This window comes from Mustela lutreola, chromosome 15 (genome assembly GCF_030435805.1).
Source record: "Mustela lutreola isolate mMusLut2 chromosome 15, mMusLut2.pri, whole genome shotgun sequence".
NCBI classification, from domain to species: Eukaryota; Metazoa; Chordata; class Mammalia; order Carnivora; family Mustelidae; genus Mustela; species Mustela lutreola.
In genome coordinates, this window is record NC_081304.1 from 37760755 (window position 1) to 38045748 (window position 284994).

General features: G+C 46.9%; 4 protein-coding genes and 2 pseudogenes across 24 annotated transcripts; 3 read left to right on the forward strand and 3 right to left on the reverse strand.

Annotated features, from left to right (window-relative positions):
- Positions 1-7045: 7045 nt before the first annotated feature.
- Positions 7046-73561, forward strand: RFFL (ring finger and FYVE like domain containing E3 ubiquitin protein ligase). Of its 6 annotated transcripts, none has more exons than XM_059150110.1 (7): positions 7046-7266; positions 54691-54878; positions 62864-63274; positions 66171-66254; positions 67209-67419; positions 68671-68694; positions 70945-73561. In XM_059150110.1, exons 2-7 carry the CDS (start codon positions 54699-54701, stop codon positions 71124-71126), a joined length of 1092 nt encoding a protein of 363 aa, XP_059006093.1. In that variant the 5' UTR covers positions 7046-7266; positions 54691-54698; the 3' UTR covers positions 71127-73561. The 6 variants fall into 6 exon arrangements, with proteins under 6 accessions (XP_059006093.1, XP_059006092.1, XP_059006091.1 ...); XM_059150109.1 differs by having other exon boundaries at positions 7046-7231; XM_059150108.1 differs by lacking the exon at positions 7046-7266 and adding an exon at positions 7601-7621.
- Positions 59765-59967, reverse strand: LOC131816654 (small nuclear ribonucleoprotein G-like; annotated as a pseudogene).
- Positions 73562-75763: 2202 nt separating the features above from the next.
- LIG3 (DNA ligase 3) lies at positions 75764-97532 on the reverse strand. 8 transcript variants are annotated; one of them, XM_059150101.1, is made up of 20 exons: positions 97401-97532; positions 94600-95153; positions 91833-91976; positions 89850-90047; positions 88717-88868; positions 87636-87802; positions 87473-87550; positions 86836-87004; positions 85136-85291; positions 83110-83241; positions 82471-82550; positions 81423-81510; positions 80975-81052; positions 80537-80660; positions 79798-79940; positions 79396-79470; positions 78825-78971; positions 78136-78343; positions 77671-77738; positions 75764-76563 (listed from the first exon to the last, which is right to left on the reverse strand). In XM_059150101.1, exons 2-20 carry the CDS (start codon positions 95147-95149, stop codon positions 76330-76332), a joined length of 2991 nt encoding a protein of 996 aa, XP_059006084.1. In that variant the 5' UTR covers positions 95150-95153; positions 97401-97532; the 3' UTR covers positions 75764-76329. The 8 variants fall into 8 exon arrangements, 6 of the variants coding, with proteins under 6 accessions (XP_059006084.1, XP_059006086.1, XP_059006088.1 ...); XM_059150103.1 differs by having other exon boundaries at positions 97405-97521; XM_059150105.1 differs by lacking the exon at positions 97401-97532 and adding an exon at positions 97104-97198.
- Positions 97533-98273: 741 nt separating this feature from the next.
- Positions 98274-98371, forward strand: LOC131817190 (U6 spliceosomal RNA; annotated as a pseudogene).
- Positions 98372-110361: 11990 nt separating this feature from the next.
- ZNF830 (zinc finger protein 830) lies at positions 110362-113511 on the reverse strand. The gene has a single exon (XM_059149146.1). It carries the CDS (start codon positions 113469-113471, stop codon positions 112362-112364), a length of 1110 nt encoding a protein of 369 aa, XP_059005129.1. The 5' UTR covers positions 113472-113511; the 3' UTR covers positions 110362-112361.
- Positions 113512-113558: 47 nt separating this feature from the next.
- Positions 113559-146088, forward strand: CCT6B (chaperonin containing TCP1 subunit 6B). 9 transcript variants are annotated; one of them, XM_059149461.1, is made up of 16 exons: positions 113559-113785; positions 115367-115430; positions 116396-116530; positions 121288-121461; positions 124209-124312; positions 129028-129138; positions 129477-129636; positions 131978-132060; positions 132658-132754; positions 133236-133383; positions 137355-137429; positions 138423-138556; positions 140200-140302; positions 141847-141919; positions 142439-142488; positions 145939-146086. In XM_059149461.1, exons 1-16 carry the CDS (start codon positions 113649-113651, stop codon positions 145989-145991), a joined length of 1701 nt encoding a protein of 566 aa, XP_059005444.1. In that variant the 5' UTR covers positions 113559-113648; the 3' UTR covers positions 145992-146086. The 9 variants fall into 9 exon arrangements, 8 of the variants coding, with proteins under 8 accessions (XP_059005444.1, XP_059005449.1, XP_059005448.1 ...); XM_059149466.1 differs by lacking the exon at positions 116396-116530 and having other exon boundaries at positions 145939-146088; XM_059149465.1 differs by lacking the exon at positions 129028-129138 and having other exon boundaries at positions 145939-146087.
- The last annotated feature ends 138906 nt before the right edge of the window (positions 146089-284994 follow it).

Genomic DNA, 284994 nt, shown 5'->3' on the forward strand with positions numbered 1-284994 from the left:
TGATCTGAGCTAAAGGCAGATGCTTAACCCACTGAGCCTCCCAGGCACCCAAGCTCAAGATCCATTTTAAGGATCTGCCTTCGGCTCAGGTCATGATCTCAGGGTCCTGGGATCGAGTCCCACATCAGGCTTTCTGCTCAGCAGGGAGCCTGCTTCCTCCTCTCTCTCTGTCAAATAAATAAATAAAATCTTTAAAAAAAAAAAAAAAGATACATTTTAAGAACCTCCCATTTCAATTTTTCTTCTGTTCTTTCCATAGTCTGGGAGCTCAGTAGTGGTTAACTATATGAGTGGGTGGGGCTTTTGTGCATTTTAAAGACGGCAAAGGAGGAATGCAGGAATGTTTTTCTCTTGGTCTAGATAGTCATGAAGTCCCCAAAGTCTCTTTTTATGTATCTTTCTTGAGAGGACGCTTGTATGTTTCAGGTCTGATATTAGACAAAATTAACGTTAGGTCCCTACTACGGACTAGCACTTGAGGACTAGGTCAGACACCTGAACTCCCACAGACTCTCAGGCAGAAGGTCCATGTGTCATTGAGGCTGCTGTCTGCTGCAAATAACAAAACCTAACTTAGAGGCTTCAACAATAAGGACATTGTCTCCAGTTACCTGACGTCCAAGGTTGGCTCATTCAGTGGCTCAGTGTGAAGGGGGTTTAAAGCCCCCTTTCTTTTTTTGCTGTGCTCTCCTTTTGTGTTGGTTTTGTCTTCAAGCTCATTCTCATCAAAGCCTGGCTGTAGCCATACTGAGCATCAATCCAGACATGACAATGACTACAGGCAGGAACGTGGTTCTTGTGTCCTTTTAAGTTAAAACTCAACTTCCAATCAAAGCAGACTTACCTCAAGAATTGCTTCTTGAACCCACTTCTAAATCCTGGCAAGGGAAATTGCTCTGTGATTGGCTCAGATCAACTAGAAAATAGCCCTTCAGCTGGGGCTGGGGACAGGCTTTCCTTAAGCATGTGCTATGGCCATTGGAAGGAAATGGGGTGCTACCAGAAAGGAGGGAGGTGCATGGAGGAATTGGACATCAAGTGGGCAACCACTAGTGTCTGCCATAGACCAGAGGGCAAGTTTATCAAGGCTTTCATGTGCATAGGCCCTTTGTACGCGTCTCATTTAGATCTTAGGACAGCCTTGTGGCATGGGAAATCATTCCATTTTAGAGACTTTGGGAGTCTAGTAAGGCTGAGGACACAAGGCTAATAAGGGGCAGCACCAGAATCCAAACTCAGGTTGTCTCATTCAAAACCCTACTTCTTTCCATCCTCATGCTGTCTTCAGCTGTGAATATGTAACTGTCTCGATAAAATTCTTTTTTATGTTTTGCCCAGCTAGTAGCCAAGGCTACACATCTTGACCTTTTCTCAGCTTAGCTCACCAATAAAAGCTGGATCAGGGATCTACTTTATCAGCTCTTTCCAATTTCTCCTAGGAAATTTATGAGGGAGTGACATAACATGGAGAAGGGAGATATCGTTGGTATTAAAGTGAATTGGAGGGTACCTGGCTGGCTCAGTTGGGAGAGCATATGCATCTTAATCTCAGTGTCATAGGTTGGAGCCCCATGCTGGGTGTAGAGATCACTTGAATAAGTAAACAAACAAACAAACAAACAAACAAACTTTAAAAGAAAGAAAGTGAACTGGAGGTTTAGGGGAAATAAATCTGAATAAAAAATAATGGTTGGGGCATTTTGATGGGTCAGTCAGTTAAGCGTATGCCTTCGGCTCAGGGCGTGATCTCAGAGTCATTGGGCTCCCTGCTCAGCTGGGAGTCTGCTTCTCCCATTCCCTCTCCTCTTCCTCCCTACTCAAATAAATAAAATCTTTTTTTAAAAAATGGTCAAGGGGCGCCTGGGTGGCTCAGTGGGTTAAAGCCTCTGCTTTCGGCTCAGGTCATGATCTCAGGGTCCTGGGATCGAGCCCCACGTCAGGCTCTCTGCTCAGCAGGGAGCCTGCTTCCTCCTCTCTCTCTCTGCCTGCCTCTCTGCCTACTTGTGATCTCTGTCTGTCAAATAAATAAATAAAATCTTAAAAAAAAAAAATGGTCAAAACAACAACAAAAACAATGGTCTATAGGTTCCTGAGATGTAAGCCAGAAGGAGCTAAGGGATTTAGAAATGTGCATATCCTCCTAGTTTTTTGCTGTGTTCTGGCATGGAATAGTACTGGATAGTTAATACTGTCCAATGTGGTATTTTGGGAAAGGGCATTGGAGAAGGGTCTATGATGCGTGGAGTTCAAAGTAGAGCTAGTTATATCATTCATCAAAGCTTACCCTCAGTGGGTGCCTGAGTGGCTCAGTTGGTTGGGCATCTACCTTCAGCTCAGGTCATGATCCCAGGGTGCTGGGATTAATCCCTGAGTCAACCTCCCTGCTCAGAGGGGGTCTGCTTCTTCCTATCCCTCTGCCCCTCCCCTGCCTCATGCTCCTTCTTTCTCTCTCTCCAATAAATAAATAAAATCTTTTAAAAAGGTTACCCTCAAAAATGTGTTTTTCTCATTTTTTTTCTTGTTTTATTGCACTGGCTAGACTAACTTAAGATACTAAGTCAAATAGAAGCACTCATGGCCATTGTTCTGGTGTTGTTCCTGACTTCAGTGTGCTGTTTCCAATATTTTATCATTAAGGTTCTGCAGGTTCCCTGGTAGTTACCTTTTATCAAGGTAGAGACTGCATTGTGTCTCCTGCTTATCCTATAGAGGGAGGCCAGGTACTGGCCATGACTTTGGCCACACACAGAGCTCTCTCTCTCAGTCGATGGAAAGTGGAAGGTCCGTGTGTCCTGGAGCTCTACAGCTACACTTCAGCGGCTGCACTAGTTTGAAGTCTTGATAACTTTTGAACCTTAGTCCTTCTCTGCACCCACTGCAGTTTCTGGGTGTAACAGCCTTAACCAAAGCCTGGGTTTTGCCAGAAGACAATGGGCCCATGTGGAAAATAATACAAAATCAAGGAACAAGATTTCTTAATTTTTTAAAAGATTTTATTTATTTGAGAGCAGGAGAGAGCAAGAGAGTGAGAGAACACAAGCAGGGGGAGCAGCAGAGCGAGAGGGAGATCAGCAGGAAGCCCCAGGAAAGCATCAATCCCAGGCCTCTGGGATTGTGACCTGAGCCAAAGGCAGATGCTTAGCTGACTGAACCACCCAGGCGCCCCAAGGAATACAATTTTTTTTATATTTCAACTAACTCAGTCTTAGCTCTGACACTTGCTTGGTGTCATTGGATGAATCATTTAGACTCTTTAAGCCTGTTTCAACTACCGTGAAATGGGTAAGATAGTGCTCACTGCATAGGGCCTCCTGGGTGACTCAGTAGTGAAGTGGCTGACTCTGGATTTCGGCTCAGGTATATGATCTCAGGGTTGTGGGATCAAGTCCTGCATTGGGCACTGTGCTCAGCGGAAAGACTGCTTGAAGATTCTCTTTCTCCCTCTCCCCCTGCTCTTCCCCTGTTTCTTTCTCTCTAGGATAAATAAATCTTTAAAAAATAATAATGCCTGATGGATAGAATTGCTTTAGAGTCATATAGCTTATGTAAAGCAGCAAATACTTTTCCAGTCCTATGACAACTTAATCTCATATCATTGTGAAGCTTTGATGCCCAGAAAGTACTAGTGACAGCTTCCTTCTGTCCAGGCAAGGCCAGCTTCATGGCAGTGTGACCAGTGCAGTCACACAGAGTCCCGTGCTTACTTTAGTTCTCTATTGTTGCCATCCTGAAATTTTTTTTTTTTTACTTTATAAATTTGACAGACAGAGATCACAAGTAGGCAAAGAGGCAGGCAGAGAGAGAGGAAGGGAAGCAGGCTCCCTGTTGAGCAGAGAGCCCGATGCGGAGCTCGATCCTAGGACCCTGGGATCATGACCCAAGCCGAAGGCAGAGGCTTCAACCCACTGAGCCACCCAGGCGCCCCCATCCTGAAATTCTTTTTTTTTTTTTTTTTGAGATTTTATTTATTTATTGGACAGACAGAGTTCACAAGTAGGCAGAGAGGCAGGCAGAGAGAGAGGAGGAAACAGGTTCCCTGCTGAGCAGAGAGCCCGATGTGGGGCTCGATCCCAGGACCCTGGGATCATGACCTGAGCCGAAGGCAGAGGCTTTAACCCACTGAGCCACCCAGGCGCTCCCATCCTGAAATTCTTAATACTTTTTGAACAAGGGTCCCATATTTTGCACGGTGCCCTGCAAACTCTGTAACCAGTCCTGTCTCCAGGAATGAGTAGAAATCTTGTATTGGCCCTTCTATTTGGAAAATACCCTACCACTGATTTCTTAGGGAATAACTCCCTTAGAGAGTTACCTCTTGTAGAAAAATTGGGATTAGCATCTTGTGTCTGTTTATCTCTGTTCCATTCTAGGGGAATCTACACAGCCTCTTTAAGAAATGAATTCTTTATATTTTACATAATAGGTCCAGAGAAGTTAAGAGGGGGCTGGTGAAATGAAATGATGATTTGGGGTTTGGGATAAGGAAAAGAACGAGGTTCAAAATGCTTTCTGGCCAAATTACTTGGACCAGGTAATGTCTCTGTCTCATTTAAAATCTATGCTGCAGTGGAATTATATTTTCCTAACTGGTAAAATTATATGTCTCAGGGGAACTTAACAGGTAATTTATGTAAAGTGCCTCTCACAGAAAGTCTGGCACATAGTAGGTGCTCAATCACCATTAGTTCTTTCAGCTCGTGCCAGAAGTAACAAAGTCTGGGCACTAGCACTGACAAGCCATGCTGCTACTAATAAAAGAAATAATATGATTTATTTTTTTACTAGTGTTTGGGGAAAGGCATGTGCTTCATAAATATGTATTGGAAAGTACTTAGCAAATGGGTAGAAATAATAAAAATATGTCAAAGTAAACAGCTCCTATAAATATGTCACTTGGTGGACAAATTAGTGTTTTATTACTACTAAATACTATTGCTTGCCGAAAAGGATTTTAGATTACTTGCACAATGGGTACATTATTGAGTGCCTCTGCAGAAGGGCACGCTAAAGATGAAAAATAGTGGTGGTGTTAATGTTAAAGGCGGAGAAAGGAGGAGTGTGGATAAATGCCGCTCTAAATGCCGCTCTGAGATCTCCTTGCTTCAGTGATAGGTACATTATTTAGCAGCATTCCCATGATTTAGCTGTAATATGGACCAGAGGACTCAGGAAAAAAAAAAGGCCCCCAGAGGATGTCATGAATCTAGACTCCAGTCATTGGGTCCGGCCAGTGGATTGAGCGTACTTCCCTTTGAAACCGAGCCCTCAGCTTGTAAAGTGAGCTTACGAAAACACCTCTGGTCTCACCCCATTCTTGTTCTGGACCTATTAACTTTCTGTGACTATAATTAACACCGAGAGAAAGACAGATCAGGTGGAGAATGCTGTGCCTTAATCACAGGTCACAAATCCATTTCAGCAATGAGAGGATGAACAATGTCCTGACATCTCAAGCGGGATGGGGGAGAACGGGCGACAATAAATGCCTTCATTGGGGGGAGTAAAGCCCTGGAGAAGCAGAGAAGACAGAATTCCATCAAGGAAAGTTACCAAAATAACTAGATAGGAAAAAGATGAGGGGCAGGAGGCCTCTAGAAGGCCAGTCTTTCCATGAATTAATGGGGATGGAAAGACCTGGTTTCAAATTTCAGCTTGGCCTTTTTCAGACTGTGTGGCTTTGGGTAAATTAACCTTCAGATCTTTGTTAATAACACAGGAATAATAGCACTCAGTTTGCTTAGTTGTGAAGATTAGAAATACTTGTAGAGTGACAGGCCACATGTATAAATGATAGTATTTTTATGTCATTCTTTTCTCATGATAGTCCTTATTTTAAAATAGAAATTGAAGGGGCGCCTGGGTGGTTCAGTGGGTTAAGCCTCTGCCTCCGGCTCAGGTCATGATCTCAGGGTCCTGGGATCGAGCCCCCCCATCGAGCCCCGCATCAGGCCCTCTGCACAGCAAGGAGCCTTCTTCCCCTCACCCCTGCCTGCCTCTCCACCTCCTTGTGATCTCTCTCTCTCTCTGTCAAATAAATAAAATCTCTTTTTTAAAGAAAAAAACAAAAACAAATTGCTCAGAACAACTGTGGGAAGTTTTGACAGGAACCTAAAAGCAAAAGAAAATTAAGTGTCACTAGACATGGTCAGAATAATGATTAGAATTTATATTATTTTCATGGCTAGGTATTTTCTTCGTCCACACTGGCTAATGATCCCCCATGCAACCCTGAGGCTTTACAGTTTACTAAGCACTTCTATGTGCATTAGCTCATTTAATTCTCTTACTACCCTGCCCCCTAACAAACATTCCAATTGTTTAGGAGATGAGGAAGCTAGCTAGAGCTCAGAGGGATTAAGTATCTGCTGAAAGGTACACAACTGATGAATGTCCAGAGTGGGCTCCTAAGCACAGAAGGCCTTCTTCTGAGCAGTTTCCTCACCCTCCTAAGGTTAAACTAGCTAACCCTGGGGGTTTAGACTCCCAGGAAATGCTAGATGATGGAGGTGCCAGCGAGTGAGAGGGACAAGCATGAGTCTTACACATCTGGCTTCTATTACCTCCCAGCTAAGGGACCTTGAAAAAGCTAGTGAACCCTAATGGGCGTGGGTTCCTTCCATTGTAATCTGGGGAACCCTCACCTGCTTATAGCATTGTTGGGAGGAACAATGAGATATCCAAGCGAGGCAACTCGCAAATTCTTACAACGAAACGAGTCCAGGATGTTAAGGGACTCGCTCAAGGCCACCAAGTTGGACCACCACCTAGCTGAGCCACGGACTTGGACTCCTGCTCCTCTTGCAGTGTCTGGTGACCAAGACAATGAGGCGCGCGGGAACCCTGACACTAGGGAACCGACGCCTCCGCCGCGGGGCTCAAGTTCAGAGGAGGCGTGCCCCGCCTCCGGTAGCCTCAGCTCCGCCAGGGGGCGCACGCGGAGGCCACGCTCTAGCCCGCCGCGCGCCTTGCCCTTCTCTATGGTGGGTCGGGCACGGCGGGAGCGGAGGCGCGCTCCCGGGAGGGGCGGGGCCACGCTGGGGGCGGAGCCGCGCGAGGGGCGGGAGCGGCCGGGCCGGGCGCCTGGCGATGGGTGGGGGGGCCAACTTCCTGGGGCCGCCCGTGAGGATGTCGCGACCGCCCCCGGGTGTCCCGCAGCCCCGGAGACGCTGCCGCTGCGGAGCCTGGAGCCCCCCTGCCTGAGGCGGCCCGGATTCGGCCCCTCCCCTCCCAGGTGAGGACCGCCGGGCGGGCGGGCGGCCGCGGCAGGTGAGGAGGCGGCGGCGGCGGCCCTGGGATACGCGAGGTGCCCGGCCTGGGTGGGGTCCTGGGGGAGGTCGGGGTGGGAGGGCTACTCGGCTTCGGGTCTCGCCCGGCTGTGTTCCGGAGGCGCCTCCTGTATGCGGGGCGCGGCCTGGGGCTCTCCCTGCCTCGCTCGAAGTCTCCGCATCCGGGGCCGCTCGCACCTGTCCCATTACAAGTACCTTCAAAGAAAGCATTTCACCTGTGGGGGCAGTAACCCGAGACAGGTGTCTTCAAGTAGCTCCAGAGGCCTTAAAGACCGGCAGGTTCAGCTGGCTTGTGGGGGAAAGATGCCTCTCTATGGCAGAGGAAACTGAGTCAGGTACGCGGCGGCCTGGTGCCCTCTCTAAAGGACCTCGTTTGTCCCTGCTTCCTAGTGGAGGAGCCCTTGAGGCTCCTTGGAAGGAGGCGGCTGGAGTTCGGAGGCTTGGTGAAGAAGTTTGGGAATGTGCTTCCCCCCACCCCTCCGCCCACTCTTCCCTCTAGGGATTTGCCCTCCGTTTATTTGGGTTGATGGGTGAGGTCGCCGCTGGCCGGGACAGAGAAGGGAAGTGGGGCCTCTGCCGCGGGCTGCCCCTGAGACATTTGACCAGGCGTAGGGAAGTATATGGCTAGACCAGAGGAGTCGGAGCATGGCAGACATCTGTCTGCTCAGAGCTTGGTTTTGAGCTGGCAGAAGATTATCAACAACGGCGTATTTTCTCCTTTTTGTTGGCCTGTCGTCTGTTCTGGTGGGAGAAAACTGCTTGTGTAATCAAGGAAGATTCTATCAAGCTCCTCCCAGTCTACCTCAGGGAAGAATTACTGTTAGCTTGGAAATAGGGCTTTACCCACAACTGTCACTTTGTACCTTGGCTAAAGGCCACAGTGACCAAATGAATAATCATTCGCAGGCCTTCTAAGAAAGCAGGGAGTTCCTTATTCATTCCTTTACAGCTGGTTTGGAGAATAGGGAAGACTTCCCGTCACTCCTGTTGCTACAGCCGTCTGAAACTTGTGATTTTCCCGGTGACAGTCCAGGTTACTGAAATGCGGCCAAAGCTGTCTATTTATTGAGCCGTTTTTCTAGGACTGGGAATAGGCAGGGGGCACGGTGCTTTGCTGTGTCAGAGTTCCAGGGTTGGGAGTTGCAGTGTTATTTCTTTCCTGATCAGGCGATTTCAGGTTTGACAACTTTATCCTTTTTTCCTGATTGCATTCTCTTTCACATTCAAGGAAACAGGTGATGGCAGGTATTTCTAAAATGTTATGGCATATTTCTTAATAAGTACAATTCATAAACCACAGTTAGAGGTGTCATTTTCTAAAGTTTGGAAATTGTGTATAAGAATTGCAGATTGATGTGTCAGGGCTGTTTAATAACTTAATAACTTGATTTAAAAAAATAAAAAGATTTTATTTACTTACTCATCAGAGAGAGAGTGAGAACAAGCAGGGTGTGGCAGGCAGAGGGAGAAGCAAGGAGCCCGAAGCAGGACTTGAGTCCAGGACCCTGGGATCAAAACTTGGACCAAAGGCAGCCGCTTAACTGACTGAGCCACCCAGGCGCCCCGAATAACTTTATTGTGTTCGAAGAAAATTTCCATGTAATCTAGGACACAAACGCATGTGCATGCGTGCACGTGTGCACACACACACACACACACACACTCTTTAATGTCTATATCTAGTTACAAAGATCAGCCCACTAAAAACTATCAAATTGGTCAGGTAGACAGCTGTTATTCTGACTTTACACTGGGATCAAGGGCTTTAAATCCTCTAAATTGACTTAACCAACTGCTAAAATAATATGCACAGAAAAAGAGCTGTTCGCCGATTAGAAATTAATTTGTTTTTAATCTTTCTTTCCCATGACCAAGCTGGGTGACATAACTAACTGCTTAGCACCATCTAATAGGAATGCATCTTTAAGGCCTTTTAAGATAGTATTGGAAAAAGCATTTTCAGTTTTCAGAATTTAAAAAGCCGAAACAGCAAAAATAACAAAAAAGGCACAATTTCTTCCCTCCTTACTTGTTTACTGTGATGTTTAATATAGCCACACCCACCTATACGCGTATTGTGCCTTTCCAGGACTTCTTGGAAACACAGATAGAAACCTAAGGAACATTAGGGGGACTGATTTCCACCTTGCTTTTTATTCTTATGACAGAACCTTAGTACTGCTATTGTTTTAATGGTAGATTAGAGACTTTTATATCAAACTTTACTGGCCATAGTGTTTATGTTTTGGGATGAAAGTTTTAACTTCTGCACCACGGAATCTCATCACCCCTGCGATACAGAACTAAGTCATAACTTAGAGTTTAATGAGAATACATAGTTTAAATTGCTGTTGGTGAAGTCTCAAGGGACCAGCTGCTTCATCGTTCTTATTGTTTGGTAATGATTACTGGTTATTATTTTTGTTCGGTTATTGGTTATTGGTCGTGGTTACTTGTGTTTATGTAAGAAAGAGTTTGGCAATTATAAGGACAATCTGCTTTTTTATTACCTCTTTTTTTTTTTTTTGTCTATTTTTTTAACTGAAGTGTAGTGGACACACAAGGACAGTCTTTTTATATACAAACACGTGAACTCCTCTTCCTTCAGTAGGGAAATTGGTCATTTTCTTGTACTGTGACTTTATATTAACAACAGAGTTTTAAATAGGACTTTTACCAGGACGTGAAAGCCATCCCAGGTAGGGAGGAATCATAGGCCTCAGCTCTCCCAGTTTCCGGGATTTATCGGTTGCCATGGTTAGGACAATGGTTTTATCTAATCCTATAATGCCACTCTTAGTTTAAACCCATTATCTTCCTTTCTCTTAATTAAGATGGTCATGATGTTTCTTTGCTCTCTCTTCTACTACAGGTTGAGTGCTCCACATTTTTGATGCATCTGGCTTGTTAACATTCTGAATTGTAGCTAAACAGTTGGCTGAGAGAATCCGATTGCGTGGATTCAAACATTTTCCTTTTTTCAAAGCAAGCCTAAAACCTTATGTTTCCTCTGGGGGAAAAGCAGCTTTTTGGATCTGATAGAAAAACCAAAGCTGGTTTTTCCAGCTTTGTACCAGCTCACAAAATCTTAACCTTTCCCTTCTGGTTGTGCCAGTATAGTGGCTGGTCACCAGTAGTGAATGATCCACCACAGATTTTGGGAGTTTCTGAGGTCTTTTTTTTTTTTTTTTTTTTTTTTTAAATTCAACATGTTTTTTTTTTTTTTTTTTTTTTTTAAAGATTTTATTTATTTATTTGTCAGAGAGAAAGCGAGCGAGATCGAGCACAGGCAGACAGAGTGGAAGGCAGAGTCAGAGGGAGAAGCAGGCTCCCTGCGGAGCAAGGAGCCCGATGTGGGACCCGATCCCAGGACGCTGGGATCATGACCTGAGCCGAAGGCAGCTGCTTAACCAACTGAGCCACCCAGGCGTCCCTGAGGTCTTCTTTATTCCGTGCAGCTTTTGGCCTTTTTAGTGTGTTTTATTGCAAGGAGTTCCCAAAAGCCAGCTTTTACTTGAAAGCTGCAGTTCACAGCTGAGTTACTACCGGGTTTTTTAAAAGTACAGATTTCCCAGCCCCACCTCCTGGAGATTTGATTGAGGAGATAAGTGATGACCAAGAATCTACATTTTGAAAACTACTCTGCCCTCTATTTCCAAAAAGCTCCCCAAGTGATTCTGCTCTGCAGCCAGGTTTGAGAGCCACTGTTGCATTGCTTTGAAATTCTTTATAAACGGTTGTCCCTTTTAAAAGCATCATTATGTTATCCAGGATGTTTGATTTGCTAGAATAGCCCATTTCCTAGTCATGAAGAGCTTTTATAATTTTTATGTAAATTACTTTACAGAGAGCACTCGTTACATTAGGGCATTAAACTTGGGACAAGCCTAACAGTTTAGAAATCGACAAACCCAGTTTTGGATCCCAGCTTTCCTGCTTCCTGGCCATGCTACCTCAGGCCCCCTTCCTTAATCTCTGTCCGCTTCATTTTCTTCATCGCCCAGATGAAAATAATACCTAGCAGGATTGTTAGGTGGATTAAAAGAGAGAAAAATACATTCTTTGTACATTGCAGGCGACTCCATGAATGTTTGGTGCTACTTTGTGCTAGGATTTTTATTCCAAAGGCTGAAGACGTCTTTCTAAATCTGACTTTCTCTGTAGGTCTTTCAAGGAATATCTACTCAATCAGCTCTTTCAGAGTCTATCAAAGAGTGAGGGCTGAAGTTGGGAGCTGCACGATAGGGGATGAGAGAGCACTAGGACCCTCAAAAATGTTTTTAGAGGGGCATCTGGGTGGCTCAATTGGTTAAAGCCTCTGCCTTTGGCTCAGGTCATGGTCTCAGGGTCTTGGGATCGAGCCCCTCATCGGGCTCTCTGCTCCTCGGGGAGCCTGCTTCCTCCTCTCTGCCTGCCTCTCTGACTACCTGTGATCTCTGTCTATCAAATAAATAAAATCTTTTAAAAAATGTTTTTAGAATGAGTGGCGTGTAGGTATCTATCCAGAGTTACTGTCTGCAGGAATGAATTAATAACCTCCGAATTCAGCCCTGTGTATCTGTCCATCTGGGTGGTAGCCCGGGCACTCCCATCAGGCCAGGAGGCTCTAAGGGTGGCCTCGTGAAACAGCTGACATCCATTTCTTTCCTTATCTTCCTTCCTCCCTTTTGGTCTCTTGTTTCTCTTTCCCTCCCCCCTTCCAGTTTTTCAAAGTGCCCTTCCTTTTTCGACTTGCCAGTCATGTCACAATAATCACGGGCCAGGCCCCTGAAACTGCAGGCTAAAAGAGGTTGCTGGTTGCTAACACCTGTCTCCCAGCTAAATGAATAGGCCCTTTTGTGGGCAGGGTGTTTAAAAAGCTGATTAGTACAATGCTGGCTTAAAGGACCTATTAATGATACAGCATATGTAAATCAGAGAGTGATTTAAAACCATTTGAGAGATTTATTTCTTAGACTAGATATTTATTTTTTATATTGAATTATGATGTTGGTTGAAATTTTATATCTTAGGCATGAATCTGTTTATTGCCCAAACAGACTAATTTTTGTCATTTGATTGGGGATCATTTATATTCTAAAGAAGTTCCTACCCTTAAGGGCCTTTGTATTGTTCAGCAAATGTCTAACTAGTGTGTAATACAATTAAAGTTTTGTTCACTGCGCTGCTGACATAATTAGTTTAATTTCTGCTCCTTATATATTTCTCTTGGCAGCTGGGAAATTAAAATACTAGATGCTACATAAAACTGCTTTTTTGAGGGGGTGATTTTACTGTCAGTTGAATGGACTTAGGCCCCAGGGTACATTTTTTTTTAAGATGTCTTATTCAACCTTTCTTTAATAGTCCTCTTTCTCTCCATAGAATTAATGTGTTAAGACACATAATTGGCTATTTAAGCATTCAGAAGAGACAATGTTTGGCCTTTACCCCGTGATGATATTTTTCCCTCCATCTCTTTGGAGGCAATGTGTGTAATTTTTGAAACCTGTAAGTATATTACACTTACATGAGGATGTGAAGTTTTGCAAAGACTGGAGAACAGAGTGCTTTTCTCTGATAAGGTGTATTATGTAATTCCTTCCCCAAATCACTGCCCTGTTCTTTTTAGATCATAGCATTTGCAGACCTGATGTGAGCGTGGAAAGCTGTGATGCTTAGCAAATCCTCTGCACAATTTCTCTGTGATACATTTCACAGAAATGGCTCTAAGTCTTCAGGAACAAGAAATTGCTCTCAAGGAGACTTTACATTTAATTACTCTAATCCGCACTTCATATCCTGCAGGATTCTTGGAGAGATTCTCACCAGGCTGCCGATTTCGCAGAGTCATAGCTTATGCAGGTTTTTCTCTCTTAAGGCTTCCAGTCTTTTTTTTTTTTTTAATGGAAAGTGACCTTGGTCTGGTAATTTCTCCATTGTCCTCCCCTATAAAAAGATAAGCAAAACCGTCTTGCTCCCTCAGCAGTCTTTTTCAGCAGCCGCCCCTCGTGCTGCTCATGAACTCCTAAAAAAATTTTGTTGAGCAAGTGTTACTTGACTTTTAAAAGTTGGCCTTCTCCGGTGCTGCTGGTCAGGCCTCCATCTCCCAGTTTAACGTGCTCAGACTTTTTCTGGAATTGCATATCAAGCAAGGATTTCATTGTCTCTAGGTTGTGCAGTGGTCAGGGCTCCCTGGGACAGCCGTTTGTTTCCATCAGGCCAGTTCTAAAAGTATGGGAAGCACACCCCCACTTGAACTACTAGAAGCCAGTCTGATTGCTGAAGACATTTTAACTGCCTTGATCCTCTTTAAAGAAATGCTGCTTAGAGGAAGGTGGGCCAACTGGAGGCTCTGCAGGGCTCTGAGTGGTTAAATGTAATTGGTTAGTAATCAGCACCATTGTTTGTTTGCAACTGCTGGATTATGTTAAAAGACTTGCAAGAAAAAAAAAAAGCTTTTCTTAAGTAAATGTAGAGTAGTCCTCTCCCTCCTCGTCCTCTTACGTTTTATTCTTCATTTGCTTTGGAAAATCTTTCCAGTTTCAGTCCAGATCACATGCATACAGACTTAAGGCACACGAATCAATATATTTGATCCTCAATACATAGGAAAGTGTGTTTGTTGTCCCTCCAGGATTAGGATTTTCTGTGAATCTTTCCCTTCTTCTGCTGCTGCTGCTTCTTTTTTTTTTTTAAAACGATTAAGACATCTGCTTGAGAACCAACCCTCATCCTGTTCTGCTTCCAGCCTTTCCCTAGGTCTTGAGTCAGTGGAGCCACAATGAATTAATTATACTTCCTCTGGACCATGCTAAATTATTATTTTACATGGTGTGGAATAAGATAAACCAGAGCATACGCCTTTATTCGAAAATGCTGGACAAAAGGAGCATTCTAGTTCGGAGAAAGAGAGCAGAGTGTTTTCTAGGGCTGGCTTTAGCAGGAGTGGGTCAGCTGAAGTTCAGCTGGTTGGAGCAATCTGCAGTCAGAGATGGTTCTAGGAAGAGGGAATTGTTTTGGAACTGTTTTTGCAAATTAGCAGCCGTTGTTTGGGCATTTTGGATTTTTCAGAGGGGCGAAAAGGGAGAGTTAAGGGCAAAGGCTAATATTTTGTACAGTGGGCAGGAGGTGGGGAGGAATAATGCAGATGCTTGGACTTACCCAGTCCACAGTGGAAAATTCTTAGTTTTTCAGTTTCTCTCACATCTGTCTACCTCTGTTTCTACCTTTGGGGCACTACTTGATTCAGGTACCATTCTTGGTCATTTTATTTACTGATGGAAGAGTTTGCTTAGTTATTCTCAGTGAGAGCTGAAATTTACCTTCACCAGTGTTTGCTATGGAACAGGTAGGTAGAGGGGTGCCAGAATATTCCCAGAGAGTTGGACAGAGGCCACTCCACCTTCCTTACTGCCCTCACCATATAGTTGGACCCAGTACTCCTGGTGACTCTGAATCATCCATCCCCACGCCCACTGGTAGGGTTCAGTGTTCCTAACTCTGGATTGTTGACATAGTTGCAGACCGGCAGCTTGATGAATAGCAACAGTGAACTAACCAGTTTATGGAGGACATAAAAACCGTAGTAATTCTGCTTCACCTCTAGATGATCTTCATCAGATTCCTAAATTTTATTTATTTGATAAAACTTTTCATATAAGAAATGAACATGTCTTTTTTTTTTTTTTTAAGATTTTATTTGTTTATTTGACAGACAGATATCACAATTAGGCAGAGAGGCAGGCAGAGAGAGAGGGGTGGGAAGCAGGCTCCCCGTGAAGCAGAAAGCCCGATGCTGAGCTCAATCCCAGGACCCTGGCATCATGACCTGAGCCGAAGGCAGAGGCTTTAACCCATGAGCCACCCAGTCGCCCTTGAACATGTCTCTTGTACTATGAAAACTAATACTAAAAAGGAAGATACATTTGCAATTGTATCTCAGTTGGTTTTTATTTGAGATGCATGCTGTCCACACCTGCACTGTTACTTGTGGAAAAGCTCACAAACCACATCCTGAGATCTTTCTCCAAACATAAAAAAGAAGCCACTGGTTTTATTCGGAAGGGATTGATACAGAACTCAAGAGTTCTGAATATCATGTCAAGAAAGCAGTTTTTGATGCCACAGAATGCAAATACTTGGCTGTATTTTGATTTACATTTGGTCTTAAACCAAACTTTTTTTTTTTTTTAAACCTTTTTGCCCAATGTGGGGCTCGAATTCACAACCTTGAAAGCAAGAGCTGCACACCACTGACTGAGCCAACCAGACACCCTTGCCCAATGCCATTTTTTTTTTAAATGGGGAAAATTTGGGTCACCTGACTGACTTGATCTCTTAATCTTGGGTTCATGAGTTCGAGCCCTACCTTGGGTGTAGAGATTACAAAAAAATAATAATAATAAATAGGGGCCCCTGGGTTGCTCAGTCAGCTGAGTGACCCACTTTTGATTTTGGCTCCGGTAATGATCTCAGGGTCCTGAGACCCCTCTGCGGCTCTGTGCTGAGCAGGGAGTCTGAGATTCTCAGTCTTCTGCATGCATGCACTCTCTCTAAAATAAAAAAAACCTTTAAAAATTAATAAACTTAATAAGATGGGGGAAAGTTGAAATTTGTTGTTACATATCACAGATACTATAAAAGCATGTTAAAATATCTTTCTCTAAGTTTTAATACCCTGCTTTAAAAATATTCTTTATCTAAGATAATTTTTTAAATCAGGGATTACATACAATTTATGACCTTTTTTTTATTCCTAGAAAGCATTGGTAACATGATCTATTGTGGATCTCAAATTTTAGCATGCGCCAGAATCTCCTGAACACTTGTTAAAAAATCCAGTTTCCTGATTCCTGTCCTACGCCTAGAGAATCAAGAGCATTGGGATGGAAATTTGGGATTCTGATGGCAACAATCACGATGATGGTGATGATAATGTTGAGAAACCCCAAAATTCAGAAATTTGGGGCCTGCCTTTATTTTGCAGAGGAGGGATTTAAGGCACTTTGAACAGCATTGTTCTGGGTGGTTCTGAGGACACTGAGATCATTTTCTTCCTTATGCTACCTGTAAATGAAGCAACCAGCTGAGCACTCCCATTCCTACTTGGGGAGAGAATTTCCATGGCCTGGTGATTTACTAGATCACAACCATAATTTTTACTACTTGGAGATTAGGTGAGGGATGTTTACCTTTAATATGCTTAAGAATAAGTCAATAGAACTTACCTTTGGTGCCTGTATCAGGAGTATTTTAGTATTTGACTAAATACTAAAAAGGAGTTTTCAACTTCTTGGCCTTTACTCACTGCTAATAAAGCCGCTTAAAGGTAGAAGACAAATAAAATTTGGGGACATACAGTTTTTTCTTTTGAGACACTGAAGTTTGTGTTTGCTTTATAGAAGCCTTTTATAAGTAGTCTGGGAACAAATATTAGTAGTTTGTGTTGCTGTAATGTCAAAACAAATGTTGAAACAGAGCAAAGGGGGGAATATCTGCAGGCTTTGCATCCTGGTTTAATTGCTTAGTTGGATAAAATGTCAAACTTGATAGATTATTGGAGCTGTTATTTTGGTGGTTAAACAAAAATGAAACTGTTGTGGGTTTTCACAAAGAACACTGCTCCCTGTGTCTGGGCTTTGCGCTGGAGAAAGTTTCAATTGTTCGGAAGCAATACTCCTTAGAAAATGCAGCTTCTGTGGTTCCTAGCACAGCTGTCTAAATTACCAGCTCTACGGGGGCCTTTGGACAAGCATTGTTGAACACTTTTGGAAACAATTTATGTTTCTGGTTCCAAAATGTCTGTGGTTGTTCCCTGAATATTTGGGAAGCCTTGAAGTAGAGAAAGGTATGGCATTGTGTATAGATTATTGAAGTCAAAACTTTTTTTTTTAAGTGTCTCTAGAACAAACTCCCATCTTTGTGCCTGCTGCGGGGTGTGGGTTTGGGCTGTTTAGAGGATATTGACTCCCTGGGCCTGCCTTCCCCAGTTAGTGCCTGTTCTGGAGGATGGCACTGCTGTCAGGCTGTGGACCAGCCTACAGAGATCGTCGGTTAGTATGACCTTGATGAGGAAAGAAGGATGGGGAACATGAGTGAGGGTACAGATGTTTCTGAAAGTCTGTGACTGCTGTGTGACGCCTTGAATTTTCACTTTGAACATTTCATTTGGTAAAGGATATTATAAAACTGCCTTTACAAAACAGTCCCTATTGAAATCATATGTTGCCCATGGGAGTTTGGGAAGCCTTAGGCGTGCTCCGCAGGGTTTATTTTACTCATTCCATTGTGTAAAATGATACTTTTTTCTGAATGGGATTGTATGCATTCTTTGGTGCAAGTGAGGCGAAAGCTTCTTTGTGTCTAAAAGTAGGAGAGAGTTTTGTGTAGGACTGACAATTCTTTTGCTGTGTGATACTTGTCTTTGCGCCATATTTTATCTGTATAAAAATTACCAACAGTCATGTACTGGCCAGGTGCAGGGACTTGCCTGTAAGAACTTATTTCATCCTCCTAACAGTTTTATGAAGTGTAGGTACTAGTATTTGTGTTCCACAGATGTGAAAACACTGCACAGAGAAGTTAAGTGATAGGCCTAAGGTCACACAGTGTTGGAACCTTCTGGCCGTTAAAGCCAAACTCTCAACCACCAAGGCTCCAATGGCTTTACACTCTACTGGCTTGCCTATGATGATGACTTTTCAGAGTAGGTCTTCAGAAGTAGATTCCAGTTCGTACAAGGGTGGGCTTTGAAATTTTTTATACATGGTCCTCTTGTATGGAATGTGATTAGAAAGTGATATTAGCGGAATGCCTGGGGGGTTCAGTTGGTTAAGTGTCTGCCTTTGGCTCAGGTCATGATCCCAGGGTTCTGGGATCAAGCCCTGCATCAGGCTGTCTGCTCAGTGAGGAACCTGCTTCTCCCTCTGTCTGCCGCTCCCCCTGCTTGTGCTCTTGCTCTTACTCTCTCTCTTTTTCTCTGGAAATTAAAAAAAAAAAGGTATTAGTAATACTTGTTACATATTCTATTAGTTTTAGTTCTGTTCACACTGAAGGATGGCTTTATAGTTTATTCCTAATTCTAACATTATAATTGTATTTGATGTATAAACCAGTCACCCTTAAAAGCACATTTGGCTAAACAGCTAAAACATTGGCTTAGAGGAGAATGTATTGGTGGCAGTTCATTTTTTAGTTATTTTTTTCCTTGTGGGGGGTGTGTCTTCCTGTTAGTTGGTAGGCGTTCCCAGTCAAGTGGCTTCTACATGAGATGTATAGAAGTTCTGGCCTCCTCTTGTAAACGATAGTGGCATAAATGGTGACAGACCACTTTCAGGAGGAAGTCCTGATCAGTACAGAAAGTAAAACTTTGTTCTCTGGGATTGAAACCTGGGTCCTGCTTCCCCTGCTCAGAGGCCCCGTGAGGACTGGCCTAAAGAAATCACAGAGGAAGCATCCTTGTAAGTTTTTCTGCTAACCTCTCCCTCACATTTGGAGACTGCTCTTGAGACTTCTGTAAGAAAAACTAGTTGTGGTCAGAAGCTGTCAAATGTGAGCTGCCCTGCCTGGTAACCCTGTCTTTCACAATTTCTTTGTCCAATTGCTGCAGTGTTCTGATGCTGCTGATTTCAAGCAGGATGCTTTCCGCTGAATGCTGAGCTGGAACCACAGCAGGGTTCACTCTGCGCTTGGTTACTTTGCCTTTTGGCTCCTGACTCGAGGTTCAGATGCAAATCAAAATAGTAAGAAATGTGCTTTGCTTTACACACTTTTCACCTTTCTGGGTTCCCCCTGGTGATTGGACAGTGAAATGAGTAATTGCACCATTAGAGCCGTATCATCCCTAATCCTTGGCAACCAGTGATCTCTCTCTCTCTCTTCCTCTCTCATTTCGTCATTTCTGAAGTGTTATGGAAATGGGTCATAACAGTATGTGGCCTTCTGAGATCGGCATTTTTCACTCAGCCCTCTCTATCCAAGTTGTGTGTAGCAATAGTCTGCTCCTTTTTATGGCTGAATGGTATTCTGTGGGGTGAATGGAACAGTTTCTTTAACCGTTCACCTGTTGAAGAGCATTTTGGTGGTTTCCAGTTTGGGGCATTATCAATAAAGCTGTCGTGAACATTTGGGTACAGGTGTTTTGTGGACACAGTTTTTAATTTTTCTGGATTAAGTGCCCAGGAATGCAATTGCTGAGTCCGATGGTAAGTATATGTTTAGTTTTTTAAAGAAACTGCCAAACGGTTTTCCAGAGTGGCTGTGCCATTTTACAGTCCCACCTGCAAAGTAGAAGATTCAGTTTCTCCGCATCCTTGCTAGCTTTCGGTATTGTCACCATTTTTGATTTTAGCTTTTCCCCTAGGTAGCATATCTGGTTTTTAAGTTCATCAGATAACTTGGTAAAACTGACCTGGTGAAGAGCAAAGATTTTTGAGTCGCATATTGTTAGGGTGCTGCAAGACTGCCTCTGCAGTACACAGCATTCAGTGGTCTGTTGACGTGCTCTTTCGTCCCCCGGCTGTGAGAGAGGAAAGAGGGGGAGGCAAGAACTGTGAGCATGAGACTCTCTCCCTTTACCCGGCAGGACCTGGCACACTGCTGCCAGTGATGATGAACAAACAATACTATCCTCAAACTATGAATTTCTGGTAACTTCTTTAGAAATTTGCCTCAGTGAATATAGCTTTAAATACGCTAAAAATTTGGCTTAGAATGGCCCTACCAACTTGTTCAAATTGTTTCATTTTGTCAAGTGATCCCTATTTCTCGTAATATTAATTAGCGTATACCGCTCATTAAAAAAAAACTAAAATAGCACAGGAGTGTACATATAAAGCAGAAGGTAAACGTCTCCCTTATCAGAAGTATCTACTATTAAATGGCTGTAGACTTTTTTTTTAAAGATTTTTATTTATTTATTTAACAGACAGAGATCACACGTAGGCAGAGAGCAGGCAGAGAGAGAGAGGAGGAAGCAGGCTCTCTGCTGAGCAGAGAGCCTGATGCAGGGCTCGGTCCCAGGACCCTGAGGTCATGACCTGAGCCGAAGGCAGAGGCTCCAACCCACTGAGCCACCCAGGTGGCCCTAGACTTTTTTTTTTTTTTTTTAAGATTTTATTCATTTATTAGACAGCATGAAAGGAGAAAGGTCAGTGGGAGAAGCGGACTCCTGCCGAGCAGGGAGCCCAATGTGGGACTTGATCCCAGGACTCTAGGATCATGGCCTGAGCCAAAAGCAGTTGCTCAACCAACTGAGCCACACAGGCGTCCCTCTAGACTTTTTTTAAAAAGACTTTATTTATTTATTTGAGAGAGAGAGAGAGCCAGGGGGTGGGAGGCAGGGGCATAGGGAAAGAATCCTAAGCAGACTGCACGCTGAACACAGAGCCTGTTGGGGCCTGGATGTCACAATCCTGAGATCATGACCGGAGCAGAAACCAAGAGTGAGAGGCTTAACCGACTGAGCCACCAAGTCACCCCAATGGTTCTAGACATTTAAGCTATATGTTTTGTATCTTTTTTCACTCTCTGTGTATATGTGTATGTGTGTGTTTGTGTAGTCCCCAACTGCTGTTCTGTTAATGCTTTTTTGTTTTCAGTGGAGAATGTATTATGGGCATTTTCCCTGTGATGGTTTTTTGTTTTGTTTTGTTTTTAAGTGCTTCAGCCTGGGACAGAGTTGTATTCCTTTCTCTAACCCTCCCCCCCCTTTTTTTTGTTCTCTTACAAAAGGGTTGAGAGATACCTTTGAAAGACCTAAACAAAATGTATTTTCTTCCTTGTTACATGGGTTTGGTCGAAATAAAGTTGTAGTTTTATTTGCAAGAAAATCAGTAAAATTCTGGCTGTTAGGATCTACCTATCTGTTCTATTATGAATAATGCAAGTCTGATTTTATGAACCTTGAGGAAAGCAAGAACTGTGAGCACGATAATCTTTGGAGAATGTACAGTCCTTTGGGTATTTGTTCACTCAATCAGGTGCTTAGTCAGATGGAGTGTTTTCTTAAGTGCTACTGAAATGCACAGTTCATTCTTCATTTTGAAATCTCTCCTGTCTTTTCTTTCTCTTCCATTATTTTGATTACATTGATGGGACATTCAAGCTGTGCAGTCTTACCTTTTATTTCCCTAGCCTACCTAAGCCAGTTTGAAGATTAACTGTAGGTGAACAGGTACCCTTATCTACTTGGCTAGGAGTAACCCTGCCGCATGAAACACATGTCAACAAAGGCCCCCTAGGCTTGGGAACGTGTGAGAAGGTCACTTAATCTTGTGGCATTTCTAATGGAAACCAACGTGAAAAGTCAGGAAGTCTTGACTTATTGGAGGCAGGGCATAAGTATGGGAGGTGGCGGGGAGTAGAGAGAAAGAAGAGAGTGTGTATAGATGTATTTGAGGAGAAGAATCCAGAGGTAAAACAGTAAAGAACTGTGCATTCAGGAAATCTTCAGAGTTGAATGCTGGAATCTTTTGTTCTGAGAGGGTGGTTGGTTACTGGGGAATAGGACCTGAGTTTACTAATCACTTCATTATGAGGCTTTGGGAGTTGTTTAGGTGAGGGACTTGGATGACAAGGGCCTTTCCCTGCCCTTCTGTATTAGCAGCTCAGGGGAAAAAAAGGAAGAAATAGCTTTGTATAGAAAGTTACGCGCCCAGCGGTTCCAAGATTTTTGTTGCCGTGTTTCTAAAGTGCGCTCCCCAGGATGGCAGTTGGGTCCTGTTGCTGACTTCCTTTCCCCCGGTCTTAGGGCCTCAGCCTGTGTCCTCTCACCTTTGGACTCTCCCTTTTCCTGCAGGCTCGATGCTTTTTCAATTCCCTGACATTTAGGGATCTAGTATTTCATGGTGCCTGAGGTAAGCAGTTGCTGTACCCTTGATACTGGATACCTTTCTGAACTATTACACCATAACGGATAATTGGGTGCCCACAGTTAGGTTATAGGACGGGTTCTGGTACCTGTACCAGCCAGGACAGACTCCCTTCACCTGCCCTCACACAGCTGTGGGGAGAGTGGGGGTTGCAGCAAAGTGTTGTGAGGCCGGTTGAGCTTTATGCAGTGCCAGTTCCTACCCTACATCTGAACATGAAGGTGGCTCGTTAAAGATTAAAGGCACTGCCTGGTCCTTCTGGCCCCAGGATGGAATGATCCCCGCCATGGCGACAGCCTCTGTCTCCCAGGAGAGGCCATTTTATACAGGAGGTTTGTGCTTCCAAATGTTACAGTGAGCCTGCCTTGGCTGATACAGTGGCGATAAGTTGGCATTTGGGTACTCTGAAGACATATGAGCTATATAGCATCCCATGGTTTGAATTTCTGGGCAAAACTGCCTCATCAGGAAGTCAAAAGCCTCTACTTTCAACCTGCACCTTTGGGGAGGTTTTATTCCTTCTTTTATTTGAGTATTCTCTTGAGTCAAGTGAACTTTAATTTTCACAGCCATAAAAATTCCATTAAGCCCCTTGTACTGCATCCCAGGTGTGAAAATGTCTCTGTGTAATGACTGTGGGTGACAGCTAAAATCCTTAAGAGTAGTTAGGATAATTGTCTCTGGAGGCTTGAAGAAAATAATGGTCCAGTTGACAAAATAAATACAGTTCAATTGTTATGTTCTTGGCTGTTCTTGTGGGTAAGGGGACTAGTGTCTAAGAGCTTCTCAGACTACTGCTCATTTTGGTGGTCTTTGAAATGAAACTTTTCATTTTGTAAACAGTGCTCAGGGAACATAGCTGTATGACCAATCTCAAAATATCCAAGGCCACCTGCATCAGAATCATGTGGGAGAGGGAGTTCTTTATTTAAAATTCTGATTCTGGGGCCCTTCTCTGCATTTGTGCTAATTCAGAATGTCTGAGGGACTGGGATGGGAAATAATCATTTTTAATAAGCACTTCTGTTGATTGTTAAGTACCCCTAGAGTGGATTGTAGAGTATCCTAAAATTTACTTTATTTCTCATATTTAATTTCTGTGATTTATTAGATGATAGATGTTTGGTTGATGCTCATTTGTCTTTTTTGAAGAGGAGGTACTCTAGTTTTTTGAAAAAAATGTAAGATCCTACAACTCCAAGGATTAGAATTTGGCAATGTCCCTAAGTCTCCACAAGGAGAGATAGCCAGGCACTGGTTCCTGAAAACTTGGATTCATCAAGTCAGCTCCTTCTCAGTAAGAAAAAGGATATGGACATAAATAGGATTAATTTGTTGAACAGAATAAATGTGCAGTATCATTTAGGATGTTGGGGAGGGAAAAGAAGGTAAAAGGGAGCTGTTAAGAAGAAAGAATGAGGGACACCTGGGTGGCTCAGTTGGCTAAGCAGCTGCCTTCGGCTCAGGTCATGATCCTGGCGTTCTGGGATCGAGTCCCACATCGGGCTCCTTGCTCAGCGGGGAGCCTGCTTCTCCCTCTGCCTCTGCCTGCCATTCTGTCTGCCTGTGCCCGCTCTCTCCCCCTCTCTCTCTCTGATAAATAAATAAAATTTAAAAAAAAAAAAAAAAAAAGAAAGAATGAGAAAGGGGAAAGATTAGTTCATAAATGGTAAAAATTTTTAAATTAACCCAATTTTAAATTACTAATATTTGAATATGTGTTTCTTGCAAAAATAAAAAATTCAAATACTCATAAAGCTAAGAATAACTCCTTGATCTGTTCCCACCACAACTCCCTCCCTGGTATGTGTATCGTCCCATTATCTTTTTGTATGTATTTGGTAATTTTCCACGGATTTGGAAGACTAGAGAATCATGAGATGTGAATATTTTTATTTCTCTTTTGACACCTGCTTACTGTTTATAATGTTAAGATCTCTTGCAGGAAAAAAAAAAGTGGCCTATAAATGGCATTACATATTCCTCTTCAAGAAAAACAGTGAGGGGGCGCCTGGGTGGCTCAGTGGGTTAAGCCGCTGCCTTCTGCTCAGGTCATGATCCCAGGGTCCTGGGATCGAGCCCCACATCGGGCTCTCTGCTCAGCAGGGAGCCTGCTTCCTCCTCTCTCTCTGCCTGCCTCTCTGCCAGCTTGTGATCTCTCTCTGTCAAATAAATAAATAAAATCTTAAAAAAAAAAAAAGAAAAGAAAAACAGTGAGTATGAGTGTGTGCAAGTTTTATACACACACTTTAGTGATATTTATATCTCTTATGACCACCCATAAAATGTACCTTTAGGTGGTGACTTGTCTGAGTTTTAAGATAATGCATTGAGAGAAATTACTAAGCACAAAGCCAAATTAGTTTTCTTATTTTCATATAGTTTCATAGTCTTATAGTTTTCATGCAGCCTCACAAAACTTCAAGTACTTGAAGTCATTTGCTCAGATTTAGCCTCTTTTTAAAGCCCTAAATCAGTGTAATCCTCAGCCTTTCCAGCCTAAAAGAAGGAACTGGGATGGGGTATGATTATATTTTGGAGAAAAAAATGGGAATTGTACAGAATCCAAAACAGGGAAATGATAATCTGCAACAGTTCTTCTCACCTGCTAAATGGTGTTTATTTTAGCAGAATTAGGAAATTCTGATGCTTCTGGCTCCTGTATTTTTCTTTATATAATTCACATTTACTTCCCAGCCACAGTACTATCTGAATTTTCTCTTCCTTATTTAAAGTTAACCAATATATAGAACGTGCCAGAAGCTTCTAACAATAATGGGTTTTTTCAGAAGAGGTTTCCTATTTGTCCGTTCTGTATGTGTCTTGAGGGTTGCTTCATATTAGAATGTTTGTGACTTATCAGCAACTACAGAAATTTTTTTTTTAAGTGTGGTCAATGAGATAACAGTTGCCAACTGCTCTAAAGATGTCTTTATCATTTGCAAAGAACTAATTAACACATACTGTAGGAAAACTTTACAGCCATTTCCTGAAAAGGAAAACACTGAAAGGGAGGAATAAAAGCGGAAACATTTTATGAAACCTTATAAAAGCTCAGTGTGGCTATCCTACTGGAATAATGTAATTAAGGGGAATTAAGCCAATTGGATAAATAACTTTTTTTAAACTAGCCCCGTGAAATGGAATAGAATTAAGTAGCATAGTTTTTAAACCCAAATTCTGACAGTCTGCATGTACATTTTAACCTAATAACATTTATTGAGTGACAAGCTGAGTTGGCAGCTACATCCAGAGTTCACGCTGCAGGGGACCTACCTTGAAGAATGGACAGGGCTAGGTGTGGTGGCCTTGCATGCCCATGCTGAGGAAAAGCTGATGGCCTTGGGAAGTTTTGAGCAGGGAGCAGAAGGATCTGATGTGAACTTTAATGTTTCTTTCTTGTCTAATGAAAAACAAAAACAAAAAAAACCAACCCCACATAAAGCAAAGGCTTAATCTTTTGTTTTCTTTGTATAGCACCATTCTAGCTGGTCAGGGCAAATTCAATAATAATTAATAGCTGTTGATGAGCCAGTCATTCTAGAATTGATTTTTTTAATAAGCTGGCCAATAAAGGAGAATCGACACAGATTTAGGGATTTTTCTTTTAAAAGCAAGTGTTAATACAGTTTTCAGAGACTCCTGGATTCCTTAAGCATCCGGTAGGTATGCTGGTGGATAATGTGGCTTTAACTGTGTGTGGCAGCTGATTAAAGCTTTCAGTTATTTCTGTCTTAATTAGAAATTCTGCATTGTCTAGGGAAGTAGAGAGGTCAGGGATGGCCTAATGGGGAAACAGAAAGGGGAGCCTGGTTAAAGCTGACAAAAATTTACTCGGGTGATTTGACCAACTAGCAATGACCGGGCAAGTTCCTCATTTCCTCTGACCCAGATGTTCTAATTTATAAATGCAAAGTGACTTCTTTATCAGCCTCTCAGGGGAGAACTTCAAGGCCGTGTCGTGAACCTGCTACCTTCATTAATCTTGCTGTCCTGAGCCCCAGCCTGTTCTCAAATGAAATTTCAGAATGTGACCACTGGAGCCTTCCAGGTAAGGGCTCCAGGGGCTGCCGAGCAACCAGCAAGAGGGGAGTGAGGGACCAGCCCTCAGTAGTCAGCACTCCATTTAAAAAAATCAGTGGGGCACCTCTTCTTTTCTGAGTTGCGGTTGATTGCGTTGGCACCGGCTGGGTTGTTTGGGAAGCAGGAGTTTGCCTCGCATGAGTCAGCACTGCCCTGGGTAAACTGCCTGCTCTGTGGCAATCTTGCTTACTTACCAAAGACACGTCCCCAGGCGGCACCATTCACTTTGCCTGAAAGCTGCTGCTGTTGGTTCCTGAGATGAGCTCATCTGAAATGGCTCCAAGGACCTCAGCGGCAGGAACTGGAGGCTGCTTGCTCTCTGCTGTGGTAATGTTTTGAAACAGGCAAAATCAGGTAACCCCAGACTGTTTGCTCTTCGTTTTATTAGCTAGACTGAGCTGCAGGAGGAACGGGAAATCCTTTGTCTTCAGAATTGCCTCAGCAGTACGGGTATCTTAAAGTCAGTCCCTTAGGCCTTTAGAAGAGGTCTTGAGGGGGAAAAGTTTCATTTCATTTGGGATCTGGATGTGGTTTTAGTCCTAAATAGACCATTTATCATAGAAACCTTAGAGAAGACAAACATGTCAGGTTTACAGCTTTTATCCATCTTTTCCTCTTGTATTTTCTGTCCTTTTTTGTGTCCTGTGAGAAATAGTTTAGTCAAACTAAACAATTATTAAAGAAAGAGAGAGAAGCGAATGTATTTTATTATCTATCTAATCACTGGAATATTGAATTGTAGGGAAACACTCTTCCCAGCGAGTTTCCATATTTTTCTCTGAGGTACTATGAAGAACCTCCCCTCATCCCTAATTCTGTTCAGACTATTGCTCTATCTCCCTCCTGCTCTTCACTTCGAAACTTTTTAACACTTAAGCCTCACTGCTAGGCAGTTGCCCCTCTCAGAGTTTGCTTCTGCTCCTTACAGTTCCCCTCAGATGGCCCATGTGTTCTTTTACCCCAGGCCTTTACACCAGCCAGCTATCTCTAAAACACCCTGCCCCAACTTCACCTGGCTGGCTTCAGAGCCATAGTCATTTCTTCCATGGAGTCTCTTCTTACTCACCAAGATTGGATAAGTACACAGGACAGCACTCTTTACTCTGATCATAGCGTACGTCAAGAATCAGTGTCTGTTTTGTTAGAATGATATTCATGTTCCTTGGGACATGGTTGGTTCTCAGTAAGGGTAGAATGAGGAGGAACCTATATTGTATACTTCCTCAACTCTGATTTTCTTATCAATCCTTTGTTATTTTGGCTTCTGCCCACATTACCTTACTCATGTTTTCCTAAAGATTGTAAGTAAACTCCAGATTACCAAACCCAATGTTGTGGTTTCAGCCTCCAATTTACTTAATCTTGGCCTGGCATGTGGCACTGTGGGGCCATTCTTCTTTCCCCCAGTGACCCTCTTCATCTGGCTTTGAGGTTACCTTGTCTCTCCTGAGTTTCCAGAGTATCCTTCTATTATTTCTTTGCATTCTCTTTTGGCTATCCCATAAACGTTGAGAGGCTCCAAGACTTCACCTTGGGCATCTTTCCACTTCCATACCCCTTACTCCAAGGATCTCAAATAGGCCCGTAAATTCAGCTATCCTCCGTATGTTTAGTAGCCCAGCTGTCTCTCCCAAGCTTCAGATCTTTATTTCCAACGTGATAAACTTTACCCAATTTGAAAAACCTACCAGAGTGTTCAAAAGGGATCTAAAATGGCATACGTTATCTTCCCACTGAGGACCAGTCAGCTGCTTCTGTTGCTGTAGGTTTCAACTCTGTTAATGATGTCCATCAGGTCTTCCTGTTCATTGTTTATGCCTCACATCACCTAAATATGCTAAGTCCATGGTTGCTAAGTGCTTTTTTTTTTTTTTTTTTTTTTTTTAAGATTTTACTTATTTTTTTGACAGAGACACAGGGGGAGTGGGAGAGGGAGAATAGTCTTCCCTTGGAGCAAGGAGCCTGATGCGGGACTCGATCCCTGGACCTGGGATCATGACCTGGGCCAAAGGCAGATACTTAACGACTGAGCCACCCAGGCACCCCTCTGCTAAGAGCTTTTTTTTTTTTTTTTTTTTTTTTTTAAGATTTTATTTATTTATTTGGCAGAGAGGCAGGCAGAGAGAGAGAGAGGAGGAAGCAGGCTCCCTGCCGAGCAGAGAGCCCGATGTGGGACTCTATCCCAGGACCCTGAGATCATGACCTGAGCCGAAGGCAGCGGCTTAACCCACTGAGCCACCCAGGCACCCCTGCTAAGAGCTTTTGATGATGTTATTGGGGTACCGTTTGATCGATGTGTGGCTTTCCTTCATTCCCACTGTATTGCCTTAATTTATTAGACATTTTGTTTAACCAGCCCAATGTCTTCGAATTTTGTGTGTGAATACTTAGAGATGGGGCCTGCACTCTCAAAGATTACAGGTAACCATTCTCCCAGATGTTAAAGACTAAAGATGTCACAGTTTACCCACTTTGCCTCCAGGAATTTGAGTTTGTAACTTCTGGTTGAGAGCCTTATCAAATCTTCTTTTTAAAAACTATTTATTTATTTATTTATTTTTACATAACCTCTACCCTGCAGTGTGGGGCTTGAACTACTGGACAAGAACAAGAGTTGCATGCTCTGCTGACTGAGCCAGCCAGGTGCCCCCTCCATCCAGTCTTGACCGGGCTTTACCACCCCACCTTAGGTCTTTCTCTGCTCTTGTCCCCTCCACATTGTTATCGCCATATCTTCCTAAAGGCCTAAATCAAATGTTCTCATTCTCAGGTTTTCAGAGTGCCATTGGATTCCTGTTTTCTACTTAGCTTGACAGGTAAAGCCCTTCACAATGTGACCCTGTCCCACCTGTTAATGTTACCTGGCTTACTTCTCTCCTTTTCCTAGTCATTTCTCTCCTCTCCATCCTCACCGAATTTCTCCCATCTTCCCAGTCTCTGGTTATAGCATGTTGTTCTAGGCGAAGTTGTCTCATCCTCCTGACTCGCAAAGTACTCATCCCCCAGGAGACTTATTAGTTCATATGCGAAACCTTCCCTACCTTCGTCAAGTAGAGTTAGAGTTGTTCCTCCTTATTTGGACTTCCATAGCACTGTCTATTTTTTTTAGTAGATTGTTCCTTCTACACACCTGCTCCCTGGCCTAGAGCCCAACACTATCAGACAGTGGCTAAAATGGGTCCCCAGTATCAAATCATTAGTCCAAATATCTTTATTAGTCTTGGCAGTATTATAAAATTCGTAAGCTGTCTTGTTAGGTGGCATGTTTTTAGTTCCTGTTTGAAGAACTTGAGCCCGTGGTGCTATTCCATATAGGTCACCTGAAATCATCAGGTAACCATTCGAAGTTAATTTGAAGATTTATTGGGCTTGCTGAAACTTAAACTTAGTTCCACATTATCACCTAACATTTTTATAATACTTTACAAAATTATTTCCCTTGTATCATTTTATTTGACACCTACAATATTCTGTGTTGGGTAGGCTTTATTATCCCTATTTTACTGGTGATTATAAAGCTACTTTTGACATTGAAGTATACATGCAGGTAAGACTTCAGAGAGAGAGCATGTTTTTACATTGCGTTAAGCAACTGGTTTGTCTCTTTGTAGTTAAATACACCCTATTGGCTTCTACAGAAAAGGTGCCTTTGCTCAGTAGGCAAGTGCTAAAGATCTTGCCTTTTATAAGGCCACTTTACCATCGAAGTAGAAGGAGGTACTCAGAGCCTTCTGACCTACAGAAAGGCCTTGAATGTGCTTAGAGACCTTGATTGAAATTAATGGGGTGCCTTCCAACCTCAAGCTTTTCTATTGTGCTTCAAATACCTAGAATTTATTGAAAACCTATTTCAATAATGGAGTGTCAGACTAGGTTGATAAGTGAAGGGAGTCAGCACAAGATAGAGTAAGTGGAGTGTTAAGAACCCAAAAGGTTTCATGGTAATTTCAGCAAATGGTTACATTTGTAGGGTAATAAACTTTTGTGGAATTGGATTATGGAAAGATGAACCATAAGGGCTAGGAAATAATCTCTGTTAAGTACTGGCATGTGGCATCTAGTTTCTGTTGTTCCCTCCCCACTCCCACCATCCCAATACTTGAGAGGATAAAAATGATTAAAAAGTTTAAAAATAAGTCCTATCATTATAAGTTTTTTTTTTTTTTAAAAGGAATGATTTTAGCCTACAGAAGGAAAAGCTAAGGAATGGCTCGATTACCATCTTCAAGTATAAGAATAGTTTTTGCTGGGGGGATTTTGACTAATTGTTCTTCCCGTACTTCAAAGATTTAAGAGGACATGGGCTTAAATTGAAGGGGGAGTAATTGTAATGAATATGAAGAAGAGTTTCTTGGTCATCAAAGCTGGGAAACAGTTGTATGATTGCTGAAAGTGAGTTGGATTTCTGACTATTTCAGTTATCTACCAGTGTGTAGCAAATCATCCTAATACATTTAGTAGCTTCAAATGACAGCCATTTTATGGCTCATGATTCTGTGAATTGTAATCCAGGGAAGAAGGACATACCACCTTGCCCAGGTGATTTCATTGGACTGGGAGCTTTAACATGGCTTCACTCAAAATATGTGGATTTCTGTGCTAGCTGTTGGCCGAGACATCTTGGTTCTCCTCCTTGAGGTTGGACTCCCTCTTGGTCTCTCATCAGTCATTAATCAATATGGGGCTCCTTTTACATGGCGGTTGGCTTCCAGGGCAGCCATAATGAAAGAGTCCTTCATTATCACTTTCCTTCATTCTTTTGGTTAAAAAAGTCACAAATGTAGCCCACGTTGAAGGGGAGGGGACACTTCGGGAAGGGTAAAATATCAGTGTCATACTGCTAAAGGCCATACAGTATGGTTGAGATTATTGTGACCAATTTGGAAAGAGTTTATCATGTTAACCTTAGGGATATTTAATTAGAGACTAATTGATACATGTTTATTGAGTAGATAGTTTAGGCATTTGATTTATAAACTTGGCTGCATATTAGAGTTGTCTGGGAGATTTTTATAAGCATGGTTTCCATAGGTACCAGACATGTTCATTAATCCAGGTCTCCTGGGGGGGTGGTGGTGGCACCTGAGACACTGTATGTACTTTTTCTCAGGTGACAGTAAAATGAGGATAGAGGTTGGGGAAGGGGACAAGACTGATTCTGATAGGTATAATATATAAGGCAGAATGGTAGGTACCTTAAGATAGGCCTGCTGATCTCCTTTTGCTTCCAGGACCTGGCTGAACCCTCTGCCTGGCAGGTTCTACCCTCTAGTCTGCCTAGTTAAATTCTGTCTCCTTCAATCAGCACATCATTAAAGGAATGTTTTTTTTTTTTTTTTAAAGATTTTATTTATTTATTTGACAGAGAGAAATTACAAGTACATTGAGAGGCAGGCAGAGAGAGAGAGAAGGAAGCAGGCTCCCTGCTGAGCAGAGAGCCCGATGCGGGACTCGATCCCAGGACCCTGAGATCATGACCTGAGCCGAAGGCAGCGGCTTAACCCACCGAGCCACCCAGGCGCCCCAAAGGAATGTTTTTTGATGCCTCACATTTTTTCTTCTAGTTTCTAGCACTTTTTCCTTTGTAGCATTTTGTAGGTTATAATTTATATAATTTACAACATTTGTGTGATTATTTGATAGAGAGTAGACAAAAATATGTCTGCTTTGCTTTCTGGTATCTAACATAGTACCTGCCTCATAAAAGGCATTCAGTAAGTGTTTGATGAATGAATAACTGGTTGATTGAATGCATGAATGAATGAAGTGACTTAAATTCAGTTTTAAAGAGGGGTAGAATTGTGGACAGGTGGAGCAAATGAATAGGAAATTCATGGTTTAGAAGTGGAGGTGTGGATTAAACTGCTTGTGTAATTTCAGAAGGTGGGAGGAACTGGTTTGGGAAGAGATGAAGGGTTTGGTCTTGAGTGTACTTGCTATGCTAAATTCAAGGTACAGATATCCATCTAGCAAGCATTTAGAAATGAGGTGCTGAAACTAAAGGGTGAGACTGATTCTGGGTATTTCGATTGGGAGTTCTCTGACGAAAGGCTATGGAGTCTATTCATTCAACAATAAGTGAGCTCCAACTGTGTGCCACACAACTGTGTTATAGGGCAGGGGAGCAGAGTTCTGGCTGATAAGGAGCCAGCTTGGTGAAAAGAGCTGTGGAGAATGTTCCAGACAGGAAAGGAACCACAAGTGTGCAGACCTTGGGGGCAAGGAGTAGTCTTTTTATTTTTGAGAAACTGAAAGGAGGACTGCCAAAGGATTAGAGTGAGGTGAATGGGGGTGGGGTTGGGGGCAGCATGAGGTAAAGCAGGAGAGGAAGTCGGGGCCCACATCACATGGGGCCTTTGTGGACTATATGGGGAGTCTTAAGCTTTACCAGAAAAGCATGATGGGAAGCCACTGAAGGTTTTAAAGCAGGAGAGTAACAAGCGGTCCAAGATTATTCTGACTACTGTATGGAGAAAAGAGAACGGCGAAGAGGAGGCCAGTCAGGAGGTGTGTGTTCTAGTTCTTGAGAAAGATAACAGCACACAGAGCAGGGTATGGCACTGTATATGATGAGAATAGGGTATTTGTGGGATAGATTTAGTTTTTTGAGAGGGAGCACATGCGCATGTGCAGGAAAGGTGGGCAAAAGAAGAGGGAGATTGACAATCTGAGGGGTTTGAAGTGGCAGGGGGGCAGTGGGAGGTTGGGGTACCAGGTGGTGGGTGTTATAGAGGGCACGAATTACATGGAGCACTGGGTGTGGTGAAAAAATAATGCATACTGTTATGCTGAAAATAATTAATTAAAAAAAAAAAAAAAAGAAGAGGGAGATGGAGAATCCCAAGCAGGCTCCATGTCCAGTGCAGAGCCCACCGAGGAGCTTAATCCTGCGACTTTGAAATCATGACAAGCTGAAATCAAGAGTCGGACACTTAACCGACTGAGCTACCCAGGTGCCCCTAGATTTTAAAAGAACCAGGTAGAATTCATTAGAGAAGGAAAGAGTGGTAAGTACAGAGCCCTAGGGGTTACTTAGGGACCAAAAAGAACCCAGGGAAAGACAGGGAGAAAGGTTGGTCTTTGAAGTCAAAAGGGATTCGAGCTTCTGTACTTTCAGTGGAAAGGGAAGGGGAAAAGGGGGCCTGCAGGAAGAACATGGGTAGGTCATCTGTGTCCGGGACTGCAGGGAGGTCAGGAAGGTGGAGGACTTGGGAAAAAGCCATGCATTTAGCTGTCAGATCTCTGAGGATGTTGGAGAGGGCTTTTGTGAAGCGGAGTGGAGTGAGCTAACACGTGTGTGACCTGTGGGTGAAGGAGGGTACCATTGCTTTGTGGGGGAAGCAGGGAACCGAAGAGAAGTGGGGAGGCTGAGAGCCCGCTTGCACAGACCTGCACAGAGAAGCAGGTGTGCGGAGGCTGACGTCTGCTGAGCCCCGACCTTGTGTCCGTCCCCGTGCCAGGGACCGCCCCGAGTCTGCTTTCTCTGTGTCTAAACAGGGTGCCTAATATTACAGTGACTCCCAGAATGAATTTCCAGATTTGAAGGGTATGTAAGACCTTACTCAGGGGTATGGGAAGGAAATACTAGAACTAAGTTTTTCCTCTATTTTTATCTTTCTCTTTGAAATTTCTTTTTAGTACTGGGTTTTAGATAGTACAGTAGCACCATTTGAACAGTAGCACTTGCCTAATTTGCTGTTACATGTAGAGATGTTGGAGATGTGCTAATTTTTTTTTTTAACTGATGGTCAGAAATGGTGCTCTACTGGTTTAGTGAATAAAGGGGAATGTTTGAGATGAAAGGGAAAGATGAGGCAGAAAGGAGGAGGGGAAACCAGCGTGCCAAGTAGCTGTACATTCTTTTAAACCTTTTCAAAACCCTGTGGTGCTGTTGCCCCCACTTTGCACACAAAAAACTCGCCCACGGTCACACAGCTAGGTAAGTGCTAGAACTGGAATTTGAAGCCAGGTTTGTTTTACTTGAAGGTCTTATTATCTCACTTATTTCCCCTTTACTCCCCTCCTCTGCTTGATGCTCTCATATTTTCCCATTTCACTCTCACATATTAAAACACTCATTTGCAGTGGAGGAACCGGAGGCAAAGGTGAAACGAACGGTTCATGGTCCCACATCTCATGTAGGGCACCAGCTGGACTCCTGATCCATGATTCCCACGGCACCACCACTGCCTCAAAATAAGTAGTCGAACCCCAGCCGAACTGCTTTGGTAAAGCAGGTGAGGAGGTTTCTAGTTAGGAGGGGAGAGGGGCTGAGCTTACACATAGTAGAAAAGAGTCATGACTCAGATCCTACTTTTTGAGCACTTTGTGTTGTTAAGGGCTTGCATTAATTACCTCATTTAGGTTCTCCATTTTATGGAAGCAGAAGCCAAGATCAGGGAAGTGAAGCACCTTGACTGAGGTCACAGAGGAAGACTGTAAGTTCTGTCTAACTCTAGGCCCCATGTCCTCAACCCCGCGCAATGCTGCTCTTTGGAAAGTTGCTGTGGAGTCATCAACTAGAGATGAATAAAAGACTTTGGAGCCCAGTGGTGGCTTGGTCCCAGTTGTATGAATTTGCTGGGCACCCAGTCCATAGTCTTCCAACGTTTCTGTAATACTTGGTAGCTCAGGTGTGGAAAGGCTGGGGAGTTAGAGGAGAAGAAAAACGTAGAATAAGAGTTCAATAAATCAAAAGAGTTCAATAAATCCTGCTTCAGAGTGTAGAGCTGGTGGAGTTCAATGGATTGTGTTGTTCAAGGAAGCTGTGTTTGAAATTAATTTTTATAATAAATGTCGTAGTTCTGTTTGATGTAAGGTATACTGGAATATGGAGGGAAGAATGCCAAGCTGATAAGATGGGATCTTTGACCTCCAGAAGGTCAGAGAGGCAGATCAAGTGCTTTGCCGTTGTGCATGATTGAAGGGCATGGAGAGGTGAAGGGTGGAGAAGTACAGGAAAGTCACATTATACAGACTGGCTTGTTGCAGATTGAGGGTGGCAGTAGGAAGGGCTAGCCTGGTGGGTGCCATCTGTTTTCTCAGGAAGACCCCTCAGGGTTTTGGTCACTGTATTTTGAGATACAAAATATTTTGAGCTTACACATAGTAGAAAAGAGTCATGACTCAGATCCTACTTTTTGAGCACTTTGTGTTGTTAAGGGCTTGCATTAATTACCTCATTTAGGTTCTCCATTTTATGGAAGCAGAAGCCAAGATCAGGGAAGTGAAGCACCTTGACTGAGGTCACAGAGGAAGACTGTAAGTTCTGTCTAACTCTAGGCCCCATGTCCTCAACCCCACGCAATGCTGCTCTTTGGAAAGTTGCTGTGGGGTCATCAACTAGAGATGAATAAAAGACTTCGGCCTGGTTCTCAGGCCACAAAATTTGTTTTGCTTTGTACCTGGAAATGATCAGTCAGTCTTTGGGGACAGCACTATATTCAGACTTGGGTGACTGTGCTCAGAAAGGAATGATAGTTTGTTACTCCAGAATGAAGGAGCCCTTTCCTATTGACAGGATTCTGGATTTTGCTAGGGTACTGCTTTTCTGTATCAAAGAGATCTGAGAAATGAAATTTAATAATACTGAGCTTGCTTGGTGAGCATGGAATAATATGATAGAATACTTGTGGGGGAAGTTAGAAAAAAGCTAAGGTTATTGATTTGCCTTCTATCTGCTCAGTATTCTACTAAGTGCTTTTGCATACAGTAGGACATTTAATTCTCCCAGTGGGCCCATGGTACTCAATTTACAAAAGAGGAAACCAAGGCTCTGTCCAAGCTGGTAAGAGGATGAACTCAGATTGGAAGGAATTGAGTCCCTCAGATTCTAGGAGCCCACACCCCTAAGTGCTACTGTATGCAGTTCCCACTTAAACTTCATGAAAGAAACTTGTCCCACAGCAGAGAAGATGGCGTGTCACTTAGTTGCAGTATTGCTCAGTCTTGGGTGATTATGGAGTCAAAATAGCCTCCTCTACTTTTAGATTTTTTAAACTTTGTAGATCACACTTTGATGTCATCACTGTTAAGATTTTTTAAAAAGATTTAAAAAAATTTATTTGACAGAGAGATTGAGATCACAAGTAGGCAGAGAGGCAGGCAGAGAGAGGGGGGGAGGAGCAGGCTCCCCGTTGAGCAGAGAGCTCGATGTGGGGCTCCATCCCAGGACCCTGAGATCATGACCTGAGCCGAAGGCAGAGGCTTAACCCACTGAGCCACCCGAGTGCCTCAGGATTTTCTTTTTAAGTAATCTCTACCCCCAATGTGGGACTCCCAATTCACAACTCTGAGATCACGAGCCACATGCTCTACTGAGCCTGCCATGAGCCCAGATGTGGTCATGTTTTTTGTTTAAATATGTTAATACCTTCACCTGAGCCCTTTTGTCTTCCCGTCTTCTTGCTTTTAGTTTGGAAGACATTGCATCATCTCTTTGGAGGGACTTTCAATATCTGCACACACTGGTTTTGCGTTTATTTTATTATCTTAATTTTATGGGTTCTGAGAGTCTTCTAAGCTCCTAACTTGTCACCCTCCCTCCCTCCTTCCTTCTCTACTGGATTTAAACTCAAATTCTGAGTCTGACTTTGGAATACTTCTCTGGCTCCAACCCAGTTACCAATTTAGCCGTGGCTCTGTGGATTGCTAGCTATTGTTATTAACATCCCTCCCTTCATGCCCACTTGTATCTCAAATCCAGTTACTCACTGTACCTATGTGTCCTTGATTTCCTGCTTGAGTGTCCTTGTTCCTGTTGTGTTTTTGGCTTGGAATGTCATTCTTCCTATGAAGCCGCCTTGTCTGATCCCTCACTGGGAGTAATCACTTCTTCCTCTGGGTCTCATAGTAGAGAATTCTCTTTTATGTCTCCTTTATGGCACAGTATCCTTTCTACTGTATATTTCAGTAGTTTGTGTACATGCCTTTATCTCTCCTACTAGACCATAACCTCATGAGCAGATCTATCTGGTTGACCTTTGTGTCACTAGAGGTGTCCAATTCAGTTCTCTGCACATAATGTAAATAGATAGATAATAAATAAATAGATGAATGAATAAGCAGAATTTTAGTTTCTGCTCATTGGTTTGGATTCCCCCGCCCCCTTCTTTGCCCTTCTTTTTTCCTCATTTCTTCCTCTCTTCTGGGTTTTCCCTTACACTGACTCAACCAGCTTGTCTTCACCACTCCCTTTTCTTACCCAGATTTTGCCTCATTCTTTCGCTATTAGCAGTCACTGTGTGGGAGGGCCACAAGCTGCTGGTCAGATTTTCTCCATCCTTTTGTGGCTTTATCCTGTCCAGGAATCATATGACCAGCATGAGAACTGAGTGGTGATTACATTAAGATCTTAATAAAAAGACCATATGTCAAGAGAACAAACCTTAAGGTTTGTTATTTTGCCTTCAGTAAGAAACTTTCTGATCCACATTTCAAGGGAGAGGGAAAAGAGTCCTTGGGTACATGAGAGGTCTAGATCAAGGCATATATTCACACCGTGAATTGTGGGGTATGAGAGGTATCTTACTGGACCAAAGAAATAACGTCAGGAGCGGCAGAAGCTTCCTCTAACTGTTAGTGTTGAATCCTGGAACTTTTTCGACAGCTGGAAGGAACATTAGAGATTTGCGTCGTCTTACCTTCCTATTTTCCAGATGAGAATACAGACCTGAGGAGGCCAACCGATGGGCCCATAAAAACTGGGATATTTGTTGTCTAGCATTTACTCCCAATACTGAATGTAGCTTGTGGGGGGAACTACTAGCTCTTTGAAAACAGTGGAAATTTCCCTTCAAGTGGGGGCTTCAGGTCTCTAAAACTGGAGAGCTTTTGCTGACATGTGGACTCCGGTTGGTAGCTGGCTGGATTGGGGGCAGTGTTCACCAGAAGGGCCCTTTATGAACTGTGGTGACCACTCCCGGTGGTTCCTGTCTGGGGGTCTGCTCAGTGGGGCTTCCGGCTGATAGAAATCTGTTCCTTCTACTTTTGAAAAGGGGCCCACGTTTAATAATAAAAACATTTCCAGTCTTCCTTGCTCTTTTTCTCAGCCCCCATATTCCAAATTTTGTTTCGGGCTCAATTTTTTTTTATCTCAGCCTATTTGTATTATTTTTTTATCAGGTAGGTCAGACGTCAGTAGGAAGCATAGGAGAGACAGAGTGGCTTAGAGGCTCAATATTGGTTTTTGGTGCTCTTTAGGTGAATCTTTTCTACCCGACTCGTAGAATAATGTATTTTACTGTCCGTGAAATAGTGCTCAGTGAACCGGTTGTTGGCAGATATGAAGGGTTACTGTTTTGTGGCTAGGCAGTAGCAGTGTAAATAGATCAGCTGGCCCAGAACAGGAAGTCAAGTGCAAACAGGATGTGCTTGTCTTTACTGTAATTTTGTGTGTCTGTGTTTTGAAACTTGGTGTAGTTAAAAAGTCAAGACTTCTAGTATTTGAGCTTGACGGAAGATGTCTCTCTTTCTGGTTTGAAAAGAAGCTAAGGCAACTAGTCCTTCACTGCCCTTGCCTTTATACAGGGACACATCTTTCTTCTATGGATCAGGCCATTCTTCCTGGTGCATGACAGGTTTTCCTCACCTACACCATGTTGCATCCATGTGCTTTATAAAGTGAAACCCCTGAGTGCCTGCTGGTCTGTTACTTTTGGTAGATAAGGGATCCAAGCTGTGCTTCGCTATTTATTTCTTAATAACAATAAGAAATCTTAGCCTAGGGGCGCCTGGGTGGCTCAGTGGGTTAAGCCACTGCCTTCGGCTCAGGTCATGATCTCGGGGTCCTGGGATCGAGTCCCGCATCGGGCTCTCTGCTCAGCAGGGAGCCTGCTTCCCTCTCTCTCTCTCTGCCTGCCTCTCCATCTACTTGTGATTTCTCTCTGTCAAATAAATAAATAAAATCTTTAAAAAAAAAAAAAGAAATCTTAGCCTGTAATTCACCAGCATTTTAAATTACAGGTTCCTTTTTTTGAATTCCAGGATTTTTAGCACACCTTTTGAGTGTTTCCCGAGTATGGTAGTTTACAAATTATCCCGGGGCCTTGTTAGACTTTGAATTGAAAATTTCCTTGAGTGTTGGAGGCTGGATCTAATGCTAACTGTTGAACTGTTTTACCCTATAGGCAAGTTTCTGGAGAGGACATTAAATAAGCAATTCTCTTGGGGTGGGGGGATGTGTCACTCAGCTGGTAAGCAGTTTTAGGAACCCCTGTTTTCTGAATCCCCTTCTCATTCCTCATTGCTTCTCACTGCTGAATCCTGCTTTATTAGGTTCGTCCTCAGGCTGGATTTGAATAACTCCTGTGGGGAATAATCTTGTGATCTGTGGATTATCATAGCCACTATGAGCTATTCCAGAACAGGTCCATTCTGATGGTCTCCAACCATAAACTAATGAATATGGGGCAGGTGAAAGACTGGGTAATGTTTTTTATGCAATCTGTATCCCTGCACATTGCAGACTGTCCTTCCACTTCGGAATTCCAGGAGCAAATAGGTCACGTGGCACATCTTAGCATCGGTGAGGCCAGCATTACCATGTGAGCACTATGGCATCCTTGAGTCTGTCAAGGAGTGGTGAATGTGAGCCAATCTGCACTTTATATGTGGCAAAGAATAAAACCCGAAGACCAGGTTAAGTCCATGTGTTCTTTCCAAGGAGAGAATATGAGGAGGATATGAAGGTTTTCTTTGTGGTATGAGGCAAATTCGAAATCTCCATTTCTACTCCTTGGGATAGATAGTAGGCATATCACATCCTGGCAGGCGCAGAAAACATTTCAGAAAGTCAGCATAATTTTCAGATTGAGATCAGACATCAAACTAAGCCAAAGGTCTGTGGGAGGAAGGGGGTGGTTGGTCTGGATTTATCCTGGATTCATCGCAAAACATTAGACCCCATCTGACTTCAGTGCAGCAGGGCGGTTATGGAGCACCAGGTGGGGTGAAATGGAGGGGAGGCAGAGATATTCGGTTCTCTGGCTCTGATGGCCAAGAGGGTTGAGGAACTAAGGCAGAAAGTCTAAACTGGCTGCGCTGTGGGGAAAGTGACAGACTTGTGGGCAATGTGGTAGAACTGGGAAGAAGTGTCACACCTCAGACCCCCTATGAGAGAAGTTCTCCCAGGATTCCATAAGTTCTTCAAGGATAATGAGAAGACTACATTGAGGGGCGCCTGAATGGCTCAGTGGGTTAAGCCTCTGCCTTTGGCTCAGGTCATGATCTCAGGTACCTGGGATCGAGTCCCAACTGGGCTTCCTGCTCAGAGAGCCTGCTTCTCCCTCTCCCCCAGCTCGTGCTCTCTTTCTCTTACTCTCTCAAATAAATAAAATCTGGGGGTGGGGGGTGGGGATAAAGCTACATTGAGCCTGATGTAAAGGTATCATCAGGTCTTAAAAACAGTAGATAGGGGAAAGAGCAGATAAATTTTATCACTTTAAAGAACCTTGAAAAAGATTTTATTTGTGGCCAGCTTTTTGTGAGCGCCTATTAGGTGCTAGGCTCTGGAGTAAATGCATGACATGCATTATTTTAATCCTTTCTGTTGCCCTTTAAATGCAGCTGGTTCTGTGTTTTTGAGGAAAATTAGGTGTAAAGGGACTAAATAACACCAGGGCTCAGAGTCCTCGTTGACTCTCCCCTATACCATACACTTGGCTGCAGTAACTTGTGCGGTCCACTTTGAAAAGGCAAACTGCATAATTTTTTTTTTAATTTTTTAAAGATTTTATTTATTTATTTGACAGAGATCACAAGTAGGCAGAGAGGCAGGCATAGAGAGAGAGGGAAGCAGGCTCCCTGCTGAGCAGAGCCTGATGTGGGGCTCGATCCCAGGACCCTGAGATCATGACCTGAGCTGAAGGCAGAGGCCTAACCCACTGAGCCACCCAGGTGCCCCCAAACTGCATAATTTTGACCCTAGAAAGAACTCAAGTCCCAAAGCGCTGCCTTTCCCCAGGGCACGGGCTGTGCCAGAAACCTGCTCAGCGAATCCCTGGCTTTGTTAATGGTTTTGTTTGTTTGTTTGTTTTTTCAAATATTTTTAAGTAATCACCACACCCAATGTAGGGCTCAAACTCACAACCCACTGAGCTTGCCAGGCACCCCTTTGTTAAGGTTTCCATCCCGGTTGCCCAGAAGTCAGTCCCTGTGATAGTAGCTGGTGAAAGCAGCAGCTTCTTCAGTCTAGAAAGAGCTTGTCTGGTAAATCCTGTTTTCTGCACAGGAGTACAGGGGCATCAAGCTCTTTATCCTTGATGAGCTTTGTCATCAGTTTTGATGGAAGAAGGATCCTGTGATAATTAAACTGCAGGTCCGCTTATTCTGTTTTCAGCTTGTTTGAAGACTGTACTCGGAACTGCTTTCTTTCCTGATTGACTTGCCCTTTGGGCCAAAATGCCTGGGCTGAAATTAAATGTGTAGGCTTCTCCGCTGCAGTGTTCAATCTGTCATCTCTCCTGAACGCCACACTAAGAAGCAGCCATTTAATTGGTCAGACCCCGAGGGTGAGATTTTGGCACAAGTCCATTGGTTAGAATTACTTTTCCCTGAACTTCATAGCAGATGCTGAGGTCCCTCTGCAGATATCTGTCATAGGCCAGTTGAAACCAGGGAGTTTTCAAGAACATTTATAACTTGTGATTATTGTGTATGGTTTTCACTTGTTTACAACAGTTATCACTTCAGGAAAAGAGCTCATTTATTACCAGCGGAAAGTGAAACCTCTCTCCTTTCTCCTTCTTCACATTGTCGGTTTAACCCTTTGTGCTCCAAAACCCTCGGCTGTGGTTTCTTGTCTCTTGCCATGCTTTTCCTCCCCCCTTGCTTGGGCTGTGCCTGTCGGTAGCTACCGGCCAAGCTCTGCTTAGACCCCGGCTGTATCTGGTGCAGCCTCTTCGATTTCTGCCATTTCTGTTCTCTGTTATTCTACTTCTCCATGTGTTGTTTTTATTTTAATTTGTATTCTTTACAGTTCTTATCGCAGTGCTGTGTGTTCTGGAACCAGAGCTCTGGGAGGTCACTAAAGCCTTCTGTTCCTTTTCACGCAGGGAGAGGATGGACATGCCAGATCTTGTTCGTCCTCGAGGCTGTCCCTTTCTGGCTTTCTAATGCTGTCATATCGGATAATTTTAACATTTTTCTGCTACTTGTAGAAACTCACTGTTGTTTTTTAAGTCATCTTAGCAGACACTAAAAACTTAACTTCACCAAGTGTGAGGTAGGCATGTTCCTATTAGACCTTTGACTGCTCTGGTTATTTGTGTTTAAAACCCTTAATTTGCTCATCACCCTGGAATCATGAGTGTGGCATTTTCAAGCATGAATTTGTCTTTTTTTTTTTTTTTTTTTTAAAGCCCTATTGCTGTTATCATTACTAAGACTTCAGCAAACACCTGTTGTCACACTTACCTGACACTCAGGCTCACAGTTAAGCTGTAGACTTCTGTTTCCACTCCCTTACTGTGGGAGAATACTTGAATTATACAGATTTTAGCTCACTGATTAAATGCGTGATGCTAGCATGCTCACCCCCTTGGCAAGTAATCATGCGGTGAGGGACCTTGCCTGGTTCTGTTGCTCTCAGAGTCCCTGTGTCTGGAAGAGGGCTTGGCCAAGAGTAGCGCTAACCAGACGGGCAGAAGAATGAATTAAAGTTATTGGGAGGTGTCCCGAGATGCTGGGAGAGCACAGGCAGGGTCAGAGGAGTTTTTCCAGAGGAAATAAGTGCTGCACGAGGAGGTCAGGGCCAAGGGGATAGCTCACAGGAGGTTCCTGAAAATCAGAATAAGCTTGGCATTTGAGGGGTCAGAACAGCAGCAGAGCTGGAGCTAAGAGCTTGGAGGGTAAGGCCCTGAGCACTGAGGATTTGCTCTTCTCATGGGTACCAGTGAAAACACTTATTAAAAGGAGAGCAATAGAATATTAGGTAGTTGAGACGGTTAAGTCAAAAACCCCTCCTCTAGGTGGAACAGAGGTGGGCAAGAATAGAAACTGAAACCTCTTAATATGGATTAATATTTCTCTTTAGAAAGTTGGGGGTCTGTTTATAGCATTAGTACCCTGAAGTGGTAGTAGGTTGGAAATGGGGTTGACTTCCTGGATGTATAAAATAGAATTCTGGATTCCTCGGGATGGCTTTTTAGTCTGCTGCACCTCTTATGAGGTCCTCGTGTGTTGAAAGGGCAGCTTGGCTCACCGGTGATGTCCACGGTCTCTCCCGCAGGCAGCTCACTGACCTGCTCTTCCAGCACACAGCCTCTGAGTGACTAGTGCCATGGGGAGGTTGTTGTGGAGGGTGAAAGCATCCCTCTCTTTCCATAGGACCGCAGATTAATAACCCTCTAGCTGTGTGACCCTGGTCTAGTTAGCCAACACTTAGGGTCCAGCGTCTGGGTTTATAAAAGGAACATTTTAATTTGGATGTTTGCAGGATAATTGTATAGATGCAGACAAAACTACTCACTTGTGCACATGTTAGGTGTTCTGGAGAGTTTTTACTTTTCCTTTAAAAAATGGTATTTTCTAGGATCATCTGAGAAGGGACTTCTGAACTCCGGAGTTTGAATACCTTCTATTTCTTCCTTCCCTACCCCTGAAATAACAGCACAGGAAATTCTTTCACCTAAAGCTTTGATCTTTTATACTGAAGTCTACCCTGGGAACTGGAGGACACAGGAGTCCTAGTATCTTTGAAGTCTGACATCTCAGTGTGAGTGGAGGCTCTGGGAGCTGGTTTGGAGGGAGGCAAACATTTAATCCTTAGCCCCATGCCTTATTATAATGCCTACCCTTTGCTGAATCTAGTCTAGTGCCATCTTGTGCTCTTGGTATGATATCAGAAAGCTGGTAAAGGTTGGCTCCCTCTTTCTTCTGAGCACCTGCTCTGTGTCCAGCCTGTGAGGTGTAGGTAAGCTTGTTCCTGTTCCACCGAAGCTCAGGGAGGCCACTTTCTCAAGCTCAATCAGTTATTCAGTATTAGAGCCAGGATTCAAGGTCATGTTGAACTGATTCTAAAACCAAAGTAAAACATAGTTGGGCTTTTTTTTTTTTTTTATCTCGTCCATTTTCTAAAAATTTAAGTCCCAAATGAAATTCCTCTCTAGGAATTAGGCATTATCTACTACCCACATCCTAAGGACTACTGCGGAGGCTGGGAAATATCTATTAGGATCTAAAGCCTTTGGAAATGTTTTCCTCCACTGTCCTCCAGCCTGGTGAATGATCCCTTGTCAGCCCAGACACTGCCTCCGCGGAGCCACTCATCTGATTCAGGCCCGAGGTTCTCTAGTCCCACAGTATACCGGTCTCCTCTGGGACTTAGAGGTTCGGAATTCTTTATTCTAAAAGGAACTTCTCAGAAATGATCTCAGTGTCACAGAGAACATGCCTCACTGTCACCGCCCAGCAACTGAGGGCAGTGTGTACTCTGCGACTCACTTCCTCGCCGATGAAACAGTGGTCCTAGCTCATGCTCATTGTGTCGTCACCGCCACTTTAAATCTTCCCTGGTCAGGGCGGGCACCATAATAGGCAGGTTTACTGGAAAATTTCAGGTGTGACTCGGAGATTCTGTTTTAAATTAAACAGTTCTGAGGGATTTCAAGTTTCTTTTCAAACTTATTTTTTAAAAGTAAAGAGCCTTCCAAGTTGAGAGATGATTTTAAATTTCAGGTGAGTTTTCAAGGGTTGATTCTTGATTGCGTGGGTGTTATGATCAGCTGTGTCAGAGCCCCTCCCAACTCAGTCCCTTAGGTGGTAGCAAACTCAAGCATGGGGTAACCAGAGAGAGGAAAGAGTGAGAGACATGTTGGGCTTTCCAGCCAGTAATCACTACTGAACATCTAGGCAGTCTCCATTTTATAGTTTGATGATGACTTCTTTTAACATGTTATTTATTAATCACTTATTATAGGTTAGGCACTTTATGAATATTATTTTTCATCCCTACTTATACAAGTGAGGAAACAGACTCAGAAAGCTTGGCTCCTTTATACTGAAGTCTACCTTGGGAACTGGAGGACACAGGAGTCCTAGTATCTTTGAAGTCTGACATCTCAGTGTGAGTGGAGGCTCTGGGAGCTGGTTTGGAGGGAGGCAAACATTTAATCCTTAGCCCCATGCCTTATTATAATGCCTACGCTTTGCTGAATCTAGTCTAGTACCATCTTGTGCTCTTGGTGTGAGATTAGAAAGCTGGTAAAGGTTGGCTCCCTTTCGTTTTCGATAAAGGACTTTTTTCAGAGTCCCTTTATGTCACTGTAAATGTTGACAGAATGCTTTGGGCCCTAAGGAGAGATAACTAGTACTTGCCTCATTGGCTGTATTGATAAAATACTTGAATGTTCCTCTGACCTCTGTTTGCTCATTCCACCAATCTGGGTGCCCGCTGCGAGTGGCACTTCCTAGATGCAGATAAAACAGTGAAGACAGATGGGGTCCTTGCCCTCGGAGGTTCCAGTCTGCAGGTAGATAGGCTATAAGCAAACATTTATAATGACAGATTATAGCAGTGCCCAGGAGGGCAGCAGAAAGGGCAAGGAGAGAGCGTATGACTGAGGGGGACTCCTCTACATGGCTGGCGTGGGAGTCGTGGCCTGAATGATGAGGAAGAGAAATCCAGGAAGGAAGGAGCTCAGAGTGTGAGACTGTGGAAAGGCCACCACGGCTTGAAGCTTAGTGAGCCGGGAGAGAAGCAGCATGGCACAAATCAGGGAAGCGGGCAGGGACTGGTGGGATAGGCAGGGTCTTTTAACCATGCCAGGAGTTGAGTTTTCTTTCTAAAATGCAGTGGTGGTGGCGGCGCACCTGCACAGCTCAATAGGTTAAGTGTATGACTCTTGGTTTCAGCTCAGGTCACGATCGCTGGGTCGTGAGATTGAGCCCGGGTCCAGGCTCTCCACTCAGCGGGGAGTCTGCTTGAGATTCTCACCCTTTCTCCCTCTTTCTAAAAAATAAATAAATCTTAAAAAAAAAAAATGCAGTGGGACTCCATTAAAGGCCTTTAACTGTGTGTGCATTGGGGAGAAAAAGCTGGAGAGAGGCAAGAACGAAGCTGGGAAACTAGTTAGGAGCAGTTCTTTCATCCAAGATGCCATTTTAAACTCTGGAATTACAGTAGATTCCTGCCCTCATGTGTTAATTCTAGTTAAGACAGTTCACATGTAAGCCAGTCATATCAGTTAGTGCTAACTCTTCTGTGTGAGATTAGAGAGTGATATTTCAACTGAGGAGTGAATGGCAAGAGGGAGCCAAGTATGTGGGATCGTGGCAAGAAGAGTCTAGGTGGGACTTCAAGGAGCAAACAGCAAATTCTAAGGGTCTAAGGAGGGAAATGTGTGTGATAGATCAGAGATGGTGATTGAGATCACTGCTGGGGCAGATAGGGTAGGGAGAGGAATTTACGACATCTTCAAGCTTAAAAATAGTATCCACGGCCACTCGACAGGGCTCTGCTTGGGAGATAAGAGTGTGTTCAGAGAGGATGCCAGAGACAGCCTGGGAGCTCCCTACCTCATTGAAGGAGGGAGGGGATGACCAGCAAGGAGGCTTTTGAGGTAGGCAAACGAAAGGCACAGAGCTGTGGAGAGTGTTTCAAGGAGGAGGGAAGGGTCACTCATGTCTGGCACTGCTGGGACGTTGACTCAGAGGAAGATAGAGAAGTGTCACTTGGATCTGGCCACTTGGGATTCCTTGGTGACCCTGCAAAGAAGAAATTGGGTAGAGTGGTTCAGGAGAGACTGCAGAGGGTAAAGAGTGAATTTGAGATTGAGGAAGTGGAGTCAAGTATTTGGAGACATATCAGTGTAGCAGAGAGCCAAGAAAAAGACCTTTACTGAGGAGTCAGGGGTATGGGGTCAAAATATTTTGTTACTGTTTTTTACGAATATTCTACTAGATGCTTTAAAATAAAACTTTTAATTGTAATATGAGTAGAGTATACAGATTTAAAATTTAAATTTTAAATGTATGATTTAAATTTCACAAAGTGAACATCTGTGTATATAAACAGCACTCAGACTAAGAAACCAAATGTTCCCAGAAGCCCTCTTGTTTCCCCTTCCATTTATTATCCTACCCCAAGGATGACCACTGTCCTGTTTCTAACACCGTAGATTAGTTTGCCTGTGTTTGCATTTTGTATAGATGGAACTGTTTAGTATGTGTTCATTTGTGCCTGTCTCCCTTCCATTATTGCTAATCTGTACTGTCACTTAATCACTAATTTGTTTATTCTCAATGCTGCATTTAAATAGCACAATTTGTTTTTCTGTTCTGTTGACGGACACTTGGATTGGTTTTCACCTTGGGGCTGACAGTCTGTACTGCTATGAACCTTGCGGATTCCTCTTGGTGAATGTATTTCTGTTAGGAATGTACCTGGAAGTGGAATTGCCAAGCGATGTGTGTGTGTGTGTGTGTGTGTGTGTGTGTGGTTTATGTTGTACCAGTTTACACTGTGTGTGTGTATGTGCGTGTGCATGCATTGTACCTGTTGACACTTCTGCCAGGTAAAGTTAGAGTTCCAGTTGCTTTAAACCCTTGTCTACACTGGCTAGTATCCCATTTTCCCATTTTAGCCATTCCAGTGGGCAACTGGTGTAACATGTTCAGTTCTACTCTGTACTTCCCTCGTGACCAGGGTGAGTTTTTAAATCTGGGAGATCCTGGAGCATGCCTCTGTGCTGATGGGAAAGCTATGGTAGAGATGGAAAGCTTCAAAAACTGTACACTCTCCAGCCCATTCCCCTCAGACTGCTTTTGTTATTATTTGACTGATTGTAGAATCAGATTGTAGAATCAGATTGTAGCCTGCAGAGCACTGGCTTCACAGTGGAAGCGATTCAGGTTCACATCTTGGCTTTACTACCCTCTGCTATGACCTTTGACAAGTTATTTCACTTCTCAGAACTTTGGTTTTCTCACCCAAAAATGGGATGAACATTTCCAATGTGCCTTGCCAGAATTGTGAGGCTCACAGGATAAAGGGCTGGGGAGTCCATCCATAGCTCAGTGCCTGGCAGATGAGAAGCATTCTTCCAGTGGAGAATGATGACTTTCTTCTTTACTTCTCAAAACATGTAATTACTTATCGGTTATTTCAAAGAGGCAGAGCTAAGCCATATTGATAGACTTTCATAGCATTTCCTTTCAGAGTCATTGCAATTGTACTTTAATTGCTTTTTAAGGATAATATACAAGATGAAGCAAAGCCCATTCTGTATTAACGATCCACAACATGGACCATTTCTCCAGGTGCACTTACAGGCTGGCTGCTTTGAACAATCCCCGGAATATGGTAGTGACCGCAGGCGGGCTTGCCACGGAGCCGGTTTCTGGTTTGCTGTGTCGGAAACATACTTCTTCGAGGAGTGTGGGCATGGTGATTAGGTTTTTTTAAAAAAGGATTTTTGTGAAGTCTTACACAGTGGGTTCACCCTATGTCCATTAATTCTGAGATCTTGGGTCTGTGGAAAGTCCGTTGCTGCAGAAGTACCTTGGCACACAGCAGTTAATTAAAGTCTGAACAGATTGAAGGAGAACACTGGGGACAGGACTTTACTGTCTTAGATTTGGGTGGTTAGCAAGGTGGCTTGGAGCTGCATCACACAGTAGCCCTTATTTCCCTGGGGTCCTCACATTCTGAGCCTTCTCCTCCATGGGTCCACTCTGACCCTTCTCTCCTCTCTGACCCTTTTCCTCCTCGGGAAAGCCTGTGACAACCACTGATCCCCTTAAAATGACTTGCCTGGGGCAAATGAACAAGTGAAGTAACTGTCTTAAAATTACTTAGGATTCTAGGACTTTAATAGGGAGAAATCACATCATCTCCCTTCTTGCCTCCAACTATGGTTGTACTCAGCCTACCTGGGCTAGGTCATTTATCTTACCCTGTTATTAAAACTGTAATTTTCCTGTTCAACAGAGCTTAGTGTCCCAAGAAATGCCAGTATCCTTGTCAAGCTGACAGACTCCCAGGTGCTGACTAGCCATCCTGGCCCCCTCCCCACAGGGTTCCTCAGCAGGGAGGAGCAGGTTTTCTCGTTCCCCTCAGCCCTGCACCTCCCGTCTTTCTCCCTGTGGAAGAGGAGGGCCTGGCAAGTTTCAAACAAGTTCCGGAGACTGTGTTTGAGGCTGAAATCACCAAGTCCACATCTTTTCTGAAGAGAGGGGGAGGGGATCGGGGGAGGGATTTTTAAGCTCTCTGAGAAGATTTGGTCATTTTCTTTCAAAATCAGGAGGCTTGCAGATCAGAGAGCCGAGCGTCTCATGGTGTCGCCATAGGCAGAGCTCACTACACACCCCACAGTGTGTTCTGTGGGGTTCCATTTCCAGCCCTTCGGCAACATCATTAGATGCCAAGGGGCTATCTATCCAGGGTCAAAGGATGAGAAAATACCGCCAAGAAAAAGGTGTTTGGCTTGTATGGCAATGTTAAAGTGACCACTCTTTCCTTGCAACTCCCCGAAATAACCTCGAATGTAGTTGTTATTTAGACGTATCATTTTCCAATCTGGCAAGAGAGGACTTTTAACTGATAGCTTTAGGAAATGGTATTTAAATATAAGTCAAAAAGAGTAAAAGCGTAGTCTTCTGACGTTGGTGCCCCTGTCTGGCTGGGCTGCGCCAGTCTGTAGACATTTTAGCACCAGAGACTTCCCACTGAACCCCTTTCCGTGCCAGTCCCTTCCCCGCATATACACGTGCCCAGGATAAGGCTCTGTCCTCCACCTGCCTGAGGGGCCTAGGCAGTAACCCAGAGGCACATTTCAAGTCTTCTCCCAGAACCAAGTCCTTCTGAGCCTAGTAGCCAAAGACTTGCTTAGGCCGACCGCTCTGCTTTCTTTCTGTGCTCGTCACGGAAAAGATTAGAAGCAAAGTTGGGGCGCCTGGGTGGTTTAGTTGTTAAGCGTCTGCCTTCAGCTCAGGTCACGATTCCAGGATCCTGGGATCCAGCCCCATGTCAGGCTGCCTGCTTGGCAGGGAGCCTGCTTCTCCCTCTGCCTGTGTTGCTCCTGCTTTCTCGGTCTCTCTCTCTGACAAATAAATAAAATCTTAAAAAGAAAAAAAGAAGATGATTAGAAGCAAAGCTGAGAGAAAATAGTGCTGAAAGGAAATATGTTGTCTTGGTTCTCAGCTTGAGGAAGAGCTTTCTTCACTCTCCTGTCCAGATGGCGGAGTTGAGCTGGGCAGCAGTGCTTCATTGGCCCGGAGGCCCCTGGGGGCCAGGACCTGGTGGGCAACCTAGTGCCCAGCCCGCTGCCGGTGCCCCCTGCATGCTTGGAAGAGCATGGGACTCTAAACAACATACAGCAGTCCGGCTGCCGGTTTTTTCCTATCGATCATGCCTTACCAAGCAGGCCTAGCGCTCCTGTGGCAAAGGCCTCACTCTCAGAAAATGCCACATGCAGATTCCTTGTGCAGAGGGAAAGTGTGTTTCCTTCTTGTGGTTCACTGCATCCCACCCCCTCAACCCCTTGCCTTTTTACTTCATTCGTTCACCTTTGTCTGTGGATGCTCCAAGCTTATCTTGGGTGACCTCTGTCTTCTCTCTGGGCCAATCTCTGGTGAAAGAGGTGACCTTTCTTCTGCCCCCAAATCCAGTCGGCAGGTCAGCTTTCCTCCCTCCCTCCTCTCCCTTCCTTTCTTCCTTCCTAGATTTTATGCATTTATTTGTTAGAGAGAGAGAGCACAGGCAGGGGGAGTGTCAGAGGGAGAAGCAGACTCCCTACTGAGCAAGGAGCCCAAGGTGGGGCTCCATCCCCGGACCCTGGGATGGTGACGTGAGCAGAGGGCAGACGCTTAACTGACTGAGCCACCCAGGTGTCCCAGCAGGTCACCTTTCTTTCTGCTCCTGGCTCTTACTCCTACCATTTGTTGCCAGCGTCCCTTCCTCTGCAAGCGCTTCATCTTTGGGGGTCTCCTCCGCAGTCCATGCCTGCGTCTGCATCTCTCTGTCTTAGTGACCTGAATCCTCTTCAACTCCGTCCTTGTGTCTTCCCAGAAGTTTCTTCAGAGAATAGTTTATCTTAGTGTCTGTGCACATCCTTACTTCTCCGTCACTTTCCAACCTACGGCTGTCAGTCAGCTTCTGTCTTCCTTACCTGCTCACGTGAAGAACATGCTCACATTTTCCTAAAATGTCCATTAGGGATTTTGTATTCCTGTATTCTACTCTCTGGTCATTTGACAGCATTGATCATTTCTTCTTGAAACTCAAAACCCTCTTCCAGGTCGCCCACCTCTGAGCAGTCTTCCTGCTGCCATTGTGCTGGTTTCCCCTGGTAGCTCTTTAGGTCGGGTTCCCCCAGGGGTTCTCCCAGGCCATCCTCTGAGACCGTCATCCATCTTCTGCCCTGTTCTGGCTTTTCGTGCTGCCGGTGGTCTGAGGATTCTGACTTTCTCCTCAACCAGGACTGTCCCTTTGGTGTGGTGTGTATCCACCAGCAAGCCCCCGGGGTACAAAATGTAACCCGTCATTATAATTGCCCCCTTCCTTCACACACAGACATATGCCTTGTCCTGAGGGCTTTGTCCCTTACTCCAGCTAACAATTCCACTCTGTGTCCTGTTGCATAATTCAGAGACCCTGGGATTCGTCCAAGACTTTTCTCTCCCTCTTCCTCCACCACTTCAAACCACTGACACATCCCACGAGTTCTGTCAGAGATCTGTCTGTCCCTTTCTCCTCCTGTCTTGCCTATGCTACACCAGCTGCCTGCTCCCAGGCTGCTTACTGTCAAGAGTGCCCACTATAAAATGCAAATAAGATCACAAAACTTGATTACTTGAACCCCTCATTGTGTTTCACTGCCCATAGGATAAAGTCCAGTTTCCTTCCCCTGTGGTTTTTCGTGGCTGCTTGTCTACCTGCCCTACCCTCATCCACCCCGCTCCAACACTCTATAGTTTCCTTAATGCCATGTTGCCTGCTATTTGCTTTTTCTTGAAAATCCCTTTTACTCTGGGCTTCCCGATGAATACCCAGCTGCTCCAACAGCAGGCTACGTGTGGCACGGCATTTGAGAAGTCTTCTCTGGTCACCCCTCCTCTCCGGAAGAGCCGCTTGTGTCTCTGTCTTCCAGCCCCCGGTACGCCGCACGAACCTCTGTTAAGGCACTGATCACCCTTAAATTTCTGGTTTGGGTTTTACATTTCTTGTTCCTCTCCTCAACCATGAACTCCTCAAGGGCAGGGTCTCGGCCTTACTCACCTAGCACTGGAAAGAGCAAGGCATTGGCTTCACTAAAGCCTGCATGCCTGGGCAAGTGAAGATCCTGACAGAGGCTGGCAAATCACTGCCACCTTGTCCCAAGGCCACTCTGCTTCTTGTCTTGCCCCCAGCTCCTTCAGGTACTTGACCCATTCTGCTGATTCTGTGACAGATCTCCCTGTCCCTTTTTGGAACGAGTCAAATGGTAATTGTGGCAAAACCTCTAGGTTTCCTTTTTATCTGCGCCTTGCCAGAGAAACTGAAGTTGAAACATCGTTACAATGCTTAGAGCTTCCACTGATCCTTGTTTAGTGCCTCATAGGCTGGAGAATGTCCCCTGAGAAAAGGAAGCCCAGAATGGTAGAACTTGTTGTAAAGATGGATATAGTCAAGTAGGGCTTGGGCCTGGGTCTTCTGAGTGTAGATCCTGTAATCCCTTGTTTTACTCTATATGCGGTCTCAGATGCTTTTGTCAGCAGGTGATTTCAGGAACTGCAAAATCCCTCTTTCCGAGAGGGGCCACACTGCTGTCACCCTTATCTTGCTAACAGAGAACTCATCCGGTTAACTGCTCTTTCCTTTGTTATTCCATGTGAACTATTCATTGCAATTGTCTTCCAGGAAGTTGGAGGCTTTAGACAACTAAGAGTGAGTCAGAGAGAAACGTTGATGTGTAGGAAATGGACCTAACACAGTTATTTAAAATTCAAATATCGTGTGAATTCATTCAGTAGTCTTTGTGGAGCCACCTGTCTGCTGGGCGCTGACACACAGGGGCCACAGGCAAGTGGGGGAGACAGGTGTGGGTCGCACATGCTTACAAAGTGAACTAATTCTAGACGAGGAGTGTGGAGAAGTGCTGCAAACTAAAAAGGCCGAGAGTAGTCAAGAGACCTAAGGTTACAGCTGTGGGAGCCAGGCGGTTAGTTCCCCCTGCTGGGTTTCAGGCTTCTTCTGTGAGATGGCTAGGGTTGAATCGGCCATCTTCTTGTTGTCAGTGCTTTCTAGCTTAGCATGTCTCTGAACTACAATTTAACAACGGCGCTTTCCATGAGTCAGGAGACAGAGCTGGTACCGTTCTTTTGTGTGAACTGATGATTGAGCAGTAACACTCACAAATGTTTCATTTATTATCTCTGTAAGCAGAGAGGTCAGGCTCAGAATGTCCGTATTGACTGCCTTGGTCTACTGAGAAAAGCACACTCGTATCACAGCAGTGCTTGGTGTTGCCGTGGACCCTTTGCAACTGTAGATTATTCTGACATTTGAGGGATTGGGTTTTCTTCTGTGATCTTAAAAAAATCACCTGCCCCTTTGTCCCCAGTACCCATATTTGATATGTAAAATGAGAATCAGATTCCAAAACTTCTTAATAAAGCCACAGAGGCCCCTGTTGAGCGCGGCAGCAGATGTTACCGGAGTGTCTTCTGTGTGCACGATGCTGCTCGGGGGCAGTAGACACAGGAATAAGAAGTCATCCCTGCCCTCAAAGAACGTACGGTGTAGCAGCCGCAGACAGAGGGAAAGACAGAGGGTAAGAGCATCTGTGCGATGAATCGTTAGAGATGCTGTGAGAGAGGTGCAGGTAGGGTTGGAAGTACAGGGAAGAGCAGTTCGTGCTGCTGCCCAGAGGAGAGGAAAACAAGGGGAGCAGCATGGTCTAAGAAAAGAACGTTCGGTTTAGGGTCAGAAGACCTGGGTCTTCAGAATCTCAGTTCTCTGTATACTAGCAGTGTGGCCCTGACTTCTCTGAGCCTGGGTGGCCTAATCTATGTGAAGGAAATCGTGATACCCCCTTCACGGTCAGTGTGAATACGGCCTCACACGCGGTGCATGCGTGCACTCAGTTGATGAAGTGCCATCTCGCTGAACTCTAGGAGTAGGTTCTTGGGCCTGAATAAAGTGGGTTTCAGGCCACTTTTAATTGCTAAGGCGTTTTCATTTGAAGTTAGATCTCCGATTAAACCAAAACAGGGATCAGCTGCCTTTTAGAGGTAGTGCGCCAACTTGGCAGCCCGTGTTGTCCTGGTGGAGCAGGTGTCTGTGCTCTCCTCCTGGGAATGGTGGCAATTGTGGAGAAGCTGGAGGTGGCAAGAAATCTGTGGCCCCTGAAAACATGTCCTCACCTCGACTCCCGACTTGGGCAGCAGGTGTGGATTGAGCTCCCCAGCTCCCGTGCGCCCTCTCGAAGTGGGGGAGTGGAGTGAAGGTGTATCTTAACCCTGGCTTTTCTCCCCTTCCTCCCTCGCACCAGATTTTATCATGTGGGCAACCTGCTGCAACTGGTTCTGCTTGGATGGACAGCCTGAGGAGGCCCCACCGGCACAGGGAGCCAGGACACAGGCCTACTCCAACCCTGGGTACAGCTCCTTCCCTTCCCCAACGGGCTCGGAACCAAGCTGCAAGGCCTGTGGGGCCCACTTCGCAAACATGGCCAGGAAGGTGAGTGTTGACTTCTTGGCCTTCTTGGCAAGCTTGGTTCAACCTAGGCTCTTGGGCAAGCCTACTGACCCCTCTGTAATGCTTGCCACCTTGCCTTGGCCCATGAGGTGCCGGTAGATAACCCACACCTGATCCTATCACAAAAGCGTTAAAGGAACGCTAGTCAAAAGCAAAGCGTCTTAGCATCAATCTAGAGCTAGACAGGCCTGAATTCAGACATTAGCTACACTGCTTACTAGCTGTTATGACCTAACCTTGCTGGAGATTCTTTCTCCCCATCTCTAAAATGGGGGTGCAGCAGTCACGCCCATCTCACAGGCTCATGAGACGAGCATGAGCTGGGCTACCAATGCAGCAGAGATTCTTTCTCCCCATCTCTAAAATGGGGGTGCAGCAGTCACGCCCATCTCACAGGCTCATGAGACGAGCATGAGCTGGGCTACCAATGCAGCAGGCTGTGGGGTCACTCCCTTCATTGGCTGTCGTCATGAACGCCTCACTGCAGATTAACTTGTTCTGTGCATCCCACGCAGTGCCGGGGACACCTCAGGTACAGCAAGAGCCCAGCGGGACAGAGACTGGGGCTCCTTTACTGTAGCGATTTCGTGGGAAATGCTCGGCAGCTGTGTTTCCAGATTGGCGAGCTGTGGGGGATGTCACTGGCTGGGTAATGGGATGTGGGTGTGGGCTGTCCCTGCACCAGTGCCCAGAGGCAGCACGTTCTCCAAGGTCAAGCATGACTGGGACTGAGGGTGAACCCCGATCTGGGAGTTCCCGCATTCTGTATTCTTCTGCAGAACAGAGAGGTCTGCAGTCCTAGATGGGAGGTTAAGATGGCGATGATGGGAAATGTGAGAGGAAAGGCTACTTTTAAGCCATGTGCTATATGCCAGGGACTGTTGTGTGCAATTTAGATATTTTGGTTTCACTTTAGCCTCACAATAACTCTGTGATGGACGTTTTAGGATCCCTGAACGCCCACTGTACATATGAGACACTGAGGTTTCGAGTGTAGCAGTTAAGAAGGAAACTGTCTTTGTCAAGTTCCTGATAAATGTCACATGAGATCAAAAAACAACTCCTTTTCAGGTTACGTAGGTCGTCGCCCAGGATCCCTTGGCTGTTAAATGGCAGAGCTAGGACTCAAACTCAGCTCTCTGAACTCTCCGGCTGTCTCGCAGAAGACATTCAGCACGTCTGAATTCCTGCAGCGCTCACCACCCGCCCTCTTGTACCCACAAGGTGGAGGAGGATGGGCATTTTGCTCGCGCCTTGCTGTAGTGCAGTGAGGGTGGACACGTAGCTGGGCTTTGTCAATAGGTGCTTGGCTGCCCCGGTCACCATGAGGACACAACCAGAGAGGCCACTGCGGGTGGCAGCGGGCTGTGGTTCGGCCGGCTGCCGTGCCACTCCTGTAACACTGAGGCTGGAAGTTTGAGTCCATAGATGGAGGCCAAAGCAGGGACTAGCGGGAGCTCGGTACCTCATGGCCTCAGTCTTCTCAGGGATGAAGATGGGGGGGTGGCTTTGAGATCTGAGAGGAGATGGAAGAGGCCCGGGGGCTACTTATCACATGCCCGGCACAGAGCTTGGCATTTCAGATGTCTCCTCCCTTTGAACCCTTAGTGAAATATATACTATTATTTTTTCCTGTTTTATAGATGAAGAAATTGTTCTCTTACTTAAGATAGTCGTTTCAAGGACTCCTCAGGTGCATCTGGAGTCTGTCAGGTAGTCAAAGATCTTGCTGTTTTCATTGTTTTACACTGAGAAATGGTAGGAACAATGGCTGGAAGAAGTGGCAAACTACCTGGCATGAAAGGAATAGGAAAGGCCTTTGTTTAAATGAGGCAGCGTGAATTTGCTGTAGGTTTAAGCCTTTTTTAAAAAATATCATTTATACTGTACTGTATGGAGTGGGGAACTCTGTGGAGTGAAGAGGACAGTGATGGTGATCACACTCAGGCCGGCATGCTGAGCATGTTCAAAAGCATGTTGGGGCGCCTGGGTGGCTCAGTCGGTTCAGTGTCTGTCTTCGGCTTAGGTCATAATCTCAGGGTCCTGGGATCGAGTCCCACATTCGGCTCTCTGCTCAGTGGGGAGCCTGCTTCCTCCTCTCTGCCTGCTGCTCCCCCGCTTGTGCCTCTCTATCACAAGGAAGGAAGGAAAGAAAAAGAGAAAGGAAGGAAGGAAGAAAAGTATGTTGAGAGAACCAAGGGAGTTCTTGACATTTCTCAGCCAGGAGAAAGAATGAATGAGCAAGGAAACTGCCCCCAGAGAAGAGAGTGGGGGGTGGGTAAATGTGGAGAGATGCTCTGTTTTTCTGTAGAGTGCCTATTACCACCTGACATAAATGTTTGCAGACTGCCTATCTTTTTAGATGGTACAGAGAACAGGGGTTTTGTTGATTCTGTTCACAACTTTCTCCCCAGTGTCTAGAAGAGCAGTGACTGACACATAGTAGATAATACAGTTTTATAGGTAAACGATGGGGCACCTGGGTGGCTCAGTTTAAGTGTCTGACTCTCCATTTTGGCTCTGGTCATGATCTCAGGGTATTTCGGTGGACCCAAGGTGGGTTCCATGCTGGGTACAGAGCCTGCCCTCTCCCCCTCCCCCCATTTAAATAAAAATAAGTAAAGGAAGGAAGGAAGGAAGGAATGGGCAGTTGAGTTGAGAACAATTTGCAAAAGAGGAAGTAAGCTGGAGAGTTTCTATTTTCATGACATTGTGGTTGATAATTCCATGCTGAAGATTTCAGTGCAGGCCCGATTTCATAGCACCAGCGATGTGCTAGCAGCTAGACAATTACACAGCTTTGTGGATGGAGCTGGATAGGCCTTTCCCTCCAGGAGCTCCCTGGTTGTGGGTAAGGAGGCCCACATTTACAAAGATCTAATAGCAGCTACGTAAATTAAATGCTGGGGAATCAGACATAGCTGGCTTTAGGTAACTCTAGCTGGAAGAAGGAACCTTTATTGATCTGTAAAGCAGTGGCTGAAGTGAAGACACCAGATGTGGGGCAAATGCAAGGTGTACTCAGGAACTGTGAATTGCCTGTTTGGCCAAGGGCAGGATCCCTGGGAGAGTTGGGACAGAACAAGGTAGGATCAGGTGGGATCAGGTGGCGGAGGCCAGGACTGCTGTGGTAGGGAACCTGTAGTCATCAGACCATGAGGAAGCTTGAGAAAGATTTTGAACAAAGGAACAAAAGAGATAAAGAGAAAGCTTCTGTAGCAAAAAGAGCTTTTGGGGTGTGGGAAGAAGAGAAAAGTTCTAATTTGAATGGTAAAAGATGGTTATTGGCATGATAGTTTCTTGACACAGAAATACGAATTAATTTTGTTTATTTCACAATGAATTTTGTGACTATGAAGGATGTTTTTCCCTATGAGAATTTTTCCTTTGTAATTTCATGCTGAAGTCAATCAGCAATTCTTATCTTTGGGGTTTGGCAAATAACAACTGCAGGCTTTTAACATGTTTTCTGGAAGTGGTTGAATGGAAATGATTACACGGAACCCACTGTCCTTTCTCCATTGTGGTCATTATTTTCTGAGTGCTCATTGAGTACAAACCACAGATAACATTAAGGACTGTCTGGAGAGAACAGAAGGAGGAGGTACCTGCTGCCTTCCTAGCATTTTTAGTCTTAGAGGGGAATGACCAACTGGGATTAAGCCAAATACCCCATCTGTATTGGTAAGACTCCCCCCACACCCCCTGCAGTTCCCTGACAGTTTTGGAGGAGGGCAGGGTGTCCAGCCTCTTTAGTTGGACCAGTTGGTGGAGGGAGAGGAGGAGGTGGTGCTGAGAAACATGGGAGGGGTCTTGAAACACGCCCCCCCAGGGGAAAGAAAGAGGAAGGGGAAAGAAGAGGGGGGAGGGAGAAGGAGCTGCATTGGCAAAAGCTCCGGAGACAAAGGGGGAAAAGGAGTCAAAGGTGACCGTGTTACCTTTTTTGGTGAGTGCCCACCTTATGCCAAGAATTTAGACACATCGTGTCCCATAATACTTTCAGGGGTCCTGAGAGGTGGGTTGGCCATCCGACGTGACCAGTGAGAAATTGGAGGCCCCGGGAGGTTGCTCTGTTTTGCAGGAGTTCCCTTAGCTCAAAAGGGGCTGGCCAGCAACGAATCCTAACTGCCAATCCTAACTGCCACTCCTCACGCTGGCCCTCTCCTCCCTGGGCTGCAGGAAGGCTGGCCTAGAGGGAAGCTGGCCTGCCCTGGGGAGTTTGTGTGGGGCGGGCGTAGGAGTGAGGGAAGGGCAGGGGAGCAAAGGAGAGCCTGCCCAGGGCCATCCCTGAAGGAGGTGCAAGTGTTTGCTGCGGGAGGGCTGTCTGTCCTCTTGGTGCGTTTGCAGGCCTGTCAGCTTTGCCAGTGCATCTTTCAGGCCACCAGCTTCCTCAGTCGTGTGCACAGTTTGCTCCAGTTTAGACAGACGCCTTTCCTTCGCTCATTCTGCCCACATGTGTTGACAGCTGGCTTCTCCTTTGTCCTGTCCTGCCTCTGCAGACTGGGATTTCAGCCTGGAGCGCAGTCCTAGTCCTTGAGGGCGTGGTGCAGATGCCGGCTGACTCCAGAGGCCCCGGTGAGCTGGGGTGAGCTGGAGATGCTGAGAAGCTGGGTTGCCGCCTCTCTGTTCTGGTCCTGCCTCCAGTGAGCTGTCCAAGTTTGAAGGAAGACTAGAGAGTTGTTCAGATCTGGCTGATTGAGCCACGCAGACTTTTTTTTTTTTTTTTTTACTATTATGGAAGTTTATTTAACAAAAAAATTCAGTATGAGAATGCACACGACCTGAATTTTATATTGTAGTGAGACAGGTACTATGGAGAGGGGAGACACGTGGAAGCAGTTGATTCTTCTGATGAACACAGCCATTGTTTATGCTCGTTCCACGGCTTCTAACGGGATCATACTGTTTCCTCATACTACCACCATTCCACTATTGTTGCCATCTCCACACATTCGTCTATCACAAGATTCATAAACGGATCGAAGCCCCACAGTATTCCTTGGACATGTCTGCCACCATTTAATTTCAATGATAATTTCTTGCTCATAAATATTTTCAACTCAGGAGGGTGAGCTTTTTGCTCATGGTGTCTACTTGGCAAGCTCAACGATGCCTCCAAACGGAATCTGTGGCATCCCTCACCAACTCAGGGCTTTCTCATTGTGTCAGGCTAGGTATTGTCAGACTGCACAGACTTAAGTCCTTTTCCAGGTCAGGCCCTACAGCGTCTGACACTGAAGCCTCTTCAGTGTACTTTGCCATCCTGAACACATTTCCTTTCCCAATAGAAAAGCTTTAGATAGAAATGAACCCCCAAGACCCCAAAACATCCCATTTTCCACCCGAGTGGCTCCAGGTCCCAGAACCGCTATGAGGCTCGGGCCCCATGCGTCCTTTTAAGTCGGCCCCTGACCATTTTATGATCTGGTTGTAACTGTAGAGAGTGAGGGAGCTTGATACATGTCCTCTCGAAATGCCGTTAAGTATTCGTAGTCAGAGGGGCGCCTGGGTGGCTCAGGGGTTAAGTCTCTGCCTTCGGGTCCTGGGATGATCTCAGGGTCCTGGGATCGAGCCCTGTATTGGGCTCTCTGCTCAGTGGGGATCCTCCTTCCCCCTCTTCTCTCTCTCTCTGCCTGCTTCTCTGCCTATTTGTGATCTCTGTCTCTGCCAAATAAATAAATAAAATATTCAAAAAAAAAAAAAGTATTCATAGTCAGACCTGGGTGGTGAACCTTCTGCCGTTTCCCTCCGGTGTGCAGGAAGCTTGTGCAGAACCAGGCACCGCTGCCTCAGCTGTGCGGACTTCTCCAGCCCACACGCAAGTCTGATCGCAACCCTGAGAACCTCAGTCTCGCTGGCATTCTTGTTAGTTTGCATTCAGCTTTCTATATTTAGAAGGGAGGGGGAGAAATAGGTTAACGCTCAAGTCACTGGAGGCTGAAAAGTTCATTTATTTATTTATTTATTTGACAGAAAGAGATCACAAGTGGGCAGAGAGGCAGGCAAAGAGAGAGAGAGAGAGGGAAGCAGGCTCCCTGCTGAGCAGAGAGCCCGATGTGGGACTCGATCCCAGGACCCTGAGATCATGACCTGAGCCGAAGGCAGCGGATTAATCCACTGAGCCACCCAGGCGCCCCTGAAAAGATCATTTCTTTAACGGACTAGTGGGTGTGCTCCTGGGACCATCCCAGTGTGCCCAGGAATCACCTCTGCTATGGGAGTGCGGCCTGCTCTTGGCCAGAGCAGAGCTCAGTCCCATGTCACTGTGCTGGCTCAGCCTGGGGCACGAGAGGCTGAGGATTTGCTTCCTGTGGGTTGAGTGAGCTTTCGTGTGATGTGGTGTCTGCTGTTGAGGTACAGCCTGCCTCTTGCGTGCTCTTGTTGTGCGGCTAAGACACTGCTTGCACAAACGAGAGCTCCCTGGTCGTGTCCAGAGGCTCCCTTCTTTTCTTCCAGTCCCCCCGCCTTAGGTGTCTGAGTATTTGTCTTGGATATGCTCTCATGTGCCACTGGATTCCCAGCACTCCGAGTGGGCCTTCCTGGGGTGGGGAGCCTGGGCGCTGCCTCTGTGGATGGGATTCCGGGCGGGGACCTTGGGCTGGGTCCTGCTGTCCGTTGGCTTGGACGGGGCTGAGTCAGGCAATGTGGCCTGCTGGAAAGGGCTTGACTGGGCATTCCACAGGGACAGGCTTTGAGTGTGAACCCCAGCCCTGCTGTTTCCTGCCCGCCCTTGAGTGTGATGCTTCATCTCTCTAGGCTGCGTTTGCTGTGTCTGTGCAACAGGGAGGCACATTACTAATTATTAGTGTTGGTGTACATTAATACATGATACAATGATAAAATAATACTTTGTGGGGTTGCTTTGAAAGTTAAATGACAAGCTCTAGGAAAGAGTAGCCTCTCAATAAATTTAATCAACAATATTAATAATAACCACCACTGTACTTACGCATTTGCTTTTTTTTTTTTTAAAGATTTTATTTATTTATTTGCCAGAGAGAGAGAGAGAGAGGGAGAGAGAAAGCACGTGCAAGCGAGCACAGGCAGACAGAGTGGCAGCAGAGGCAGAGGGAGAAGCAGGCTCCCAGCCGAACAAGGAGCCCGATGTGGGACTCGATCCCAGGACGCTGGGATCATGACCTGAGCCGAAGGCAGCTGCCCAACCAACTGAGCCACCCAGGCGTCCCACACATTTTCTTTCTTTTCTCAGCAATAAAGTAGAAGGAATCATAGTTCAGGATTTGAATACTGGCTCTCCAAATTAGCTCTCATTCCCTAGCAATAATAATGAAAAGAGTTAATACTTTACTGAAGAAATCATGTGTCACATACGCTAAATGCATGGCCTCTTAACTGTATGGCATTCCTAAGGTAGGTACTGTCATCACCTCCATCTTACAGATGAGGAAACTGAGGGCCAGATAGGCTAACTTATACACCTAAGGTGACACCGTAAAAAAAAAAGGGAAGGAGGGGCGCCTGGGTGGCTCAGTGGGTTAAAGTGTCTGCCTTCGGCTCAGGTCATGATCTCAAGGTCCTGGGATCGAACCCTGTATCGGGCTCTCTGCTCAGCGGGGAGCCTGCTTCCCGCTCTCTCTCTCTGCCTGCCTCTCTGCCTACTTGTGATCTCTCTGTCAAATAAATAAAAAATCTAAAAAAAAAAAATTACGTTAAAAAAAAGGAGGGAGACTAAGTGAAAATATGGGCTTTTTAGATTCTAAAGCTAGTAGTCATATAATTAATAGCATCTGTTACTCGGCAAGGAAAGAATAAGTCTCAGTGGAACACTGAATATAGTAGTGCTGAACCTGAAGTCGAGGCAGGCTGCACCCTGACATACAGGAGGTAGCTTCGTACCCACAGGAGTGATCGGGGGAGTCTTGCCAGGCATGGCAGCACTGAGCCCCCCTCCTACTCTGACTTGTTCTCAGTCTGACATGGTTTCCTCTGCCTCTTGGTCTAAGCAGCAGACCTGCCTCGACTGCAAGAAAAATTTCTGCATGACCTGTTCGAGCCAAGTGGGGAACGGGCCCCGCCTCTGCCTCCTCTGCCAGCGAGTCCGAGCCACGGCCTTTCAGCGGGAGGAGCTCATGAAGATGAAGGTGAAGGACCTGAGGGACTATCTCAGCCTCCATGACGTCTCTACCGAAATGTGCCGGGAGAAAGAGGAGCTGGTGCTCCTGGTGCTTGGTCAGCAGCCTGTAATCTCTCAGGAGGGCAGGACTCGCGCCCCCACCCTGTCCCCGGACTTCCCCGAGCACCAGGCCTTCCGGACGCAGCCTCAGGCCAGCACAGTACCTCCTACCTCGGCGAGACTCCCCTCTTCGCCTGCACAAGCCACCTCTGTGTTCCCCGCCCAGGCTCAGGAAAGCCAGCAGGTACGCCCGTCCCTGCCGCTGTGCCGGCTCAGCTGGCTCCCCTGCCTGCATTCGGGGGGGTGGGGTAAGCGTCTTGATTATGTGAGGCCCTTTTGCCTCCTGATGCAGGAAATGTCTTCTGGGCCTATTTGGTTTTTTTTTTCCCAGAGATGATCATGCACGGTACCAGGTATTTTTGTGGTTTCTGTATGTTTTTGATACGAACCTATCCCAGCTAGTCATTTTTTTAAACTCCCCATTCCAGAAATATTTTGAGAAAACCCATGTCTACTTTCCAGATTTGTTCTGTTCAGGCTGGCCTCCTGCTTACCTTTGCTGTGGTCCTCTGTAACGGACACAGGGCACAGAGGGAGGGAAGGGAGAGCAGGGGGCATGGCTTCTGTGGCCGGTCGCTGAGTGGGTCAGGTCATGGTTGGCATGACATTGAATGATAATTGCCTGGTCATCGTCCCAGGGGCCTCAGGAATGGTCAGCGAAGAGCAGCCCGTTCGCTGAACTGCGAGCCGCGCATGGGGTGCGCGGAATGGTGGGCGCCATCAGAAGGGCCCCGTGAAATGGGCAGTAGACGTGCAAACCAGCTTTCGGGTTTGAGAGAGACCGAGAGAGGTACGCAGTGTGTGAGGACTGATGGCATCCCGCAGACAGACTTCAGTGCCTCGGTGACCCTCCAGCATATACGGCTTGGGCTGTGGCCGGGGCATTCGGACCTCGAGGATCTGGTTTCCACATCCAGTCTGTTGCTGTTTGGTGGCCTTGGGCCAACTCTGAGCCTTCAGCACTGAACCAGGGTCAGTAGCCCCGGGGCACTTTGGCTGCTGCCAGGCCCTCAGGAGGGCAGGCCTGTGGGGCAGCAGGTCTGAAAAGCTGTGAGCTCCTTCCAGCTGGCACTGCCCTACCTAGTGTTGTCCGCTCCCCTGCACGCCATGGCTGGCTGCTGCCTCTGGCTTATGACCCCTCCCTTGTCAGGACTGGGCCCCTGATTCATTCAGCTCTGGTGGGCGCGGAGGCATAAAAGGCCAGGGCGATGCGTCCTTCACCTGTGGGGACTTGTCAGCTCCCTGGGCACCTGTGCTGTGTTCTCTCCCAGCCCCAGGTGAACTCTTCCTGACCCTTGGCTCTGTCTGCCTCCTATGCAGCGTCCTCGCCTCAGAGCGGTGGAACACTCCTCTCTGCTTTTGGGGAGCCCAAGGAGTAACTTGAGGAAATTGTTTTTCCCTTAAGAACCGTCTGGTGGATTTTTCAATGAAAGCAGTGGGTTCGAAACTTCTGTTGCTCACCAGAGATTCCAGACTGCGCCTATAGGTCCCATGCATACGCCAGATCTCATCGGGTCCTTCCATGGTACTTTCAGAGGGCCTTGGTGCCTGCTTGCATCCGTGCTGGTGAGATCTGCATTTGTCAAGCCAGGAGAGCAGGCCTGGGGAGGTCAAGTGGCCTGCGCAGGCTACCCGCACCTAGGATGCACATCAGCCCGGGGCGCCTGCTCCCCCAGATTTCTTTCCCTGACCCCTGGTGTCCTGGCAGTGGTTGCTAGGGAAGGAGGTGGGTGGAATAAGCAAAATTTTGGGCAGATACAATTTGAAGGATTTTAATTTAGCCAGTGGGCCAACTGAAGAGACAAGAGTATGCTTTGTAGTGGGAGATCCGGTTTCCCCTTCTTGGGAAGAAAAGGACTTACAGAAGCCGTCTGCTTAGGAACAGGTTAGACTCGCAGAGACTTGGTAACTCCAGGGCGACACCTGGGGTACTACTGGTGGGTGCGTCGTCTTGCTAAAGCTAAAGGGAAACTAGAGGAGTTGACGAGGACACTTGGATGCACCCGCATACATGTACGCTCTATGTGCTCTTCTCACCACTTGGCATTGTGGATGATGGTGGGGATTTCTGTGTCATTTCCTTTGTCATTATTTGCCTCTTCTTGACCAGCTCTGTGTTAGGCATCCTAATATGGGCTGAGTGGTTGGGGCCACAGATGACTGGTTTCCTGTACTGTTCCTTTATTGGTGTTCTGAGAATCTAGAGAAAAGGCCTGTGAGCTCAGACACGTCTTTGCTGCGGGCTCACACCAGACCCTTTACCTGGAGGGTAAAGAAGAGATGAAAAGGGTCTAGTGAAGAGGTTTGTGGCTTAAATGGTAACGGGATGAGGAGGCTCACAGTTTGAACTACTATTTGGCAAAACTTTTGAGAAGGTAAAATTCTAAACTCCTTAAGTGTAAGATGTCTATGTCTTTATAGTTTTAGGCTAATAGATTCTTACGTGCATTAAAATATATATATTTTTAATCAGGTTTCAAGATAGTTCTTAGTGCGCACTGCTGATTGGAGCCATTTCTAGAATGTGAGAGCAGTGACTGGGTGCAGGAGAGGGAGCAGAATGGTGAGGGTCTGAGAAATGTCTCAGGGAATCCAGGGAGATGTAGCGTGGAGGCAGGAAGACATGGTATGGACACTCTAAGAAAATAGTGGACATCACTGATAGGGGCAGAGCCCAGGACGGTGGGTGGGAGTTACAGGGAGGGCGGTCTGGGCTCAATGTCCAGGAGAACCCGGATGGCAGTTTGAGAGCAGTCCCGCAGTGGCATGCATCTGTGCTCTACCTCTCGCTCCCTACTGCTCGAGCTGAGAACACACGGACCGTGACTGGCTGCTCATGCCGTTCTGGTGGGGAGCGCAGTTAGCGACCTTCTTGTTTTAGAGTTGAAATGTTTGTGTTGTGTCTCTGCCCAACAAAGTCAGTATTAAGGAGCAGGCTTCTGTAATGCTGTTGTTTGAGACACCAGATTCCTGGGGAGATGGGAACATGTTTGGATGTGGAATGAGCTGGGCAGAGGCCCACACTGTGTGAATCTCTGGGGCATCTCTGTGCATGTGATGGCACCTTTCTCTTCCCACAGGCCAATGGCCATGTGTCTCAGGACCAAGAGGAACCTGTCTACCTGGAGAGCACAGCCAGAGCACCTGCTGAGGAGGAGACCCAGGTGGGGCCTCTGCTCCGGTCTGCGCCTTTGCGTTTGCTCTTTCTCTGCTGGTATTAGGCTGTGAATAGGCCCCTTGCAGCAGACTCAGAGGTGGTGAAGAATCAGTGTGTGGTGACAGTCCTACATTCAGTTCTGCTTTCAGGGGTGGGGCTTAGTGTTAACTTTCCACATTAACCTCTGAAGCTGTCAATCATTAGGGCAGAGTGGTGAGCTCATAGTGGAGACCAGGGAGCCTCATGGCCCCTTAGTTTCTAGGGTCTTGACTTGCTGTAAGCTGCCACAGGGCAAGCTCCTGGTGCTGCTGTGCAAATCTTGTCCTGCTGCTAGCACACAGTAGTCATCGTCAGGGGAAAGAGGTCAGAAAATCAGGAGGAAGACTGAGTGGGAGTTGGGCCTCAGCCACGGTAGGGCAGTCAGATGCTGCCGCCAGCGGGGCGGCGAAGCCATGGTCGAGGGTGCGTACTGAGGAGCGCTCACCAGGGAAGTCTGCCTCTCCCACAGGGAAGCAGAAGTCTGTCCAGGAAGGAGAGGAGAGGCCAGCACCATGCTCGTTGGCTTCTTGCGCTGCTACATTCAGTCCTTAGGGACCTAGTGCAGCAGTACTGCCAGGTCTCCTGTATGGATGTGTGGATAGGCTAAACTCCGTAGTGTTTAGCATCAGTCCGAGGAGGAGTCAAAATCAGGGCCATGGGACTCACACTGGTGCCCCTTCTACTCGTCACACCGATTGGTTGGTTGGGGGCTGGCTGTGCCCGAGCCCAGGCCCACGGGTCAGGAAGAGACTGTGGTCTCATCGGCTCTGCAGAGCGCCGCGCCGGGTTTCTTCCTGCCTCTACTCCTGCTCTTCTTGAGGTCAGTCCCCTCAGGCACGGCCTGGGGAATGCTCTGGGGTCCTTGGAGAGAGAGCTTGGGACGGGGAAGCTGAGCCCACAAATCCCACCGTTGCCATTGCAGTCTGTCGACTCAGAGGACAGCTTCGTCCCGGGCCGGAGGGCCTCCCTGTCTGACCTGACCGACCTGGAGGACATCGAAGGTCTGACCGTGCGGCAGCTGAAAGAGATCCTGGCGCGCAACTTCGTCAACTACAAGGGCTGCTGCGAGAAGTGGGAGCTGATGGAGAGGGTGACAAGGCTGTACAAGGACCAGAAGGGGCTCCAGCACCTGGGTGAGGCGCTGCCCAGGCGGCGCTTGCTGTCGCTCTGCAGCATGGCAGCATTGCCCTGACTAGGTTTCTGTGCTTTTGGCCGAGCAAGCAGTCACCTTCCACCCTGGCACCAGCTAATAGCTGCCGTTTGAAGTTGAATGCTGGGACCGGGCTAAGCTCCGTAAATATTTTATTCAGTCCTCAGCGCTGCCTGTGAAATAGGCATTATTAGCAGCTTTTTGGGGTTTTTTTTTTTTTTTTTAAGATTTGAGGGAGAGAGAGAATATGAGCATGAGTAGGGGGAGGGGCAGAGGGAAAAGATCTTGAGCAGACTCCTTGCTGAATGTGGAGCCCAACACGGGGCTCATGACCTGAGCTGAAACCAAGAGTGGACGCTTAAGTAACTGAGCCACCCAGGCGCCCCTAGCATTACCCTTTTATTGTAGAGCCCGGGTTTGCACTGAAGATTTCCTGGACTGAATCCATAGCCTTTCCTACCTCGTGCCATCCCGCCATAACCACTAGCACCACAGCAGTGCTGTTCTCAACAGCTGGGGGACGAGGAAGTGAACCCATGGTACAAGGGAAATACAGATATGCTGCCTGAGCCTGGGCTTTCCCTATGGTCGTTTCCCAAAGCATTCGACACGGTGTCATTTTCTGGCGATGCCCAGTAAGATGTCTGGGTTTGTGGTTAAATAAGTTTGGGGGGAAAAACTAGGTCTCTATGGTAGATAGTAAAGGCAGAGAAGTTCTACAGAAGAGGGGTGTGTTTAACTTTAATGGTTGAAGTACGATTTCAGGCTCTCCTATTCCACTGGTTCATCAGAGTTGACGATGTCTTACCAGTCCTCTAGTCACGGACTCACTTTTCCCTTTGGGTTATCCCCAGGATCTCCAGAGTTATGAGGTCCTAGGGAACAGGACATGGCCCCACCTGGGAACTTCATCCCGACTTCTTAGCTGACTGGAACAGACAGTTCCTTTCTTGTTGCCTTTAATATGGGCTTCAAGTGACAGAGAAGGGTACCGTGCCCATACGGTACTGCCCACTTGGCAGTGTTGTTCATGTGAGCTGGTGGAGTCCCTTTTTCTAAGAGCAGACCCGAAATATCAGCACAGGCTGTGTGTGAGCAGTCAGCACGGGAGACGAGGGCAGGCATCTGGCTGGGCTCTTGGCCAGCCTGGTTCCCAAGCAGGGAAGCAGTCCGACTGTAAAAGTTAGGCTGGTGGGAAACTTTCCTTACCTCTTCTTTCTCTTTCCTTTTTCAGTGTGTGGTGCTGAAGACCAAAACGGTACGTAGTTGCTTCTGCTTGGGACCGTGCTCAGGCTCTGAGCTCTTGTGTCTTTCCCTTCTGCCAACCCTGCTTCCTCTCAGCAGTCTAAGAATTCTGAGCATACTGGCATCCACAGAGAGAACTGGGGGAAATGTACAGGGAAGCAGGGCTTCTCAGCATCTTTAAAAATTCTCATTCTCACCTTGCTGGGAAGGGTGAAGAGTGGCAGCAGACCCAGGGGCAGATTGATTTGCAGGTCTTTGGGTTGCCAGAGCTCAGGAGCAAGCATTTGTAAAATATTTAACAAAGTGAGTGGTGGCATGTGTGACCTTCAGTTCATTTTTCGTACCTCTGCTGCTATGGCACTCCTTCCCCTATGGTTTTCACTCTATTGTCATTCTGAGAAGGTCTCTGAGCCCTGTTTGTACAGGGCTGGGTGGTGGCTAGAGCTGCTCTGGGGACTGAATAGGAAAGGGATCACTTGTGTGCTCTCTGGGCACAAGGCGCATCTACCACCTCAGCTGCTACACCCCCACCTGTGTGCTCGAGACCACCACGGGAGCTTCAGGGGCCCCAGGACGCACTGCAGGCATCCAGCTGGATCTAGGCCTCATTTCTTTTTGAAAGCCTCAAGGCTATATGGTTGTGAGCTCTTCCCCCGAGAAAGAATGTCCTCAGAGTAGTGTTGGGGGCCTGTAAACCATTTTAAAACTTTCAGAAGACTCCAAGTTTGTTATTTGGCAAAATGGTCTTTTGCTCAGAATGGGACAGAGTCTTCCAGCTGATAAATCCTGAAGCCTCCCCTAAGTGCTGACTTTCTGAAGAGTCCAGGAAGTAGGAGAAAGTGCCAAACAGCAGAGGACAGAGAATTCCCCTGTGGAGTGGGACAGGTGACTGGTATGAAACCAGTTCCCTACTTATGGCTCCCTGGTTCAGGCTACCATTTAAAGATTTTACTATTTTTAGACGAGACAGACAGAGCAAGCGAGCGAGGGCGCACATGCATGTACACGCAGGGCAGAGGGAGGGGCAGAGGGAGAGAGAGAGAATCTCAAGCCGAGTCTGCACTGAGCATGGAGCCCCACCTGGGGCTTCAGGCTACCATTTAAAACATGCTAGGGGTGGCTAGGTTTTTGGACATGAAGGTTCTTCTGTGTTTGCACTAAAGTATCATACTTTAGTGGGCCAGATGTTCTGTACCTCCTTGCTCACATAAGCCAGCCAGAAGTTATTGAGAATTCTGTGCACTGGGCAGTTAATACTAATTTGATAGTCCCTATCCTCAGGCCACTTGCCTAGAAGGCCTGCCTGGATTCAAATCCTGGCTCTGCTTAGCAGCTGTGTGTCCATGGGCCAGCCACTTAACTCCTTGGCCTCAGGGGCCTCATCTATAAGGTACCTACTTCATAGTTTTCACAAGGATTCAAAGAGTTTAATATGCAAAACTCTTAGGACCCTGCCTGGCACAGATTTCCACATATGTGAGCTGTTAGGACTCCCTTGAGAGATGTTCATTTATCAGACATTTTGAGAACATATACCACATGATGGGCATTTTAGAGATTCAAAGAGGAAGATCTGACCTCAGAGCATCTAACAAATGCTAAGTATATAGTTGCAGAAATCAAGCAAATTGGTTGAATTAAGGAACTCGCAGAGTCATGGGGGAGCTCAGTAGTTAAGACATTTTAATCCCATGTTGAGAAGCTGGTGTGGGGGGAGCACAGAAGAGGGAGCTGTGATCTCTGCTGGGCTCTTCTGCTAGGCAGCCTCCTCAGAGGAAGCCCTGGGGAAGGCTGGGGGACAGCACAGGGAGCCCCCAAGATCCTTGGCTGTATTCAGCTGGGTATATGTTTACTGAGAAGCCTTGCAATCCTTCAAGAACCATTCACTACAGTTCCGATTGTATCACACTTTTTGGAACCAGTTTTTATCTTTTCAGCATGTTCAGCCTCGGGGGATAATGAGTCCCTAAGTGCCACTTACTCACCATATTACAGCCACAACTGTCTGAAAACTCTTTGAAGCTTTGAGGACTTTGCCTTATTTAGCTGTCCTCTTCTGGGTTGTATTTGATCTCCAAGTACTTTATTGTCCACATCTGCAGCCCGGCCAGGAGAGGTGGGGCTGGTTTCTGGAGTTCTAGCTGAGGGCAGTGTGTGGATTTGGGGTGTCCTCAGCACACCCTCAGCATGCCCCTTCTCTCTGTCCCCCTGCTGCCCCCTGCATTTACAGTCTCCTCTCCCCACCGCCCCCCGCCCCTGCCAGGTGGAGCAGTGCCGCCCAGCGTGGAGGAGAACCTGTGCAGGATCTGCATGGACTCGCCCATTGACTGTGTCTTGCTGGAGTGCGGTCACATGGTCACCTGCACCAAGTGCGGCAAGCGCATGAATGAGTGTCCCATCTGTCGGCAGTATGTGATCCGAGCCGTGCACGTCTTCAGATCCTGAGGGCTGGTGCCAGCTTCTTCAGTGCCTTACAGGGACAGAGCTGGAAGGGTCTGGGCTCCAGAATGACCAGCTTGCAGAGGGGCAGGCTAACAAGAGAATCTGCAAGCAAAGATGCGGTCACCTCTGGGCATGCCTGTCCCACCTTGGCGGCGCACCTCTTGGCTGGTGAACCCCGAGGCCCGTGGGAGCTGGTACAGATCGCGTGGGCAAGTCCCTGTTCCAGTGATCTTGGGGTAATGATGGTAATTGATGAAGAGAGGATTTTCCAGAACTTGGACCAGATTTTCCTCTCTTCCTCTGTAAACCTAACAGTTTCCCCCTTCCCCCTGTACCCCGGCCATCCCTGAGCCACCTGTGTTCCAGCCATCAGAGGTCCTGGTAGAAATGGTTCTCTTCCTCCCCAGCACATTTGGGTTTATTTCTGGTCTCTGGCTTTCTGTGCTTTACCAGCTTTGCTAGTCTCTTGCTACATTGCCTAAATTTTTTTTCTTCAGACCAAAAAGATGTTAGCTTACCAGACCAATAGTGATCCTCCTTAGGACTAAATCTGGACCAGTAAACTTTTTCTCTGGTGAGAAATGAAACACAAATGCTATTGGAAAATTGCAAAGTCATTTAGAGTTGCTTCCTGAAGTGCTGGGATTGGAAGCGAGGAATCTCCTGACTGAACCTTGGGAGGCAGCAAAGCATCTGCAGGGAAGTTTAAGTCTGTGTGTGTGAGATGGCACGGGCATCCAGCTCTGGTGCTCTTAGAGCCTGTGTGCCACCCTTGATTTTAGTTTACGAGAAAAGGGAAAGTTTTAGGTGGAAACTGCTTAATTTTGACTTCTCTAACACAAAGGAATTGCAAACCACTTTCCCCTGGGAATGAAGTCCCTCTTCCATGGAGGTTTTTAAACATGGTCTCACTAAGACAGACTAAGGCAAAGAGCCTTGCTCTTCTCTAGCCACACTTCTCACGAAGTTCCTGGAGACTGAAACTGAACACCTAAGGGGTATTGGAAGATACTGAATGGGACTGGATTCAACCCTGGGGCAGACAGCTGCAAGTCTTGATTCCCTAGGTTAGCGGGGACTCCCTGCTCCCATTTCCTTCCTGAGCCTACTGATTTGAGGGGAGGTCTAGAAGAAGCATATTCTTGAGCCCTCTTAGGGTGGGTCTACCACTGGAAGAGCCAAAGGGCTTAAGTCTGCTGGAGCAGCAAGGCCAAGAACATGTGCTATCAGAAGAGCTGTGCGTGCTGCCATTCGGGGGGTGAACTATACAACCCTTAAGCTCCAGAAGGCCTTAGCAGACCACCTGCTACCCTCTCCCCCTGCTGTGCAGTCAAGTTCTCACAGACTGGAAGCAGTCAGGACTTTGGAAACAGTGGGAAACCTCCAAGGGGACCTGCTTATTGGTACAGACATACTTAGGCTTCCCCCCACCAACCACTATTCCCCTTCGGAAGAATGAAATTATTTCATAAAGCAGTTGTCAGTTGCACACTGGGCCACTTACCTTGACATTACGCCAAGTCCCGGATGATCTGATTCTGGGACAGCCTTTGTAGGAATCGGGGTATTCAAGAGAGAGGTCTGCGATGAGGACCTTTCACTCTTCTGCTGGACAGTACCTACTACTGTTTACAATGCCTGCCAGTTTAGCAGAGGATTCAGCTGCTTCTGATTCCACTGTAACAGGTGTGTGTGTATATATACACATATATATGCAACTTAGTTACGATCTAGCAATAACTTCAGGGCAGAAGCTGGCTCTCTCCCTACTTAAAACTTGCTTTCACTGCTGAGGCCTTACCTCTCCCTACCTCCCACATTCCCTCCTAGACAGAGGTTAAAAATAATATCCTGAAGGTTGGTTAGTAACCTCAGTAAGAATTAGAACTGCTATCATTTGCTCATTCTGGAGAAAGAACTTGCCTTTAAGTCTTTTGATCTTGGTGAAGGTTTCCATTCAGGAAAAAATATGTCAAACCACCCTGATTTGTTGTTCATCATTATTACACCAAATAAAGGCTGGGAATTTCAAGATCCCATTTCAGTTACTATCTAATCTAGGTAGAAAACTTGATTTTTTATCTCCAAGTGCTCTCCCTTGCCCCTCATGGATCCTTGGTCTTAATTATCATGAAACATCTTAATTCTTCCAATTATTCCATAGCTTTGGCTGTGATCGTTTTGTTAAGACTTGGGAGAGCTGACTGGTTCTCAGTACCCTGGAATAGCTGGATCCAAGCTCGTACCCAGAAGCTGTGCAGGAGTCCTTGCACAATATATATTGTATAAATTTGTTCAATCTTTCAGATGTGAATGTGTTATTTCAAGTGGCTTATATTAAGATTCTCAGACTTACGTGGGTGTTAAAGCAAACCCAGATGTGTATTTTTTGTTACAGAGCTCTGCTTTATAATTTTATAATAAAATTTCACTGGAGATACCTGTCTGATCTGGTGGGAGGACACCAGAGGTCAAGACTGCAACAGAGCTGAGGGACCACAGGCTGATCCCAGGCTCTTGAGAGACTGCGTTACTTGTGGAGGTGCCTGGGCCAGGTGGCCATGTGGATATTCCTGTTCAACAGATGAGGAAATGAAGTTCAGCAGTGTTCTGACTTGTTCAAGATCTCACAACTAGTATGTGGGAGCTGCCACGGAACAGCCTAGAAGAGGATGGGAGCTGTGTAGCGAAAAGGACCAGCTTTAGCATTAAGGAAGAAATACCAAGGGAGACCAGACATTGACACTGACCTTGTAGAGATGGGCCTTAGAGATGTGGGTAGAAAGGAATCTGAGGAGAGCCAATGTGCTCAGTTAAGTCTTCAGGTAACCCCAGGGATGGAAGCTTCTGGATACAGCTGTACAGTTGGTGTGGCTCAGAGGTTGACCCAGCCCAGCTGTGTGGCACAGGCCTGTGTGGGGAGAGCTAGATTATGTGTAGATCTGCCTTGGGACTTGAGGTGAGAAGAGGAAACAATCTTGCCTGGAGGCAGTAAGGGCCAAGGCTGAGCTGCAGCATTCTGTCCTCTACTGGGCACCCAGGACGACCTACTGCCTGCTGTCAACCAGCAGCATGTAAACAAAGGTCCAAAGGCGGGCAGGCCTTGAGCACTGTGCTGGGGAGGTTTTAGATGCTGTTGCCTGGCGGGTGCGGGGCACAGAAATACAGAATTGTATAGACAGTGTAATCTCAGCAGCAAAGGAGAATACTCCTGAGGGAGACCAGAAGGAAAGAGACCTAACACCTTCAACAGGGAACTGGAGAGAGCACCCAATGAGGCCAGAAAGGGCCTCTGGGCCAAGCTCATTACTGAGCTGCTCCCCAGTGGCCGGCAGGGCCCTGGTGCTGCAAGGGCGCACCCTGAGTGTAAGCCACAGGTCAGGACAGGTGGTGCTGGGTCTAGAGCAGTGGGGTCAAAGGGCAGTGGCAGTGTCCGCTGGCAGAATGCCAGGGGGAATGCTTTGTTCTGCTGCCCCATCTGGCAGCTTGGCTTGAGGAGGCTGGAGAGGGGGATGGAAATTTATGTAGGTCAGTGCTCAAAGGAGCAGTGGCTTTTGTCTCTGCAAAGGATAGAATAAAGGGAGTCTTATTCTCCATACTCTCGCTAGACTGAATGGTGCCTATTCAAAAACACCAGTGTGTTGGGCCAGAGTTAGGGTAGTACCAATCCCTCCTGCCCCCTCTTTCCAACACATCTTAATGGGCAGGTAGAGAGACCAGATCGGGTTAGGGCCGGCCTCTACGCTGACTGACTAGCAGCCTCCCAGTAGAATATTACCTTAGTTAAGCACCCTGGAGGAGGGCCAGGGGAGGTAGTGGTCCTCAATCTTACAGGCCCACTCAAGCGTGTTCCAGAAGTTGAGTCTCATTACCTTAACTCACAGGGGATGGACAAACAAGCCTGACAACCTGTTGATAGTAAGAAAAAAGAGAACAGACTCTAAAGAGTCAGCAGACCTGAACTCCCAGAAGAGACCACCTGAGGAGCCTGTCCCAGCTTGACAGGACTGTGAGCCAGGCCCGTGCTGGCTGCGTCATGTGAGGCAGCCTGAGTTCGTCTGCTCTTGGCAGCAGCCTATGGATTTAGGGGCAGTTATCCCCATGCCTCTGGGAGGGACGGAGGCTCACATGCTCAAGAACTCAGGTGTGAACCAGACCTGGCCCTGCACTGGCCAGCGTGGCCGTTCCTAGCCCCACATAACTGGAAGGCTGAAGTAAAACCAAAACTTGAGTTCCTCAGTTGTGTCAGCTGATGAGCACCTGATAGGTGGCTAAGCGTGCCTTGTTTATTTTGCCCAGGGAAGATCTACAAGGTGTTTCCATTGCCATGAAAAGTTCTACTGAATACACTCCTCTCCACGGAACTGTTTTCCTTTTATTCGAATAAACCAGCCTCGAGTGGCATGGGAGCCTTTCTTGGTAAGGAGACCGTATAGGTTTTGTCCTTGAGTGGGTTTTTTATCTTAAAGACCAGTCTTGTTTCCAAATTTGGGGGAGGCAGAGCCTCCTGGAGTCCTGTGTTTCCCAGAGGAGTAGCTCCAGTAACCTCCCTTTTCTTATAAAGCCCTGTTTTCCTACCTGATCCTGGTTCCCTCCCTTCAAACCAGGACCCACACCCTATAAGAGGAGAACACAGAGACTTAAGTCATAAAATTCATTTTGTTTTGTTTCAAAGGAGGCTACATTCCTGGCAAAAAGGGCCAGGCTGAATACAAGTCTTGCCAAATAAGAACATTTCTGAGAGCAATCTTTTAAATACAACTTTAAAACGAGCCTGCAAGTTAAGGGGCAGGTGGCTGTGCTCTGAGCTTCAACAGCTCAGTGTCACTCCGTGCCTGACCACTAGGGGGCCTACGGGGGAGAAGGGGTGAAGGATGGGGTAACTGAAAGGTCTTTTATTTATAGGAGGAAAAAAAAAAACTTTTAAAAGAAAACAAATACAACCAAACCAGCACCCAGGTCGGAAAGATCTATGTAAACCAGCAGGAGACAGACTTCCCCAGCGGCATCCACAGCCATGAAGTCCTGGCTGGGAAAAGACCATGGCTGGTAGGTACTGCTTGGAGAAGAAAGGCCGTCTCCCCCCACCCCCACCGCCACCCTCCCCCAGGCCCCACCACTGTGTTCTTGCCTTCGCCTGCTGGCCCAGGCCCACCCCCAAATGAAGCAGAACGTGTGCGGCCAAAGGCGAGGGAGGGCTGCAGTTCTAGCAGGGGGCCACCAGCCTTCGTTTCCGGATACAGGCCCAAATCCACTCCGGGGAGACCTGCTGGGCCTCAGGGTTCTTGTCCCTGCTACCCAGCACATGTGTGGCTGAGGCCATGTCAAATTCCTGCACCAGGTCCCCATCGAATGCCACAAAGTAGCGTCTGAGACGGCTGAAGTCTGGTGTGGAGGGTGGCAGGTAGAGCCGCACCCCAGTGAAGATGTCCAGCAGCACCTGCAAATGTGCAGCGGTCAGGCTGGGGCTCCACCCAGCGCAGCACAGGCAGACAGGAAGGTCTGAGAACCAGAGCCAGAGATGGGAGGGAGCCATCTCAGAGCTGACTGGAGGAAAGGACCATGTATCAAAACCCCAGTCCCCCAGCCACTCCAGAGGGCACATATCCTATCCGTCTAGAGGAAAAGGAGGGAGCATGGCTGGGTCCCCACACAGGGGACCTGGAAAAGAGGAGAATGTGTCTACTCAAGCACCACCACCCAGGGGCAGGGCCAGTGGCTCTCAGACTCCGTGACACTGGCTGACGGAGCAGTGCGCAGCACACAGGCAGCTAGACGTGGGGGTTAGGAGCCCTGCTCTGCTGTGGACGGGGGCAGGGGCTTCCGGTAGGGAAAAGATGGGAAAAGTTCCCTACTTCTGCTGGGGACCGGGTGCAGACTCCACTTGGCAATCTCCGATGCTGGCTTTGGCTAGGGGGAGGAGGACTGCTGGGTCCATCACACCGGACAGAGATCCAGTGTTTACCTCTGTACCCTGTGGGCCAGCAGCTCCCCCAGGGCTAAGCCTAACTGCCACGTTCAGGAGCAGCTCAACAGCTGTTTTCAGACCGAAGACAAACGGGGGAGGACAAGAAGGGAAGGGCGTTGCAGGTAGGACGCCAGTCACCTGGCCAGTGCCCCTGACCCGCTCCTCGGGGCGGGGCTGGTTCTGCTTTGGCCCTGAGCACAAACTCACACAGCTGCACTCCACCCAGACCGGCTCTCTCCCTTCTCTTTAATGCAAACTGTGACTCGGGACCTGCAGCCCGCTGGGTGCCTGCAGCCTCTCTCAGTGAGGCCAGGCTGTTCTATCTCCTGCCTGCTGGCACCGCTCTCCTTCCTCTGTGCGGGCTGGCCGGCCGCCTCTGCAAGGTAACGAGAGGGCACAGGGTGGAGTGGCTGTCCCATGGGACAGGCCTGGGGTGGGTGAGCAGCTGCTGCGGGACACAGGGTCTGGCCGCCAGTCCCCATAACACCTTCACTCCTCCCAGTGCCCAAGGGCAGAGGGCTAGGAACACAAAGCTCTGGGCCAGATGGGCCCCTGGGACACTGCCATTCTTCCCCTCACCTTTGCTGGGCACGCGGTCTCATCAGGAGCCTTCCGCTTCTGCCCCACTTTCACAGTCCGCTGGTGGCCTGTGGGAGACAGCCTGCGATGAAAACCAGAGTGGGGAGGAAAGCTGCTACCCCTGAGGTCAGGGCAGCCGAGGGAGAGGTCAGGGCAGCCGAGGGAGAGGCCAGGTCCCGGCTCTGCTGGGAGCTTAGGGGAGCTGGCCAAGGAGGCTCTCGGCAGGTAAGGCCTCTAGCGCAGAGGTGGTTTGTCCCCAGGTCTGACAGGCTCTCCCAGGAGCCGGTCACTCAGTTCTACTGAGCAGATGGAGGGGCCCGTGGCTGGACACAGTACAGGAATGGGTTCCGGGTCTGCAGCAGTGGACAGAGCGAACCACGTGACCTCAGAGCTGCCTGGCGAGACTAGGTCCCCGTCCTCTGAGCTCTGCCCTCACAGCACACTCTTTACCACCCACCCCCTTACCGCCTCTGCTGTTGGGGCTACTCGGCCTTCCTCCTGCCTTCTTGGCACTGGTGGAGGGCTGCTTCGGGGAGGCCCTGGAGGCCTTGTGAGCCGCCGCAGGCCCCAAGGTACCCTGGTTCTCTCCGCTGCTGCCCCCTGTGGTGGAGCTCCCCTCCTCTCCGGCCGCCACCGTAAAGTCCGCTCTCTCCTTGGACAGCTGGTACAGTTCCTGTGGGGGGTGACACCGAATGTCAGGGGCTCTCATCCTCTTCCTAGCTACAGGCCTCTGAAGCAGGTTAGGCCCATGGGGCTGAGGAATAAAGAGAAGAGAGAAATGGCAGGGAATAGAGGCTGGCTTTCTTGGTGCTTTTCTAAATTTTGGCCATTCCTTGGATCATGAGTACAAATCACTGTTCTCTGCCCCCTGGTTCTTAACAGCATCATAGACTATAGCCTGGGACCCAGCCCTGAGCAGCAGGGCAGGAGGCTGAGAACAGCACACTTAGCTCTCTTCTCGGAGGCCCTGGGGCAGGCAGGTCTTCTCCACTGCCCTCTTTGCCCTGTCTTGGTGGATGGCAGTGGGGGGCTGGGTAGAGACATACGGGGGGCGGGGGTGGGGTGGGGAAGAGAACACATGAGCAGGCCAGAGAGCCAGGGTTCTGAGGCTGGGACAGTGAGGTGGACAACACACATGCAATAGACACTGGCACCTTGAGCTGGGGGAGGTTAGTGGCAGATTTCCAGTCCTTATCATCACGGATGCGGGTGCAACGTGGGAATCGGATGGAGATCCCGTCGGCAGTGTGAGCCTCAGACTTGGAGAACTCAGCTCCTGTTATCTCCCACACGGCAGCTTTCTGTCAGGATTCAGTCACTGGTTAAGAAGGACCCCCCGCCCCCGCACCAACCAGCAAGAAGCAATACAGACTAGCACTGGCTAACAGGCTGGAGATGGGTTCTAGTCCCACTGTTGCTGCTGATGCTATGGGACCCAAGGGAGGTTCTGGCTCTCCTTTTGGGCCCCAGTTTCTCAGTGCATGGAAGGAAGTGGCCCAGGTAACTTCCAGAGCAAACCATTTCTGAGTGTCTGGGGGATGGCTGGTGTCATCCTGCCCCTACTAAGGACAATTCCTCAGTGTGGACTGGCGCATCCCTTGGCTGAACAGTCCAGATCCCCATCCTGGGCGGGCTGACAGTGAGGCTGAGATGGCTCTCTGTGGTGCTAGAGAATCTCCAAGCTCCTCCTGCGGGCAGGAGGAGCCCAGGCCCCTTGGCTGGTACCTTTGGGTCTGGGACTATAAAGTCAGGATAGTAGATCTTGTTGATTTTCAGCCAGCTGGGTATCTTGCTGGGATCCTGGAAAAGAAAAGATGCTGTCCTGGGACCTTCCCAAGTCAAAACAAAATTTAAACCCCCCTTTATGAGGAGCTTGTGTGAAGAGGTGACTTCACAGAAAGCTGATCCTCACCCCATGGGATCCTCCCTGCCCTGAGAGGGCATGGCCAGGGGGGCATGCGGGCCAGTTTCCACAAGGTCGGCCCTCAAAGCCTCTAAAGGCCTACGACTGCTACCATGGCCAAGCAGCTGCTCTCCTTTCTGCGGACACAGATAAATGAGAAGCACAACCAGTCTCGGGGACGAGGTCCAGTCCAGGCGTCTGGGCCGAACAGCTCCCTTCCTCACCTTGCTGATCTTCACCATGTCCAGTTCCTTCTGCAGGCGGGCAAGGGTTGCGTCATCATGGCCCCCTGCACACTTGGTGACCGTGCACCACTTCTGGCTGCTTGGGTCATAGCAGCCCATGAGAAAGATGGACATCATGCCACCTGGGGGCGGGAACATGGGTGAGTTAAGTGGTGGATGGAGGGAGCCACTGCCACCAGCCCCACGTGCCCAGTGAGGGGCAGCCTGCTGGAGGGGAAAGACCTGAGCCTTGGCGTCAGAGAGCCGAGCTCACCTCCTAGGCCTACCTCCTGCTAGCTGTACAAGTTTAACCTATACGAGCCCCACTCTCCTTTTCAGTAAACTGGGGCTCATCATGTATAACTTGTTAAGCTCTGGTGAGGAGTAAAAAATTAGAGTCTAGCACACAGTTGACTCCTCAGAGCCCAGCTTTCCTGCCAGTCAGATTTTGAGGTTTTTCCCTGAGGAAAAAGTGGCCAGGCTCCCAGAAACTAGCCGATGATGAGCATCTTTGTGCCAAATAGCATGGGGTATTCCTGCCTGACCTCTCCCTGCCCAAGTCTGTAACTCTCCAGTGTCCCCGCCTAGATGACATGCTGGGTTGGGGCCCTTGATCCCACAGCTGTGGGCACCATAACCGGCCGTGCTGGCAGATCAAGCTGATAAAAAGGCCAGCTACACCTTGAGCGGTGGTGCCTTTCAAAGAAGTACCATCCCAGGGGCTGGGGGCCATCCTGACCTTTGCTCCCTTGCCCATAGAAGGCCCCAAGGACCACCAGGTCAGCTGTGTCAGCCATGGCCCCCTCGTTCAAATAGTCTTTCTTCACTTTCAGCCAGTGCCGCTTTCCAGGCTCATATGTACCCTGAGGGAAGAGCAGGAGAGAGACCTTAAACTAGAATGGAAACTCTAGGAGGGTGGGATTTACCTCTTCATTCGACAGATCGGCTTTACCAGTGCCCAGTCCACTCTGAGCAAGAGCCCTTAGCTGCTGTCCCAGGGAACATCGAACAACGAACCCATCCTCCAGATGTGAAACAGAGCCTGTGAGACCCTGGAAAGGCGGCCCTGCTGCACCCAACCTCAGACCGCCACCGCCCTCTGCTGGCCAGGGCTGGAAAGGCTGGAGGAGGCCGAGAGCCCTTGGGAGAAAGCAAGCACAGGGTGTGAGCAGCTCACCTTTACATCCTTCAGCACCAGCCCTTCCAGCCCCTCTCGGATGACCCGGTTGATCATGTCAGCCAAGTCTGCAGCTTTCTGAGGGTAATAGAGAGACGCTAAGGTTGGTGTGTGAACAGAGAGCACCATGGTGGGAAGGTGGTGGTGGTTCCCTTTTGCACACTAGTAAAGCACCTGCTGCAAATTCCCCAACTTGAACACACGAACAATGGTCTTGCAAAGCAGTTCTCCCAACCAGAAAGTGGCTGCAGCTTTGAGACACAGGGAGCCCAGCTAGGAAGGATGTTTCAGGCCCTGTCCTTGTAGGTGGAGACTAGGAGACAACCTATACATAGCGGCAGCCCCCATGAGAAAATGAGGACTCCTTCTCTCCGTCACATCTGACCAGGGGTTCTCTGCTCTGCTTTCGAACCACCAGGCTGCTGTCTGGGGTGGGGTCTTTACTCACAGTGACTTGCTTCATTTCTGAGAACATGATCCGGTTGGGAATTTCAACCATGTTATCATGAAGAAACTTCCGCCGCTCACACAGAGGCCTAAGGGGGACGAGAGAGCTGAGGTCAGGTCAGGACCCTCCCACCCCATTCAGAGTGTTGAGGAGGGAGGGGCATGACCAACTGCTGCTTCAAGACAGGGTCTGCCGTGGCTCCAAGCCCCCAGCCTCACAGTTCTGCCTGTTGGGATGATAAGGGTTCCCTTGCAACGGACAACCATGAGCTGTCGTACAAAGCCACTTCATCCTTGCAGTGCCTGTTTCTGTCATGGAGCCGCAGAAGAACTGGCCTTTAGCCCAGACCGTCTGGTCCCACATGAAAAATGACTCTCACTCTCATTTTTCATCCATGCAGCCGCCGCCCCACCACTGCTGGCCCCCGAGCCCAAGGCTGGGTGGTTCTCTGGACCGAAGTTCAAGGCCCAACAAGTCTTTCCCCTTCCCCTCCTATTTTCTCCCCGCTCCCCACTCAGTGACGGGGCCAGTGTGGGAGGGCGGGAGCAGGGACATAGGTCTAGGTGTGCAAGAGGCCAATCCTGGTTTCTCATACCCAAGAATCTGCATGCAGTGAAGTCAAGACCGCTAGTTCTCCCTCAGATGGTCCCCACCTCCAGGCCTCTTCTAGTCCCAGCTTCCCAGCCACCTCTCCCAAAACCAAAACCGGGCTAAAAAGCATCTGCCTTATGCCCCCACGGGTGCTGTCTGAAACCCTATAGTGTTCATAGTTTGTTTCTCTCAATAGTCCACTTTGCTAGAGCACAGAAACTTCTGTGAGGATCTCGGTTTCCTCTCTGAATTAAGTGCTCAGGAGATCCAGTCAGCAAAACGGCTCTCAAAGTCAGTGGGGAGTTGAGTGTGTGGCAAGTATGCAACCTCTTGGCTCCCTCCTCCCCAGCTCCTGGGTACAAAGAGGCATATGCTTCAGCCCTGTCCCTTCCCCTCCTTCCTGGCCAATCTGAACCCCCCCCCCCCCAACCCAGGAACCAAAAGCAGATCTCTCTACCTGTCCATCAGGCTGACATCATTGAAGTAGATACAATCAAAAACAAACAGGCAAACATTAGCATCCTGGAAGGCAGCTTTCTGTAAGGGGAAACGAGGTAGTAGATACATGAGGCCCAATATAAGTGGGTATAAAACATGGACCCAGGGGGCTCAGTTGTTAAGTTTCTGCCTTCAGCTCAGATCATGATCCCAGTGTCCTGGGATCGAGCCCCACATCAGGCTCCCTGCTTGGCTGGAAGCCTGCTTTCCCTCTCCCACTCCCCCTGCCTGTGTTCCCTCTCTTGCTGTGTCTCTGTCAAATAAATAAATAAAATCTTTAAAACAAAAAACACGGACCCAGAAAGCAGTGGACAGAACAGTCCTGTATGTGTTCAGAAGTCCCCGGGCCACAAGGGCACTTGGCGGACAGTCCAAAATGGAAACCAAACCAATTCTGAGTTCCCAATACTAGCTCCTTTTATGTAAAAAACAAAAAACATGTCTAAACTCAGGGCTAAATTCAGAAATAGTTCAGAAACAAAGAATAAGCCCCACTCTGAGTGGATTCCCCTCCGCTGAGAGCAAGGGCGCACAAAGATACATGTACATGTGCTCACACCTGCTCATTCCTGCACATTCCTGGGCACCAAGCCAGTACCTTGTGCACTCCAAGAGTCCCAAAGGGCAGCGGTTTGCCTGTCTTTGTGTCGATCAAGAGCACCTCGGAGTCCAGGATCATGCTGTGGCCTCCAGGAAAAGCCTGAGGGATGTAGTCCTTGAAGTGGGCCACCTGGGGGGCAGAAAGGGCACTCAGGTGAGGGAAGAATGGGCGGCCGTGACCTAAAGCTGAGCCAGAAAGCAAAAGCCAGGCCCCAGAACGAACACAAAACACCAATATGTGGAAGCCAAACTCATGTGCAAAACACATCTATGCCTTAGCAGCCACTGAGACGAGAGGAGAGGCGTTTGAGACCCAAGCAGGAAAAGGTCAGCCTGGATGGAACCACTCTGGGCCATGGAGGAGAGCTGGGGGGAAAAAGGAAGAAAGTATGTGGAGGAGGAGGTAGAGGTGGACAAGCATGGAAGGGAGGAATAAACATGGGCAGGCAGACATTTGTGGGGGAGAACAGATGAGCTTTTATAAAAAGATGGATGGAAAGGAGTAAATGAACCCTCTCCGGAGCAGCAAGGAAACAGGAGGGTCTTCTCCGAGTGGGAGCTCAGAACCCACAGCCATCTTCTAAATGAGTAAGAAAGGATGTTTGCAATCGAGAGTCTTTCCCGATACAGGCAGGACCCCAGTCTCAGAGTCCACACAGGGAGTAGTCCCACTGAACCCAGGGTGGCCCCTGCCAAGCGCTGCCAGTGTTGAGTTCCAGAGAGCAGGACTGGGCCTGAGTCCTCCCCTGGGCAGGGCACACAGGCCCTCAAAACCTATGATGCTTGGAGTGGGGACAAGAAAGGCCTGTCCCGCTGTCCTACTTGGCTTCGATCCTCAACCCAGCTCCTTACAAATCACAAGTACAAGAGAGACCCAGGTCAGCTGGTGAGGGAGAGCAGGGCCCAGACTTCTTCCGGGTAACAGAGGGGCCCACTGGGCAGCTCCCCAGGAGCAGTTCCGGGGCACTTTTACTGGGCCCCACGGAAGCCAATGCTTAGCTCTCCTCTGGACATCTGAAATGAAAAGCCCAATGCTCAGAGGTCCAACAGGAAGACAAGGGTGAGGGCAGCACAGGAGTCCCACGACACATCCCCTTCACCCCCAGGGCTCTGAAGAATGGAGTCGGTGCTGGCGCCTGGGTGGCTCAGTGGGTTAAAGCCTCTGCCTTCGGTTCAGGCCATGATCCCAGGGTCCTAGGATGGAGCCATGCATCGGGCACTCTGCTCGGCAGGGAGCCTGCTTCCCTTCCTCTCTCTCTGCCTGCCTCTCTCTCTATTTGTGATCTCTGTCAAATAAATAAAATCTTAAAAAAAAAAAAAAAATGAATGGAGTCAGTCCTAGTAGAGAAGGGGCAGGTAGCACAGGAAGTCCCATTACTCACTAGCTACTGGGGTCAGATGTTCCAGCTGCTTTTCCCTGAGGAAAGTCCAAAGACTCAGAGAGGCCCTGGGTGCTGAGAAGAACTAAGGGGCGAGGTTCTTAATGCCCCTTAAAGGACAGGAGTCTGGGCTCTCATCTGTCCCCGCTGGACTGAGTTTACATCAGAATGTAAGCTTCCAAGTACTTCTGTCCCTTTTTCACTACTGCACACCCATTACCAAAAACAGTGCCTAGCCCAGACTAAACCCTCAATAAAGGTTTATCAAAAAAACTCATGAAGTACAGCCTACCAGCCCTCTGTCCCCGGGAGGTAATTTAGCACTGGGGAGCACACAGGACATGGAAACACAAGACAAGCACTGCAAGTCGCTTGCCAGGTGAGCTCACTGTCCTAGCATCACTGTGGGCAAGGGGAACATCAAGGTCCCCTGGGGCTCTGTGCTGACTAACCCATGCCTGGGCTCTTCGGCTGTCCCCATGGAGCAGCCCTTCATTTTAAGACTCCAAAAACAAATAGATTCCTTCAATGACTACAAAATAAACTCAACTACAGCCCAGAGCTGAAATGACTACAGAACCCCGGCCTTGAGGTTCTTCAGGACAGGAAGAGAAAGCCAGTCCCTGCAGAGGAAGGGACCCATACCTTGTGAGGCAGGACAGGCTTGAGGCTGCGGCTGAAGTAGTTGAAGTGGTCCCCGTTCTTATGCACCTGCACTCGCTCCCCATCGTACTTGATCTCAGAAAACATGCCATTAGGACACTTCTTCATCGCGTGCTCGATGGACTTGCAGGCCTCAGCCTTGGGGTGGGGAAAGAAAAGCCTGGAGACTTACAGGTGCTCTTCAGTGGGAGTTGCTCAGCATGGACAGCCCCAGAGTCCAGGTCCTGGGGCCTGCCGACCAGAGAATAACCTAAGACCAGGCCGCTGAAGAGGCGGGGAATGGACAAGGCTAGGCAGTGCCATATTCGGACTACAGCGTTGCAGCAGCAGACACGGGAGCTGGCTTTTTGAGGACCACTAACGAGGTCTATTTTAGAGCAAATAAAATTCCACTGAAACAGCATTTCATTTTTTTCTCAGTAATTCAGGATCTTGCACGGCCTTGGCTTGCTATTAAATGCATCAGTTATCTTAGCATAGGAGGTGTGTAGAAGGGAGAAGAGGGTGTAGGTGACAGGGAAGCTGGCAGGGTGGCAGCGGTCAGGGATCCCTAAGACAGGACACAGGAGGGCTTCTTCACTTCCCAGCGCCATCCTGACTCAAGCTGACGATGGCCAACCATCTCAGGGGTGGAGGTTGTACACGTCAGGTCATACACATAATTTCGCTGCATCCTTGATGTGCTATCTTACGTCAGAGACATGGATTTCCTTCTATGGATGGGAAAACAGAAGCCTGAAGAGCCTCAGTCCCCACTTAAAGGTATACAGCTCATCTAGGGCAGGAATGACACTCACGGCTGGGCCCAACTCCAAAGTCTGTGTGGCTCAGCACAAAGCTATCTACCCCATGCCACCCTTGGAATAAATGATAGGTTTTAAACCAGACTCCAAGAATTCCTATAAAGGGCAGAAAGGCCACTACTGCGGTGACAGATGTCCCGTCCCCATACTAACTTCTGTCCCCAGGATGGAGATCCTACTACTTTGGGGCTGGCTGTCCCACATTCCGAGCAAGACAGGACACTTCCCTAACCCAAACCCAGAAGCCTAACCACAGGCTGTAGTACATAAAGCCCAGGCAGATCTCATGAAAGTCACTGCGCCCCACTGAGGCAACCCCACGGTTCTCACTGGGCATGGCAGCACTGGTGGAGACCCCCATTACACAGAGGAACCAACGTACAAAGGGAAGCCCAGTTCTGATGAAATGAGCAGAGGCTCAAGATGATCTTGGTCAGACATGATCTTCATTCCTTAAGCTTCCTCTTTCCAGAAGGAAGAGGCCAAGGCGCCTGATCCTAGGAAGCCAGGCTCTGTCGCCACCTCTCAGAGCTACTTCGGGGTAGGTCACAGAAACTTAGGAGTTACTTAACACACCCAGCTGTCTTCAGGAAAGATGACCAGTCAACCACTCTAAGTAGATGCTTCAGAAGGTTTCATAACACATTCACACGAGGAAATGAAAAACCCAGAATGGCTAAGCAACTCATTCAAGATCCTATACCCTGCTGGTGGCCGAGCCAGGCCTCAAGTTTAGACGTCTCTGCTAAACCACACTGTCTTCTCCTTCACCTTTAGAGCCCTGTGGAGATTCACATCTGCACTGTGCCTGGCCCCAATCCTCCAGATCTCACAAGGAAGATCGGAACATCTGGAGTGGGGCCAGAGCAGCAGCCTTACCAGCATGGGCTGCACTGGTGTCATCAGGGAAGCCTGGACGCTCAGAGCTCGTCTCCGGCCTGGCTCCTTCTCCACCTCCTGCTCATTGCGGAGGACCCTCTCCACCACGTCCTGCAGGTTGCGTGAGGCTTTGAAGGCTTCATAGGCATTGGGGTCAAGGGCATCTAACCTGTCAAGGCAGAGAGGAGCAAAGAAACAAAAACCACTGCCTTTGACTTCATTGCTTTAGATAACGGTCAGTTCTCACAGAAAGGAGGGATCTCAGTAAAGTGGGAAAGCTAATGTTCCACTGTCTAAAAGCCTTTTGCAAGGGAAAATGTTTTTGTAAAACTTAGCAATTTTGAGATCCTGGGTCTACGTGGATGCCACCTTAGCAAAGACGGGCTGGAGAGGGCAAGCAATTCAGACAGATTTACTGAATGTATTCTGTACTTTCAGTTCTAACAACTTCGTAAGAAGGTCATCATGACATTTTATACGAGAAAACATAGGCTGAGCTAGGTCCAAGTGATGGGCCACGCAGGAAGGAGCAAGGTAGAATTAGGACTTGAATCCACCTCAGGACTCTGAAGTCCTGACACCAGATGGCAACAAAGGAAGCGAGCAGCTTGGCTGTCAGGGGAGGGCTGGTACTCACACGTGCTTTGCACCCGAGTTCATTTTCAGATCATGTTTGATCAATCTGATGATGCACTTGAGGTCATTGGCTGTACACCTAAGGGTGAGGCACATTCAACTTGGTTTTCCTTCCCCGGTGACTCCCATCTCCCCAAGCCCATCCCCATTGGGCAGCTCCCCACCTGGAGGCGATGTCCTGCAGGGCCTGCTGCTGCTCCTCCTCCCTGGTGAGCCTGGAGAGCCGAAGGAGGAACTCGTCCACCTCCTGGATGGTAAGGAGGCTTTTGGCAGCTGGGGGGAAAGACTTGCTCTGCTCAAAGAAGACTCTGATTGTCTCTGACACGTCGCCCTGTCTCCAAAAACCAAAATGGTTGTAACCCCAGAGTGGCTGAGTATATCCCTCCAGCCCCCAGGACTAAAGATGAACCAGAGATTTTAAACACATACATACTAACTTCTGTCCCCACCACACACATACTAACCTCGTTCTTGGAGAATCTATCCCACCCACAGTTCCTGGAAAGGGCACCTCTATCCACCACAGGATCTGGCCACCTGCCTTCACTGAGGGATGATGCAAGGACTAATTCAGAACTGAGCCAATCTGATTCCTGTTAGAACCTGAACCTAGAGGGACACCTGGGTGGTTCAGGCAATTAAGTGTTCGACTCTTGATTTGGGCTCAGGTCATGATCTCAGGGTTGTGAGACTGAGCCCCCTCTCGGGCTCACATATTGGGCGTGGTGCCTGCTTAAGATTCTTTCCCTCCCTCTGCTCCTCCCCCACAAACCCCCCTTCTCTCTCAAAAAGAAAATATTTTTAAAAAAATAAAGAATTTTAACTAAGAAACAAATATGGTCATCAGATAAAGGGGTAGGGGGAGTACTTGAATAGAAACTTTCCATGAACAACCAAAAGCTGAATGTTATCTATCCCAAGTTATACTAAAAAAAAGCAAGAAATAGTAGGGTCCAGAATGGGAACCCTAGCAGAGACTATGGGAGGTCTGAAATCCAGTCCCTCAAGATCCAGGCTTCTTAGGGCTCTGCAGGAGTATGACTGCAGTCCTCAGAACCTTGTGAAACTGACAGCTGTCGCCTCCCATTCAGCTCTCACCTCACATTCAGCTCTCATAAAGGAAGCTTGCTCAAACAGGTTTCAGTTTCCCAAACAGTATGTGCCCCAACCAGAAAAAAGAGATTTCAGGTGCGTGGCTTGGCAGAACCCCACCTGGAACGCCGCCTACCCTCCCGTTCCTCTGACCTGCTCTAGGTCTCGTGCCATATCATCTGGGTTGCAGTTAAAAATGCGGCTGAAAAGCTTCACAATCTGCTTATCGTTCAAGTTGTAAACACTCTTAATAACACCCGGCAGCAGCAACTTCACTGTTAGGTACACATCACCGTGGAAACCATCTGGAGACAGAAGAATGGAGATCTTCCTGAGAAATGGAGCTTAAACAAATACATATACAAACTCAAGGATCCGAGAGAGAGGTCTACGTCATGGTCTGTGCTGCCAAAACACCCTGTGCGTTTTCGTTACAGTGATAGAGACCATAGCATTTGGTGGCTTGTGGCTCACGTGTCTACCTCCTCTGGCTGAGCTCCCACAGGGCAGGGCCAAACTTCCAGTTCAGCGTCCCCAGTGAGAAGCACATTACAGATGCTCAGTGATGATTTGTCAGATGAATCAAGGAACTGGAAGATTCTATTCCAGCTGTGCACATGGGTCACAAAAATCTGATCAAACATGCAGGACAGTAAACTTTCCTCTTGGTCAAATGCACATGTTTTTCTAGCCTCCTGGGGATAAAGTAAGGACAGAAGAGGAGCGATACCAATGTGCTCTGAGCAGAACTGGTGCACTCATGGGGCCCAATAAAGAAGTAGAAATGCAGAGTTCTCAAGATTAATAGGAATTTCAGTGGGTGCCTGGCTGGCGCAGTTGATAGAGCGTGCAACTCTTGATCTCAGGTTGTATGTTCGAGCCCCCCTTATACAGCCCCACTTACATGGGTATCGAGATTACTTAAAAATGAAAAATATTTAGGACACCTGGGTGTCTCAGTTGGCCAGGCATTTGCCTTTGGCTCGGGTTGTAATCCCAGAGTCCCCAGTCAAGCCCGGATTCAGATTCCCTGCTCAGCGGGGAGTTTGCTTCTCCCTCCCTCCCTCCCCCACCCGAGTGCAAGCTCTTGAGCCCACTCTCTTCCAATAAAACCTCTAAAAAATAATAATAAAAAAAAGAGAAACAAGGAATTTCAAGACGGTATTAACAAAGGATTAAAGCAAGCATGAGGTCCCGTGCAACTGTACGATTCACACGGCAATGAAACCAGCCATGGCTCTGAGCTCTTCAGAGGAAAGGCCCATCCAGGATGTTCTAGGTCCCACCTCCTGCTGAACCTTTCCGAAGAAAGTCCTGGATGATCTGGGTCTTCGTGTTGTAGCTAGGATTCTCAGCCACCATGGCACACAACTTCCGAAACTCTCGTAGCAGACAATCCTTGTGCTTGGGGTCACATCTGCTTGAGGACAGACTTGCCTTAGGGGGAGGGCTTGCGCGGGCTGCCCCAGAGTTGTCGGGCTTGGCTGTTGGAGAGAGAAGCAACAGGGATGATTCCTTGTTGAGACGGAAGAAAGGGAAACTAGGAAGCACTCTGCTGGCACTCTATATGGAGCTGCCCTGCAGCGCCCAAATTAGCCCTGTGGGGTGGAGAACCTCATGCCCATCTCACGAAGAGGGCAACAGGCCTCACAGCAGTTAACGGTAAAGAGACAATGGCTTCGCACTAGTATGGAGGCCCAGCTGCTGCGCATTTCTTTACTCAAGCACCGCACAGAACAAGCGAACCTCAGAGCAATGGTAAAGCTGCAGAAAAGTGGGGATGAGGACGGAAGAAGAAACAAAGGGCCATGTTAGTTGGAGGGAGACTGACGCAGACTGACAGGCTGGAAGGAGCCTTAAAGATGACCTGGTTCCATCTCTTCTATGAGGAGCCCATGGCCTGAGAGAAGGCATGCCCGAGCCCTTGCCGCTCCCACCCACCCATCCCTGCTTCTCAGTGCCAAAATAAAAGGTATCAGCAAGCAAGACTTTCCTCCAGACACCCCCAAATTAATGCACAACTCTTGAGTGATCCTCTCTCCCCTCTTTTACAAGCACATTTCATTCTGCAAGCTTGCAAGAGAGCCATTAGCAAGCAGGCTGCTGATGTAAGCTTCCTCTTGTCTGGGGTCTGTAAATTCTAAATCCATCCTCATCTCTGACCTGGCCTCTGAAGAGGATTTCAGGGGACAAAATTCCAAAGCGTCAATGCTGAGCAGGTTGCAAGACTTTAGAATGCCCCACTTCTCTCAGCTCCTCCCCAATTTCCCTCCCTGGGACCCAGGTCCATCCAGGAATGTGCTGTCCTTATTGCCACCCAGACCCCTCTGTATTTCTGGCTTTGGCCTACCGCCAAACAAAAAACAAACCTCGGAGTTTTAAAATAAGAAAATCCCACAGATCAAGGCAATTTTTGCAATCTTCTCTCCAGCAGTCCTCGTGCAAATACTGTAGGGTAAAGGAGGCAGCAACTACTGTTCCCCCTTCAGATGACGCCGCAGAGGCTCGAAGGGAAAGCCACCTGCCCCCTTGAACAAGCGGTCACGTGACAGCCCTGGGCCCAGAACCCAGGTCTCCCGACTTCAAGTCTGTGCTTCTTTCACTCACTTAAAGCTACCTCTCTGAGCAACTTCTGAGTCCATGTGTTTGCCTTTACTTTCTTCACCTGAGTCAGTCACAAGAATGTCTCCAAATAAGGGCACCAGGGTGCAGGGTAAAAAAGCACAGGTGTTGGAGAGTTAAGCAGACCTCATCATCAATACTAACTCCATAATGAACCAGACACCAGCTTTCTCATTTGTCAGATGGGCCCCATAAAAGTACTTCCCAAGGTTACCTGCAGAACAGACGAAGCTACAAAGTAAAAGCCCCTTCCCAATGCTACCTATTACGTAAGGCCATGCAGGACATCTTCCACACTCTCATCTTTGGTTTGGGCAAGGTTAGGGATGCGATTTCTCAAAATCCTTTTATCACCAAAATACAAGGAAGTTATAGGGCAGGTTATAATCATCTCCATCTGACCCAGGTGACTACTTCAAGGGGGAAAAAGTCTTGAAAACACAAACATCTTTTGGCTGCAACAGAGATTAATGTACTTTAAAAAATGCCAGTGGAATGCTGAAAATAAGCCATTACCTTCTTCTGCTCAGAGGGAAGCGAATTATGCATGAGGCGATAGGTAGCACAGAATTTTCACTCAACCAGAATCCCAAATAGGATTCCAAATTAAAAGGACTCTAACAGCTAAAGTATCTTTAATCTCTCACCTGAAAAACCAGAAAATTTCCGGGGATTGCTATTGGTGACGAGTGAGGCACCTTTCACTGGAGAGGTCACCTGGCCAGTGGCTGTCAGCTTAGCCTGGACGACGGCTTTCTTCTTTGGTGTGCCTGTGGCCTTAGAAGACAGATCTGTAGGACCCACCCCCAGAAAAAGTAGGTTTCAGTGAAAGATCTCTGAGAAAAGCTTCCAAAGAATTTTAACGACTGTTCTTAACAGCCTTGCTGGGAAAGTTACTAACATGACATTACTCCAAGGTTGGTTGTGGACTGGCTGTACTTCTTGAGTGGACTAAGAGAGTCCTGGGTGGGGGGTAGTGTTCGGGGGACAAAAGACCCCATTACTCTTTAACTATTAGTAACTTATATTTTCATCAGCCCTCTCCACCTCTTATCCCATATATGATGATCTCCAGATCTGGGTAGAATCAGAACCCACCTTTCCAGAGATAAAACCTGGGGACCTCAGCTCCAATTTATAGCCCCAATTTATAGATGAACAAAAAAGTGAAATGAAGATGGAGAACAGAGCATGTGAGATTGGCACGGGCATGGAAAGTCCCAGCTGCTGTGTTTTTTGAGCTGTGTGAGTTTGACTCTACCTTGTTTTCCTCTTCCTCTGAAGATTAGTCAGAAGTGCCAAAAACTAGAGCCAATGGCCAAGTCAGGGCACGGCAGGATGAGGAACTTGAGAAAGAAGTATATGCAAAGTAGCTTTCTCTCCTCGAAGTCTTTTCTCCTCTCAAAGAACAACGATACGCAGGTGTCCATTTTTACAGCCACTGCCACAGTCCTCCCACAGTGACCAGAACTATACTTAATTGAAGATATGAATATTACTTTAAAGATGAGCACATGGAAGGTCATAAAGGACTAATTGGATTTGGAAGTATTGGTGTAAGATTTCTAAAATACACACACATGAATATGTATGTATATGTGTGCATATATATGTATCTCAGTATATGCACGTGTTTGTGTGTAAATATCTATTTTTCCAGTTCTGTCTGCTTAATGGTCTAAAGGCAAAGATAACCTCATGGCAACAAGGATACACAGCATCTAGATTTTGGTCTCTAAAGCCATTCCCCCACTAAGAGGAACCAGCATTCTTCAGAGAAACGGGCCGGTTCCAGAGCTGTGGAAGGATACATATAAGGTAAGCCTAAGAGGGGCACCTGGCTGGCTCAGCCAGTGGAGTACATGACTCTTGATCTTGGGATTGTGAGTTCAAGTTTCACAATGGGTGTAGAGATTACTTAAAATCTTAAAAAAAAAAAAAAAAGTAAGGTAAGCTTAAGAGCATACTATTATGCTATAAAGTAAAAAAATACTTTAAAACACTAAAAAAAAAGAGCCAGGCATCCAGGACACAGAAACCGGATCAAAGGGTTTCCCATGTGGCCCAATATGGGACAATTAAGTAAGGAAATAATAAAATACAGTAAAATTATAAGCACAGAAAAAAGTAATCTGTGAATCCATATGATAATAAATTGAAATATAAGAGGGGGTGATGGTAGGAACTCTATTCTTCAAAAATATCAATGTGATGAGAGAAAAACTATGGAAAAGTTCTGGATTAAAGGAGGCCAAAGAGGGGCGCCTGGGTGGCTCAGTGGGTTAAAGCCTCTGCCTTCAGCTCAGGTCAGGATCTCAGGGTTCTGGGATCAAGCCCCGCATCGGGCTCTCTGCTCATCAGGGAGCCTGCTTCCCCCTCTCTCTCTGCCTGCCTCTCTGCCTACCTGTGATCTCTGTCAAATAAATAAATAAAATCTTTAAAAAAAAAAATAAAAATAAAGGAGGCCAAAGAGACAACAAAATGTGATACCTGATCCCAGAGTGGGATTCTACTGTGAAGGGGAAAAAAGCTACAAAGATACTGTTTGACTAATAGACAAAACTGGAATACAAATTGTGCGTTAAAGTATTACATAAAGGATCAATTTATCAGAGTTGATTACTGTATTATGGTCACAAGAGAGAATATTCCTGTTCCTAAGATACATGCACTGAAGGGGTGCTTGGGTGACTCAGTGGGTTAAAGTGTCTGCCTTCAGCTCAGGTCATGATCCCAGGGTCCTGGGATCGAGCCACACCATCAGGCTCTCTGCTCAGCAGGGAACCTGCTTCCCCTCCTCTCTGCCTACTTATGATCTCTGTCAAATAAATAAATAAAATCTTAACAAAAAAAAGATATATGCACCAAAATATTTAAAGGCAAAAGCCAAAATATGTGCAACATACTCTAAAATAGTTCAGGAAAAAAACAAGCTATGCACGTGTGGAAAGAGGAACAGTGCACGTAGGAACACAAATGATAATGCAAAGAGAACAAATATTAACAGGTATGTCTTAGATAAAAGCTTATGAGCTTTTTTCTTTTTTTATTCTCACAACTTTTCTTTTTTTTTTTTTTTTTTTTTTTTTTTTTTTTTTTTAACGATTTTATTTATTTATTTGAGAGAGAGACAGTGAGAGAGAGCATGAGTGAGGAGAAGGTCAGAGAGAGAAGCAGACTCCCCGTGGAGCTGGGAGCCCGATGCGGGACTCGATCCCGGCACTCCGGGATCATGACCTGAGCCAAAGGCAGTCGTCCAACCAACTGAGCCACCCAAGTGTCCCTTCTCACAACTTTTCTGAGTTTGAAATTCTTTCCAAAAAAATTAAAAAAGGAAAGAAAGAAAAAAAATGGGACTCTACTACCCTTTTTTCTCAGCACCATTACCCTGGAAAGGCAGTGGTCCCCACCCACCTGCAATGTGCTGGCTTATCTGTTCCTTCTCATTGTCTTCCAGCTCTTCCCAGCCTTCCAGCTCTGTGAGGTCCTCAATTTTTTTTGTGGTGGCCCGAGCCCGCTCCAGTTTCTCAAACATGCATTTAATGTGATACCACTCTTTCATATCGCCCCCGGACTCTGAGAAGGGATTGGGCACCACTTTGCCGATCCTGCATACCCCCTTCACAATCTTTTCCTTGCACTTTTTGCAGCCGGCTGTGCCACGCTTGGCATAGTCCACACAGAACCGTTGCTCGGCCATCTCACAGGGGCCACTGCAGAGTCCCACATGCGCCCCTGGCAAGAAAACAAGGCAGGTGGCACGTGGTCTTAGATGGCCTTCCTGGAATGACAGAGCAGGCTTTCTTCTCTGCAGGAGGCAGGGCCCATCAAGCAGATCTGTTTCTAACCAATGGCTGAATTGTCTTCTGTCAGGCCAGTGATATTGCTCTCGGAACAGGCTCAGTTCTTTTCGCCCCAGTGCGCGGAGGGCTGATGGGAAGAGGATCTTGAAAGTCAAAGTCATACAGCTGCATGAAAGTGTAAGACACAAGAAGAGTGAGATATAAATGAGGAACTAGGCTACTACATCCCCAAAGCCCACAGCCCTCCTACAGTCCATGCTGACTAACCAAACATTTCCCAAAGCATTAGATTTATTGCATACAGGATGAACAAAAGGAAAGTTCAGTTTGCAGAAGTGGGTTCAAATATCTAATGTACACATGTACATCTAGTAAATCACAATCAAGAGAATCAAATCCAAACAACATAAAAAAGCTTTTCTCAGGCCATCAGCAATACCTGATACTTTTAATGGATGATGTCTGTTAAATATTGCAAGATCCTGAAGTTTCTTTCTAGTCACCAAGGAAAATTACATGATGTTTGTGAGGTTTTTAACGTAAAGTAGAACATATATGCCACCCTCAGAAAATAATTAAGTCACTATACCAATCTATGATGTAATCAGATGACCCATTTTGAGAGGCAATTAAATGGAATCTAGAACCAGAATGCCTGGGTTCATATTGTAGCTCATTAGCTGTGTGACCTTGGTAGGTTACTTAACCTAACCTCTCCCTCCCTCAATTTCTTCAACTGTCAAAATGTGGATAACAAAACTACCTAACTTGTCACTCTAAGAGTAAAGCCCTTAGAAAAGAGCTGGGCAGGGGCGCCTGGGGGGCTCACTGGGTTGAGCCTCTGCCTTCGGCTCAGGTCATGGTCCCAGAGTCCTGGGATCAAGCCCCGCATCGGGCTCTCTGCTCAGTGGGGAGCCTGCTTTCCTTCCTCTCTCTCTGCCTACTTGTGATCTCTGTCAAATAAATAAAAATCTTTTAAGAGCTGGGCATAGAGCACAAGTTCAGGACACATTAGCTCTTATGACCATCAGTAAAGCAGTTATCCTTCAAGCAGAGGCTCCCTATGGGCAATCAGCCTGTTCATAATGTACTTGAATCAGGGAATGCTGAAGCAACTGGACAGCAAGAATCAAAGGAACTGATAAATCACCCCAAATGAAAGCAGGGATCATGTCCACACGGTATCCTCCAGACCTTTTTATATTCATGTTTTCCAAAGTATTTTTATTGTTCTAATTTTAAATATACTGGAAATTATTTCCAACCTGCACACGCTTTGTAGTGGAAGTCCTTATTGGTTTATAACGACAAGCCCGCTTTACTTCCCGTAGTGGGAAGCAGGTGGATGGGAATCGGGTTTGGGAGTGCGGACGGTGACTTTCCAGTTTAGGGACTGTTAATTTCTGAGAACTCGGTTCTCGGGTTTCTCATTTCTAAATAGGAAAATAACACCTACTTCACGGGATGACTGGGAAAATTAGAATGAGCCCATGGAAAGACTGGGGGATGGGTGGGCTCTGAACTCCCTGAAAATGTACACAAAATGCACGTATTCATAAATGTACATTTTGCTGGAGAGACGGTGTATAACCCCGAGAAGTTCAAGAACTACAGTGGTGCGGTATGTGAGTCCGGCAGGTCCATCAGAGGAGCTCAGAACGAATTCGGCTTCCACACGGTCCTCAGGAGAGCGTTTGGGTAGCGTGCCCCCCTCCCCTCCACCGGCCCGAGGTCCGAGGCCCAGGCCGACCTGGGCCACGAGGAGGCACCGTGAGGCTCGGAGCAAGCCCGTCCGCCCCGCGCCGCCCGCCCACCCCCACCCCCCACAGCGTCCGCGGCGCAGCGTTCCCTCCAAGGTGGTCGAGCACGAAACCGCTGCGGCCCCAACGCAGCCCGGGTGGGAAGCGAGCGCCCCGCAGCCACAGTTCCCGGGGCGGGGGGGGGGCGGGCTTCCCCGACGCCTTCCGGGAGCGAGCAGGGGCTACCGGCCGGCGCGGACGCGCGCAGGAGGCGGGGAAGCGAGTTCCTCGGTTCCGGCGGGCCGGGGGCGCAAGGACACAGCTCGGGGCGGGGGAAGGGGCCGCGACGGACGGAGAAAGGCTCCAAAGCTCGCACCAGGGAGCATCGGCTTCGGGCGTGCAGACCCGGGCCGGCTAGAGCGGCCCCACAGGGGCCCCGGGGACCCTCCCACTCGCGGAGCCGCGGAGGTCCCGGGGAGCTACGGCCCAACCCCCGTGGGCTCCCGGGGGGCAGCCACGTCACGGAGGGTGTGCCCCGGGGCTCGGCGGGAGGGCGGGGGAGGAGTCGAGGGGGCCGGTTCCCAGGCCGCGCCGAGCCCCGGACCCCCGGGACGCCAGGCCGCCGCCCTCCCGGTTGTCTGGGCCCGCCGCGCCCGCCGCGCCCGCCCCTCACCTGCCTTCCCAGCTCAGGCGCACACCGCAGGCCTCACACTCGGCGCCCACAGGCCGCACGCCACCACGACGGTTGTAGCGCCTGTCTCTTTAAATCCGGGTCCTAGAGCCGGCCGCAGCGCGCAGGCGCAGAGGTCCAGGCCTAAGCGCCTCCACGCGTCCCCGCCCCCCAGCCTGCCACTTGGGCGGTGGTCAGGTTAGGCGCCGTGTGGGTTTGGGAAGCAGGAGGGCTTTTTGGGTGGTTTCCCGCCGGGTATGGCGGCGGAGGAAAGCGGAGGTGGGGGAACATGGCAGCAGTTGGAGTCTCAGCCCGGCCTGAGGACCCCCTGATTTGTTCATGATGGCAGAGATGATCCAGGCCTTAAAGATGGTTGAGAAAGTGTAGTGTAAGGAGCTTGCGGAAAGCAAAGAATGCGTCCTTCAACCTATTTTTCTGTATTCCCTCTGTCCTGTGTCCCGCACAGTACCTGGTACATAATAAGTATCCAATTAATAGTACTGAGTTGAAAAGAGGCGCTAGATATATACAGGTTTAAAGTGTAAAGGAGTGATGGGGAGAGTGAACCGTCGTATTGTTCGAAGTGTACTGTCTCTTAAACCTCAGCTCAACTTTTGGAGGGACTAGAATGGCTATTTTTACAAAAGAGTAGCAGGCTCAGAGAAAGAGAGTTTGAGTTCGGGCATTTAGCAACAGCAAACGGTCATTGTTAGAGAGGTAAGCCAAAATCAGGTTCTGAAGGGAATTCTGTGCTACGTGAAAAAGAGCTTGGCTTTTTTAATGTAAGGGATGGAGAACCATGAAGGGCCTTATGTAATAGTAACTATTTTTGAGGCTGGGTAGGGGAGACACTGAGTCAGGGGAAGAAATTAAAAGGTTCTTGGTACACATACGAAAATCGGAAGGTGCAGAGAAGATTAGCATGGCCCCTGTGCAAGGATGACCTACAAATTCCTGAGGAGCTCCATATAATTAAGATTTCTTTTTTTTTCTTTTTTCTTTTATATGAGATGGTGTATGCAAAGTAAACTTACTGTGGCGATCATTTCATTATATATGTAAGTCAAACCTTCATGCTGTGTAGGCCTTAAACTTATGTGATTTATGTCAATTCTATCTCAATAAAGGTGGGGGGAAAAAGTTTCTTGTAGTGAGCCATGTGAGAGATGAAAGTGGCCATGCTCAGTTAGTTGGGATGGAGAGCAAGAGGCATTTTTTTTTTTTTTTTTTAGATTTTTATTTATTTGACAGACAGAGATCACAAGAGGCAGGCAGAGAGAGAGGAGGAAGCAGGCTCCCGGGTGAGCAGAGAGCCCGATGCGGGGCTGGATCCCAGGACCGTGGGATCGTGACTTGAGCTAAAGGCAGAGCTTTAACCCAGTGAGCCACCCAGTTGCCCGAGAAAGAGGCATTTTTTTTTTTTTAAGATTTTATTTATTTATTTGACAGAGAGATCACAAGTAGGCAGAGAGGCAGGCGGGGGGTGGGGAAGAAGGCAGAGGGAGAGGAGGAAGCAGGCTCCGCACGGACCAGAGAGCCCCGATGCAGGGCTTGATGCCAGGATCCTGAGATTGTGACCTGAGCTGAAGGCAGAGGCTTAACCCACTGAGCCACCCAGGCGCCCCGAGAAAGGGGCATTTTTAAAAAGTAATAAATATTTGGATTTTAAATTATCTTGTAAATAAAGTGCTGATTTACCTAAGGATAAAATGAGAATGACTTGAGTGAGCAGGTAGATAATGGTGCCATCAACTGAAATACAAAGTGAGTTGGGAGGAGCAAGTATTTGGGGTAAAAGAATGAGTTGTGTTTGGATATATCAAGGTTGGTTGGTTAAGGACAACCACAATCCCACTGTTTGGAGTGGGTCAAAGTCTCTAATGTGCTGCAAAATGGACAAGGTCCCTGGAGGCTCAAGTCCTACCTGGCAGTTGGGTAATACTGAGTCATCCTTCTCTCTGTCAGTGCATTTACTACATTGTTTTGAGAATCCCCTTGACTCTACCTTTTCCCATAACCCTGTGCTGTCAGATGCTGACATGGCTAGCCATGTGTGGCTGTCAAGCTCCTGAAATGTGGCTAGTCCAAATGCGGATGTACTGTATGTGCAGAATGCACACTGATTTCAGAGGTGTGTTACCAAACAAAAAAAGACTGCAAGATATCAATAGTATATTTATGTTGACTCACCTATTAAATATTTTAGATACATTGGGCTGAATAAAAATATATTATTAAAATTAACTTCAACTGTTTTACCTTTTTAAAAAATATAGTGCCTAGAAGATGTAAAACTGCATATTTAGCTCACATGACCTTCTTCTATCCGACAGCACTGCACTGGACTTCACATATTTGTGGAGGGTGACATCTGAGCCATATGCATCGCTTTATCCTCAATGTCCAGTGTCTTACTGGGCACTTAGTAGGCACTCAGCAAACATTTATAAATAAACCCATGAGTGAATGGAATGATTGAGACTGAAAGTGATCAGCTCCCTCAGAAGGATGTTTATTACATCTTATCTCTGACCGTGTTTGATGTTAATGTGCAAAAAGACTCAGGCTCTTAATGTTTGTTTGCTTGATTACAGCTCCAAGGAACCCTGAATCTCTCTCTCTTTTCTTAAAGATTTTATTTATTTGACAGAGATCACAAGTAGGCAGAGAGGCAGGCAGAGAGAGAGGGTGGGGGAAGCAGTCTCCCCGCCGAGCAGAGAGCCTGACACAGGACCCAATCCCAGGACCCTGAAATCATGACCTGAGCCCAAGGCAGAGGCTTTACCCACTGGGCCACCCAGGCGCCTGGAACCCTGAATCTCTTGATTCACCCACCACCCCCACTTCCCTGACACCCCCTCTGCAGCCCCCTGCTGTAAAATGGAGCTAGGTGTGAAAGTTGACAGCATTTCTTTAAAGAAGTGGGAGCTGCTGCCAAGGAGAATGGAGTAATGTGCACTGGACATAGCATGGCTTTGGAACCACACACAGTTAGGTTTGAATGATGTCCTACTACTGCCTGTGTAACCTACTTCTATTTTCTTAACTTCTCTGGGTTTGAGTTGTCCTGCTGAAATGGGGATAAAAATACCTTTTAGGATTGGGTGCGACAGTTAAATGATATGATTAATATTAACTTGTGAACTTTTTGGCACTTGGCGGTGTTTCAGTAAATGTGTATTTCCCTCTACACCCCCAGCCTGGATACATTCATACCACTGCAGGGTTGAATCAATCAGGTAAGTATTGAATGCCTCCTCTGTGAGAGGTACTATTCCAGGAAGTGGAATAGCAGTGAAACAAAACAGACAAATCTCTCCTCAGGGAGTTCAGAGGTTAGTGTGTGAGACAGATAATAAATAGTAAGATGCATAGTATGTACTCTGATGATGAGTACTATGGAGAAAAAGAAAGCAGAGGAGAATAGGAGGTGCCAGGTACAATGGGAAGCTAGTGGATTGTACTGAGCAGAGAAATAACATGATCTGACTTAGGTTTTAATGGGATTGCTGTCAGTCTGGGTGCTATGTAGAGTCTGGGAGGTGAGTCAGTTGGCTTCTGACTTCGCATAGGGGAAAATGGGAGCAGCTTGGTGGTAACTGAAAGAGTAACCAAGTATTCACGTAAATATTTGTAAGTGCGTTTTTCCAGGGAGCATTTCCCCCAGGCACTTTTACTGACGTTTTAAAAAAGATTTTATTTATTTGAGAGAGAGAGGGTGAGCAGGGTGAGGGGTAGAGGGAGAGAGAGAGAATCCCAAGCAGACTCCGTGCTGAGTGTGAAGCCCAATGGGAGCGTGGATGTCACTGGGCCAGATCCCAGGACCCTAAGATCATGACCAGAGCCAAAATCAAGAGTCAGACACTCAACTGACTGAGCCACCCAGGTGCCCCTCGCTTTTATTGAAGTTTTAAAGCAATTCCATGTTCCAAACCAAGGATCGCCTTGGTGACAAATAAGCAGGATATCTCTTACATACTCCTAGTTATTCAAAGTCCAAGATTAACTCCTTCCCTTTGACCTTGATGCTGAATCCTCCAGGGCTCTGATTCTGTTTGTGAGCCTCTCAGAGCTTCTGCCTCCCCCTGTTAAGACTGTAGCATCCCTTGGGGCGCCTGGGTGGCTCAGTGGGTTAAACCTCTGCCTTTGACTCAGGTTATGATCTCAGGGTCCTGGGATGGAGCCCCAAATCAGGCTCTCTGCTCAGCGGGGAGTCTGCTTCTCCCTCTCTGTCTGCCTCTCTGCTTACTTATGATCTCTCTCTCTGCCAAATAAATAAAATCTTTAAAAAAAAAAAAAAGACTGTAGCGTCCCTGACTTCCAGTCTAAGCTCATTAGGATTCAGGGAAATGGGTGGATGCTGTTCATTTTTTTATGCTACTCACTATGGAACCTTGGCAGCCACAGGCAGGATTAGGGAAAAGACGTCACACCTTCCTAGAGACGGTGTGGGGCACTCGTGAGGTTAGTTTGCACTCAGTGGATTCCCTTTTTAATAAGCTCTGGTCTATGAATCACATAAATCTCAGCACTGAGAGCCAATTTTACGGTTTGGTTTGCTTAATAGTCACACAATTAAAATAAGTTGTAAAAAACGGTGATGGTGTTTGCCAGGATAAATATTTAAAAGGGAACAGCTGTAGGAAGATGTAATAATTCAAATCAGCTCATGGCTCTTTATTTTCAATAAAGGCTGTGGAGGTTGGTTCTTAACCAGTGGGGTTTCTTGGCCTCTCCTTGGAATACCTTTGTGCTCTAGCTGCCAGAGTGAAGGAGGACAGAGAGGAGAGGAGTCAAGTGTGCATCTGGGAATAGCCGATCCATGACACAGAAACTGGGACCGGGTTTAGGACCCTCAACCCAAGGGTTGAGGTCACAGATAGTAAGGGAGACTCAAAGTTGTTACCATCTTCCCTCAATTACTAGATTGGGTTTTCTTTTTTCTTTCTTTCTTTTTTTTTTTTTTAAGATTTTATTTATTTTGACAGAGATCACAAGTAGGCAGAGAGGTAGACAGAGAGAGAGAGGAGGAAGCAGGCTCCCGCTGAGCAGAGAGCCCAAAGTGGGGCTCCATCCCAGGATCCTGAGATCATGACCTGAGCCAAAGGCAGAGGCTTTAACCCACTGAGCTGATGAGGGAGCAGGAGACTGGCTGAGGACAAAGCACAAGCTGACACCTGCTTCCTCCTGGGTGGAGTATGTGTGACATTCTTCCAGGAAACTTCCAACTATCTTAATGTTAATAAAGCTTTTCTAGAGGAAAAAACAACCTTAGCTTGATAATAGCAAGGCCTCCAGTATCCTGAGAGTCTTCTTTACCATATGAAAGTCCTTTTGGACACCTCCCTTATTCCTTACCTCCCCCAGCTCCCAAGTATAGAATGAGCCACCCCTCAAACCCCTGGGCAGCAGCTCTCTGCACAAGGGTCCTGTCCCAATGATTTAATAAAACCACCATTTTGCACCAAAGGTGTCTCAAGAATTCTTTCTTGGTCATCAGCTCCAGATCTCACCCCACCAAACCCCACCTACATCGCAAAACAATCTCAGGCAGAGGTTGAAGATCAATTTGAATGCTTCCTTTCTCTCTTGTACCCTATATGCCATTTCCTTTATACCAGGAGAGCTCCTATCCCACTTCACTCCTTCTCTAGGAGCTTCTGTCCGTGCCTTCTTACAGAACCTTCTCTACCATGCAGCTCCCTGTGCTCTCCCTCTCCTGCCTTCAGCTTGTCTTGGTCTTGGTGATAGTAAAGGAAAAAACTCCATTGTTTCCATATATATATATCTATATATATATATAGATATATATATAGATATATATATAGATATCTATATATATAGACCGCGCTCTCTGAAAACTAAACTTCTGACACCAGGCGTGTGGGTTTTCTACATAGGGCAATGAAAGGGTTTCGGTTAAGGGTGTGGTCCCACCAGACTGCCCCTTTGCCCCCACTTCAGATGCCAACCCCACGTCCAGAGTGTCACCTGAGCTGCTTTCTGTCCAGCTCTAAATTAGGGCTTCCCAAGCCCCCCTCTGTGGGCTTGAGAAACGTGGTAAAGCAGCTCACAGAACTCAGGAGAACAGTTTAGTGACTGGATTACCTGTTAAGTGAGAAAAGGATGGAACTCAGGATATGTGGGAAAGGGTGACGAGCTTCCACGCCCTCTCTGGACACACTACTCTCCCAACACCCCCATACAGTCACCAACCTGCAAGCTCAGCAAACCCCACCCTTTTGGGTTTTATGGAGATAGCCTCACGTATGCATAGTTGACTAGATCTTTGGCCATTGGTGATTGAACTCAATCGGTAGCCCCCTTACCCCCTCCCTCCCAGAGGTGGGGGAGGGGATGCTGACCTGAGCCAAGGCAGATGGTTAAAGACTGAGCCACCCAGATGCCCCTGACAGGGAATTGTTTTGAATAACAGATGACACCTTTATCCCTCTCACCTCTCTTAGGAAATTCCAAGGGTTTTAGATCTATGCCAGAAATGGAGACAAAGGCCAAAATATTTATTCCTTATTATAACCCACAATATCGCAGTGATAGAGGTGGAGGGGCCTTAGGGAGTGCCCAGATAGCATAATACCCACAGATGGTAAAACTAAGACTTGGGGAGCAAACCGACTCAATAGATAACATACAGCTGGTGAATGGGAAAAGTAAAACCATAGACTTGACTCGCTCTCTTTCTGCTGCCTATACCAGTAGTTTAGTGAATAATTGGTTCCCGCTCGATTTCTTATACCACTTACAATACAATCAGCTCATAGTTTTTTTGAATGTAAGGGTCTTGTCTTCAGTCATTTTATTTAATAGTATTATTGGCCTGTACTAAAAGTATTTGCATGCACTGAATTCATTTAATCCTCTCAGTAATTCTAGAAGGTAAAAACTCTTACTCTCCCTGTAGTGGAGGAAACCAAGGGTGAAGTAGTTTACCTAACATCGTGTAGTTCTAGTTCAAGAGTAGAGGACCACAAGGCCTGGTCTAACTTGTTTCCTGGTTGCAACCTCTGGAACTGAAGTCATTCTTTTTGATCCCACCAGTGACCACTAGAGAGTAAAATTGATTGGTGAAATGGAGGAAGGTAGGGCAGTGTGGGCAGAGTCTGTTAACAAACCTCAGAAAACACTGCTTCCAGCCTACCCAAGGTCTCTGAACAGCACTGGGTTTCCATAATGTTGATCTTAAACTTCCCTGACCTTAATTCTTGGTATCCTGAGGGATGCTCTCCCATTTTCCACATTTCACTATTAAATAACAGAATGGTGGGGCAGGAATCAAGTTCCATCTACTCTCTCTCTCTCTTTTTTTTTAGTTTGACAGACAGAGATCACAAGTAGGCAGAGAGGCAGGCAGAGAAAGGGGGTAAGCAGGCTCCCCACTGAGCAGAGAGCCTGACTCGGGGCTCGATCCCAGGACCCTGAGCCGAAGGCAGAGGCTTAACCCACTGAGCCACCCAGGCGCCCCTAGTTCCATCTAGTCTTAAAGTTAGCCATTGCTGAGTGACCTTGGAGAAGTCATTAGGTGGTTGAGATAACAGTTGTTTTACCTTTGGGGGGGTGTTGAGACTTGAAAACTAACGTGAAGGTTGTGCACAAATGATACTCTCACTATGTGAGTATAAGGTAGTGTTAAATGATAATAATGTGGGGTAACAATGGGGAGTGTGGGATTGGTGCCTGGAGTAAGCTCCTTCACTTCTGCACATCAGTTTCCTTGTTTGCAAAACAAAGGTCTTATGTCACTTGCAGGGTTGTTCTAGGATTAGAGACAGTGTATATCGAACTCTCACACAGTGCCAGACATATGGTAGGAATCCAGTAAATGGTAGCTATTACTAATAATAATAACCTGACAACCTGGCTTGGTTGACCCTCTCTTATAACCACATTTGGCAGAAGAGCAAGCAAACAAAACCCCCACACAACGAAAACAGTGATAACCACCGTCAACCACCCAATCAGAGTGGTCCCCTGAACTCCCCTAAGAGTGACCGCTGGCTCCCAAGTGCCTACGAAGCTGCCCAAATGCTGTTAGCGAAATGGAGGTACAGCCAGATGGAACTCTCTTCCTCCTCTGAGAGACTGGGAGTGATTTCTGTGAAGGATGGCTGAATGCAGTCTCACTCTAAAATAGCTTTGACTGCCAAGTGACAGGAGGAGAGAGCCAAATGAAATGGTGGTGGCAGAGAAAGAGGATGGAGGGCTGAGAGCAGCTGGGAAGCAATGTGTCCTCGCTGACTGTTTGATCTTACTCGACCACTGAATCACTTTCTTCCCCCTTCCCTCCACTTCAGAGGCCTCTAGGCGGTCAGGGCTGCCCTTGCACTCTCGCTGACATATGGATATCTCTATTGCTTGTTTGGTGCCATGAGGACTTCTCATTAGCTGCTAAATGCCAAGGTGGCCTGTTACACCCCAGAGGCTGTTGTGGATACCTCCTTGCGCTGCTGCTCTCAGAACAGGTGAGAGCCTCATGTGCTGGAGAAGGGAGACACAAGGGAGGAAAAGATTTCTCAGCTCCCTGATCCACTAAGTTGACTTTTGTTCTGGCTCTAACTTCCATGAGTTGACTTGGCCTTTTAAGTTTTCTTCTCTTTCTTTCTTTTTTTAAAGATTTTATTTATTTATCAGAGAGACAGAGGGGGAGAGAGTGAGCACAGGCAGACAGAATGGCAGGCAGAGGCAGAGGGAGAAGCAGGCTCCCTGCTGAGCAAGGAGCCCGATGCGGGACTCGATCCCAGGACGCTGGGATCATGACCTGAGCCGAAGGCAGCTGCTTAACCAACTGAGCCACCCAGGCGTCCCTCTTTTTTTTTTTTTTTTAAAGATTTTATTTATTCATTTGACAGACAGAGATCACAAGTAGGCAGAGAGGCAGGCAGAGAGAGAGAGGGAGCAAGCAGGCTCCCTGCTGAGCAAGGAGCCCAATGTGGGGCTCAGTCCCAGGACCCTGGGATCATGACCTGAGCCGAAGGCAGAGGCTTTAACCCACTAAGCCACCCAGGTGCCCCAAACAAAAACAATCTTGACTTGTCATGCCTCTTGGGAGTTAAAAAGACTTGGCCATGAAAGCCCACTACTGAATGGCAACAACTGATTTCAACATAGTGCAGTTATGCTCTCCTGCCTTTTCCATTCTCTTTAGGGGGATTCAGGGTCAGTCATTAGCTCACAAATAGTAAACATTTGAATCACCAAATGCTGAGCACCATGTGGGCTTAATAAGGGCCTGGATTTTTTTTTTCCCCAAGTGTGATGGAAGCATGTGATGAAGGGTTTTCAGTGACAGTGACTTGACCTACATTTTCAAAAGATCACTCTACTTGTTGATAATGGATTGTGGCTAAGGTGTGTGTGAGGGGTGGCCAGGACTGGAGACAGAAAGGAGCAGAGAGGTTCTGGGCGTATTTTGAGGGGGAGATGCCAGGACTTGGCTAATGCATTAGATTTGGGGGAATAAAGGGGAATGAAGGAAGACTCTCAGAAGGGTCAAGGATAGAGATGTAATTTGAGAATCATCAGTATATAGGTGATATTTAAACCCATAGGAATGGATGAGCTCACTGAGGGAGGAACTGTAGATAGGAAATAGAATGCAGGAAAAAAAAACAAAAACAAAGGAAAAAAGAAAATAGAATGCAGAATTTTGGGATTATTTTTTCCCTGTTCAAATTTAAAGCTTCTCAAGTAATTCCTTATATTATACAGGCTACTAGACGCTAAGAATTAAAAGCAATCTAAAATGATCTATCTAGTCACCATTCCTACCCATATACTTACTCAAATCCCCCTACACAAACATCTAGCCAAGTAGTGCATCATTAACAGGAAACATATTATTTCAAATGACCATGATCATTAGAAAGTGGCTTTTCAGGGTGCCTAATTTGTTAGGCATCTGCCTTCAGCTCAGGTCGTGATCCCAGCATCCTCGCATGGAGCCCCGTGTTGGGCTCCCTGCTCAGTAGGAAGCCTGCTTCTTCCTCTTCCTCTCCCCCGCTTATATTCCCTGTCTCTCTCTGTGTCATATAAATTAATTTTTAAAAAAGTAGCTCCTCTTCCTATTAAAATTTTAGGTAAGTATCTATACTTCTAGAAAAGGACAGTGTTGAGAGTGAAGGGGGCAGGGCACTATTCATAATTACACCAAGACAAATGGGACTTATGCTGGCCAAATCTTATAAGTAAAAGCAACAGTACTTTAGACTATCTGTCTCCAGAGTCAACTGGGTGACTTTAAAAATGTTTAAAAGGTGGGTGCCTGGGTGACTCAGTGGGTTGAAGCCTCTGCCTTTGGCTCAGGTCATGATCCCAGGGTCCTGTGATTGAGCCCCACATCGGGCACTCTGCTCGGCGGGGAGCCTGCTTCCCCCCTCTCTCACTCTCTGCCTGCCTCTCTGCCTACTTTTGATCTCTGTCAAATAAACAAATAAAATCTTAAAAAAAAAATATTTAGAAGGTGAGATGCCGTGTCTCAGCAACATTAAAAATTTGGAGTTAAAAGAAACCTCAAGAAAATCACCTGCTCTAATTACCTTAGTTTCAAAGAGGGAATTAAGGGGCTTTACATTATTAGACCAAAATCAAGTTAGCATGCGGCAGGGGAAGTCTATCTTACTCAACTTAGACGGGTTTATTGGGATGTAATCCCATGGGAAGTCCCAATAAACCAGTTGTAAGTTGAAAGTACATCTAACATAACCATCTCACCAAATCATAGCTCAGCCTAGCCTACCTTAAACATGCTCTAAACACTTAATGTTAGCCTACACTTGGGCAAAAATCTAACACAAGGCCTATTTTATAATAAAGTGTTGAATATCCCATATAGTTAATTGAATACTTCACTAAAAGTGAAGGACAGAATAGATGTGTGGGTACAGAATGGCTATCAGCGTATCAGTTGTTTAAACTTGTGATCACGTGGCTGACTGGGAGCTATGGCTCATGGCTGGTGCCCAGCATCACGAGAGAATGTCATACAGGCTACCGCTAGCCAAAGAAAAGATTCAAATTCAGAACTTAAGGGGCACCTGGGTAGCTCACTCGTTAAGCTTCTGCCTTCAGCTCAGGTCATGATCCTGGGGTCCTGGGATTGAGCCCCGCATTGGGCTCCCTGCTCAGAGAAGAGCCTGCTTCTCCCTGCTTGTGTTCCCTCTTTCTGTGTGTGTCTGTCAAATAAAATCTTTAAAAAAAAAAAAAATTCAGAATTCAAAATTTGATGTACAGTTTCTACCGAATGTGTATTGTGTATCACTTTCCCATCATTGTAAAGTCAAAAAATCTTTAAGTAGAACCACTTTAAGTGGGGGACCATCTATAGTAGACATACTTGTATTACATTTCAGTTTAAAAACCCCTTTTACACATGTGTCATGTGACCTGAGATTTAAAAAAAAAAAGATTTAATTAATTAATTAAAGATTTTATTTGACAGACAGCGATCACAAGCAGGCAGAGAGAGGGGAGAAGCAGGCTCCCCGATGAGCGGAGAGCCCAGTGTGGGGCTCGATCCCAGGATCATGATCTGAGCTGAAGGCAGAGGCTTTAACCCACTGAGCCACCCAGGCGCCCCATCATTTTTTTTTTTTTAAAGATTTTATTTATTTGAGAGAGAGTTGAGGGGAGGGTGCGGAGAGCACAGCATGAGTGACAGGGAGAAGCAGGTTCCCTGCCAAGCAAGAAGCGCCATGTGGGACTTGATCCCAGGACCCTGGGATTATGATCTGAGCCGAAGGCAGACACTTAACGACTGAGCCCCCCAGGCACCCCCTACATTATCATCATTTGGTAGTGGGGTGCACTAAGGTTAAGAGATGTGACTTCCTCAAGATCACTAACCATTACAATGTAGAGTGGGAACTTGAACCCATGTCTTCTCTTTTCTCTTGCCAATTTCCCTGTTCTTCCTATTGCTCCATGCTAATCTAGTGACTGTTTATACTAAAGGTTTTAGGTCCAAGTTAATTTTTCTCCTGGAATTTTAATTCCACAGCCTCCTGTTTCCTGGTGTGTAAAAAGCAGTCATTACTTTCTTCATTAAAGGAAATACAAATATGAAATCATTTTCCAAGTTGTAAGCCACTGGGCAAATTTATATTTCAAGGCTAGTTCAGCTTTTTCTTCCCCTCCAGCTAGGGGAGCTACATTAAATTGTAAGTGAATGGGTGAGAGGATTACCTTTCTAGCATTTACAGTAACTCTAATAAATTGTTGGCTAAATGAAGGGGTTCTCTAAAAAGAAAAGAGTGACTGGAAGAAATCCATGGGACTAAGACTTAGAATTTGAGAATGTTGATGGATTCACAGGCTAATGGTGAAAACTATCTGACCCAGCTCAGAGGTATAAAGGAGCTCTCCATTGTGTGGAAGATCAGAAGGATTCACTAACTTCTGTAGCTGTTTACATTGATTTCCTTGATTTTGTTTGAGGCCCCACCATTCATTCTTTGAGATACAGAGCATTGGGAACAGAGCTTTCTGTCCCTCCTAAAAACCCAGTGCTGTTTATACGTATAGTAACATATCTGGCATTCCTTAAACTCTTTGTGTTACAATTAAGGACCCAACAACCTCAAGGGTACTCAATTCAAGACCTTCTACAACAGTTCATAATCTATCTTTCTAATCATAACTTCCACTTTTGTCAGGAATAAACCTTCTGCTCTAAACTGGTCTTCTCACTACCTCCTGTGTGTTTTATTTTTCCTCCTGCACAACTTTCTCTTTAAGTCTGCACTGTCCTTTATTGTAAGCCACATATGGCTAGTAATTGAACTGGAGCCAGTCCAAATTGAGATGTGCTATGTGCTATGTCAGATACACCTAGATTTCAGAAATCTAGAACCCCCAATATAAAATGTTTCATTAATGATATTTAAATATTGATTATATATTAAAAAGTGAATATTTTTGATATATTGGATAAAATAAATTACATTAAAACGAATTTCATATTTTTTTACTTTTTCATGTGGCTTCTAGGAAAAGAAAATATACATGTGGCTTGCACTGTATTTTTAAATGGAAAGTTCTTTGCTAGATCATTGGCCTAGCCTCTTAAGCCAATGTAAAAACAAGGCCTACTACTCAAGCCCACCTTCGTATTTTCTCATTCTAAAATAAAGGAATGGATGATAGAAAAATGTGAGTACATGTGGGTTTATACATTTAAGGTAAGCTATTTAAGGTAGGTAAATCTGCTACCATACTGAAACTTCTATTACCAGTCAGCTGACAGCTCAAGAAAAGACTTTCTGCCAAAGACCACAAGATAGTCAAAGTGCTCAATACGTGTTAGATAACTTCTCTAGGGACCCACACTAAAAACCCCCAAGCCCTTGAATTTCATCTTTATCCCTCCTGTTTTTCTTCTATGTCTAGTCACTAAAATATTGGCCCTTTCTGTGAAAATTTTTCAACTTCATTCCTTTACTCTCAGTCTATAACTAATCAAAGTCTTGCTCACCTTGCTTTTAAAATCAGTTTCCAAGTAGTCTCCCAGCTTATTTCTCCCAATCCACATTCATTTTATAAACTGCAACTAAAATCATCTTCCATAATCTTTTGCAAATACAATTTTTTGCTCTAAAACTTCCACTTTTCCTACACTGCCGACAGAGAATTCCTTCATTTAGCATCCAAGCGAGGCTTTTTCATACCTTATATCTTAATATTATTCTCCATAAAACCTGGACTTTAGAACAACTAGACTTGGTTTATGTAAAACACTTAGAACCACACCTGTCATGTACTGTAAAAGCTGTATGTTTTAGCTATTATTATTGCTACTGACTTTCATTTGAGTATGCTGTATGCATTTCTACTGCTGGAACATTGTTAATTCCATTTTCATTTGAATACCTCTATCAATAAAGGGAAAAGGAGTGATCTAAACAATCAGATATAGGAATAAGCTAATTGTTATTCCTTGAGAAAACAACTTATCCTCCCAACAATGGACAGAAACTCTGAACCCTTACTATAAAATGTAATAAAATTTAACACTGGATGAAATCTAAATAAAAGGTAGTATTTCTTTCATACAATAGATGGCAAATTATGGCATATGGTATTTCAAAAAAACAAAGCCTGAAAAAATATAAATGGGTTCGGGATTTAGGGCCACATTGCTCTCCAACTTTGGTGTATATTAGAATAACCTGGGAAGATTTCAAACTAAACAGATGCCTGGGCCCCACTCCAGATTTATTGAAATCTTTAACCTTAGGCCTTGGGCACACAGTTTTTTAAAAGCTCCAAGGTGATTCATATGCATGTTTTCAAATGCTTGGTGGGTGATCTCCATGTGCACCTCATCCGAGAATCATTGGTTTAATCAAGAGAAACATTTGGGAGATCGATCTATCCATTCTCCTAGTCCATGTTTTTGAAACAGAGCAGACTACTTAGAGAACTGATTTACCCCGAATGACTTACATGTTTGCGAATAGTATTCATAAAAACAAAACAACCTCCCCTCCCCCTCCCCCACCTTCCTGAAAAACACTCTGGAGTTCATTTAGGGGATTAGAAAAGGGAAAGCCACATGTGTCCCAAATACCACACTTGGTATTCATCCAAAGGCTTGTCTGTTGGCTTGGCTTCTCCTTTTTCATAAATTTCAAAACAGAATTACTTAAGTAAATATATATTTAACTATGTATAATACTTACAGCTTACAGATTTGACAATTCAAAATTATATACTTAAGTAAATGTGTGAAAAAGTTGACATTTTAGTATACAGACCAAAAATTTCAAAAACAACTTTACCTCAAAAATATTTTACACCAATTTTCAAAAGTGCTATCTTCACAGGTTCATTGTCTCTCAACAACCCAGTTACGTTATCAAATCTCGCGGCATGAAGTAACCAGTACCCTATCCAGAGACAGCACTTTTGGTACTGTTGCTGATGGTATGAAAATCCCGGGTCTTTGAAACCCTATAACAAAGCCCCCTTTACCCTCCAATCCTGAGACAACAAATCTTGTAGTTCTCCCTCATCATCGCTGTCAACATTCTCCTCTTCCTTTTTCTGAAGTTCTTTTATAGTCAGAACCTCTTTAAGCTTATTTTTTATTTCATCCTGGCGATTCCGAAGCTTTTCCACCCGACGGTAACATTCTATCTGCTCATCGATTTCCCCAATTTGCCGGTCCAACCGTCCCTCCTCATCCTCTTCAGCAACTATAGCTTCGGAAATAGTATTGACCTGTCTCATGGCCTTTTGAAATTCGTCCCACTCTTTGTCCATCTGATCCTTTGGGGCATCAACCTTTCGTACCCTAGCATCTATCTCAGGGTCGTCAAAAAAGCCTTCCGGTAATGCTTCCGCTGTGTTTTCTCGCCTTTCCACGACTTTTTCATGTATTTCTGCCTTCTCAATTGACCCCGAATGAGGAATTAAAGGGGCCTTGGGAGGATTTGTATCCGAGAAACCGCTTGGCAGCATACTTGTTGCCTCTCTCGAGGAGGAAAGCGAGGGTTCCTTGCCCTGTGAGTCGGGCGGCTGCTTGCTGGTGTCCCCTCTTTTCCCTTCTCCTCCCCCTTCCTCCTCCTCCTCTTCCTCATCTTCATAATCAGGGAGTAAACCGAGTCCCGAGGCCTTACTGAGGGTCGCTCTGGCCGAGTCCTTCCCTGCTCTGTCAGAGTTGGTGGGCAAAGCGGATGTGGAGGGCTGTACCTGAGGCAGCGGGGAGGCCTTGGGTCTTTTGGCATCTTGGCCATCCGCATCCGGCACCTTCCTCTTGGCTGACGGGGGCACGGCGCTGCAGGACGGACCCTGGGTGGCTTCCTTCGCGCCTTTGAGCTCGGCTACTTTCTCACGGTGCTGCTTTCCCAGGACGTGGGTCTGCCACAGGAGCTCGCTCTTCACCGGGGTGTTACACAGGGCACAGCTCAGCTGCCCCAAACGGTTGTACTTCGCAAATGGAGATTCTATGCGTTTCCGATTGGTGCTCAGACGCTGCTTTTCCTTCATCAAGCGCCGCAGCTCGTCCTGATTCACCACTCGCTTCCCCGCCGGAGTGCGAGCGGAGGCGGAGGACGCCATCTCGGCGTCGGGACCCAAGGCGACTCTGGCTTCCGTGCGGGCGAGGTCTGGTAACGTCATTTCCTGTCTCGGCGAGGATTGGCTGAGGCTCCGGAAGGCGGGCGGCGGCGCCGGGATTTCTCTCGAGATCCGGGCTGAGGTTGTTTTCAGTTGCCGGGCCGCACGCTCGACGCTGCTATGGCTGCGATAAAGGCGGTAAACTGCAAGGCCGAGGTGGCGCGGGCCCAGGCGGCCTTGGCTGTCAATATATGTGCCGCCCGAGGGCTGCAGGATGTGCTGCGTACCAACTTGGGGCCTAAGGGCACCATGAAAATGTGAGATGGCACGGCGGTTGGAACGGCGGTTAGGGCCGGGGGTTTGTTGGGTGTCGCGGCGCGCTCTGAGGCAGACGTTCCGCGAAGAACCTGGAGCGACGGGATACCTTCGTTCTCATTCCTGTACGGAGGTCACCCCTACCCCGGGGCGGGAGGACAGCCTCCCGAGGAAGGGGCCCCGAGTGAAGCTTGTACACCCCCACTCCTTCACTTGTGTTAAAGTTCATGTGCAGTTGCGAGTCAGTTCATCTCGTGTGTCTTGAGAAGCATGAGCCATTTAACTCCCCTGCGCTTTGGGACTACATGCCCTTAGTTTGGTTTTTCCCGGCCCCGTGTTGTAGTGGTAAGGGCACCCAGGTCTTGGAGCCCGGGTAGGCTTGGGTTCAAATCCAAGTTCCCTTCTAGCTGTGCATCGTTAGGCAAGTTACTTGCACACTCTGTGCCTACGCTTCTTCCTTTTTATTCACCCCTTCGGCATATATTTACTTAGCATCACTATTTTTTTTTTTTTTTTTTTTTTTTTTTTAGAAGAGTGAGGAACGCTAAAATGTCTAAGAGGAGGAGTACATTCTAAGAGGAATGAGCAGAATTAACGGCGGAAGAGGGCGCTTGTATGCTATTTGGATGCTGGGAAAATAGAAATGGTGAAGATTATATTGAGGAAAGGGACTAATTACTGATGGGAGTAGGGAGAGGGAGAAGCCTCTCAGATAACGGGTTTTTGATTAGAGTCTTGAAAGGTAAGTTAGAGTTCAGTTGGAGAAGGGAGTAAAAAGGCCTTCTGTAGTAACTTCAGGAACAAGAAAGCCCATTGGTGTAAATCCAACAGAAATAAAAACAAGCATGCTGTATTAAGGGAACCACAAGATTTTCCCACAAGATCTCATTTGGTAGATGCAGCAGGAAAAGTAGACAAGCCAGACTGGGAAAGGTGAACAACGTCATCATTGCTACATAATCCAGATTTTACCTTGAAGGTGATGGAGAGGATAAAAACTCATGGAAAGATTTTTGATCAGGTAGTTAAATGAGTCACACTACTTTTTAGAAATAAATATAGTGTGTGGGGTAGATTCAAATTCAGAGATACCAGGATGCTGACTAAGTAGTCCAGGCTAGAGATGTTGCTGACAGTGGACACAGAGAGGAGGGATTAGATGGAAGAAATACTTAGGTTGTGGAATTATCAGAACTTGATGATCTAATAAATGCGAGGGGTGAGGGAAGAAACTAGGCTGAGTGAATGAATGGTACATTGTACCAAAGTAAAAAACCTGCAGGAAATTTATAGTTTTGTGGTTTATAGGCTTCCAAGTATTCTTTGACCAAACTTCTGTTCATAACTCATCAGTTCCTCTTAAACTTGTAAATGCTCCATTTGGAATGAAATCATCATTGTGGTCCATATGGGAAGTAATTCTATAGGCTGCACATGGTGGTGATTACCACGGTGTTGCCCAATGGCACTTGGAAGTTTTGAAGCTCAGTTCCTTATACTAAGGACGGTGAGTGGCAAGAATTGAGAATGTCTTGCTTAACCCTTGCCATATGAGGTTAATAATATCACTGTTTTCTGAACAGGCTTGTTTCTGGTGCAGGTGACATCAAACTCACCAAAGATGGCAATGTGCTGCTCCATGAGATGGTGAGCTGATACTGCTGACTTCAGTAAATCTTAACAAGCCTAGAACATAGTACAGATTGCATATATATATATATATGACAGAGATATAGCAAGAGAGGGAACACAAACTGGGTGAGTGGGAGAGGGAGAAGCAGGCTTCCTGCTGAGCAGGGAGCCTGATGCAGGGCTTGATCCCAGGACTCTGGGATCGTTAACTGAGCCAAAGGCAGAAGCTTAAAGACCGAGCCACCCAGGCACCCCTTTATTTATTTATTTTTTAAAGATTTTATCCACTTTTTTTTTTTTTTAAAGATTTTATCCACTTATTTGAGAGAGAGAGAGAGTGAGAGCCCCTAACCTGAGGGAGAGGCAGAGAGAGAGAAGGCTCTCCTCTGAGCAAGGAATCCGATGTGTGACTTGATGTGTGGTAGGATCCTGGGATCATGACCTTGAGCCTAAAGCAGGTGCTCAATTGGCTGAGTCACCCAGGCAGCCCCAAACTGTGATGTTTAAACCAAAGTTGTCAGTTAAATACTGCAGTTAGTAATACTTGTTGGATTAATAAAAGATGGTTTTGATTGTTTTGAAATCTTTATACAGTCCAAGTAATAGCCTAGGGATACTTCCAAATTAGTTACATCTTTTAAAGGCACTGAATTGTGTTCTTTGTAATATGAAAATATAAAAAAAATCCTTTGCTATTTTAGTAAATATATTCATCTTAGAGATTGAAGAATTTGATCTTATTTTGGAAACGTCATTGCATTCCAAAGCAAAGACTTACAAGATGTTCAAACCTCATTAGTTCTCAATTTAAAAAATTTGGTGATGACATTTATTAAGTATTGATAATAAGAATTTGCGAACTTGTAGAATAAAGCTTATTTCTTAATTATATTATTGGCCTTTAGGTTATCTTGTTTTCATTGGACTATTTTTTTTTTAAATCTCATTCTCTCTTTTAATCTGTTGCTTACTTTTTCCAGCAAATTCAACACCCAACAGCTTCCCTGATAGCAAAAGTAGCAACAGCCCAGGATGACATTACAGGAGATGGTACTACTTCCAATGTTCTAATTATTGGAGAGTTACTAAAACAAGCTGATCTTTACATTTCTGAGGTATTAGCATTTTACAGAATTCACATTCATGTGATATTTTATTTTGAATGAGGAATTGTTTTCACTAGTAAAATGTTTTAATTTTAGAGGGCAAAAGTAATTTTTATCAAGATACTTTTGGACAATTATAAATGGAAATAATCATGAACTTTTTTTTTTTTTTTTTTTTTTTACAAAATAATGCCTTTCATTGGAATTATATCCCACTTTTTAAAATGAAGTATTTAAGATAGATAAGAAGGTAAAAAATTAGCCATCTACCCATGAATAATGGCCTAAAAAAGAAAACATCACTGATAAAGTTGAAACCAAATTATGCACCTTTAAAAAAAAAAAACTGGAGAAAAATAATTGAAGGTTTTCACATTGTGAATTTACCTATCTTTCTAGGTTTTTTTTCCTTATAAACCGTCTACTCTAGACTCCTCCATGCTACTCCCTAGCCTTTAAAATCACTACAACACATTTCTACCTCAGAGCTTTTGTTCAATCTGTATTCTTTTCTTGGTATTACTTACTGTCTTCTCTGATTAAGTATTTAAAAGTTTCCATTCTTTCAAGGTCCATTTCAACAAAGCATTACTTGGTCAAAGTGCTAAAATTATTACTTCTTTGCATTTATTTAGAATTGGGAATTGTCTAATAATTCAGTACCTGCAACGTACCTCTTTTAGGATTCTTTTGGCTTTAAGCAGTAGAAATTTGACTAAAAATGATTTAAACAATAAATTATCTCCCATGACAGAACATCCAAGGTAGTTGATTAAAAAATTCTATTAGTCATCAAGTACTCTGGTTCTTTCTGTCTCTTGGCGCCTCCATTTACAATGCTGTTTCATGATAAAGCTTATTTCCATCCTGATTATAAGACTGTCAGAGGAAATTAGGAATACCTGCTTCCTTTAGTAATACTTAGCAGGAGAGCACAAGAAAGAACCATTTGCCCAATTATGGAATCTAAGTCCTTTTTTTTTTTTTTTTTTTAAGATTTTATTTATTTATTTGACAGAGAGAGATCACAAGTAGGCAGAGAGGCAGGCAGAGAGAGAGGAGGAAGCAGGCTCCCTGCCGAGCAGAGAGCCCGATGCGGGACTCGATCCCAGGACCCTGAGATCATGACCTGAGCTGAAGGCAGCGGCCTAACCCACTGAGCCACCCAGGCGCCCGGAATCTAAGTCCTTTTTAAAAAAAAAAAAATTTATTCATTTGACAGACAGGCAAGTAGGCAGAGAGGCAGGCAGAGAGAGAGAGGAGGAAGCAGGCTCCCAGCGATGCAGAGAGCCTGATGTGGGGCTTGATCCCAGGACCCCGAGATCATGACCCAAGCCAAAGGCAAAGGCCCAACCCACTGAGCTACCCAGGTGCCCCTATAAGTCCTTTTAAAAAAAAAAAATTTATTCATTTGATAGAGAGAGAGAGATCACAAGTAGGCAGAGCAGCAGGCAGAGAGAGAGAGAGGAGGAAGCAGGCTCCCGCTGAGCAGAGAGCCCAATGCGGGGCTCAATCCCAGGACCCTGGGACCATGACCTGAGCCGAAGGCAGAGGCTTAACCTACTGAGCCACCCAGGTGCCCCAAGTCCTTTCTTTATATGATTGGGTCAACTTTGATCTGTGTCTATCTTGTTGGAATTGACTTAATCTAATCAGGATCTACCCTTTGAGCTATCTAGAGAGGGTAGCTTCCTCTGAAGACTGGAGGAAGGGATAACCTAAACAAAATTAGGGTTTTGTTAAGGAGGAAGAAGTTTAAGAAAGGGGGGATGCTGACAGACACTGATGTAATTATAAATCTGTGGCAGTATAGTGATAGAGCTAGGCACAAAATATAATAGAAACACTGAGGAGGGAGGGATATCCTAAACTAGCGTGAATTAGGAAGCACTTCCTGGAGGAAGTAATAAGACCTGGGTTAAATCTTCAGGATGAGAGGGAGTGAGCCAGAGGAAAGACTGAGGGGTAAGGAGAATGACATTCCAGGCAGAAGGAACAACACAGCAGAGGCACAGAGAGGAGAAGCAATGTGGTATGTGTGTAAAGCCACAAACACTATGGTATTGGCAAAGTTTAAAGTGATAAGGGTAGGGGCTCCTGGGTGGCTCAGTTGGTCATCTAGCTCCCTGCTCAGCGAGGAACCTGCTTCTCCCTCCTCTCTGCTCCTGTCATGTATGTTCTCTCTCAAATATACAGTTTAAAAAACAAAGTGATACGGACAGTAATGAAAGCCTGGAGAAGTTGGTGGGAGCCAGATCACAGAGAGCATGTAGTATGCTAACCAAGAAGAATGTTCATGTTTATGTGTTAATGACTGATGCAGTCAGATTGGCATTTTAAAAATTTGGGTGACAGTTTTAGGGGAGTCAATTCTGGAAGATCATAGTAGTTTAGGCGAGAACGTGTGAGATCCTAGACTGAGGTAATGTTTTGAAAATGGTTCATAATCATGCTCTAGAGTCAGGCTCTGCAAATTTAAAAGATTTTATTTATTTATTTGACAGACCGAGATCACAAGTAGGCAGACAGGCAGGCAGAGAGAGAGAGAGGAGGAAGCAGGCTCCTGCTGAGCAGAGAGCCCAATGCGGGGCTCAGTCCCAGGACCCTGGGACCATGACCTGAGCCGAATGCAGAGGCTTTAACCCACTGCACCACCCAGGCGCCCCAAGTCTCTGCAAGTTTAAATCCTGGTTCCATCTCTTACTGTCCTGGTGATCTAAGACAAATTACATTATCCCTATAAACCTCCATTTCCTCATCTGTGAAACAGAAATAGTAGTACCCACTTCATAGTGTTGAGAGGATTGAATTAAACAATACATGTAAAGCCCTTTATTTTTTAAAATTTTTTAAAAATATTTTATTCGAGAGAGAGAGATAAGAGCACAAGAGGAGAGAGGTCAGTGGGAGAAGCAGACTCCCCACCAAGTAGAGAGCCTGATTGGGAATTCGATCCCAGAACTCCAGGATAATGACCCAAGCCAAAGGCAGTCACTCAACAACTGAGCCACCCAGGCGCCCATGTAAAGCCCTTTAGATTAGTACCTGGTACAAATGCTCAATAAATGTTAACTTTAAAAAAATTATTGTAGGACTGATGTAAAAGAATGGAAAAGGGGAATGAATTAGACCCAGTTCCTGCTTTCAATGAATTTATGTATTTTTTCCAGAATAAACAATATTTTTTAAAATAATTATTTTGTTATAATGTCAGACCTAGAGAAAAGTTTCAGGGCTATTCCAAAGAATAACATTTCTCTCTCAGATATATCCATATATATGGTATATGTATATACATACCTTTTCCCAAAAGGTGTAAGTTGCAGACATGATTGTCTAAATATTTTAGTGTATATTTCTTTTTTTTTTTTTTTAAATATTTTATTTATTTGACAGCTAGAGAGAGAGCACAAGTAAGCAGAGTGGCAGGGAGATGGGGAGAGAGAGAAGCAGGCTCTCTGCTGAGAGCCTGATACGGGGCTCGATCCCAGGACCCTGGAATCATGACCCGAGCCGAAGGCAGCCGCTCAACCAACTGAGCCACCTGGGCGCCCCTATATTTCTTTTTTTAATTAAAATATTTTATTTATTTATTTGACAGAGATCACAAGTAGGTAGAGCAGCAGGCGGTGGGGGGGGGGGGAGCAGGCTCCCTGCTGAGCAGAGAGCCCGATGTGGGGCTCAATCCCAGGACCCTGAGATCATGACCTGAGCTGAAGGCAGAGGCTTAACCCACTGAGCCACCCAGGTGCCCCTTTAGTGTATATTTCTTAAAACCAGGATATTCTCTTATATAATCACAGAATAGTGATCAAAAACAGGAAATTAATATTAACATTGACACACTGATACAGTAGTATAACCTACAGATTTTATTCCAGTTTTATCATCTGTCCCAACAGTGTCCTTTATAGCAGAAAAATATCTGGGCTCATCCATTGCATTCAGTTGTCACATCCCTTTGGTTTCCTTTAAATTGGAATAATCCTGAGCTGTGTTTTGTGTTTTACATTGCTACTTTTAGAATATAGGCCAGTTATTTTGCAGAAAGTCCTCAATTTGGATTTGGCTATTTTATTGTAATTAGACTCTGGTTACAAACTTTTGGCATGAATACCATGAACATGCTTTAGTATTCTATTTTTTTTAAAGATTTTATTTATTTATTTGACAGAGATCACAAGTGGGCAGAGAGGCAGGCAGAGAGAGAGGAGGAAGCAGGCTCCCCGATGAACAGAGAGCCCAATGCGGGGCTCAATCCCAGGACTCCAGGATCATGACCTATGCTGAAGGCAGTGGCTTTAACCCACTGAGCCACCCAGGCTCCCCATGCTTTAGTATTCTTAATGCATCGTATCAGGAGGCACATGATGCCTATTTGTCCCATTACTGTGATGTTAAGATTTGGTGAAGGTGATGTCTGTCTGTACATTTCTCCAAATCAGTGCTGGTTCTTTTCCTCCACATTAAAAGGAGCCTCTCTTTTCTTTTGTGCCCATACAGAAAAGTACCACATGGCAACGTTACAATATTTGGAAATAAAGAGGACTTTTGTAGTTTTTTGTACTGTACTTACAATTTTTCTGTAAGTCTGAGATTATTTTCAATATGAAGCACTGAAAATTACTTTTTTAAATTATATACATACCAATATTAATGGTATTGATGTGGTAATATTACTTTTTCTGGATATACCTGTTAAGGGAAGATGGTTACTTTTACTTTACTTTGATTTTATAATTTTTAGTTTTACGTTGATGTAATAGGGCCTGCACCCTAGCATAATAGCTGAAGGATTTGAAGCTGCTAAGATAAAAGCACTTGAAGTTTTGGAAGAAATTAAAATTAACAAAGAGATGAAAAGAGAAATCCTTTTAGATGTGGCTAGAACATCTCTGCAAACTAAAGTTCATGCTGAATTGGCTGATGTGTTAATAGAGGTATGTGACTAAACTTGCTTTCACAATGAGTATAGACTAATACATGATGATATTTTATTCTATAAGATAATCAACCACTACATATGGTTCTTTTGTACGTGAAATGAAATATGGAAGACAAACACTTATAGACCTACCTAGAGACTAGACTTGATTGGTCAGAACAGTATGTGAAATATTTCAAAAGTGTCATAATAAACCTTTAAATTACCATGAACGTCACTGCCTGTGGATTACCACAGTGGCTGCCTGTGGATCATACTTGTGAGTGCCATTGGGGTGACGTACTGGTCTCTTAAACCTAGAGGTCCATATTTATTATGTGAGGAGACACAAAGGGAATTGGTTAATAGGTAGATAATATAGGTAGATAAATATTATTCTATAGATAGATAGGTAATAGATAATATTCACATCTGGGAAATGCATATTTGTTTTGTTTACTTCAAGAGGTAAAATATATGTAATATAAAGACAAGACTGGGTATTTTGGGAAGACTTATATCAGGTGGCTATAGTTTGATATCATCATTGTTCCTCAGCTTCGTATTTTTTGAAACTTGAATATATTGCTTCATCAGGAATGATGAATTCATAACCCAGATCACAAGACATTGATATATAAATCAGAATGCTTTCTTGCTAATTTACTTTGAGAGATATAAATGACAAATAGACTGGAACCAATAGGAAAACCTACTTGGCAAATGAGATTAAGATCAGACAATTTCTTGCTCAACAGAGTTCAAATAAAGACTGCAGTTGGAGTCTTGTTGGAGTACATATATCAAGTGACCCAGAATCTTCATTTTTTTTTTTTAAGATTTTATTTATTTATTTGACAGACAGAGATCACAAATAGGCAGAGAGGCAGGCAGAGAGAGAGGAGGAAGCAGGCTCCCTGCTGAGCAGAGAGCCCGATGTGGGGCTCGATCCCAGGACTCTGGGATCATGACCTGAGCCGAAGGCAGAGGCTTTAACCCACTGAGCCACCCAGGCACCCCCAGAATCTTCATTTTATCTGGTTAGGGCCCCCATTATCTTTTGGGAGTTCTGGAAACAGTGATATTCTCATTATTCAGTGGTTTTTGTCATTATTCCCTATTAGGCTCTAAGACCAAATATCATGTTACCTCAGGTAAAGTTTTCAAGGGTATAGTTTTTTGCTTTATTTATATTTTAGGATGGTTATTTTATAGTACTTAATTTCTGTAATTAGTTGTTTTCCTACTACTTTCTTTTTTATTTTTATCTTTTTTTTAAAGGTTTTATTTATTTATTTGACAGAGATTACAAGTAGGCAGAGAGAGAGAGGACGAAGCAGGTTCCCACCTAAGCAGAGAGCCCGATACAGGACTCAATCCCAGGACTCTGGGATCATGACCTGAGCTGAAGGCACAGGCTTTAACCCACTGAGCCACCCAGGCGCCCCTTCCAATTACTTTCTGAGCTAAAGAGTAGGATGTATTGTACCATGCTTCTCAAGTTATATATCCCTGGGCATATGTGGCAGAATAAGTATGATAGGTCTTTCTAGAGTCTCAATTTTACTTTGCAGTTTTGGGGAAAAGCATTACTTTCACATTAAAACAAGCATGTGTATTATAGCATGATGTGGAAACTTTTCATGATAAAACACAAAACCTTAGAAATTTCCAGCTTGTATAGCCAGCAAATTTTAGCTCTTACCTTACATTTCCTTCTTTTCTATTAGTATGTTCTTTGGTGGAAAAGTTTGAGTAGTGTTGGTAGTAGAAAGAGTAGTAGCTTGGCAGTTGAAAAGAATTGAATTCTAGGGACACCTGGGTGACTCAGTGGGTTAAGCCTCTGCCTTCGGCTCAGGTCATGATCTCAGGGTCTTGGAATTGGGCCCTGCATCAGGCTGTCTGCTCAGTGGGGAGCCTACTTCTCCCTCTCTCTGCCTGCCTCTCTGCCTCCTTGTGATCTCTCTCTCTGTGTCAAATAAATAAATAAAATCTTAAAAAAAAAAGAATTAAATTCCAGTACTGGGGCGCCTGGGTGGCTCAGTGGGTTAAGCCGCTGCCTTCGGCTCAGGTCATGATCTCAGGGTCCTGGGATCGAGTCCCGCATCAGGTTCTCTGCTCAGCAGGGAGCCTGCTCCCTCCTCTCTCTCTCTCTCTCTGCCTGCCTCTCTGCCTGCTTGTGATCTCTGTCTGTCAAATAAATAAATAAAATCTTAAAAAAAAAAAAATTCCAGTACTGGTTCAGCTACTGCCTTTTATTTTTTATTTTTAAAAAAGATTTTATTTAAGTTATTCTTTTTTTTTTTTTTTTGGAGAAAGAGTGTGAGCTGATAGGGGTGGGATGTGGGGGAGGGGCAGAAGGAGAGGAAGAGAAAATTCCAGGCAGGCTTCACGTCCAGTGCAGAGCCCAGTGTGGGGCTCAATCCCATGACCCTGAGATCATGATCTGAACTAAAATCAAGGGTTGGATGTTTTACCAACTGAACCACTCAGGTACCCCTAAGACTGTAACTTAAAGTTTTATCAGAGTTTACTTATCTGTAAAATGAAGGATTGGGGTCTGATGATCTCTGAAGTTCCTTTAGGTTCTAAGGTATCCATTGGCATTGATTATTACTGGTGTCCATGACAAAGTGGCCCTTTTTGGCCTTGCTCTGTATTTTCATGTCTGAAGCCCTTTGTCTGCTTAGTCTGGTGATTACTTAGGCCAGTGACTTCTTTTAATAGAACAGGAATTACTGTTCTCATTTGCTTCTCTTTCAGGCTGTGGTGGATTCTGTTTTGGCTGTTAGAAGACCGGGTTATCCTATTGATCTCTTCATGGTAGAAATCATGGAGATGAAGCATCAATCAGAAACAGATACAAAGTAAGTTACATAAACTTTGACAATACATAGATTCTAGAATATTTGGTTTAGTTCAGATGTTTTTTCATTAATTTCCTTACTTTTATTCAACATTAGTCTATTAATTCAGCATATATTAATTGAATACTTAACCCAAGTTAGTCATTATTTTGAGTGCTAGGGATAAAGAGTAAACAGAACAGAATTTCTTTCTCCAAGAAGATTTTGTTTCTAGTTGAGGGAGGTAATAAATACCTAAGTGATAATAAAAGCTTGAAGAAGATAGAGTGACTATGTGAGAGCTTGTGTGTGATTTCAGAATATTTAGGGGAGGTCCTCATAGTAGGAAGACAGAGAGCTAAGAAGGTGTCCGAAGAAGTAAGGAATAGCCATGTGCACATCTGGGGGAAGAGTGTTCTGAATCAAGGGAGTGACGGTTGAAAAGGCCCTGAGGCACACAAGTGTGCTGGGGTGTTTGTGTGCCTGGAGCACAGGAAGAGGAAAAAGGAGGAGGAGATGAAGTCGGAGAGGAAAGAAAGCCAGACAATTGCTTGAATATGTAGGACCTCAGAGTATGTGGCGTCTTGTTGATTTTGGACTTAATGAATTTTAAATGTCTTATTATGGAAAATTCTAAACATATATGAAAGTAGAGAGAAAAGAATAGTGGACTCCTATACACCTGTCACTCATCTTTCAATTTTCAACATATCGTATTTTTCCTTTTATTTCCCTTATATGCCCTTTTTCCCTCCCTCCCTCCTTGTCCCAAACCTGGATTATTTTGAAGCCAATCCAGATAATCATTATTTCATTTTAAAATACTTACTTATTTTAATATATATGTATGTGTGGGCATCTTTATTTACCTGTTTCTTGACGTTTTATTTTGTTTTTTTTTTAAATCTGCCATGGTACTTTTTATGGTGTCTTATTCCTTGCAGATCTTTATAAGACTGCCTTATATGTTTTTAAACATATAGTTCATATCTGATAATTACAACATTTGAAGTTTTGACTTGTCTGTTTCTGGTGTTTATTATATTTTGCTGGTTCTCCCTAACTGTGTTTTGTTTCTGTATGTGCCATTCATTGTGTTTGAAAAAAGTATTTGTAGAAATAATTTGAGACCTGGGATGAAGGTCCATTTTTGTACAGAGAATTTGAATTTTTTGCTGCAAGGCACCCAGGGAATACTTTATTTTTTATTTTTATTTTTTTTAAGTAGTTTTCATGTCCCGCATGGAGCCTATTGTGGGGCTTGAACTCATGATGCTGAGATCAGGATCTGAGCTGAGATCAAGAGTCCAGGTGCTTAGCCAACTGAGCCACCCAGGCAGCTCAGGGAATACTTTAAATTAAATCTGCAGCTTAAGGGATTTTTGTTCGTTTGTTTGTTTTTAATATCCAGCTAATACTTTTTTTCTAAAAATTTATTTATTTTAGAGAGAGAGTGAGTGAGTGCACACATGTGAGTAGGGGAAGGGGAAAAGGGAGAGGGAGAGGCAGAATCCTTAGGTAGACTCCCTGCTGAGTGTGGAGCCTGATGCAAGCCTCCATCCCAGGACCCTGAGATCATGACCTGAGCCAAAACCAAGACTTGGCTGCTTAACCGACTGAGCAACCCAGGTGCTCCTATCTAGTTAGTTCTAACTGCTGATTGGTATAAGGGCTGCTTGCTTATAGTTCATCCTTCTGATTTATACCCTGAGTATGAACCCCTTTGGGTTTCCTACTTAATGGGAAAAGTGTCTCCTCTTAGGCTCTCTACCTTGGATGGCCCCTGAGCCTTTAATTCTGTCCCCTTCTCATTGTGAGGTTATTGAAAACAAAGTTCAAATTTTCCTGAATTGTCTAATGACTTTAGGATAAGAGTGCCTGCAGTTCTTATCTTACCCCTTGGAGTTCATGCTTTCTTTACTGTTTTATAGCTCTTCAGTGTTTTTAAGGGTTTTTGTTTGTTTGTTTGTTTTTGGGAATGTGAGAGAGTGTGTGTGTGTGTGTGTGTGTGCACGCGCGCGTGCGCTCATGAGGCAGTGAGGGTGAGATGCAGAAGGAAAGGGAGAAAGAAGATCTTATGCAGGCCCCACACAACAGCATGCAGCCTGATGCAAGGCTCAATTTCAAAACCCTGAGATTATGACAAGAGCTGAAATCTCGAGTCGGATGCTTAACTGACTGAGCCAACCATGTGCCCCAGGGGTTTTGTTTTTAACCCAGAATTTTTAGTTGCTTTTGGTGGTAGCGTTCATCCAAATTAGTCTGCCATTGCTGAGGGCAAAGCAGTTCTTGGTTTATATTTCAGAAGGATCTCTCTGGTGGTTGTAGGGAGAATGCACTGTGGAGCAGGGCACCTCCCAGTGCAAGGGCAGAAGCTGGAGGCCAGTCAGGAATCTGTTGTAATTCAGGAGAGGGATTAGACAAGGGTATACTATACCCAAGTTTAGACAAGGGTATACTTAGAAGAAGAAACAATAGGATCTATTGATGGTTCAACACAGAATGTGACAGATAAAGAGTGAAGGATGTCTCCTGGGTTTTTGCATGGAGCAGCTGGAAAAGGAGAAGTACTTTTTCTTGGGATGGAAAAGACTGGGAGGAAAATATTTGGGGAAATAAATCAAGAGCTTAGTTTGGGAAATGTTATGTTTTAGATGCCTATTAGGCATCCATGTGGAGATGCTGAGTAGGGAGTTGGAGAGGTGTGTCTGGAGTTTAGAACAGAGGTCTGATCTGGAAATATATTTGGGAGTTATCCGTGTATAGGTGACTTAAAGCCTATGAGAGGTAATGAGTTCATCTGGGAGGTGAATATAGATAGAAGAGGACGTTTACTCTCCCTCTACCCCTCCTCTTGCTCTCGCTCTGTCGCTCACTCACTCTCTCAATATAAATCTTAAAATCTCGAGTCGGATGCTTAACTGACTGAGCCAACCATGTGCCCCAGGGGTTTAAAAAAAAGAAGAGGAAGTTTAAAGTTAAGCCCTGGAAACTCCGATGTTTAGAAATTGGGAAGACAAAAGGATATAGCAGAGGAGACTGAGAAGGAGTGGTTACTGATAGAGGAAAGCCAAGAGAAGTTAGAGGCCCTGAAGCTAAGAAAGGAAAATGTTTCAGAGGGAGAATAATCAACTATGTCATATGCTGCTGAAAGCAAGTTGTGGATTGAAAAATGACCTTTAGATATGGAAAGCATTTAATGTTTTTGGTGGCTTTAATGAGAACTGATCTAGGAATGGGTATGAAAGTCAGACTGAAGGTGGGCTCCACAAAGAAAGTTTAGGGAAGTGAGGATACAAGCTTACACCATTCCAAAGAGGTTAGAGAAATGGGACAGTAGCTAGAAGGAAGTATGGGAAAGGACTTGAAGCAGAAGCATTCTTTGTTTTAAAGATGGGAATTATTGGGGCGCCTGGGTGGCTCAGTGGGTTAAAGCCTCTGCCTTTGGCTCAGGTCATGATCTCAGGGTCCTGGGATCAAGCCCCGCATCAAGCTCTCTGTTCTGCATGCAGCCTGCTCCCCCCCCCCCCCCTGCCTGCCTCTCTACCTACTTGTGATCTCTGTCTGTCAAATAAATAAATAAAATCTTAAAAAAAATTTAAAGATGGGAATTATCATGACAAATCTGTATCCTGATGAGAATGCTCCTGGAGGCAGGAGGAATTGGTGCAATAGGGGGATGGGGTATTGCTGGAGCAGAGAGGAGAAAAGGCGTAGAGTACATACATGCAGAGGAGCATGGACAGTTCAGTCATAGGAATAGGAGGCTCAGGTTCAAGTGCAGGTGGATTGGTAGAAGTAGTGATGGGACAGTGCTTGTATTTTCTCAAAGCAGCAAGGTCATTTGCTGAGAGCAAGAGCGAAAGAGTGGAGGCTTGAATACTGAACATACATTTGCTTGTTTCTTCCTAAATATCTTCATTTTCAGTTAGAGGTTGGAGTAATTAGATTAAAATTTGTAGTTAGATTAAAATTTTGAAAACTTCCTTGTAATCATGTTTATTTTAAAAATTACTTCTTTACTTTAATGTAGAACAAATACTGGTTATAAAAGAAGGAGAAATATCATTCCCTAATTGGGTATAAATGAAGTTTTGAAATACTTTCTTTTGAAAGAAAATTTGGAAAACAGGAAAAGAGCCTCTCCAACCCCCAAATTATCCATATTCCTACTGCCCAAGCAGAACTTTACTCTAGGTTCCTTTCATTTTTTTCTTGTCAATACCAAGGTACTTATTTTTTAAAAGAATAGTTATAATCATTCTTTATAGGTGGTTTGTTGTTCTGTGTTTATCAGCTACCTATGTAAATATTTTTCCATGTCATTACATAGTTTTCATGACCGCCAAATAGTTGGGTCATTTATTTGCTGAACAGTGCCCTATTGTTAGACATTTAGGTTAACAGTTTTTGGTTGTTCCATATAATTATTTTGAACAAATGTTCCTAAGAAACTCACTGTGTGTCTACCTCTCATTACTTGACCAGCTGTATCATATGTTTGAGTCACATAATTTAGAGAATAACTCTGGGTTGACTTTTCATTGTGACTTCATAGTCACACTGTGTTAAAGTGGATTTTCTTTTCCAATTTTACTAATTATGTGTTAGGCTTAAAGTTGGTGCAAGGAAACAGTGTGTGTCCTGATCTGTTACAATTTTAAGAATACAATCCTTATTTTATAATAAATTTAGAGTGTATATTCCAAGTAAGACACATTACGTATTTTTAATAGATTGATCAGAGGATTAGTTTTGGACCATGGTGCCCGTCATCCAGACATGAAGAAGCGAGTGGAAGATGCATTTATCCTTACTTGCAATGTGTCACTAGAATATGAAAAAACGTATGTGGCAGTTACTCTTTGTAAATGTTGAAACTATATTTTCTAGAAGGGTTTTTAATTTTAATTAATTAATTGATTTAGAGACAAGTGGGGGAGGGGCCAAGGTGCAGGACAAAGAAAGAATGAATCTTAAGCAGGCATAGGGCTCAGTCTCATGACCCTGAGATCATGATCTGAGCTGAAATTAAGGGTTGGATGCTTAACCAACTGAACCACCCAGGTGCTCCCTAAAAGTCTTATTTAATCTCTTCCTTCCCTCCCAAATGTTTAGTGTAAACTCCTACCTTTCCCTCCTTTTTTTCTCCACTTTTACTCGCTCGTTTTTATTAATCTTTTAGAGAGGTGAGCTCTGGTTTCTTTTATAAGACTGCTGAAGAGAAAGAGAAATTGGTAAAAGCTGAAAGAAAATTTATTGAAGATAGAGTACAAAAAATCATAGACCTGAAAGATAGAGTCTGTGCTCAGTCCAATAAAGGATTTGTTGTCATTAATCAAAAGGTGAGAAAGAAAATTCAGATTTTAACTGTTTGTAAATGTTTTTCAGCATTTCTTGCAGTGTGGTCTGTGGACTCCTAGGAATTTCAAAGACCATTTCAGAGAGTCTTTGAGGTTTTAAAAAAAAATGGCAGTTTCATTTGAGGTATCTTTTTTTTTTTTTTAAAGATTTATTTACTTATTTATTTGAGAGGGAGTGAGGAGAGAGTGTGTATGCCGGGGAGGAGCAGAGGGAAAGGGAGAATCCCAAGAAGGCTCCCTACTGAATGCGGAGCCTGATGTGGGCTCAATCCCATGACCATGAGTTCATGACCTGAGCCAAAATCAAGAATCAGACGCCCAACTGACTGAGCCACCCAGGTGCCCCCATTCGAGAATATCTTGAAGTGGTAAAACTTACTAAATTTTGATTAAATATGCATCCTTTTATAATTCTATGTGACAGAGTATGAAATCTGAATATCAAAATATGGTTGTCGTGGGTGCGTCTGGATGACTTAGTTTGTTAAGCATCCCACTCTTAGTTTCAGCTCAAATCATGATCTCATGGTTATGAGATCGAGCCCTAGTATCAGGCTCTGCACTGAGCTGCGCATGGAGTCTGCTTTCTCTTTCCTCTCCCTCTGCCCAGCCCCTATGGCCCCCTGCCTCCCTCATGATCACACTCTCTCAAAAATAATTTTTTTTTAAAGATTTTATTTATTTATTTGACAGACAGATCACAAGTAGGCAGAGAGGCAGGCAGAGAGAGAGAGAGGAGGAAGCAGGCTCCCTGCTGAGCAGAAAGCCCGATGCGGGGCTCGATCCCAGGACCCTGAGACCATGACCTGAGCCGAAAGCAGAGGCTTTAACCCACTGAGCCACCTAGGCGCCCCCAAAATAATTTTTTTTAAATATAGTTGTCGAGAGGGAGAGTTCTTGTATAATTGAGTTACAATTGTATAGTTGCATAATTATACATATGTATATATGTATAATTGATCCACTTCTTTCATGGAATGCCATTTTTAGGTTTTTTTTTTTTTTAAAGATTTTATTTATTTATTTGTCAGAGAGAGAGAGGGAGAGAGCGTGAGCATAGGCAGAGTGGCAGGCAGAGGCAAAGGGAGAAAGAAGCAGGCTCCCCGCCGAGCAAGGAGTGTGATGTGGGACTCAACCCGAGGATGCTGGGATCATGACCCGAGCCGAAGGCAGCTGCTTAACCCACTGAGCCACCCAGGCGTCCTGCCATTTTTACTTTAAAGAATAACTGGCAGGGGTGCCTGACTGGCTCAGTTAGTAGAGCATGCAACTCTTGATCTTGGGGTTGTGAGTGCAAGCCCCATTTTGGGCAGGGAGATTACTTAAAAAAAAAAAACTGACAGAAAAACTGTGGTTATTTAGACATGGGTATTTGGCAGGCTTCTCTCAAAAAGGAAGAAGTGGTTCTGTCACTTCAAGGAAAACAACTGACAGTGTTTGTTCCAAATAAATTTGAGCTTTCAAGTCAAAATTAAAATTTTGGAAAACTTGTAACTGCCTCTGTGAACTTGACTGCTTTCCAGTGCTTAAAGGACTTTTCTGATAGTATTAGTGGTGATATTAGCAAATGTGATATTTTTGATATTATATACCTGTGAAATGTATCAACATTTGGAAGCTCTGCTTAACATAATGAACCACTTTTTTCTAAATGAGTAAAAAATGTATGATTAACAAAGACATGCCTGGGTAGATAATACATTCAAAGTGTGAGATAGACAAATGGATTTTAATATGAAAGAATATAGAAAAGATTATTGATAGGTCCCATATTTCACATTGACATTAACCTTTAAGGAACTGTCACTTATTCAGTTTTGATATAGTATTAAAGAAGAATATCCATATGTATCTGGAAAGGCTATTAAAATATTCCTCCATTTTCTGATACATATTTGTGTGAGTCCAAGTTTTCATAATATACTTTAACCCAACAACATACCACACCAAATTGAATGCAGAAGCAGATCTGAGAATCTAGATGTCTTCTTTTAAGACAGACATTAAGAAGATAGCAAAAACGAAACAGTGCCATTACTTTAAGCCTTATACTTTTTTTGTTTAGGAAAGTATAGTAACTTTTCACTTGAAGATGTTTTTTATGTTAACATAAAATGGGTTGTTTATTATTTTGAATGGATTAATATTTTAAACATTTCTCAATTTTAATTTATAGTATGACAAGTATTATAGAATACAGTTCACATAAAAGCTTTTTGAGTTCTTAATAATTTCTAAGAATGTGAAGCAGTGCTAAGATCAGAAAGTTTGAGAACTACTGGCTTAAGATGTGCTTATAACTTTTATGCTAATTTGGTTTTAGGGAATTGATCCATTTTCCTTAGATGCTCTTGCAAAACATGGCATAGTAGCTCTTCGCAGAGCAAAAAGAAGAAATATGGAAAGGTAAGCTTGCAGATTACTATGTATCCTATTTTTTAACAGATAAAATTGAAATGACCCCACGGTATTCCTTTTAGTTTATATGTAAACATTGTGAGCAAAATAGCATACAGATTCCAAAATACTGTCTTTAATTTCAATAAATAATGGAAGTGTCAAAAATCAAGACTTAAAAAAATATATAGACTGCTAACTTACCTCAGAACTTTGTTGAAGTACAAAGAAGGTTTTTATCTTAAAACATTTTTTTTGAAAGAATGAATGGGCAGAGCACTGAGGACTTTTTTTGGAAGATTTTATTTATTTATCTGAGAGAGAGAGAGAGAGACACTATGAGGAGTAGGGAGGGGCAGAGGGAGAAGCATACTCCCTGCTGAGCAGGGAGCCTTATGTGGGACTCAATCCCAGGATCCTGGGATCATGACCTGAGCCCGAGGCAGCTGCTTAACTGAGCCACACAGACGCCCCTTCTTAAACAGATTTTAAAAACAATACAACACAGCGAAAATGCTCTGTTCTGTGTTAGATATCTTTTCACTTTTAAGAAGTTAAGTCTAGTGCTTTCTATAACAAAAGCTATGGTACCATATATCATTTCAGACTCTCTCTTGCTTGTGGTGGAATGGCTGTGAATTGTCTTGATGACCTTACTGTAGATTGCTTGGGACATGCTGGTCTTGTACATGAGTGTGCTTTAGTGAGTATCTCTGCTGACAGTGGTTATAAAGTGAAGAGTAAATCTTTTGCTTTTTTATTTTATTTTTTAAGATTTTGTTTATTTATTTGACAGAGGGCACAAGCAGGGGTAGTGGCAGGCAGAGGGAGAAGGGGAAGAAGGCTCCCCACTGAGCAGAGAGCCCAATGTGGGGCTCCATCTCAGGACCCTGAGATGATGACCTGAGCCAAAGGCAGACGCCCCACCCTTTTAAAAAAAAATACTAAGTCTTTTAATTCAGGCTTTTCCTTTTGGTGTCTGAATAATCCACAGGACAGATTTTACAATTTATTTATCTAAATGTTTGTTGAGAGTTCAAATATAACAACTGCTTTTAACACATATTTAGTTATGTTTGATAAGAAAAATTCACATGAAGATTGGGTTCTATTATTATAAGATGGGTCTTCATTTCATAGTAACATTAAGTATTAGAGTTATATCTTCTTGTATTATCGTCTAGGGTGAAGAAAAGTTCACTTTTATTGAGGCCTGTGTTAACCCTCGTTCTGTCACCTTGTTGGTTAAAGGACCGAATAAGCATACTCTGACACAAATCAAGGACGCTATAAGGGATGGACTTCGTGCCATCAAAAATGCCATTGAAGATGGTAGGCTCTTTTTTGTGATGGATATGAACCTTAATGTATTTTTAAAGTAGTAATACATCTATCATGATACATAGTATTTTAAAAGATATGAATGATTACTATATTTTTTTTTACTAAGATTTTTCCACTGGAATATTCTTAGTAACTATGCTGTGCTTTTTTTTAATTGAGAGAGAGTATATGAGCACAAGTAGGGGGAGGGGCAGAGGGAGAAGGAGAAGGACAAATGCCAGCTGAGCAGGGAGCCCAACTTGGGGCTTGATCTCAGGACCCTGAGATCGTGGCCCCAGTTGAAGTCAGATGCTTAACTGACTGAGCCACCCAGGTGCCCTAGTATGCTGCCCTTTTAATTAACTTCTGTTTATGAAGTGAAAAAGCACTTAATTTGATGCTGTAGTATCATTTTTTTTTATTTTTAGAAATTTATTTTTAAAACCACTGGGGTGCCTGGTTGTCTCAGTCAGCTAAGCATCTGAGTCTTGATCTCAGCTTAGGTCTCAATCTCAGAGTCATGAGTTCAGGCCCAAGTTCAGTTTCATGCTGGGTGTGGAGCCTACTTAAAAAAAAGAAAAAAAAAGAAAAAAAAAAAGAAATTTATTTTTAAAATCATGAAAATGCTTTTCCAGCTTAGAACTCATTCCATTACCTTAGGTGCAGTGTAATTTTCAGAAAAATTAGGAAAGGGGCGCCTGGGTGGCTCAGTGGGTTAAGCCGCTGCCTTCGGCTCAGGTCATGATCTCAGGGTCCTGGGATCGAGTCCCACATCGGGCTCTCTGCTCAGCAGGGAGCCTGCTTCCTCCTCTCTCTCTGCCTGCCTCTCTGCCTACTTGTGATCTCTGTCTGTCAAATAAATAAATAAAATCTTAAAAAAAAAAAAGAAATGTTGAAAAAAAAAAAAAAAAAAAAAAAAAAAAAGAAAAATTAGGAAAGAATATTAGCATGTATTATTTACTGATAATTTATAAACTAACTCCATTTAAAATAGAATAATAAGCACATGAAAAGATGCTCAACATAATTAATCATTAGGAAAATGAAAATCAAAACCATGAAGAGATACTGTTTTACAATTGTTATGATGGCTATAAATCAAAAAGCTGGACAACAGTAAATGTTGGCAAGGATATGGAGAAATTAGTAGCCCTCAACATTGTTGGTGGGAACTGCTGGAAAATAGTAGGGAGTTCCTTACAAAGTTAAACACAGAGTCACTAGATGACCCAACAAATCAACTTTTAGGTATATACCTACGGTATACCTTAATATTCTTTGATCAAGTTGTTCTGGCTGCATTTGTTGAAAAGATTTTTCTTTTTCCAGTGAGTGGAGTTGCCTTTGAAACTTTTCATTGAAAATCAATTGTCCCTATTTGTGTGGTTCTATTTCTGTGTTCTTATTCTGTTCCATTGATCTGTTTGTCTATCTCAGTGTTAATATACTCTCCTGTTTACTGTAACTTTATGGTAAGTCTTGAAATCAGCAGTGTCAATCCTCCCATTTTGTTCTTTTTCAAGTTATTTTGGTTATTTAAAATTTTTTGCATCTTCATATGAATTTTAGAATTAGCATATCAGTTTCTACCAAAAAGACTTGAGATTTTGATTGGAATTTCATTGAATCTATAGAACATTCTGGGAATAATTGGTATCTTAATATTGAGTCATTGTATATTTATTTATTTGAGCCTTCTTGACTCTATCTCAGCTATATATATATATATATATATATATATATTTCAGCAATATTTTGTAATTTTTAGTGGCATATCTTTTTTCAGATTTATGTAGTTCATGAATTTTGGTCCTTTGGTATATGATGTTTTTAAAATTTCCATTTCTGATTTTAAGATAGAGAAATACAATTGATTTTTGCGTATTGATCTTAAATTCTGAAACCTTGTTAAACTCACTCATTCTAGTAGCTTTCTTATAGATATCATTGACTTATCTATATAAGTGGTATAAATGATCATGTTGTCTGCTAATAAAGACAATTTTACTTCTTCCTTTCCAATCTGGATATCTTTTATTTCTTTTTTCCTTTTATTCCTGTGGGCTAGAAACTTCAATACATTGTAATGGAAATGGTGAGAGTGGGCATCCTTTCCTTGCTCCTGATCCTACGGGGAAAACATTTAGCCTTTCTCTATTATGTGTGAAAATTAGCTGTAGATTTTTCTAGAAGTCCTCTGTCAGATTGAGGAAGTTCTCTTGCTGAGAGTTTTATCACGAATGATGTTGATTTTGCCAGTTGCTTTTCTGGTGATCTATTGAGGTGATTATATGTTTCTTCTCTGTTAGATTATTAATGTGGTAAATTACATTAATTTTTAAACGTTCAACCAACCTTACATTCTTGAGTTAAACCCTACTTACCTATGATATATTATCCTCTTTAAATGTAGATTACAGTTTTTAAATTATTTTTTTAAATTTTGGATATATATATGTATATAATTTGTTATTTTAATCATTTTTAAGTGTTACAATTCAGTGGCAGTAAGTTACATTCTTTCACGTTGTTGTGCAGCCATCACCATCATCCATCAATAGAACATTTTTCATCTTATAATACCAGAAATCCATAGCCATTAAACAATAATTCTCCATTCCCCTCTCCTCCCATCTCCTGGAAACCACTCTTCTAATTACAGTGTCTGTGAAATGGACTATTCTATGTACCTTGTTTGAGTAGAATCATCCAGTATTTGTCCTTTTGTGACTGGCTTATTTCACTTAGCATGTCTTCAGGGTTCATCCATGTTGTGGTATATGTCAGAATGTCCTTGCTTTTTAAGGCTGAATAACATTGCATTTTATATGTATATAAATATATAATTTTATATTATATATATATATATATATATATATATGAATGATTAGGACAGAATATTAGCATCTATCTATCTATCAACTTGGTGACTGCATCCTTGCCACCCATTCACATTTTTAAAAAGTTTCTTGTGAGGGGCATGTATACACACACACACACACACACAGAGCTCGTTACTTATCCATTTATCCATTGATAGAAACTTAGATCACTTCACCTTTTGGCTGTTGTGAATAATGCTGATATTTGTGTTGTCCTTTCTATATATTGTTGGACTTGATTTGCTAAAATACTAAAAGAATTTTTATATTTATATTCATAAGGGGTATTTATATATATATATATTTTTTTTTTTGCTTATAATACTTTTATCTTTTTTGCTGTTAGAATAATGCTGGCCTCAAGAATGAGTTAGAAAACATTCTCTCCTTTTTAATTTTCTGAAAGTGTTGAATGCTTGTGTAGAATTGTATTACTTCTTTCTTAAATGTTTGGTAGAGTTTACCAGTAAAGCCATCTGGGCCTGCAGTTTTTTTCATGAGAAGTATTTAAGCTATAATGTCTTTTTAATAGATACTTTTTATCTTATTTTTTTGAGTTTGTGTCATTCAAGAAATTTGTCTGTTTCGTCTGTTGAGATCATCAAACTGTTAACCATGAGCTAAATCCTGTTTGCTGCCTGTTTTTGGTAAATAAAGTTTATGGGGATATAGCTATACCCATTCATTCAGGTATTACCTGTGCCTCTTTTGTGCTACAGTGGCAGGGTTGAATAGTTACAAAGGTGATGGCATGGCCAACAGAGTCAAAAACATTTAAATATGGTGTTTTGCATATTTGCCAATTCCTGATCTAAGTTTTCAAATTGATTTGCATAAGTTGTTCATAATATTCCCTTACTATTGTACTTTTAACGTCTGTGGAATCTATAGTTATAAATATCTTTTTCATTTCTGACATTGTTCCTTTTCTTGACACTGTTCACGTTTATTTCATTGATTTCTGCTCCAATTTTTATTATTTTCTTCTGTTCACATTAAGTTTCATTTGCTCTTTTCTAGTTCTTAGGTGGGGAGGCTGAAGTCATTTGTTTGAGACTTTTCTAATGTAGGTGTTTAGTGATACAAGTTTCTTTTTAGGTGTTGCTTTAGTAACATCCCACAAATTTTATGTGTTTTCGCAGAATGGGACCAGGGAAGTTTTTACAGCTACTGGTAATGTTCTCTAATGTTCTATTTCTTAAGGTGGGTGGGAGGTACATGAGTACATTTATTTCCACATTTATTCTTTATACCTTATACATATAAATATCCTTCTGTGTATATTCAGTATTTCACAAGAACTTGAAAATTTTTTTTAAATTACTTTTTAATTCTGGTATAATTAACATACAGTGTTATATCACAAGGAACTTTTTAAAAATGTCAATGGGTGGCAAGGATGTGGTCACCAAATGGATAGACGACTCTTTTGAGCAATTGCGTTGTACAGGGAAGCAGAGGAAGGGGCAAGTAATTAAAAAATAATGTAGGATAAAGGAGGGATTCTTTTTGTGTTGTTCTGTTTTAAAGATGGGTGATTCCAAGGCAAATTTATTGATTCAAGGAGAGTCATAAACTTTACGAAAACTGTATCAGCAGGTATAAAAGTCATATCCTGTTGTGAAAAGTGATGTTTTTAACCAGAGCTTTTACCTTAGAGTAATAAGAACACCTGTATTTTTCCCTCAGGTAGCTGTTTGGGTTTCGCTTAAGTATAGAAAACAAATACTGTCATAAGTCTCAAGAATTCTATACCAAAACGGTGACGAAAGTATCTTGGCCTAAAGTTTTTTTTTTTTTTAATTTTATTTCAAATCAGATACTACAATTAGTTTCCTGTCCCCCAAATTATAAATGACTACCTTTTAAATATAGTCATAAAGAACAAGATGAAGATGGAAGAAATGTCTACTCTTAACAGAGAATGAAGTAAGCTGCTCGCAGCCAGTTGTCTGTACCATACCTAATTATTTAATGGTGTGTAACTTCAGAATGCTTCATAAGGCATCTGAGTAACCACTGAACTATGCAACTTACTTTATTTCCATATATATTTAGGTATATTTTAGGTGTCGGCAGTATAATTTGAACCCACTTAAATAGCTAAGTGCTTTTTTCTCTGGTGTTTCTGTCCAGCATGCCTTGCCAATCTTTTCCCTCCAACAGGCTGTGTTGTTCCGGGAGCAGGTGCAGTTGAAGTGGCAATAGCGGAAGCCCTTGTTAATTATAAGCACCGTATAAAAGGAAGAGCTCGTCTTGGAGTCCAAGCTTTTGCTGATGCCTTGCTCATTATTCCTAAGGTACAACTATCCTCATGGCCAAAGAACTAGTGGTTAGACATAAGGGCGTCGGATTGTAAATTGTGCACATTATCTAAGACCAGAGTAGAAAGACAGCCTTTTTTAATTAACATATAATGTATTATTTGCTCTGGGGTACAGGTCTGTGAATCGTCAGGTTTACACACACACTTCACAGCACTCACCATATCACATACCCTCCCCAGTGTCCATAACCCAACCATCCTCTCCTACCCCTCTCCCCACCAGCAACCCTCACTTTGTCTTGTGAGAGTAAGAGAGACAGTTTTTATTTGCATTTCCCCAGGCACTTTTGTTTAAGATATGTTACAGTTAAGCAGGGAAACTTTTGGATAATAGCTTGGAATCCTTGTCAAAGTTTTGTGAAATAACTAAATTGCCCCTTTGCCTATTTCTGAGTGCAAAATTTGAAGTAAGTCCAGAAATTTCCTTCAAAAATGGTTCATGATTAATCATAATGAGAAAGTTTAGAACTTAAAATTTAACTAGACTTTAGGGTAGATTTCTTCTTGGTGGTGGTATCCAAAGTGTTATCATCACTTTAAATTGTGGGAAGTGAGAACTTCAGGCTGTTTAGCACTGCCAAATATAAGCGTGCTTTTGTCATTTTCATTTTAATACCTAGAAAAGGAGAGAAACCAGATATTCCATGTGTCGAAAGAAGGACAGAGAATTACCATTCCTTTTCCTTTGCCTTAATCTGGTTGTGAACCACTTAGAAACAGAGAAGACCATGTCAAAGGTGTTATTACCATGAAGTAAAAGATTAAGAACAGTGCTAGCAAAATCTTTTTGTTAATTGCTTTAAAATTATTCATAATTTGTAGAATCTTTGAGAATTGGATATCTGTTTTATCTTTGCCCAAAACAGCAAAGTCAGTAAGTGATGGTCCGGTAGTTGACACAAACTGGTAAGCCTGGTAAATAGTGGTGGTTTGGTTCTACTTGGAAATAAACCAGGTTTAGAGTGCTTTTGTCTCCGTTCCTATTGCCACAGGTCATGACTGTCCTCATGTTGATGAGGACATAAAGATCCTGAAAATATGGAGGGTTCCTTTAGCAGGTGCCTAGGAAAAGCTAGAAAATGTGTGGCTCAAGGAAAAAGAAGAAATAATACCATTCTACTAATTTTCCATTTATTATTATTATTTTGCAATGATTTTATTTATTTGAGAGAGCATGGGAGAGAGCAAGAGAGAGAGGGAGCGAGAGAGTATAAGCATGAATGCATAAGCAGGGAGGAGAGGCTTGATCCCAAGACCCTGAGATCATAACCTGAGCCAAAGGCAGATGCTTAACCTACTGAGCCACCCAGGTACCCCCCCCAATCCATTTTTTAAGAAATCCTTTGCAAGGAGGGAAATTAATATGGGGTGGGGATGAGGGACAGTAATGTCCTCAGAATTTAGTGTAATACACATGGGGAAGATGTTTATGTAAATATAAAAACTGCTAGATACATGAAATAATAATTTGGTTAACAATGGAATTCTTTGAAAGGAAATGATTACTGTATTATGAATATGTTTTCACAAGACTAGAGGGCAGAGCCTCACTTTTTATATTTGATACTCAAATACGTATGGGAAGATAATTCACACACTATTTTTTTATTCTTAAAGGTTCTTGCTCAGAATTCTGGTTTTGAACTGCAGGAAACACTGGTAAAAGTTCAGGCTGAACATTCTGAATCAAAACAACCTGTTGGTATAGATCTGGATACCGGTAAGAAAGTGAAGAAAAATTAGCTGCTCAGTAAAGAAAGAGGTTATACTACAGTGACCCAGAACTTATAGTGAGGGATTGGAGATTCAGGTGACTTCAATATTTAAAATTTGGGTGCCTTTAATTTATTTTTGAATTTCTTGAAAGAAAACATTCTTTAAGAAAAAGTTTTTGAGTGCTTGTTATTTGACTCTTGAGATTGACCAAGAACAAAAGAGACAAAACCCCCTGCCCTGCTAAACTTATAGCAGGGAAGGATAGGCACTAAATAATTAGCTTAGGGGCGCCTGGGTGGCTCAGTGGGTTAAAGCCTCTGCCTTCAGCTCAGGTCATAATCTCAGGATCCTGGGATGGAGCCCCGCATCAGGCTCTCTGCTCAAGCGGGGAGCCTGCTTCCTCCTCTCTCTCTCTGCCTGCCTCTCTGCCTACTTGTGATCTCTGTCTGTCAAATAAATAAATAAAAATCTTAAAAAAAATAATAAGCTTAATAAATAAGTTCCCTGAGCATTTAAGGAGTAATAAATACAATGAAAAAAAAATAAAAGGACCCTATAAGGAAGACTATGAATGCTAGCATGAGGGGGCGGTCACAATTTAAAGAGAGAGGGTGGGTAGGGTAGACCTCATTGAGAATATGTCTGTAGAAAATAATCAAAGGAAGTAAGGAAGTAGCCTTGTTCGGGAACTGAGGAAAGAGTGTCTTGGGCAGAAGGAGCAGCCAGTGGCAAGGCCAGTGTCTGAAGTTTTTGAAGAGGAGGAAGGAGATTAGAGAAGTAACAGAGAGATCATGCAGGGTATGGGGGCCAGTCCAAGGACTTTGACTTTTACTGCAGTGGAAGAGGGAGCAATTTTTGGCAGAGCTGTGATGTGGCCTAATTACATTTAAAAGGATCATTCCAGTTATTCCATGGAGAGGAGTCTACTGAACAACTAGAAGGTTGGAATGGCCATTAACCGCATTGGAGAACTGTGGGTAGAGCAGCTTTGGTGGAGGAGGCCAGCACTGAGTTTTGGCAAAAGTTAAAATCAAAGTGTCTTAGACTTTCCAGTGAAATAGACAGTTGGAAGTATCAGTCTGGAGCTCAAGAAAGAGCTCTGGGTTGGAGAAAAAAATGAGAGTCTTTTGAGTGTATATGGTTTAAATCCAGAAGACTCGGTGAGAATACTTGGGGAGTGAGTATAGAGAGAGAAGAAAAGAACCCAGGACTAAGTCACTGGCTACTCTGAAATTAAGAGCTCTGGGAAGATGAGGAAGAACCAGGAAAGTCAACAGAAAAGGAGTCATTAATGTAAAAAAAAAAACCAGGCTGAGTGTGGTGTCCTGGAAGACAAGTGAAGCTAGAGTAGTCGGGAGGCTGTGTTAAGTGTTGCTGATCCACAAGGCTTGAGAACTGACCATTAGGTTGGATTTGATAACATGGAGGTCATTGTGACCTGGACACTAGTAGTTCTGGTGGTATATTAAACACTGTTAGAATATATAACCAGTATTAACAGAATATATCAAGATTGTAGTGTTAAAATAGTTTGTTTTTACTTTGCAGGTGAGCCCATGGTAGCGGCAGATGCAGGAGTTTGGGATAATTATTGTGTGAAAAAACAACTTCTTCATTCTTGGTAAATTCATATTAGTTAAAAGAGAAAGACTTCTAGGGACGTAATCAGTAACTTTAAAACTTGTTTATTGTTTTTGCCACCCTATAGTGAAAAATGGTTAAGTGTATGAAAAGGTGTAGTATCCAGTTACTAACACTAGCTTCTGTCATTTCACAGCCCTTTGTCCATTTTAATTCTAGCAGTGTCAGATTTGGAAATGTTTCCCTTACTGTTTATTTGAGGGGGAAGAGAAAGAAGAAGTTTACTGAAATTGTACTACACGTCTAGTGGGGGGAAAAGCAAATGATGTGCTAAAAATGAGCTCAGTTTTGCTGGTACATAAAGTCAAACTTTTGTTTTATCAGCTGAGGATCTGAAATTATAATACAAGGGTGATGTTTGTATTTACAATAACTTCGTCTGGTAATTTCTCAGACCAACACATTAAAGAACAAAGTACTTTTAGTAGCTGGAGATTGCTGGTGGGGAAGATGAGAGCGAGTTGGTAGGCTTTACTTACCCTGTTATCTTTTTCCTCAGCACAGTGATTGCCACCAACATTCTCCTGGTTGATGAAATTATGCGAGCTGGTATGTCTTCTCTTAAAGGGTGATTGAGTTCAAAATCAACTCTTCCAGAAGCTGAGATTTAGTACATTTACATCAGCTGCCATTATATAACCTAAGCCATTCTTAATTTTTGCACAATAAAAGCAGTTTATATTTGCTGGCCTTAGCAGTCTCAGTAATACTTCATCAACATATAAAGAACACAAGGACTTTCCTAGTAAAGGAATAATAATGAAAATATTTTTCCTTAAGAGTTCTAACTTTGGGGTTCCTGTCTGGCTCAGTTAGAAGAGCATGTAACTCTTGATTTTGGGGTCATGAGTTTGAGCCCCACACTGGGGGTAGAGAAAAAGAGTTCTAACTTCCTATCCTTTATTGTATGTTTGATATGAAATAATAAAAAATCACGTGCTTTTAAAACTTCTGCAATTTCCTGAGTAACAGGTATGATAGGAGCATTTTTTGGGTTATAATATTGGTCTTAGTCTCTATTTCCAGAGAAAACAGAGCTTAGAAGCTTAGAGCTTCAGGGGCGCCTGGGCGGCTCAGTGGATTAAAGCCTCTGCCTTCTGCTTGGGTCATGATCCCAGGCATCGCATCAGGCTCTCTGCTCAGCGGGGAGCCTGCTTCCCCGCCCCCCGCACCCCCCCACCACCAGCCCCGCTCTGCCTGCCTCTCTGTCTACCTGTGATCTCTGTCTGTCTAATAAATAAGTGTATTTTAAAAAAAAACAAAAACAAAAAAGCTTAGAGCTTCTAAGACCATTGGAATTTTTGGAACTAATGATTGTCTTTTTGTATGCTAATTAGTGACTCTTGATGGGCCCTTAGGAGGGCAACTGGGTGCCAGAGCAACTGGGTTAGAACTTTCAGCCTCTCCCCACATGTCCCACTCTACCCCTCTACCTCTAGGGTAGGTAGAGGGGCTGGAAATTGAGTTACCAACCAGTCATGCCTATGTGATGAAACCTCCGTAACAGTTTCTAAACTGTGGGATTCAGTGACCATCCAGATTGGTGAACACATCCATGTGCCAGGAGGGTTGGCCCAGTCCAGCTCTCTTCGGGACAGAAGCTCCTGTGCCTAGGAATCCTCTGGACTCGTGCTATGTATGTCTTCCTTATGTTGTTCATTTATACCCTTTATAATGTCCTTTATAATCAGCTAAATGTGTTCCCATGAGCTTCTGTAGCAAATGATTGAACATGAGGAGGCAGTGATGGGGAACCCCTGATTTGTAGCCCAGTTGGACAGAAGTGTGAGTAAAATGGGTACCCACAGCTTGCAATTGGTGTCTGAAGTAGGAGTCTGTCTTGTTGGACTCAGCCCTTGATCTGTGGGGTCTGCCCTTCCTGCAGGTAGGTAGTGTCAGAACTGATTGTAGAACACCCACTGGGTATCTGGACAGTTGGAGGATAGGTTGGCATACGGAACCCCCGCACATATTTGGTGTCGGAAGTGTTGTGAGTAGGGGAAGCAGTGTTCCCTTAGTAGGCTACTGCACTTTTCATAAAATTGAATCTATTGGGATTCTTAGACTGTTGGACAACTTTTAGTGAACAAAACACAGAGCACAGGTTTTTGAGTACCCAAGTCAATTTCCGGTTTATCAGAGGGTATAAATGTAACAGGACAGCATTTTATTCTCTCTCAAGATTCCTTCAGTAACTTCTTACTGCCACTGATTCCGCTTATAAGTATGACATCAGTTTGTGATGATAGCTTCGGATTTCATTGAAACCTGACATTTTATTTTGCATATAATGTATTATATTTTATCTGGCTCTTTGGTATATATGATCAGCTGCTTACACTTCTGTGCTAGCTCTCTGACCAGGTGGTTAAATGGAGCAGGTCTCATCTGGAAAGCTGGGGGGAGTGTTGGCACTAATATTGGGAAATAATTGTTGTTGGCTTTGAATGGAGCTTTCTGTATCAGTATTATAGCAATAGCTTTCTTGTTTGAAACACTAGAGAGAATTAATCTGTTGTATTCTTTATTATCATTAGACTGCTTGTAGTTAATTTCTTTCCATGGATGCAAGTTCATAAGAGATTAAAAGCCAAGTGCATTTAAAGGAGCTTTGGCCCGTTAGTGCATAAAAGAGGTTTGTTTAACCATTTCCTGCCTGAGTTGAAAACCTGTACTTTCATACCGCATTTCCCCCGACTTGATACGTTGTCAACATCTTTCCAAGTTAATAACCATCCTTCTGAGCTGTAATTTCTTTGTGGTTACATGATATTTGATTGTATAGCTATTCTGTGATTTATTTAATTCTGTTTTCAAATTTTTTTTCCCATTAAAAACAAACATCTGGGGGTGCCTGGGTGGCTCAGTGGGTTAAACCTCTGCCTTTGGATCAGGTCATGATCTCAGGGTCCTGGGATCAAACCCCGCATTGGGCTCCCTCCTCTGCAGGGAGCCTTCTTCCCTCTCTCTCTCTGCCTGCCTCTTTGCCTACTTATGATCTCTCTCTGTCAAGTAAATAAATAAAATCTTAAAAAAAAAATCTCCTTTTTTAGTTTCTATCCTTGTTTTATAGGATAGGTCTTTTAAGACGTGCACACCATGCATACTGCCAGACTTTGTTCTACATAAAATGTTTAAATTATGAAATATTTTAAATATACCAGAAGGACAGAAAAAATATAAACTTTGTATCCTCCACCTAGCTTTAACAAATAGTAACATTTTGTCATGTTTGCTTCAGATTTTCTTTGTTGTTAAATTGCCACCCTTCCCCACCCACATCCCATCGCATGCTTTTCCCACCATTCCTCCCTAGAAAAAGACTGCCTAGAGGTAGTCTTTGATCTTTGATATATATCATCCCCATGCACTTAAAAAAAAAAAAAATCCACCCTTTTTATATGTATGCATATGCCTGTAGCAATGTAAAATTATTCTTTTTGGGTTTTTAAAATGTAGAGAAAGAATATACTTTTGCTGCTTTTATTTCCTACTTGACATATGGTTTTGAGATTTATGTATTTGTTCGCTTTAGCTGTTTTTGAGTATTCCACTGTATTTCTATACTATAGTGTATTGATCCATCAGTGGGCCTTTTGGTTATTTCTAATTTTACATCACTTTAAACACCACAGCATTGACTTTCTCTGTACATGTCTCTTTGGGCGCATTTGTGAGAGTGTTTCTAGAGATTATACCTACAAATGGAATGGCTTGGGTTTAGCATTCCTCATCTTTATATTTACAAAGTGATTATACCAGTTCACATTCTCCCTTGCAATATATAAAACTGTTGTTCCATGCCCTTACAACCTTGCTAAGTCGTAATATTTTTAAAGTTTGAATTTTTGCCCATCTGAGGTATTTAAGTTATAGCTTATCTTACACAGTTGCCTTAATTACTAGTGTAATTGAACATTTGAATATTGGCCATTTTCAGTTCTACAGAATTGCCTATTCACACTGTTGACCATTTTTTTCATTGGATTTGTCTTTCAGGTTGGCATATTTGGGGTTCTGCCTCTACTTATCTATCTATCTGTATTTTATAATATTTCCTTCCAGCCTGAAGCCTTCTCACCTTTGCAAAATACACAGAAGAATTTGATACACATTTTTATTTTTTAGACTGAAATTTGTCATATTTTTCTTTTCAATTTTTTTGTTCCACAAGGAATTCTCTACTTCAATAATAAATATCTTTAAAATAGTTTATGAGTTTTCAGATTTTATCACATTACGCCTTTAATTCATCTGGAATTTATTTTTGTGTATAATGTGTGTTGTGGATCTAGTTTTTGTCCCCTTACATTGCCAACCAAGTGTTCTCAGACTGACTGATTTATGTTATCACCTCTATCATATATTGTATACTCTTGGATTGAAAAAATTTTAAAACTTGCACTTGTTTCTGATTTAAATATTTTGTTCCCTTGGTCTGGGTAGATTGTTATTCTAACAATATTGCTTTAATTCTTAAAACTTTATTAAAAAAGTTTTGATATGTGGTAGGGTGGCCCCCAACCCCTTCTTCATTTTCTTCAAAATTATTTTGGCTATTCCTGGATCTCATCTTTCCCTTCTTCCATATGGATTTTAGGATCAGCTTGTTGAGTTAGTGTTTTGATTAGAATTGCACTAATTTTATAGGTGATTTCAGGTTGAAATGGATATGTAGGTGTATATACACACTTCTTACTCATAAAAGTTTAATATCCCTTCATTTCTGTCTTACTAAGTGCTTCAGGTTTTTTTTCTATTTTTAAAAAAGATTTTATGTATTTATTTTGAGAGAGTGAGTGGGGTGAGTGGAAGGGGGAGAGGAAGAAAGAGAATCTCAAGCAGACTCCATGCTGAGCATGGATCCCAATGGGGGCTTGATTCCATAATCGTGAGGATCATGACCTGAGCCAAAATCAACAGTTGGTTGCTTAACTGACTGAGTCACCCACCCACCCCAGTGATTCAGTTGTTTTGTATTAGTAAATGTTTTGTTTACAATAAAGCTTTAGATGTTTCCTATAAAAATGCTTTGGATCTTTGGCTAGATTTATTCCTATTAGTCTCATTTTGGAAGCTATTATGAATTGGATATTTGTATAAAAATTGCACATCACTGTATTGTAGGCCCTTTGTGGAGTCTTCATATTGGGTTTGTATTCCACAACCTTGCCAAACTCTCTTATTAGTGCAGTAGTTTTTTGTAGCTATACAGGGTTGTCTGTTTTTTTTTTTTTTTTTTAATTTATTTGAGAGAAAGGGAGCGCATGAGCCAGGAGAGGGATCTTGGGAGAGGGAGAGAGAGATTCCTCAAACAGACTTATTGCTGAGTGGGGAGCCTGATGTGGGGCTCAATCCCAGGATCCTGAGATCATGACCTGAGCCCAAATCAAGAGCTGGCAACTTAACTGACTGAGACACCCAGGTGAGGTGTCCCATCAGATAGCATAAATTCTTCATCTGTGCGTGAGCATGGTGCAGACTTTGGGCTTTTGTTTCTTGTAGGAGCCCTGAGCAGAGCAAGTTTCCTTACTGTTTACTCAGTAAGTGGGTAGAGTTTGCCTAGTATCATGAAGAGGTGGCTTTCAAAGGCTCTTCTTTCCCTTGGGGCCAAGTATCAACTCCTTCCTTCAGCGGTGGCCTTCCTTCTGTGTGAGCATCAAAAACTTGACACCTGAACTAGATCTTACTACTAGTTTCTTATTTTCCTGGGCTTCTGCTATTCACCTTTAGAGTTTATCACTCTGTTTGGGTTTCCTCATGAGGAAAACCTCCCTCCCTTTTAAGTTCAGTATAGTTTTAAAAAATATTTAAATAATTAAATAATATTTATTTATTTATTTGACAGGGAGATAGAGCCAGAGAGCACAAGCTAGGGGAATGGCAGAGGGACTGGGAGAAGCTGGCTCTGTGCTCGACATGGGGCTCAATCCCAGGACGCTGGGATCAAGACCTGAGGCAAAGGCAGATGCTTAACGGACTGAGCCACCCAGGTGCCTCTGTAGAGTAGTCAACTTTTAGTATGTAAAAAATTCATGACAGTTCCCTTAAAAAAAAAAAAAAAAAGACTTTGTCCCAAGTTTGTTTCATAAACCTCTCAGTTTCAGTTAAAGTTTCATGAGCCAAGAATTGTTATCCTCTGTCTGCCATTCTCCTAACAGTTTGTTTCTTACCTTTTTTTTTTTTTAACAGTCTTTTCCATAACAATAACTCTCTCTTTGAGATCACGTTATTGGTGCCATCACTGTTGTTTTATGTTTTGATCCTATCTGATAGTCACACATTACTCTCCTCCCAGCCTCCCACAATATCACTGAGATCCCAGAGTTTTGGCTCTTGAACATAATTCAGTTTAATATCTCTAAGTATTAAGGTCTTGTAACAATCCATTCACTCTTCTTTTACAGCTGCCTATATAATTGTCAAAGAGATCTAGGGGAACAGGAATACAGTCATTAAGGACATCCCCAGTGACTCTATAAATAGACTTGCTTTCCTTATCCTATTCTAGATTGAGGTCTTTAAGCTTATCAACAAGGAAATCAAGAGCCTCATGAATTAATCTTCAGCCGTACTTTTCCTGGACAGATCTTTAGGCAATAAAGGAAAGGGACAGAAATGGAAAACTGGAAGATCAGTGTTTTAGAGTTTAGAAGATCAGTGATTTCAGTGCTTTAGTGAAAAACAAACATATGGCTAAGCTATTGTTAAAGATTGCCTTGCACCGTAGACTTGACTATGGATTCTTTAAAGATTTTATTTATTTGACAGAGAGCGTAAGAGTAGGGGGAGCAGGAGCAGGAGAAGCAGGATTCCCACTAAGCAGGGAGCCTGATGTTGGCTTGATCTCAGGACCCTGGGATCATGACCTGAGCCAAAGGCAGATGCTTAACTGACTGAGCTACCCAAGCGCCCCTTTATTATGGATTCGTGACTACATTGCTGTTTAGTTATTTCATAAATATTAGCCCTTAAGGGTTTTTAAAAAGATATATTTATTTTAGTGAGAGAGGCCCAAGCAGATTCTGTGCTGAGTGTGAAGCCCAATGCAGGGCTCAATCTTATGACCCTGAGGTCATGACCTGAGCTGGACCAAGAGTCACATGCTTAGCTGAGACACCCAGGAGCCCTAATGTTAGCCTTTCTTTAAAAAGGAGACTTGGACATCTAAATTGGAGCCTTTACTGAGCCGGGGTTTTATTTGAGGACAGAGAGAGAAGTACCAGAGTGCTGATATTTCCCCAGAGCCTACAGATGGTAAGAATGGTTTACTCATGACCAGATTTGCCATCTTCTCCATGCTCAGTAGAGTTCTTGATGGTATAGAACCAAGCTGATGACAGTCACAATGAGCAATGACTGCAGTTTCCTTCCTTCTGAGATTTTCTCAGCATTTCTCAGTTACTTGGTCCCAGAGTCAGCTGGCATAGCCCCGTGTCTGCTCATTGCCTAGGCCAGGATGGAGCCAAGTGTCTTGTTGGACAAACAGCCTGTAGGCCTAAATCTGGCTCCTGCCCATACCTTGGAGATAAATGTAGATGCAGAGGTTACAGAACAGGTTTGGGCCATATGCTTGCCTGGCAGGTGCTTCACAAAAAGCTCAAGATGCATAGGGGAAAGCTGCAAAAGCAGTGAACTTAAAAGAATCTTTCCTATTGCCTCTTTCTTCTGTAGCCCTTGAGTTAAATGCAAGGCCCCTGTGCTGTATGCCATTTGTTGGTGGAGGCGCTACTGATGTTTGGGAGGCACTATTCACTGTGCTTGACTGTTCTATCCATTGTTGAATGTTCCACATCCCTGGCGCTCAGGCAGTATACCCCAATTTCTTATGACAACCAAGAATGCCCTTGCATTTCCAGATGTCCTCTGAAAGATGGTACCACTGGAGAAAACTCCAGCCGTTCAGGAATCGACCCATTTGTATATCGTTTTATTACCTGGCCCTTTGTCTTCACTAAACTTCAGCCTCAACAAGTACTGTTTTCTCCTTCACCCCCAATCTGGGTCAGAGAATGTGACGGGCTGTCCTCTGCAGAAGATAGTGCTGGAGACTCCCTTTGTCACGCGCTTGTCTTTGTGGAACGGGGTTGTGCTGGCAATTAAGAACGCTCACCCTGGAACCAGAGTGTGTGGGATCATATTCTGTCTTGATCATCTTTTAGCTGTGGGGCCTGGGGTCAGTTAATTTTTTTTTTTTTTAAGATTTTATTTATTTATTTGACAGAGAGAGATCACAAGTACATGGAGAGGCAGGCAGAGAGAGAGAGAGAGAGAGAGAGAAGCAGGCTCCCTGCTGAGCAGAGAGCCCGATGTGGGACTCGATCCCAGGACCCTGAGATCATGACCTGAGCCGAAGGCAGCGGCTTTAACCCACTGAGCCACTCAGGCGCCCCCTGGGGTCAGTTAATTAACCAAAGTTTTCTCATCTGTTAAAGAGGGATAATATTGTACCTATCTTAGAGGATTCTTGTGGGGATAAGTTAGTATATATAAATTGCTTTACTCAGTGCTTGGTCCATGTTTTATAATTAACAGCTGTTTAGCTATTATTTTTATTACCATCGATGGTATCCATAAGAGAAGGGTAGTTGGTGACATAAATAGAGTAACATCAACTATGACAATAACTCTGCAAGCTTCTGGCTTTAGCTGCTAGAGCTCAAGAAGTGTCAACACTGCTTAAGCTGTAGGACCGCAATCCTGCTGCTTGGAGGCAGGTTGGATGCTCGCGACTATGCCAGAGGGGTGTGTTAGATGAGTGTTTTCTTTCCTGTTTCCCTGTTGGACGCACTGTTAGTCTTTACCGCAGACTATGACTGATGAAACTTGTGTAGGTATTTTGTGTGTGTGTGTGTGGAGGGTTAGGTAATGTTCCTGAAAGACCATAAGGTCTATAAAGCCATTTTCCCTACAGTGTAGGGAAAATATTTCTGCCTAGGCACTGTGTGACATTAGCTGAGAGTTCTTTTCTGTCACTCCAAATTAAACTTTCTAGAGATGCAGGCTTGACCTTACGCATACATGTGGGTAAGCTGGAAGTAGCATCCTCAGTAGCATCAGGGACCCAGGACCCTAATTTTTTAATTGCACAATTCTAAACACAAGATTTCCATCCTCAGGTTGCCTCTATGATCCATGATGTCTTCCGGAACTTCAGCCATCATAGCTGAGTTCCAGGCAGGAAGCAGGAGAAAGGGCCCACCTCAGGAGTCTCTTCAATTTAAAGATCTTTTCCAGAAGTCCCACACAATGACTTTGACATTTCCTTGGCTATAGTTAAGTCTTATGGCTATACCTAATTGCAATAGAGACTTTTAAAATGTGGTCTTTAGTTAGGCTCATTGACACTCTCATTAAGACCAGAGTTCTCACGCTATAGAAGTAGGGAAGCATGGCATGGGATAGGCAGAGCAGTCCCAGCCACATCTGCCTTGCTGAGCTAGCTGACGGAAGGGTTCCGGGTTGTCATGCACAAAAAACCAAGCTCAGAGCAGGAGCTCAGGGGTGTTCTTCCCCACCCCCTGGCTCTCGCTAGCTGTGGCCAGGAATAAAATGAATGTTCCTTAGGGGGCTGAGTAGAGGATGTCAGTGACAAGGGCACTAACCAAGGGCTCCTTCTAAGGGCTGTGTCTTTCCCCACGTTTGAATACTTGGTTCAGTGCCACTTCGTAGATGCCCATCAGTGCTTTTGGATGAATGGAAGAGCAAGGGATCTGGAGTCAGGCAAACCTCGTACTGGAATCTTCTCTTTGCCTCTCCAGCACTTGGGCTGCTGTTCTGGGAGCCCTGTTTTCTCTCCTGGCTCCAGCCAGCACGGCTTGGCTCTCTGCTCTGTCTCTTAACTGGCTGGTACTTAGCTGTTCTGTGCCTCAGTTTCCTCATCTATAAAATACACAGACCTCAAAGGCTTGTTGGGAAGATGAGGAGACTTGATACAGAGCTTTAAGAACAGTTCCACGCGCATGGCATTAGCTGCTACCTTCATTTGCCATTCTCCTTCCTCTGCCTGGCACCTTGTCTCCACCAATGCTCTTTTCTCTTCTCCACGGTGATTCACATCCTCTTGTCTCTCGTGAATAATGAAGCACCTCTTCTCCAGTGCTTGTGGCCACCTAGGCAGCCCGCCCTCATCACCCCGCTTCTCTTTGCCGATGTCTCAGTGGGTGACAAAGAATTTGCCACCTCCTCTTCCTCGTCCTAGAACCTTAAGCAGCAGCAGAGCGTGCACAGAGAGTGGGGGGTGTTGCTGTGGTGGGAATGGGAGGAGGGCTCCTGTCAGGAGGGCTCTCCTCCATCTTCGGCCTCCACCCAGGACTGTTGCCTAACAGGCCTTACCTTGTACCACCCCACCCACCTCTGCAGCCTCAGCTCTTGCCTCCCCCTCTCCCCTATTCACTTCTCTTTAGCCACACCGGTCTCTCTGTTGTTCCTTCCCCCACGCTTGTTTCTGTCTGGGGAACTTGGCTTTTCTCTCAGCCTAGAACATTCTTCCCCCAGGTCCCTGCATGCCTTACTCCCTCACTTAATTTAGTCACACTTTTTTTTTTTTTTAAATTACCCTCTTCCTCCCATGTTCTATATTGTCTGCTTTATTTTTCCTCAGACCAGGCATCACTGCCTGGGATTTCAATAAAAATGCTAATTGTTAATTGTTTATCTCCCCTGCACTGGAATGGAAAGTGCTTTCTATTTCCATCTGAGTGCTCAGTGCCTAGAACAGTCCCTGGCACATAGTAGGAGCTCCAGCAGCTTTTGTTGATGGAGTGGGATGCTGGTTAACACTGACCTTTCTCTGACCATTTTTTCCTTTTTAGGCCTAAGGTTGGGGTTGAACTCTGGGTTGAGATTGGGGGTGGGGGAGGCTGATTGTCACCTGGTGGGCTTCAACATCAAGGCTTGGGGTGCTGTTCTGGGACCCCTCTTTTCTCTCATGGCTCCAGATCCTCTGCTCCTGTAATTGTTTATTTTTAAAGAGAGCGAGAAAGCGTGAGTGAGATCAAGCGCGGGGCGGGGGGCGGGGGCAGAGGGAAAGAATCTTAAGTAGGCTCCGTGCTCAGCCTGTGATGTGGGCTTCCATCTCATGACCCTGAGATCATGATCTGAGCCGAAATCAGGAGTCAGTTATTTGACCAAATGAGCCACCCAGGCGGCCCTCTGTTCCTGTAATTAAAGTTACTTACAATTAGCTTACAAAGTAAATTCGTATACATTGTCTCCCTTTTAATATCCACAGGATCAAACAGTTGACCTGAGCCGCTTCCCCTCCCATCCTCCTCTACTGCATGCTGCTACAGCACAGAAAATCCAGGGTGCAAGACTTTCTCATCCTCAGGGCAGGCCCAGGGGTGCAGACTGGGCTGGCCACAGAGTGACAGGGCTGAAAGGCAGGGCTCCTTCTCCAACTTGGGCATCATCCCCTGACTGAGGGCCTGCTCAGGGCCAGCCTACTCCACCACCACCCGCAGCCTCAGCATTTTGCTGCAGGCTTTTAAGGGACCCCATCTGCAAATCTCTCATTAATTAAAAATGCTACAACCATCTGTTTTGATAGGAAGCCTCAGAGAGGGGCTGCCTGCCCGAGACTGCTTTTTCTCATACCTCTCAACTTTAATTGAAAACTTAATTTTAGAATACAACCCAGGCCCATAAACCCTTCTTGTTGCCAGTGGCAGTGATGATGGAGGGGGGTGGGCCAGGCGAGTCCCTAGGTTACAGAGGCTTTGGGGTCCTGGGGTCCTGGTGGTGCTGGGCAAAATTTAGGAGCTCGTGTTAGCCAGCTTATCAGAAAGGGTGGAGAAAGGACCTAAAAGCCAGAAGCTGGTGGCTAGGGGAACAAGGCCAGAGATGCAGGGGTGGCCCAGCTTAGAGGAAGGCACCTTGGACATGAGGGGAACCAGGGACCCCAAAGCATCTCCTAACTTCCCCGTGTCTGGCCAGGCCACTTCGCCAAGTCAGCTTCTTCCCCTCCCTGGGATACTGGAGTCAGGATGGGTCCTTGGCTTTGTGCAATGGGATGGTTTAGGGATGAGGGCCTTCTCAGGGAGTGGGGGCAGACCCTGGTTTGATCCTGCCTCTGACTGCTTCCTTACACCCTCAGTCTCTTTTCCTGTTGCCCCTGCCCTCCCTGTTTCCCTGGGAACATGTTAAAGGCTTTGAGGTCACAATCATTTATGACACTTATGGCAGGGGTGATGGAGATGATATCCAAGGCTTGATCCCCTGGATATTCGGCCCCATGGCTAGAGTTCTTGGAGATGGGGAGGGCAGCTCCCTGGCAATTGAAAAGATGGCAGTCCTTCTCCCCCATCACGTACAAAAGGCCCTTGGGTTCACTAATGACATTCTTTTCAATAGTAGCCCTCCCTGCTCTTCCCCCTCCACCCATCCCCCCGGCAAGATAGAACAGGAGTCATCATCCCCGTTTCCCCATTTTCCAGAAAAGGAGAATGGTGGGTAGGCATAGAAAGTGACTTGCCCAGGTCACTAACACAGACTTAGAGCTACAGCTGGTTCCAGAACCCAGGCCTGGCACAAGACCAGTTCTCTTTCTGCCCCATCTCACAGTCTCTTCTGGTCCTTGCACTGTGAGTCTTGGAGCAGAGGGAATGATGGAGGCAGGCAGTGTACTCTGAACCTGGTGCAGAGCTCAGTCCATGGTGAGGGTGACTATGCCAGCCAGAGGCGGCTGATTGACACCTGTGTCCTCAGGGCCCACTGCAGAGCCTCCTACAGGTCCTCAGTCATGTGGACTGAGTGCAGAGGTGAGTGAATGGATGGATGAGGGAAAGCAGGAAGGAAGGAAGCTCGTTTCCTCCAAGGCAAGCCATTCTGGCATCCTCTGAGACTTAGACACTGGAGTCATGCAAGCCAGGAGAAATCACTGGTAAATCTGGACTAGCCCAGCCTTCTCATTTTAAAGGAGAGGCCCAGGCAGGAAGTGACAGGCCTGGGTCACAAGCCCGCTTTGGAGAGCCAGGCCCGGAACCCACATCTGACGGTTTTTTCTTTCTCCTCTTGCCCTGGGTGGGAATCAAGGGTGGGAGGAGCTGAGCTGCTTAGAATGGGCTTCACATCAAGTCACACCAGCCTCTCTCCATCTAATCTCCCCAAATCAATTTGCAGAACTTCCATTAATGCTGTCAGGAAATCTGCAAGCTGTTTAAAGCCAGGGCAGCACCGTAACAGCCGGCATAACAGCTACCTGGGGGGAGACCAACATTAATGGCATAATTAAAGATTAGCGTGGCCTTGGGCAGTTCAATAAACTTTACCTTTCTCAGCAACTGCTGGTGGAACTTGGAGTGGTGGGAGAGCCCCACACTTGCCAAGGCCTGGGCCAGGTGGCTTTGCCCCTCTCTTACTGACACTGCGCATATCCCCAAGAGGCTGGCATCTTCTGGGGACAGGGATAAGGAGCAGCAACTTGTTTGGCCAGGTAGAGTGAGGTTGATCCAAAGAAATACTGTAGAGCAGAGCTTCTCAGACTCCGGTGGGGAGCCACACCACCTGGGCATCCTGTGAATGCAGGTTCTCATCCGCGAGGGTTGGAGTGGGGCCCAAGATTCTGCATTCCCAACAGGCTTCCTCCGGGTGATGCTTGTGCTGCTGATTCTTGGAACATATAGTGAATAGCAGTGCTATAGAGCCAAAATCCAGCATGAGGACAGGAGCTATAGTTCTAACACTCACGAACACAAGGTTGTTTCATGGGTGTTTCCAAGCCAGCCCTGAAAGGGGGTTCTTTCTTATGTGGGAACCATGGCACAGGGCTTAAGACATAGTTCTGAAACCCCAGCTGCCCCAGTTCAGAGTCTTGGCTCCAGCGTTCAGTGCCCAGAAGATGAAGATAGTAATTGTAATTACTATAGAGTTGCTGAATGAGATCATTCATTTAAAGTATTAGTTCTGTGCATGTAGGAAGTCCTCTGTATCACTGAGATTTCTTTGGAGCCTGAAGACAGTTTGCACAGAAAGGATGTTAAGAGGATTCTTACGTTTTTGAAAGGAATATCTAATTCATCAAAGTTAAAAGTTTTATAAAAATATGAATTTTAAGATTTAGCTTAAAAAGATTTTTCTTTTTCTTTTTATGTCTACCAAAATTTTAACAGACATCTCAAGGGGCCTTTGGATGATATTTGTTCCACTTACAAAGTTAGGCAGACGTCCTCAAATACTTAAATATCATTTGATAAGTTTAATATCTTTCATCTTATTTTTAAGTACTACAATTTACTACTTAACTGACAAAACTTCCCAAGTAATTAAGTAATTCTTGTAAGTGCAAGGGAATCTTAAGTTATCTTAAGTGTTCTAACACTTAACACATATGAATTTTAAGATGATTTTTTCACCTTAAAATCACAAATCTAACTCAATTATTAAATTACATTTTAGATTGGAACTAAAGGCCAACTTGCTATTCAAATAGGCCAGATTCTCAAAACATTACAAGTACTTAAGGTGCCAATATGCACGGACCCTTTAACATCTAAAAATATTTATCCCGTGGGTTTGAATTTCTATCCTTGAGGATACTTCTAAACATTTCTATATTTGAGGATGGAAGATTTTTTACCCAGTAAGGAGATAATTATACCTTCCTAAGTGGTTTTGGGGGTCACCTTCTCAAACAGTTGAGGTTGCATAATAATCAGTTATTGGCCACGTTGCTGGCTGGATCCTTATCAGTGGCCTTGATGGAACCCGCTCAGCTCCATATTGAACTGCTTTGTCAGGGACTCCTTAAGTAAAGAAGGAGGTGGGTACGCAGTCTGCACCCTAGGATTAGGGGCCTTCATTATGCAGTTCTTCAGTTCACTACAGGAGGGTGAGGCCCCTCCTAAGCCACCACAACATATGGTCAGTCTTTGCATCTGTTGGCCTCTTGAGATACTGAACTATCCTCTTGTCCCCAGGCTTCAATAACCTTCAACCTTGAGGAGATGCTGTTGTGTTTATATTCTTTTTATTTCTTGGGTTCATACTTCCTTAGATAAGAAAATGGTATCATTTGGGAATTTGGGTTCTCTCTTGTGATTTGGTTTAACTTTGTGCCTGCCACTCCCAGGGTCATGCTCTGATAAATCAATGTTAGTACTAAATTAAAATTATCATTTTTTAAAAGACTTTTATTTATTTATTTGACAGACAGAGATCACAAGTAGGCAGAGAGGCAGGTAGAGAGAGGGGGGAAGCAGGCTCCCCACTGAGCAGAGAGCCCGATGCGGGGCTCAATCCCAGGACCCTGGGATTATGACCTGAGCTGAAGGCAGAGGCTTTAACCCACTGAGGCACCCAGGTGCCCCTAAGATTATCATCTTAAAAGGAAGGTGAGTTGGTCTCTTTGCAGATCCCTAGGATATCCAGGAGGATGTCAGATGATGGTCCCCAGCTCCTCAGGTCCTGAGCACTTGTGGTTGCTCCTTTTCTGGATGCTTACAGTGCAAGGGAAGGATCATGAGCTCAGGTTCTGGGTGGTCACTTCCCTGAGCCTCAGTTTCCTCTTGTGTGAGATGGGGATTGTGGTATTTCCCTTGGTAGGGTAATCAGGAGAAGCCAGTGAGAATGAACAATACAGTATAGTACCTGGTACATTTTAAGTCCTTGTTCCATTTCCTTTAGTCCATTTTCAAAATGGCAGCTGATTATGTATATCTCCATAATTACAGGCAAGAGAAATCTAAGCTGACAGACCAGACAGCATCGTCTTTAAACGGCATTGTCTAACCATGGCCACTGTCCACTACAGCTGTCTGGCTGACTGAGAATGTCACCCCAAGGGCAGGGTATCGCTCAGCTCAGACCTTGCAATGTGGGTGGATTGGTCTGGGTCTGGGGGTGGCAGCTGACCTATTTCGGGGAGCCATGGGCATTTCTTCACAGCCCTCCCTAACCCTGCCTTGGGCCCACTCCAATTCCACTGCCTCCCCTGCAGCACCCTCCTCCTGGGGATAAATTGGCTTCCTTGAGAAAGAGCACAGGTTCATGGAGTCAGAGAAACCTGAGCTTGAATTCCATTTCTGCCATTGATTGGCTGGAGTCACTTCACCCACCTGGGCCTCTGTTTCCTCATCCACAGTGAGGGCTATAGAATAAGCCCTGCTTCACAGGGGTGGTACGAGATGAACTAAGATGATCGTACCTTTGCAAACTGTAAAGCCCTGTATACATTTACTGTGCAGTATTAGAATGCCATTATGAAATGGACATTTTATCCTCCCCATATCACTTGCCTTTCCGAAGAGCAGCAAAAATTCCTTGTCCACTGCAAAGTCTTCCATAGCCAGAGTGAAGCCTTCCCTGGTCCTTGCTCCCTGAAAGCCCAGACTTTCCCCTATCTGAGTTTGTGGAACGCTATAATCTGTATAGCTAGTGGCTTATAGGTTAGTGTCCCCCATTACACTGTGAATCCTGAACTGTGTCTTTCTCTTTTCTGTCCGTCCAGCATAAAACGGGGCCTACCTCAATGGATACTAGTTGAGTGAAAGCATGATGCACGCACTAAGTACATAGTAGAGAAGCAATGCCCTGTCTCCCCAAGAATTTCGTTTCCAGCCATCTTCCCCTCTGAGTCTCTTCCTGGACTCCACTGGCCCTGGGCTTCTCCACCCCTCTTCATTTCAAACCTGGAACTGGATGCGCAGTTCCTGTTCTCTGCCTGAAGGATTAAACGCAGTGATGAGAAATGTGTTTTCTTATTGTTTTAGGAAGCCCCATAGGGCGGGGGCGAGGGACGGAGAAATGAAATCAGAGGCAACAATTTATCTTGTGCTAAAGGGTTCCAGGAAGCTGTGCTCTTACTGCACACCTCTCCCCCAGTGCTGACCCTATGAGCTGGGACAGCTGGAAGCCCAGGTGTGCCAGCACTTGTGCCTGAGGGGATAGGGCTCCCTGGCCCTGGATGGAATTCTGATTCTGTTCAGGAATCTCTCATTGTAGGGGCAGGCTGGGGGCCACACTTCGCCCTGCCTGCCCTCTGCCTGCCCTTGAGGCCTTTGCCTTGGTTTCTTAGGCATTGAGGTGCCACAGAGAGATGCAGTAGGAAGGAGGCAGGAGACAGTTGCCATTCCTAGGTATGCCACCTTGAGCCTGTTTGCCTCTTTGAAGTAGGGATAAGGACAGAGCTGTGTGCCTCACATGGGCTGGATGAGTCCTATGAGCTGGCCCTTGCCTCCTAAGCTCCTAGCCCTAAATTTGTCCTGTGCTGAGAAAGTTTGCCTTTGGGGCTGATTCACAATGACACATACATGGAAGAAGCCGATGCACACCAGCCAGGATGCTATCCTGTGGCTTATACAGAGAAATACAACTACCAGGTGCACGGAATACCCACCTGGGTAGGGCTGATGTAACAGAGACCCAGGCCCAAATGTGGGCTCTGCCACTTACTTACCTGCAGTGTAAATCTCTCCAAGTTGGAGCCTCAGTTTCCTCTTCTCTAAACTGGAAAGAATAACCATACCTACCTGATAAAGTTGTATGAGGAACGAGGTAAATGCTTACCTCTGTTTGGCTTTTAGAAAACACATCAAAGCACGTTAGCTGTTACTGTTATTATTAGTTGGCCTTAATTAAGGCTTTCATCCATTGCTTGGGTAGATTTTCCAAGAAAGAAGGAATAGGTTCCACCTGCTTAACCAAAACATTCCCAGGGCAAGAGCTGGGATGGGCTCTTCAAAATTTGCTTCTGGGAAAGCCATTCTTTCTGTTCCCATTGCTGACCAAGCTGCTATGCATATTGGACAGAACATAATAGCTGGGGGCATCTGGGTGACTCAGTCCATTGAGCGACTGACTCTTGGTTTTGACTCAGGTCGTGATCTCTCAATGGTGGGATCGAGCCTCGCATTGGGCTCAGTGCTCAGCGTGGAGTCTGCTTTAGATTCTTTCTCTCCCTCCCTCCCCTCTTGCCCTATCCCACTCCCCACTTCCTAAAAATCAATCAAGTCTTAAATTTTTTTCCAAATTGCCTTCTATACCCATTTTGTCAGTTCACCAGCAAAATGTGACACTTCCTGTTTCTCCAAGAATGTTCTCAAACTTTAAAGTCAAATTTTTTTTCCAGCTTTATTGAAGTATAATTGACAACTTTTTTTTTTTTTCAATGATGGATAAAAAGCCATAGGTATAGTGCTTCTGGTTTTGTGTGTTTCCTTGTTAATGAGGCTGAGGATCTCATGTCATATGTCTGAGAACTATTTTTGTTTCTTTATCTGTGGATTGTCTGTTCTTTACCCATTTTTTCCAAACTGGGTCTTTGTTATTTTCTCATTCATTTCTGATTCTCTAAGAAATGAGACCTTTCTCTGAAATATGTATTGAAATATGTTCCCTTGACTTTATCATTTGTCTTTTAATTTTGTTTACAGTTTTTTTTCATGTAAAAATAAATAATTTTATGTAGTTAAATTGATCTGTCTTTTCTTTTACAGTTTCTGGGTTTTGTGTCCTACTTAGAAAGGTGTTTTTCCCACTTTCAGATTCATTTTTTAGAAGTACATTTATGGTTTCATTGTTTACGTTTAAATCTGGGATCCATCTGGAATTTATTTTGGTGCGTGGAGTGAGGTAAAGATCTAACTTTAAATATTTCCCAGATGGCTAGTTTCTCAAATAAGAAGAAATGGAAGTCCTTCATATTTGAAATCAAACCCAAACAAATCAGAGGCTGTGATTTGTTTGAATTTGTTTGAATTGAGCCCAAACAAATCAGAGGCTGTGATTTGTTTGAATTTGTTTGAATTGAACCCAGACAAACCAGAGGCTGTGATTTGTTTGGGTTTTGGCAGATGTTAGGACCCACAATATTCCTGGGTCCATATGAGCAGTGAGAGGCCACAGTGATGGAACATGTCAATAAAGTGATCTCCCATGGCCCAGCCAAGCGACGGGCATTTGCTACAGGAATTTTCCTGAAGGCTGGCAAAAGATAACTTAGTTAACACTTAGTGCTTTACCACAGGCCAGGCAGTATTCTAGGTGTGTTTTAGGTATTTGATCATCCAAAGCTCACAGCATCAGTAGGAACTACTGTTTTATTCCCATGTTACTGACTGAGGTTTGGAGAAATGACTTGCCCAGGCTCTCACTGCAGAGGGACGCCCCAAACATAGGCTCTACTGCCTTTCATAGGGTATGAGCAGTGATAGCACCCCAGAGTCTGAGCCTGGAGCTTCCCAAATAAAGGCGGTGGGGTGAGCAGTGGAGGCCCTGTCCTGCAGGAGCACGTCAGAATCTCTGGGGAGCAAAGAGGAGTTAGCACAAGAAAAAGCAACTTCGGGGGCGCCTGGGTGGCTCAGTGGGTTAAAGCCTCTGCCTTTGGCTCAGGTCATGATCCTAGGGTCCTGGGATGGAGCCCCACATTGGGGGGTCTCCACTCAGCAGGGAGCCTGCTTCCTCCTCTCTCTCTCTGTCTGCCTCTCTGCCTACTTGTAATCTGTCTGTTAAATAAATAAATAAAAATCTTAAAAAAAAAAAAGCAGGGGTGCCTGGGTGGCTCAGTGGGTTAAGCCGCTGCCTTCGGCTCAGGTCATGATCCCAGGGTCCTGGGATCAAGGCCTGCATCGGGCTCTCTGCTCATCAGGGAGCCTGCTTCCCTCTCTCTCTCTCTCTGCCTGCCTCTGCATCTACTTGTGATTTCTCTCTGTCAAATAAATAAATAAAATATTAAAAAAAAAGCAACTTCGGTGTTAGAATCTTTGGAAATGGAGCGTCTCTTTGAAAACAAAATTTTGTTTTGGGAAACAAAATATCCTTTACTTTTTCCATAGTGTAGGTCACTGCAGGGCATGAGATCTTTTTTTTTTTTTTTTTAAAGATTTTTATTTTATTTATTTGAGAGAGAGACAGTGAGAGAGAACATGAGTGAGGAGAAGGTCAGAGGGAGAAGCAGACTTCCCATGCAGCTGGCAGCCTGATATGGGACTCGATCCTGGGACTCCAGGATCATGACCTGAGCCGAAGGCAGTCGTCCAACCAACTGAGCCACCCAGGCGCCCCAGGGCATGAGATCTTGATGTTGCTTAGACAGAAGTGTATATTTAAAAAAAATATATATATATATATATATATACGTATATATATAAAATATATACATATATATATATACGTATATATACATATATACGTATATGTGTGTGTGTGTGTGTGTGTGTGTGTGTGTGTGTGTCTGTGTGTATGTTAGGGTGCCTGCGTGATGCAGTTGGTTGAACATCTGACTCTAGATTTTGGCTCGGGTCATGTTCTGGGATCGTGAGATTGAGCCCCTGTTTTGGGCTCTGCACTCAGCATGGAGTCTCCTTGAGACTCTCTCCCTCTGCCCTTCCCTTCCACTTGAGCTCTCTCTCTCTCTCAAATAAATAAATACATAAATAAGATCTTAAAATATATATATATATATATATATATATATATATATATATAAAGAAACATTGGTCCAAACCAATTTGCAGTCAAGAAAAGGAAGGTCTAATGAGGTGTCCGAGGTGGTGGTTGGGAAGCACGCCAGCTTTAGCGTCAGGGAGTCAGGGACATGAGAGGTCCAGCATCATGTCCTACTAGCTGAGTGACTTTGGGCCTCCCCCGGGGCCTTCTTTAGACATACCCTCTCCTGTAAAATGGGAAAAAGACCTGACTGTCAGGTAGGGGAGCCAGGAGTAAATAAAGTGGCCCAGCTTTATGGGCTGCATGTGCTGCATGCGATGTGCTGCATTTTTACTGTATGTTAGAGGAAGGCCCATACAGCAGCCAGGGTCATGAGTCACTGCTGCGTGCTCTGGCTGACATCTGGGGAGCACATGCGGAAGAGTGCACCCCGAGGGTTCTGCCGCCTGGGTCTCTTTTCTGTTTCCTGGCACTGTGCTGACCTCTTCCCAGGCTAGTACTGCTGAGCCTGGAGTGAGGCTGGAAGGTGGGTTCCCCCTCCTCTGCAGGGGTGGAGTCGGGGGCTCTCTGCCAGCAAGGAGATGGTCAGTGGGGGCTGGGAACCTGCCTGCGAGCTGCTCAGGAACTGCGGCTCCTGTTTGGAAATACAAATTGCTGCAGATTTGTCATCTCTGGAGAGAAACTGCATTTGGTAATTTCAGTGTTTTTTGTGCTTTGTTGCTCCTGCCTGTTTAAAGGGAGGGGAGAGTGTGCAGAGCCTTGGTGGTAGTGGCGGGGGGGGGGGTGGTGGCAGTTTGCAGGCTGAAAAGCAAGTAGGAAAAGCAACCTGATGTGTAGGAAAAGGCTCCTCTCCCTATCCTGATGGGTGGGCCTTCATTCTGGGGCTGAGCTCTGGGGTGTGCATCATCCTCCAGCCCCGGTCCTGGCTGGGTGCTGGCCTGGGTATATCGTGGCTGTCTTTACAGAAATATCAACAGACTCAGACGAGGGGCTAGAAGTCCCTTGCTGGTGGCTTTGCCTACGAGTAAGGGCTTGGGCCGAGGATGTAAAATAATGCACCAGGTTGGAAAAGCTGCAAGCCTAGTGATTGGTCGATAAGAGTGCCTAACAGACACTGTGCCTAGAGTTACTTTAAGGCCATGCGTCTCTTAACTCATGAATCCCCACAGCAACTCTATGAGGCGGGTACTATTATTTCCCCCATTTATAGATGAGAAACCCTAGACACAGAGGTTCAGTCACCGGCGCAGGGTCATACAGCAAGTTGGCGGCAGGAACTCAGGTCTTTTGACTCATAGGCCTGAATTTATTGCCGAGCGTCATCTGTGAGGTCAGTCCAAGTGCTGCCCCTCTAAGACCAGGTGTTGGGGGAAAGTGGTGGGAAGTAACCAGGGTGTTTTAAATCAAGGAGGATTGTTGGGGTCTACCTGGTTAATTGTGGGTGCCTCCTGAAGCAGGTGAGTCTTGGGGAACAGGTAGGATGATCTGAGAAGTTGATGCCTGTGTGCTGAGCACCCCGGCATACGACCCTGCATCGGCTAAGGCTGGGCGGCTGGAGTGGGATGGTTACGCAGAGGGGCCTTTGGGCCACTTAGCCATCTGGGAGGCTTGTGTGAGGAAGAATGGGAAGAGATACCAGTAAGCAGAGCAGTGGCACCTGGGCTTGTTCATTCATTCTTCTATTTACCAAGCATTTCTGCAGCCTCTTTTTCATAGCAGGCCTTAGGTGCTGGGGCCATAGAAATGGGGAAGACTTAGTCCTGGCTCTGGACTTGGCTGTTGTCTTTGCAAGACAGGTTGGTAATAAGCTCAGTCATAGTATCATGTGTTAAGGGCTTTGGTAGTTGGAGGTATTAGGGGACCCGGGAACTCAGAGGGGAGGTGCCCTGTCCAGGCAGGGAGTGGAGGAATGGTTAGGGAAGGCTTCTGAGGAGAGGTGACTTTGGGGCTCAGGTATGAGGAAAAGAGGCAGTTCCACTGGAAGAAGTCATACTGGCATGGTGGGACCTGCCTCCCACACGCGTGAGCTTTTAAAAGATGCTAATGCCCAGACCTTGCCTGGACCCACTGAATCAGAATGTCCCTTCGTGATTCTAATGTGCCGCCAACAGTGAGAGCGGCTGAGCTGTAGGGAGAAAGGAAGAACTGATGATGGGGAGGGGGAGAACAGTGTGAGGCAAGGGATGGCATGGAAGTGGGAGAGAGGGCCGCGTGTTCTGGGGGCCGCAGACTGGATCACAGGGTATGTGAACCAGAGGACAGGAGGTTGAATGCAAGAAGAGCTATGAGGGCTGCAACCGGGGCCATGGTGGGCACATACCCAACAATACAGCTCCCTACCCAGGAGGGTCCTCCCTCCTGGGTAGGGCTCTCCATGCTGCCAGCCCACCCCATACCCTGGACCTATCCTGGGGGTGCTGGCCGCCTCGATGAGCGGCAGGGGGAAAGTACCTCTTTCCCCCTCACTGCCCCTCCACGGAGCTGCCAGCCGTGCTGCTAGCTGCGTGCAGAGCTTAGCTTGCAGAATGGTGCTAGTTCAGTAGTAGAGAGCCCTGGGCTCCCAGAGTCAGCTCAGGGCTTCCAGAAGGGCATGGAGGCCTCATTGGGTGGATGGCCATTTCCTGTCAGAGACCTTGGGACTTGGAGGAACCCTGGAGGGCCCTGATGACTCACCATGGGAGCCCAGAGCCCAGGGCTACTGGGAGGGGTGGGGAAGGTGGCTGCGCTGACTTGGTTAAGCCCTGACGGCCCTGTGGGTGTGGGGCACTCTTCAGAGGCCTGTTTTTGAGCAAGCTCTGTCTCATAAACTCCTGGCACCAGCCCTGAAATTCCGGTGTCCCGGGGTCCGCAGATCTGAGTTCCCTTCCCAGGGCTGTTACACATCTGCTCTCTGACCATACCCAAGGGACTTCTCTCCTCTGGCCTCAGCAGCTTTATTGGTAAAATGAGGGGTTGAAGTCCTAATCCAACAGGGTGTGGGGATTGAGACAGTGTGTGTAAAATGCTCAGCACACAGTCAGTACAGACTCAGTGAACGTGCTTCTCACTTCTTTCCCCTGCTGTACTCGGCCGTTCCCTAAACATTGCTCCCTGGCGTTACACAGCTCTGGGTCTTCACATCTGTGTCTTCCGAAAAGTGTTCTCCGATGGCTCTGGATTCCTGTGCGATGGTTCGGAGTGGGCTCTGCCCTTTCTCCCTTCTCGGGGCAGGACTGTGGGCTTCCTCCTGGGCCCTGATCCTGCCCAGCCCAAGCTGGCTGCCCCTTCCCTGCACAGGGCACAACCTTGTCATCGAGGTCACCGCGGTGCTTCCCACTGAGAAGTGGGCACAGGGGACACAGCAGGGGTGGATTTCCAGGCAGCTTGTGCCTGGAGGGTGGGTGATGGGGAGTTATGGGAGGCACTGCTGAGGAGATTGAGGAAGGGTTCAGGATAGACGCTTGTTGCTAGGTGACCAGAGGGGCCTGTTGGGAGAGGTGAGCAGGATTGCGGTGGAAAACCCAGGTCCCTTTTTTGTTAGCTCCTAGGTGAATTCCTGCCCCTTGTCATGTCTGGTCCTCCTACTTCCTATTCTCCCTCTTTTCCCTCTCCCCCAAGTGCCATCAGAAGCAAATTTGTACAGGGATGAGACAAAGTCCCAGGTTTTGGCTTAAGGTTTTAATTTTCTTCCTTTTCATTAATATTTAGTTTGTGGTGTGCGTGCTTGTTTGAGTGGGCATGTTTATGTGTGGGGGGTGTGTATGCACATTTGTGTGCAGGCATGCTGTGTGTGCCTCTGTGTGTGTGTGGATATAAAACAATTCGTAGAGGGGTGGTCGTGGCAACTGCTCCCCCATGTTGCATGCTTCTCATGTACCAGGCACTTACTATGTCCTTTTCCCTAACTCATTTCCATCATCTCTCTGAATCCTCCCCGCCTCTGGTAAAGGAAGCAATTTTGCCACCATTTTACAGATCACATAAATAAATAAATAAATAGATAAATAATCCACAGAGGCTTAGAGAGTTTAAGTGGGTTTGCGTGAGGTACCTGGGAAGTGGGAGAACCAGACTTTGAACTCAGATCTGCCTGCGCACGTTAGCACTGAGTAACGCACTGTTGAGACAGGGCTTCCCAGCTCAGGGAAGCCATTCCCGGCCTCGGGAGAAAGGCGGGTGCAGAGGAAGTACTCTGGCCAAGGACTTAGCAGGCATGAGGTCTGCTCTCAAGTCTGTCACTGGTGACTCATTCTCTGACCCTTATTTCTCTGGGCTTCTCCTGTAAGTGGCCCTCTCCCCAGCCACAGCCTGACTCCTGTAGACATGGCAGCTCAGACGGACTGTCTTAGCCAAGGGCTGGCCAGCTCTGGGGAATCCTCAGGACAGAGCCCTGAAGGGAGCCAGGCAGAAGCCCACTCTCTGTGTCCTCCTGGAGGTTCCTGGGCTCAGGCAGGCAGATGGAGAGTGAGTTGATACAAATGGTCTCAGAGCTAGAGTTTAGGGCGAGTCTAGCATGGTGTGAGGGCCCTGCGGCGCAGACAGGTAGCTAACTTGTCCACACCACACCAGGGGACCAGTGGTGATCATCACCAATCTGCAGACACATCTTTTTGCTTCTTCCCCAGTGAGGGGTCAGGGACTCTGACCCTGAAATCGTGGGCCCTAAAACATTGGGTATGACTGCTCAGGTGGAGGAAACAGCATTGGAAGGGCTGTCAGGAAACCCCTCAGCTGGCTTCAGAATTCCCTTTAAAATGCCAGAGTTCCTTGCTATGTCCAACAGTTGGCTGATGGCATCTGATTACCAGTGATTCTGACTCAGCACAGACCTACTATGTGCCAGGAGCTTTTTACAAATGCTGCCTTATTCAAGTGTAATGGCAACCTTGTGGTGGGTATTGTTGTCTGTGCTCTACAGATGAGGAGACTGAGGCACAGAGAGGGCAAGTGAACCAAGATGTCTGGATAAGCAACCCAGTCAAGGCCATGCCTGAAAGGACTTGCTGTTGAACGTGTATGGAGCACTGAGAATGTTGGTTGGTGTATGGCTTGGTGTTAAAACCTTCCAAAGCAATACCCCACTTAAATTCTTCCCAATACCAAATGAGACAAGGATTATTCTTCCTCCTAACAGAAGAAGAAACTGTGGCTCAGAAGGGAAGTGGTAGAGCTGGCATTCCAACCCAAGGAGAGGCTGCTGTGTCCAGGCCCTGGCCTGGCCACAGGGGCAGCCACAATCTAACCCCTGCTCATGCCGGCTAATGATGTTCCCGCTGGTGTCAGCACGCGTTCCTTCCTACAGACATGTTCCAATTAGGCGAAAGAGCAGTGAGGGTATCTTAATGGAAATGGGACTTTGGGCTGTAGGAAGCAGAGACATCTGTCTTAAGGAAATGCTCTGTTCTTGGCTTTGCTGCCCTTGTCCTGAAGATTTCCCCTGGGACTCTCCCACCCTGCTGGCTCCCTTCCAGTACTTGCCCTGCCTGCTTCTCTACTCCGGGCGGCCCTGAGGGTGCAGCGCTGTGCCCACTCACCCGTCTCCCCCAACCCTGGACTGACTGGGACCAGAGAATTTGGGCCTGGGCTTCAGTTGCAGCAGATGGGATTCTGATTGGCTCCTAGGAGGCACTTTGGGACACTTAGGAGTTGTGGGAGGGTACACGTGGGACGGGAGTTTTTAAGCCCCAGAACAGGCAGTAGGGACAGGGAAAGGGGTGGGGTTGTGGTTGGGGGGCGGGGAAATGTCCTCTGACCCTGCTCTTGGGGAGAGTTCTGCTTCAGAAGTTATGTCCCCACCGCCTTCCCCAGTTCACATCCAGGTGCTGGACTTAGAACCCCTTCCCCTGCAGTCTCTACTCTGAGCCTGCTCCTAATATCCTTTGAAGTGGATTTCTCCCAGCTTCAGGGTTTGGGGGTGAGGCTTAGGGTTCCAGCTACAATCCAGCATAGAGACACCCGACCCCAGGTTTACAGAGATTTCAGGTTTTCCGAGCAAAGCAACCTCCTCCCCTGACTGCCTGTGGGGGGCAGCCTTACCCTACGCACCCTCTGTAGAGCCCTGTGGAGCCCAGTTGCTCTAAGGGTTAGTCTGGGGCTCCTGGAGGAAGAGGCAGAGGAACTTGACCCCCTCCTCCCTTCCCCTGGGCTTGTGAGAGGGGAAAGGAGGGAAGATTGCACCCCGAGTCTAACCAGGGGCACAGCTGGGCATGTGGGTGGGAGTGTCTGGGGATTCTGAGGGGCAGCTCAGCCCTGTCCAAGGGAGAAATTCTCACCCATAGCCCAAAGCTCTCCAGTGCCAAGCTATGGCCCTGCCAGGCACGCCCCCCCCCACCCCCCGCAAGGCTCTTTTGGGTGCCCTAGACAGGACAGGCAATGGGAAGAGAAGGTAGGGAGCCCAGCAGCTGGTTACCTGCACAGGGAGAGATGGACCTTGTGGCGGGGGTGTGAGCATGGTGTGGCCAATGTCCAGCCTCTAGTCACCTCCCTGCCCATCCCCCAGGGCGCACAGTCCCTGGCACCTAGGAATGCAGGGGATGGGAGGGGGTTGGGGCTCAGGGAGACAAAGCTGGGGACGAGTGGGAGTCAAAGGAAAAGGGCAGTGGGAAGACACGGCTCAAAGCCCTATCAGCCAGGAGACCTTGGGCTTTCTGGCCCTTAGTCACCTGGGGTAGTGTTGGGGAGGGTATGGGTGGACTGGAGGGTGAGGATACCTTTCCCCCAAGGCTGCTGGATGGCGAAGTGAGGAAAGTGCTTGGCACATGGTAGGTGCTCACCCAGGGGCAGCTCCCTCTGGCCATCTTGTCTAGAGAAGCTAACTCCCTGATCTTTCTCCCCATAAACTGCAGCTCTGGAGAGGCAGCATGGTCTAGTGATTAGAGCAGAGTGTGGAGCCACACTGTCCTGCTTCACAAGCCTGCAGCAGCCACATACTAGCCAGCTGAGCCAGGTAACTTACTTAAACTCCCTGTGCCTCAGTCTTCTCATCTCTAAAATGGGGTAATAATAATTCCTACTTCAGAGGGTTGTGTTGAAACTAAAATGAGTTTTTAAAAAGATTTATTTATTTATTTGAGAGAGAGTGCATGAGCCAGTGGGAGGGAGGGGCAGAGGGAGAGAGAGAGCCAGAGGGAGAGAGAGAGAGAGAGAGAGAGAGAGAATCTTAAGTAGACTCTGTGCAGAGTGTGGAACCCAACATGGGACTTGATCTCACGGCCCTGAGACCATGACCAGAGCTGAGACCAAGAATCCAACACTCAACTGACTGTGCCACCCAGGCATCCCTAAAATGAGTCTGAATGTTTGGAAAGCACTTAGGACAGTGCCTGCTCCATGTGAGTACTCTGTAAGGGTATGTACTATTGTCACTATTAATTGTCACAGTCCCATGTATGTGCATGACCCTGGGCTCCCTGTAAAGCTTTCCCCTAAGTGAGCTGTGTGAATTCCCCACAGCAGCCTCTGAGACAGATCCGTTAGGACTCTCACCCATTTTATAGGTGAGCACGTGGAGGCTCAGAATATAAAGTGCTCAAGATCAGACTGTTTCCTTCACTTAAAAGTGACTATTAAGTTCTTTTCAATGTGTGTGTGGCTCTGAGTACCCTGTAGCTGCCCTAGATCCTGGACCTTTGCCGAGCCAGGCCCTGAGCCTTGGGCCAGCAAGGATATCTCTTCGTCCTCCAGGTTGCCCATCCATCCTGGCCAGTTTGCTAGGTAGCCAATTAACTGTAGCTTTGATTTGACCTTATATGTTAGTATCTTTTCCCACTCATCAAAACAAAATAAAAAATAATAATAATTTAAAAAAAATACAAGGGAGGCAGGTTTAAGGCTCCGGGTTTGGGAAAGGGTCTAGAGGCCTGGGTGACTGCAGCGAGGAGGGAACAAGGTGAGGTGCGCCTGTGGGTCTGAGCCAGGAGTTTCAGCTGCCTCTGAGGCTCTGGGCTTCCCTTTAGTTATGATTTGCAGGTGGCCGTGCGCCCAGGGTAAGGCTTTCATCTGACAGGTGAGGCTTATCTGCTGGAGCCGGAGAATTGACTGTGTAATTGACCAGGATGTTTTACCTTTGATGGTGTCCTCCGGCAGTCTGAGTCCCCGCACAAGGGACCTGGGGCAAGGGAGGGCGGGTGGGTGAGGGTTAGGGGTGGCATTGTCGGTTTCAGCCGAGCCTCTGGTTCTTTGCGTGAGGGACCCTCACAGATCCTAAAACCCGAACAAGGGGTCACTGTGTGGTGAAGTGGGGTGTGAATGCCCAGGGGCTGGTATGGATAAGAGCCTGCACTCCAAAGCCAGACAAGTCCAATTTGAAGACTGGATCTGCCGCTAAGTAGCAGTGTCACTCTGGTCACCTTAATTAACCCTCTGATCTTCCATTGCCCCATCTGAAAATGGGGCTAATGGTGTCCATGTGACATAGTTATTGTGAGGAGTAAATAGGATAATGGGTGTAAAGTGCTTCGTGCAGCACCCAGCACCCTTGTAAGTGCCCAGTTAATGTTAGCTTTACTCATGGTCTGTGCATGTGGTGTGCTCTGTATACCCAAGCCCTGCCCGGGTTCCGGTGGATTCGGCCCCAGGCCCTCTTGTAGTGCTAGATCTGCAAAGGCTTGAATCCAGCCTTCCGAGGGCTCCCCTCCCAGGCAATGGGAAAACTGTGTCATCGCCCAACCTTTCCCGGGCACCTGCTATGTGCTGGCACTGCCCTGCTGTCAAGGAGCTCAGTCTTTTGGGTCTACAGTTACATCACAGGGTGATGGGGATGGCAAAAGCAGGAGTCCTGGTGGGCACTGAGCAGGGAATGATGAACACTGGGTGTGATTGGTGGGGAGCTTCCCAGAGTGGTAAAGCCGTTCACATTTGCTCTGTGCATTGAAGGAAGATATGCGGGGCAGGATGGGTGAAGGGTTTTCCTGAAGACGAGCTAGCATTTATAAAGGCCAAGTGATAGAGTTCAGGTAGCTCCCCTGCTTGGTCAAGGGCACTCAAGCTCCAACTACAGTGAAAGGATACATCCTTTCAGACTTGGGGCGACTATTCAGTCCCCTTTTCTTGGAAGAGGCGGTGGGAGGCCAGGTTTGACAAGACTGGTGACAGGATCTGGGAGCTCAGGGAGTGGCTCTTCTGACTGGGAGAAGGGGATTTATTTAAACAAAAGAGAAATAGGAGAGTGAGGGTAGAGGAGGAAAGCAAGACCCGTGTCTGCTCTTTCCTCCTGTGCTGGGGCAGAGCATGAGGGTTGAGGGGGAGTACAGAGCCCCTCGCCTCTGTTTGGGGCCATGGCCCTGGAGTGAGGCTGGGCAAGGTGCTTAAGAGACACTCCCCACACGTGGTCTAGAGGGGCACCTGCCAACCTGAGCCCAGGAGCCTGTTCTCAGGGGAGCAAAGGACCTGCTTGTCAAGCTTGGAGGGCCTTTTAATTAGTTTTACAAGAGGCCTCCATCTCTGTGTGTCTCTCTTCACCAAGATTCCCCAGGGAAGGAACAGGGTGGAGGGGAGAAGGGTACAGCATTCAGACAATTTCTCCAAGCCCTTGTGCCCCCAGCATTTGCCTGCCTGCTTTTTCCTCTTGCCTTTTGTCTCCCTTAGAACAGAGGACCCCCCCCCCCCCCCCCCCCCCGCTGGCACACACACACCAGGACCAGAGCTGGAGAAGGGAGAAGAGTTAGGGGTGGGACCTCTGCCTATCAGAATTAAATGCTGGATATTTGTGGAGAGGGGATGCTGGGTGGTAGAGAGCAGGAGGACAGGTTGCCGTGTATTTCTTAGCTTTGCCACTGACTAGCTCTGTGGACCCCGCCATGTCCCTCCTGAGCTTCACTGTTGGAATTTACGGATAGTGCAATAATGCTCATTGCCTGGCTCACTGTCAGAAGTCATGTTGGGGGATGAAATAAGATGTAGGTGAGGCATCTCCACAGACGTGGCAGGGTCCAGTCTTCAGCTTTGCCACCAACTGGCCATCTGATGTCAGGGGAAGTGTGAGATGAAGGGTCAGCCTTGCAGAGGTCTGTTAGCAGGTGGATGGGAAGGGCCATCAGCCTTTGGGGTATATTCCTCAGCTTTCAAATCTGCAAAGTGGGGTTAATAATGTATTTACTTCATAAGTGTGTGAAGATTAAATGAATTCTATATAATAGTGTTTGGCTATAGGGCTTAATAAATATTAGCCATTATTACTGATTTTATTATTGCTGTTAGTTAGCTGCTGAGGCAAGCTCTCCAGCCCAAGGATTGGGTCACAGGTCTCAGAATGGGAGAAAACATTCATTAGAACCCCGGTCCAGGTCAAAGTTGGAAGCGTTAGGTCGTGCAAAGGCGTGGATAGGTTGTCCTGTCTGGGACGTGTGTGCCCAGTGTTGGTGTGTGGCTCCCGGTAACACCCTGCCACCCCTTCAGAGTTTCCTCATTGTATTTTCTGCTCACCTTGAGTGCCACCTGGGAGGGCCGCGTTAAAGCTCCCAGGCCAGGAACACCTTCCGCCCGGGGTGCTTCCACACTGGGCTCAGAGAGGAGCAGGCCTGGCTCTGCAGGAGAGGCAATGTTGGAGGAGGGGCCTTTCATCCCAGCTAGAGCTTCAGTGACTTTTTCTCACAGGAGGGGCTGAGAGTGGAAGAGGGAGACAGCCAACTCTGGGGCGGCCCAGCTTCTGATGTCGCTGGCAAGTGACATCACTTCGAAGTGATGATCCTTCTTACCCTCAGTATCCCTGCATTCGCCAATTCATGGGAGAGGAAGACTTTGCTGGTGGGGAAGAGGGCACTCAAAGCCTTAACTCTGTCCACAATTGGGGTAACATATTTAGAGTTGTGTCTGCTGGGCCAGTGGAAGGGGCTGTGGAAGCCGGGATGTTGGGGAACAGTGGGGTCTAGGAGGGAGAATTCACCACAGGGGGCTGAAGAGGTCTGGTCTTGACGTCTGGCTGCTGTGCATGCCTGAGGCCTGGAGGGTCGGTGGTTCTGGGAACAAGCTGGTCATCAAGTTTGTTTGAACCCATTGACAGTGCTAGTCTGAGTGTCCCCAGAGAGAGAAAAAAAACAAAAAACAAAACTGTGTATATGCCAACGGGAAGAGTCATTTCATTTACTTTTTAACCTCTTGGGGCCCAAAGAACACTGCAGTGGGCTCCTTCCTGCCAACACCCGAACATAACACAGGTTACGGGAATGTTCTTCCCACCCCGCAGGAGAAGGCTGAATTCTTAGCACCATGCCTGCTACAAAGTAGGTGCTCAAACATACTTGGTTAAAGTAATGATAAGATTAAAAAAAAACCAACCCACCTCATTTACTGAAGGGTTTTGTTGCAGCTAATTTGCAGAGCAATCAAGAGTGTGGAAACCCAGGCCTAGTCATGAGTGAGATGCCCGTAGGGGCTCCCAGATATGGGAGGGAGTTGGCAAAGGATTGAAATCCCCGAGTTGGCAGGTAGGTGCTTGGAGCTAGCAATATTTTGTGTTGTTTGTGCCATTCATGCCCCCAGGCTGGTGAAGAAGGGTCCATCTCGATATTCTCCGAATGAGGGAGAAAAGTAGTTTGTCCATGGGAGAGGTGGGATCTAAGTGAGGGAAATGGAAGTCATTTGGCAACGTGGGAACAGCCATTACACACTTATGACTCACACATTATTTTTTCCTTTCTCTACCCTGCTCGTCTTACTGATGCACTCACGATTTCCGAACTTGTCCCTGTAGCTCTTGACATCCGGGGGTGTGGGCCCTCCGCGAAGAAGGATCAGCGGGTCTGCCAGCGTCGCGACCGTGGGAGCTTGTCTCTGAGGGGGACTTGACAGGCCAGAGAGCCTGGAAAAGGGTTATGATATTTCCCTTCTCATCTTCTGGTACCCGGCGAGCTGATGGTCTTCTCCCTCTCCCTCCTCAGCAGTGTTAAGATTAAAGGCTGTAAATTATTCATTCCCAGTTAAGTGGAGCACATTTCAAAGTCAGGGCTTCCGGGCATCTTGTCACAGAGTTGCTAAGGGCAAAGGCCCACATTTTTGGGCCCATCATCTCTGTCAAGTCAAAGTCTGGGGGGTCAGCCCTGCCTGCACCCTGGCCTTTGCACCTGATTTCTTTCCCTGGTTTTTCCCTGTTCAGATTTCCTGGCCTGCCCCTTTACCCCCCCGAGGAAGTTCAGTTGTCAGTGTGACCACTTACTGGGCCTGTAGCTGTGGCTTGTGGGCTCCAGAGTTACTACTGTTGCCCAGGGCCCTCAGGCTGTCCTTCTGGTGGGAGCAGGGAGCCCGCGTGTTTGAGAGGAGGGCTTCAGGTGTGCTAGGCATTGAACAAGCAACAGGACTGACAGGCACTTCAGGAAACAAGAGCGTCAAGAGCAGGATTCCAGGCACTTGTTGCATGCCCTCTGAGTGTCAGCTGTTCTCCCGAGCACTGTGTCTCTGTCGAGCCCCACCACAATCCCAGAAGTTAGGGACTGTATCTATTCTGATTTTGCAGACAAGGAAACTGAAGCTCAGAGAGATCAAATGACTTGCCCAAAGCCACACAGTTGAGGGAGAGCCAAGTTGGGATTTCATAGCCAAGCAGTCTGATGCCAGAGTCTGCACAAGGCGCTGCTCTGTTAGTTTGTCTGTCCTTACAACGACCTCAGTGAGAGATGGAGAAACTAAAATCTTGGTAGACAGGTGATGCATTCCAGGTCATGTACAGCTTGTAAGGGGGCAGGGCCAAGGTTTGAATCCAAGGGATTCCAATTTAGAATCCTTGCTCTCCCCGAGACCAGTGGACAAGCTGACATTCTAGACACCCTGAAGAAGGGAGGAAAGGAAGGGGCACTTGCAGATCCGGGGAGCCTCAGCCTGTATGTGTGGGTGGAGGTGGGGGCCACAGGGAGCCCTTGTGGATGGGTCCAGGCTCTTTGGAATTTCCTGAGAGTGAATCTCAGTAGATGTGTTTGTGATACAGATTCAACCTCACACCACAACTACTTAAAGATTCAGAACTGACAGAGGAAAAACACAGATGCCTCCTATCTGAGCCATTGCTTATCATTGAGAGTTTATCACCAACAAGCAGAATAATCATAATACACAGACCCCACATGTGGCTGATTAGCTTGGTTGTGTGTTTTATTCAATTACAATGTGAACGTTTGTTCATGACTTAGGGCACAGCTCTGTGGCTGCCTTGCTCACAACTGAGAAATAGAAGTAGAGGCACCCGGAGGGCCCAGGAGCATCAGATACTGAGGCTGGTGCTTTAAGAACAGTTAGTTGATGGAGACCACTGTGTAGCCCTTCCAGTGTGCAGAGCCGTCCACATGTCTTCTTCATGGGCCATCACAGCAGCCTGGAGCTTTCTTCCCAGGGAGGCACTGGCAGAGGTATGGGCCATTCACAGAGGGTAGGGAAGAAGGGGAGTAGGGCGAAGGCAGAGTCTGGTTTGTGTGAAAACTGTGAATGTGGGGTATGGAGGGTGTGTTTTATTTTTTAGACGAATTAAAAAAACAACAGCACTCTTGTCTTGTGCCTGAACCCAAATAATACTAATGTTTTGTTGTGTGGCGTGTTTTGTTTTGTTTTGTTTTGTTTTTTGAGCACTTACTATCTGTTGGGCACTATGCCAGGTGTTTACAGTGCAGCCTTATCAAGTAGGGAAAATCATTAAGTTCATTTTACAGATGAGGTAAGTGCCTCTGGAAGGGGCAAAGGGAGCTGCCCCAGGAGTAGTTAGTAAGGGAAAGAACCAGGCAGGCTGATTCTGGAGGCTGTCCACCTTTCTTGCTTGGCTGTTCTGTCGGACGGCATCTCTTGGCAACCCAGGCTTCCCCTCCAAAAGCCTGGTGAGCAGTGGGAAAGAAGGGTCTTCCAGCAGGAGGGAGCTACTGTTGTGGCCTCAGCTTTCCCAGTTAGCCTCTCTGGGAGCCTCCTGCAGTGACCAAATGATATATTCTCTCGAAGGAGGGGGTATGGCTTGTTCCACATTATGTGTCACTCTATGTTTCTAAGGCAGACTTTCCTCATTGCTAATTTTTTTTTTTTAAGATTTTATTTATTCATTTGACAGACAGAGTTCACAAAGAGGCAGAGAGGCAGGCGGGGGAGGGGGGAGCAGGCTCCCTGCTGAGCGGCAAGCCCGATGCAGGGCTTGATCCCAGGACCCTGGGACCATGACCTGAGCCAAAGGCAGAGGCTTTAACCCACTGAGCCACCCAGGTGTCCCAACACTAATGTTTTAATGATCTATCTCAGAGGCGGTCTGAGACCTGTGGCCCGGGCCTGGAGTCTTTGCACATGTCATTCTCTTGTTGGAAATGCCCTCCTCTCCCCTCTTCCCTTGACTGGGTTTTTTCAAACTTTCAGCTGTCAGCTTCAATGTCATCTTTTCAGAGAGACACTCCCTTCTCCCTCCCCTGATGGACTGGCCTTAGCCCCTACCTCTGTCAGTGCTGGGGGCTTTCCCTGGCTCCTCTACTTCATCCCAAACCTTTCTAAGAGAGCCAGGCCTACCTGTGTATAAATTATTCAGGTAGAGGCTGAGAGCTCATTATGGGGACAAATATTCCAGCAAAAGCCATCTGGCTAGAACAGAAAGAGAGAGTGGGGTAGAATTTAGTGTCAGGAAGTGATTTCCCATGGTAATTAAATGCCCACACCAGTGTGTGTGTGTGTGTGTGTGTGTGTGTGTGTGTGTCTGTGTGTATTGGGGGAATGTATTTTATCACCGTTCCCTCCCAGGATCTAATCTAGCCTGTGTCACACAAGACTCCTGTGTCTAAACAGAGCACCATCCCTCCCCTGACTTGAGGGGGATTGATGTTTTCAATTAAAAAAAAATAAGAGGAAGAATCAGGGCCTCTGTGAGGTTCCCTGAGAAATGATGGGAGCAGTGGGGTCAAGGGGAGCTGATTATGTAGATGTATTTAAGCTCTCAGCAGGGAATGAATGGTTTCCATAAACCTGCTGGGGGCCAAGACCCCCACTGTGTATGCTGGCTCAGATGCAGCTGGGAGTGTTTTCTCAAGTTACAGAGGAAGGGGATGAGCAGGTGTAGGGTGAGGGGCTGCCTGTCAGGTGGGGGACCTGGTGTGGTATGGAGAACAGTGGGAAGAGCCCTTTCTCTTCTGGAGCATACACTCAGCCCCCGTCTCCATAGGGGTGTGCCTCTAGGTGACACTTCACTGGACAAATTCTAACTTGGTCTGTGCTACAGACATGCTGTGTAGCCCTGCTCTGGTCCTCTTGTCTTTTTGCACTAGGTTTTCAGTGTGTAAAATCAGGTAAAGTTCTAGAATTAGAAGGTGGTGATGGTTGTACAACAATATGAGTATACTTATCGATACACTTAGATGTGGTTAAAAGGGTAAATTTTGTTATGTATTTTTGAGACACACACACACACACACACACACACACACCCTCAAAGAAAAATTAGGTGTATCTGAAGTTTCCTTCCAGCCTTAATGCTGTAGATTGATGACCCTGGATTCAAAGAAATGCCAAGAGCTTTATCATTATTCGAGAAAAAGCTGGTACCCTCTGCTAAATTTGTTTCCCCCTCTGATTATACCTCCTTTGGTGGTGGCCCAGTAGTTTCTCCAGACCTGGCCACTTGCTTCCCCTCACTGTTTTCTGTAAGTTTCCTGCTGTATGCCTGAAGTTCTTCCCCTTACCACACCACACTGCTTTGGTACTTCCACCGTCATTCTTCTTGGGCTCTGTTGTTTCTTCTAAGGACCAAGGGGGACCTCTGCTTGGCTGTTCTTTGAGCCATTGAAAATTTCATGGATAATTCAGGAACACAAATCAAACAGGAGGCTGTAAGCTCTGGATTTATGAAGAAAAATGAGTCAAACTTGGCAATTTATGAGCAGTTCAGAAGAACAGCATGGTGGAGGTAGGGGAAGACTGGAGGTCTGGCCTAAAGGGCTGGAGGGCATAGTTAGGGGAGGCAGAGATGGGAGTAGGGCTGGAAAGAGTGTAGCAGGCCTGGGCCTAAGCACCCAGACCACTAGCTCTGTGGGAATTTGTTTGTGTCCTGGCAAAATGGGGCAAGTGGAATCCAATGAGGGGGCAGGGATGCCTCAGGCTTCAAGAGGAGTGGCCAGCCCCCAAATCTGAACTTGGTCTTCCTGTGGCCTAGGCTTTGCTTGGGTACCAAGGAGAAGGGAGGTGTAGGGAGGGGGCATATTCTCCATCCTTGGGGAAGTACTAGGCCAGAACTAAGAGGCTTGCTTGGCTTGAGAGAGGAAGACAGACCCCCCAGTTGTCTAAGTGGCTTCTTTGAGCCTTTTCTAGTATCCCGGGGAGTAGGGAAGGGATCCCTCAGTCTGAGGGTGGTGGTAGACTCCATGTAAATCCAACTCCAGGAACCCAGAGGGACATCCCAAAGGCTATCCCCAAGGTCAAGGCCTGAGAAATGTATGGGTCCCAGTAGAAGTGGGGCAGGAATCTGACTGGCTTTGCTGTCATGGCTAATCAGTAGCACCTGGTTCCTGCCACCTCACCAGCATGGTTCCTTCTGGATAGTTTCACCTTCTATCCAGGTCCCCTTGCTTGGGGTGAACTCCAAGAAGGGCATTTGCAGATAAATAGCCAAATAGAAAGGGCTAGATCTGAGGATCAGGGAGGGAGAGACCAGGATGAGACCCCAGTAGACAATGCTTGACAGGATAATACAGAAGAAGGCGCATCTTCTTCTTCTGGAAATTCCTTTCCATCACCCCTTTTATAACTGTGTGTGTGTAGTATGGATGAAATAAAATTATGAATGAATGTGTGCTTGGTATCCTCTAAGGTATTGTGTCAAGGTGGTGGATTCACTTAATTTTCCGTGGAATCTACCACAGTCACTTCTTCCCTTCCTTTTCTTCTTCAGGTTTCCAATGTCTGAAATGAAGAGATTAGATCAAGTCAACTCTCAGTCCCCTTCTGACCTGAACAACAGCTGATCCTTTGACTGTCTTGGTATTTCAGTTCCTGATCAACCTGTTACTAGTTGAGAGTGTGGCTTTCAGGGTCCAGGGCTTTCAGTAGGCAGGACTTAGTTCAGATAGCCATTTAACAAGATGATATCTAGGTAGGGTGCTTTGCTGGTTTCTCTTAATCTCTTCTAGGGCACTACTGAAGGTGTGGCTGGATGTGTGCATTTGGATGACTTAGATGGGTGGGGCTGTCCCTTAGAATGTATCAGAGACATTTCTCTAGAACTCCAGTACTTTAACATAAAACATTCTCACTTTGAGAATGGAAGGAGGTGGCATGTAAAGAGTTTAGACTCACTAGGTAGGGGCAGAGATGCCCTATTGACCCGGGTATCATTATTTAGAGTCAGTGCATAGTTATTGAGCTCATACTACATTCCAAAGGCTGTTCCAGGCATTTTCATGTTCTTATTAATTTTGGTTCCAAGATAACCACGAGAAGAAGGTGCTGTTACTCTGTTTTGGCAAAGGAGGAAACTGAGACTGAGAGAGGTAAAGGAACTGTTCAAGGTCACACGGCCAGCTGGGACACAAACCAGGCCTATCTGACCTCAGAGCTGGAACTTCTCCAACAAAGTGATGTCTTATTCCAGGCCCATTTTTGTGTCTGGTAAAGCCCCAGAGTCATCTCACCATTGGTCTTCTTTGATTTTTTTTTTTTTTAAGATGGTCACATTTTCCTGTTTCTTCATATGTCTAGCAATTTTGGATTGTATCCTGGACATTGTTAATGAACTACTAGACTTAGATTCTATTATATTCCTCTAAAAGACTATCAAAATTTTTTTAATTTTTAATTTTTTTTTTTAAGATTTTATTTATTTATTTGACAGAGAGAAATCACAAGTAGATGGAGAGGCAGGCAGAGAGAGAGAGAGGGAAGCAGGCTCCCTGCTGAGCAGAGAGCCCAATGCGGGACTCGATCCCAGGACCCTGAGATCATGACCTGAGCTGAAGGCAGCGGCTTAACCCACTGAGCCACTCAGGCGCCCCAATTTTTTGTTTTTAATTTGACTGAACTCAAACTTGAAACTCTGTTTCCCATATGATTGGCAGTAGCTGAAATCTGAGTTTAGTTCATTTAATTTTAGCTGGGGTTTTTGTCTGTACTGTTCATGTATGTTGAAGGATCAGCCAGAGATTTGGGCAGAGATTATACAAAGAAATTGGGGCTTAATCTCTGCAGCTCTTTCCTTTCTGGGGTTTCTGCCATCACTTTCCAGCTGCTGTGTTCACCCACATTTTCTCTGTTTCTTTGAGTCACTATGATTTCAGATTTCCTATAAATTTAGTTATCCTGTTTGACACCAGCTATGGTCTATTTTCAGGGAAGATGCTTTAAAAACAAAATACACACTTGTAATTCTTCCAAGTATCAATTCTTCTGCAATTTCTGCCTGTTTTTTGTTTTACCAGTGCCTCTGGATAGTTTTGAAATATTTTATACAGAGTTTGTAGTTGTTACCTATGGGAGGACAAGCCTGATAGAAGCTACTTGAAAGTCATTAGAAGGTTTGTTCTGCTTTTGAGCATGTAGTTCCTTCTATGGCTCTTACCATGTGGTCCTGTTCATTTGTCCGTCCTTCCTTCCTTCCGTCTTTCCTTCCTTCCTTTCTTCCCTTCCTTCCTTCCTTCTTTCCTTCTTATTTTATTTATATGTTTTAGAGAGAGAGAGAGAAAGTAGGGGAGGAGTAGATGGAGAGAGTGTTCAAGCAAACTCCCAACTAAGTGTAGTGTCTGACGTGGGGCTGGATCCCACAACACATGAGATCATGACCTGAGCTGAAATCAAGACTTAGATGCTCAAACTCAAATGCTCTGCAGGTGGGTCTGTTCTTTTTTTTTTTTTTTTTTTTAAAGATTATTTATTTATTTATTTGACAGACAGAGATCACAAGTAGGCAGAGAGGCAGGCAGAGAAAGAGAGAGAGAGAGGGAAGCAGGCTCCCTGCTGAGCAGAGAGCCTGATGTGGGGCTCGATCCCAGGACCCTGAGATCATGACCTGAGCCGAAGGCAGCGGCTTAACCCACTGAGCCACCCAGGCGCCCCGGTGGGTCTGTTCTTAAAGGTATATCAGGCCTATCAGAGTCTCTAGGATTCTAGTCTTTAAGTCATAATGGCAGGTACTTATACCAAGACAATGATGTGTTGTAATTGGCTCTTGGAAATGTCATGCAACTGTGTCCAGGACAACCTTCAGGCTTTGCTTCATGTGTATATCTTGCCTTCAAGGAAGGTCTTTCTTGGGAAAGAGTGCTTCTAGGCTGCAAGGGGGCATCTACCCTCAGACCACTGTTCCAGGTACCATGATGTCAGGAGTTGGAGCGGCAGGCTTTGTCCCTCTCTCAAGTACATTTTTGGCCAAGTCTCCAGTGGAAGGGTAAGAGGGGTCAGGAAGGAGAAGGAGGCAGATTCCCCAACTTACCAATGTCATCTGAGTGTATGTCTGCTTAAACTCTGCCTTAGGGAGTTTGTCAGATGGCCGCCACCTGTTTAAGTTCCCCCAGACACCTTCTGGAGCTGCAGGTGTGTGTCAAGGGCTGGAGGAAATTGGCTCTTCCCCAAAGTTCCTCTTTTCTTTCGTTGGTGATAACAAAAAAGCCAGAGCATGATGGAAAAATCCATGTGCTTTAAAAAAATATTACTGCTTTGTAGAAGGGTTGTTTTTCTCCCCCCTTTCTTCTTCTTCAAAAAAATCTCTTGTGTGTCAGAAAGATGAAGCCAGAAGAGAAATGTCCCTTTGATGGCTGAGAATTATTGTTTTAAAGGCTTTATTTAAGCTGCTCTTAACAAAACTCAAACATCTGGCTTGTGGCGCTTGTGTGCCAACTTTCAGCTTGAATGGAATGCACGAAGATGGCAGGCTCCCAGGCTGGAAGGAAGGAAGGCAAAGCCTGCTGTGGTCTGCTTGGCTGCTGTGATTGCTGTGGCCACTGTCTGCGTTGTGCCTCCTCAATGGGGCAGAGGCGGAGGAAGAAAATCACTTTCTTGAGCATGTTTTTATGCTACAGACAATTTGCCAAGTTGAATGTATCTGTGCCTATCTCTCAAGACTTATGATGTGTAGAGAATCAGGACTTGGGCTTAAGAGAAGCTGGGCTGGGGGGAAAGGAAAGGAGGGTTGTGTTTATCCAACACATATTCTGTGCCAAGCATTTTCTTATCCATTGTTGGGTTCAGTTCTTACAACAACGCCAAAAGGTAGGTGTTTCTGTCCTTTCATTCCAGGTAAGAAAGCTGGTTAGACCTTGCCCAGGTTTACCCGGTTAGCAAACGGCAGAGTCAAGAGTCAGTCTCAAGGCTGGTGTGTCTCAAGTCTGGCTTTCTTTATCTCTGACTGCTTCTCATATGAGCCCTGAAGCCTGGCTTCTCTGAGCCACGGGCCATCTTCCTCCTTCTAAAATGGAAGGAGAGAGGGGATGGACTTGGAGCCCGGGGAAGAAGGAAAGAGGGGATGGACTCTCACTGCAAGTGACTTCCTTGATGATTCTGTAGAGTCAGAAATAGATTCTGTACCCTAAATTTGTGTGGGAGAGGCTTATGAGGGCATGCCCTCAGGAAGCATACACTGTTTCAGGCTGGACTGTCCACCAAGAGTTGTGTAATGTTGAGCAAGTTACTTGACTTCTTTGAGCCCTACACTTCTCAGGTGGGGATAAAACTACCCATGGGAAGGACCTAACTAGAAATGCATATAGGAGCCCGTGGCTCTGGGCCTGGCACCAAGTGTTGGTCTCTCTTCTTCTCTTGAGCTGTGAGAGGTCCGGATTCTGACCCCAGAGCCAGCAGCTGAGATGCAGAGAGCTCTAGGAAAGCAAGGGAGACTAAACTGGGAGGCAGATGCCTTGAGGGGCTTCAGCTTTATTAATTGACTGGTCAGAGATGGCCAGTGTCCAACCCGGTGAGGAGGGCTGGGTGAGAGAGCGGGAGGCTCAATGTGGGGCTGCTCACATGTCTCCTACCTGGTGGGCCCCAGAACCTGGAGGCCTTCTTGCTGGAAAGCTCCCCTGGAAGCCATCATGTCCAGCTTTCACATTTTACAGGCAGGGAGAGTGAGGCCGGAAAAGGAAGAGGCCTTGGGGCCAAGGCTCTGTAGCAGGTAGGAGGCAAAGCTGGTGCTTTGCCTCAGCTCTGAAGGCAGGGCTGGGTGCAGAAGGCAAATATAGAGTGGCACAGCCTGAGGTCATCAGGGCTGTCACCCCCTAGCTACTGCACAGGTCCTAGGGCACAGCGGCAGGAGTGGGGGCGGGGTTGGTGGTGGCAAAGAAGCTGGAGTAGCTCCCGTGCCTGCTGATGCGCTTCTGATCTGGCCGTGAGTATCTGTTTGCCTGCTCTCCGATCACTGTGTGGGCAGAACCTGCCCATTAGTATTTCACACCCAGGGTCTTTAGGATGCCCAAGATCTGAATCTCTTACTGCTGCCTCTAAATGTACTCAGGAAAGTTTTCTCTTGTTTTCTTGAGACTCAGTGTTTCCAGCTATAAGATGGAGGCAAGTGGCCTGTCTTGGAGGATAGGGGCGCAGGAGAAATCCCTAAATGGTACACTGGACACCCTAGAAGTTAAAACAGATAAATATAGGGCATCGCTGTCATGAATTGGTTATTTGGTCTTTTTCTTCTCTCCTCCTCCCTCTCCTCCCCTCCCCTTCCCTTCTTTCTTCTTTATTCCTTTTCTGACACACATTGAACATCTGAGAGGCTTGGTGTAGTGGCAAAAGCCAGGACTGGGAGGTGGGACGGTGTAATAGAATTTTGCAGAAAAGGATGGATATGTTTGGAGAACTTCTTGAGACTTCCAGGAACCCAGGGAGACATAGGAAAGAGTGAAAGGAAAGTATATAAAAGATAAAGTGGCCTTCAGATCCCCAGGAGAGGCTGGATGAGGGGAGTTCAGGGGAACATTGGATCTTCACTGTGCTGAGGGGACAGTGGATACAGTGGATACAGAATTCCATATCCTTTCCCAACAAACAAGACACCTAGGGGTCCTTTTGTGCAGGCTTACCCTAAGGAGCTCAGGTAGCAATGGCTGCTCTAGGTCCTGCTGTCTGGGATCTTTTCTGGAGGTTGCAGGGTCTATGCTGAGCCTGGGGGAACCCTGGGGGAAGGAACCTGGCAGGAGCATTTTTGTGGTCTAGATTCCAAGGCAACCAGTCCTGGTGCGGCTTCCTATGGGTTTCTCCAGCACTAGTCCACTCTGTCCTTTGCATTCTGTTCCCACTGGTGGGTTGTTTGGGGAACTGTCTTTCTGTGAGCACCGAGATGACTCAAAGACAAGGACTTTGTCATATTCACCACATGTAGCCTACCTATGGCTGACCAAAGTCAAGGCTGAGGCCGTGTAGAAGAGCCAAAAGAGTAAGGATGTTGCAGTTGATTAGATCTGAATTAGAATTCAAGTTCTGCTAGTTTCAAGCTATGTGACTATCATAGGTCAGGTTCCCCTAGAAATAGATTCTGTAACCTAAATTTGTGTGTGAGAGGTTTGTGGGGGTGAGAGCTCAGGAAGCATACCTATAATGGAGTGAGAGAAGCAGGATGGGGCAGAGCAAGAAGTTGAACCAGATCAAGAAGTTGCAACAGAAGCCTCAGCCAATCCCTAGGGGAGTCTTAGGGCCAGAATGGCTCTTGGGTATTGTCCTAGACTGAGGGAACAGAGCCAGAACTTTGTACCCACACTGACCAGTCACTGGGTGTAGGCTTCCCAGGGAGGGGCATACACTTTGGCAAGGCAAATTTTAGCTGAGGCCAATGCCTGAAGCAGAACTCAGTAGTCAACAGCCCTGCTGCTGGGGAGGTGAGCACCTCAGCCCCGAGGGGGCAGCTGGGAAGCACACCACATCACCCATTACAGCGACCTTGGGCGAGCCATTTAGCCTAATTGAGCCTCAGTTTCCACAATTGTGAGATGGAGATAACCGATGTACTCATCCAGAAGTTCTTTTAGGTGTTGGGAAATACTCAGCAAACAAGACAGACAAAGCTCACCCCCACCCCCCTCAGGAAGCTTACATTCTAGCTGGGAAGAGAAATGACTAGAGTCAGAGAGTACTAAGTTGCAACCAGAAACCCAAGACAGTAAGGAGATAGGGACTGCTGACCTGGCCAGTTCTCTATTTTATATAAGAAGGACAGAGCAGAAACCTGAAGGAAGTGAAGGAAGGCATCATGAGACCATCTAGGTCAAGATTTCTCAACTTTGTCACTCCTGAGGTTTCAGGTGGGATAATTCTTTGTTGTGGAGACTCTCCTGGGCGTTGTTGGCATCCCTGATCTCTACCTACTAGGTGCCAGCAGCACTCTCTCTCCAGTTGTAACAACCCCAAAGACACCTGACTTAGTGTCAGATGTCCCCTGGTTGAGAATTACATGTCCAGAGGAAGAAAGTTCCAGGCCCAGGGAATAGCAAGAACAAGGGCCGAGAGGTGAAAGCATTCTTGTTACACCCACAGAACACTGAGGAGGCCAGGGTGGCTGCAGTGATGTGAGAAGAGGGGAGAAAGGAAGCAGAGGGGAATGGAGAGATGGCAGATCATATAGGATCTTATAGGGTGTCAGGATTTTGGCTTTGACTCCAGGTGAGAAGGAAGTCCTTGGAGGGTTTTGTGCAGGAAAAAAAAAAAAAAAAGATATGATCTGGCTTATATTTAAAAGGGATTCCTCTGGCTTCTCCTTTACAATAGTGATGGAAGATTAAAGACAAGGTTTTTGACACACAACAGACAACAGGGCCTGTCATCCTCAAGAACAGGTGTAGTGTGCCCTTTGTTGGCATTTAAAGTCATTGTGCAACTTGGCTACCATCCCATCCCAGGCATATTATAGTTGCTTTTTTGTGACTCAGGCCTTGATGAACACCCACGAATGTTAAGGGCTAGAAGGGGCTTTCAGGAGAGTGGAACCCAAACTACTTATTTGAGGAAAAAAACCCCAAAAAGCTAAGCCTAGGGATATGAAGCAACCTGGACAAATCCACCCCCTGCATCAGTGGCAATGCTAGGGTTAATATCTATAGAGTTGCTCTTTGGGAAAGAGTCTTTGATGGTGACCTAATTTGTGCTGCCTTATGTGAGTGCTTTTTTTTTTTTAATTAAAAAGATAAAATTCAAAGACAAGAAGAATGTGCTCAAGGCTGGATGGGCTTTTGCACAAATAAAGGATTTGTCGGGAAAATTGGTTGTAAAATAATAATAATCAAAAGATGGGTTTGGACCCTGTCTTCCTAGCAGGAAGCCAGATTGCCAGATCAGCACCTGACAGTTACTCCTTTCTGAAGCTATGGAGCTACCATTTTGTTTAAGCAGAATGGGCAGAAGGAATGGTTGCTGCGAGACCCACTTGTGGCCGCCTTTGTTTTCTTGGGCTTGGACAATATTTCTTTAATGGGCAAGTCACATTCTTAGATGGGATATGGAAACAGAGGTAATCCTGAGTTTGACCCCATTGACTGATGTTCATTATGGTGTAGATAGAGCCTGAACATAGGGCCCAGAGCTCTGGACTTTATTAGGTCACCACTGTCTGGTTTTATCGCTTTGGTGAAGTTATAAAATGTTCTGGTGCCTCCATCTGCTCCTCTGTAGTCCAGAGACTTTAGTTTCTCCCTCTTTTCAAGGTGATCTAAAGAGAAAAACACTTTATCTCTTAGTTTCTCTGCTTAGTGCTTCGCATCAAATGGGTATGTGATACACATTTGTTGAAAGAATGAATATTTACAGGGAAAAATGAGGTGATATATGGGAAATATTAAAGTGAAGCATGAAGGACTTTGTAAGACTCTCTTAATCCTATTGGGTGAGGTCTTGGCCTCTGGCAAGTTGATGGGTCCTAGATTGAGAAGTTCCTTTTATCCATCTACCTGCCACAGGCCACCCTGTAGAGTGTATACACATTCCAGTTGGAAGAATTTCTCTTGTGTGCTTTGTGGCCCTTTGAAGCAGACTTGCTGTGTAGTATCAGTACTTGGGATAGGGTAGCCCTATTTTATTGCCAGGGCCTGATGCCTTGGCATCCTGACTCCCATGGGCAGGGTTAGGATTTGGCATTCTCTCAGGGCTTGGAGACCTGCCCAAGTTCAGGCAGGACTGTGGGAGACACAGTGATTTCTTTAGGCCCTCAAAGGAAGCTTTGGAGTTTCTTCAGAGTGATTTGGCTCTGCCAGTTACTATTATATGTTCATGGGTAACTTTTTAGCAATCTGCCTCATTTTTTTCATATGAAAATGGGATTATTATGGGCAACAACAACACAACAGATACACTGGACTTGGACTTCATCAAAATGAAAAACCTTTGTGTTTCAGAGGATTCTATCAAGAGAATGAAGACAGCCCACAGAATGGAAGAAAATATTTTCAAATCATATATCTGATAAAGGACTCATATTTCAAATACACAAGGAACTCTCACAACTCAATAAAAAGACAAGTAACTCAATTAAAAATGGGCAAAGGATCTGAATAGACACTTCTCCAAAGAAGATGTACAGATGGCCAGTAAATACATGAAAAGATGCTCCACATCATTAGCTGTAAGGGAAATGCAAACCAAGCCCACAATGAGATAGTGTTTCACAATAGTAGGATGATTATAAAAAGAGAAAAAGACAGATACTAACAAGTGTTGGGGACATGGAGAAATTGGAGCCCTCATACACTGGAGGATATAAACTGTTGCAGTCACTTTGGAAAGCAGTCTGGGAGTTCCTTAAAAAGTTCAGCGTGACTTACCATATGATTCTGCAGTTCTACTCCTATGTGTATACACAAGAGAAATGAAAACATAAGTCCACACAAAAACTCATACACCAATGTTTATAGCAGCATTATTCATAATAGCCAAAAGGTAGAAACACACCAAATGGCCATCAACTGGTGAATGGATAAACAAAATGTGGTCTATCCATGCAATGAAATATTTTTCAGCTGTAAAAAAGAAAGAGGTATTGCTACATGGTGCAACATGGGTGAATCTTTTTTTTTTTAAGATTTTTTAAAAAATTTATTTGTCAGAGAGAGAGAGAGAGAGAGCGCGCGAACACAGACAGACAGAATGGCAGGCAGAGGCAGAGGGAGAAGCAGACTCTCTGCCAAGCAAGGAGTCCGATGTGGGACAAGATCCCAGGATGCCGGGATCATGACCTGAGCCGAAGGCAGCTGCTCAACCAACTGAGCCACCCAGGCGTCCCACATGGGTGAATCTTGAAAACATGATGCTAAGTGAAAGAAATCAGTCACTGAGGACCACATGCTGTGCGATTCCACTTATATGAAATGTCCAGAAGTGGCAGATGTATGGAGACAAACAGTAGATAAGTAGTAGTCTAGGACTGGAGGGGTGGAGGGCTTGGGGGAGTGATATCTGAAAAGGTATGGGTTTTTTTGGCAGGGGGTGATGAAAACATTCCACGACTGTGCAGCCATCCTCTGAGAATGTACAAGAAACCACTGATTTGTGAACTCTAATGGGTGAATCATGGAGTATGTGAATTATATCTCAACAAAGCTGTTACCAGAGAAAAATGGGGATATTAGTAGGTCTACCTCTCAGTTTTGTTGGGAGGGTCAGTGAGCTAAAGCACAGTGTCTGGTTATATAATTATCTCCCAGAATATGCTAATTGTTTTATCATTAACATTATCACTGGGCTGTTGGAGATTATAGGAGATAAGGGACAAACTAGCATAGTTTCGGACACATAATTGGTGACTGCAGTGTTAGTGCCTGTCCTGTGCTTCTTTTTATAGGCAAATTTAGGAGATGTAGGGAGACTCCCACTGAATCCAGGACTCTGGTCAGCTCACCCCTAGGAGGGGATCTTTATGGCTCCAGCTGGGAGATCTACCATGAGAAGCAGCCAGAGGAAAGTGTGGTTTGGGCCCCATAACAGGGTTTATTAAAACCATGACATTTACGTTTCTTTTTAGAAATTCAGAGGGACAGACATTAGCCCAGTCTGTCAGCTTATCTCTGTCTCACCTCCTCTTGTCCCCCTTACTCATCAGCAGCTTCTCCTCTTTGTTCTGGGATTGCTCAGTAAGGAGCTGAATTATTGTTTTTATTAATGGGGCCCCCTGAGCATTTTCAATTTGAATCATTCCCTGTAGCCTAAGTCTCTCTCCCCAATTTCTCTTTGTAGTGCAGATTAGCTACAAGGAAGGATATTTTACATTATTTTGCTTCCAGGAGGGTTGGGGAAGATGGGGCTGAGCTGGGGTTTGTGGTGGGAGGCTTTGGTGCAAAGGTGTTAGACTTAGTGGTTTTATTTATTAATTAATTTTTTTTTTTTTAAATTTGACAGACAGAGATCGCAAATAGACAGAGAGGCAGGCAGAGAGAGAGAGGGTGGGGAAGCGGGCTCCCCGCTGAGCAGAGAGCCCGATGTGGGACTCGATTCTAGGACCCTGAGACCAAGACCCAAGCTGAAGGCAGAGGCTTTAACCCACTGAGCCACCCAGGCACTCAGTTTTAGTGGTTTTAATTCTCTCCCCAACCTGTGGTCCAGGCCAAAGCCCTGTAGTTCACCCTCTTTCACCTCTAGTCTTTCTCTCTTCTAACCCATTCATCAGTTCAAAATGGTAGATGTGGGTGTGGTGGGAGGGAGTTATGGGGCTGAGGCACATGGTTTCCTATATTTCCCTGTAATAAGGCATAGTACAGAGAGAGGTTTCAGGGTCCTGGTTTCACATAGGGGGTGTGTGTGTGTGTATGTGTGTGTGTGTGTGTGTGTGAGAGAGAGAGAGAGAGAGAGAGAGAGAGAGAATGAGATTGAGTATATTGGTGTGCTGTACTGCTCAGATGCCCCCTTCAGGGCTGAATCATTCATTTCCCTAGCAGATGGCTCTCAGTTGAGTTCTCTGGAATTGCTTCAGCCAAAAACGTGGTTGACTCACCCAAGGTCTTACCCCCTCCCAGGAATGGTGTGCATCCAATGACTGCTCACTGTGGGGAGGGGCAGGTATAAGGGATCAGCCCCTTCCTCAGAGCAGGACAGCTTTGAAGGGCCATGTCAATTCCATAACTCTCTGTGGGATCTGCTGAGGCCTAAGCTATGACTACATCACAATTCTGTTTCACCCTCCACCCAATCTTGCCTCCTTCACTTCTGACAAAGAGAAAAGCAGCCTCTGACATTCAGGAGCTGGCCCTGCACTCATACCTAGGCCTTGGTATTGCCCTGTTAGACAGAAACCTTCTCACAGAACACTGGATGAGACAGAACACAAAACAAGACCACACTGTAATCTCATCTAAGCAAGGACAAAAACATGATCATTGTCCAACAAAAATACCAAACATTCCCCTGTCCTGACTAATGTGCATAATGCTGCTTCTTTGCCAACTATAACTTTAGCTTCACTGTGTTCTTCCTTCCTTCTAGATAAGATTTATTAAGATACCCAATCATAGAATTACCTTTGCTTGCTAATAGCAGCCAATTCAGAGCAAAGTCTTACTTCCTTGAACCATCTCCCAAATCACTACTGTAAGCCCAAATCCTATAAGAAATCCTTTTTAGCACCTTCTTACTGAGATGCCCTACAGGTCCCCATGATATCTGGTCATCCTTGTTGTAGCAAGCAAAAAACCCCACTTGTGCACCTGCAGAGGTGTTCCTTGAAGTCTTTGGCTGGAGGGAATTGACACTCCCCCATGGACATTCATCCCAAGGAAACTCTCAATAAACTTTCTGAACATGAATCTCTTTCTTAAAGTCTGCTTAAGTTGGCTTAAGAAATTAGTGCCAGGAGTGGTCCAAGGAGGAAACCTTTGAAATGATCTTGGAACTGAAGGGCAGAAAAAGCTGAATATCAAGTCTAGTCTGCTACTCCAAGATCATAACTATGACCAGGAAGGAGTGGGCTGCCAGGTTTGTGATTGGAGCATTTGGGTCCATGCACTTGAATACCATGAATCTTCAGGTCCTTTTGGTCTCTTTGGGCCTGCAAAAATGGCTTGCTCTTCCCTGTTTAGGGTGAGGAATCTCACCTGCTTTGCTCTTACAGAAGTTGATGCAGAGTCCTGTCTTGGACAATATGCACTGCTTTCTTGATCTACCTTCACTTCTCCTCTGGCTATCAGACCAATAACCAGAGTTAACATATAGCCTGGCTAGAGGACGTGCTGGGCGTGCTGTAAGAGGAAAGGGACTATCTACCCTAGTTGTTGCAGACCCAGTTGACACTTTGAGCAAGGGTGAGTATGTATGGGACTGGATCCCTTAGAGTGCAAGGGGGATAGGAAGCACTCAGTTCCCCAGGGGAATGTGTATAGCTCTCAGCTCTTAGCTGAGATAGCTCTCAGCTGAGTCATTCTCCAGAAGTTTCCCTCAGTTGAAGAGAGTTGCTTAGCCTTCCCCGGCATAGTCTATATTCAACAACTAGACAATGGGATGGGGAGGTTAAAATTCATGGCCCCTCTCCTCAAGCTGGCATGATTCTGAAGAACTATTTCAACTCCAGAGCTATCTTTGGGATCAGCTGGTGTCTTTACGGCAACTGTATTACAGATCTCTCTGCCCATTTCTACTTCCTTCACCCTCTCCTCAGGGTGGATCCAGGGGCATTCCCAGTAAGTTCCCTGCATGTGAATTGCTGTTTCAGAGTTTACTTCCTCAGGGAATATGACCTTAGACAATGAGAAAGAGAATGAGAATAAAGAAGACACAGAAAGCAGGAATGGTGAAAGGAAAGAGATAGAACCTCTGAAGCTATGCATTCCTCTCTGGAAATTCAACCAAGGCCAGATGTTCCAGCTTTTTGCTTCTGTGCAGAAAGCCCTTTGAGGAGTGGCAGTGATCCCCAAGTGACATAAAAAGGCAACTCTCCATTAACAAATAGAAGGAAAGCAGATCTGTGGAATAAGGACAATGGGAAAGCAAAATAGAACACCTGGAAAAAAAAATATTGTTGAAATAAAATTCAGTACAAGGATTGAAAGGTAAAGTTGAGATTTCTTAGAAAGTAAACAAAAAAGGAAAAAAGTAATAAAAAAAAAGTAATAAAAGTGAGAGAGAAAAAAAGAGACCCAGAGAAAGAATCCAGAAGGTCTAACATCATTAAGAGTTCCAGAATAGAGAAAAGGGAGGGGTAAAGATTATCAAGAAACAATGCAAGAAAACTTTCTAAAGCTGGCAGACCTGAATCTACATATTGAAAAGGCCTACATACTGAAAATATTAGGCCCATTGGGTTTCCTTATGAAAAAGAAATAAACCTTCATCCTGACCTCATACCATATACAAAAATGGTGAAAAGTAAGACAATAACATATCTAGGAGAAAAAAAAAGTGAGAAGAATAGCTATATGTCTTTATGATGGGCAAAGATTTCTTTTTTTTTTTTTTTTAAGATTTTATTTATTTATTTGACAGACAGAGATCACAAGTAGGCAGAGAGGCAGGAAGAGAGAGAGGAGGAAGCAGGCTTCCTGCTGAGCAGAGAGCCCGATGTGGGGCTCGATCCCAGGACTCTGGGATCATCATGACCTGAGCTGAAGGCAGAGGCTTTAATCCACTGAGCCACCCAGGCGCCCCTGGGCAAAGATTTCTTAAATAAAACTCAGAACCACTAAGTACAGAAGAAAATATTGCTAAATTTAGGACCTATTAAAAGTAAGAACTCCTTATATGGAACCACAAGAGACACTGGCCATAGAAACCCTGAATAAGAAAAGCAAAACTGAAGGCATCAAGATTCCAGACTTCCAGGTATATTACAAAGCTATAGCCATCAAGACAGTATGGTACTGGCACAAAAACAGACAATTGATCAGTGGAATAGAATAGAAAACTCAGAAATGGACCCACAACTATATGGTCAACTAATCTTTGACAAAGCAGGAAAGAATATCCAGTGGAAAGAAGACAGTCTCTTCAACAAATGATATTGGGAAGACTGGGTGGCAAAATGCAGAATAATGAAACTGAACCACTTACACCATACACAAAAACAAATTAAAAATGGATGAAAGACCTAAATGTGAGACAGGAAACCATCAACATCCTGGAGGACAACATAGGCAACCTCTTTGACCTCAGCCATAGAAACTTTTTACTAGATACATCTCCATAGGTAAGGGAAACAAAAACAAAAATGAACTATTGGGACTTCATCAAGGCAAAAAACTTCTGCACATTGAAGGAAACAATCAGCAAAACTAAAAGACAGCCTGTGGAATGGGAGAAGATTTTTGCAAATGACATATCTGATAAAGGGTTAATATAAAAAATTTATAAAGACCTTATCAAACTCCACACCCAACAAAAGTAATCCAGTTAAGAAATGGGCAGAAGACATGAAAAGATATTTCTCTAAAGAAGACATCCAGATGGCCAACAGACACATGAAGAGATCCTCAACATCACTCATCATCAGGGAGGTACAAATCAAAACCACAGTGAGATACCATCTCACACCTGTCAGAATGGCTAAAATTAACACAAGAAACAATAGATGCCAAGGATGAGGAGAAAAGGAGAATACTCTTGCACTGTTCGTGTGAATGCAAACTGAGGCAGCCACTCTGGAAACAGAATGGAAGTTCCTCAAAAATTTAAAAATAGAACTACCATATGATCCAGCAATTGCACTACTGGGTATTTATCCAAAGGGCACAAAAATACAGACTTGAAGGGGTACAGGCACCCTGATGTTTCTAGCAGCATTATTAATAATAGCCAAACTATGGAAGAGCCCAAATGTGAATAAAGATGACTGATGAATGGATGAGGGATATGTGATACATGCACACACCGGAATATTACCCAGCCATCAAAAAGAATGAAATCTTGCCATTTGCAATAATGGGGATGGAGCTAGAGGGCATTATGGTAAGGGAAATAAGTCAGTCAGAGAAAGACAAATACCATATGATTTCACTCATATGTGGAATTTAAGAAACAAAACAGATGACCATATGGAATGGGAAGAAAACAGAGAGAAAGGGAACCAAACCATAAGAGACTCTTCATGATAGCTGATGGAGGGAGTTGGGCAGGGGATGGGCTAAATGGGTGATGGGTATGAAAGAGAGCACTTGTGATGAGCACTGGGTATTGTATGTAAGTAATGAACTACTGACTTCTACTCCTAAAACCAATATTGCACTGTATGTTAACTAATTAGAATTTAAATAAAAAGTTGAAAGAAAAAAGATAAAATTAAGAACTCCTCTTCAGTAGAGACAGTATTGAGAGTGAAAAGCCCAAGACCTGAATTATTTGTAATACATCACCCAACAAAGGCTGAGTATAGAATATATACAGAAATCCTACAAATTCACAAAGGAAGAGAACTTTGCTTTTAAGAATGAGCAAAAGATCTACAAAATAAGTCACTAAAAGAAGTACAAAAATGGTCAATAAACATATGCAAAAGTGCCCAATACTGTTAGTCATTAGGAAAATGTTAACAAAACCACAATAAAACATTTCTCCATCCCTACAATGGTGAAAATAAAAGGTCTGAGAGTAGGGTGAGAACATAGAGCAAGGGGGACTCTTGGGCAATGCCACTGGTAGTCTAAATTTGCACACCACATTGGAAGACTGTTTGGCAGCATCTACAAGAGAGCTCAATGTGTGCCTACCCTGTGATCCAATAATTCTTCCACTAAATGTAGCCTGTAAGGACACGAATACTTATTTCCACTGAAAGACATATGCAAGAATATCACAGAAGTGGCTCAAAACTAGGGACAGTTCCAAATGCCCATCACCATTTGTATAAATAATTGTTTGTGTATGCTCACAATGGAATATAATGCAGCAATGAAAAAGAACCAGCATTCTGTACATGGGGTAAAACATGGGTGAATGTTAGAGACATAACATTAAGACAAAGAAGCCAGACACAGAAGGGTATTCACTGTGAAAGTTCATTTATATAAAACTCAGGAAAGGCAAAACTAGTCTATGGTGTTAGGAGAGAATAGTGGCTACTCTTGCAAAGCTACTAACCAGGAGGAGGCACAGAGGACCTTGTTGGGTACTGGAAATGTTTGTATCTTGATATGTGTTTGTGTGGTTTGCAATACATAAGATAGAAAATTACATGTGAGTTACATCTTAAAATAAGAAAGGGCCCATCGGGTGCTCATCACAATAAATGGAAAGAGTTCATATCAATTTTCACACTATTTTGAGTCAGGACAGCAAGAGAAGAGAATATTCTGAAGATCTCCAAGAGGGAAATCAGGTCACTTACAAAGGAGTAAGAATCAGATGGGCATTAGATTCTCATCAGCAATATCAGATATCTTCAAAATTCTGAAAGAAATTATTGTCAGCCTCTGATTTCTATATTCAGGCCACCCACCATTCAAGTTGCAAGAACCCAGGAAATTTATGTTCTACAAATCCTTTTTAAAGAAGCAATATGAAGATGTGTTACAATATTGGAGGAGTAAACCACAAAAGGGGGAAAACTGGGAAGGCAAGAAGCTGTAGATAGAACCAGAAGAGCAGGGGTGAATCCCAGGGTAAGTGCTAGAGAGCACCCAATCTGGACTGAAGCAAGAGATCCAGTGGCTGGGAGTGGTGGTCCCTGATGAAAAGGGGAACTGGGTAGAACACGCTTTATAAAGACTCTTAAATAAAAGAATTGGGAATATGAGAAAGACAGCCATGACAAAAGAATAAAGAAAGACAACTGGAAACTTAAAAGTGTGCATGTGTGCCTGTGTGTGTACGCACACAGTTGCACACACACACAGCTGTACCTGGAAGAAACCATAATCCCAGTACACCACTCGGCTCTGCAAGGAGTAGTCTTTAGTGAGGCACAAATCTGTAAATGCTTTTCAGTGATCTTTAACTCAGAATCAGTCTGAAAGACCTATATGTTACAGAATAAATGTAAATGTTAGCAACTTTACCAACATAAAAGTAAAAGTATGGGCGGCAGAAGTTAGGAGGTGGAATGGGAGAAGTGAGGTGAAAGCAAGGATGGGAATATTAATATTCCATTTACAAAACACTTTTTGCCAAGTGCCACTCTAGAGCATGGAAGATGCCAGGGGTAACTAATGATGAACGAAAAAAAGAGATATGGCAGGGGTGTGAGGGAGATAAATCCTCATCTATTACAGTAGCAAGTCAATAGATTGTGTCTAAAATTGATGAATCAAGAAATATCAGCAGAAGCATATTATGTGGAAAAATGGAGGTAAATATAGGTAGAGATGTTTTAAAAAGGCACGACTGCCTAGGGGGAACAGAGCTGGGAGTAGGAAGTAGTTTAGCAGGATACTGTATTTAAATTTGTGCATATATTATTTCGTGTAAAAATAGTTTTTTTGTTTTGTTTTGTTTTTTAAAGAAGACACACGCAGGTCAAAACGAGGACAGTTTTTTTCCCCTAAGGACAATCAAAGGCATCACGGAGCTCCCGGGCAGCCCCCACCTGGATTTGAAGTCATGGCTTTGACATCTGGGGGCTGAACTCAGTCACTTTTTATGGGAGCAGGGATTTGGGGACTTTGAAGTGTCACTAATTTTCATGCCAATGCTTCTCTGTGATAAACTTCAGCCCTCCCTTTCTTCCCCCTCCAAAATACAATTTTCAATAAATAGCAAGCTCATAAATAACATGGGGCACTGCGGATCCTAATGAAACAGTGACAAATGTTATATCTTCATGGGATCAGGAGAAATAACAAAGGGGAGCATGGGGAGGGGCCTGGAGTTCCCAGAGCTCCCGAGATTTTATTAAAAATCCTTTTAAGTTTCATGTGGCCCATTAAAGCGATTCTCCTGAAAAATAATTAAACATCATTCAGAGGCGTTGCTGCTTTATTAGGAGGATGCAGTGCCCAAGCTTCGGCGGGTGAGGGGTGTATTTTGAGTCTGTCCAAGACATGGGGGAAGTGGGGTGGCCTGGGTCCTCACCCTAGCTCCCCTCCTGGATAGCTGTATGGCTTGGGGGACCCTTGCTACTTGGGCCTCAGACTCCTCATCTATAAAATGGGGGAGCTGGATTAGATCTCTGTTCCTCATCTGTGTTCTGGGGGATGGGCAGATTTCTCTCCCTCCACAAAATCCCCGTCCCACACACAATTTTATAAATAATTTCATGGCCCCTTCATGACCATCTGTACTCCTCTAAAGTCATTTCAGCTTGAGTACTCCAGGATTCTAGTCTTTTCCTTTTCTATGGCTTACAGCTTATAGCAGCTGGCTTCAGTCTTAATCATAATTACTTTAGTCGGTTTTTTTTTTTAAGATTTTATTTATTTGACAGAGAGAGAGGTCACAAGTAGGCAGAGAGGCAGGCACAGAGAGAGGGGGAAGCAGGCTCCCTGCTGAGCAGAGAGCCCGATGCGGGGCTCGACCCCAGGACACTGAGATCATGACCTGAGCCAAAGGAAGAGGCCTAACCCACTGAGACACCCAGGTGCCCCTACTAGTTGTTTTAACAGGGTGAAGCAGAACTCTTCATGAAAGTCCTTCCCTCTCCCCAGACACTGTTTTTCACCAAGCACTGGCTTGTGGTATGCACAGGCTCCCCGGACTTGCAAACTTAGGAACATCCTGTGTGATCAGCCAGATGGCCCCTGCTGGACCCACTGGTTCCATTTAGATCTCCCTGGGGAAGACCACTTCCTTGGAACTCCAAATCCCTGCTTCTGAGAGAGGAGGTCCTAGTCTTCAGGGTTCCTGGGCCAGCATCTGCAGGGTCCCCTGTGCTTCTATGCCCCAAACTCTTCCGGTTACACTGCCTCTGGACTCCAACTAAACCACTGATTTCCTTTTCTCCCTCCAGACCAGGAAGGCCACGTTCCTGGTCCTCCATCCTGCACTGCGTCCCTGGGTGTGCCTGGCGGCTCGTTAGCCCAAAAAGTCTCTCCCGGAGTTCAAGCCTACTGATAGTACTTAGAAGACTAATAACCCCATTGGCTGAGTACTCTCTATGTGTTTTTTTTTTTTTTTTAAGATTTTATTTATTTATTTGACAGAGAGAAATCACAAGTAGATGGAGAGGCAGGCAGAGAGAGAGAGGGAAGCAGGCTCCCTGCTGAGCAGAGAGCCCGATGCGGGGCTCGATCCCAGGACCCTGAGATCATGACCTGAGGCAGCGGCTTAACCCACTGAGCCACCCAGGCGCCCCTACTCTCTATGTGTTTGATGCTGAGCACAGGGTACCCTGTCTGTGGTTATAGAGGAGGAGACCGATACTCAGCAAGGTGAAGAAGTGTGGGCAAGAACCCACAGCTAGCAATGGCTGTGGCAGGGCGACTTAGAAGATGGCCCCCAGGGATCTGGTGTTCAGTGATCTGCTTCCTGGTGTTCATGACCTTGTGTAATCATCTCCCCTTCGGTGTGGGCTGCACCGAGTGACTTGAATATGGCAAAGGTGATAGGCTGTCACTTTCATGATTAGGTTACCAAAGCACGTGACTTTCTTCTTGCCCTCAGACTCTCCTTCTTGCCCTGTTGGCTTGCATGCTTTGAGGAAGCGGGCTGCCATGGGTGGGCGGGGGGGACACGCAGCAAGTTTCTGAGGCCCTCACCGCAATAGGCAACAAGAAATGGAGTCCTGCCAGTAGCCAGGTGGGTGAGCTTGGAAACAGATTCTTTTTAAGCCAACCATCAGCTGAGGCTGCAGACCATGGGCTGACTCCTAAGTTGCAGCCTTGTGAGAGACCGTGGCTCGCAGAGGGCCTGGCTTAAGCTGTAGCCAAATTCCTGCCCCACAGAAATAGTGAGATAGTAAATGTGTGTTGTTTTAAGCTGCTAAGTTTTGAGATCATTGTTGTGTTGGTTATGGATAACCAGGATAATGGCCGAGCTGGGGTTTGAAGCCAGGTCTCTTTGGTGCTAATGTTCTGGGTTGGTCCTGTTGCTGCTGCCTCTCTCCATCCTTGCCTCTTAGCCCCACCGTGGAGGAGCTCTTGAAGTTGGCAGGCCCTCTAGCATCTTGGCTTCCGGCTCCAGTACTCACCTATGCAATGGCAGATTGGGGTGGGGGTGGGGCGGCAGTTACATAGTCCAGCCTGAAGGCTCACGGGATGCCTAGTGAGGGAGCCCTGGACCAGGAGCCAGGAGACAACTTCTCATCTGAGCTTTATCCTAACGAGCCTTGTGACCTGGGACAGGCTGTCCACTCTTTGGGCCTCTTTCTCTCTGTGTGTCAAGGAGGTAGTTGGTTGAGAACATTGTTAAAGTTCATTTTACCTGGGTCTTCTGAGTAGGGATGAATCATCTAGCTGCAGGAGGCTCTGCCGGGCAGCCCCAGGGCCAGGGTGAGCGACACCTCACCTGCAGAAGCTTGAGGGTTGGACAGAGGCTGTGGGAAGCTGCCCTGTTTGATTCTGGGAAGGGGGCAGTTATGACTGGAACCCCTCATAGGGGTCCTGCCTTGGCCCCTGAAATTCCTATTTAACCACCATTTTCCGGGGAACTTTCAGTGACCTTTGGGTGGGGAGAGCCCTCTGGAGTGGAGGCTTTGTTCCCAGAGCAAAGGGCAAGGGCGGTGGGATTGCACGTATGTGTGTGCATGTGCGTGTGCGTGTGCGTGTGTGTTGAAAGGGGTGCTACTCATGGGCTTCAACAAGGGGCATTTATTATGAACAGAGGAATGTGATAAATGGGGACCCATCCTCCTGTCTTCTTTCAGTTCCCTGCCCCAGGGGTGATTTATGCTGCTCCATTTGTGGTCTTGGGAGGCTAACACAAAAGTTATTCAACTTCTTTCTTTCTCTTTCTCTTGCCCTTTCCTGTGTCTAGGCGAGGCAGGGGTGAGAGGAGTTCTTTAGCATCTCCAATATAATTATAATTATAAATTATAAGTGTGGATGCTCATACGGGCTTCTTTGCTGTCTTTGATCTGCATGGAGTCTCTGGGGTTCAGAGGGATTTGCTTTAATGCTCGAAGGAGGCAGAAAAGCAGAAGGCTTAAGGGTTCAGGCTTGGAGGCAGACCACTGTGTCTGAATCCTTGCTCTAGCATTTCCTAGCTGTGTGACCTCAGGCAAGTTACTTAATCTCTCTGAAGCTGGGTTTCCTCATTCTGTAGGATGTTGTCTCATGGAGTTGTTGTAGGTACTAAATACAACAAGGTGAGAGGCTCGGCATAATGCCGGCATATAGTACGCAGTCAATAAATGCTCGTGCTGGTGAGCATCCACGGTCCTGAGCTGGGTCGGGCCCGCTGTATGCTGACCCTCAACTCTGCTTCTTCCTGTAAGCCGTGTTACCTGCTGCCTCTCGGTGGAGTACTGTTGTCCTGAAGGTGGCTCTTTGGCTTGAATTGGACCTTGTTTTTCTGCGGCTTGTTCAATGTGTCCTTCAGTCTTTTCCTGGAGGCAGCAGAGGCGGGAGGAGGGGGTGGGGGAGAGAGAAGAGAGTGCGGTGCTGGGAGCCGGAGCAGGAGGCCTGACTTCTAAAGCCCACCTCTGTGTTCCTATTTATAATTCCCCAGGGGTTTTTGCTTTTCTCGCCCCCTTCTTTCCCCATCTGCACATTGGCATTTATCAACATGTGTTAGGCTTTGTTCTGTCATGACAGAAAAGAAAAGCGAAGACTCAGAGACGAAGTGGATTGTGCAGGGTCTTATGGCTAGAGAGAGGTAGAGTTGAAATCAGTCCCTGATATTTGGACCCTGATCTAGAACCTTGACCCTTTTCCCAGAGCTTCAGGCTCTGAGTGACCCTGAGTGCATCTCCCTCTCTAACCCTCATTTCTCTTGCCTGGAAATGAGGTATGGGGCCCAGATCATCCCTGACAGCCCTTCTAGCCTGGGTTTCCTGACCCCAGGTGGAGCCCAGGTCAATCTGATTCTTTCATGGGAGGAGCAAACTTCTCCAACTTTCTCTGGCTTGGTTGCTGATGGAAAGTTTCTGCCTCAGCTTCACTGTGCCTTTTGGAGGCTTGGACCCTGGAAGCTGAGTGTCGTACTTAATTATTCAGAAACCCATATATCCTCTGTAAGCAAGAAATCCACTCCGACAGGCGAGAAATGCCAAAAATTGTTTATTGCTCTTTGCTTTAAATCTGGAGTAGGAAGCAAGGTTTGGGAGGTGTCTCCAGCTGCCGAAGACAAATCTCTGTTCACTGCCAGGTTCTCATGCTTCTATCTTATCCAGCTTTTTTAGGAGCAGGGTGGCCCCTAGGTCAAGGATGGGAAGGCAGGAGTCACATGACCCAGGTCCCCATTTTTCCACAAACCTGCTGACTGGCTTTTGGAGAGCCATTATCTCCTTGGAGCGTTAGCTTTCTCGTCTGGAAAATGGGTTCACATATACCCTGCCCCATAAAAACAATGAGGTTGTGAAGATCGCTCAGGACCTGAGGGAATGCTTGAGCTCATGGAGTTAAGCATTGCCAGGCAGGAAGGGAATAGAAAGCAGACAGAGAATGGGCAGAGATCGCTCATTTCAGAAGTTTTCAGAGAAGCAGGATGCTCAGCCTCCTCTTGCAAGATTTCCAAGATTTCTCCTTGTGTGGGTTCTTGGAAAAATTCCACACCATCTCTGTCCAGGGCCTTTGGGGGCAGGGTGGTAGGAGGTCACTGTTGATGCTCCAGGTCAGGCAGGAAGTGAGGAGGGAGACAAGCACTTGCTGTGCGTTGATCACCAGACCATGGACTTGGCCTGGATTTCTTCTCTTTCAGAAACTTTGTCCATTTTGCAGATGAAAAAACTGAGGCATACTAAAATTGACACTTGCACAGGGCCACAGAGGGATAAGTAGCAGAGCAAGGATTGAAGCACATGGGTCACCTAGTGTCCTTTCCCATCAAATCACAGAGCACCATCAGGGAAGTTCACTTTGCAAGTGGAAAAGAACTTGAACGGCACCCAGAGGCCTGGCTTTTTAGATGGCTGCAGTTCAGTGACAGCTAGCTAGCTGTGGTTGGGCATGGCTCAGGTTGTTGGTCTTGGAGTCAGAGCTGTAAGAGGAGGGAAGAATGTGTGGTGTTGGTGGAGTATGTGCCCCATGCAGCCTCTCACCATCATGGACGCCTCTGACATACTTTCTGCCTCTCCTTCCACCGGGCCAGTGGACTCCTGGCCACATGTGGCCTCTGGTCCAAAGAATTTCTCAAGGTGGGGTCATAGCACTAGTCATTACTCAATTCATTAATTCACTTACTTAGACATATATTTGAGAACATGTGGTAGGCCTGACTCTGAGTCAGACTCTTGGCTCAACTCTGGACAGTGTGTGCCCACTAAGACACGGCTAAGACTCAGTCTCCCAGGGAGGCCGCCTTGCCCTAGGGCCTGGAGTAGGAGCCTGTACCAGACAGAGCGAGACTCCCAAGGAGGGCAAGGTCCTTTTTTTAGTAGAAATGGTGGGGAGGGGCTCTCAGGGAAGCTGACCTTCCCCTCACCACCAAGGAAGTTTACTTCAAATGCAGCACAATTCGCTGAGCACCTGCTAGAATCAGACCCCACCTGAGATGCTAAGGAAGGATTCAAAGATAATCCAGACCCCATGGTCTCTGCTTTTGTGTGGCCAAGGATGTCCCCCAGCCACCAGCCAGGTGTTGTTCCTGGTGGAGGGGATACTTTTCCAACCCTCCTTTGCTGTGTGGACTAAGGTGGAATTGCATATTGGATATTTGGAGCTGGGGGGTCAGTCAGATGGGGCAAACCCAAGGCGGGGGGGACCAGTTAGGTGACTGCTGTGTTTATATGGTGAGCGATGACAGGGGTCCAGATGGGGGCCTGGGCAGGGAGGCAGTTGCTATTGGTAGCTCTGCCCAGGCCTCCCCTGTACTCACCATTTTCATGTCCCTAGACCCGGGCCACCAGCTGTAGCTTGCAACCTGGGGCTCCTTGCCTAAGGCTTTCTCTGCCGACTGGAACCTGCTCAGCCATCTCAGCAGGGCGCGAGAGCATCCACTCGTGGTTGACAGGAGTTGATGGAGACAAACCCCAGCTCCCTCACTCATGGGGCAGGATTACCCTGAGGTGTGTTCTAAACTGTCCCCAGAACCGCTTGGTCATCTTCTGTGAAGCCAGCTCGTAACACATTCTGCGTTGGCATTACTCTTTCCCTGTCTCATAGCCCTGCTCTCCTCCTGAGACTTCCTGGGGCTGCCTCCCAAATACCCATCTCACACTCAAATCCTGGCCTCAGGATCTACTTCCGATGGAGCCCAGCCTCAGATCCGTAACGACGAGGACAGCATGGTGAGCCAGGTCTGGGTGAAGGTCTGATGCCACCGCATAATCACTGTATGGTCCTGGGCAAGTCGCTTAACCCTCTGAATTCCAGTGAACCTCTCCTGTGAGCTGGGGGTGGCAATAATGCCAGGGGTGGGGGGTGCTGTGGGAATTCAGTGAGCAGTGCTCCTCACCCCTGGTAGATGTGGAGTAAACAGAAGCTAGTACGATTGTTATCTCATTGTGAAAAATTGCAAGGCTACCTAGACGTCCAATTATTGAGCTGAGATATGTGTGTCCCCTAATCATGGAGCATCATCAGTGGGGAGGAGGGGGGCAGTGGAAGGCGAAGGAGGATGCCCTTTAAGACAAGTCAGAGCCGGATGTGAGCATGAGGAAGAGGATATCTATGGACTTTGGACTCAGGCCCCAGTGGCCTCTGGGGGAGTCGGGCTCCCAGAGGGAGATTCTTGATCTCCCAGAAATGGCGGTAAGACTAGTCGGGGAGCTGCAGGGGCACAGTGGCTGATAATCCCAGAGTTTCCCATGACGTCCTGAGCATCCCTGGTTCCAGGATTCTGTTCCACCTGCTACTCGGGTTTGCTCAGCCCCGGAGTCCACCTGCCATGGACCTGAACCCCTCAAAACTCAGTCATGGAGCCTCATCTCACGGTTGCTCACCCCACCCCCTTTTGTGCCCGGGCTTCACTGGGAAGTATTTATTACACGTCAGTGTGATAAATGAAAAGTCATATTTTACTGTGAATTATCCCCAGCCCATGTGAAGTTCAGATCTATAGCCTGGAGAGTTATTAAGTGCTTACCACGGAATGCTATAAAAATCTCATCATTTTCCCCAGGGGCCTCTCCCACCAGGGAGTGAGGAGGGAAAGGGGCCGGGGAGAGGAGGAGGGCCTCCTGCCTCAGTTGTGGGAGGGGGAGAGGGAAGAGTGGCCAGGGCTGGTTGGATTGCTCCGTTCAGGGAAGACACCCTGGGGTGGGATCCTGGGGTTCCCGGCTTCTTGTGTTTGGTTGGGTACCGTGTTGGAGGCCTCAGTTTCCCTATTTGTAACCAGCAGCCGAGGGCAGCAATGGTATTGAAAGTTGTGAGCCACAGGCCACATCTGATAGCGGCTGACAACATAAAGTTTAGTACAGTAATGAAATAAAGCTGACGACGAAGTGAACCTGACTCACGTTTCATGGAACTGCTGAATTAATTGTACAATGTAAAGAGGCCATATAGTTTAATTTTATTTTTTTGTCAGATTAGGAACTCCCACGTATCAGCCAGGATCCCAGCAGGAAACAGATGGCACATTCACATTTGGATAATTCTGGGAGGGTTTTAATAAAGGAACAATTTACAAAGGTGTAGGCAGGGTGTAGGGAAACCACAAGGGTGGGCGCCATACCCTTAGGGTTAGTGAGAGTGACTCCCTGGCTATGTCCCTCCTTGGGCTGTGAGAGATGAGAGAAGAGAGCTGAAGCCAGAAGCCGGAGGGAGCTGGGGCTGTGTGTTGTAGGCGCGTCCAAGGGCAGCTGGGACTTTCTGTTCTGAGGCCCAAGGAGGCCCTTCCTCTCTCCTGTGCCCTGCCAGGGCTCCCGCTGGCCAGGCCCAACAGAAGACAGAGGGAATTGGGGCCTGGGATCAGGGGTCCATGCCGGTCAGCCTCTGGGGGTGGGGGCAGGGTGAGGATGGAGAGGGGATCCGAGAGGCAAATAGAAGGGACCCAGCCAGCCCTCCATTGAGGCTGGTTTTCAGGATGGGGTGGGTGCAGGCAGGCACGTGTCCTCCCTGAGCAACAGGTCCCACTGTTAGGCTGCCCTAATTACTGGGGAATTCTTCCTTAGAGTTAGCTCAGGTCGGCTTTCCTATAAATCCTCCCCATTGCACAAGAAATATAATAGTTACTAGGCTGCATCTGAGACATAAAGGGTAAACAGTGTGACTACGGTTAGTAGCAGTTGTTTGCTTTGCATGACCTACGCTCGTTTTTATGGCTTTCTTCTTTATCTTTGGTGACTCTCCTGGACCTATAAACAACAGTGATGTGGACGTTTCCACTAATTACGTGCACGGACTGGCAGGTTTGTCCTCCAGACACTGATATGTGAGGAACAGGAAGGGGCATGGCGAATGCCTTCACTAATTTCTTTTTTAGCTGGGCCCCTTCTTCCCTGCCACTATTGCCTGAAACCCCCTGTTCATCGACTCTGGGGATCTCGTGAATGGGAGGGACCCTAGAGGTCTGTCTTTCTGATGCAGAATCCTTGAGAAAAGGCCAGGGTGGTGGCCCAGTGTCTGTTTGCAAACCTCCAGGGACAGGAAGCTTGCTACCTTTTAAGGATAGCCTGTGGATGTTGTAGAAGCTGGGATGATTATCCAATCGAGGAGGGTCCTGATTGTTTTAAGGGTTTTTCTGCCAATGAGGGTGAACACGAAGTGTGAAGAGAACAGCAAACACATGAGTGAGTGACACAGGCTATTGGGGCACCTGGGTGGGTCAGTCGGTTAAGCATCTGAGTTGGTTTCGGCTCAGGTCATATCAGGGTTGTGAGATCAAGCCCTGAATTGTGCTCTGTGCTCAGCAGGGACTCTGCTTGAGATTCTCTCTCTCTGCCCTTCCTGCTTGTGCTCTGTCTCTCAAATAAATAAATAAAATCTTTTTTAAAAAAAAGATTAAAAAAAAGAGATTATTTATTTATTTATTTATTTGACAGACAGAGATCACAAGTAGGCAGAGAGGCAGGCAGAGAGAGGGGGGAGGGAGCAGGCTCCCTGCTGAGCAGAGAGCCTGATGTGGGGCTCGATCCCAGGACCCTGAGATCATGACCCGAGCCGAAGGCAGAGGCCTAACCCACTGAGCTACTCAGATGCCCCAATAATAAATCTTAAAAAAAAAAAAAAAAAAAAGACATAGGTTATCCACAACTGTGGCTTCTGCTCTGTCTTTCCTATCTTGTTTCAGAGAAGACCAGGAAGGCAGTTCACCTACCACTCCCTTCCCATCCTGGATCTCATCAAACTTCCCTGCTTCCCACCAGATCAGGAGCTCCACAGAGCTCCCCACCCATCAAGCTCTAAAGCCCCCAGTGGGGTGCAGCACTCGGAGAATCTGGATTTACCCTCCCAGCTGCCTTACTCATCATTCTGGGCCCCCTGCTCCCTGCCAGGTCTACTTCTGTCTCTGAGGCGGCTCCCAAGCAGCCTCACGCTCTCGAGGGAAACAGCGCAGACACACGCAATGGTTCCGCATCTCTACGACCATTCTGTTTCTCTCTTTCGGTATGGTATGCAGTACGTTACATGAGATACCCAATACTTTCTTATAATGTAGGCTTTGTGTTAGATGATTTTGCCCAACTGTAGGCTAATGTGAGGCTAAGTACGATGTCTGGTAGGTTATAGGTACTAAATGCATTTTCAACTTATGATGGGTTTATTGGGATATAGCCCCACTGTAAGTTGAGGAAGATCTACATATCCTTCCAGACTTATATAAAGATGTTTTTCTCCCTTCAAGAACGGCATCATACCATACATATTATTTTGGAACCTGCCTTTTCACTTGAAATATATGTGCACATTCTTCTATGACAATAAATATCCTTCCCAACATTGCAGTTTACGGCTGTACAGTGTTCTACGCATGCACAGGTCACAGCTGGGGTTTAAATACCTAAGGTGCTGGGGATAGTGTGGAGATTGCCCCCTCCCCCAACATATGCAGTCTGCCTTGTTGCTGGTCTGTTGGCAATTGCCCCATTGCCCCCCTGAGCTTTCCGTCTTGCCCTATTTCTAGGAGCTTCGCCAGGCCTGCTTGATGAAGTGTTTTTATTCTCCCTGCCTCCTCCCTCTCACTTTGCCTCTCATCTTTCTTGTACCTTCCATCAGTGCCGCTGTTCAGAGGGTGGTGCTGAAGTCTGCCACTCTTCGGGGGCCCTAGTAGATGTTTTGGCAAGAGAGTGGGAGTCAAGTGCTCTTGGAATTTTCAGTTAATAGAATTACTTATTCCCCCTTCCCTAAATGTTTGCATGTCCCTGTCTTTCAACGGCCCATGTCTGAAGCCACTTCCTCCAGGAAGCCTTCCTTCTCCAGAATACTCACAGTATTTTGTATTTACTCTTATCCTGGCTCACTACTTACTAGCTGTGTGACCTTTGGGCAGATTACTAAACCTCTCTGAATCTCAGTTTCTTTGTCTATAAAAGGAGGATAATACTAGTATCTATCTCCTACGGATTCCCTGTTAGCTGTTGGTAATATTATCAATCTTAACTTCTCTACAGACTGCAGGTGCTCTGAGAGCAGAGACTGTGTCTTTCTTAGTCATCTCCTGGTCTTAACCTGTGCTCTTCATTTGCAGGACCTAACACAGGGCCTGGCACCTAGAGAGCATGTATCACTCACTCCATGAATAAGTGAGTTTGAACGCAGATCTCAATGTGTAGACCAGGAGGGACCATGGCTTGCCAGGATCACACAGCAAGCTGGTCGTGGGGCTCAGAGATCCTGCTTTCTACTCATTCTCCTCTTCCTGGCTGGCCTCTGCACCATGGATCTTATCTCTTTTCAGCAGTGGTTGTTTACTCTATTTAGGAGTATTTGGTCTGAAGGCTTGGGTGACTGGAGAGATCCTTATAAGAGCCTGACTCTGTGGTCCCAGGAGGTTAGGTGCCTCTTCCTGTCCCAGTATCTCCTTATTCCCCAATCCTTAAATCTGTAGTCTTCCCCTCCCCACCAGTCCTCTGCAGGTACGGGAATGGGATGGAGCCCTGTCCCTTCCCCTGGTTCCAGCTCCCTGGCCCCCTTTTCCACTCCTGCATCTGTCCCTTGGCACCTGAGGTCTGTCATTAGGGGATGCGATCAGCCTGCACACTTTATTATGCGGGGTGGTCATGGGTCAGGCAGCTAGGGGGTTGGGAGTCCAGCAGGGCTGTGGGCAAAGCGCAGCATGGTAGAAATGGGATGGCAGGGAGACACTGCTGCCTAGTCCAGAGGTGACTGAAGTGACCAGAGAGGACATGAGTGTCTGATTGTTGACCTCCCAGGTGTCTGGCTCAGAGCCAGAGGGACACAGCCGTGGCTAGGCTACATGAACCTCCTGGGAGCAGGACAGGTGTGGCGGGGGAGAGGGACAGGGGCCTGTCTCCGCATACCATGGGCAGTGACTGCCCACCTAGTGCATTGAAGGGAAGCATGGTGAGGCTGTATTCTGGGCTCTCTAACCACCGTCCTCTGTGGACTATTCCATGGAAAGAACCTGTACTTTGAAGTTTTGAGTCTTGGTTCTGCCATTTCCTCGCTATGTGATCTTAAACAGGTCATTTGAGCTCCCTGAACCTCAGTTTTCTCATCTGTAAAATGGGGCTAGCAATAGTACGACTTCATAGGGCTGTGGGGATTAAGTGCCGTGATTTGTGTGCCTAGCAAAACCTCAGCAAGCCTTAGTTTCTTCTTACATCCTTTTCGCTTTTTGGCATTTCCCTTCCTTCTCCACCGGATGAGCCCTGAGGGCTCCAAGAAAATCACAACTGCCAGGTTCCCAGGGCCCTGTCTACACCCTGCTCAAGTTTTCACCAGCCATACCCTCCCCTAACAGAGACTGGAATCTAAGAGTTTAATCCCCTTTGCTCCTACTCTCTGCCCGAGCTCCCCCTAGGGGCCAGGCTGCTGCTCATTCTCCCACACAATTAAAAACTCCTCCCTAACGCAAATGCCCAGTTTGGGGAGCCTGTGGCTTCTGTCCTGGGGCCTTGGGAAGACCAGACTAATATCCTGAGGTGGATAAAATGCTCCTGTGATGACTCCTCCAAGCCCGGACCCTCTCTGTGGTATAGACCCCCAACAAAGACACACAGCTGTGATTAGCACTCACGTGATCCAGTCCCTCCCTTTATAGACGGAGACAGTGGGGGACAGAGGGGCAGTGGCTTATCCAGGTTTGAATAGTGAGTGCAGGGGTGACTAAATTGGGATCTGTACCCAGTTTTCCCAACTCCCAATCTGGAGCTCCTGATACGTCTTCATCCAACATCCTCTGTGGGTCTCTTGGTGGTTTCTAAGCCCTGGAAGGGCACTTAGTTTTAACCTTGTCCCCTTCTTTTGGGGAACTTGGCTTCCAGAGCTGTGCACAGGGTATGGTTGGTGGGGCTATGCATTAAAATGGGTTCAGGGTCTCTGGGGGGCCACCACATTTGGGGCTGATGGCTTCCAAAGGTGGTGGGTGATGTCTTGGAAGTGCCTAAGTCCTTTCACTGAAGTACTTTGGGGCCTTTCCTAGGTTCAGAGAGCTGGAGATTGAGCAGGGGGGAGGGAGGGGTGGGTGTTTGGGGGAGGAGGGTGCTCAGTGGGGCCATTTGATATTACAGAGTTACATCTTCTGTGTCTTGTTCCAGCTCAGAAAACATAAAAATGGCCCTATCTCCTTTATCCCTGTCCAGGTGGTGGAAGCAGAGGTTCCCAAAGGGACAGATTTTTTAATAAGATTTTATTTGATTATTTATTTGAGAGAGAGAGAGAGAGAAGAGTGCAGCAGGGAAGGAGCAGAGAGAGAGGGACAGGCAGACTCTGTCCTGAGTGTGGAGCTGGAACCCATCCCACGAACCCAAGATTGTGACCTGACACAAACTGAGTCAGACACCTAAATGACTGAGCCCCTGGATGCCCTCAAAGGGACAGACTGAGCTTAATTCCCTACTTGCCTGCCTGCTTCCTGGGCTGGGGTGGAAGGGGAGTGTGTTCTGTTTCTCTGTGTCCACTGTGGGAGTCACAACCTTCAACCTTTCCTATGTGGCAGGCTGAGTGCAGGGTCCCCCATAAGGAAACTTAGCATGCACTAAGGGTGTCAGTACAAACCAGACACTTAGCTCTGATAAGTGTGTGCATCACAGAAGCTGCGTCTGAGAGTTCAGTGCTGTTTTCAGTTGCGTCCCCTATGATGGATGCAGGTAGGGCTGTACCATGGTCTTTCCAGAGCTTGGTGCTTCCAGAGGCCTCATCCTGGCTCTGAACAGATCCATCTGAGGATCTCTTGAAGGCTATGTACCCTTTTCCCTGAAATTGCAAATATGTACAGACATTTGGTGTGTACTTTCAGACTTCATAATATCTCCTCTTGCTTCAGAAGGTGGAATCAGGGCGCTTCCCCAGCTAAAGCAGGGTGAATTGACCTGCCAGAGGGATAAAGGTAGGGAAGCATGTTTTCTGTTCTTAGTAGTGCCTGGATTGATGCAGGAGACATATCCTGCCCTGGGGGAGCTCCTAGTCTGATGGCGGAGGCAGTTGGTACTGTCTAGGAGTTTCTGGGCCAGTATTCATGGACCGAAAAGTGATGAATAGTTACAGAATGACTTAAACTCTTTGGGGGCTGAGAAGGGGCCAGAGCTTGGGTTGGAGGGCTGGGAAAGAGACAAGCATAATCTGGGAGGACTTCCTGGAGAAGGGGTTGAGGCTGATTCAGAGTGAGGGAAGAGGTAGGGGAGTCAGAGGGAGGTGGTGAGATGGTGCCTGTCAGTGTGCATGCTCAGGTATTGGTGCAAAAGCCAAACCCAGCTGAGTTGCCAGAAAAAGGCACGAGGCCCCAACACATCTGCACTGATTTACAGGGTTCACCTTTAGGAACATCTGCTCTTTTTCTCCCCCGACAAAGGAAAATGGTTTCAAACATAAATCCTGGAATGGCTTGGATAGATTTCTTCACCCCTCCCTCTCCCTGATTGCAGGGCCTGAGGGTGTAGGAAATGTGTTGTCTTGTGTTTATCATAGCCAAGCAGAGCTTGGGGTGGCAGGCCTGACAACCTGGTCGGGTGGAGGTGATATACGGAGGTTCAGGAGAAGGCGCCGCAGAGGGGACTTGGCATTCGTCCTTCAAACACAAAGTCACGCTTGCTATTTATTTATTTATTTACTTACTTACTTACTTATTTGCTGCATGGGGATAGCTTGCTCCCAAGTCTGTTGTGGGCACGAAGCACACACACTGGGAGACGAGATGCTGGGGGCCTGCTTACCCGGGTGTCCCCAGGAACGAATGGGCCAATGGCCCCGGTGTAGGGTAGGCCTTTCTGGCCAAGCAGGTGGGTGACCCTGCTCTCCTGTTTTTGTTGTTGTTGTTTGTTTGTTTGTTTTATTTTTTTTTCCAGGACTGTTCCATGGGTTTCAGATTCCTATGACTCTAGAATTCTGTGCTGCTACTGTAGACTCTGTGATTGATACTAGGTCTTTGATTTTGGATTGGGATAATCCAGAATTATTTCCTCCATCAGGAAGTTCGTGATTTTCTTTCTTTCTTTCCTTCTTTCTTTTTTTTTTTTTTTAATGAGTCACAAGTTCTTTAGGATTCTTTCACTCTGTAGCAATGAGAAAGGATCCATTTCTTTGTCATATCCTGGAGTCCCCTCCAGGAGAAGGGAAAGAGAAGCCTGGGCTGAAGGTCTGCTGCTGGGAAGGAGGAAAACCCAGTGGTACTTAATTCTTCTTTGATATCCTCGGGATAGAGGGAACCCCAGAGTAAAACCTACACACAAACGCTTTCTTCTTGACTCTGAAATCCGTACCATGATTCTTCTATCACTAGACCCAGTTTTTCCTTTGTGACGTCACAAGGGACCACTCCCCACTGATACCTGAGAATGTCTGGTCCCTCACTCTTTACCCTGGTCCCCACCCTTGGGGCTGCTTACAGATTGCAGTGCTCGAATCTTGGTTTTGAGCTCGTCATTTGAAGGGTTCTGGGGAGCACGGTGAGGTTGCCTTGTGGGGAGCACTCATATCGCTGAACCACCCTCTTTGTTAGGAAGGCCTCTCTCTCTTGCCATAGTATCGTTCTTCTCTTATTAGCAGTAGGAGGCAATTACCTCCAAATCCTTTATTTAGGAAAATCATCATTTGACTTCTTGGGGGACAATAACCTCAGGAGGCAAGAAAAGCTAGGTTATACTATGGTAACAGTAGCCTGCAGATCCTCATGACGTAATACTACGTCGAAGGCGCCCCTCTTCCCTTGCAAAGTCCACTGGGCATGGCCTCCGAGTGGCAGTTTGACAGTCTGGGCTGCTCCTGTCTCAACTGAATTCCGCCATCTCACCACGTGGTGGTCTTGGCCACAGCATGGGAGAAACCACCCCGGGGGGCTGTCCCGTCCTTGGTCTTTGGTGCTTTGTCATGGAAGTGATAGATATCTTTCTGCCCACAGCCTCTTGGCAGGGCTCGCCCCAGCCAGCGTCCCCGGATGACTAGCTCAGCATCCTATTCCTGCGCTCTTTCATGGCCCGGTCTGGTGGGGCGCTTCGGAGGGCAGGTGGAGGCCTGGGAGTTCTCTGGGGCCGCGCAGCTCGGGGTGCTGGGGCGCGGTCCTGGCCAGCCTCTAGCCTCTGACTCCATCCATCCAGGGCACGAGGGCCAATTAGTCAGCGCGCACCATTATGCCTCCTTAACAGCCACTTTAGATGCAGCCAACATGGGCGTCGGGTGGCAGCTGCGATGGACGGCGGCAGCTGTAATTAGCTGAGAACTCGGGGAAGGACAAATGGGAGGCTTTTATAGTCAAGCAAACCTCAGAATTGAAATAACTCTGCTAATTGTGCTTCGTGTGCTTATTAACATGACTTCAGGCAGTCAATAATGCCCCCATCCGCGGGTCTCTCTTTCCATTGTCTTTGGGGCTGAGAAGAAGAACGGCACTCTCCATGACTGACCACCTCCTACGTGCCAGGGACGGTTCTGATTAGTTTACGTGTGTCCCCTCATTCCGTTCTCACAGGAAACTGAGAGGCCAGACAGCGGGGTTTCTTGCTCAGGGCTCAGCAGCCTGGTGGCCGTGTTCTTCATTGCTGTTCCCCAAGAACAAAGCAGATTCTTTGTGTAAGGTGGAGGCTTCTCTCCTCGTGTCTTGGAGATCCCAGGAGGTGTGGGGGGAATTCTGCAGGTCCGTGAACTTGGAGGTGAAAAAGTCATGTCTTTATTCTCACCAATCTTCACCTGCAATCGAGTCTTTCCCTTTAGTATGAATGCAGGGAGCAAACTGCTGTAAGTAGAATGAGCAAGACTTGGGATTTGTCACTGAAAGAAATCACAGGCATTTTCATATTATATTATATTTACTGTCTTGAAAAACGTTTGCTCAGCATTACTTCCTGCCACTAGATCTTGTCATTTAATACATTGTTAAAGAGGTACATATATTACACTGAACACACATATATTTATTTGTTTATTTAAATGTTTTATTGAAGTGTAGTTGACATGCAATACTGTATTAGTTTCAGGTGTACAACACAGAAGATTCAACATTTCTATTAGGAGTGATCGCCACGAGAAATCTAGCGACCACCTGTCACATGCAAAGCTGTTAGATATTATTAACTGTGTTCCCTCTGCTGTGTGTTGTATTCCCAGAACAGATATGTATTTTTTAAAAAAGTCTCGATAGTAACTACTTTGCTATAATTGGTTCCCTTTGCAGTTGTACATACTTTATTTTGTGTTTTTAAAGGCGACATCCCGTAGGCTTCCACATACTGTCAGAGGCTTCCAGAGCACAAAGAGGGTCATGAACCCCTCTGAGACGGTCTCTCTGAGCCTCACTCACTTGCCCCAGAAACCATTTCATCTGGAAGTGAGTGGGTTACATCCTGGTTGACGCTCTTCTTACTTTATATGAAGCTAGTGGCAATTGCTTGAATATGCCAGGTTCTCTCTCTTTTCCGTACCTTTGTGCAAGCTGTTCCTGTTGCCTGAGCAGCTGCTCCTCTGCCCCCACCCCATCACCTGGCTCCTTGAGTTTACTCCCATCACCTGGAGCGCAGCATCTGCCTTTGGCCTCTGGGGTGGCCTCCTGGCTCCTCCAGGCTGGGTTAAGTGGGCCTCCCTTGTGCCTCCCCAGGGTAAGCTCCAGGGTAGTAATGAACCCATTAGATCAGCTTAGAACATGTTAACTGTGATGGGGCACTTTGGAAAGGCAGCCTTCTGGAACACTGAGGTGCTGGCCAGGGTCTGGCTAGGCTACCTGGGTCCCTACTCTGCTTTCTCCTCTGGATGACAGTGCGGCCCTATTAGTGCCAGGTCAGCTTTACAATAATCCCGAGTGACTGTGAGTTTCCAGAAGTGTGAGCACAAAGACTGTCAGGGTCAAGTGTTTGGATGGTGCCATAGCCCTCAAGCAGAGAAAGCTCGTGGTGTCACTGGGGTGGGAGGACTCTGTTTTTGTGAAGTTCTCTAATAGCCATGCGACTCTAGGGACCCTCTGGGCAGCAGCTCCTGCTTAACAGTGTGTGTCCAGGACCCCTTCCTGCCAGCTCACTGCAAACACCCCCGCTGCAGGAACTTGCCAAGCACATCACATGGAAGAATGCCTGTAATCCTCATAAACCCCTTAGAGGGAGGCGCTGTTATCGAGATTGTACGTATGAGGAAACTGAGGCAGAGGCTTCATCTGTGCCTCATCCAGGATCATACAGTGGCAGAACCAGGAGCAACACCCCCACACTCAGATTCTGCAGCCGCAACTCTGAACACCAGACCTGTTGTGTTGCCTGTGAGACACCCGCTGCAGAAGGCCTTGTATAATTCAGAAACTTGCCTAATTTAAGACAATCCCTGACATGCCGGTAGGTGTTTCTGCTTATCAGCTAACGTGGCATTGCTGTGTGGTGAGCACGCAAACACGGTTCACAATTCACTGGGCCTGCCAGCTTCCACAGTCTTCATGCTTAAAAAATATTTGGGATAGACATTATTTAAAATTTTGCATATGAAGTGAGACTATATTAATATCTTCATCAGAGTGTCAAATCCACATATACACAATCTCGTAAAACGGGAAGGTACTGTGCTGCTGAGTAACTGGATTTTAATCAGCAACAGAGCCTGGACCGGGAGCTCCTACAGAGAAGGTGTATCTTAAATCACGTGTCTTCCTGTGCCTAGCACGGTGCCTGGCGCCCGGCACGTGCTCAGCAGCAAAGGGTTAAGGGAATGCTGTCTAACTCAAAGCAGTATAGTTCGATTGGTTGTGATTTCTTCTTTGGAGGAGAGCCACTTAAGCTTGTATTTCTTAGTAGTTTTGTTCATCCTGGATTTACCACCTCCTTCTTTTCCATCCCTAAAAAGGGGAAGAGAAAGAAGAGACATCAGTAACTGATAATGAAAAGGGACAGGGACAGAAGACCCAAGGATGAGCAACAGGGCCAGCGTGTCATCTTAAAGATTGGGGGCTTCTTTGTTTAGGGCATGGGCATGGTTTACGTACCTGTCAGGGTGTCTGCAGCAATGGAAACCAATTCTGCATAACTTAGCAAAAAGGGGATTCAATTTAAGGTTCATGGAGCTAACTTGGGGGAGGGAGCCTAGTCTTGGGGACAGCAGGAGCCCAGGGGCTACTGCTGAAAAGGAAGTAGGAAGAGGACACGCTGCAGCCTGGTCAGGGTGCTCCACCAGAAGTGACCCCTGACCCCGCTACATACAGTGGGAGGTTTCCTCACAGGGAGGGCAGGTGCTAAAGGGAAGGGGATTTGAGTGCTGGTGTGACAAAGGGGACTTGTATCCACAACTTGCATCTCCAAATCATCAGGTGGAGGGGACTGTGAAGGTCGTCTAATCCCTGCTTGTGTCACCAATGAGGGAATGGAGTCCAGCTTCATTTCCACTTCATTTCCAGTTGGTGACAGAAGCAGGACCCAAGCTCTCACGAGGTGCTCTGTGCAGAGAGGGGGCAGAAATGTTTTAACACTGGAAAGGCCTTCAGAGCACCATCCGCCTTTATTATGATGGGTCAAAGGCCTGCTTGTCAACATGCCCTGATGGGGCCTCCCTCCCTCTCACCCCAGTTCCCTAGAGGGTAGAGACCCTGGTCCATAGTATGGGTAGAGCGCACTCTCACACCTGGGCATGTAGGTGGTGGGCGGGTTATACAGTCCTGGTAGTCCCTGGCCGAGCCCACCCCTGCCACGCTTCTGGGTGAGCAAGAACGAAGATGGGAGGAAGGCCTCGAAGGGCAAAATAAGAGGGAGGGACATCCCGGAACTGTATAAACCCTAGGTTCATGTAAGAAGGGTATTTTTACATCCTCGTGTGCTACTACTTGCTGTAAATACATGAATCCCAGCTAACTTCTGCCAGAAGACTATAACCACTGCTCTTCTTGGCCATTCATTGGGCTTTATCCAGGGTGGGGATAGGGAAGGGCAGGGAAACAAAGATTAATTGAACATCTACTATATGCCAGATTTTCTATTTAGATAATCTCATTTAATCCAATATTCCTACCAGTCCCTTGAGACAGTTATAATGGCTTCATTTTATAGCTGAGGAAGCCAAGTAAGCCTCCCAACTGAGAAGGGTAGAGCCCAGGGCTGGCACAGTGAGCTCCAACTCTGGTTCTCATGTAGGTATGTGTATTATTCAGGGTTCTCCAGAACAATAGAACCAACAGAACAGAGAAAACATAAGTATATTGTATTGATTGATTGTAAGAAATGGCTCATGTGCTTACGGAGGTTGAGAAGTCACCAGATGTGCAGTCAGAGAGCTCGACTCAGGAGAGCTTATTATGTCTTTCCAGCTCAGGTCCAAAGACCCGAGTACCAGAGGAGCTGATGTCTGAAAGCTGCCAGGCTCAAGACCCCAGAGAAGCCCATATTTTGAGTCCAAAGTCCCGGAAAGACCTATCTCCCAGCCCAATCAGTCAGGTAGGAGGAGTGCCCTGTTACTCAACTTTTTGTTCTATTCAGATCTTCCTCTGATTGCTCGGGGTTTGCCCACATTGGAGAGAGCACTCTGCTCTGCTCAGCCTACCAGTTCAAGGGTCAGTCTCATCCCGAAACACCGTCATAGACACATCCCGGAGAATATGTGATCAAACGTGTGGGAACCTTGTGGCTCAGTGAGGTGAACCCACAAAATGACCCGTTGCAGTGTGGCACCGGGGACAGTGAGAGGAGGGGCCTTGGATGCCATTCTATTCCCTCTTTGCAGAGGAGGTTTTGAGAGGGAATATGTGTGTGTTTGTGGGGGGCGGTTACCCTTTTCTCTGCCCTTCCCGATGAGGGTACTTGGGCATTCCCAGCACACAGCTAGATCAGCACCGCAGGTGGAAGCCAGATCATCCTTCTTGCGGATTAGCTCCCCGGTGCTGAGTTCTCCCAGCCAGAAACAACAGCCAGGGCCCCCTGGAGAGGAAGGGAGTCAGCAGGGGACCCATCATTTCTTATCCTGCGACAGAACCAAGCCTGCAGTCCTAGTGTCTGTCACCTTGGCAGTGTGGTCACAGGCTTGGTACTTGGACTGGGACCTGGGCCTGACTGGTTCCTGGCACAGGCCTCCTATATACCTTCTCTCCTCTTCCTCTGTAAGAACCCTGCCCAGAGCCTCCCAGAGTAAAGACTGCTGTTCCTAGCGTCCCTTGTGAGTAAGTTTGGCCTTATGACCAACTTAGGGACAATGGGCTAGAAGCAGAAATGGTTTGTAATCCTTCCGGGAAGTGTCCTTAAAGGGAGGGTGACATTCTCCCTCCCAGTTTCTTCTGTCTTGCTGGCTGCCATGCAGCTGTCATGACTAGCACCAGCGCAGCCACACTGGGCCACGGGGTAGACGTCAGAGAGGTCGTGAAGCCACAAGGCAGATGGAGCTGACGTCCCTGACCCCAGAGGCACCATAACAGCTCTGGACCCCCACCTGGGAAGTGACACCTAAACTCCATCCAGATTTTTAGAGCCTCTCCCTTGCTGCCACTCCCTTGCTGCCACTCCCTGGGGCAGTGGCTTGGCCTCTCTAGACCGCGCCTGATTTTGGATAATGATAACTGCATGTGGTGTGACTCCTGTGCGGGGTGTCAGGAGTGAGTGGGCAATAGGGGACAGGACGTGGAGAGGCCAGAGGCTTGGTTCAGCATTAGCTGTTTGGGAAGAAGGTGGCGGAGTGAATGCAGAGGCAGCCTAGAACAGCGTTGACTCTTGGTTTGGGTACTTGCAAGCCAAGTGACCTTGGGCAGCTTGCTGTCCATGAACCCGAATGTCCTCATCTGTAAGTTAGAGACGGTGGTGCCTGCTTCACAGGTTGTGTGAGAATCAGAGGCAATGTGTGTCGGGAGCCTGTGCTCTGCGGGAGGCAGGTGCTCTGTGAATGGTAGCCCTGACTTCCGTCCTTGGTCTGAGAGTCCGGAGACCTCAATTTTTGGGGGTGCCACTGAGGTCATGGGAAGACACTTAACTCTCTGGACGTCTTTACTCACTTGGAAAATGTGGGGAGAGCTGGTGATTGGATTGCGTGAACTCAGAGGGTCCTTTTCAGCCCTGGTTGTCAACCCCCTTTGCCCACAAAAGGGGGCAGTAAAACTGAGACTTCATGTGGCAGAGACAGCTCGCTATGCTTCCTTTCAGGGTGGGGTGAGTGGGGAGAGCAGCTGCCCCACAGGGGAGCATCGCCCTGTTTGCTTCTCCCAGAGGCAGCGTGAGCTGAAGGCACGTGTACTGTTTCTGGGCCAAGATGGTTACCACACGGATGTATCTTCCCCACCCTCTCTTCCCCACCTGCCAGTTGGAAGTTCAGGCCCAGGGCAGCCTGGGAGGATGGTAGAGCCCCTCTCGGCCTGCGCTGTCGATGACGATGGGGGACGTGGTGCACGGCACCCTCCCCTGTCCAGCCCTGCTTTGGCCTTTGTGTGAATAAGACATCACTTGGCTGAGATTTCAGGGTTCACCTGCAAGAGCAGCCAGTGTTCTCTTCACCAGTACACTCCGGAGCTAGAGTGACTTGTCCTGAATCTATGCCTTCTCTCTGGTTCTTGGTGCCATCCTGTTTGACAGTCTTCTCCATGAGGTTGCTGCTTTCTTGAGAGCCAGAACAGTGGCTCATACCGCCGCAGACTGATGACACCCAGTGTGGGTTGTCTCATCCTTCCGCAGGGATGGCCTGCCTGCGGGCACCAGGCAGGGGCTGATAAAGACCTGATAATTTGCACTGAGCATCTACAGGGCACACACCTGAGTCCTACCAGGCCGCAAGCTGATCCCACAGATCAGGTGCTGTACCCCACCACGTCCCTGCAGGCGCCAGGGTGTGGGAACCCCAAAATAACAGGTAAGGGAGTAGCTAAACTCTCAGATGAGGGAAGCCAGATTAGGGTAGGACCCAAGGCCTTGAGGATCTAGGAGGGGTGTCTGTGAAAGGGGGATAACTTTGATACTTTGTGGGATTGAGGACGGACATCTGGACTGGGGCCAAAGCCCTGATCTGAGTCCAGCTCTGCCCCCAACTTGTGTGTGACCTACAGAAGACCAAGGTCACCAGAGAGTTGGTGACAGGAGCAGGGACCAGAATCCAGGCTCCCCTCCAGCCACGGATGGGTTCTTTCTGGAAACCACCACCCCCTCACTCTCTCTTGCCTCCAAGCCTGGGCATCCCTGATTAGGATGCTAATGGAAGGAGGGGGTGAGGAAGTGAGGGAGCTGCAGAGCAGGGAGAAATACCGGGGGACTGGGGAGCCAGTGGCTAATTAAAGTCTCCATGTCAAAGAGGAATGCCAAGTAGGTAATTTCCATGCCATTTGAATAATGGGAAAACATTTACCATTTCTCAAGTTTGCTTGTTGAAGAGAGAGGAGAAGGAAGGAAGGAGGGGAGAGGATTGTGGCCGGAGGGGCCTCTCCACACTACTGGGGAAGGTGGGGGTGGCGCAGGGGGCCCGAATTGCTCCAGGGAGGCAGAGAGAGAAAGGGAGCAGGAGGGGGCCAATGCTCTGCCTTTCTCCAGAAGGTCCTGAGAAGTTCCTGAAGCCCGGCTCAGGGAGAGGGCAGCCATGCTGCATGGTGGTGATGCTAGGTCCTAGCGGAGTTCGGGAGAGCCCTCCCATGGCTGCACCACACTTCATAGTTGGCATCTTTTGTCCACCTAGATTGCCTTGAGGGGCTGCAGAGTAAGCGAGGAATGGGTGATGGTGATGATGATGGTGGTGATGGTTCCTATCTTCGAGGTATGTAACTGAGCCCCAGAAAGCAAGAGCAAATTGCTTAAAGCCACATTTATGCATTTATTCATTCATCAATTTGACAAAACAGTTTCTTGGGGCAGGAGTGCATGCCAGGCCCAGTGCCATGTGACAAAGGCTGTGGATGAGGAAGATATGGCCCTGCCCTCCAAAAGCACAGTCTGCAAGGGAGATGCAGAGGTGAAGGCACAAGTCACTGGGTGCTGTTGGTGCCAGGCCAGACAGCCTGAGCTGCTTGCCTGAGGCAGCTGGGTGCATCCCAGAGGGACAGGCATTATGCTGAGGTTTCAAGCAGGAACTTGCCGAGTGACTGAAGGGACGGGCATATTCCCGACACATGCAAAGGTGTAGAGTCCCAGGAGGGCTTTTCTTGTCTAGGGAACGGTGAGAGGCCCCATGTGCGGGGACGGTAGGGCTCTGTGGGGTGGGGTGGAGTGGGAATGTGGCTGGAGGGCTTGGTGGGAGAGGCTGAGACCACTGAGGCAGATCCTGGCCACAATGTGGAGGGCCTGTGTGCTTTACTAAGCCACGAGGATTTGATCTTCCGGCAACAGGGCCTTAGGGAATGGCTGAGCAGGTCCTGGTGTCACATAGCTGAAGCTACTGCTATCTCCTTGCTTGAAGCCAGCCCTAAGAACCCGTTTTCCCAGCCCAGCCTGCCCAGCCCAGGCTCCTGGGCTCCTGCAAGTCATGGGGGCCCATGCATAGAAAGCCAAGCCGTGGGGTAGAGGGTCCCTGCTGCTCTGGCCTGTTCCTTCTTATAGCAGTTACCTGTTGATGCATAACAAATTACCCAAAAACTCAGTGGCTTAAAGTGACAGGCAACATTATTGTCTCATGCTTTCTGTGGGTTAGACATTTGGCAAAAGCCTAGCTGGGAAACTCTGGCTCTGGGTTTCTCTTGAAGTTATGGTCAAGATGCTGGCCCAGGGCCACAGTCATCTGAGGGCTGGGCCGGGGCTGGAGAGCCCACCCCAAGATGCCTCTTTCCGAGATGGCTCTCTCACATGTCTGGCTGGTATGCGCTGGTGGACCCCTCTAGGGCTGCTTAAGGTCTTCACAATATGGTGGTGGGCTGCCCCCAACATGAGAAAGAGAGAAAAAATGGCGGTGGTAATGGCGATGTCTTCAACGACCTAGCCTTGAGGTCACATACCATCATTTTGCCATAGCCCCTTGGCTACGCCATGTGGGAGAGGATTATCCTAAGGCATGATCCAGGAGTTGAGGCTAATGAGGGCCATCTTGGAGGCTGCACACCACTCCCTCCTTGAGGGAGTTGCATACAGCAGCTCCTAGAGCCCCACTAAGCAGCCTGGGCTGGGGAGATAAAGTGGCTTCCTTGGAGACGGAGGGCAGGTCACACCTGGCTCTGCCTCCAACTTGCTGTGTGACCCTGAGCAGTTTCCCAAGCCTTCCTGGCCTGTTTGCTGTCTCTGTGATGCGGGAAGAACTCGTCTGCTCTGCAGGGCTGAGGAAGGCATAGAGGACCCCGTTTCTGAGGGATGGATGAGAATTGCAGAACATGGAGTCTTCTCTCTTCTCATTCTTAATCCTGTTTCTTCACACAGTTGGATAATCAGTTTTCCTGGAAGTCTTTGCAGCAGTCAATTTGCATAACCCCAAAATAAGCACGGTTCCTTCCTTTAAGCTAACTCTCAGCTGTAAATATCCAGCTGGCTTTTTGGAATTTGAACCAGTGTGGTTTAACTTTCCTCTCCCACAGACCACCTTGCTCCCTGGGTGGCTTGGAGGAGAGGCGCGGCCCTGTGTCCCTCACGTGACCCCAAGCACTGTGTGGCTAATGCCTGGGGGGTCAGTCCAGGCCAGGCCAGCTGTTCTCTCCTCTCCTTCTCAGCTCTTTTTTGTGGTGAGAGGGGAAGGGGGTGCTTAGTGGTGAGGGCCTCAGGATGCCAGAGCCAGAAAGGACTTTGGGGACATCTCATGCAACCCTTCCGTTTTTCAGATATGACTCAGAGAAGAGCCCAGTGTCACACAGCAAGTAGAGAGCAACATTGGGCCGAGAATCTGGACCCCATGTAGAGCTCTTTTTGGTCTCACTCCTGGGCATGCCTGCGAGGTGCTCTGTGGTTATTGTAGTTGGGCCCTGGGCCTCTGTGGCTTAGATACCCTCTCTAAGAGTCAGGGCAGTTGCAGGGTGTAGCGCAAGGGTGTTATCAGTTTGGGCCAACCAGACCCACACTTAATGCGCACACAAGAGGGGTGGGGGTATAAACAAGAGAAGAATAAGAAGTAGACCAAATCTTTGAAGACTCATGCTTCATGGAAAACAACAGAACAGGAAAGAACCAGAAGACCAGTGCAGAATGACCTATACTCCATGAACCTGGGTATAGAGGGGCTTGGAGTTTGGCTTAAATCTGAGAAGCCCATGTGAAGGGGCAGGGTGAGTTGAACTCCCAGTCTGTGGAATGTAGAAATGGGCAAGGCAGGAAGAGGCAAAAAGGCATGACCCTTCAGTGGGCCAGCAGCTCCTTCTCCTACCTGGCTAGGGATATCCCTGCTGCTCATAGCAGTGGGGGTGCCATGGTTCTCTCTTGCACAAATCAGTAACCAGCCCTGTGACCTGTGGCCAGTGCTTCCTTCTTGGTCTCTGAGGTCCTCAGGGTGGCCTCATCATCGTCTTGTCCCTTTTACTTCCTACACTGCTCAGTGGGGTGAATGGTCCTGGCCCACTTCTGGCTGGTTGACTCAGTAATTTCTAAGTCTTTGCTTTTGGTCATTCCTCTCCCCTAAATTGTCTTTCATCGTGAGCTCAGAAAGGCAGATTCACTTGGATCTTGGCTTGAGTAAACTTCAATGTCAAGGAAAAAAAGTCAGCTAGTGCTAGGACAGTATCATCCCAGGTACCCAAGAGTAAAGGGCTTCTGAATTACTCAGGCACGAAACTTCTGCAGCCTAGAAACTCCCCAAGGGCAGGGTTGTGCCTGTCACCAGATGGCAGGGAAGAGGGCAAAAGGTCACACGCACTGAAGGCCTGTTTGTGCCAGGCACATCCTACCTTTGTCTTTCATTGAATGTTCCTTGGTGTGGAAGAATTTGTGTCTCCATTTTATGGCCAAGGAGCCCAAAGACCAGAGAAGGCAGACACTTGCCTAAGGTTGGACAGCCAGTTTGTGGCAGAGGTGGGTTTGGGAGCTAGGCTTAGGCAACACCAAAGTCCAGCTGCTTTTCTGACATGGTGCAGGCAGGAGGGGTCCGCCCTTCAGGCCCTAGCTCTGCAGTTGCTGGTCTTGCCAAGATCCTCAGGGAGCTGGGGAGGAAAGGGGCCCCTCAGCTAGATTTGCCACCTGCACAGGGAAGGGTGAAAGAGAAGCACTGACACTAATTAGGGAGCAAGAGCCCCCAACATCTTTATTCCTTGTCTCGGCTGCTTGGCCTGACAAAAGGCCTTTGTCTTATTTGGCGCAGTGACAGCATCACGTCATGTTCTTCCTGCCTCCTTCAGCCTGGCTCCTTCTCAGAGCTTTTCATGCTTCCCTGACTCGCCATCACCATTTCATACACAGTCGTGGGCAGGAGACCTGGGGGGACTGCCCAGCCAGCTACCCTCTAGCTGTGTTATCTTGAGCAAGTTGCTTAACCTCTCTGGGTCTCAATTTCTCCACCTACAAAATGGGGATAGAGGCTGGAGCAGATATTTGTTAAGTTTCCCTGGTGATTTCCTTCCCATCTTGATGACTGGTGCTTGGGAGGTGGTGGGACATTAAAGTCAGGGCCACTTCTGAACTCTGGCTGCGGGATGGGGGACATCCCCAAGCAGAGGGGTCTTTATCCAATCGCATTATTGTTAGAGTGATGCTATTTGCATATAATTTGCACTTTCTTTTAATGTCCAAATTTTCTGACATACCTACCCTAATCTCTCCCTCCCTCCTTCTCACCATCTGTTTTCTTCCTTCCTTCCTTATTTTTTTGTTTAAGATTTTATTTATTTGAGAGAGAGGATGAGCCGGGGCAAGGGCAGGGTCAAGGGCAGGGGCAGAGGGAGCAGCAGACTCCCTGTTGGGCAGGGAGCCTTATACAGGACCCCATCCCAGGACTCCTGGATCACGACCTGAACCTAAGGCAGATGCTTAACCAATGAGCCACCCAGGCACCCCTTACCACCTATTTTCTACCGCCCACCCTGTGTCAGCCCTAGTCCTATCAGGCCAGCTTGCCCCTACCGCAGCCCCTGCCTGGCTTTTACAGTGTGACTCAGCCTGGTAGCGTCCACAGTATGGCTGGACACTCTGTGCAGTGATCCTCATATTCAGCTCAGAGAGGTCAAGCAACTTGTCCGAAATTCCAAGTGAAGTGGCAGAGTCAGCATTCAGATCCCTGAATGCCTGACTCTGGGACAGTGCTTTCCTCCCTGCTCCTCAAAGTGAGGTCTGTGGGCCAGGGGCATGGACATCGCTGGGCACTTGTTAGAAATCAGGCCCCATTGCAGACCTGCTGAATCAGGTTCTACATTTTATCAGGATCCCCAAGAGGCCACATGCACGCCAGAGGTGGAGGGAAGCACTATTCTAGAACTCTGCTTGCCACGCTGGCTTCTAAGTTCCAGAGCTACTCAATGCTTTCTGGAGGCAAACTTACATGGTGTCAGAGCCAGAGAAGCCCTCAGATCTCTTTAATGCTGGTGGTTTCACCATTTGTGCTCTTTGGAGTACTGGGGTTCCCAGAGGTGTCTTTGGGGCTTCTCTGGTGTGGGGTGGGTGCCCAGCAGGCAGGACTGCCGAACTCCCATGCTTGCTTGAGCATTTACCCTTGGATTACATGTATAAACTCATGGAATACAATTTCACTGGAGTGGGTGTGATTGTTAGGTCTATTGGCTAAAAAAAAGTCTTTTTCAAATCATGCTTTATTCCATCCTTCTATTTTATAAGCCTCTATCCCCATTTTGCAGGTGGAGAAATTGAGACCCAGAGAGGTTAAGCAACTTGCTCAAGATAACACAGCTAGAGGGTAGCTGGCTGGGCAGTCCCCCCAGGTCTCCTGCCCACGACTGTGTATGAAATGGTGATGGCGAGTCAGGGAAGCATGAAAAGCTCTGAGAAGGAGCCAGGCTGAAGGAGGCAGGAATATGTAGGGATCTGCACGAAGTCACACAGAATGTGAGACCAGAATCAGGCGATATCAGTTAGGATTGTTTTTGACTGCAAGTAGCAGCAAAGTTGACCTACAGAGACTTGTGTAAGTAAAGAGTTTCTTACAAGAAGTACCATGTTCGGCTCAATGAGGCATCAGTAGCCCTGGCTCTTCCTGTTTTCCATTTTGCCTGCTCCCCTCCCCATCACAAAACATCCAGCATGGAGCCTTTATCCTCATGGCAGAAAATGGTTGCTCTTGCTCCATGCCTTACATCCATGTTCCCGGTGGGGAGAAGAGGGATGGATGAATGTGCAGAAGGCATTTTTCTAGTTAGTTTCATTTTTTTTTTTTTTTTTTTTTAAATTCAGGGAAGGATGCCCTCCCCTGTGGCTCCAATTTGTTGTAGGCCTGAACTGGGTTACATAACCACCCCTAGCTGGAAAAGAGTCAGGAGTAGGAGAGTGGGGAACGGGCTTGGGTGAAACCATCAGATGGTGAATGCTTCCCTATCTAGGGATCCTGTCCTGGTAAGCTGAGAGACTCTTCAGGGTCCAGAACTGCAGGCTTTGGGCTGGGCTGGGCTGGGATATGTCTGAATCCGAGAGGCATATGTGCTTAAACCTCAGGGCTTGTCCTCCCCCACCACCATCAACATGGTCCTTTATGGGAACCATTTGGTGTGAGGACCAGAACTTTGCTAAACAAAGACTTACATACTTGGGGGCTTGGGGGCAGAGGGGTTGGATTAGAGGGAAAACCACAAGGGCTAATTCTAATTCTCTGACTATCTCCACTGCTCACAACCCCTAATGAAAACATGTGTAAGAAACCCGCAGGGTTAATTTTGCCGAAAAAAATTCCAATAAAGCCCCATTAGATTTTCACGTTAAATTAATGTAATGGATGCTTAAAAGCCATGCTAATTAGGCTTTGTTATTAACAGGAGTGTCAGGTGGATGGGATCTGGCCCAGAGCTTACATTTTTTCCTGGCCACCTATGGGAGATGGATTTGTCAGTGGTCGGAAAGCACCACACCATCTGGCCCCAGCAACCCAGCTCCCGCTCATGCCTTGGAATGTCTTTAGTCATTTAAATTCATTTGCCTGGAACTGGAATATTTGCCTCATCAAGATGACAGGCAATGAACTCTGTTTTCTGTTGGTTTTTATTTTATTTTGGGGGGACATTTCCTAATTTTCCCTGCCAGGAGCTGTCCTAATGTTTCTGCTAGGTACATGGCTCTCATGGGTTCCTCCCTTGCTCAGAAACATTTGATAGCTCCTCATTGCCTATCAGGTATGTCCAGAGTCTCTGATTTGGCATTCAAAGCCTTCTGGGATTTAGCCCTAATTCACTTTTCTGGGCCCCCATTCCTCTCCATATGTACTAAGGGCAGGCTCCTCGCTGAACTTGGCCTTTCCAACTCCTCTTGACTTTGATTACAACCCCCTAACTCCATCATCTCAGCCTTCCCACACTTGTGCTGTTCTTTCCACTTTACAGATGGCAAACTTCACCCTGATCACTGATTTCCTTACATAAGGCACCTGGCATGTTTTGGGTGCTGAAATAATTTCTGTCTCTCATTTTTCTCCCTTACCCTCAACCTGTCTGCTGGGCCGGGCAGGACACCTTTAGGGTGGCTACCTCTCCTGCACCAGGGCTTGGGACTTGGGAATTCCAAATGCCAAGTGTGGCATTTGGGAGGAAAAGACTCTGTTTCGGAAAGGGGAAATGTACAAAGCCAGGATGAACAAGAGAAGGGAAGGCCAGGGTCCCTGCTCCTCCCATCATCCTGGGTTTTCTGGGCCTTAACACTAGAGGGGGTTTGCATATCTTAGGGAGGCACTGACCCCCAACTCCAGGCTCATCTGCTTGTTTATAAAACCTCTACTGCTTATCTCCAGGCAATCTGGACATGAATACCAGCTGTTGAGAGGAGTTGGCAGTATATCTGGGCTGCTGGGGCTGTGGGCAGTTGCAGGTCAGAGGTGGGCTGGGGGGAGCCTCTGCCCTGTCAGAAGCTGAGCCTGAGGACAGCCACCTGTGGGCAGAAGGACACTCTAACCTATCTCTGCATCATAGTCCATGCCCACCCCTGAAGTTTCAAGGACATAAATCTCTTCTCTGGGACCACTGGTCTCTCCAATCTGAACTAGGACAAGCAAGAGGTCATTTAAACCCCTTCCTTCTCTGTTCTTTGGGATCTCTCATGTCTGTGTCCAACCCATGGAGTTGGCCATTCCCTCATAGGGGTGAGTTAGATTTTCCCTTTAGGGTCACCACCAGGTTTGGGGTGAATTGCGCAGCATCTGACAGGAGAGCTAAGGGGTTGACTTTGGTGCAGGGGCGAGTCTCACATGGCTAGGATTATTTGGAAGGGAGAGGGCATGAGACTTGGAGGCTCATCAATCATCCAGATGCCTGTTCGTTGAGTTCTGAGAACTCAGAGAAAAGAAGAAGGGACAAAAGAGCCCCCTAGTCTCCAGGAGGCAGCTGGAGAAGCTTAATAGTTGAGTGCTTAATACTTTGAGTGCAGAGGATTTTTGAGGAAAACCTAGCCATGATAGGGATGTAACAGGACAGGGAAAGGAAACGGGGCTCCTCTGGGCCCCAGTTGCCACAACTAGAGGAATTGCTTAAGATTGAGATGTTTATTTCTATCCCAGCAGCCAAGTAAAGTCAAAGGCCACAGGCAGAGTGTGTGTGTGCATGTGTGTGCATGTGTGTGCATGTGTGTGCATGTGTGTGCATGTGTGTTTGTGCATATATACACACACACACACAGTGTAGTTAATGCAAGGCCTCCCACCGCAGAATAAATTGCCCGACTGACCCCAGGTGTGAGGGGACATGCCTCGCTTCTCTTGCACACTGGAGATTTCCCCATGACTGAGCCTGTCAGCCACATTGCTGGAAATGCAAACCTACACTGGCCATCAGTAGATGGCCTGACTCTGGTGCACCATCAGTGGAGATGACGGGAGGAAGGAGGCCCAGGCCTTCCCCAGCTGATTCCATGCCTAGTCCTCCCTACCCTCCACTAACGCTTCGTTCTTAATGAAGGCCATGTGGCCTTGTGGAATTTGCCCCTGAGCCTTTGTATGACAGGTGGCACCCAGATGGGACCCACCTTGCCTGACACCCTTCTCCATGAGCCTTCTTTAAATGCCTGGGTAATCTCTCTGCCTCACAAATCCTGCCCAGATGGCAGGAAGGAAGTCCTGGCAAAGATGCATGAACCCAGATATCCAGGGTCTAAAAGAAATGAAGGGGGGAGGGGGAGAGGGAGAGGTTGGGGGAGAAAGTGTGCTGGGGATCTAGGAGGAGAGGGTATGAATTACTAGCCTGTGCAAGGATGAAGGGGAGAAGGAGTCTCCATGCACCAGGACATGCCCTACCCAACCCAGGCCAGGCCATCTGCCTGGCTCTTCCATCTTGGCATTTGGCACAAGTGGACACAGTTCTGAGTACCTCTCAGAAAGGGGGGGGGCATTGGTCCAGCCCACTGCCTGGGGCCACTCAGGCCTCTACTTCTTGATGCACAGCTTATGGCTTGTGAGGTCACTGAACAGGAAGGTGAGAGACATGAACTAAGGAGGGAACACTGTGGGCGGATGCCCATGAAACCTTGGCTTTTCTGGGCGGGGATGTGGGGAAGGGGAAGGGAGGACCAAAGACCAAAGGGTCTCTGGAGGGATCTGTGCCTATGCTCTGGGTTGGAGTCCAGGCCCCTGGGGAGATGAACCCTTCCCCTGGATCTTCCTGCCTCCTGCAGTAAGAGGAGGCAACAGGATATTGAAAAGAGACATGAATAAGGTGGCCTGTGTCTCTTTCCTAGACCTTGGGGGTTAGGACTCTCCACATGACCAATAGAATAGGAATCCTAAAGTTTCCATCTATCGGCTTTTCGACAGCCAGCCTCCCTCTGCCTGCTTCTTTCTTGCTGTCAGAACTCAGGTGCCAGCAGCCATGATTTTCAGGGGAGCCTGGGACCCTCCTGACCTCAGGAGTGAATCCCGACTAATCCGAGTCAAGCATGGCAATCCCATTTCCTTGGCTGGTGATGTTCACGCACAGGCACGTCGTGCAGTTCTGGCTAGTGACAGTTAAGAGGAAGATTGTTGGTGGAGAAGGGGTACATCTTCTGGGAAAAGCTTTCTGGATCTGAAAAACTGGCTAGCCAAAAGAAGCAGCTACTCCTGTCCACCACCTTAGGATGTTGTTAGGTGAGGATGTGATATCTGGAGCTTTGGCAGCCACATTAAGATCACAAAGGAGGTAGTTAAGATGCTGAGGAATGAATGGAAAGAGAGAATGAATCTGGGCTCTGGATAGTATCCTAGGACTCAGCTGAATTAACCCAGACTTGGAATTGCCTTACCTCCAGACTTCTTAGTATAAGAAATTATGAACTCTTTATTTTTAAAATGACTAATAATTGAGTTTTCTATTGATTGTTGCTGAAAGCAGCCAACCTCATCAAATTTCTGAAGTTTGGATGAAATAATTTGGATTGTCTGCTCTGATTCTGTCTTTGGGGCCAATGAAGATGTCTCTGAGCTCCCTGGAAGCTTAGCTTAGCTGGAACAGCCTCCTTTCCCTCTGGGCAAGTGTTGCTGAAGAGTCTGGGAGTGGGAGCCAGAAGAATTGGGTTCAAATCCCACACCTTTATGCAGGCACTGTGTGATTCTATGTTAATTAATTAATTAATTAATTAAAAAATGATTTTATTTATTTATTTGACACAGAGAGATCACAAGTAGGCAGAGAGGCAGGCAGAGAGGGAGAAGGAAGCAGGCTTCCCGCCGAGCAGAGAGCCCGATGTGGGGCTCGATCCCAGGACCCTGAGACCATGACCTGAGCCGAAGACAGAGGCTCAACCCTCTGAGCCCCCCAGGTGCCCCTATGTTAATTATTTAAACCAGGAGTTGGCAAACTGTTTTCTGTAAAGGGCCAGATAGTAATTATTTTAGACTTGGTGGGCCATACGGTCACTCTTGGAACTGTTCCACTTTTGTTTCAGTTTGAAAGCAAACTGTGGATAACACACAAATAAATGGGCATGCCTGTGTTCCAATAAAACTTTATTTACAAAAAACAGGCGGCCCACTGGATATGACATGCAGGCCACTGTAAATCAACCCCTGATTAAACTCTTGGAATCTCAGCCTCCTCAGGAGGAAAATGAGGTTAATTTCTGTTTTCTTCATGGGGCAAATCTGTACATCAAATGAGTTGACTTTATCACTATATAAAGTATAATGCACATGGGGCCCCCTTTCCTGAGAATCAAAGGTCCTGACACTCAGGGATGGAGAAGTGCTTGACTGTACCACCTACTACAGCTGTATGGTTTTGGGAAAATAACCCAACTTCTCTGAGCATCAGTTTCCTTCTCCCAAAGTGGGGATTCTAATACTGACTTTATACAAGGTTGCAAGGGTTAAGTGAATAATGTGTCTAAAGCTTTGCACAGACTGAGTACCCAAGGAACCATAGTAAGTGTTACTAATGAGTAAAGCCCCCCTTTTACTGACCTGGCAGATGCCATCTTGTCTCACTCTACCCGTGTCTTGACATTTGGTAAATCTCCGTTCCTCCCATGGACCGCAGAGCCCTTGGGGGCCTGCAAACCTCCCCTTGCCTTGCACTCTCTCTCTTGCCACCACCCACCCAATGCCCTCCCCACCACACCCGCTTCCCCATTTAACAGAACGAGTAATTAACAATGTTAATTCTAATCTCATTTGCTAATGAAGGCAGTCTAATTGCACCATAATTGGCAGCAGCAGCAGCAGAAAAACACAAAATAAACCCTGCGTGGGTAATTCGGTTTAACTTCTTTATAATTACCTTGCAGGCCGGGACGGGTGACTGTGAGTGGGATGGGGAAGTTGGGGAATTAGGAGAGGGGAGCCAAGACCTGAGGTTGAGGAGAAAGGATGAACAGAGCCCCTCTCCTGTCCCACTCTCCTGCTTGCCATGAGAACTCTAAGATAAACTTCCTTCTTGATTCCCATTTTCTCCTTTGGTGGGTGCTCTTCTACAAGCTGATTTTCAAGTTGTGACTTGCGGATGCACCAGATACACTGAGGCTCAAGGACTTACCAGCCCTCCAGTATCTTTATGAACCTACCTTTCCCCGGTAGCACCTCTGTGAGACCCGAATGCAGGTCCGGGATCTGGCCTAGCCTGTCTTCCCATCTGTATCTCACAGCTGTGACCCGATATTCCACACAAACCCAACTGTTGGTCCTGCTTCTGCGTAGATTCTGCCCTCTGATTGGAATGCCAACCCCACACTTCCCTCCACCCCCTTGGATAGCCCACCCCTTTAAGCCATGTGAAGGAAGCCTTCCCTGACTCCCAAAGGCTAATTCTTACTCCTTTTCACTTTACCTAGTACAAACCTGCACTCTACCACACATCCCATTATTTTACATGGGCCTGTTTACTGTTCGCAGGCTTTCTTTGTCACTAGATTGTGTCATTTTATTTATGGGCCGCCAGTGCCTGGCCCAGAACACATGCTGGATTCTACTTTCGCAGAATGAGTGAATGAGATGTAGGTGATCTTGAAGAACATTCTGGAAGCTTATGACAAGGCCCTGGGTTCTGATCCTGGCTCTCTGGCATAACCTGCTGTGGACCCTGAGGCACTGCTCTGTCTTGTGAAAGGCTCATGCTCTATAATTTCTTCTTTTCCACTTCTCAACGTCGAGGACTTCTTGCATTATCATAGTTGAAATTCTTTCTCTCTTCATAAATAAATAAATAGATAGATAAATAAATGAAATGTAAAAGTTAGCCAACTTTGTAATATCCACTCCAGGCCGTCTTTCTCACTGGATGCAAAGTTTCTGCCTCAACTTCTTGTGCATTCTTCTCTATTTCTGCCAGGTAACCTCACTCTGATGTTAAAGGTTCTGCATAAGTAAGTAAACATCTTGTCTGGACCCTAATAGAATGTCTCCCACATCTCAGCAAACTAAGCCATACCTTAATAGCATCCCGTGCCCAGTTTTGGAAGAGAGGAGTACCCCAGGTGTTTGCTCTGCTTATACATACAATCATTTCCATAGCAACCAGCTGTGATTTAGGAGGAGCTAGGAACTGCTTTCAGTGAAGGGGTGGAAGCAGAGGAAGTCTAGCATTTCTGGTCTAAAGAAAACACTTTATTATTCTTATGTTTAAAGATTTTATTTATTTATTTGACATAGAGAGAGAGATCAAAAGTAGGCAGAGAGGCAGGCAGAGGGAGAGGGGGAAGCAGGCTCCCCAATGAGCAGAAAGCCCGATGGGGGGCTCGATCCCAGGACCCTGAGATCATGACCCGAGCCAAAGGCAGAGGCTTAACCCACTGAGCCACCCAGGTGCCCCAAGAAAGCACTTTAGAAGGAGGGCCCTTTTTCTGAGCCTGGAGTCCCCACACACTGGATCAAACGTGGGCATCAGCTCTCTGGGTGTTCACAGGCGTCTGTGGTCTCTTGGTTTCATTTTTTTTCATTGGAGACATCCCTTGTGGAGTCCTCCATCCTTCTGCTCTCTCATTCCCTGGGTGGACCTGCAATCGTTAATCCTGGGGTTTCTTCGATACTGCCTGGAAATCTCCTTTGCCTCTCTTCTGTCTGGATATCATGTTCCCTGGTCCCCATAGCTCCATTTCTACTTGGTTTATGCTCTTATTTTGGTGCAGCATGGGAGATACAATTTCTGAGACTGCTTATGAGAAATTTAATGCCATGCAGCTTCCTGATCTTTTTTATGGAACCAAACTTTCCCCCTTTCTCTCTGGTGGCTTTAATAACTTCATCCTCAGTGTTTTGAAATTTTCCCATGAAGTGCTTTGGTATCAGGGGCCCATTAATCTGGAAACTCATATCCTTCAATGCTAAGACATTTGCTTATGTTACTTCTGTGATCATTGTCTTACCTCTGATTTCTTTCCCTTTCTGTATTGCCTATGAGTTAGATGTTGGATCTCCTGACTTGGTTTTCTGAATTTTTAAATCATTTTTCTCCTGTATTTTATTCTCACTCTTCATGTTCTAGGAGCTTTCCTCAATGTTATTCATCAACCCTCCAGTGGATTTTTCTCTCTCTCTTTTTTAATTCCAAAGTTCTTTTTATTTCCTGAATGTTCTTTAAATTTTTTTTTTTATTTTAATAGGAGCCTGTTCTTTTTTCAAGGGTGCAGTATCTTCTCTTATACAAGGATAACTCTAGGGTTTTGAGATATCCTCCTTCCTAAATTGCTTCTCTTTGATCTGAGCCTCTTTCTCCCAGTTTTTTTATTCTCTGTCTTTTGTATTGGATGCCCTGGATTCCTGGAAAGCCCATGTGCATGGGCCCTGTGTATGACAAGAGAGTCGAGGGTGTTTGGGGGGACACTTGCTCTTGGTCTATTCTTGGGCTGTACTGTTCCATCTGAGATGAGTCCCCCTAAGCTGCAGCCTGGGTGGTGGGAACTGTGCTGCCAGCACTCAGGAAATTGCGTGGGTGTACAAAGCATGTAGACTTTTCCTTAATACCTGTTTTCTGTCATCACCTTGCCCTCGGTGAGGACTTACGTTCTGAAATTTAAAGCCTTTCAGATTCCATTGCTCTTCTCTTTTATGAGGAAGAATGGAGGTTGTGCCTGTAGGGTCTGACTCCTCCATATGCAGATTTTCCGTCTATGTCTGACTTGAGCCGAGCTCTCAGAGCAGCTGGTTTTCCTCGTATTTGAGACTTTCTGGGCTTCTGCACGAGGAACCAGCCAGCACCTGGACTTCCCCACGGCCAACTTAGGTTTCAGCCTTTTCTGGCCTCCTGAGTCAGTTGTTACTCACCCATCTGCTCCTCAGCCTTGGCAGTTTTGTTGCTGTTGCTTCCTCTCCTTTTCTCTTGGTCTGGTTTATGTCTGAACAAAATCCCTTAGTCATTTTAGTGGGTGTTGGGAGGAAGCGAGGTTAAGAGTGACTTCCTCGTGTGTGCACAGCACCTTAGCGTTTCTGCAGTCCGCCCCCATCCACCCTCTCATTTTATTTGCACAAGAGCCCAGTGGACCAGGAAAGGAAGGAGGTTTTCTCTACCACGTTTAGCCAGAATTCTGAGCATCACCCTTTCAGCAGCATTTAAATGGAAGTGAGCAAGAGTTGGAAACAGAGGTGAGGGGTAGTTTCACCAGCATTTCCCCTACTTCTCCATGCTCCTCATGTGGAATTTGCTGAGAAGAGAAATGCCATCGGCATTGTGGACCCAGTGGGAAGAGGAATTTGGAATCAGAGCTGCTAGAAACTCTGGGTCTGGGGCACCCGCGGTAAAACTGCTTTGATGTAGTAACTGGTGATGTGAAAATTAAATGTTTGAAAATAAAAAAGCAAAGCCAGATAGTGGTGCGAGAGGCATTGAGGGGGCCTTTCCTCAACTCCTGTTTTTCTTTCTGGACCAATCATTTCTGCTTGTTGGCACAGGTGTGTATGTGCGTGTACATATATATATGTATTTGGGTGCACCCGTGTATGTATGTGAGCACACCTGAAAATCTGTGTGTGTATGCTGCTGTGTGTGCCTATGTGCGTGTGTGTATTCATCTCTGTGTTTGTGCGTACAGATATGTGCGTATGCATGCATGTGTGTGTGCGTGTGTGTGTGTGTGTTGGGCAAGAGTGACAGTTTGTGAATTTCAACTTGGTGAAGTGGGAAAGTGAAGGATGTAGAACTGGATTCAAGGACACATCTGCTCATGTTATCACAGGCAACTCTTGCTTTTCTCTGAGTCCCTACTTTCTTATATATAAAATGAGATTTATGATGTCAAATCTGGATACCACTTGTGGGGTGGGTAGTGTGAGAGTTCTAGGGGGAAGCTTTGTAAAGTGTCAAGGATCCTGCAAATGTCCCTCGTTCATTCATTCATCTGAGACATACTTTTTGAGCTTTTCCTACTGGGACCCTTGTTCTGAGGAATATATTTTTACTTGGGATAAATGAAGACATAGGCACCTAAGATACGGTACAGAGCCTGGAGGAGCACCCAGGGGAGCATTGAACCCAGTGAGAGGAGGAGGAGACCCCTAGAGGTCAAGGTTGGAAGTAGGGGAGAGGGCATGTGTGAGGGATTGATATTGCAGACAGATGGAGGCAAGAGGCCTGGGTTAAAATCCCTTTAAGCAGAAGAGCAGAGGGACAAAGGCGTGGAGGTGAGAGTGTGATCTCTCCGATTTACCGGGGAGTCGGTCTCAAGGGGCTCGGCACCGTGATGCTCAGGTCCACTGCCTGCCCTCCTCCTAGGCACAGTCAGGCAAGTGTTTAACTCTCCAGTGGTCATTCTTTGATTCACTCTTGAATGCAACAAGCATTTATTAAGCCCCTACCCTGCTGTCCCAGTTGCAGGCTTTGGGGATGCAGGAGCAGGCCGACCTGATGGAGCCGAGAGCTGTGCAGGGCCCCTCTCAGCAGCCTTCCCTGCAGGTGCACCTTCCAGGCACAGGCTGGCTGGGAGGGTTCTCCCGGAACAATGTCACTGTGGAGTTTTATGCTGTTTTATCCCCTTCCAGGGGAGCGTCTGCCAATGGCTTTTACGATGCTGAATAAAAAGCCTCTTTTTTTCCTTTAGATATTTTTATTTCACCTTTAAAGGATGTACAGTAAGGGTGAGAACATCTGAAATCTCCACAGTAAATAACTCTTGGATCCCTTTCTTATGCAAGCAGAAGGACAAAAGGACAAGGCATGCTGGGAGTGGCCTCCTCGCCTTCCTCATCCTCGAGGGGCTTGGGCTCAGCGAAACCACAAGTAGGTGGTGAGGGTCTGCCCCTGCTCTAGAGGAGGGGTGGCAGAACCTCTCTTTGGCCCCTAGGGTCCTTCTCCCTCCTCCGTGGGAAGGGGTAAAGTGTGGTTGGCCACCTCTGGTGTGTGCCACACACTGTGCCAAGCATTTACCTTGGTGTGAGAGGGTTAAGTGGTCACAACTAGATCTGGTCTGCTTGAATTTGGCTCCTGCCTTACCTGCTTGCTAACTGTGAGAGCCCGCCCGAGTGATTTTCTATCTCTGTGCTGAGTGGTCTGCCAACATCAGCTGGTGGGACAGCAGAGGACAGTGGGACTGAAGGAGAAGTCCCTTCTCTGGCATGCAATTCCCCAAAACTTCTACTCCTGAGGAGTTGCTTTGGGATTTACTCTGGGAGCTAGAAAGCAAGCCCGGAAGGGGGAATGACTTCCCCAAGGCCAGCATTGCCCCAGCACAGAGCTAGGGTCTGTGCTCCTCCGTCTGCCCTGACTCCTGGTCCCAGGCTCCTTCTTCCCTGAGGGACCCCTATCGGATGTGGATGCACCTGTTGGGGGGCCTCAGACTGGAGAGCTTTCCCCTCACTTCCAGACTCGGGGCAGTGTGGCAGGGGAGGGGCCCATGGTGGTACCTAGTGCACCCTCAGACATGTGACTCAAAGCTGGGCTGTCCTGTATTTTGTTGTGGGGGTGCGGGGAGGCGGCCAGGGCTCTGGGGTCAGTGATGACACATGCCCGTGTGGTCTGCTGGACTGAGAGGCACCAAAGGCTGTTGTTAATGAAACTGTCAGCTGGGTCACTGGTTACTGGGGAGCAGACTGGGCAGAAAACCATCAATTTAAACAGAATATGAGTCAGAGGCTTGGGTGGGGTGAGGGCCTGGAATCAGCAGGGCAGTCCTGTAGGAGCTCTGGGAGGAGACCATGGCACCACAGACAGGCTCAGCTCTGGTGGCCCGAACCTTCCCCCTTGCCTCTGCTGTAGGGGCCCCCCATGCTGTTTGGGTCTGGCCTTGGCCTTGGCATTGTGCCCAGAACTGAGCCAGTGCTGGGGGCAGAGATAGGAGACGCATCCCTACCAACAAGGAGCTCGGTCCTAAGGGGGAGACAGAAGCTGGAGTAGTCCATGGTTGTGGCTGTGAGAAAACAGCAGAAGAGGACCGACTTTGGAACTTGACTGACTATCTAGCTTGTGGTCTTGGCTTAGCTCCCTCCTAGCCTTAGGGCCTCGTGCAAGTCACCTAGCCTTGTGGCGCCTCTGTTTTCTCATCTGTAAAATGGGGTGGGCTCGCATAGATTTGTGACTATTATTGCCGTGTAACAAGCATCCCCAAAACTCATGGTACAAACAAGCACCATGCTATTGTGTGTTGAGAGATTCTGTGGTCAGCAATTTTGATAGGGTGCAGTGGAGATGGACTGTCCCTGCTCCACAATGTCTGGGGCCTCTGCTGGAAGATGTCATTGTTTAGGGGCGATGAGCATGCTGGGGGCTTCTCTCTCATATATGACTCCAAGGCTGGGCTCAAGTGGGGACTGCAGAGCAGGGCTTGGACTTGGACTTAAACTTCTTCCCATGTGGTGGCTGCTGAGAGGGAGCCTCCTGAGGGAAAGTGCCTGGACAGCAAGAGTCCAAGGTGGAAGCTGTGTGGTCTTCCATGACCCAGCCGGGGAAGGCACCCAGTGTCACTTCTGCTGCACTCTGTTGGTTGGCAGTCACAAACCCACCTAGGTTTAAGGAATGGGGTGGTAGGGGTGCATTGTCAAAACTGACATGCTACTCATAGTGCTGGGTGATTACATTAAATGAGACACATGTAGTGGGTTTAGGATAATGCCTATAAGCGTCCAGGACATGTTAAGTATTAGAATTAGTGCTCTCATGGGGAGGAGGTGGTAAGGAAAGGCGTCAGAGTCAAGGTGGTGTCCGAACAGGGCTTTGAAGGATGAATATGAGTTTGCTGTGTACCCTAGTGAATACAATTATTCATGTGGAGGAGACAACTTAGGCAAAGTGAAAGAAGGCTTGAGACAATGCTGTATTCAGGGAAACATGATTAATTTGGCATTGAGAGGCTTTGAAGGCAAGGAAGAGCGGCCAAAGATATGCTTGAAGGGCGGCAGGCTAACAGGAGCCAACACAGCGTCTTGTGGGCCTGACTGAGAAGTCTGGGTTTTGTCTAGAGGGTGTCAGCGAGCCATGGAAGGTTTCAAGCAGGGAAGTGACATGGCCAGGTTTGTCAGAAAGATTATTCTGGCAGCCTTGTAGGGCATGGGTTGGCAGGGTAAAAGCTGATGCTGGGGACCAGTGAGAAGGCCGTTGCAGAAAGAGACGAAGAGGGTCTGACCTAAGTGGGTAACCACGAGGATGAACGGAGCCAGAAGGATGCAGTGCCACTTGAGACATAACATGAGCTAGATTAGGGGTAACTGGAGGTGGGAGGAGAGGGAGCTGCCTGGCGGGGGGTGGATCTGTGTGTGGCAGGAGGGTCAGGCTGGATTTGGGTGGGTAACATTGACCTTGCCCCTGAAGGGGGCCAGGGCACCAGGACAACATACAGCCTCCTCAGCCAGGCCTGATCCTGCTACTGCTTCCCTGGAGAATGCCTTCAGCTTACCTCTGAATCCTTCCAGATCGACTCGGGCCATACCACTTGGGGTCTAGCTGGCTTGTGGAGGTGAGGGAGAAAGAGAAGTCGAGGATACCCCCTCTTGAGGGCAAGGGCATTATCTTTTCCCTCCTGTGTCCAAAGTTTGGGAAGCCCTTCCTGAGAACAAGAAGTCTCTCTTCTTCTTCTTCTTCCTTTTTTTTAAAGATTTTATTTATTTATTTGGCAGATAGAGATCACAAAGTAGGCAGAGAGGCAGGCAGGCAGAGAGAGAGAGGAGGAAGCAGGCTCCCTGCTGAGCAGAGAGCCCGATATGGGGCTTGATCCCAGGACCCTGGGATCATGACCCCAGCCAAAGGCAGAGGCTTTAACCCACTGAGCCACCCAGGCGCCCCAGGAGTCTCTCTTCTTAGAGCCTTGTCCCAGGCTGAGTTCAAGAGTGTCGGTGACTTTGGCTGGGAGTGGCTCTGGCTCAGAATGGCAGAGTTCCAGAGTACTGGAAAGGAAGAGTCCTGGGAGGAAGCCCTAGGTCTGGCACTAGACAGGACCGTGTTTTAGCTGTGGCTCTGCTTCTTCTTGGCTGTATGGACAGGGCACCATGTAGGATGGAGGCCATGTCCTCACCTTCCTCACAGGATTGATAAGGGGTCTAAATGGGACCGCAGATGGGAACAATGGGTGGGTGGGGGGAAATATATATATATATGCACATACACATATACATACATACATACATATACTACTGACCCTTGAACAGCATGAGTTTGAACTGTGAGTCCACTTATATGTGCATTTTTTGCAATAAAGGCAGTACAGTGTTGTAAATGTATTTTGTTTCTTGTGATTTCAACATTTTCTTTTCCCTCATTTACATTGTTGTAAGAATAGAGTATATAATATGTATAACATGCAAAATATGGGTTAATTATTTGTCTATGTTCTCAGTAAGGGTTCCAGTCCACAACAGGCTATTAGTAGCTAAATTCTGGGGAGTCCAAGGTTATGCATGGGGAGAGGGAATCAGTGTCGCTAAATCCTGAGTGATTCATGGGTCAACTGTAAATGTGTATATAAATGTGTGCATCTCTATCTATATATCTATAGCTCTCTATCTTGCTTATTATGAGGACTTGGCTCACACAGTTACAGAGGCTGAGAAGTCCAAGATCTGCAGGTGGCAAACTGAAGACCTGGGAGCCGACCGTGTGAGCTCCAGACCCGTGTTCAAGCTCAACAGTCAGGCAGAGAGAGTGAATTCTTCCTTACCCTGGCTTTTTGTTCGATTTCAAGCCTGCAACAGATTGGATGAGGCCCACCCACACCGGGGAGGGCAAGCTGCTTTACTCGTTCTATTGATTCCATTTTTAATCTCATCTAGAAATACTCATGCAGACAACTCCCAGGATAATGTTTAACCAAATATCTGGGCACCCCGTGGCCCTGTCAGGCTGACATACAAAATAAGCCTACCCACAAGAGATTGCTAAGGGTTATGCTGCAAACGTGTAGCAGACCCAGAGCAGGGTCTGATCCAGGCAGAGATGGGGGAGGGGAGTGCAGAAAGCAGAGATTTTTTTTCTTTTAAGATTTTATTTATTTATTTGACACAGAGAGATTACAAGTAGGCAGAGAGGCAGGCAGAGAGAGAGAGAGAGGAAGGGAAGCAGGCTCCCTGCTGAGCAGAGAGCCCGATGGGGGGCTCGATTCCAGGACCCTGAGATCATGACCTGAGCTGAAGGCAGAGCCTTAACCCACTGACCCCTCCAGGTGCCCTGAAAGCAGAGATTTTTGCCAGCATCTCTACCCGATGGCAAGAGGACAGAAATGGCCTTCTCCCCAGAGAGTGCTGCATCTGCAGCCAGGTGGCCTGGGTTCTAGTTCTGGCTCAGCTGCTTTCTAGCGGAGTGACCCTGGGCAGTCCCGTGTTAGGGCCCCAGTTTCCTCCTTTGTGTAGATAAGATGTGTTGTGAATCTATTACTGTTGAATGGCCATGTTGCCTGTGACAGGATGATGAGGGAATTGGGGGCAAGAGACTACCATCTAGCAGAGAGTGTAGAAGAGGGCTCAAGATGCTGCTGGAGTCCGCCTTCCCCAGCCACCAACTCTGCGTCCTTGCAGGAGGTACTTAATCTCCCTGCACCTGAGTTTCCTTATCAGCAAATGGGGATCCAGTGAGATAATGCATTCTAAGTGCACAGTGTGATATGGAGCTCCTGCAGACCTTCCAAGAATATTAGTCATTAGGATTTGTTGAGAGCCTTCTATGTGCCATGCATCTTATTTATTTTATTTATATAAAATCCTAGCTCATCAAATCATCCCAATAGCCCAAGAGGTGGTATGGCAGAGGCAAGACTATGTGTTCCACCGTTTCCTTTTCCTCCAGGACAAGCCGTGGACTACACTTCCCAGCCTGCCCAGCAGTAGGGCCATGTGACCTTGAGCTGGCCAATGGACTGTGGGCAACATAATGCGCTCTGCAGCTTCCTTGGCTGGCCTCTATAAACTGCCTGTGTGAGATGCCATGTGTTCTCTCTTTTCTCCTCAGTTGGTTAGCTGTGGAGGGCCTAAGCAGAGGTTCTCAGAGAAGGTGGTTCTGTTCCCTCTTCTGCTGGGGATGTCCATTTGGCAATATCTGGAGACATTTTTGTCAAAAGTTGAGGAAATGCTACTGGTGTCTAGTGGGTAGAGGACAGGGATGTTGCTAAACATTCCAGGATACATCGCACAGCCCCCACTGCAAAGAATGATCTAGCCCTGATGTCAGTAGCACTGAGATTGAGAAACCCTGGTCCAGAGGTCCCAAGTCCCTGGGGTAGTCTAAGAAGAAGAGCCTGGGTTCTTGAATGGCTGTAGGGGGCACAGCTCTCCTTCCCCCAAGGTATAGATTGCAGGTATGAAATAGGTCTTTAAACCACAGAGATTTCGGGGATTATTTGTTAGAACAATTGACCTATCCTGACTAATGCAGGTGGCCACTGCTATGCCCATCTCATTGATGAGACAACTGAGACGGAAGGTCGCAGAACTTGTGACAAAATATGGGTTTGAAGCCAGGTTTGGCCTGCTCTAAAACCCATGCTTGCTTCAGTGTTCATGCGGCCTCTTTTTGGCTCCTGGTTTCAGGGAGAAGCCTCATCATAATTTCTGTCCCCTCTGTCACATCCTCCCGGGGATTTAGGTGGAGGCAGCCATAGAACAAATCACTAAATTGCTTCCCAGGCTCTTCTGCTCGGAGGCCTCCTGCTTTTGGGTGGAGCACGCTCTCCAGGACAAACTGGCTGTGCCCTCCTGTCCCAGCCCAGGCAGCCCACGTCAAGTGATCGGTGACACTGGATATCCCCCTAAAAAGGGCTGGTGCCCATCCCCTGCCTGTGTCCACTGTCCAGTGCATGGAGACCCCGTCCCATCATAGGCCCTGCCTCCTGAGCCATCCCCCACCTGCTCCAGGTTTGAATTTCCGGGCAGGTGTCTGCAGGCGTCTTGGCTCCCTGTTAATTTCCTGACTTGGCTTCCTGAAAGGCCGAGGGCTCCGAGGTGGCTGCCTGGAGTGATGAGGAGATAGAAGTGTCTGCTCTGGCTTCCTGCCTGTCTGTGGGGGCACCGCTGCCCGGCAGCCCGGCTGCGGGGCCCTCCCCTCACAGTGCCGCCACACAGAGAGAGTTCAGGGGCTGGTGAGTCTCTCTGGGGTGGGCTGCAGAGCCTCATCGGGGAGAAACACATGTGTTTCAGCCTCCAAGATACGTGTGTGTGAATGTGTGTGGTGGCGTGTGTACCTCCACTGAAACCCTAAAAGATTGACCTACACCTCTGCCCACTAAGAACTGTAGGAGCTGCCAACAGGTCATTCGGCGTAGAGGGTTTTTCTGTGCCCACACAGGTTAGCACCGTTGTAATGCTTTTTAGGCAAGGAGACCCTTCCTTCACAAGGGTGAACTCAAGCCAGGACCAGTTCTCTGATGGGCGGGAGGTTCTTCCTCCAGTCTACTCCAAGTTCCTCTTGTTGCAGTCTGTGCCCATTGTCTTCATGTTGTGGAAAGAGATGACATCTTTTTGCCTCCCTGGTGTCCGTGCTGCAAGTACCCGAGAGCAGAAATTGAGCTCCATCTTAAAATACTTCCCAGATTCTCTTTTGCAATCCTAGCAAACCCACCTCCCCTTGCCTTTTTCCACCAAGAAGGATGACTTCTGGGGACACGCACGGTATGAAAAGTGTGTCTGCGAGTTTCCCTTCCTTTTTGAAATTCTTCTCTCCTGGTGTAAGTCGCCGTGGCTACTGAAAAGCCATAGACTTTGGGAGCCAGGCAGACAGGCATGCCGACTCCGACATGCTCATTTACAAGCTGGGCAACCTCAGCAAAGTTTTCTAACCTCTCTGTGCAAGACTCCATTCCTGTACTTTGCGCTGAGCAAATCCCAGAACACATGCTGGCTAAATGTTTATTTCTTGCCCCTACCTTTCCCCTCTCCTTATCAGCTCACCAACCCAGGGAATCAGGTACCCATGCTCTCCACGCCACCTCTCTCCTACTTTCTCTCTGGCCCTCAGCTGAGAAGGGATCAGAGGTACTCAGGCCTCCTGCCCAATGTGGGTGCAGGGTAAGCATGGGCCAAGTGTGTTAGGGAAGCTAAGCGGTCACGGTAGACATCCCTGTCATCAGCCATGGGGTGGATGAAAGGGAAGGGAGCTTTCCACCCTGGAGTCACCGAGTCACTCTCCTGGCATCTTCTCTGGGGGCTTTCGTTGGCCCTGATACCTCCTCTCTCAAAGCTGTGGCCACAGTCCTGCCTGTCATCAGGATGTGCTATGGTCTGGGGTCACTCGATTCCCCTATAACAGGATGCCCCAGGTTAGAGTATTGTAGCTGTTTTCCAGATAGGAGACAGACTCAGAATGGGGCCAAGATCTGCTCAACGCTTCCTTGAGTGAGTCTCAGGTATCCCGACCCGGAATCCAGTGCTGTCTCCACTGTGCTAGTTAGAGGGGGAGAGCAACTGTGACTCTTACTCCCTGGGAACCGGGTGGTGCAAAGGTACCCTGAACACAGGAGGGGCTTGAGGATATTGTGTAAAGAGTAGCCTTTCTGGACGCCTGCGTGGCTCTGTGGGTTAAATGTCTGACTCTTGATTTTGGCTAAGGTCATGATCTCGGGTCCTGGGATGGAGCTGTGTTGGTTTCCCTTCTCAGCAGGGAGTCTGTCCCTCTCCCTCTGCTGCTCCCTCTGCTTGTGCTCTCTCTCTCTCTCCCAAATAAATAAATTAAATTAAAATGTTTAAGAAAAAAAAATCAAGAGTTGTGTCTCTTCCTTTTCAGGAGGAGAGAGAAGGTCCAGGCATCCCTGAGCAAAGGAGCTCTCGGGAGGACCGCAGCTCATTTTCCTGAAGCCTAAGGTAGCATTAAGTTCTTATATCTGCAAGCAGCCTTTCAAATTGGCTACTGCCACTGCTGTCTGTGTGTTACATAAATCCTCACAGAGACAAGAAGCAACTAGGGAGCGGGTGGGGAGAGAGCGAGCGAGCACAGAGATTCAGGGAGAGGTGGATAGAGAAAGTGAGAGCTGGAAAGGGAGAGATGGTAAAACACAGAAACATATTCAGATACAGAGACACAAAGATAGGTAGCAGGACAGATGGGTAAACAACAGAGAGACTGAGGAGAAGAGAGAGGAGAGACAAAGCAGGAGGCACATGAAGAGCAAGGGTAAGACAGAGGGACACACAGATGTACAGACAGAGGCAGAGAAAGCAGGAAACAGGGAGCGCACGGATGGACAGGCAGGCAGGCAGACAGCCACACACGGAGACACAAAGAGAGGTCAAGGGAGAGAGAAAAAGACATCGAATTAATTAGAAACCCAAAGAGACACAAAGACATAAAATAAGCAAAGGGATCCAGAGAGATGAGCTTTCTTTCTTTTTTTTTTAAAAATAGATTCTTTATTTATTTGACAGAGAGTGAGAGAACACAAGGAGGTAGAGCAGCAGGCAGAGGGAGAGGGAGAAGCAGACTCCCTGCTGAGCAGAGAGCCTGACATGGGGCTCCATCCCAGGACCCTGGGATCATGATCCGAGCAAAAAACAGATGCTTAACCGACTGAGCCACACAGGTGCTCCGAGATGAGTTTTCTTTTTGCAAAATCTGGGGTTTTAAATTGGTTTGCACATGAAGGGGAAGAGGAAGTGTTTGTTCTTAGAATGATGAAGAAATTGGTTTGGGTGGAGGAGAGTTCAGGGACCAAATGCTCACCTGCATGGAAGTTTCCATGTTCACTCCCACTTGGGCTTTGTAGGAGCTCTCTGAGTCCGGCAGACAGGGATCACTGTCTCCCACATGCAGAAGGCGGGAGACTGGAGAGGCAGGGAGTTCCCGAGGCCCCCGCCCAGTAAAAGCCAGCGGTATTGGCACCTGCATGGGTGGCACCAAGAACTTGCCACGGGCATCTCTTGGAGTGCTCCCGGGGAGGCGGATGGGTCATGGGGCTGTTCTGGATTCTGTGCCTCGTGCATCTGCTCATGGGTGGGGCTGGAGGGCACTGCAGAATAAGGGCAGATTTGCGATCCATAGCAGTATTTTCCGTGGGGGTCGCTGGTGATTGGAAACTTGCCTGCCCCCTCCTGGAAGTCAGAATCCTCCCTCTGGGTAGTGTTGAGCATTGAGTGTGCCGAATGAACTGTGTGCTTCCCGTCCACCTAAAATCCCAGCCTTGATTTGACACCTGCCTTTGTCTGAGAGGAAATGTCCAGTGCCTTCAACGGCAACCAGGGACTTTGGGAAGATACTTTCCTTCTTCCCTCCTCTGCTTCCATTCATTTCCCAAATGCTCTTTATGTGCCAAGTGACTGTTGGTTGTCAGTACTGAGGGATTCAGAATGAGCAGAACCAGTAAAAAATAAAATAAAATAATAAAAAGGACACCTTGCCTTGCCCCTAAGAACTTTGCATTTTAGAGGGGGTGACAAAAACAAACAAAATCAATTTTTAATGATGACTCATGTTATGTAGGAAAAAAATAAAGCACTGAGGGGGAGAGTGGGGGTGTTGGTGGTACAGTTCATAGATGGTGGCTGAGAAGGCCTTACTTGGCAGATGATCTGATTAAGGATCTGGAAGGGGGGAGGGGCATGTGAGTATCTGTGTATGTGCAAAGGCCCTGAGTCAGGAGGCAAGGAGTAGCGAGGGGGCCAGTGTTGCTGGAGCAGAAAGGATGCAGGGGAGAGTGGTAGGTGATTAGAGCAGAAGACCATGAGGCCTAGAGCACGCGGGGCTCTGCAGGTCATGGTCGTGACTGGCTTTTACCCTGAGTGAGACAGAACCATTGGAGGGTTCTGAGCAGAGCAGTGCCCTGACCTGACTTCGATTTTAATGGGATTGCTCTGATGGCTGGGATGGGCCTCGTGTGAGGAGGGCAAGAGCTGAAGCAGGGAGACAAATTTTTCCACATTAGCGAGGCTCCGTGAGGCCACAGGATGAAAAGGCACTATTTCTGCTCTCAGAGCGAGTTGTACTTGGTTGAAGGTGTGGGGTTCATGGGGACAGGGGACCTTCACCTCTACGCTGTATGCCCCAGAGAGAAGAAAAGGCTGAACGTGCAGCGCAAGCTTCTGAGTTAGGTGTAGGAGGAAAAAGCAATTGTGTTAAGTATATGGTAGGTATTGAGCACTGTTCCTACCAACGCAATTTAATTTAAATCATCACACCAGGGGCGCCTGGGTGGCTCAGTGGATTAAGCCACTGCCTTCGGCTCGGGTCATGATCTCAGGGTCCTGGGATCGAGTCCCGCATCGGGCTCTCTGCTCAGCAGGGAGCCTGCTTCCTCCTCTCTCTCTCTGCCTGCCTCTCTGCCTACTTGTAATCTCTCTCTGTCAAATAAATAAATAAAATCTTTAAAAAAAAAATAAAAATAAATCATCACACCAGCTTATGAGGTATTTTCTCCTCTCTCTAGACAAGGCCCCTGAGGCTCACAGTAGTAGTCAAGGAGCTTCACTGGGCTTCCACAGAAAGGTAGGAGCTTTGCTATCAAATAGAGTCAGTCCACCCGGAAAGGCCTGATTCGTGCGTCCGGGCCGGTGGCCTTACCTGGGCATGCTTGCCCTTGGCCCCACAGCACAGAAGCCTCAGGGCCTCTTGGTTCCTCCCAGCTGCCTCGGCTCCCTCTCTCCCTCCAGGGGAGGCTCAGCATCGTCCTTGAGTGAGTGAGTCGAACTTTTCTCTCCCAGGGAGCCTTGCGCAAGCTGTTTCCATGGAACACTTCTCTCCAACCCTCTTTCGTGGACAAACCTCACCCCACCCCACCGCCCTGTCAGGTCTCAGATACCAAGTTGCCTTCCTGCGGGGCTTCTCCAGGTCCCTGCGTGACTCAGCTTTCCCATCCCGTGCCTTACACTGCACTCGAGATTTTTCCTTAAGCGCTCATCCCGGGACAAAGGCAGGAATAGAATGGGGAGGGATGCTGTCAGGGAAGAAGTGGGATGTGAGGCATGGGGGGCCCGGCAGGGTCAGGAATGGTCTGCTGCTAGTGCTGCGGAAGGCTGGGTCCAAGGACGCGTGGACCCGGCCGGATCACACGCGCGGTGTGCTGTGCACCGTGCCTGCACTCTGTCCCTCTGACTTTAACACAGTAAGATGTCTGATACCTCTTGGCGTTCTCAAGCAGGTGGCGTGGGCGAGCCGGGGAAGTGGGACCTGAAAAAGTAAGGGCCTGAACCCATCCCACCTCCCAACTGGGCCCCTCCCTGTGAGCCACAGCCCTTCCCCATAGGTAGGGCAAGGCATTAAGTTTCCTTGCTCACGTTCTTCCCAGCAGCGGAGAAATGGAGGGAACCATTCAGCCTGCGCTCTGTCATGCAAGGGGACTGGGCTTGTCTCTTCCCTTATTGCCCCCTGCAGTCCCTGTCCCTCCCACGGCAGCCCCACAGTTCCTGGCTCTTCCTCTTGGGCTCTGGCAGGGCAGCTGCTGGCAGAGGCTGTGGACGACCGTGACAGTGAGTGACTTTGGGGCGGTCAGGGCTACCCCACCTCTCCTCTGGGGAATCTCAGAAAACAGTATTGGAAATGGAAAGTGACTTTGGTTGTACGGTGCAAGAGAAATAAGACCTCAGGCCAAATGAAATCAGGGATCAAGCTCGAAAGAAGTCAAATTCCCTTTTCTTCCTTTTTAATCTCTTATGTTCGGTGCCCCTGGGACTCCCAAGTTTTGAAAGCACCTGCCGGCTGTCACTTAATCCTAGCAAGTGGGGGTGTCCCGGGGGGCCAGGGCAGGGAGACAATGCTTGTAGGTATTGAGGAAGGTCAGTGTTGGTGAGAGACAGTTTTTCCTGGACTGGTCTCAGGCACTTTGGTTTTGTTTTTGTTTTGTCTAGAGAAGAGCTGCTCTAGCATGGTGCTTATAATTTCTGTCTTTTCCTTACTGGAGATAATTGCAGTTGGTGCTGGTTTCTTGTAGCAAGGCATCAGAGAGGGGTACAGTGGAAAGGCCAGGCCAGGTAGTAGGTGACTGCGCTTTGCCCTAAATGCTGTGTGATCTCAGGTCCTCATTTGTCCTCTCTGGTCCCTATGTCTGTGGGGCTAGGTTTGACCCGCAGTCCTCAGGCCCCTGGACTGTGTGACAGGTCAGTATGGGAGAGGATGTGGCCAGACCTTCTGGAAGGTAAGTCTGGATCCCTTGGGAGGTGAGGCTTCCGGTGGCCACCACATCCTGTGTGTCTGGTGTCCTCTCCTGCTAAGAAACTCCAGGCTGGTCTCCTCTTGCTTGGCTTACTCCCCCCTGCCCAGGCATCCTCAGTGAGTCCCTGACCTCCGTCTGTTTCTCATTGCCTGCTGGGAATTTCCTTCCAATAGTGGTGGCCTCCATGAATCTCAGCTCCTCCTGGGCTGGGGACACTTTATTTGGCAGACTGGAGGCTTCTGATCCTGCTTCTTTCTTCCTGACCCTCTGGCAAAGGATAAGTGTGGAAACAGATGGAATGTCAGATTTGAAGAAGGATGCTTCTCTCCCAGGCCTGAATATCTCTGCTTCATGGTAGTGGAAGAGGAATTGGTTCTCTTGGGAGAAACTGGTTCAGAGGGATGCTATCCCTGGAGTTGGTAGTAGGAAGGAGTACCAGGGGCTAGAAGACAGGGTGCCAGTCCTGGCTTGGGTTCTAACTCATCTGAGCATCTCTACTCTTTCTGGGCCTCAGTCTCCCTATCTGTAAAATGAGGGGATTGGGCGATGTATGCATTCTTGAGTGATCATTCTGGGCGACTGCCTTAGAGCCACCTGACTGCTTGTTAAAAATGCAGAGGACTGGTGCCTTCTGTAGACCTTCAGCATCAAAGCTTCTGGGCAGGGGCCTGGGAATCTGTATTTTAATAAATCCCACCCTGTGATTCTGATACACGTGAAGTGTGACCCTGGTTGGAGCAGATGACCCCAAAGGGCCCTCCAACATTGCTGTTCTCCTAGCCCACCTGCCTCGTGCTCTGGCGTGGGATGGAGTGTTGAGTGCCATGTACAAATGTTGCGTCACCTGGCATCCCATAGGAGGATCTAGGGGGGCTTCTCTCTCTCTTAAAAAAAAAAAAAAAAAAAAAGGGCACGGCACTTTTTATTTTCTTTCATCCGAAAAGAAGCCCTTCATTTCTGGGAGGGAGACTCTAGGTGGGGACCAGATGCCTCACCTAGAGAAGAGATCATGGAGAAGGAAATAGTCACAACTCCGGGAGATGCTCCAGGGGACAGACTGGCCTTGTTCTGCGCGACCCCGGGGGCAGGTGTAGGGCTATATGGGCAAATGTGGAAGGAGGGAAATGCTTTATAACAATGAGAGCTGCAGGCTGCCTTCTGCGGTGGTGAGTGCTGGGTCAGGGAGGAGGGTGGGCTGATGTTGTGTGCTCTCTTGGGGGAAATATGGTGGAAGGGCCTCAAGCAGCAGATGGCTGTGAAGACATTTATGAATTGCATAAAAGTCAAGCGCGCTTTGCCTGCCTAGGATTTAAAGCAATGTGCACATACCCAGCACACACACGCTCACACACACACGAAGAGACACTCATGTGTGCAAACCTCCAGGCACTCGTGTACACGTACTCCCAAGTGCATGTTTGCCTACATGTGGCCGAGGCATGTTCTCGTATGCAGTGAGTGCACACAGGCACACGAGAAGGAATACATGCATAAACACACGTGGCCAGACATGTGTTTTACATGCTGTATACATCTGTCTCGGCTTCTCTCCTCTGGCTGTTTATTTCCCCTCCCCACCAGAAAACCCGGGGCCTCCCTGTGCAGCTTCCAGGCTGGTCTCTGGAGTCAGAGCCTTATTTAATCTCCATTAGCTCTCTTATTTCCGGCATCAAATTAAAAGTGTGACCAAAAGTTAATTATTCTAATTCAATTTGGCCCTAATGCGGTGCATGCGTGATGGGAGGCCCTGGGCGGAGGTGAGGCCGGGTGTGGGCAGGAGGAGGAGACCTCAGGATTTAATACGCCTTAATGATTCTTACAGGAAAATGCCCCAAAGCCTTTTTTGCCTCTGCATCTTTCCTTGCCACTCCCCCAGTCTAGATTTCTTAGAAATCTCAGGGTGCTCTTGGGAGCTTGGCTCAGGGATGTATTTGAGGAGATAGCAGTCCTCTCTGGAGGCCAGAGCAGAGGTGGAAAGGGCTGTGCACGTGTGTGCATGAGCTCTTGTACACCCACACGGGTGTGTGCCAGTGGAGAACATAGTCCAGACTCTCATGTCAAAAAGCCTCAGGAGAACCGAGCCAGAGCATCTCATGAGAATACACTATGGAAATCCCTGGTGAGCCTTTCCCCTGGGATAAAGCTGAGAGAAATGAAGATTACTGCCTTTGCTGGACACTTGGGAGCAGCCAGCTCTCTTCTCCTCCAGCTCAAACTGCTTTTCAGATCAGTCTCCTGCTCCTGCCTCCACTCCCCGCTCAGACTTGGCTGTTCATTCCCCTCCCTCTCCTGCTCAGGAATAGAGATTTTGGGCTCAAATCCAGCTTTCCCTAGTAACCAGGCATTCCCCAAACACTGAGTCTTCCCCACATGTGAACATGGGGCCCTTGATAGGTGCTGGGGCTTGGAGGAGCTGGAGCAGAGTAGGAAGGAGAAAGTTTTCGTGCCCTGGGGGCTTTCTGTCTCACTTGAGGATCAAGCCTGGGCTTTGGGGAGATCCTGAACCCACAGAGGAGGCAGCGTCTTGTTTGGGAGAGACATATTAAAATAATAGAATCTAAGTTTTTGAACACAGCTTCAAAATAGGAAGCTGATGTCACGCTGCGAGCTGGTGCTCGAGTAGCTTCTATAGCATTCCTACCTCTTTGCACACCCCCAGTGATGGGAGCTCACTATTTCCTCGGGTCTCCCTGTGTCCACTTCCTCCTGCCCTGTGTCTAGCTGTGATCTGCATCCTTGTCATTTCCACCCCTGTTGGTCCTACAACGGCTTTCTGGGGTCACACAGGACGACCCTGCCCTCTGACTGTGCGTAAAGTATTTGAGGATAATGTGTGATGTTCTCTGCGAAACCCCCTCTTCTCCAGGGCAGCAGTTGCTCAGTGGTTCCCCTCACGATGGGTCTGCAAGTCCACCTGTGGTCATGGGGACAGGCTAACTGCTGTGACATACCGTGTCCCAATCTGCAGGGCTTCACTGACACAGAGGAGTTGACTTCTCATTCACGTAACTACTGTTCTGTGCTGATACTCAGCAGGCAGGCTTTCGTGTAGTAATTCCACATCCCTATTTCCTTCCTCCTTGGGTTCTGCCCTCCTGTAGAAGGAGTCTTCTTCATTAGCCAGGGAGCGGGTCATGCCTGGAAATGATGCACATCCCTCTCGCCCACACTCCCCTTGGCTGGAAGCCAGTCACATGGCTGACCCTAAGGGCAGAGCAGGCTGAGAAGTATGGGCTGGTGGTGCATCCAGGGAGAAATGGGAAATGTTTTGGTGAGCTAGCCAGTCTGTTCTATATCATCCTTAGGTCACCCTTCTCAAAGCATGCTCCAACATGTGCAGGGGAGTGGGTGGGATCAGTCGGGCCAAAGCAGGGCTATGGCCCTCTAGACACTACCCACTGGCATCCCTGTGGTCCTGCACAGCAGGGGCTGGGGTGTAATCATTAGGAGCACTGATCTGTAACATGCATTAAGAGGAAAAGAAGGGAAACTAAATTTTGTTCTTAATCCAATTAAGGAAAAATACCAGGGATGGCAGGTTTGTGTGTTTGTTTCTCACTGGCTCATTCAGCCATTCATCTAAACATTCTGGTTCAGCTACATCACTACAGTGAGGCAATTGGCTTAAGGAATAAGTTTGCAGCCTTTGGGGGCTGATGGATGAATCTGGAAGGAGACTGAGGGGTGCTTGGCAGGGTTGCATATCTCGGATGAATGAGAGGTGGCCTGAACTTTACCTTTCATTAAGGGATGCTAACACTGGCCTGTGGGCTGAAGAATAGGTTTCTAGGTCCCAGCCAAGAGGATGGAACTTGGCAAAATTTTTCCCTGTCCTTGATGGTTGGGCTGGATTTATGATTTCTGGTCAACCTTTCTCCTCTTCTGCTTCCTTTTATCCCTCTTCCTTCTTTTCCTTTTTTTTTTTTTCCATCCTAGAAGATGGTGAGGAGTGGCGAGGAGTTCGCAGCAAGGGATTCAGCATGAATAAAATCAGGGAGAGGCAGAAGGCAAGAGGATGGACCATCCTAGCTGGAGGAGGATCGCGTGGGAGAACACCAGGGGGTGGGAATGGACCAACTGTGAAGGACCTTGATTGTCAGACTACGAAGTCCTTGATGTGTATTGTTCACTGTTGCATCTCTAATACCTGGCACTGTGCCCAGCACATTGTAGGTGTTCAAGAAATATTTTCTGAGGGGCGCCTGGGTGGCTCAGTGGTTAAGCCGCTGCCTTCGGCTCAGGTCATGATCTCAGGGTCCTGGGATCGAGCCCTGCATCGGGCTCTCTGCTCAGCAGGGAGCCTGCTTCCTCCTCTCTCTCTCTGCCTGCCTCTCTGCCTACTTACGATCTCTGTCTGTCAAATAAATAAATAAAATCTTAAAAAAAAAAAAAGAAATATTTTCTGAGTAAGTGAATGATGTTCTGTAGCCAACGTGAAGCCTCAACTTTAGCCAAATGAAACTGGTTGAGGGGTACAGTGGCATAATCCAGACATGTATCATGTGCCCACAGATTGTACAGTGGAAAAGGAATGGGAGTTTGGGTTCTTGCCCTGGAGGAGCTCGCTGTCCATTTGGACAGCTAATCCACTCATGCATGAAAGATTCTTTGAAAGGCAATTTATGTGAGAAATAGCACAGACATGCTGAGGGCCGCCAAAGTAAGGAGCATATAATTGTGAGATACGTTAGGGGAAGATTCTTGGAGAAAGTCGGGCTGTGATTTGATTGGTGGAAGGGTGCTGGGAGGGCACTCCTGGTAAGGAATAGCCAGAGCAAAGGTAGGGAGCAGTAGATGTTTGTTGGGAGGGGACAGTGAAGAGACTGACCCGTCATTTTTTTTTTTAATGACCCGTCATTTTTAATAAGATCCTAGAACCCAAAGACCGTTTGTTTTTTTCAGAGCAGCAAACTGAGGCTCAGAAAGGGTAAATAAGAAGCCCAGGGTCACCCAGCCAATGCTAAGAGGATCAGACTTTGGGCTCTCAGTCCAGTGCTCTTTCTTCTACACCATGCCACCAGCTACCCTTTCAGGCAGAACATGGAGTAGAAATTTAACAAACCTAGTCACAACGTGTCAAAGAAGGAGAAGAAAATCCCCAAACTTTGGGGCCTTTTCTGGGCATGTGCTTCATTCTAAATGCCTTGCATTTTCAAAATATTTTCCTTTGGAGATATTAAAAAGACATGGGCATTGTGGGGGGTAAGGAGGAGAGAGAGAGAGAAAGAGAAGAGAGAGAGGTATGGAGAGATGGTGTAGTTGGGGTAGTTAGTTTGCCATATGGTAACTCTGGGCACCTGTCTCTTTGGCTTTGACCTTGACCATGGAGGTAGGTAGTTATGCACAGTGTAGGCTCACTTGCTCCTCCTCTGGGATTTAGGAAGTTGGTCTAGAGCTCTGTATTTGAGCTGTTAATCTTTTTTCCTTTTGTGGTTAAAGTTTTCCCCATTATGATGGCTTTGGGGTAAGTTTTGCTTTTCCTTCAGCTGATCCCCCACTGGCTCAGACTTTGCGGTATGCATATCCTATTTCTTGGGGCTGATTCTGGCTTTGTTTCTGGGACCTCTGCTGGTTTTTTTTTTTTTTTTTTTTTTTTTTAAGAACAAAGCTGTCCTTTTACTTCCAGGGAGTGAGTGCAATTTGCCAGTATCTCCAGAAAGATAGTGCTATGAGGAGTGGTAAGGAATAGATTATGGGGCACTTCTTTTCCTTGATACTGTGAGAGAAATATCGGAGTCAGAGCCTGCCACCAATTATCTGTGTAACCCCCTTCTCTGAGCCTCAGTTTTATTCCTGGGAATATGAGACAACTGGAATAGATTTTCTCTAAAGTGCATTTTAGTTTTAGCCATTTAGAATTCCATATTGGTACCTCAATTTCTCCCTTGGTTAGAAATATTTATTGAAAACATCTTCTCTATAAAATACCCTGCCTATTTTCCCTCTCTACCACCTCCATACATGGAAAGACTTAAAACACAGTTGCAAAGTAATGTATCTCATTACACATCTCATTACATAAGCAATGAGAGGGAACGTTAGCATTAACATCTCTATCAAGGGCATGGGCTCTAGAGGCAGACCTCTTTGGTTAGAATCCTGACTCTACTACTTACTGGTCTCTAACCTTGGGCTAGATCCATAATCTGCATGGATGTCAGTTCCCTCATCTGTGAAGATAAGGATGTTAATAATATTCATCTATGTGGAGAGTACCGAGGTTATCTAGGTAAAATTCTTAGCACAAATCTTGGCACAGAAGAAGTAGTCAATAAATGTTAGCAATTAGTATAATTTAATGACTGTTTTGCTATATATCACAACACTCTCCTGCCTAAAATTGCCCATCCCCTCCCTCTCTGTTGCCCATACCTACAGTCTAGATCACTTAGTGTGGCTCACGGTGTTTTCTCAGACATGAGCCCTGAGTCTGTTTTGAGTTTCCTGTCCCTCTTTCCTCCAAAAACAAAACAAAACAAACAAACAAACAAACAAAAAAACAACACACACACACACACACACACACACACACACACACAACCCATGAAAACTTTATGCTCTAATAATACTCAATGGCTAACAATTCTCTGAAATTATGATACCAGTTCACCCTCAAATGTCTTTGTGTAAGTGATTACCTTTGCCAGGAATTCTGTCTTCATTTCTCTTCAATACCTGGTCCAGATAGCCCCTCATTTGTGATTTCTCCAACCCTTCAAGCCAGGACCACCACTTTCATTGGAGGAAATGAGGGGCCCAGAGCACACTTGTTATCAGATGGATTCCCCTGGAACTGACAATAGTTACTAATCTACCTTCTTTTCTATGAGCTCCCTGAGAGTGGAGACAACTTAATTTTTATTTCTATCCCTGTGGTAAATACAGTGCCTGAGTTCACTCTCCTCCCAACCAAGTCATCTTTCGATTGCACATAGAACTTAGAGTTGGTGCTTGATGAAATTTTCTGAGCTTTGTATGAAACACTGAAAATGGATGTTGGATATGGAAAGAGCAAAGAATAAGTTGAATGGTGTTGGATATGGAGATGCAGGAATAATCCAAGAAGCTTTACTGAAAAGATGAGTCTTGAGCTGGTTTTGGAAGATGGTTCAAGATCTCCTTCATGGGAGCAGGTGCATTTGGGGGCTTGTGTCTCAGTCCCTACTTAGAAACAAAGGAATATATTATCTGCTCACCTAATCTTCATGCCCAGTCTAGGTCCCATTACTTCCTTTGTTCATACCTAGAAACTGGGCATTAGTTAGATTGCTCTTTCTCTCTCAACCCCTTTGTTCTCCCCCACTCCAAATATTAAGCCATAGGTTTAACCTCTAAAATATTTCTCCAATTCATTCACTTTTCTCTCTTTCCACTGCCACCACTCCAGTCCAAGCTGCCGTTACTCTTTGCCTGGATTCTTGTAATAATTTTAGAGTGGATGTATCTGCAGGCACTCTAGAGCCCCGTATCAGTTAGAATTAGCTTAGAGTATGAGTATCAGAGACCCAAAAGTCTGTTGGTGGGCAGTTCAGGACTACTATGGCGGCTTTTCAGGTGAGCAGTTCGGGGCTGACATGGTGGCTCTGCTCCACAGCATTGTCAGGCCCTGAAGCTCCTTTTTATTTTAGTGCTCTGTCATTTTTACTTTGTGACCTCATGGACCAAGATGGATGCTTCAGCTCCAGCTATTATATCTGCAGTCCAGACAACAGGGAGGAGGATAGTTCCTTTAAAGATACTTCCTGGATAGCGCTTCTGCCACTTTTACTCACATCCCATTGTCCAAAACTGAGTCATATGGCCACACCTAGATGCAAGGGAGACTTGGGCTGGAGTCGTGTGCCAACTGGCAGAGCAGAGGCACTGAGGAAGGAGGTGAGTGGTAGCACTGGGGGACAATTAGTGGCTTCTACTACAAAACTCTACAACAAATTCACCATCATTTCACTTTCCTGCTTAAAACCCTTCAATAGCTTTCAGATTCTTTTAGGGTAAAATTCAAAATCTTAACACAGCTTACAAGATTATGATCAGATCCTACCTTTTTGGCCTCAGGTCCTTCCTCAGACCCTTTGTGTTCTAACCATCTTCTCTTTCACCTTTGGGGGGATTGGTAGGGGGCAGGAGTCAGTGAACAAATGTCTCCACCTTCTGTCCTTAGAGAAACAATTATAAAGTGTATCCCACATGGTTCTTCAGAGGATCCCAGCAGGGCTGAGGCTAGCTGCCCACAGTGTAACCAACTCAACCATGTACCTTTTATTGGTACCTTTATTGGTTTTTCTCCTTCCTTGTCTCACTGTCCCTACTCTGGTTTCCTTACTCTGGTTTGCTGGGATCATCTTATAAGTAAACCATCTCCCAAGACTTTGTCTCAGGTTCCACTTTTAGGGGATCCTCAAGTAAGACAGTTAATACTTGAAGTGGTCCTAGAAAGTACATCCTCCACATGGGATTCTGGAACAGCCCTTACCAGTGAGATGGCAACAGGGACTCCATTATAGGTGGGTAGTGAGGGTTGTGAATACTTTTGATGTTCTGAAGCATCCTAATTACTGAAACTTTGACTTAGTGGATTGGGTTAGGTACAGTTAGAGGCCAGACAATGCTGAAGCCCAGGCCCAGTTAATGATAATAGAGGCAGAACTGCAAAGGAGACTGAGTGTGTCTCCACAGGCCTCCTAGGCTCAAGTCAGATCTGTGATAGAGAAGGAATGAGACCGCAAGTATGGACAGGGACATTGGATGATGCACCCGAGAACACTGAACTCTCAGATTCCCCTGAACTCTCTTGGCTGATGACAGTAGTTCCCTCCCTCTATTAGAATATGTCAGCATCTCTTTGAAGACCATGCAGAAATGTCTTCTGAGGTGGCTGCCTTGTAAGCTGAAGCTTGTCCAACCTCAAGATCTGCCCTTCATATTCCTACCCAGATCAGTAACTAGAGTCAGATCTTAGCCTAGCTCAATGGAAATATAATCTCTATTGTGGGAGGAAATGGCTTTTCACTGAAAGAGTTGCAGAAGAACCTGGCTAGTATATGACAGTATGAGCTGGGAAGTCTGTATGGGGGTAGAATTTGGGGGTAGACTTGGAATGGCATGGAATATAGGCTGCAAACAGATTTAGTGATATAGGGACACTGTCTCATGACTCAGGATTTAATGTTCTGGAGAGGGCTCCTGGACCCAGTCCGAATCTGCTGTTGGGATGGCTCCTTGAAGATGTCAGAATAGCCAGAGGAAGGGGTCCAAAGGTTCAGAGAGGTGGATATATTAGAATGGATTTATTACATGAAACCAGGAAACCACCACCTAATCTATATGCCCAAGGAAGGCTGATAGAACACTCACCATTAAATTGATAAGGAATGCACTAGTGAGGGAGGCTCTAGCACCATTGAACTACTCAGTGGGGTTATCTTCTGGAGGCCAGGGCTGTAGTGGGAGGTGCAGCCATAAGACTGGTTCCCTGTGTCAGTGGGGATGAGAAAGTTCTGGACTAGCAGAGATCTGGTGGTGGCATTCATCATCGGAGGCAGAGTGGACAAAATGATCATAGTGGGAAGCAGGACACACAGGGAGCTGTGGTGATGGGTAACACACTATGGTGTTCCTAGGGACTAGATAGGTAGGTGGCCAGTTAGGCCATGACTTGTATAATCAGGAAAAAGTAAAAAAGTGGTTATCTGATGATCAATATCAGCCATGGCAATAGAAAAACATGATTTCTCATTCATGCTCTGGATTTGAGCTCATTCTCAGACCTAGTGTTCATCAAACTGATGGAAAGACCAGGTTCTCTTGAAGAAGAACCTGCAATGCCACAAATATATACAGTAAGTATTCCCTTAATTCCTTCCCAAAGAAAGAGGAATGCCCAGACCTTTTCAGGAGTATTGAATACAGGGTCTGAACTACCAGTGTTGCTAGGGACCTGTAATACCATAAAAGTTCCCTAGTTATACTGGGGGTATGTGGGAGCCAGGTGATAACGGAGTCCTGCCTATCTTCACCTTACAGGACATCTCGTAGGTCCATAGACTGTTCTTGCTGTCATTTCTCTAACCCTTGTGTGTATTATTGGGATAGCTATACTTATTCATTGGCAGACTCCTTACATTGGTGCCTTCAACTGTGAAGTAAGAGTTTTTATGGTAAGAAGAGCCAACCTGAATGTCCTGTAACGTCCCCTCTATCTAGCCAACACAGAAAGTGGAAAGCTATCCAAGTGGAATTTCAGGAATTAGTGCCACCCTCAAAGATCTAAAAGATGCAGGTTGGTGGTCTTCATTTAACTCTATTCAGCTCACCTGTTTGGCTTTATCCTCATTAGATTTGATTTGCTGTTCCTGGTTACAGTGCTTCCATTGGCATTATTATCTGAGGGACTAAAGTGTGCCTGATTTATCTACATGGGATTCCACAAAAACATTATCTCAGACCAAGAGACTCACTTCACGGTGAAGGAGGTCGACATGATCATGAGGTGTGTTGGTGCTGTGCCTCCAATAGCTAGAATACACATGTCTGGGAAGCAAGGCATGGAAGTAGGGTTGGGTCCACATATCATCATTTCTAATAAACTTTGTGGAGAATGTGTGCTTTCTGTTGCCACAAGTCTAGGCTCTGGTTCCTGTGGGGAACACTTTCACTAGGAGAGAACGTAGAGGTCCACTGTGAGTGACACTATGAGTATTCCTGGTCACATAAGTGGAATAGCAGGAAAGAAAGAGGTTGGGGTCATTCACTATGATTTTCATAAAGCTGGCTTTGGTGCTACCTAATGAGGACTCTGTCTGGAGCTCAGGGATTCACTGGGACATCTTTGGATGTTTTCATGCCTGATGATAATAGTGAATGGGCTGTTATAGCAACCATAGCATGATTAGGACAAGGCAACCAAGGGTTTACACCCCTCAGTGAGCAAGCAATGCAAAGCAGCTGAAGTCTGACTTGAGGGTGTAGGAAATATAGGGTAAGTGGTAAAGGATGTAGATTATGAATATTGATGGTAACTTTAGGATCTCTACAGCAGTTGGTACTGTGTCTTGATCCACTAACCTTCCTGCTTAAAGACTTTTTTTTTTTTTAAGGTTAAGGCCAGTTATATCTTGAAAAATCAGTGACAAGGCGCACTTGTTTTGGGTCATGAGCAGATCTGAACACTACAAGGGGCGGACTGTAGCAGACACTCCCTGTGCCCCATGCCACATTCCCTCAGTTGACCTGATTTCAGTTCAACTCTGGTGGACAATTCTGGGCATGCTGCCAGCATCTTATCTCAAGCCTGCAAAGTGGTGTGTCTGCTTTTTTAATTCAGGGCTTTCTCTGAAGCCAGAGAAGACTGCTAAGCCTGCACCTATGCAGTTTGGATGTGCAGGAAAATGCATACCTCGAGGTCACTCTGAAACACCGGGGACAGGAGTTGGAGGTGAATGTCCCAGCTTCTTCCCTTCAAAAGGAGAATTCTGAGATTCATTCTGCATGGTTATTCAGAGGGTCCTAAGTTTTCTCTATAAGTAACTAGTTCAAGGGATGCCTGGGTGGCTCAGTTGGTTAGACGACTGCCTTCGGCTCAGGTCATGATCCCAGAGTCTTGGGATCGAGTCCCGCATCGGGCTCCCAGCTCCATGGGGAGTCTGCTTCTCTCTCTGACCTTCTCCTCACTCATGCTCTCTATCACTGTCTCTCAAATAAATAAATAAATAAAATCTTTAAAAAAATTCTTAAAAAAATAAAATCTTAAAAAATCTTAAAAAATAAATTGAGTAACTAGCTCAATAATCTGCACTTTCTTGCTTTTTTCCTTCTCTGTCTCACTCCCCTTACACCCTTGCTCTGCTTTCCCAGGATTATCTCTCAAGTGAATTACCTGCCCCCAGGGACCTTGCTTCAGGGTCTATTTTGAGAGGAACCCAAACTAAGAACCCAAACTCATTTTCTCCTTTGAGCTTGTATGATTCCTATTCAGATTTTCACTTCTTCCCAAATTCTTCCCCAACCCCTAGGTCTTGGTGAGACACCTTTCTTACTATGGCTGTGCTCCCAGCTCCTAGTAGAGACCCTAGTCTATAAAAGGCTCTCAGTAAATATTTGTGGAACCAATGCCTCCCCCCATGGTCTCCTCCCAGCAGGACAAGAGTCCCTGAAGACAATTCGTGGTCTTGGCACCCTTTGACAAAATGCTGCAGTCCCCAAATACACCAATGCCAGCTCCCTGTGTGGGACAGAAGTCCATTATCCGCTTACATTAGAGTCTAATACTCCTCAGCAAGGGGCCTTGGTAACTAGGCTGGATAAGTGCCGCACAGAACACCGGCTGCCCCCCTCCTGGCCTCCTCCCCTCTCCCCTCCTCACAGCCAGCCACATGAAGTGAGTAAGTAATGAGAATGGCTAGAAATTGAATTTTATGAAAAAGTAATCTGCAGCTTAGAGAACAAGCAGGGAGGAAGGGGGAGAGATTTGATGAGATGGGCCAGACGATTTTAAGGGCCGTCAGAGGGAATGAAGGAACATGGGAGCCGACAAGGAGAGTCAGGTAGGAGAGTCGTTCAATTAGGGAGGCCGAGACAGTGGCGGAATTTTGTCCCCTTCTTCTGTTCTTTGCTTTTTTTCCCTCCATCCTTTTCATCGTATCTGTGGATATTTTGTCTCCGTGTTCCTGGGGTGGAGTGGAGGAGGACTAAGACAGAGATGGCAGTCGGTGGAGGGCAGAAGATGCTCAGACTGTGGGATAAATTACTCTGCCTGCAGCTCGGAGAATATTGGCATCCGGGGCATCAGGAATGAACAAGGGGGGAGGCGAGGGGCCGAGGACGTGGAGGGATGGGTGAAGTGCTGGTATGGCCTTGACTCGCCCCGTCCCAATTTGACCTCCCTCCCAGATGGTCTCCGTGGCAGTCCTGGGACGGTCACTGTGGTTGAGTCACACTGGGACGGAGAAGTTGTGACCAAAGTAAGAGCAAGCAAGACGAGGTACTTGTTACAGGGAGAAGAGTATATTTGTCATGGATCCTATGATGTGTGAACCCCTCACTGGGTGTGTCTCTGAGTGATCACATGATATCCTGACAACAGCTTTACAAGGTTTCCACTTTCAAAATGAGTAAAGTGAGGCCTGCAGAGGTTAGCTGAATTCCCAGGGACTCACAGCTGGTAAGATAATTAGCCCACTCCTAGAAGACTGAGAGCTGCCTGGATATACCCCTGGAATTGTGCCAAAGCCTGTGCTGACTGATGTCTGTGCTTGTGATTAGAAGATGGTCACTTTAGGGCTGTGATTGTGGTCAGGGCAGACCTGAACCCTTGCTGTATTCCTCACAGTTAACCAGCCTTCCTGACATGCTTACACACACTTCACCTGCCTTGCCAGCCGTGCCCCTACCTTTGTGTCTTCTTACAAGCCCCCCCAGACCCCCTCTCTGGGCTTCAAGCCTCTCACTCACACACCCACTCCCCATTGCCATTTGCAAACAGCTAAGTGGAGCACAGCTTGAGTCTGATGCTTGGTGATGATGAGTTTCCCAGCAGGGGAAGGGTTTGCTTTGCAGAGACAAAGACCAAAGCAGCAACATTAAATCTTCCTGCTCGTCCACACTCAGAGCTGCAAGGAGGCCCAGACAGCCGCCTTTGGGAAAGCAGCCATGGGGTAGAGCCAGAGCAAACAGAAACCCCAGGGGGTTAAATGCAGCCACAGAGATGCCCAAAGCAGGGCTGATGGGATAATGGAGGTGGGTATATGCATAGCCATTAACTGGCCTATGCAAGGACAGAACCACAGAGGGAAAAGGCCACAGGGAGTGGAGAGACAGGGTAGTAGGGGGCTGGCTTCTAGCTGGGGCTCTGTCACCTAGTCATGGGATGATTCCTCGTGTCAGGAGGTGTCAGGGAACACATGTTCTCATGGACTAGAATGTACCTTCTCCAGCTTGGAGAGTCCACTACATGCTAGGTCCAGTAGACACAAAGATGTGTTCAAAAGACAGTCCCAGGCCCGGATGTGCTCACGGCCTGGTGGGGAGTAGGCCCCCGACTCCCCCCAGGACACAGTATGATAGCTGTTAGAGGCTGGCCCTAAGGAAGCAAAGAAGAGTCGCCCCAGAGCTTCCTGTCACATGCGTACTGATGGGTTGGAGCTATTCAAGGGGATTTATAGTTCCCTGCAGCCCAAATAGGCCAAAGGTCCAGGTGCCCAGCTTCTGGGGCATGGCAGGTGGGTGCGGGAGCCGGAGGGATGATCACCGCAGCCCAAGGAGACCAAAGGTCCAGGTGCCCAGCTTCTGTGCTGGCAGCTGGGTGTGGGAACCGGAGCGAGGCTCACCGCTCCTTGTGCCTGGAGGCTGGGACGCAGAAGCGCAGGCTGGAGTGTCTCCGCTGGCCCTGGCAGAGGCATGGCTGTGCTCGCAATTTACAGCCCGCTCGCTGCCGCCTAATTGCACCATCAGCGCTTGGTGTCGCAGGGCCGGGGTGAGGATGGATGGGCTGCAGTCAGGGGCCTAATGGCCGCAGTAAAGTGTGGTGTTTACAGCGTTAAATAGCCCAGCCCACCCATGCTTGAGGGCCACCCTCCAGCTCCGTCTTGGGGCCAGGAGCTCGGTGCATCTGGGCTGGGTTTTGAGAGAGATTTGAGAAAGGACTCCCTACTCTGTCCCTGCATTTCCTTTCTAATGTAGGCAGCAGAGCTCTGTGTTGGAAACACAGGCCTGGCAGTGGTCCTCTTCCCCTCCTCTCTCGGGGTCTCCGAGCCAACTGGCAGCTCTCCATGGGTAGGGCTGTGCCCTTACCAAAAGGCTGGGGCTCCCCCCTGGGCTCCCCCCAGGGCGATGTCTCCCTGACAGGACTAGGAGACTCCCACCAGCTAGGGCTTTATACCCATTAGCCTAGTGGGGGCTACATCTCTCTCATCAGACTTGGGCTCCCTGAACTTGGGGCATGTCCGTCCTGCATCAGACTGACTTCTCTGAGAGGATGTGCTCTGTCTCCCACCAGAGCCCCTGGGGTGAGGACTCTATGCTTTGGTTCTTCGCCCCTTTAAGCTTCAGCTTGCTCATCTATGAAATGGACTCCCAACCCTCTTGCAGGTTTGGTTGTTTTGTTTTGCTTTTACAGTGGGCATTCAGCGCTGCTCCTCAAAGCGTGGTCTGCAGACCAGCAGCCGCCTGGGCGTCACCTGCGAGCTCGTTAGAAACGCCGTGTCAGGGGCACCTCACACCTGCAGAATCAGGGTCTGATCTGAACACCACCCCAGGGGACGGTCACGCACACTGCAGTCTTCGAGGAATTGATTTCCAAAGCTCCGAAGGCGGTGCCTGCCATATGGGGGCCTCAATACTGCTTGTTTCTCCTTCGCCCTTTTTGGTGTCCTGGTGTCCGTGGAGAGGCACTGTCGTGGTCGCAAGTGGGAGGAGATGGGGAGCCAGTCTTGGGGGCTGGGCCATAGTACATGTTCAACAGATACTTGTTGAATGCAAGAAGGGGCCACTGCCTCTGGGATCTCCAAAGCATCCACCATGCTCGCTAGAGCTTGGCCCCTGCCTTCGCTCTTTCTCTCCCAAGTACGTCCCCTCTTGCTGGCTGGAGAAAGGGTTAAAATCCAAGGACCAGCAAACCTTCCATGTCATGCTGGGTGGTGCCTGCTCAGGCCACATCACTGGGGATCTGACAGGGGAAGGGTAGTGGACAGATATTGTGCTGCCCTCTGAAGGGACTCTAAGCCCCTGGACACGGCGTCAATCCACTCTGGGGAAAGGGACACCAGCCCCTCTAAAATATATGGGCTCAGAGGGTGTGCCTCCTGACCTCATACGCAGTTCCAGAGTCCCCTTTGCAGGGCCCCCGATGAGGCAATGCCAGTCTCTGCTTGAGCATCCCCAGTGCTGGTGATGAAGTTTTAGAATGTAAGTGAGGTTCGGTGGGGTGAGGTCTGGAGCCCATGACCAAGAAAGAATTCTTGAGACATCTTTGGTGCAAAATGGTGGTTTATGAAAGCCCGGGGTCAGGACCTGTGGGCAGAAAGAGCTGCTGCCCCGGGATTGTGAGGAGTGGCCTGTATGTACCAGGGGGTTGAAGAGGTAAGGAAAAGAGAGGTTTCAACTTTCATAGAGAACTTTCATATAGAAAGTTCAAGTTCATATAGAAAGTTTCAAGTTTCATATAGAACTTTCATATGCCACAGAGGACCTACAAGATACCAGATACCAGAGGCCTTGCCATTGTCAAGGTCGTCTTTCCCTTTTTAGCAAGCTATTAACATTAAGAAAGTTGGGAGATTCCTGAAGAATGTCACATATGTCCCACCCAGGAGTGGGGTGGGGGAACTTTGCAGGGTGTCAGCTTTTACTTTGTCCTCAGCCAACCTTCTCTTCTCCCCTCACTGGGGAGTTCCCTCCCTCGCAGGGGGGCCTCTCCACCTGTGGAGTGCCCCCATGTCTACCAGGTACCTGAGCTACATTCCCCCCTGTGTTCTAGTTCAGTGTGACTCAGACAAAATCAGGGCACGCGTTAAGGCTCTGGGAGAAGACATTGTCCCTCTTTCCCCTGAGTAGCAAGTTAGACTAGCACGGGGCAGAATGTGGTTATGGGTTTGATAGCGATATCAACGGTCTGAGAACATGGAGCAAAGAAACCGTTATTGTTGTGGGTGTGGAGGAAATCAGGGAAACTGCACAAAGGAGAGGGTGTTTGGATTGGACTTTGAAGACTGGGTGAGATTTCAGTGGATGCCTCTGCCCTTGGATGTCTCTCAGATCCTCCCCTCATGCTAGCTGCCTCTGCCTTGGTTCCAGCCTCAGCCCTTCTCACCTGGACCAGTCCAGTGGCCTCTTAACACTGGCCCACCACTCTGTCACTTGTCCCAACCCCTGGAGCCACCTTGCACTCAGCCTCCAGGGCAAGGGACCCTGGCCCAGTGGCATGCCCCCACGCACTGTCAGACCCCGATGTTCCTTGGCTCACCACTACTCCCCCACTCTTCACAACCCAGCAACCACAGACTGCTCCAAGCTTCTCCCGCATGTGTGTTCTTTCTGACTCTCACCACTGCACATGCTTTTCTCTTTGCACGACACATCCTACCCTCAGTCGTCTTACCCAGCTGCTAAATCTCTCTTTACCCTTCAGGATCCAACCCTGGACTGCAGCCATCCTTGGTAGCCTTCTCCCTCCCGTCATGGCCACCATACTATTTTTAAATTACTTTTGGGGGAGAAGGTCTTCTGCTCTATCAGGCAGGGACTTGTTAATCTCATGTTATTCAGTGTTTTATTAGTAGTGCCAACGGTAGGTGCTTACTGCATGTTGAAGGCCCAGATGACTAAGTGAGTGGCATTCCAGGCAGAGAACACAGTCTTGGCATAGGTGTGGAGGACGGACAGTGCGGTGAGCTGCTTGCTGTGGCCGGAACGGGAGGTGAGGGAGGAGGTGGGCTTACAGGCAGAGGCTGCAGCCCTCTGGATCCTTACCCTGCCCTTTGGGGAGGGCCCTTCAAGCACTGGGATCTCCGCTGGAATGGGTGGGATCCACCTGCCTCCTTGGCCTCTGCCTTCCTCACTGAGCTCCCTCGCCAGAGACAAGGGGGAGGGAGAGGACTCTGGGCGGTGGCTCTCAGATGCATCCTTCCCCAGCACAGGGCGTGCGCAGCCGCCCGTATATCAGGGGCCGTGTCGGCTTGTTGCTTGCTGGAAAGGGAAGTGGGGGAGATAATTGTGTCTCCTAGGGAAGAAATATGGGCTTAGGCAGCAGCATCTTTCTTCCAGCTTTGGGAGAAGAGATGTCTACTCAGCATCCTTCCCCAGAGTGGGGTGGGGTAGGAAAGAGTGTTTAACTCTTTCCCTTTAAATGCCCTCTGCAAAATCAATTGCCAAAGGTGCATTGTGTCTAAGGAATTTGGAATCATCCAAAGAGGTAGTAGAGGGAGAGTTCTTGGCATGGGGTGGGCTGATGGCAGGTGCAGGATCACAGAGGTCCAAGGGGGCAGTGGGCAACCTGGAACAATATCGGTTGAGGGAGTGGTCATGGTGTTCATTTCAGTCTTCCATGTTTATTCCACTGTCATCCTTGTAGATTCTCCTACTTCACCCAGCCTGGGGCATCTACTTCCTGCATCACCCAGGGGGAATCTGAGCCCTGCTCCAAAGCCGGAGGCTGGCTCAGAAGGTCCTGGAGGGGCTCTTGCTCCAGGCCAGGCAGCCCTCCTTCTCCATCACTCGGTTAATTTGATTTCCAAATGAGTTTATTCATGCCATTCTCCTTCACGGCCCCAATCTGCAATTTCCATTAATTAATGATTGTAAATTGCTAAGTAACGAACCACTTGGTTGTGCTGCTATTATTAATGGCTGGGAGTGGACCTAGATCAGAATGTGGGGGAGAAAGTTCATTAGCCTTGTATGGAGAGAATATGTGCCCTGCAGACAGGGCCAGCGGGCCATGGGGAGGGCAGAGTGAGGGCATGACGACTCTCGGGTCCCATCTTCTCACCAGCTTGGGAGGAAGGAAGCCTTGGGGCCATGGGACATGCCCTGGCAGTAGCCCCAAGATCCTGGTGTCAGGGTTGGGAACTGAGGGAGGTTGTGGTCAAAGCTAACCCCAGAAATGGCAGGTTGGGAGATTGCATAGGGTCTGGCCAGCTGGAGCAGTGAAGTGATCCAGCAAGATTGCTGGTGAGGGCTGGGGGTGGGGTGGGGGGCAAGTCTGGGCCCCCAGCTCCTGCCAGGAACAGATTCCAGGTGCTCAGAGTTAACCCAGTCATTCATGAAACATCCAGACGGGAGCTGGGTTCCAAGGCAGCTCAGATTACATGCTCAACAGGGACATGACTCTAGGGCCACCAGAGGTCGAGGGAATGGAATAGTTTATTCTGCCCGGAAGAAGCTTGGGGTTCTCATGGAGAAAGCGCTATTTGAACAGGAGCTCTGAGGGCGGGAAAGAACTAACACGGTGAGCAACAGAAGGGCATTTCTGGAGGAGCTTCTGCAGAGCGAATGCTGGCATGTTCTGGCGGCAGCGAGGGACCCAGTCTCCCGGGTGGAGGTGCACGTGTGCGCACGTGTTTGCAGGCACATGTGGGGTAGGCGATGAGCAGGGAGGCTTGAGAAGCCAACCTTGGTGAAGTGGGCAGCTCGGAGCCCAGCCTGGCATGGTGGTTAAGAGTTTAGTCTCCCCGTGGGTTTGAATCCCAGCTCTGCCACTCACGGGCCATGCTCTGGGCCTGTGGCTCAACTTCTCTGAGGCTCCTCTGTAAAATAGGGGTAATGGCAGTAGCCAACTGACGATAAAAGTTGCTGTGCGGATCAAATAAATTCATACACGTACAGTATTCCGGATTGTGCCTGTCATAGAGAAGGTGCTCTACGAGGTCAGCTATTACTATTATAATTATTCTGTAAGAAACACAGGGTCACTGCAAGATTTTCCAAGGAGGACAGACACAGAGGAACTGAGAACAGAGGGCCCAGAAGGGCATCCAGAAGTGGGGTGTTTTGGAGTCTCACCATGACTGGGGGCCACTAGTTAATGAGGATATGCTCCTGACTGGTGGTCTAGCAACACAAATTTGCAGATGTCACCCTTTAATCCTTCTTTCCTTTCTTTTCCTCTTTTTTCCCTCCTCTTTCCCTCCCTCCCTTTCTTTTCCTTTTTCTTTCCTTTTCTTTTTCTTCCTCCCTTTCTTTCTTTCTCTATCTCTCTCTCTCTCTCTCTCTCCCTCTCCCTTTCTCTCTTTCTTTCTTTCTTCTCAAATACTGTGAAATCCCGGGGACAAAATGGCAAACAGGTCAGCATCTCATGGAGCTTAGATTCTAGAGGGAGAGACAGACAAACAGGGTGTGATGGGGAAGTGTAGCATGGGAAACTTTAAAAAAGTAAATCTAACCCAGTTCTGGGTTCTGTCCTCAGACCTTTGGACTGCAAAGAAACAGAGACATTCACTCAAGTTTTTCAACAAATGGAACTTATTGCAAGGCTACAATCACAGCCTGATAGGAATCCTATGGGAATTACAGGATTGCAGCCATCCTAGTCATTGGATCTGGGGAAAAATTCTGGGTCCGTGGCAACTACTGGGTCTAGTTTTCTTGTTTCCCCAGCAGCATCGAGCACTGCTGAGCTGTCCCTCTACTGAGACATCAGGAGTATAGCTCAGCCGTGCACCACATGGGCGCTTCTCTCTGGCTCTAGCAGCTTCTCTCAAGAGCTTTCTTCTCCTTTTTTCAACATCTGGGTGCCTCTACTTAACTTGTAACTTTATGTCACCCCAGGCAGCCTCATGGCTTTACCAACTTTGTGTATCTTCCCATTCAAATTCTGTGAAGAGAATCTGCCTAGCTGAGTCCATCTCTTTTAGGGGAGACCATACCTAGGTTGACCACCTCTGAGGAGAACACACGCCGTGCAGGTGATGGTGATCTGGCCATGCGGTATGTGCCCAACTCAGCACAGCAAGCTTCATTGTCTTGTCCAAGATACTGGGCTCTTCTCAGTCAGTCCCAAAGCAGTCCAACAGGACCTTACAACCACACACATGGTGGCAAGGGCGTTGTCCTTCTTTCCGAGAATGGTGATGACCCAAGTTGTAGCTGTAACCAGAGGTGAGGTCAGACAGCCCCTCTATGAGCTCTGTCTGAAAACTCTGTTCTCTCAAACTCGTCTAATTCCTGCTGCCCCGATGGTGAAACTCCAGAGTTTTGTTCAGGCCATATTCAGCCTCCAGTCCACTGGCACAAAGGCCAGAAGAAGTGGGACATAGCGTGATTTTCCAGGGACTTGTCCCTGGCGGGCCTCTTTCCTTTCCTGGAATGTGGTCTGGCTGAAAATACAAACTTTGGGATCAGGCGGGGGCTCTGTCCCTTACGGGGCTTCCTGAGTCTCGGATTCTTCACCTGTAAAACAGAGACCCCCATAGGGACAGCAGGAGGCGCCTCTTGAGTGGCTGGCCCATGGGAGTGCTTGTAGGCTCTGCTTGTAGGCTCTGCTCAAGGAAGCTTGACACTCACTGAATCCTTCCCCATGGCTGTCTCCATGTTCATTTCTCTGTGTTTCTCTCTACTTCTCCCCTGTTGTGAGGACTCACGGCTGAGATGCCACCACAGGCCCTGTCCTCACATCTGCCACAGTCTCAGGGAACTGGGTAGACATGTGGAAGACCTTCCTGACGTCCCATGTCGCTGGGGCAGCATGTTGACCAACCTTCCGAGAAGGTGGTTCTTGGGAGACAGATGCTGAGCTGCGCGCGTGTCTCACGGGAGCCAACGGGGTTGGGGGCAGGGGTGGGCGAGGAAGAGGACCTCAGCGGGATTTAGGACTCTGCTCTGGGGATTCGAATGCAGTATTGTTCTCTGATCATTCACTCTCCTCCATTACCGCTGGATAACTTAAAAATCTAAAAAAAAAAAAAAAAAAAAAGAAAAGAAAAAAAATGATATTAAACAACTCTTGGTGAAAAAAACCAAATGTATCCCAATTGAACAATAAGGATATTTTCATCTCTCCTCATCTCCTACAGCCTTTGTTAATGCACACATTTGTTTTGCTTGGTGGTAAGCAACGTGTGAAGACATTTTCTGCCTTTTCCGCTTATCATTATTTCACCTGAACGTTCCTCTGTATCTACTTAGTCCACAGAGCTGTCATTTTTAATAACTACAGCACATCAATATGACCACCGTTTGCCTACCGCTGTAGTTGAGTATTTGAGTGCCGGCCAAATTTCCAGCCTTGCGAACAGCGTTGCCTCGAACACCTTTGTCAAAGGGCTTCCCCCTCCTCTTTCCTTTGGATTATTTCCCAAGGGTTGATTCCCAGAAGGAGAATTACCAGGTCAAAGGGCACACATAGTTTCGTAGCTCTTTTTCCACATTGCAGATCTCTCCCCCTGCCGGTAGACTTGAGTAGTAACACTACCACCGGCATCCACAGGGTTGGAACAGTGGGGACGAGGGCTTCCATTCTTGGGACTAGAGTCTGTTCCCAACTTGCTGTGTGATCTTGGGCAAGTCGGCTCCCCTCTCTGGATCTGGGTTTTGTCTGGGAAATGAAGGAGTCGGACGAGCTGATCTGTAATGAGGGACCCTGGACTGCAGGATGGTTGGGATGGCAGACACTGGAGCATCAAGCTCCTTGGGATTTGCATTCCTTTCCTCAGCAGTGAAGACGAAGCTGGGATGATTTGTGGTTTATATTTCAGATAGATTGTGTTGTGCATGTGTGTGTGGGGTTGGGGTTGTGCTGGGTGCTGGGTGCTGGGGAGATGTAGCGTGACCATCCGGGGGCCCAGTCACTTAGTATCTCTTCAGGTTGGTCAACACCCGTGCCATGTTGCTGGTTAATATTTTGAATTTCATCCCTGGGCATTCACTGGCGGTCAGACAGAATCGAGTTTGAAACAGACCTTGCTTGACACTTGTCGGGTTTGTGGGATTTGAGTAGATGACTTAGTACCTTAGCTCCTCATCTGTAGAGTGGGACTCGAAACACCCACCTCACAGATTGTTCCAGAGTGACATGAGACAATTCATGTAAAACACTATGACAGTGATTGTCCCGCTGGAGCCAGGCCAGATTAGTAATGTTTTCCAAGGACCTTGTGCCCTTCCCAGTTTGGTGTGACACTTGTCAAGCTGGATGTCCATGGCCCGGATTGCTGATTGTTCTCCTGAGGAGGACAGAATGGGCAGGATCTTACAGGGTGCCTGAGAAAGGCCTTATCTTCCTTGAGGGTAGCCCAACCCTGGCCTTCTCTGGATTCGTTTCATGAAGAGCCCTGAGCTGGGCTGGCCCTCTGGCTGCTCCTCTTCCCTCTGCACTCACCAACTCCTCACAGAACTTCTGGGCTCCCAGGGCACTTGGAGGAATCAGAGACGCAGGGGGCCAGCCAGCATGGCGGCAGCCTGTGCTGGATTTGCTCCGTCTCCAACTCCCATTTCCAGCCTATGCTCTGTGCTCCATCCATACCTCTACCTTTTCCTGGAGTCTCTCCCACAACAGAATTGGGAACCCCTGGAACAGCCTCCCGCTTCCTGGAGAGCCCTGAGCCCATCCTCAGAGCCAAGCCCCTGCCATTTGTGACTTGCTCCTTTTCCTGCCTTGGCTACAAGCCGCTGGCCAGGCTCTGCCAGGTCCAGCTGCTCAGGCTCTCCCCTTCATCCATCACAGTCTGTAGATTTTCCCAGAATGCTTGCCTTGCCAGTGCCCCTCTCCCTCCCCACCCCTGCCATGGGAGTGTCTGCTTGAGGACAGAAGCTGGGGGAAAGGCCTCCAAGGGATGGCCCATCCCCTGGGAGATGAAACCAGGGCCCCAGGACAAGAAGTTTCCAGGCCTGTAGTTTTGACAAGGGTGGTAGCCCGATCCGGACAGTAAACCATGGAACATATTGAGGGAGGTCAGTGGAGAGCAGCCGGGAGACATCCGCATCTGGGGCCCAATGAGGACTTTCCTGTTTATACAGGCAGTCCTTCCCATACTGTTCTAATGCCCAGACGGGAGGAGGATATGGTACCACATCACAAGAACTGTGCTAAGTCCACAGACGGACACTGAGGACAAGATGAGAGGCCACCATAGAGCTTATAGGCTAAGATTCAAGTCCTCACCCTCCTTCCTACATGGTCACTGTTAAGCCCTTAAGTCCTGCTTGGCTCGCAGAACCAGCCTCTATAAGTGCCTACTTGTGCCAGGGACAGAAGGACCGAGAAGAGGCAGCGTCCTGCTGTTGCTTGCAGGGAACTTTCTCTATTCCAGGGTTGGAAACCCCTGGCCTGTGGGCAAATCTGGTTCACCATCTGCTTTGTCCATCAACTTAGATTATAGCCAAGACCGTTGTGTCTACACTGTCCAGGGCTCTATTACCCCAATAATGGCAGAGATGAGCTAGTGGTTGTGACAGAAACTGGATGGCCAGTAAAGCTTGAAATACTTACTGCTAGCTCTTTACTGTCTCCTGAATGTTCAGGGAGCAAGTTGAGCCCCCCGGAAATTCAGGGACTTGCTGTATACTGGCTGTGAGGGGACAGCCTGAGGGCTGCCTGGGCCCAGGAGGACCAGGCTGGAGCTAGCAGTCCAAGCACAGACCCCCAAGCCCCTCTGCTTGCCAGGCCCCCTAGTGAGCTGGGCAGCCCCCCACAAAAGGGGAGGTCTTCCTCATGCTCCACTGGAACCTTGGACCTCCACTACCTCTTTGCACACATTTCCTTCTTCATGAGTGGAGGGAACTTTGGGGGAGAATCTGCCCTGATCCTGCCCTCGGCCCTCCATCCTGCTCTTTGGGTTCCTTGCAGACAGGAGCACTGTGGAAAGGTGCCCACGCTGCTGAATCATTGTGTCTTCTCTAGTCTCGGTTGATCCTGTAACATGGAGATGAGAAGACTGCTGGGTTCTTGAGTCTTCCAGAAGGAAATGCACATCTTCATTTGGCAGTCAGGATGGCTGCAGCGTAGTTCATTTGTTGGGGAGGAGAAGTACAGGGTCCCTTCAACCAGAGACCCATGGTTTTTCCTACAGTGAGCCCAAGGCAGTAGACTCCCATTCCTAAAAAGTGTCTTTCCAAGTTACGGAAACAATGTAATTAGCAGCCTCTTTGTTCAGGGTGTTAATTAACTTGTTTTTTTCTGAATACACCTTTTTCCAGGTACAGCCCATCATCTCTAGGGTGCTGGCAGGGGGAAGGCAATTAGATCCTCGTTACTGTGCAATTAATTATGGCGTGGAAACAGCTCAAGGAGGCTGGGGGGAATTCCTCAACAGCACCAGCCCCAGGAAGGGGTCTGGCTTAGAGAAGGTGCTGAGCTGAGCCTCTTTCGTGGCACTGGAGCAAAGGCTGTGGAGCCTAGTTCAGGGCATTGCAGAAAGGCAGATCTGAGCACCTCACTCTCCTGCTCAAGATCTTTCAGGGGCTCCCTAGTCCCTATCGAGTCAGAGCAAGCTCCCTACTTGAACATTGAAGGCCATCTATTACCTGGCCTAAACCCACCTTTCCAGAGTTATCTGCCATTATAGCTACCCATAGTCCATTTTCCAGACTAACAAGGACTCAGCTACTTGAATGTGTTTTCCATGTCTTTGCCTACACTCTTTCCTTACTTGGGGAAAGCTCTCTGTCTTTTAGCTTGAATGGCATGATCATCCTTAAAAATACCTACTCCATCCTGGAGCTTTTCCTAAGGGCAGGATGGGTCTTAGAAGGAGTAAGGGCTTTGGACTTAGATAAACTTGGCCGCAAGTAATTAACCTCCTAGAGATTCAGTGCCTGCCCCTCCACTGCTCCCAGTGCAAAGAGTACCCTGGCACTGGCCTCATGGACAGTGTATGACAAGTGCCCAGCTTGGACATGTCTCCTTTGTGCACAGGTGCCCCAGCAATCCGCCCCCCCACCCGCCGTCCTCGCCCCATGATCATGCTGTGGCTGTTAGCATTGTCTTGGTGGGAATGGTGACTCCTCACTAGATCATAAACTCTGCTTTTCTCAAACGAGTTTTCATCTTTTGTCTGCAGAGGTGGGCAGCTGCACTCTGGACACCAACTCTGAGAGAGGGTCCAAGGTGGTGGTTCTCAGTGAGAACACTGCTGCCCCCTAGGGGGAATTTGGGACAACCACCATAATTGGAGGGCGCCTGACCGCGGGCGGGGCTAAAGATGCTCCATGTCCTGCCAGATGTGACGCCTGGAAAACATGTGGTGTATATGCCTGGGGCTAGAACTTGACTCGGTGTTACTTATGGCTCCACTATTTGGGGGCATGAGTTTATATATAGATATAAATATATTATGGTATATTATATATAATTATATATATTTACATATGAATATAGATATGTCTAATTTTCCAGGAATGTAACAATGAAGTGCAATCAAAGGAAGGTTGGACTTTGTTTAGATGAGTATTTTACTAGGAACTGTTGGTCAGCTGGAAAACCACGTCACGGATGGTGAGGCTGCTCATGGTGTCTCATTCCCCCAAAGAAGCTACGGAGTCTATCCGCATTTGTAGGTTTTATGTTCATGAGGCATTCAGAGGCAAGTGTTTGACTCCTTCCTGGGTCTCCACGGGTGCTCGCGCTCAAGCATGTTCATGCTGAAATACATAGTGTTTTATTATAATCCCCCACTTATTTCTCCTTTATAATACAATTAGGTCATTTAAAAATTATGTATGGAAGCAGGTTGTAAGGTTGTATTCTCTATGAATTCCATTTCACTTCAAGAGGGCATTCCCAAATATTTGTTATAAAAAGGGATGATGGTATACCTGAGGCTAGCCCAGCCTGGAAAAATTCCTGGTTGGGCCCCATCCCTGTTTGGTGAGGACTAGGGACCAGGTAGCACATGGGGAGGGGGTGCAGATGGCCTCAGATCTCCACCTCCCCTCCTCCCCACCCCCTGCACCTCCACTGCTCTATGTGTGTGCATATGTGTGTGCACATACGTGTGTGTGTGTGTGGAGATGACTGCTACGTGTAGCTGTTTTGCAAGGTGTGCCCACAGGTGAGCCAGCCTAAACATATTCCTAGGTGGCAGGAGTGGGTGTGCATGGCAAGGCAGGCCCTATGAAGATACACACTCTCCCTGGGACACACCTGTTTCTGGGTGTACCTGCAGGAGCCCTGCTGGCGGCAGTTGCCAGCTGGTCCCACTTGGGACCAAACAAGAAGGAAACATTTGTTCAACTTCGAGGGGAGTCCATCACACAGCCTTACTGGGAAGTGACAACAATTTCCGCTAAGGAGAAGCCTCCTGCCCTGCCTGCTGCTGCCAGCCACCCTCTTCTCTAGGCTCCCTGCCTCGGGTCCCTTTTCCCAGCAGATCCCTCCACTCCTCACCTCCTCCCGGGGTAAGTCCATTAGCCAGATCCCGGTTCCTCAGGGCTCCTGGCTTAAACGAAGCTAACCCAGGAGAAGCTCCCCGGCCCCCACCACATCAGGACTCCGGACAGCTCCTTTCCCCAGCACGTGCCTTCGATTCCCCACCTGCACAGTGCAGGTGTCTCCCTCACTCTCACATTTCCCTAGTCTGTCACTTTTTTTTTTTTTTTTCCTTTCAATTTCAAATCTTCCTTCCACACCTTTACCCCTCTCTTGGGCTCCCTGCTGCATGTGAAGTGACTTAGAGTTTAATAAAGGGCTTCCAGAGTAGGTTTTCTTCTTGCTTCTTGTCCCATTCCAGGCCAGCCCTACCCTGCCAGTCCTTCTTCTGGGCTGTGTCTGTGTTTGGAGTGGGATGCAGCTCCTGATAGGAACCTAATGTTCCAGAATGGCAGTGCCAACCTTCTGGGAGTGCAGGGCTCTTGTTACCCTCACAGCTAACTAGCCGGTGGCTCTGAGGTGACAGCTTTGGGGGCTGTGGGTGGAGTTGGAAGCCTCTTTGAAGATCAGGTTTCTTCCTTCCTTCCTTTTTTTTTTTAAGATTTTATTTATTTGAGAGAGAGAGAGAGTGGGAATGAGTGGTGGGGAAGGGCAGAGGGAGAGGGGAGAAGCAGATTCCCTGCTGAGCAGGGAACCCAGACACAGACTCAGTGTCAGGACCCTGGGACCATGACCTGAGAGGAAGCAGATGCTTAACAGCTTAATGGCTAACCTAACTGACTGAGGCACCCCGGCGCCCCATGTATCAGGTTTCAGTTTCCAAACAGTGAGGTGTTTTTCTTGGCACTTGGGAGAGCAGGGAGCTCGGCAGTGCTGGGAATATTAGTCCATGCGTGTTCGTGTGTGTGTGTGTGTGCACGCACATGTACACTTGTACCTGCTCGCAGGCATGTCTTTAGGGATGGGCTATGGGATGGAAGGGATTTACACAGTTGTCTGTGGATGGAGATCTTGAACTCCTTCTCAGACCTGGGCCTGCAGTAGGTCAACAGATTCTGCCTTTTGGCCCATCATTTCGGGTTGGACCACCCAAGGCAGGAGCCCCTTAAGGTATAACCAATTACAGGTCCTTCCAGTCTGTAACCTGGCAGCCTTGTCCTAACCATCTGATCTCATGCCCACCCCTTTCTCCCTGAAGAGTGGGGAGTCCTGCTTTGCTGCTGAGGCCTGTGGGGCCAGGAGCTGGTGGTTTGGGGGGGCTATGCAGTGGTTTGAGATGATTGTTACTAGAGGCTAGTGCTACAGGCGGCTGGAAGCTGATGCCCTGGTCTTCCTTCATAGATGATCTCCCTGTCTTTCTGTCTGTAGTCGTCCTCCTGTTCCCCTCTCAGAGGCAGCAGCAGAGAGTTCCAGGAGAAGGTCCCTCCTGCTTTCAGAAGCCCAGAGGCTGGAAGAGCTTTTTTTTTTTTTTTTTTTTTTTTTTAAAGATTTTATTTGTTTGACAGAGATAGAGATCACAAGTAGGCAGAGAGGCAGGCGGGTGGGGGGGGGGAAGTAGGCTCCCCACGGAGCAGAGAGCCCGATGCAGGGCTTGATTCCAGGACCCTGGGATCATGACCTGAGCCGAAGGCAGAGGCTTTAACCCATGGAGAGGGTTTTATCAGATGAGGCTTTTATCAGATTGTTGGGCCCATGCTGAATGACACATACTTCTACCACACACATTATTTGTGGTTGAAATTCCAAATTAACTGGGTATCCTGTTTTATTTTTGAAATCTTGTACCTGCTCGCAGGCATGGAAGGAAGAAAAGGGGCAATGAGAGGAACAGGATCTGGTGCTGGGATGAAGGCACGCAAGGCAGTGAGGAGGGGGAAGGGCATCTGGTCCACCAAAATTAGGCAAACTAGGGTGATGCGTTTTGACCTTGAGTGTGGCCCGTTGTGCTCCTGAGCCTTCTCGTCTGTAAATGGCATCATGATGACAAGGTGGGCGGCTGAGGAAGACCACGGGTTTTAAGACTTGGGTCTGACAGCCTCCTGGGCTCCTCTTTTGCCCCTTGTGTTCCCAGAGGCTCTGGGAAGGCCAAGGCTGAAGAGGTCTGTAGAGGTCACACAGCTTCCCAAACTTGGCTGATTCCCATTCTTGGAGGGACTGATTCCCCAAGCCGGGGCTCAGGCACCTGTGTGACTGACAAGCTATGAGGTGACTCCAAGGCTCTCTCGGGACAGGGAAAGGCAGATAGATCCAGGCTGGTGTCCCCGCTGCACTGAGGAGGACACAGAGGCAAGACCACAGCATGAGCTCAGACTGAGCCAGCTCTCAAGGTCAGCTCTCCTGCTTCCAAGCTGGAGTTACAAGACCTCGTTCTCCCTGCTTCATCCCAAGCAGAAGCCACAGGGAGAGGCACCAAGCAGAACCGCACATGGAGGCCCTGGAGAGACAAGGCATCTGTGAGCCCGGGGCTGCGCAAGGGGCTCAAGCCCTCATCTCACCGGTGGCCCCCGCCTCTCCCCAGCCTGGATTTGCCACTCACAGCAGCCCCCTCCTCAATGCCTTGCGTGCCTTCATCCCAGCACCAGATCCTGTTCCTCTCATTGCCCCTTTTCTTCCTTTGTGCCTCCTCTTCATCTTGAAATTGTCCTGGACGTAATATGTCAGAACTCAGCCACGCAACCGCAGTGCCCAGGACATTGCATGCAGTGGTGCTTAGTGAATAGCGGCTGAACAGATAGATGGGTGGATGGAAGGATCCTGGAGTTAGAGTCAGGAGACCTGGATTCTTACTTCAGCTTGACCCCTAACTGGCTGTGTGTCTCAGGACAGATCACTGAACCTCTCTGGGCCTCCACTGTCCACTCCCCAAAGCTGTTAACACAGAGTCAATGAGGAAACACAAGTGACTTGTTATTTCTTTATTAATGACGTCTTCTTGGCCCTGAATTCTCAGGACATTTTCTTCCTTATGCTTAACTGCATGTAACCACAGGAGAACTTGCCGTCACATCCTGTGTGTGCCTCGTCTTCCAAAACAGGCAGGCTCCAGAGAAGCCACCTGTCTCCAGTGAGCGCCCGTTCCCTAGAAGTCCCCAGTCTGAACCCCCAGTTCTGCCTTCTCTCCTAAGCCGTCCTAAGGCCCAGCCACCCATTACCTGACACTCGACGGGACAGAAGCTAAGCTTGGCACCCTCTTCTTCAGACCTGCTTTCTGCCCTTCGGTGCTCCTTCCTCGAGGAATGGCCCCATCATCCACCCAACTGTCCGGGTAGAAGCCCAGGAGGCAGATTTTCCTGTAGGTCTCCACCACACGCATCCACCCAGTCCTGCTGACTTCACCTCGTACCTCCTCTCCAGGCCTGGCACGGCCTCTGCTCTGTCACCCAGGCCTTGGGTGCAGCCTCCAGGCTCCAGGACTAAACCCCTCGAGGCCCACTTCTGAAATGCACATCTGATCCTGGCACTCCCTCGTCTCTTGTCCTTCAATGTCTTCCTATGTTCCTCAGGGTCTAGTCCCAACCCTCTCAGGGTGCCTTACCAGTAGCCTGGTGTGTTCTGGCCCGTTCCACCTCTCCAGCTTCAGCTTTCAACACTCCCCTGCACCCCGACTTCCGACTCCTGACTCCACTGTTCTGAAGGAACTGCCTGCAGGCTCCTAAATCTGCTGTCCCCTCTCCCTCTGCTGGTCCTTTGCAAGAGCTCCTCCCTGCCTGGATGACCTCAATTCAAACTTCAGGTCTCTTGTTTCCAGAAACTTGCCCTGACCGAAGCTCCCCACCCCTCCAGGCTCATGCAGGGGCTCCTTCTGTAGAATTCTACAGCACCAGGCTCTTATCACATCTTGGCATATCTTACCTTATCGCCGCGCACCACAGTGTGTTGTCAGGTCCCATGTATCTTCCCCAACAAGTCGTGGACTCCTTGAAGGAACTGGTCTGGTTCGTCCTTGTGTCCTCAGTGTGCAGCCCTGTGTCACATGCCAGATGTGTGGAGGCAGTCGTGCACAGTGGTAAAGAATCAGACTGGCTTGGCACCATCCACCATAGCCGCCGCTTGCTGCGCGCGTGTGGCCACGGAGCCCTTGGCGATGTTGCGAGTCCACACTGAGAACTGCAGTGACTGGCAAATGCACTCGGGATTTTGAAATTTGGCTTAGAATGAAAATAAGAATGCGGAGTATCTCATTCATACTTTGTTTTATATCGATTATATGTTGAAAGGATAAAATTTTGGCTATGATGCGTCAAGTAAAAGATCTTATCAAAATTGGTGGCATCAACTTATTTTTACTTTTTGGAATGGGATTCCTAGCAAATTTGAAATTGCACACACAGCTCATCTTATACTTGGATTGGACAGCACTGCCTGAGCTCCATGCCCCTGCCAGGTTCAAGTACCCACTCCTGGGTTCCTCCTGGGTCACATGGCCTTGGGCATGGTGCTTAGACAGTCTGCGCCTCAGTTTTCACATCTGTAAAATGGGGATAGTATTTGAATCCTCTGCACAGAGTTGTTATTAATATTAAATGAGTTAACTTGTGCTCTGCAGATAGGAAACCCAATATAAATATTAACTGCAGCCATGGTGATTAGTTACTCAATTAACATTTGTTGAATAAAGCATTGAATTCCTGAATCCTAACCTCCTTGCCTTCACCCTATGCCTGCAGCTACCACTTATCTGTCATTCAACATTTATTCAGCAAATATTTATTGAGAAACTACAGTGAGTCAGGCATTGTGACGGCCACTGCCGGCAAAGAGGAACATTTAATCGATCAATTAATTAATTCAGTGAATCTTCGGGTAGCGTATCTTTTGTGCCAGGTGCTGGCTGGGCTCTGGATACACAGAGGCTGAATGATGCCCTCCAGGCACAGGGAGGAGACAGATCTCAGCAAGGTCGTGGCTGGCACTGTGGGCTGTGCGTGGGGACAGTGCATGCGCGGGGTGATGGAGACAGGATGGACCAAACCCAGCCCGGGAGAGGAGGGCATCAGAAACGCTCCCTGGAGGGGGTGACTGCTGTGCGAGCAGGGTCCAGCCGGGCAGAGGGGGGCCGTGCCTGGGAGAGGAGAGACATTTCCTCCACCATCCATCAGATGCTGAGCAGAGAGAAGCAGGGTCACACAACTTAACCTGAGCCGCGCAGCCCACATCAATATCAGTCGAGGCGGCTGTTTGTTCCTAAGTGGACAAGCCAGCTGGTTGATTGAATTTTTCACTCATCATTAGGATGTTGAACAGAATCTAGAAAACACAGCCCTGCGGCCAGAAGCCTGGGTGTCCCTGGGCTTAAGCTTGGGCTCCCAGACGGCGGTACCCCTCCAGCTCCCCAAACCTTTAGAACCAGGCTCCTCTGTCGTTTAACGCACAGCTGGGAAGTTAAAAGCAGTTTAGCGATAATGCCACCTCCGCACTGAAGACTTCCAGCGACTGTTAATGAATTTAAATGCTGGGGATTTTCTCTGATGCCTCATTGCATATGCGCCTCACATTAAGATGCTAATGAGGGATCTGTTGGACAGAGGTGCTGGAGCTAGACCCAGTCCATGGCGGGGGGGGGGGGTGGGGGGTGGGGGTGGGGCTGCTGGCTGGTCAGGCCTTTCCTCTTTTCTTATTGGCCCTTCATCAGGGAACTCGCTTACCAGGTTAACTGGCTGGACCCTCTGTGGGGACTGACATTCTGTCAGCTGGGGCTGGCTTGGCCTGGCTCAGAGAGAGCTTCTCTTCAAACTAGAAGGCTGCCAGTCACGGGCCTTAGGAGGCGAACAGGAGAGTTGCTGTGAGACTCCTGGGACCCCCATCAGAGAAGCTGTGCCTTCCTCGGGGACTGAGCTGGCCCGTGGGGAAGGGTGTGGGCCACAAGTCCATGTTCTCGGGAAGCTTCCCTCTGGAAGGGCTGCACGGGTTCTCACAGGTTCCGGCTCTTGAGATGGAAGTGTCCTGAGAGATGGTAGGGGTGGGAGGAGGACCGGGAGGTGTGCAGGAGGCCTTGAACCTGACCCCAGGCCCAGGGGGATGGGAGAAGGAGCCGGGGCTTCCCTGGTCGCCCCCCTTTCTGACAGACGCCAACAGGAGGAGAAAGAGGCAGGAGACAGAGGGGAGGTAGAAGAGCCAAGAGTTTAAGGGCGTCGATTTCCGGGGGCCACGCAGCCTGGCTTAGGTCCTGTCCTATCTCTACCACTTCTAAGCCGTGTGACCTTGGGCCGTCAGTGACTTAAGCTTTCTGTGCCTCAGTTTCCCCATTCATGCAATGGGGAGAGTAAGAGCACCTGCCTCATTTATGAAGGTGATCTGGTCAGTTTTGTCAGTTATGCCTCAATAAAGCTGAAAGAAATTTTAAAAAAAGAGAGAGAGAAAATGAGTTACTATATGTGCGGTGTCCAGCATGCTGGAAACACTTCCTCTGTATCTTAGAATTATTCTTACTAGTGGCTGAAGTTGTCCCTGACTGACCAATATTGGCGTTCTGTTCCTAAAGGAGAGACTGGGGCAGTGCAGAGAAGCAGGGGCCCCACCAGGAGGTGCTAGGAAGGGGCCCCTCCCTCCTCCCCCTACCCCCGGCCACCCCCCCCCCCCACCCACAGCAGCTGCCAGCTCCCCCAAAAGCCACTTCCCTTGGCTTCCTGCAAATCCACTGACAATTTTGTAAATTTGCTTAAGGATTAAATCAATAAGCTCCTGTTTCTTGGCTCCCACAACTGTACAGACTGGCAATTCTGTGCTCTGGGAAATGCCTTCTGAAGCAGTGTCTGGAGGAAGTAAAGCCACTTTTAAGCTTACCTCCTCCTCAGGGGTGGCCCCAGGATTGATCTCAGCCCTTCCTTCTACCTACATGCTCCTGTCCTCAGCACCCACCCACCCACCACCCTCTGCCAGTGGGGCAGAGGGCAGGGAACCTTCTCACTGTGTGAGCCTTTGGGGGTCCATCTCTGTGTGTTTGTCTTCCTCCTTCAGACTGGGTTGTTGACCCCACAACTCCGTCTCCACCATTGGGAGCTTTTGTAGGGTAGGGTCTGCATCTCTTCCATCAGACTGCACTTCCCAGACCGGACCTTCCCACACTTCCCAACAGGGAAATTTAGGGCCCAGAAGCCCTGCCACCTCTGAGTTCTTCTGCGAGAAGGGGGCAGAGGAAGAGGGGCTGGTAGGGCTCCTAGAACACCCTGTTCTGGACATTCCCTTACATGGCACAATCCCAGTTAAATACCAAAGGTGGGAAGGATCTTGGGGGTTGAGTGTGGGGGTGATCTATCCATGCCACCTTTCTCCACATTTAGGGCTGGTGGCTAAAGAACCTGGGTGATGTGGACAGGAGGCTCCCCACAATCTCAAGATGGCCCCATGTACCACCCCAACCCCAGCACGAGGCTGTGCTTAGGGAGCAGTGATGCTATGGCCTCAGTGGCCCACTTCCCCACTAATACCAAGGCCAGGCCTCCCTCAGGCGGGCTGGGGGCCTCGCAGGTGCCTGAAGCTCTGGTTCCCTAGGGCTATTCCCTCTTGTCCATCTCTGTCTCTGTTCCTTCTACCTCTTGCCACCACGTGCACTTGCTGCCCAGTCACTGGAGCTGGAGAAAGGGCCGCATTCATCCAGTCACTGTGCTCTGAGCCTTTGATTAACGGTCAGGGAGTTAAGTTGTTGCCATTCAACATGCGGAGGGGAGGGCTGGAGGCCTCCTGATCTCTCTCGTCTCCCAGCTAGTAACTCTGCCAGGAGAGCAGCAGATGAGAAGAGGACGTCCTGCGGCTCTGGGGAGACCAGGGGAGACAGAAAGTGGGGAGCAGGGCCCCTCCATTAGTTACCAAGCTTCCTGTACCCCAGCTCTGTCCCTGTACCTGAGAGGCACTCAGCCCAGCCACTCCCAGGGAAGCTCAGGCTTTGAGAAACTGGAGAGATCAGGTCTGACTTTTCTGTAGAAGTTCCTGTGGTGAAGGCTGTGAAGATCCAGCCTGTGCTTACATGCTTACAGGGACGGGGAACTTACTACCTGCTCATAGGGCCCATACATTTCAGAGTGGGACAATTCTGTCTGTTAGAAAGTTCTTTCTTTCTTTCTTCTTTTTTTTTTTTTAATATTTTTATTTATTTATTTGACAGACAGAGATCACAAGTAGGCAGAGAGGCAGGCAGAGTGAGAGGAGGAAGCAGGCTCCCTGCTGAGCAGAGAGCCAGATGTGGGGCTCGACCCCAGGACTCTGGGATCATGACCCGAGCCAAAGGCAGAGGCTTTAACCCACTGAGCCACCCAGGCGCCCCTAGAAAGTTCTTTCTTATCTCAAACTGGAATCTATTATCTGGCTGGGTGTTGGCCTTTGGAGACATGTAGAATAGGACATGCCCCTTTTCTGTGACTGGACTTCATGTGTTTCTTCGCTTCATGAGAGCATCGTCTCTTCTTTGCTGTCTAGACACTTCTGCCTCCTGCTCTCCTCCTAGAGAACCCCCATGGACTTTGAAGTCCAAAGAGCATGGTCCCTGCTCATCCATGTGGCAACTTTGTGCTTTTGAGTATAGCATGTCCTGCCTTTGACACTCAGCTTCCGGATCTGTAACATGAAGACAGGTTGGATGAAAATGGGCATGAAGTGTCTTGCGCAGCATCTGATGCCGAGTAGGTCTTCAAGACTCCATGGTCTCTCCTCTTTCTTTGGCAGAAAGTGAGCCCTCCCCAATCCGCAGCCTTACTCAGACACAGACCATGCCTGGCAGGCCATCTCACCCTTGTCCTGTCTCTGCCCCAGCCAGGCTTCCCTCCATCTCTTCTCTGCCATCCATGGGTAAAGGAGACATTCCGGGCTGTGGTCTAACAGTGGCCCCTGGGGTTGAGAGAGGTCCTCGCTGGCACTGAACTCTCTCTAGCTGCCGCACTTGGGTGTTCTTGTGGTGAGGCTTGCTGGAGAGAGTTCTCCGAGGACGGCTGCTGGCATCCTCCTCCTCCACCTTTTCCTCTGTCCTGAAGAGCCCTGGCTGCACCGTGGGTTCAGCAGGCACAGGGGCATATGGCGTACTGTTTTCAGAGGGTGTTTTAATTACCCCTGGAGACAAGCCTGAGTTATAGAGCCCCGCGGGCATGTGACACACACTGTTTATGTTCTGCCCTAAGTCATCGTATCTTTGGTGAATTATGCAGTCTCGTGGAAAAATACAAGGTTGGTGGTGGAACGAGAGATGTTAAGAGGGGGTCTTGCCTGCCTCCTGGCCCTTGTGTCTGCCAGCTCCACTCCCGAGGTGGCACTGGCGGCTTGGGGCCTGCCCTGGTGTTTCCAGAGGACTCCTCACCATCAACCCTCTGCCACTCTGTCATGCCGGTAGAGCTCCTCCGCATCCCCATTTTATCACTTGGTGTGGCTGGTGCCTTCATTTGAGACTATCCCCCTTCCAGCAGACCCCAAGTGGAGGATTGCCTAATGTGCACTAATCCCTTCCATCCCTGTGCACACACCCCTTTACCACAACTCCCACCCATAGAAGAGTCTGTTTCCCCAGCCCCGCCATGGACTGTGACTTGCTTTGAGCTACAGAATGCAGCAGAGGGTGTCTGGGGAAGGCCTCAGGAAGCTTGCCGCTTTGCCATCTTCGGGGACTATCGGCAGATGTCACGCGAGGAAGCCAATCTAGCTACTGCAGAATGAGAAGTCAGGGGGAGGAGAGGGGAGTCTCTCTGGCCGACAGCTAGCACCACCTGCTCGATATGTGGGTAGGGTCCTT

Coding starts and splice junctions, on each gene's coding strand:
- CCT6B (XM_059149461.1), top strand. CDS start 113,649: ATGGCTGCGATAAAGGCGGTAAACTGCAAGGCCGAGGTGGCGCGGGCC. Junction 115,431..116,395: donor ATGTGCTGCTCCATGAGATG/GTGAGCTGATAC, acceptor TACTTTTTCCAG/CAAATTCAACACCCAACAGC. Junction 133,384..137,354: donor CAAAAATGCCATTGAAGATG/GTAGGCTCTTTT, acceptor GTTTCTTTTTAG/GTGTTGCTTTAGTAACATCC.
- ZNF830 (XM_059149146.1), bottom strand. CDS start 113,471: ATGGCGTCCTCCGCCTCCGCTCGCACTCCGGCGGGGAAGCGAGTGGTG.
- LIG3 (XM_059150101.1), bottom strand. CDS start 95,149: ATGACTTTGACTTTCAAGATCCTCTTCCCATCAGCCCTCCGCGCACTG. Junction 91,977..94,599: donor GATAAGCCAGCACATTGCAG/GTGGGTGGGGAC, acceptor TGGGTCCTACAG/ATCTGTCTTCTAAGGCCACA. Junction 77,739..78,135: donor TAGCCCCAACAGCAGAGGCG/GTAAGGGGGTGG, acceptor TGTCTCCCACAG/GCCACCAGCGGACTGTGAAA.
- RFFL (XM_059150107.1), top strand. CDS start 32,689: ATGGAGAAAAGAGAACGGCGAAGAGGAGGCCAGTCAGGAG. Junction 54,879..62,863: donor TCGCAAACATGGCCAGGAAG/GTGAGTGTTGAC, acceptor TGGTCTAAGCAG/CAGACCTGCCTCGACTGCAA. Junction 68,695..70,944: donor TGGTGCTGAAGACCAAAACG/GTACGTAGTTGC, acceptor CGCCCCTGCCAG/GTGGAGCAGTGCCGCCCAGC.